Source organism: Drosophila innubila, chromosome X (assembly GCF_004354385.1).
Source record: "Drosophila innubila isolate TH190305 chromosome X, UK_Dinn_1.0, whole genome shotgun sequence".
Lineage (NCBI taxonomy): Eukaryota > Metazoa > Arthropoda > Insecta > Diptera > Drosophilidae > Drosophila > Drosophila innubila.
This window is the reverse complement of record NC_047626.1, coordinates 20,274,715-20,486,873: the sequence shown is the minus strand read 5'-3', so window position 1 is coordinate 20,486,873 and position 212,159 is coordinate 20,274,715. Positions and strand designations below refer to the sequence as shown.

At 36.7% G+C, this 212,159-nt stretch overlaps 11 protein-coding genes and 1 long non-coding RNA gene across 15 annotated transcripts; 7 read left to right on the top strand and 5 right to left on the bottom strand.

Moving 5' to 3' along the window:
- Positions 1-2,950: 2,950 nt before the first annotated feature.
- LOC117785843 (mannosyl-oligosaccharide alpha-1,2-mannosidase IA) lies at positions 2,951-73,863 on the bottom strand. 4 transcript variants are annotated; one of them, XM_034624124.1, is made up of 7 exons: positions 22,652-23,100; positions 19,346-20,051; positions 5,764-6,376; positions 3,959-4,183; positions 3,744-3,882; positions 3,412-3,673; positions 3,205-3,351 (listed from the first exon to the last, which is right to left on the bottom strand). In XM_034624124.1, exons 2-7 carry the CDS (start codon positions 19,883-19,885, stop codon positions 3,205-3,207), a joined length of 1,926 nt encoding a protein of 641 aa, XP_034480015.1. In that variant the 5' UTR covers positions 19,886-20,051; positions 22,652-23,100. The 4 variants fall into 4 exon arrangements, with proteins under 4 accessions (XP_034479990.1, XP_034480015.1, XP_034480007.1 ...); XM_034624116.1 differs by lacking the exon at positions 22,652-23,100 and adding an exon at positions 22,567-22,624; XM_034624099.1 differs by lacking the exons at positions 19,346-20,051; positions 22,652-23,100 and adding an exon at positions 45,907-46,709 and having other exon boundaries at positions 2,951-3,351.
- A 91-nt stretch (positions 73,864-73,954) lies between these two features.
- On the bottom strand, positions 73,955-75,404 carry LOC117785957. Its single transcript, XR_004617532.1, has 2 exons — positions 75,258-75,404; positions 73,955-74,016 (listed from the first exon to the last, which is right to left on the bottom strand). It is a non-coding gene; the product is annotated as an uncharacterized LOC117785957 (long non-coding RNA).
- Positions 75,405-76,067: 663 nt separating this feature from the next.
- LOC117793490 (activating signal cointegrator 1) lies at positions 76,068-78,498 on the top strand. Its single transcript, XM_034633810.1, has 5 exons — positions 76,068-76,224; positions 76,292-77,392; positions 77,814-77,935; positions 77,996-78,190; positions 78,254-78,498. The coding sequence occupies exons 1-5, from the start codon at positions 76,157-76,159 to the stop codon at positions 78,322-78,324; spliced, it is 1,557 nt and encodes a 518-aa protein (XP_034489701.1). The 5' UTR covers positions 76,068-76,156; the 3' UTR covers positions 78,325-78,498.
- Positions 78,499-78,666: 168 nt separating this feature from the next.
- Positions 78,667-79,212, top strand: LOC117793491 (migration and invasion enhancer 1). Its single transcript, XM_034633812.1, has 2 exons — positions 78,667-78,807; positions 78,871-79,212. Exons 1-2 carry the CDS (start codon positions 78,782-78,784, stop codon positions 79,130-79,132), a joined length of 288 nt encoding a protein of 95 aa, XP_034489703.1. The 5' UTR covers positions 78,667-78,781; the 3' UTR covers positions 79,133-79,212.
- An 845-nt stretch (positions 79,213-80,057) lies between these two features.
- LOC117793668 (cactin) lies at positions 80,058-82,495 on the bottom strand. The gene has a single exon (XM_034634052.1). It carries the CDS (start codon positions 82,398-82,400, stop codon positions 80,151-80,153), a length of 2,250 nt encoding a protein of 749 aa, XP_034489943.1. The 5' UTR covers positions 82,401-82,495; the 3' UTR covers positions 80,058-80,150.
- Positions 82,496-83,685: 1,190 nt separating this feature from the next.
- Positions 83,686-86,519, top strand: LOC117788436 (molybdenum cofactor sulfurase). Its single transcript, XM_034627208.1, has 3 exons — positions 83,686-83,845; positions 83,943-84,087; positions 84,158-86,519. The coding sequence occupies exons 1-3, from the start codon at positions 83,773-83,775 to the stop codon at positions 86,313-86,315; spliced, it is 2,376 nt and encodes a 791-aa protein (XP_034483099.1). The 5' UTR covers positions 83,686-83,772; the 3' UTR covers positions 86,316-86,519.
- Positions 86,520-87,802: 1,283 nt separating this feature from the next.
- On the top strand, positions 87,803-99,069 carry LOC117788426 (small G protein signaling modulator 2). The gene is made up of 7 exons (XM_034627195.1): positions 87,803-88,340; positions 93,871-94,532; positions 94,589-95,303; positions 96,350-96,649; positions 96,706-98,164; positions 98,247-98,524; positions 98,594-99,069. The coding sequence occupies exons 1-7, from the start codon at positions 88,280-88,282 to the stop codon at positions 98,680-98,682; spliced, it is 3,564 nt and encodes a 1,187-aa protein (XP_034483086.1). The 5' UTR covers positions 87,803-88,279; the 3' UTR covers positions 98,683-99,069.
- Positions 99,070-103,936: 4,867 nt separating this feature from the next.
- Positions 103,937-122,439, top strand: LOC117794043 (small G protein signaling modulator 1). Its single transcript, XM_034634499.1, has 9 exons — positions 103,937-104,020; positions 116,307-116,766; positions 117,511-117,730; positions 117,802-118,522; positions 118,588-118,887; positions 120,296-121,335; positions 121,399-121,703; positions 121,787-122,064; positions 122,122-122,439. The coding sequence occupies exons 1-9, from the start codon at positions 104,002-104,004 to the stop codon at positions 122,208-122,210; spliced, it is 3,432 nt and encodes a 1,143-aa protein (XP_034490390.1). The 5' UTR covers positions 103,937-104,001; the 3' UTR covers positions 122,211-122,439.
- Positions 122,440-125,368: 2,929 nt separating this feature from the next.
- Positions 125,369-126,919, top strand: LOC117794123 (glutathione S-transferase theta-1). Its single transcript, XM_034634609.1, has 4 exons — positions 125,369-125,451; positions 125,906-126,058; positions 126,145-126,567; positions 126,640-126,919. Exons 2-4 carry the CDS (start codon positions 125,944-125,946, stop codon positions 126,783-126,785), a joined length of 684 nt encoding a protein of 227 aa, XP_034490500.1. The 5' UTR covers positions 125,369-125,451; positions 125,906-125,943; the 3' UTR covers positions 126,786-126,919.
- A 1,753-nt stretch (positions 126,920-128,672) lies between these two features.
- Positions 128,673-173,363, bottom strand: LOC117794122. The gene is made up of 17 exons (XM_034634607.1): positions 173,084-173,363; positions 172,123-172,295; positions 153,271-153,881; positions 151,357-151,677; positions 150,735-151,222; positions 136,618-137,274; positions 136,267-136,553; positions 136,121-136,207; positions 134,923-135,331; positions 134,760-134,859; positions 134,594-134,692; positions 134,207-134,527; positions 132,947-133,879; positions 131,817-132,074; positions 131,270-131,660; positions 129,072-130,635; positions 128,673-128,854 (listed from the first exon to the last, which is right to left on the bottom strand). Exons 3-16 carry the CDS (start codon positions 153,490-153,492, stop codon positions 129,074-129,076), a joined length of 6,135 nt encoding a protein of 2,044 aa, XP_034490498.1. The 5' UTR covers positions 153,493-153,881; positions 172,123-172,295; positions 173,084-173,363; the 3' UTR covers positions 128,673-128,854; positions 129,072-129,073.
- A 448-nt stretch (positions 173,364-173,811) lies between these two features.
- Positions 173,812-183,972, top strand: LOC117789110 (mitogen-activated protein kinase kinase kinase 7). The gene is made up of 9 exons (XM_034628157.1): positions 173,812-174,359; positions 174,438-174,737; positions 174,817-174,996; positions 176,235-176,370; positions 176,632-176,813; positions 176,875-177,309; positions 177,393-177,441; positions 182,668-183,173; positions 183,250-183,972. Exons 1-9 carry the CDS (start codon positions 174,291-174,293, stop codon positions 183,481-183,483), a joined length of 2,091 nt encoding a protein of 696 aa, XP_034484048.1. The 5' UTR covers positions 173,812-174,290; the 3' UTR covers positions 183,484-183,972.
- Positions 183,973-184,313: 341 nt separating this feature from the next.
- Positions 184,314-188,641, bottom strand: LOC117793611 (kelch-like protein 26). Its single transcript, XM_034633980.1, has 4 exons — positions 187,870-188,641; positions 186,056-186,917; positions 185,619-185,984; positions 184,314-185,058 (listed from the first exon to the last, which is right to left on the bottom strand). Exons 1-4 carry the CDS (start codon positions 188,032-188,034, stop codon positions 184,598-184,600), a joined length of 1,854 nt encoding a protein of 617 aa, XP_034489871.1. The 5' UTR covers positions 188,035-188,641; the 3' UTR covers positions 184,314-184,597.
- Between the last annotated feature and the right edge of the window lie 23,518 nt (positions 188,642-212,159).

Sequence of the window (212,159 nt, the reverse complement as noted above, 5' to 3'; positions counted from 1 at the left end):
AAAGTAATGATGCATTTGGATTCCTAGGACCCGAAATAATGAATTTTTTTTTTAACTTTTACATAGTAATTATAAATGGAAAATTTGTGATAATTTTAAAGGTTAAATTTTACTGCTATTGCAATAGTCGCAGTATTTAACTTCAGTAAGAGTATGACAACAACACAAAACAAAAACACAGTCACCGCGAAACGACCGGCAAGCAGCACTCAGCTGGTTTGGCGGGCTCGTCTAGCCAGCCAAGAAGAAGCACCGCACAAAGAGAGCGTGCGAGGAGAGCCAAAGAGCAAATGGCGAAACGTTGCAATAGATATGCAGACAGACAACAAGGGAGTAACAGACAGAGAGAGAGAGAGAGAGAGAGAGAGAGAGAGAGAGAGAGAGAGAGAGCGCTTTAAAAAGTTGTCTTTGTGTCTGCTTGCAAGGGGAATGACTTTTAAATCAAATCTTTTTTTCGCTCCTGTTTTCAATGAGTGGGCGGCGGGTGGCGCCGACGTTGACGTCGCTTCTTGTTCTTTCTTCTTCGTTTAATGGTTATGTGCTTTGTTTGCACAGCCGTTCGCTGTCTTATACTGTGTGCTTCGGACTTTGTCCGCTCAAATTGCAAGCTGCGATTTGCGTCTGGGCAACTGGCAACTGGCAACTAACAACGATAGACGTTCCCTTTCCGGGTCGTTCCGTGAGCATGAGTCTGGGTGAAATATGTTGTTAACCTCTGAGAGTGCTTTGTTTGCCATGCAATTACATGCAAATAATTTATAGAGCTGCTCAATTGTTGGACATTCCTGAAAATATATAAATGGAAACAACTAAAACAAAGCGCAATAATAATTAAATAATTAATAATGATTAAAAAATAAAAAGAAATTTGTGAGTTAATCAGGGCTGTTCCAAAACTGTAAACCCACCGAAAACAACCAAAAAGGTATGGATTTTTGGTTGGTTTTCGAAGGTTATACATCTATGGATCACCACCTATAAGTACAGAATTATATTTTTATCCTGCCTTTTATTGTGTACAAACTTTATATTTATAAATTGTATTCGTCAAAATCTAAAGATTTTTCCTTTTTCTTAAGATGATACCGAAGTAAATCGTATCTTGAAAACTTACCAACATTTTATTACTATAGGAATCCGAGGTCTCTTTTAGCATACATCTCCTCCATTTCCTTCAATTTCCTGAACAAATTAAAGGATATGTATTGAATTCTGTATACCCTTATCCTTTGTAGGAGACATAGATTTCCGAAAGTCTGTATTTGCTTTTAGTTAAAATGGACCATTGAGATGACTTCAATTACCTGAAGTTTTAATATTCGGTATATTCTATATACAAACGTTTATTAAATTTGTATAACGAGGCACTATCAAGCAGATATCTGGACATGATATTCGAAAAATAGTTCCTCTTAATATTATCTCATAGGTAACTTCAAAAATTAATTCCAGAATGGGACGACTTTCTGATATCTGACATAAAACAAAAATAGCATATTTTCTAAAGTTTAAGTTTTTAGATCTTTATTAAAGTTATGGGTTTGTCCAGTATAATTCATGAATTTATTTAATCATCATTTCATAATATCTGTTATGCATTTTCCATTGGGAAGTTGCGCTATCCCAACTCATTTTTACCAAATATTTTCACGCATATACAATTTTATTAGACTCGTAATTATACAATATTACAATTAATTCGAATTAATTAAAAAAAAAAATGATAACAATAAAACTATTTGCTTAGCTTATTTGTTTTTCTTGTATTATTTTTATTTGTTGTAATATTTATGTAAGTGTTTTATGCTAAAATGACTTCTCACAGCGCAAGAGCTGATACAAAGTGCTGGAGATGTTACAAAAATTGAATATTTCATTAATAATTGTAATTATTCGTGATGTTACATTTTCTGTTGTTGTTGTTGCTGTTATTATTGTTATCGTTATTAATGGAGATTTAAACTAATATTATTAATATTAATATCATCATCATCAATATATCATAGGCTTAGGATTATAAAAAAAAACCTTTCACATACATTGTTTAAAATTAAATTATTCTGCATTTGTTGTATAATTGTATAAATATTTTGTTTTAACAAATTGCCTACATTCATTTCATTATCATTTTGTTTTCTATAATTGTAATATATTTAAGATTCGTTTCGCTTGATGCTGATGTAAAGTAATATGCGTTACATTTGTTTAAAGTAAGCTAGGTGCTATTACAATAATTATTTATTATATGTATATGTATATATTTAGGCTACCACATAAACAATAATAACTTGACAGTTATTTGATTTGATTCATAAACCTTCTCTGACAGATGCTTTCATTTTGCCGCTAGGCAAATATTTACAAAACAAAGCTCTTAAATATGTTGAACCCAGAGTGTGACACCGAATGTTGCGAGTTGTTTCATATTCTCTCATATTCAAAATGCTATTCATATTAAGTTATATAGGGTGCTCACTACGCGAATATAATAGAATAGAAATAGAATATATAGATAGAGCTACAGATCTAGATATTGTTTAAGAAAGAGATAGGGAAATATTGAAATATTGAGATTTATGCAAGTATTTGTGAGATGAATCTATAAACGGAAACGATAAGCGAAATGCAACGGAAATGGAAACATAAATCATAATTCGTACACCTGAGATTGCTTATAGAAATCATCTATGTGTGTCTAGTGCGTATGTGTGTGTGTGTGTGTGTGTGTGTGTGTGTGTGTATATATGGTCTAATACCATGTTAATTGTTGCTGCTGCATTTGAAACCAAATGCCAATTTGTCAAAACTATTCCAAAATGTGTTTTTGGAAACTTGTGCCGAGTGTGTATATTGATTACAGCTAAAGGATGGATGGTAAGTAATTGTAGTAACTACTTTAGCGAGATTGCTATAGTTAATTAAGTTTTGCATAAATATGTTACATAGAAAGTTGTTTCATTTTGAACAAATTGATCAAATTACATATTGCCTTATGTAGTTTTTCTAGTTGTCATTACGTCATTCATTTAAAATATATGTAAGCATAAACATTTAAACATAAGCTAACATTACAGTTTAAAATTAAAAAAAAAACAAAAAAAAAAAAATGAAAGTTTAATGAAAATAAAAATAATTATATTAAATGAATTAATAGTTAAAGGGACTCCATGTCGTCATGATTTGCCTGTGGAGCTGTAATGGAGCTTATGAGGCATTCGATGCGGGCAGCGTCACTGGCGCCTGTCGATAGTAAATGTTGGCACCCTTGATGGGCAACGGATGCGCCTCCGTGTTGAAGACCCATTCATCCAGCGGCAGTACAGAGTCATCTGAGAACAGCAAGTACAGGTACTGCAAGGATCAATTGATTAGTTATCGGACTTTAGACCTCAACTCAGACATGGAACTCACCTTGAGCGTTTCGGCCAGAAAGAAACTCTGCTGGACATCGTCCTTTTGTGGCTCCTGCTGATAGACATTGCGCAGGCCACAGTAACCGTGTGCGGTTCGGCAATGCTTTTCCAGGGCGAGAACCGCCTCCCAGCCCCAATCGCGATACTTCTGGTCGTGCGTGAGACGCCATAGCACGAAATAGCTCTCAAATGTCTCTGGCCTAAGAATATAGTACTTCTCCTGGGAGCGCAGAGCACGTGCCTCCGCCGCATCACTGAAACTGAGGTGAAGAGACGAAATGATTAACAGCTGCTGCCACACAATTTAATGGCATTGATGTGACTACCAACCGGAAGGCCTCAGGTCCCAGCTGAGTCGGTGTGCGTATGTAGCTCTCGTGGCAGGTGTTGGTTATTCCCTTGCCCACCTCCATGTACTTGTCCGTGTGCTCGTTCTGACGCGTGGCGGCGCCTAGGGCAAAGAGTCCACCTGCAAGTAGGATCAATTTGAATTGGATTTGTTGCCGCAATCGGTGGATGGAGTGGAGTTGCAAGTGTATGCTTACCTGAGAAGCAGGCCAGATGATCCATTTTATGCTCCAATCGATCAAATTTCAAATCGGACACATAAGTCAACCCATTGGCGCTGGTGCGCACCATTTTGTCCATTATGGCCAACATGGCCTCATCATACATATCACGCGCCTCCTCGTCCGTCTGGCCGGATTGGAGCCAGGCCTTCAGCAGGTACTCGTAGTAGCTGTCACCCAGCGCGCCCAAGGACATGTGTACTGTAATTGCAATTGAATTAATTAAATATTTCTCAAATCACTGATCACTGATCGACACAAATTCTTTATGACTTTTCTTCACTCTCTTTGTCATCCATAGATTCTTTTTGACAGACATTTATATGATTTTGGCCAGTATTTTTCAGCACTCACATTGATCCAATTATAATAGCTGATTTTAACTATTTATGAAATGCTTGCTAAAAATTCCGATATTATTGACAAATTATATTTTGCTTGTTCGTTTCTTTGAATTTTGGGCAACTGTGCAAAGTTCTCATAAAACAAGCTACTCTCGACATCTTAAGCAACATGGACATTTCCAGCATCGGATACAACTTAAGAGCTACCAAAAATAATTAAAACTTTCAAACCCTTTTATATTATTTTTTTTTTAATATTACACTAGCATTTCATAAGCGCATGTTAAATTTGAAATTTTAATAACATAAAAGTTTTATAAAAAGACGAGTTAATACAGTATGATACCCTGAGTCCAGGTACTCTTTTATAAAAGTTGATTTTCGACCAATTGTTCCTATGTAATTTATATGATATATGGAACTGAATTAAACCAAATTTGGTCAGAATGTAAAAAAGCAACTTAAATGCATATTATCTCAAAAAACAAAAAACTTTTTCATACTAAAAGTTGATTTTTGACCGATCGGTCCTATGACAGCTATATGATATAGTCGCCCGATTTGAACGAACTTCAGCCGGGATGGACAAAACCAAGTTAAAATATAAATATTATATCACTTTGATTATGATATTACAAAAAACAAAAAACTTTTTCATACTAAGACTTAATTTTTGAGTGAGCGTCTCTATTGCAGCTATATGATATAGGGAGCCAATTTTAACCAAACTTGGTCAGAATGTAAATTATCAGCCCAGATATATATTCTTTAAGATTAGTTTTAATATCTCAACAAATAAAATACTTTTCCATACTTAAACATCATTTTTGATGTAACGTTCCTATGGCAGCTATATGATATAGTGGACCGATGTTAACCAAATTTGGTTAGGATGTACAATACCAGCCCAGATATATATTCTATTAGTTTGGTTCTGATATTTCAACAAACAAAAAACTGTTTCATACTAAAACTTCATTTTCGATGTATCGTTCCTATGGCATCTATATGATAAAGTGGTCCGATCCAAAACTAAAAACAAACTTGATCTGCCTATGGTACCGACATACCAAGTTTGAAGTCTCTAGCACTTATGGTTTCTGATATCGACGCGCTCAAACAGACGGACGGGCGGACAGCCGGACAGACAGACGGACATGGCTCAATCGGCCCTGATCAAGAATATATATACTTTGGGGGGTATGCCACGCCCCCTTCTGCTGTTACATACATTCTGCCAAACATATTATACCCTTTTTTGCACATTTTCAATGGGCTCAGGGTATAATAATTAATTGTAAGTAAACTTTTAGTATTTTCTAACAAATAAAAAGGTTGTTACACGAAAAAAATATTGAAAAATTCAAAAAAGAAAGAGACATATTAATATATCAATTTTGTCGATCAGTGTTATGTAATAAACAGATCTTCACTTACGTTGTCCCCATTTGCCTGTCTTTGGATTGAGGAAGTTGGGATAGAGTCCTTTGGGTTTCTCAATTTCCTTGAGCACCTGGCGAATGGTCTGCACACGTTCACGATACAACGGATTGCCTGTAATATCACTCAAATAGGCAAACTCCAGATGCAGTGTGCCAAATTCGGAGAGAATGGAGCTGCCGCCGGAGGCCCAGCCATAGTTTTTGGCCATGCCCGTTTTCGTATTGACCAATGCATATGGAATGCCCGTTGGCGTCTGGAAAGCGGGCAACAGTTTGTCGGCAATATGTTGTGCCTTCTCCTTGTACAATGGATCTCCGGTGAAGGCATAGAGTGTCAGCATGCCGCCCACAAAGCGTATATTCGTTTCGAACACGGACAACTCGGCACTGATGTTGTCCAGCGAGAACTTGCGCTCGATCCAATCACGTCCCTCCTTATACTCCTTCTCCAGCCCCATTATATACAGCGTGTCCAGGCCATCCACAATTGTGGCACCCAGATCATAAGATCCAAAAATGCTGCCCGAGTGCGGACGTTGCGACAGTGGACGCAGCTCGTTCTTGCCCCAAGCATACAGCTTGTAATTATGCCAGGCGTGCTCCATCATCTGCAAATGAAGGAACGAAATTGTGCGTGAGTTCTCAGTACAAAATAGTTGGAAAATCAATTGTGCAAGATTTCATTGAATTTAATAAATTTTGAGAAAATAATAATAATAAATAAGACGACTGCAGTTAATATTGTTCAACTACAGAATACTCAGTATCCACCACTGAGATGAACAAACTAGATTTTTTTGACTTAGATCATTATTTTAACATTGTTTCAATCACAGACACCTATTCAAAGCGAGTACATAACAATTTTAATATTTTATTTTTATATATGTAAATTCGTCTTATTTAAATCAAGGCTGCAAACCGGTTCTGAACCGAACCTCGTAGAACCGGTTCGGTTCGGGTTTTTAAGCAGCCTGAACCGGATCATAAGCCGAACCCTTGAAATTATTTACTTTGCGAACGCGAACCTAAACCGAACCGCTTTCCAAAATAAAAGGTTCGGTTCGAAAAAAAAAATAATTACATAAATTTTATGATTTTCTAATATTACGCAATTATTTGAGATATCGGATTAAAATAAGTCATATTTAAATCATCAAATAAATTTAAATTATCATCAAAATTTGATTTCTTTAAAAAAACCATTTTAATTAGTTCAAAATATAGAGAAAATGTATACAATACAAATATGTTTTTTGTATGAAATTGAACAAAGGTTCGAACCCAAACCTTGGGTTTTAGGGAGTATATAAACCAATTCGAGAACCGAACCGATGTCTTGCTCTATGGCTCGAACCGACGAACCGAACCTTTACCAAAATTTTGGAGGTTTGCAGCCTTGATTTAAATATCTGTGCAATAGTCGACTACAGATTTCTTTCTCACTTTTTATAACAGCAATACATTTTCAATTATCTACTTTTATTTGTTTGACTTCGAAAATATGTGGTAAAAATTAGATATATTTTACGTTTCAGTAACATTGACATTTTATTCAGTTATTTCTTTAAAGAGACTGCCATTAAAATTTCTAAAGATTTTTGCAACAGCCCAACGATCAACGGCTTTGTGAATAGAGACCCAAATGCTAAAGCTGAAAATACTTCAAGAAATGTGGTTGAAAAGGCATCATCTAATAATAATATTTGAAAAAAAAATGTAAGCATTTGTAAATCCCTAGTTGGAGTTAATACCGTTGTGTCTATAAGTATTCGTCCATTTGCATAAGGTTATTCGCCTTTTATTTTGCTCAAGGCCGCGACGTTGCCTGCGGTTGCAAGTGGCATTCAAAAGCTACTGCAATTATTTTGCATGTTTTCAGAATCTTTATTTTTTTTTCCGCTTTTATGTCCTAGCCAATTCAATTGAATTTAGACTCACTACAAACACACACACACACACAACAACACACACATTCCACATAGGTAAATGTGGAAAGCAGCGTTAGAAAATGTTAATAAAATGGACAACGCGAAATGTATTTCGGGTCGAGTTTAGTTTCGACAAACTGCGCGCTACCTTTGCATGGCACTAAATACTATACTGGCTTTTCTGCTTCATGGCACATCCGCTATACACACACACACACACACACACACACACACAATACTTGTGTGTGGCAGCACCAGCATAACATAATTTGGCATTGCATACTTTCGAGCGCCTTTTTTTTGAGAAATTAAATTACGAGCACACGACCAAAAAAACAAACAAGACTGAAAGTATCTAACAAAAATTGAACAGACTACAAAATACCCTGTAGCCGGTCAGAAAGGATATAAGTACCTATTTTTCAGTTCAAATATGTTTGAATAATGTTCACTTAAATTAATTTTCTCTGTACAAAAAGAATTAATCATTAATTATTAGTCCTAGTCCTTCGTATTTAACTTACATAACAATATCCCAAAGATAATGAGGTAACACAGTTTTATTTTTAAATAATTCAATATACAGGTGTATTCCACTAATCTTTAGAGATTTCAATGAAAATTGCTTTGAAAGCGTCAGAAATGTAATTTATTCAACATATTTTTAAATTTACAAATATTTTTTTTTTCAAATTTCAATAAAATTTATAGTGATTAGTATATTTTATGCGATCAATAAAATTATTTACAATGAATGTTATAAGTTTGATGAATGAATTGAAGTTCAGTCAATATATTTTTTGATTTATTCAATCTATAAAGAAATATTTTGACATTTGAGAGAATTGGTTTGGATTTAGCATAGCTTTAAGGTTTTTAAAATTTGCAATCATCTGTGTATCCAACTTGTGAACTTTTTAGGTACAGGGTATAATACATTTCGTATAAAAATCCTGTCCGCGCCTTCTGCTGGGCTGCGACGACTCGAGCTTGATTGTGATTCGGGTTTCGGGTTTCGGGGCCCGGGGGGATTTTGGCGGGTCTTTGCGCCGCTTTGGGCCTCGTTGCGCTCTTTGTGTTTGCTCAGCAGCTCTCTCGACGCTTGGTTGGGGTCTTTGAGGCAATGCAAATATTAACAGTTTTCCGGTAATTAATTAAAGTCGGACACGTTCGCACACCTCGATGTTCTTGTCGCCCAACAGCCCTTCAGCCCATCAGCAAGTTGTCCGCACAATTTCTATGTGCCGAATACTTAAGATTCTGAAATTATACAGCCAATCCTTTTCATACCAATGCAAATCCAATAGGTCGGCACGCCTTTGCGACCCAGCTAAATGTCCCTCTACAATTAACGGTGACAGTCCAGCCCGAATGTCAAACACAACCCCAAACCTCAGGGGAGAAGGCCCTGAATTAAGAGTCAAAACACAATGGGCGACGCAATTTACACTGAGCGAAGTGAAAGAATAGCTCAAAGTGGACTATAAACCAACGTTTGCGGATAAGGCACAAAAGGAATGCAAAATAAAATTATTTTCAAATACTTCTCGAAATTACCTCAATTTCTGTTTAACACGTAGAATTGTACAGATTATTTATATATTTTATAAGCTATGATCGATAACTCGATTTTCGCAGAAGCGATTTTCAACTACTTTAACTTGATTACTTTTTTTTTGACGATTAATCGAGTTAATTAAATCGAGTTTTTATAAAAATTGACAACTAAACTCCAATTTGATTTTGCATCAAAATTGGAAATTTCAATTTTTTCCATCGTTGTCAATTTTTTTCATACTTTCGCCTTGAAACATTTTCAAACTGTCGTAGTTTTGTCAAAACTTAACCGATTTTTTTGTGGAATTCCAATTTTATCATTATTTTGCCTCTCAGTTAATTTTAAAATGATCTAAATTGGCAAATTTTTTTTTTTTCATCATACTTTTCTCAAGCCAAAGTACAAAGGTATTATTATTATTACTCTTATTATATTGTCAAATTTTTTGGTGTAAGAATAAAAGATAAAAACACATATTAAAACAATGCAAGTTATATTAAAAACATTTGTTTTAGTTAATTTTTTGAAAATTCAACGACAATAAAAAATAAAAATAAAACAATTACGCTCAGTGCACATTCTTCGTAGCTTTACTTGGAGTTTAATGAGCCGCATCTGATTAAAGGTTGAGAGGGTTTAAGCTAAGGACAAAGTGTTTACGTTTATTTATCTGATTTATAAGGTTAAACTACAATTGTAGAAGCTGAGTGGAATTTAAAGAGACCTCAAATGACCTAGGCTTGAACTGAGCGGAAGGGGGAGGGCCAGGAATAGGGGCAAGTGAACGGCAGAGGTGAATCATCAGCTTGACTAATTTTACGGAAATTGCTTGATGGATTTGACTGATTGATTGAATATTTTTGCACTGTGGTGGCTCAAAATAGGATAAATACATACATATACTACATATACGCACACGTACTTGTATGTGTGTGTGTGTGTGTGTGTGTGTGTGTGTAGTTATGCAGCTGTAGTTTCAGTTTGCACGTCTTCATTACGAATTAAGTTACATCCTTCAAATGTGCAAACGTCGCACGAAACGTGATCACTAAATGTGTGTGTGTGAGTGTGTGTTGAACATCATTTCCGCAACGAAACATGAAAACGTGCAGACCGACGAGACGCGCCTCAACGTGTGTCACACACACACACACACACACACACACACACACACACACACACACACACACATTGCACACACACATAGCAATTGCATCCTTCCGTTACCCCAATCTAAAGTGCCCCGCAGACCCGTATCCGAGTTGCCACCTTGCCCCCTAACACCCCAACCCCTTTCCCCCTCTTCGTTGTGCCCCTAGTCAGTCTACTTAGCGCTGTCCATCCCTGGGAATTGCTTTTCGGCTTTTTTTTGGGCTGATTTTGCACTTGAACTGGCAACAGGGATCCACAAAGCTGACGCAAATGCGGATGTGGATGCGGATGCGGATGTGGCAAGTTGGCTGTCGCACGTGGCACTCGCCTATATATTTTGTCAGCCTTTTATAGCCAGTTTGAAGCGTTTGCTGTTGCTGTTGTAAAGCTTAAATTACCCCAAAAGCCCAGCAGCAGCTTAAGCCGCGAGTCTGGGGCATTGACTGGAATTGTGGCAGGGTCACGGGGGCAAGCTCAATTTAATGCAAATTCAAAAATGCATCTTTAGAGAAGCAGCGAAAGTTTTAGTCACAAACTTTAGCGCTTAATGCCGCAGGGCTGCAACACCAGCAACAACAACAACAACAACAACAATGTCAAAACAATGCAAATGGCAGCAAAGGAAATAAAAAGAATAGAAAGAAACGGAAATGACAAAGGGGAAGTGCGTGGAGAAGGAGTTAAGAAAGCAGCGCCAAAGCAAAGGAGTAACTTTAAAATTTTGTAAAAATATGCATACACTAACGCACACACACACACACACACATACTCACTCACAAAAGTTTTTGGCAAACTCTTTTGAAGCTGAGGGAAAATAATTTGCTTAAGGCCATAAAATAATGCAAAAGACGACGTCGCTGCTTTTGAATATCTTAAAAAAATAAAAAAAGAAAAGCAACTTACAAAAAATAAAACAGAACTACCAACCAACTATTTATGTGGTCGTGTGGGCGCTTTGCATGCTATCTCTCTCTACCGAAAAATGAAGTCAAAGTTAATTTGGAAAAAAAAGAACAACAGCAAGTGCGTAATTGTATGCGTGGGTGTGCATCTGTGTGTGTGTGTGTGTGTGTGGGACAATCAGTAAGCAACTGCCAAACTATTAAGAAAATATGAGATTGCATAGAGAATAAAAGAAGGAGACAAAGTTTTCCTAATGGAATCGTAGCTATGTAAATGTTGAGAGAGAGAGAGAGACAGAGAGAGAAATGTGTGTGCTGCTGATTGCCCTTTAGAAACACAAGGAAAAAGAAAAAACAAGTGGGAAAGGCTATATTCAAGATCCCGACCATGGGATACCCGTTGCTTTTTTCAATATATATAACAGTACTTTAAAGAAATTACTACCTAAAAAAAACTACTACATACTTTTATATGATTGTAGTGAAATAATAACTTTAATAATAACATTGGTTAGATATTACTCCCGTTTTACTTGTCCGATCTGGCTGCGGTTAAGTGATATTATAGATAGTTTTACTAGATTACGTTAATTATCATAAGAACTGTGTAAACTGAAACTGTGTTGTGGTTTTTCGCGATTTGCGGGGGCGGTGGGGGGCGTGGCTTAAATTTGAAACAAACTTGATCTGCGTGGGGTATTTTAAAATATGTGTGCCAAATTTGGTTACTCTACCTCTTATAGTTCCTGAGATCATTTTGTTCATACAGACGGACAGACGGACAGACGGACAGAAAGACAGACAGACGGACGGACACACATGGCTATATCGACGCGGCTGTTGATGCTGATTAAGAAAATATATACTTTAAGGGGTCGGAGAAACCTGCTTCTCCCTGTTAAATACATTCCAACGAGCACAATATACCTTTTTACTTATTTCTTAAGTAACGGGTATAAAAATTCAACACACTTAAGTCTATAATTCTTGTTCGAAATCATCTACAGCAACAGCTTCTAAAAATAGCCAGATGCCAACATAATATCAAACAAATATGCAAATTGTGAAATGTTCTACGATTTCAATCTTCGCTTGATTCTCAAATTGTTCCTGACATGTCTCCAGCGTGCCACAAATAATAATAAATTAATGTTTGCTTTTTAAAAACTATTAATAAACATTAAAATGTTCATATTTTAGATTTGCTTCAGCTGCTATGATATTCAAATAAACACAATAATAAAATACACTTTTTAAATATATAAATACATATAGAGTATATTCTAGTCGAACACACGCTACTTACTGACATATACTCATTTTGTTTAGTGGTTTTTCTAACATTAAATATAAATATATTTATATATGTGGGACCAGGGTTCTAAGTGATATGGAACACTAGTTACTCCACGATTATATATTATTTAATTGTTTCAGAATTTCTTGATTAGAACTATCGTTTGTTGTGTGTTTACATTTTATCGTGTGAATGGGGATAACAGCAATGTCGTTGTTAGTCGGATCCCACATATATCAAACAAGGATCGCAAAAATGATTTAAGAATGGCAATTTTAATTAAATAAATCAATGTGAAAGAAATATGTTGAAATTAGAATCATTTTTAATTCTTATTTGTAACTTTTATTTAAAAAGTGTAAAACAATAATTAAATTTTCATTTTCATTAAAGTTACAAAGAAATACATTTTTGTTTGTTTTTTTTTTTTGTTCAATTAAAGTTACATGTAAGATAAAAATGACAGTTAATGAGTAACTCTAGTTATATTGTATATCAATGTATATTAATAATCCCAAATAAGATCTTAGATTTAATTAAAAATTCGCATATTCAACTCAATGTGAGGTGTTATCATTTTTAACGTCTGCATTAGTTTTAATACATATTTAAGAAAAAACATCCAATTTAAACTATTTATGCATGTTTTAGTTGACAATTCAATTGCTGACAGATAATAGTTCGATGGGAAATGTGAGATACAATGTATTTTAGGGTAAATAGACAAATATTGAACCATTAGCTTGTTGTGTTTTGTGTACTACGCATTATTTAATGTCATGTTGTTATTTAGCATTGACGCATTCCCAATCCTGCTGCAATGCCATATATGTATGCCATCAATAGCCATATCGATGGTCATTTCGGCCAACTCAGACTCTGCCTTCCATTGACAATGAAACGGTTCAAACGGTCAACATCGTTGACCAACGACCAACGACCAACGACCAATAACAATAACAAAAACAAAAACAAAGCAACAACAAATTCCCAGTCAGAGCCAAAGACCCTAACTGGGTTAGTGTCAGCAGCGGCGTCAACGTCAACGTCCACATCTGCGTCAACGTCAACGTCAGCGTCAGCGTCAATGTTGTTGTCGTTTGCTTTGTTGTGCTGCTGTTTCATGGGAATGAATTGATAAATGCAACGCTGGCTGCACAGTGGGACGAGCACTGTTAGGCTGGATAATAATTCTTTTATAAACATAATAACCTATTTTATAAACTTTATAGCCTATTTTATTTATTTATTTATTTATTTATTTATTTTATTTCGGATAACTATATCCACTTTACCATTTTAATGCCATTTACCAGATTTTTTTTTTTTTTTAATATTACTCCAGAATGTCCCAGCTGACTTTGGAAATTTATTTATATATATCTAATAATATCTATTAATCATTCAAACAAAGTTTTTTGCATTACTTAAAGTCTATATTTCGTAAAAATAATAAAAACAAATACCAAATATAAATATTTCTATTGGGAATAATTACTGAAAACTGTTGCATATTTTGCGAAAACATGGATAACTAAGCAGTACTAACTAACTAAGAATATCAATTAAAATTGATGGCCTACATTTCAAAAATTAATGTTTAAGCCTATTTCCAGGACAGCACATTTGGCACATTCGACGCCAATTTCATCATTCGGCCCGAATGTGAACTTCATTTCAGTACAAAATCTGAATGATCATCTTGGCTCATTCATAACGAATGTTAAGATTTTTTGCCATTCACCCAGGCGTATTTCAGTATTTTTTTTATCGAGCACGCGATGTTTATCGATAAGCTCGTGGAAAAAAGCAAATCATCACTTTAACCAGCTGTTTTGTTTAATAAAAAAAGGTTAGCATAAAATTTGCGTCAAATATAATTTCAAAATAAATATGAAAATGTTCTTATTTTCAGCTTTTTATAATTTTTGCACAGAAACCAAACAGCTAATGCTTAAACGTATTCATATTTGGTCGTGGAAAGCCAAAAATGAAGCACATTCAAATGTGAGCAAATGTGGCAAATGTGAGTGGTAGTGGAAATAGTTTATTAAAAAAAAAATGGTTTTGCGGAAAAAAATGGGTTCGATTCCTACACCGCCACGTTGAAAAATCTTTTATTAAATTAATTAGCACGAAGCGTGCTCATAAAAATTATTAAAATTGTATAAAAAAACGACAAATTCATAAATCGATGATTTTTTTTTTTTGTCAAATAATTGTGTTTTAGTTCAACTTGAGCTGTCGCTCCACTGTCTCCTTATCGATAGATTGGGGCTGCTTTCATGCATTCCGTCGGCTGTTCAGGGGCTTCTCTGATTGACTTTGACCCATCTACAGTTCGAGTTGTGTACGAGTACAAGTTTTGTGTTGTACCTTTTTGGTGGTCAGTTGAAGTGGTTCACCTTGAACTGCTCCCCTTTTCCGCCCAGCTTTCAGTGCGTTTGAATGAAAAGTTGACATCAGTTGTTGTTGTTGAATGTTAAAGCGATTGCCTCAAGGGTGCAAAACAAATCAGCAGCAAGCGAATGAAATAAAGGGTAAGGAAAGAAAATGAAAGGAAAGGAAAGGAAAAACCTAAGAACAGACGCCAATTCAGATTGAATGAATGAATGAAATTCGATTATTAGCTTGAAAAACATGTGTGCAACGTAGCTCCAATTGAAATCCATTATCAAGTTACCCTCTCTTCTACCCTAAGTTGATTAACTGCGCTCAACCTTAGCAGCCAAGTAAATGTCCATCCATTTCGGGGGCCATTGGGGTTATCAAGTGTTTGCCAATTACACATACATACACGTATGCATACATGTGTTGCCTGCGTTTGCCATTTTAACTGCCATTTATGCGCCGTGTATTGTACATACGAGAGTGAGCTAATAAGTCATGGATCAAAACAAGAAGAGGTAGTTTACTTTTTAACATAATTTTCTTTTTAGATCAATTCCTTTTATCTGACAGTTCATCAACTTCTGTATGCTTTCTAAAACAACAAAAAAGTAACAGACTTCAGCACTTTATTATTATTTTTTTTTGTAGTATTTTTTTTGCTGGATTTGAAACCAATTTGCAGCAAAATTCATAAAATATTTCCTAAGAAACTACGCTCTTGTGTGCCGCTGCATTTCATGGTGCAAATAAAAGTTTTTTAAGTTGCCCACTATAAAATTTGGCGAAAACTGAACAGTGTGACCGAAGTTTATGAAACTTATCAAGCCTTCAGTTGATTGATTACTCCAGAGCTCTTTCCAGTCGCTGAATTGCACTATCTAACAATATTATAACTTGATTATAAAACTGTCGTTTTTCTACATAGGCCAATAACTTATCAGTCTACCCTCGAGCAAGAACTACGCACGTGAAGCTGGGAAGAAAGGGTATTTTCTCACATGGTTATTTCTAATGAGTGAAACACAGCATACCAAATGTGTGTATTCCGTCTTTGCTCCCCTTCCGCCTTCCCCTCGACAAGTTTACCTGTCTAACTGAAATGTGAGGTGTGCACATGTTTGAACAAGAACATTCATGAATCTTGTACGCATCCGCAATTGAATGAACAAATGAATGTATTCGCATACTAAACTACCTGCAATATTTACACACAGATATTACAATTTACCTCTAAGTATGTGTGTGTGTGTGTGTGTAATATTTATTACAGCAGTCAATAAATGGAATTTCATTAAAATGGCATTTGCATTGCGTGTGTTTCTCTCTCTCTGTTATTGTCTTTGTGCTGAATGAAATTCTAGAATTGAAATTGAAATTGATTTATGAATATTTGTTGAACTCCAACTAAGAGCAACTTTCTCAATGGCTTTGGCATTTTGAAATGCTGCCAACTGAAAATATTTCAATAAAATTTCAATAAAATTAACAAAAATATTCAAATAATTTATGAGTAAACTGCAATTTGTTGTTTGACATAATAAAATTAATAATAAAATACGTTTTATACCAATCTTTAAGCAAATATCAATTTTATATTTGATTTAAATATCATGTAAATGTAGACATATTCAATTCTCTTTCTTTTTATATATATATCTCTTTCTCTATCTGCTGAAATAATTATTTTTCTTTTTTTAACTTCAAAAAGTCAACGACAAGGAAGAAAAAAACAAGGAAAAGAGAAACACTATATGATTTTAATGGATTTTCATCAATGACAATTTTGTAAAAATCTGGCAGTAATCATTATATTAGAATTTAAAAAAAATAACAGATTATCTTTACATATGATTTTTATTATTTTTTTAACAAAACAAAAATTAATTGGAATTTATGGCTAACGAGTAGAGCATTTCCCAATATTATCTCATATACTTCTATAAAAAGCTTTCGACAATGGTCCTAACTTATTTAATTGCCATATCATTGATTTTATTTCTTTAAAAAAAAAGTTAAAGATGAGTAAAACAAAAATGAAATTAATTTATTTATATTTCTCGAGTATTCGATTGACAAATGACGATAATAATGCTTGAGCTAATAAATAGTGGCAAACTTTCAAATGGAAATTGCCGTACTTGTGGAAATTAGAAATTCTGTAGCAGAGTTTGCATTGGAATTTCAAGCACGAAAGTGAAAATGAATTGAAATTGTCTGGAATGAATTAAAAATACACGACTGATAATCAATTGCAGCGCAATTACGAGTGCCCGTTGAGTGGAAATAGGGAAGAGAGGAGAGAGGAGAGCAAAAGGGTCATTACATTAAATTGGGGGAGAGGGGAAAAATGTTTGAAATTGTTTGTTGAGGCCATAAAAGCCAAACTGCAAGACAGAAAATTAATCGTAACGCGTATACTGGCCATGTGGTTATTTATTGTTATTGTTGTTGTTGTTGTTGCAATGCCATGTGGCAAGTGGCAAAGTGGCAGTGCCAGTGGCAGTTGTAGTTGTAGTTGTAGTTGCAATTGCAGTTTGAATTTGTTTAGCGCCTCGTTTGCCAAGGCCTCGACACAGCACTCGAGTCATAAAAGCGTAAAGCAATTGATGGCCCATTTGAAAAGCGAGAGAGAGAGAGAGAGAGAGAGAGAGATTGAGAGTGAGAGAGAGCGAGTTAACAGCAGGTTGGTAACAGGACGAAACCTTTGTCGTATACCGTTTACCGGTTACCGACAATCCAGGTGAGCCAAGTAAGCGTAATAAACGTCAAGATTTCGACCACAATACTGAGAACTGAGAAAGGGGAACTGAGAAAGGGGAACTGAGAACGAGGAACTCAGGCAATTGCCAATGCTTCTGCTGCTGTTGTCACGTGCGTGTTTTAGGCGTTGATGTAGGCGTAACAGGAACTCTTTGCTTATTCACGCCCCTTCTCAAGCATTATCTTTTCTCTTTTTTTTTTTGTGACGAAACATTACTGCCTCTGGGTGTGTGTGTGTGTGAGCTAAATAGAGTAATAACAATAACATTGAACCACAACAAAGTTCTCTCCCAAGTAAATCGAATGCCTAAATAAAGAGCATATCTTTATCTTTATCTTTATCTAATACCCGTCAGATCTAAACATATTCATTAATTTAATGATTACAAGTAAATACCATCTTCGATCATTTTGCCAATCGATATTTTTACGGTACTTGACAGGGATGAATTGAAATGTATTTTTCCCCTGAATAAGTGGCGAGTTTAATTACATGTTGTAAAAGTATCTGTCTATCTCTAAATCTTTCTATCTTTAAATATTTCATCTGTTGCAGCCGCTTTATTTTAATCAATGTCAATCAATGAATTATGATTTATATAACATATAAATAGTTATTTTGATCAAGTTTTTAAGCAACCCGAACCGGATCATGAACCGAACCATTGAAATTATTTACTTTGCGAACCCGAACCGCTTTCTGAAATAAGTGATTTGGTTCAAAAAAAAAATTAATAACATAAATCTAATGGTTTTTTACTAGGCAATTATTTAAGACTTCGGATTAAAATAAGTCATATTTAATTAGTTCAAAATGTAGAGAAAAATGTATAACAAAACAAATATTTTTTTTTGTATGAGATTGAACCAAGGTTCGAACCCAAACCTTGGGTTCAGGGGGTATATAAACCAATTCGCGAACCGAACCGATGTCTTGCTCTATGGCTCGAGCCGCCGAGCCGAACCTTTAACAAAATTTTAGAGGTTTGCAGCCTTGATTTTGATAGAATAAATAATAACTATCGTGCAGTTTCCGTTTTAAAGGTTTTGATAATTGGAATTCATAAATTAGATATCGCTATTGCTTTTTTTTTTTTTTTAAATATATAGTATGAAGTTGAAAACTATTTATTTTTTTAGATTTAAATTTTATTTTAATACCGAAAATAGTTTTTCTGTTTGTACCATACTTACGTATGATGTAAAACTGTTTCATAACTTAACTACTTAAACTGTTTGAAAATTAGATTATGCATTGTTTTCGATAGCTGCCTGTTTATTGTTATTTGTGGATTACAAATTCCCATTTAGGGTGTCTCTCAATAATATTTTAACTTTGGTAATGGTATTACATATTTACAGAATTAATTTCTTTGTTTTTTCCTTGTGGAGTTTTACAAAGAGTCTATTGGTTTTGCTGTCCTAAAACGGCAGACAAACAGCTGCCACACTGCCTTGGGTCGTGACAGGCCCCTAAAGGTCAGACATTTGAAATTGATACGCAATTGAAACGCAGGCGGCAGATGGCAGAGGGCATCGCATTTCATTCCTGCCACAGTCGCTGCCCCTGCCAGTGTGAAACTCACCTTGACGATTGTGGAGCGCTTCTCGTAATCAATCAAATCATCCCTGCCACTGGGCGTGTCTGTTGCACCGCCCAAGGGCAATGCCTGCGTCGCAGATGGAGATGGAGATGGATCCGGAGATAGAGACAGAGATGGAGATGGAGATGGAGACGGAGTGGTCTTTGTCTCATTTGTCTTGTCTACAAATTGAGACTTTTCAGCATTCTGCCAGATGACTGCCGACAATTGAGGCTCCATGATCACCGAGGACATCTCTTGGCGTATCTGGTCGACGCTGCGTGCATCGCCAGGATCATCGGTGTCATTATGCTGTTTGTTGGCATTCAAGTTCTTTGGATGATTGTTGACGTAGTTCAGCTCCTTGATCTGATTGTCATTGGCACTGACGCTATCGCTGGCCACCTTCTCATTCAGCCGTATAATGTTGGACAAATTGATGTTATTAATCAGCGTTATGCCCGTGATCGCAACCAGAACGATAACGAACACAATGCCGCCGATCAGCAGCAACGGCGTAGTCTTCGATGTTTTCGGGCACATCTCGAAAGCCTTCGCGAGGAAAGCCTTTCTTTTTTTTTCTTTTTTTTTTTCTTTTTGTTTGAATACAATTTTTCAATTTTCACAGCTCTCCGGTTGAATCGTTGAAGGCGTTGCGACCATCACATGGTCGCGTCTGGCCACTTCTATTGATTTATTTTGATGATTCCTTAATTGGACAAAACGTTGTAGCACAAGACAAAAAAAAACGCACATGCACACACACACACACACACACACACACCAGCACATACAAGTAGACACTTAGTTAGTGTTTTGTGTGGCAACAGTTCAGTTCGGTTGGATTTGAAAAGTGTGCAGTTGGAAACAGCGAGTGCTTAAATTATTTCCCTACAACTAAAAGTATATTCAATCTCATTATAAAAAAAAGTATATTTAATTCAATTGTTAACAAACAATAACATTTATTTGTATTATTCGAATCATGCAAATAACTTAATAAATGACAATTGATTTAACAATTGATTATTAAGATATATTCTCTTACATTAATTTTCATTCATTTTTTATGAACAAAATATTTTCATAAGTATTCTATGAAAAAAAATAATATTTTAATATATATAAGTATCGTCTATCGATATCAGCACTTTATGCATTTATGTAGAAATATTAACATATACATACATTTCTATGCAAATGAAAACGCAATGATGCAAAAACGTCTTTTCAATATCATTGCAACATTTACACCCTCAACTGGCAACTGGCAACTGCTGATTGCTAAATTGCACTGTCTGCCCTCCCTTGAAAAGTGGCGTTAATGTTTGGCATTGAAGGCTATAGACAACGCCATTCATGTCTGACCGCCATAATAATTGACAGATTACCACTGTTCCCCATTCCCAAGGCAAAACCCAAAGCAATTGTCAAAGTCCGAGACAGAGACAGAGACAGAGAAGGAAAAAATAATGCTAGACTTACACTAGTTGACAAGCTAATCTATTTCAGTTTAGTTGGCTGTAAATTTTGTTGTCAACTTGCTGGTTAAGTTTAAACGGTAGTCAACTCTCTGCAAAAAATATGTTGACTTGATAATTCGTACAGCCCACTGTTCTAAGTAGTGTAAATCTGTGTGAACTCAAGTACTAGAGTTAATAATGACAGCTGGGAATATACCTTTAGTTTCCTCTTATTTTAAATAATATTTACAAGTTGCTTTGATGAACTTTTGCGGTAGTTTTGGTTTAAAGAATATTCTGGTCAGCCAAACATAAAAAATGGATATCCATATTCACACACAGATATGCAATATGAAGTATGAATGTGTACTCACGACTGCACTCCAAATCGAATAATCAATAGCTTAGAAGACACAGCGATGTGTCATGTCTTTCATCTCAAGGCAATGTAATTGGCAGGAAGTGCAAATACATATATATATATATATATATTTACTCAGATATTGCGTATACGCAATGTGCTTCATCTTGTTGGCATTGCCTAGTTATGGGGGCTGGCTGTGATGACAAGTGGTGTGATATCAAATAAATAATAAAAATGTTCAATTAAAACCAAGATCTTTCTAGCAATGTAAATATTGCATCTCCAGCAATCGGCAAATGGCAATCGTTTGCCTTAATTCAATTCACATCAATTCACTTTAGAAAAAGTGGCACGCAACTCATCGACTGAGAGCGGGTGGGGGGATAGGTACACAGAAAAAAATCAGCGATTCCGATTCAATTCAATGTCACAATGACGGTATTTTCGGATTTTCGGATTTTCGGGACTTTGTAAGTTTGTTTTGTATTCATAATAAATACATTAGATTGCAATATTATCCGCATATTGTCTTAATTTAACAAAATTATTAAAAAATACATGCAAAAATCAACAATTTTAAACTTGAATTTTAGAATGGTTTTTTTTTTCTGTGTAGAAGATGGGGTTTTTGTCATTTTTGCGCAAGAATCTTCAGAATATCAAAGTAAATATGTAGATGTACATACATATGTGAAATGTGTTTGTTTTATGCTCATGAGCGCATTATATTCTTGTTTCTTTTTTTTTGGCTCTCCAACTCTCAAGAGATGCGTTTAAATATAAACATTGTATATATTAGATAGATGTTGGTGACAAGCGACAAGCGATGAGCGAGAGAGGCTCAAGGACATGACTATGCGGCAATTAAAAAAATAAAAAAAAAAAACTAAAATAAATAACGAAACGAAAATAAAATATAAACAGACACACACACACACACACGTACACCAACTTGCCCAGGAGGCTGTGCGTCAACAGCAAATGCTTTGGGAATGCACAAGAAACGTGTCAAGCGGTCCCATATATATATATATATATATGTACTTTTAACTACCACCCCTAAAAAGCCCACTGTGTTACATCCCTAGCACTTTCCCGCTGCCTTCTTGGCCAGACACCTAAGGGGCACATGCAACTTATGACTCTGTTGTTGTTGTTGTTGTTGTTGTTGTTGCTGCTGTTGCTGTTCTTGTTGATTAGTTTGAGTTGTGCATAGTAAAAATTTGTGTGTAGCATTTTGTGCCGCCTCGTTGAACTGTTGCGCTCACACACACACACACACACACAGACACACACACACAGACACAGACATGCATACACCTTCATGTCTATATATTGGCAGAAGCACACACAAACACGTTTACACTTTAAACTTGGTTTAATTAAAAATTATATACGTCTTTCTTCTGCTGCTGCTGCTGCTGTTGTTGATGTTAGACAATATCAAATATTTAACAAAAATACCACGAGACGCGTGTTTACATTTATATACGCATTTTCTTTATTTTTATGTTTATTTTTATTATTGTTTCACTTCTTGTTTTGCTATTCCAACTGCTTGTTCTTGTTATTGATGTTGTTGTTGTTGGTGTTGTTGCGAGCAACGCGTGGCCGCAGCTGAGCATACAACAGGCGAGTGCGGTAAGTGGAGCCAAATGTCCAACTGAAACGACATGGCAATGGCATTGCCAATGAGACGACAACAAGCACCCTAAGCACCCCAAGCACCAGCAACAGAATGGAAATGGAACGTGCTCAATACAAGTGAGAGGCAAAAAGCGCGCGCACGAAACAAAATGGCAACAGGCGGAACATCAAAACAGAGCAGCAACAAATATGTAAACGAAACGATGAGATGACACGAAGCGCGATGATGAGACGCGTCGGGACGAGAGGAAATGCTTTGTGCTGCTGTGAAAGCTCTCTGCATTGGCCACTCAATATGTTAAAAAAAGGGAGGGCAGATAAATGTTGCAGTAGGCACAGCCTTGAGCCTTAAATGAAATACAACAGGATCAACAATGCGATCCACAGCAAAAAGGGAGTCAGGAGGACAGAGAACTGGTTGAAAGCCAAATGAAATGAGCAACAAATGAGGTTCAATTAATAACAGTCTCATATACTCAATACTCATGCAAAGGCAATAACAATAACAAAATAATTAGCACGCGAATGCAAATACAAATACATTGCTATATGTCTACAAGTGTATGTGTGTGTGTGTGTATTGTGTGTGCGTGTGTGTGTGTGTGTTTGCTGCTCCATTTACATTTTAATTATGTTTAATTTATGGCAACAAAGGGCGACTTAAAAGCCAACGGCGAATGTCGCGAATGTTAAGCATACGCCGTGTGCGCCAAACAGCACTGAACGCCATGTGGCCGCGTCAAATGAATGAAATGCCAGCCCTGCCGACCTCTCCCCTCTCCCCTTTCCACCCCCTCTGTCCTTTCGCAAGCATTTAAGGGTTATGCCCTGCACAAAAAAAAAACAAAAAAAAAACAAAAAAAGCTTCAGGCACAACTGCAACAACTTCAGACCATTAAAAGCTTCGGGCAACAAATAACGCCAGCTTAATGCTTTGGGTAATTAAATGCTTTGCATTACCATTAATTACAATTACTTAAGAAATTACAAAGTACAAAAACCTTTAACAATTTTGAATTGCCACGCTGTTGAACTTATCAATAAGTAATGCATACAATTATCGTATAATATATAGTACCATTTATAATTTTATATTTATTGAAAATATTTGTGAAAAACTAATAAAACAGATATCAATCAGTCATTAAGATTAAAAAGCTTTAAATTTACTAAAATATGTTTATAGTCGAACACACTCTTCCTTATGGAACCAACACATATTTCTATTGCTTAGCTGTTAATTACACAGAAATTCAACTCGAATTATTTTCAAGTCATTTCTGAGAACATACAAAGCACTTTTACTTTTACTTTTCCTTTGTCTTTCACATCTCTTCTCATCGCATCTCATTGCGCTGTCTTTTGTTGTTTTGTTGGCAAACTCTTGTTTCTTTCATATTTGACACTTTAAATAATTTTCCGACATTTTTGCAGCCTGTAGGCATTGTAACTTTACTAATATCACATCCCCTGTTTCAGTGCCACCTCAATTTCCTGTTTCAACCTTTTCCCTGGCTGCCTGGCTGCCATATCCTATCTTCATCATATATCTAGCTGAAGCCTTGCGTAAACAAACCTTTTGGCATCATTTTCATTTTCATATTAATTTTTCTTTTTTGTGCAACAGCAAGACAAGGCAAGGAATGATAAACGGGGCAGAGCTGAGGAGCGTGGCACAAAAGATGCCAACAGTTATTATTGTACGCGCTGCTGCCGAAAATAAGCCTGGACCGTTAAGTAAGTAAGTAAGTAAGTAAGTAAGTACGAAGGATTCTTGCACTTGTCACTTGCTTTGCGTTTCGTTGCCTTTAAGCCTGACAGCAGAGGACGATACGACAACACGGACTTGGTAACACGACAACACAGCGAAACAACAACAACAACAACAACATGACAAAGGCAAACACGGCACAAAGTAAGACAATAAACAACCATAACAATGGCAACAACTAAAACGAAAAAACGTAAAAACAAATCACGAAATAAAAGGTTATCATCGGCAGGCCGAAGATTTGATATCCTTGCAGAATCCTTTATTACACTTGTGACTGATATTTTCTATCTACTCAAAATGTGTAAGTAATCGAAAAATACATTAAAATCAATGCTGCAAAGTTCCAAAATTTTGTAAAAGGTTCGGTTCGGAGGTTTGAGCTATAGAGCAAGACATCGGTTTGGTTCGCAAATTGGTTTATATACCCCCTGAACCCAAGGTTTGGGTTCGAACCTTGGTTCAATTTCATACAATAAAATATTTTTAGTGTTATACATTTTTCGCTACATTTTGAAATAATAAAATTTTTATTTTAAAAAAGAAATCAAATTTTGATGATAATTTAAATTTATTTAAAGATTTAAATATGACCTGTTTTAGTCCGAAGTCTCAAATAACTACGTAATATTAGAAAACCATAAAATTGTAATTAATTTTTTTTACGAACCGAACCTTTTATTTTAGAAAGCGGTTCGGTTTAGGTTCGGGTTCGCAAAATAAATAATTTCAAGGGTTCGGTTCATGATCCGGTTCAGGCTGCTTAAAAACCCGAATCTAATCGGTTCTACGAGGTTCGGTTCAGAGCCGGTTTGCAGCCTTGATTAAAATATCGAAAACTCGATTGCTGCGAGAGCGAGTTTCAAGTACTCTACTCGATAATTTTATTGGTGATCTAGCGAGTTGATTAAATCGATCTTTTTTTGTAAATCTACAACTTACTGGAGCTTGTTCATCGTAATTAATTTGAACAATTAAGTTCAGTCTTTAATTTTTTGATTAACGACCCTAATAAATGACCTAAAAAGATGCCAACACTTAAAGGAGGCATTAAAACAATACAGGGAAATAAGATTTGTAATTGTAACTACAAGTATGCGCTTATTTCGTGAAAACAATTGCGTTTTCAAATTAAACAATTTCTTTTGAGGAAACTCAATATTTGTAACTCGATGCCTTTTTTTATGGTTTCAATACATAACTTGATTTAAAATTTGGATCTACTAAACTTAATGGGACCATAGCAAATTCAGAGTGTAATCAAAAAATAAAAAAACAAAAAGATTTTTAATTGGTTTCCGATCGAGCTTTAAAACTGAGAGATTATTTTGCATAGAAAAAGGCGAATAAAGAGCATGTTTATTAGAGTGGTTGTCAAAATCGTAAACTACATAATCTATGGGGCATATTTTATGTTAAATATATAAAGTTTTTCGTTAGAAAAGGAAAGCTCGATTTTGATTTTGACAATTGCTTGCTGAATTTTTATAAATCCATACAAATTGGCCCACTCTAATGTTTATATTGAATCAGCTCATCGTCCTGTTCAGCAATAAATATATATATATACTTAATTGGGCTGGCCTCCATTAATGCGTTGGATATTTCGTGGAAATATTATAATATCCTCGACAAAGTGTATACAAAAAGAAATGAAGCACTGCTGTTGGCCAGATAATATGCGAATCGTTATTGTTGTTGCCTCTTCTTGTTAGACTTTTACATACTTGCAGCGATGGGAGTGGAGATGGGGGTTGGGTTTGTTGTCAGACAAATTCCTACCTTAGCTGACAAACCCAACAACAACTGCAATATTTTGTTTTGTCTTGTTTTCTTTTGCCACTCTTGAATTGTTGTTGTCTCAGCTTTTTAATAAAAAAGGTAACGATGACAACGGCAGCAGCAGCAACAGCAACAACAACAACAACAACAACAACAACAATAATAACAATAGTAGCATCCACAACAACAAGTGTTTTGTGCTGTGAGCAGAAAAGAACAAAAAATATGAAAACCGAACGGAGGCTGACAACATTAGATATTTGAGGGCGTAACGAAGCGCAACAAACAAAACGCTATAAAAGGGGCAAGACACACGCAACACCAACACCAACAACAATCAACATCCTTTAGCATCCTTTGTTGCTCTGAGCCGTCACCATAAACAATGGCGCGTGAATAAAAAACGCAGTTAATTAGCTGACGACGACGTTCACGGCGATTATGAAAAGGAAATGGCAATTTGTTGCTCAAGACGTTGCTTGAGTGGAAGCACAATTCTAATGAACAGAGTAGGTCTATTTACTATACATAAGAACACTTTCAAAATGTCATTAAAATTCTTAGAGATCAATTGCTCAATTTAGGAAAGGAAACAATTAGTTACATTTTTTAAGAAACTATCCTTTTATAAGTGAACAAACTGACAGGACTTTTAAGAAATAAATACAAATTTTTGTAAAAAAATCTTTTGTATTTTTATAGACATATTTAATTTACAAACGATTGTAGCAATGAATACTATATGATATAGTAGTTTGATTTCCTTAAATGTGTAAGATATATTCGAATACAAAACTTGTGAGTTTGATTTAAAAAACCACAATGGTTTTCATATTAAAAAATTTCTCTATAAGGTTACAACAAATTTCAGATCTAATCTATCTAATCAGATCAAATTTATGTATTTTATAGAATTTTTTTTTTACTTTTCATATTATTTGTTGTTTATTTATTAAAAAGTGTGCTATTTACAATTAATATTAAGCAGACAATTAAGTTGAAAACTAATACAACAATTTTAAAGATTTTTCAATAAGTACTTGTAAATATTACGCTGTTTACTTGTTAAGAATTTATATACTTTTATTTTATATATTGTTGAAATTTATATTTTTTGCATTTAAAACTAGTTGCATTTAATGAACTTGTCCATAATTTGTAGGAATTGTCCTTGAAGTCGGTATCGATTTAAGAATGTACAACACTATGTCAAATTCATCTCGACTGTAAACTTTCACAAATAAGTAAATTTGCCATACATTGCTGACCCAAGTGCAATAAATCACGAATTGTTAGTTTTAAGTAGGGCTAGAAAATGAGCTTAAAATTGAAAGGACATAAATAAAATTAGCAGTTATACAACCTTGAACTGTCCACTTACCACCAAATAAGGGTTTGAGTTTTCCAATTCGTTTTTGGACTTTGGGAAATAAACTAAAAATAATCGAAAGTAAACTAAACCGGTTTACCGTCCAGTTTTAGTGAATGCTTTACTGCAACTGGCCACCAAAATAATCCACATGTAGTACTTGCTACTTAGTTGTATTGAAAGTGACTAGCAAATGGTCCGCAAATGGTATAGCAATTAAATGCCGGGAAACTGGGCGGGGTTATCCTTGGGGTAACCTGTTGGAAACCTAACCACAACGTTGCAGCTCAATTAAAATGTTAAGAATTCACTGGGGAACTGTTGCTGGGACACGCCCATTAGAGGAAAGTCACGCCCATGCCTTAGACCGCCAATAAGCAAATGAAATAATAAACTTGTGCTTAGCGGCAGAGACAAACGTGTCGTATACGCAATATTGCAAAAGGCCACAATAGGGCAAATGGAAAAGGCGGCACGTGGCGGCATCTTTAAGTGATTTCTTGATCGCAAATAAATTTCTTCATTTTATGAGGTCACATTTCTTCACCTTTGCAGCAGCAACAGCAACAACAACCATTGGAACAACAACAATGACAATGAAAAACCTTTGAAGGCATGCATGTGTTGAAGGTATTTATGAATATTTAAACTTATATATTATGACCTCCATTGATAACTGCAACAACATACACTGACTGCAAAATGGTGCTCCATGGGGGCGAGCAAGAACAGGGGGATGCCTAGAGATTATAATGTAAACAGTTCCCTATGCAGAGTTCGATAGGGTTAACGTGCTCACTTAAAATTTAAATCAAAGTTAATGTCTGCATTAAGAACCTTTTAAATTTGTGGTGGAAAAATAGCTACTTAAACAGTACGTAATATAAAGGGTGTTCCATTAAAAAATTAGAATTTCATTTTGCTATATTTTTCAAAGCTTGAACTTTTATTGTAGAGGTTGGTTCATGTCATTTATTTATAAGAAACAATTTCGGTGAAATGACCACCACGGCTGACTTGGCAGTAGCCCATTCGATCCAGCCAATTTTTGAGAACATTTTCCATTGTTTCGGCACGTATGTCAGCAATTGTTTTTCATAAATAAATGACATGGACCAACCTTTCCAATAAATGTTCAACCTTTGAAAAATATAGAGCCGTTTTTTTTTTTAATAACAACATTTAAATCCAATTTTGATATGGACCACCCTGTATAACAATTTTGTAGAATTAAGTATAGCATACTAATTGGTAATTAAAATTGAGAGTATCAATTTCTTGACATCTTTGTATATTTAATTACTGCATAAAGTATATGTTTTTCTATAACTGGAATTTTATTGAAAAAAGTTTTAATTTTAGAAGAGATAACCTTTACACAGAGAAAAAAATTAGCTCGAATTATGTATTTTCGATACTTAAAATTAGTACTTGATATGAGTACGAATTACTGAAAATAAGTATAAAAATTCTTTAACCAAGTACCAACGTACTTGATATAAAAACAAAGTACTTAAGAGCTTAAGACTAAACAACAGAATAATTTCTGTAATAAGTCTTTCACGCTTACTGAAATACTAAAATAATTAAATTTCGTACTTAAAATATCGTACTTGAATAAAGTTTAAAACCCTTGATTTCAGTATTTTTATTCTTAGTGAGAAATCAAGTTCGAAAAGTGGCGTTTTAAGTACGAAATACGTGATTTTTTCACTCTGTGTAGAGCATAAACATATGTATAATTTTAAAAGTCAATTCTAACTAAATTAGCCTAAGCTTATTAAGCATCAAATGTATTGAGACAGTTTACTCTAAAACGCTGCCAAGTATGGCGCATTGTGGCTTTTTACAGTTTATTGCAAAGGAAATTGCAAATGTCAGTTAAATCTCAGCGTATACTTAGTGTAATTGCTGTCTAAAAACTTCACAACTGGTTTATATGCAATTGAAATCCCTTTAGACGATGCCACTGAACACTTTCCAACACTGCAGTCAATGTTTTCGTGTGACGGTAAGTGTGCGTGTGTGTGTGTGTGCATGTGTGTGTCTACTGCAGCACATTACACACACATTAAATTTATGGCTCGAGCTAAAAACTCTTTACAACAAAAAGCACTAAACATTATGCCCACTCCAGACGTCGTTTTTTCACCACCCCGCTCCCAGCCCTCGACACAATGCCACGCCCACTGGCCACAATGCTGGTGTGTGTTGGCATGAGAAATATGGCAAGTGCGATTTCTGGCCAGAAAACTAGGAGAGAGAGAGAATAAGGGAATATTTCCAAAAAAAAAAAACAAAATAAAATAAAATGTGAATTCATGAAAATTCAGTTCAAAAACTGTGGAAAAACTCGGCGAAAATTGCTGTACAGTTGTGTAAACTCTTTGTTGTTGCCCACTCACATATTATACATATTTTTGTGTGCAGAAAACAAGTGCTCTTAATGCGTAAACTACATAGGATGTGACATGGATGTGGGATCATTAAAAGAATCGACTAAAACAATCAATAAAAATCAATTATTATGCAATAGGCTCATTAAAAAAGCAGCATTTGTTATATGTGAGCTCTGCCTCTGACTCAATTGGGCAGGACGGCAGGAGATGAAGGTGGAGGGGGGTGGGGCCAAAACAGCATCCACTTTATTAGGCTCATTAAACGCACAGTCCTCGAACTGGAAAACTTGGCAGTGCGCGCAAAACTCTCAAATGAAATTGTGCTCATGATTGCGATTACGGTTATGACTGCAGAGAATTATTGCCCATGCCTAGAGAAGAGGCAAGCTGGGGTGGGAGATTGGGAGGAATGTTAGTGTATTGGTTATAAAGTTTTCCACAAGGTTCGTTAGACGCAACCAGGGCACCCAAATCTAATTACCAGACAGACCAACCAGACCAGGCTAAAGGCAGCTGCAATTCCAGCTATCGGCGAACTGGATTGCCACAGCAATGGCCATGCAATTAGTACAGCCATATGAAAATCAGAGAACATCTCGTTGCTTCTCTGGCAGCCAAGGTCCGCATCCACATACCGCTCAATCTACACACAGATAAGTGACGAGCGCTACGCTTCAGTGGGCGCTGCTAATTGCCTCGTTTATTGATGCAATCCGGTGTAGAAACTACAATGTTCTGATTTCTCGCATTCGCTAATTGAAATCCCAAACGAAATGTGCACATACGAGAATATCTCAAATAATTAGATATCGCATGCGATCCTCAAGGCCATGATATCAAATAATAATAATAAATTAGCGCAGTACGAATATTATACTAAATAAATAACATCATACAATTATTATCACATCATCAATTATCTCGTTGCCCTTAAAAATCTCAATATTTTTCGACTTCGATCTTCGAATTTAGTTTAAAAATGTATTCGAGTTTTCTTGGCACCTTATTTATTTATTGTTTTGAAATTATAATATGTAATTATTTTTAGCTTTTGTTGTAAAAATTAAAAAAAATTTAAACTTAATTATAATTGCAAAATTATTGTGATTTATGTATATCAAAAATAATTATTTATCATACAAAAAATTATATATAAAGGGTGTTCCATCGAGTGTTTGGAATTTGAACTACTCATAATGTGACTTTAAAATGTCAAATGTCATTCGGAAAGCGACTTATATTTAGTAAAAACTTTGATATTTACGAAATAGGTCGTTATTCGCTTGAAGAAAGTTGGAAAATATTAAAAAAATATATTCAAAGTGGTAAGTCCTTGAGTCCTCAATTAAGAGTCGTAGCAAATATAAAGAGTGTTTTGTGAGTGATATTTCTAAGTGATATTCTAACTTATATAAGAATTGAAGAACACAATATTTCTCAATTAAACAAAAGGAATCAATTTGGTAAGCTCAATGACATTATCGATACTATCGGCAGTGTCATCCTTAAAGCAAATAGTTATAATTTATAGATATGCCATGTTTTCGGAAATAGACGCAATAGTACTGCAATTCTCTTTAAAATAATGCGCATAATTCTCGCAAATATTTAATTGGGACGCCACTTATCGGGGGCCCATGTGTTTCGAGTGTGTTATCGCCTATCGTCTATCGATGGAATTGCCCTTTTCATGTGTGTGGGCCATAATTCATGGCTGGCTGCCTGGTTGGTTATTTGGATGGCCGGCTGGGCATTGTCGTGCTCAGCTTCCGGCTAAACAAAAAAAAAATACAGCTCCCGCATGTTATGTGGACACAAACTGGTCTGCATTATTATTAACAGCATCATCATTATCATCATGAGCAGCATCATCATCACGTTTATTATCAGCTTTATCATCATTATTGTCATAGAGTTTGCCGCGTGTAAAACCAATTTTTCATTTTGTGCCCGGCGAGCCATAAACTTTTGCGTATTATTTTTTATGCGCTGTCATAAATAAAAATATGTTTTATTCTATGTATGCATATACACTCTAGTTGAACCACGGCTGGAAGGGACAGCATGAACGAGGGGCAGCCCATTAAAGCGTGCTAATATGCGATTTAAAATAAATTGCCAAAAGAAAACAGATTTCACGGCCGAGCGATTTTCCTTTTCAGCTACCCGACTGTCTCTTTTAGAGAATATATTTACTGCATACACTGCGTATACGCAATTTGCACTCTGGCATTTTGCTACCACGTGCTATCTACTGGTCGTATGCGTAATGTCTTTTATGCTGGCATTAAACTCAAAGTCAAAGTTAATTTGTGAGACTTTCCTCTTGCTCTGTGTATGTGTATGTGTGTGTGGGTGTGTGAGTGTGTGTGGGGTGCGTGTGTGGGGTGCGTGTGTGAGTGTGCTGGCAAATTCAATAAACTTATGAAGTTAACGCGCATTAAATACGCTCATTTTACAGACGAAGCTTCCTTCTGGCAGCCCAACTGCCTGGATGAGTCACAACATGCCAGGCGCACACTCTCAACAACCTGTTGCCGTTCTGCACACCACCCCCCTCCCCCACCATCAGCCCCTCTCACTCCAAATTTACATGATATGGGGAAATGTAAAAGGTTGCCGCAGGCAAACAGTTCTTAAGAAGCTGCAAACTGCTGTCAACTAACGTCTGTTGCTTTGATCTCATTACATGCTCATGTAAAACGCCATAAATTTGTAAAAACAAAAAAAATAACAATTACATTTGTTTGCTAGATGTATCACTAGTATTCTCCCTCTTTTTCTCTCTCTCCCATTCCTCTCTTCCTCCCGTATGTTCACAGTGTTATCGAAGCTTTCCATTGGCTGCGCTTTCAATTTACTAGTTTAATCGTAAAATTCTATTTATTACTTTTTGTTTTTTTTTTTTTTCGCTATTTTCTTTGTTTTGCAATACATTTTTAACGCTTCTCTGACATTTTTTATGGCTGCTGAGTGAAGGTAGTATTAAAAATAACTAGAAATAATTCAATAAACTATATTCAACGCTTTTTAATGCCCTGCGGTGACATGCATTTAATAATTGAAAAAAATAATTCAAAGCTTTGTGGACAACGCCGTTAACCAGCACTAAAAACCAAAGCTACGTGTAGTTATTCAATAACTTTTTAGATAAGTTTTTGGCTGGGTTAATATGATTACAAAGTTACGTATACGCCACCATTGCCTTGTTTCTTATTTATGGCATATACTATGGCATCGGGTGGACATTGAACATAAAAGCTGATTTATTATGACATTTTATGCACTTCAATCTCGGTCTTTTTATGTGGGGGTGGGTGAGGTTGAGGATGGGACTGGGAATGAGGGTCTCTCATGGGTTATGCAAGTGTTATCCATGACTAAAAATAGAACAAGAATGATAACTATGCAGATTTGTGTTGGCATCCACCATGAAGGTCGCGCCCATATAATCTTTGTCCAAATTGGCAGCCATTGATATTTATGTTATGCTCCAGATGCAACCCATTAAGTGGCAGAAAAAGTAAGAATGACTGCGAAATATCCTGTAGGCAGCTGTAAGTCGAACACGAATTTTCGCAAACATACGTTTTTAATTAGAATTAATAAGAAATACAAGCGTTAACTTGCCTTGCAAGTTACAGACGCTAGATGGCGCCAGTGTTGCTTTTTGAAAGCCATATTATGTATAATTTTAGTTTGCATAACTTCTGTGTTTTTTTATCGAATTTTATTCATATTTTTAAGATAGTTGGAAAAGAAAGGGATACATATATATATATTTTCTAAATAAGAATTAAGATTTTTTTTCTATTACTCTCCTTTTTTTTTATAATTTATTTTAGTTATTGTGCTTAATAAGTGCTTAGTCAGAAAACAGAATGGACACAGGGTAACGAAGATTAATTTAAATGCCCTCATTAAAACTCTCATTAAAAATTCCTCTTGAGTAGAAGACAAATATAGCTTTTATTACAATATTCAAAAATTGTGGAAAAGTTCTGATGTGAAATCATAATATTGCATATACACATTAAGGGACCTTTTGTTGTTTAGTGTTCCGATGGAACTTTAAATGTACTGCATTAATGAAGAAAGAGATGGACAGAGAGAAGGGTGAGGTGGGTGATATAGGCGCAGGAAGAGCCTGACATATGCAGGTTCAAACAAATTGAATGCTCGCTCGACTGGCAAGCTATGAATATGATTTATAGTTGCTGCAGCAGCTTCCCTTGTGTTTCGTTTCGCATTTGCATATCAAATTTCTAATTGCAAGAAGGATGGGAGGAGAAGCACCAAACTGGACAACAGCAAGAGCCAACACCAACATTAATGAATAAATATCGCATGTTATTGCGCTCATTAATGCACAGAGAGGCGAGAGATGCACCACCGAACCACACCACACTACACCACACTACACCACACTACACACAGAATTGCCATTCGCATTCAATGTGCATATCCGCCTCGGCCATGTGGTGCAGATTTATGAATGCTTCCTCCATACGTTTGTATGGCAACAACAGAGATACACAAGAGCTCGAGGATAAAGTCTGCAGGAGCAGAGAGGCGGATAGACAGAAAGAGAGAGAGAGAGAGAGAGAGAGAGAGAGAGAGCAAGGCGAAAGAGCAACAGGATATGTAATTGAATTCATTTCATTGCCGTTGTTGCCCGTCAGCAATTACATTTAGCATTACATGCAAACCGTTGAATCTGCACCGAATCGGGATGACTATCGCAAATTGCCCCAAATGGCTGTTACCAAAACTACAGCGAACAGGTAATTGCAGACACAGATACACGAACTGCGATTTTTCAGCGCACACATTAAACGAGTGTACATGTGGAGCTTAAACAGTAGTGTCCTTACCTTAATTAAGAACAAGTAAAAAAAAAAGCAAGGCTCAATTAAATTTATTTTTATCAACTTATTTTTACTAAATCCGATTTTAACTTAATATTGAATTATGAAGATCTTGAATCAATAAAGTTCCGTAACTTAGGCACTGAGTTTCATTGTTATTAATATTATTTATTATATTTGAAAATGCCATATGTCAGTTTTATTCAAAATAAACATACAAATTAAACACAACCAATATTTACATTACACTTTAAAACTAATAGGTCTTTTCATCCATTTAAAATTACAAACTTATTGCACTTTGATAGTTTTAAAAAAATGTCAATTGAATATTGAAATAAATATAAAAAATTTTAATTTTTGATCTAAATTTTTGTATTAAAACAAATCATTTCAGCTACGTTGTGTGAAAATTTCAGCTTTCTGGGTCTTACGGTTTGGTTTCCACAATGATCAGTCAGTCAGTGAGTCAGGAACTTGTCTTTTTTTTAATTAATATTAGTTTATTATTAATTTTGTTGAAATTGAAATTTTTATTTGAATTTAAATTTGGTCATATTAAATTATCTGTATTTTTATTTACGCAAATTAATAAAAGTCTTTGTGTTCATTGATAATAACAATTAAATTAATCAGTGAACAACTGAATTGAATCACCTATTCACATCGTTCATAAACAACTGAACAAACTGGCTGCTTAAGTTTACGAATGTTCAAAAATGAACGCACAAAATGGAACTAAAAATCGCAACACTATTGACTTATGATTATCGCATGAATCGCATAACGCTTGCGATTATGTCATCAATTATGTGAGTGCTGAGTGCTGAGTACTGAATACGAAGTGAATACTGAAATGAGTCCATCCATTGCGCTCTTATAAAGATATATGGATATATGATAGACCCCGACTGCTTAATAAACTCAAACTCGCTGCGTAATAAAAAAAAAGGCCCAATCTATGCAAAGAGTGTGTGTGGGTGTGTGTGAGTGTGAGTGTGTGTTGTTAATAACATCGTCAAGCCCAAATGTTTGTCAGCTAGTTTCTTTGCTGTCTGTTGTCCTGTCAATCAAGTGATTGAGCATCGAGCCCCAAAGGCAACCTATCCTTAGCTCTTGTTATTCTTCTCCTACACTTTTCCAGTTTCCTTCATCTTCTACAGCTGCTACTGCGTTTCCTTCCGCTCATTGACTTGCCGGACACTGGGTAAAGATGCCCAAAGATAACACGCATCATCATCCTTATCCTGCGAGGACGTTATGTTCTGGGTAAGCGCTTTCAACGATGCTGTCAGCACAAAAATGTTCAAAGCATCAACCTTTTATGCAGAGTAACCTCTTTGACCTACCCCCTCCCCTTACAATTTCCACTTATCATTCCGTTGCTGACCTTCGCAGCCGAAAATTATGCAACATAAACTAAAAATTAAGCAAACGCCCAACGCAAAACAAATATTAATGCAATGGAAATCGAAAGCTGTGGAAGAAATTGAGGGACGGGGAGGGGATTACATAAATGGGGGTCAGCGTAGGATATATGTTGGTAATTTCATTGATGCGGGTGCTGTTGTTGTTGTTGTTGCAACGAGCAGCCACAAAACCAGACATAAACACTTCGCAACCAGAAACTTTCGTTGTTGCCACACAACAACAACAACAACAACTTGAACGAATTTCATCAGAAACTTCAAAGTTGTCAGTTTCTCAATTGTTGTTCTTATTATTATAGTTGTCGTTGTTGTTGTTGTTGATGATTATCGCAAAGTTTTTAAGAGAGTTTCATCCCGCGCAACAGCAGCAGCTGTTGAAGTGCTTCAAGTAAACAACATTCTAAAGTAATCTAAATGAATCACAGCTATCACACTGTCAGCTAGAGTGCTAAAATTGCTAGCAGCTTGACTGGCAGATACCCTGTACATTGGCATTGAAATAGGCATATCATACAGTTACTGGCAAGACAGAATATAGATTTTAGCTAAAGCGATTAAAGTATTTTTTAATTTGATCATTATTTTTTTGACGATCTATCGATCCATTTCATGAAAAATCGACAACTCACTAGAATTTGTTTTATTGTAGCCAGCATTACGATTAGTCCTTCAATTTTTTATGAGCGACCGTAATAAATTAACTGGCAAAAATAAATACGAATACGATACAAAATAAATACGAATTGTAAGAAAATTACTTGTTCATTTTGTGATTACAATTGCGTTTAAAAAATTGATAATTGCAACTAGATGTAATATTAACCGATATACAAACAACTCGATTCTTTTTTGGTCAAATTCACATTTCGATATAAAACTCGATTTAAAGTTGGCATTTACATCATACCTAAATTACTTAAGATTTTTTTCATCTCAGCTTTTCGAAATATAATAAATACTTTATACTATATAGTAGTTGAGGGCGGTTTAAGCTGTTGATATAACGTATACTTAATATTAGCATTTGCACGTCTTGTACTTAACGATTTACAGGGTATCCAAAGGAGGTGTATCCATATATAGTTCACTCGACTTGTCAGCATTCATGACTCCACTTGACCCGCACAAATATAGACACACACACACACACACACACACACACACACACACACACACACACATAAGCGCTCACCCAGTGAGTTGTTAAATCAGACAAAATGGACACGAATTGTGCTGTTGATGCTGTGGTTGCCCACCCGCTATTCTCCCTTCTCCCCTCTCTCTTTTTTGCGGTCTAAGTATATCGCTGTCTTGCTCTTAGAAGTCTCATCACATATTTATGAAGGCGACACGCTTTTTACGAGCAGCCAGAGAGATGCCTATGACAATGACTTTGACAAAAAATAAAAACAAAGTCAAGTAAAATAAAATAAAATATAAGTAATATAAAAAAGCTGTGGACGAAGTTGAAGCTGTTGTTGGAGCCCAAAAATTGGAGAGCAGCTGTGCTTCCGTTATGATCTCAGTGTGGGATATAATTGGAAATTTCTGCTAGGCAATCGCTTGACTTGAAGCTCAGCTGGTGTTCCAAATTTTTTACTTTTTTTATTTTGGAATTTTTTTCTATTTTATTTTTATTTGTTTTTGGCGTTGACTTTGAAGTGAATTTTGGCCAAATCAGCGGGTGACGAAGCCATTTGGCAGTTGCAAATTAAGGGGTATGGGAGAGATAAGTATCGGCAGAAACTAAAGGTCCTTACCGAAATAGGATCAGAATATATGTGTGAAAGTTTGTAGGCTCAATATCTGCTTATTTTAGCAGACTTTAAAAAAGCCAAACAAATGTTTCTTTAAAGAAAAAAATTATTTAAGAGATGGAAATGTTTTCTTATATCATGTTTAAAAAATATCACATCTTATATAGTATATCGTTTAATAAAATACCGACATGAACATTGTTTATTGAATATGTCTATAAAATATACACACTATTAACAGATTCACAAGCTATTTAGAGCCATGTTTAACACTTTTAGCAACAGATTTTATGTCAAGAAACTTGAGTCTTTCAGCTTGAATTCAAAGCAAATGCAATTGATTGGCTTAGACTACTTCTTGCCTTTTTGCCCTTTACGTGTAGGCTTTAAGTAGTGTCTGCATGCCTTTAAGAAAATGGCCCCAACATTTCGGCCAATTTTATGACCAGTTCATAGACATTTTGTATATGGGCTAAGAGCCCCAGAGTGGCGTTCGATTTAGTATTGTCTCGATTCATTCAGTTCACACTCGGAGAACTCGTCTCAGAACCATAAAACATTTCTTTTTATCGTTGGCAATTTCCTTTCGCTGGCCACGAACTCTAACTCAAACAGTTCGATACACTGACCAATAATTTAAGTGCGAGTACTTTAAGGATTCTATATACATAGAGTGAGAGAGAGAGAGAGAGAGATGGGCAGCAGGCAAGCAATTAGAAACAGTCGTAAAACAAGCTGACTGCCAAATGTTGTATTCGGTTTCCCTTTCCTTATTTATTTACTATTTATTTATTAATTTTTTTTTTTGTGTTCCCTTCTGAATTGGCACGAAAAGTTTTCGTATAGTATAGTTTCGAGTGCATCTGGTATGAAAAATTGACTTGGTAATCTATTAGCCAGCTAATTGAACATCAATAGCAACAGCAGCAAACTGTTTTTTTTTTTTTCTCACATTTAACGTGTTTATTTTGTTAGCCATCTTTTGGTATTCTTCTAGACATTCTGACAGTCTTGACATGCTGACGTTTTGACATTTTTTCAACAGAGTCGTAAATTTCAGCTGCTTATGTTCGGTTGTAAATGGCAAACTGCACTAAATAATTGAACGAAAGCGGGAGCAGTTGATTGATAGCCAAAAGCTTTTTATGCCATCAAATAGTTAACGAAGCGTAACAGGTAAGAAATACTCAGAAACCACATATTTTTTACAGTCATGTGTGTGTGTGTCACAACAATAGCTGCAGGTGCTACAGTCAGTTGAGAAAACACAGCACACAACACACAATTGTGTAGGTACATGCCTTGGCTTGATATCGAGTCCCAGAGCTTCGATCTAGTCCTGAAATCAACAGCAGGACGTGCAACAGCATCGCCAGCTTAAGGAATTGTGGAGCTATAAAGTGCCTTTGCTAAGAACAAACTTGTAGAATGAATAAAATCGAGAAAACTCAACTGCCAGAGACCTGGTACTTGCTTTAATAAAAAATAACATACATGAAATACAAGAATACAAATAATACAAAGGTTTATTATCAAAAACCAAAAAAAACAATTGCTTAAACAAATCCAAAAGTCTTTCTATAACTTCTTAAAATTCAAAAATTAGAGAAAAATTGAGAAACAAATGTCTTGCTACAATCAAGATAACATTTAAAAATCCTTTTCCACTTTTTAAGTACAGGGTCTAACACAACACCATCTTACTAACAGCAGCAGGACGAAACGAACTCAGTTAAAGTACCTCTCCAAAGGAATAGAATGCAGCATCAATTCCCACTGTATTAAAAAAACAATGTTAGTGACTTTCTGTGTGTGTGCGTGTCAAATTGACAAACCTACAGTGTCTGAGTTACAACTGCATCATTGACTGTCAAATGGCAAGAAAAGCGTTGAGCTTTAGACTGGTAAAAATGTAAGATAGCAACTTATTTTTAAAGATATTTTTTTTTTAAATTTAATTTTTCAATTAAATCGCATTTCTAAACAAACTTTCTGAAATGACATTTAGATTACTAAAGGAAAAAAATAGAAAAGTGAGAGTTCTGTTGCGTTCTAAAGAATTAAACTTCTTAAATGATGGTGGAAAATAGAGACACGATATTGAAGAGATAAGATCGAAACGCTTTCGAAATACTTTTCGAAAGAATGAAAATGCTTCCATTTCTTAGATAAAAGTAAGGAAATACTACTATAATAATTGCATGCTCAAATCACTTAAATAAATTTACATTTGTAACATATGAAGGAAGAAAGGATAATGATATTGGCATGGATAATAGAATCATATGCTCAACCGTTCTGAAGAAAAGTAGAGACTCAGATGAAAAACAAAAAAACAGAGAGAGATTTACAATACTACTGGAAGAAATGCATTCGCATTCATTAGAATTCACTGAATAACTCAGGAATGCGTTGGACTTTTTGAATTTGCATTCGTTTTTGAAGCTTTTCGGTTTCACTTTCTTTCTTTTTACTGCATTTGCGGACAACACTTAAACTGATTTAGCAGCTTTTGCAATTTCCTTTTTCGCCTAACGCAATCAATGATAAAAGTGCGTGCACAAGAAAGGAACAATAAGAAGCCACAGTCACAACAAGGTGATTCAGGTGAGACGTACTTCTATATAAAGAAAAGGAAAAGAAGCAGCTGTCTCTGTCTCTATCTTTTTCTTGTGCCGTCATCAACATCCAATGTGCCATGTCTCCGTCTCCGTCTCCGTCTCCATCGCCATCTCCATCTCTGTCTATCTGTGTGTGTCCCTGTGCCATGTCCTTTTTGTGCTGCTGTCTGTTCTACGGCCCGGTTCTGTACACGTTTCATGTCATGCGGAAATTGAATAGTTTCCGGTATTGAACAATGATTACTTTCGGCCCTAAAATGTCGACCCACTACTGAAGACAGCACCAACAATACTGATGTGCAACGAATTTGGTTGCTCTTCCCCTCCCCCGCTCTCCTCATATTCTCTATTTCGAATTTCGTATTTCGTGTGAATCTCGTTCTTGTCATAAATTTACAAAAGTTTTTCTTTATGCCAATTCCTGACCCTCTCAAGGATTTGCTCTTGCCTTGTAAAATCAATTTGCCTATTTTTGGTTGCATTTGCCATTTGTTATTGCTGTTGCTATTGATAAAAGCTTGGGGTAGATTTAGGCAGGGGGATATTATAATTGAAAGCATTGAGGCGTTTCCATTTCGCGTTAGTTAGTCACAGAAAGGAAACTTTTATTTTATGAAAATGATGTATCCTTGACATTAGACCGTCAATGTCTTTGCAATATCCTCTGAGCTTCAAATTGAAGCCGATTGTTCCAACTGTCAGCAGTTGTTCCCCTCAGACAGAGTTCTCCACCTACCTGCCATGATATTGCACAAAAATGCGCCCCATTATCAGACTAAAGTTGAAACTTTTCCGGTTATCCTTAACTCTTGCCACATGCCTCGATGTTGTAAATACCCAGTTGCAACTCACCTGCAAGAAAAAAAATAAAGCAAAAGAGAATATAAGGATTCAGTTTGGTTCAGTTGATTCTTTTCGCTGTGATGAGGGGAAGAACGGAGCAAGCACGTGTTTTTCATTTGAGAAGGCTGCTTTGCATCACAATTGTTGATAGAAATGATGCCCCAACCCAACTGACGGATGCGGATGAGTTTGGCGTCTAATCGGGGGGTAAAAAAAAAAAAATGAAACCCGACAGAAAAGAAAAAAAGGTTTGTCAGGAAACGGCGAAACGACTCCAATCACAAACCAGAACCAGTTCAAAAAGCTGGAAAATAAAAATAAAATTATTGCCGGAAACTAATATAAACTGCAGCAGCAACAATTCTATATCATATTGAAAGTAGTTTGCCAAAGCAACAAGCGAATACAATAGAAAGCAAAAGTATTTAGTTTCAGATACATAAAGGTGTAGTCGTTTACCCGACTACGAGATACCCGTTACTTAATTTAGATATACATGTTCTTATTTCGGTTCGAAAAAAAAGTAATTACATAAATTTTATGGTTTTCTAATATTACGCAATTATTTGAGACTTCGGATTAAAATAAGTAATATTTAAATCTTCAAATGAATTTCATTTTCCATCAAAATTTTATTTCTTTTAAAAAGAATTTAATTAGTTCAAAATGTAGAATGATAAAAATATTTTCTTGTATAAAAGTGAACCCAAACCTTGGGTTCAGGGGGTATATAAATCAATTTGCGAACCGAACCAATATCTTGCTCTATGGTTCGAACCGCCGAACCGAACCTTTAACGAAATTTTGGAGGTTTGCAGCCTTGGTGTTAAATGTAAGCTTCAATGGTATACAAATGATAGCATACTTTTAGGCGTTTGCTTAAAAAACTAAAAACATCCATAATCGATTAACTACGATAATGTTAAAAAGAAAATTATTTGTAAAAATGCTGTGGGCTTCTTTTGCAAATTACGGAGTGGAAGGGGCGTGACAAGTTTTTGAAAACAGTGTGACCCAAATTAGGTTCCATTAGCTCATATAATGTTAGTGCTAGACGTTTTTATTAAATTGGCAAAATGAAACTATTTAATATTAAAAATACAAGAGGCATCTAGAACATTTTATTTCTGGAAATCCTTGTAGGAATCAGACGATGTCTTATCATTAAGACGTTCATTACGAAGCTTTATTGTGCAAATACTTGCTGATACATACAAAAGGGAGAAACAATGACCAGCAAAATGTTACTAATAATTTTAATTTTAATTTAAATAACAGGATCATTATTTAGTTTAATTCCCTCCACAGTACGTGATGAGTTGCCTTCGGCGTGTTTATTTCGTTAAGGAGTGTTGAACCCAACCAAAGCCCCTTATGCCAAGGAGGGAGGGCAGAGGGAACACGCTGTGATTTTGTTTACCTAAAAGTTAAGCAATTTATTATTAAGAAACTTTTACAAGTCCTCGCGGCATAGAGAAAGGCAATGCCGCGCCCAAATTCAAATTGTTGGGCAGCTAGGACAAAAATGCATGAAGAATAGCTTAATGGGGGACCTGTGTATGATAAACGAGCATATTAAATAAAACATAACAAGAAACTCGGCCCAAGTAGGTCCCATAAAAGAGCTTGACAAAGATTCGAAAGGCTGCCAAGGGACTAGTCCAAAGTCGTTCTGAGTTGTTGCGCACAAAGTACAATAAAATCTGAAAAGTCAAAGTTTTATAAACGGAGCTAACAATTCCAGCCAGTAAAACGTTTATGGAATGAGACTTATGGAGTTTATTTTTTTGTATAGTATTTTAGGTTAAAGACTTTTTAAATTTCACAAATTGCTTTTCTTTTTGAAGGTAACGTGAACCGGGATGATATGGAAAGTTTCATAATGAATGCTGCCAGTGGAATGTTAACGAATGTGGCATAAAGAGGATTGAAAAAAAGGGGTGTTGATTATTATGCAAGGAGTGCACATAGAATCTTTTCGGAAGTTCCTTTTTCAAATTTCGTTATACAAAACCGTTTACGAATGAGAAATTAAGCGACATAAATATCACACTTTATTTATATTGTGTAATATACTCAAAAAAATTTCAAGAATATACAGACTGTAGTTTATCTCAAGAAGTACTAAATGTATGTAAAACCGTTTATAAAGATTAATGGCAGTAAAATGTTTGCGACTGCAAGTTTAAGAAATTAATTTCCCATCTCATTGATCGATATTGGAATGCCTATGAAAAAATCAGTTTTCAAAATCGGTCAAGTCATGATGAGATTACATACACAAGAATCATTGCTTAGATCAGAGTTAATGCTTCAAGAGTGTTTCAATTGGCTTTGTATGATAATTGGAAAGATCTCAATAATTGTGTGGACATTATACGATATAATATTATTTGCAAAATGCAATAAAAAACGGAAGAACTAAAATTAGCGTTGTGAATGAATAAACAACGCATCAAATATGCATTAGCTAAATTTGTTTGTGTTATCTTTCGCGCAACAACAACTACTACAATAACAATAAAAACAATAATAATAAATAAAAAAAAAAATAAAAAAAAAAAAACAAGAATAACAACAACAAGCAGCCGCATAGCGATACAATAAAAACCAAGTAATTAATTTCACACGGAATAAGTTTGCAAAGTTAATTGGCTTAGCGTTGGCTTTTGACTGACTGACTTACTGGTACTGGACTGACTGACTGCCGTTTTGCTGGGATCGAAGGTCAGAGGGGAAAGTGGAAAATGGCGAGAGGGTAGATGCCAAAGTCAAACAGCACGGGACGAACGAAACGTTGAGCTTTCAACATTAAACATTCAACAGCTATTCACTATATTCACAGCTTCGCTTCTCTCCTTTTCTCTCTCTCCCTCTCTCTCTCTTTCTATCTTCCTCCTTCTACTCCTCCCGCACTCTGGCTCGCTAACAACTTTTTTGTATTCACTTTGGTTTTGCAATTGCAAAACGCTGAGCAAAGCAACAACAAAAGCTTTAGACTGAACTTTGGCATGACCCCAAACAGTGAAAGAGAGTGAAGAAGAGAGAAAAGCGCGAGAGAAACGCGACTTGCGATGCGACTTGTTCATAAATCTGAACAATCGCATTAGATATTAGCGCTTTGGAAAAACGTGCGATTTACGAGAGATTTTGTGGTCGTCCGCCTATTTAAATGCAATTGACAGGGAGGCGTAATCAGCATTATTGTAGTTTCCACTGTTTTTTTTCCCTATTTACATTTTTTTTTATTTATCCATGTCATCGAAACAATGTTAATTATTGTAATTTGGCACAAAGATGCAACGAACAAAACACCAGGAGAACAAAAATAGAGAGAGAGAAAGAGTTTGTCATATGAATAGAACTTATTTCTTATTTTGCTGTTGTTTGTTTCAAAAATGGGCAATATAAAATGCATTTCTGTTGGCCAATTGAGAGAATCTATTCGAATAAACCAGTTCTATTGGTTCACAGTCTGAATAGAAAGCGAAGCTGATTTAATTCTTTCTAAACGCTCTCGATGCGATTTATTGCTGTTTAATGTGTTTTTATATACAAGTAAATACAGTGAAAATTCTCAATTATATTTCTCAATTAAATTACTTAGCTGAATGCATTTAACTGCGCATAGCTATTAAGAAAGAAAGCTTTAGAAAATCGAAATTATTCCAGGCAATTAAAATAGAGATTCTACGAGAACTTTCTTTAATTTCTAGTTAAATTATTTTCAAAACATAAACTCAATCGAATATTGCGTATTAAGTGAAATTTCAAGCCACTTTATCGAATAAGCGATGCTTTTGTTTGCAACCCTAGTTTAAATTTGCATTCATATTTATCTCTAGAACCAGTACAACAAATATGCATGCATGTAAATTGAATATATATCCAATTTTCATGAAAGTATTTTTTTATTTAATTTTTTGCTGTACTCGTCAATTACCGTTTGTCGCTGTTGATATGACAATGCGATGATGATTAGTGAGCAGCAGTAATAACATGAAAATCAACAAAATAAGCAACAACAATCATGAGTCAAACAAAAGCCGCATCGCAAAAATTGGAAATTGATTTTTCGAAATGCGTTGGTTAATTTGCAATTGTGCGAATTGAAATTGAAATTGGAATTGAAATTAATATACAAAAATAGAAATTGAAATTAGCCGACATGTGAATGTTGAATTGAGAGAGAGAGAGAGAAAGAATTTGCCAGAGTTGTCGACTGCAGCAATATTCAAAATGGACATTACCTTTTTGACATGTGCACGTCTATCAAATTGAATGCCCGCCGGATTGTGATCTGCAATTCCAAAGAGTAGCGGTGCAGCAAATGTGGATGTGGTTGTTGATGCCACTGTAGTTGTAATTGTTGGTGTTGTTGCTGTTGTTGTTGTTGTTGTTTCTGGCATTGTACTGTTTGTAGTTGCTGCTGCTGCTGCTGCTGCAACAACAGCAACAGCTGCTGCTGCTGGCAGCGATATGGAATCAACATTGCCTTCCATCAGCGCATCAGCTGCCTGCAACATATGCGGCATGGGCAGTAAGCTTGCCACCCCACTGACATTGCTCTCATTGTTGCCACTGCTGGCACTGTTCCTAAGTCCAATCTCAATGACTATTTTGTTGGGTGCTTGTGCTGCAGCTGCTGCTGCTGCTGCTGTTGATGTTGCTGCTGCTGCTGCTGCTGCTGCTGCTGCTGCTGCTGATGCTGCCTGTGGCGCTTGCAGCAATCGTTGCAAATTCTTTGGATGCGTTGCCGCCGATATGTAATTAAAATCGCTTTTGGACATGTGATGCTGCTGCAGCGTCGAATACTGCTGTTCGACAAGGGCGGCCCGGGTTTGGGCTGCCTGATGGCCGCCATTCGCGGCCGCCGAATCGCTGGCGACCTTCTCGCGCAGCTTGACAATGTTCGATATGTTGATGCTGTTGGTGAGCGTGATGCCCGTGATGCAGACCAGCACGATGGTCAGCACAACGCCGCAGATGACTAACGTGGGCATGCGGAAGCATTTTCTGCTGCACATTTTGCTAGCACTTCAAGCAATCACTTTTTATCGTTTATCGTTTATCGATTTTCGATTAACAATTATTGCTCATCGGTTTATCGTTTTATCTTTTATCTTTTATCGTTTATCGTTTATCGTTTTATCGTTTATCTTTTTATCGCTTATCGTTTTATATTTGAGCAGTCTTAACGCTGTCTTTTTATTTGCACTTCATACACTTTGCCCCCACCGATTGCAGCACTCACGATCGCGCTCGGTTCGGCACGAGCTTGACTCGGCTTCAGTTCGGTCGGTTGTAGCTTTGATTCGCTGTCGCTCTGCCGCCCGCCGTCGTCAATGTCTGCTGCGTTGCGATGCTGAAACTCGAATGCAGCTGCAGCGACGCTACTGCACTCGGCGCATTGCCTAAGCACCGTTACTCTCTCGCTCTCTATCTCTCTCTTCTTTTTGTATTTTGCCTTAGCTCCAACGCTCACGTTCGCTCACTCTCTGTTGCTGCTCCAGCTGCTTGTTCACCTTGGCGCCGGCGCCGCTGCTGCCGCTGCTGCTGCTGACGGTGGCGGCGAAGCCGTCGCAGCTGCGCGCTGCGCCAAGCGAATTTGCATATTGTTAACTCGTTGTTGTTTTTATTGTTGTTTTAGTTTATATTTAAACTTTTAATACTGTCGCTGTTGTCGTTGTTAATATGTTTGCAATTAGTTTGATTATGTTTCGCACTGTTTATTCCTTTTAAACTCATTTGCTGATCCCAAAAAAAACCAAACAAAATACGAAAGTGATAACAAAAGATACACACATCAAATACCAAGCAGGAGAAAGGCGCAATATATTTTATTTCGGGGTGTGCTCGACCATTTAAGTTCGCCACAACAGAGACGATTACGAACAGTGTTTTTTATCCAACTCAATTGTAATACCCTGGCAGAGGGTATTATAAACTTGTCACGCAGTATATACAGTTTGTCAAGAAATTGTTGTGAAAAGAAACAAAACTTGTATTTGCTTTTTGTATTTAAAAATAATCATTATTTCTACTCCTTAACTCGATCAAAGAACCAACTACATTCGTTGATATAAGAAACAATGTAGAAATCAAAGAAATGTTTATTTGATTTTTAAAATTAAATATACTATATATAAACATTTTCCTTTGTCAAGATCATTATACACTTATATATTTCTACAAAAAACAAGTGGGAAAGGCTATAGTCGAGATCCCGACCATAGGATACCCGTTACAATTTTCAATATATTTAAAAGTGCTTTAAAGAAAGTACTTGTATTACTTTAAAAACATTAAATCGCCATAACTGCTGTTCTACTTGTCCGATCTTGATGCGATTCAGTGGGATAACAGATAATACTCATAGATAACGTTAATTACCCCAAAAATGAATAATCTTTAAAACTGTGGGTGTGGTGGTTTTTCGCGATTTGCGGGGACGGAGGGGGGCGTGTCAAAAATAAAAATTAAACTTCACCTGCGTGGGGTCTTTAGGAATCTGTGTGCCAAATTTGGTTGCTCTTTCTCTTATGGTCTCTGAGATCCCTTTGTTTATACAGACGGACAGACGGACAGACAGACAGACGGACATGGCTATAACAACTCGGCTGTTGATGCTGATCCACAATATATTTACATTATGGGGTCAGATATACCTTCTTCTCTCTGTTACATACATTCCAACGAACACAATATACCCTTTTACTTATTTTTTAAGTAACGGGCATAAAAATTTGCTTGTTTTCTGATATATAACTCAACCAATGTCACAGAATATGCGTTTTATACATTCTGACGAAATTTGTTCTCTTATATGTATTGTTATGTACATCTATATGTTTGTAGTTGTTCTATTGTAAGCACTAAAAGCACAAGTGTTAACCCACTCGTACTTATATTAATTGACCCATACCATCAGCATCTTAGCTTTAAGCTTTCAAGGCACAAATCCATCAAAATCTTTGTCGGTGCGACAATCGCCACTTACATGCTAACCAATTTGTCACTAATTACCACTAATTGAAATGCCTTTAACATGTTAAACCGAAAATGTAATCCGTTAATTCCCAAAACGCGCCATCTCCCCAAACATTTTCCCGCCCACTCACCCCCCGTTTTCCACCTTGTTGACGTGAGCATTGCGTCGTCGATTTTCGAACTCTCACGCAAAAAAAAGTTATATAAAACACATAGAACACTTAAGTATTGCATTATCGACAGTGAAATACCCTGTGGCATGTGCAATTACTTGTTATAAATTAATGTTGTTATTACTTGTTAAGATTAATTAAAGAAGTGATGTGCAAATCAAAAACTCTAATTATTTTTTTACGATCAATCAAGTTAATCGAATTAATTTTCATGAAATATCAACAACTCAACTATAATTTGAATTATTAAATTTTTTAATCACTGTCCATTTTGCCATACTTTCCCCTTGACGTTTTTTTTTTTTTTTGTTTGAACAATTCAATTTAAACGGTCATAACTCTGGCAAATCTTAACCGATTTACTTGCGAAATTTTAATTTTATCATTATCCGGCCTCTAAAGTGATTGCTTTTGTTTTGTTTTATCACTGCCATTTTTTATATTTTCACATGACACTTAAAAAAAAAAAAAAATAATAATAATTTGGCAAAAACTCGATATTTATAACTCAATTTAATTCTTGTCAATTGATCGACACCTCAATTCTATATTATTTTGTAATTCTTGCCAATTGATCGACAAACTCAATTCTATATTCTAATCGATTTTAAACTCGATTCACAGTTTGTATTTGCTCAACTAAATTAAACTTTATCAATCTATCGACAATTTAATGCGTCATTTGAAATAATTTAAGCAAGCCTGCAGAATCAAAAAAAAAAATTTGGTCGAACCTTGGCTCTATTTAAAGCAAAACAATTTATTTTATGTTGTCAGCCGACGGTAATACTGGTATTGTATTATTATAAATGCACAGAGCTATTATACCCATGTCAGAAATATTGTGCAAGTATAGGGTGTAAGAATACTCAAGCTACGTTAACCATTTGTAAAGGGCTCTTTCTTGCGAATTAATTAAACGAGACGCAGCTTCATTAATTGAAATAAATAATAAAAAAAAAAACTCATGATTTCGTCTTGAGCGAATAGAAGGGGAGAAAGATTGGTGAACTTCCTGTGATGGTGACGGTGACACTGACGATGCGATGGAATTCCAATACAGGGTAAGGGGTTTGAGGGAATAAAGGGGCTGGGCCATGTCGTTATTAGTCGCCGATATCATTCGCCCGAAAATACTTCGTGTAGGCAACAGGCGTTAATATTCAATTAAGCGAATTTCTTGGTTTCTGTAGACGTGTGTGTGTGTGTGTGTTGTGGTGTGTAAATTATATATTCGTGCTTGGCAAAGCTTTCGCATGCCGCTCAATTAAATCCGCAAATATCCCAGTGCCACAGAATAGAAGCTAAAGCCAGACGAATCCGAATCCGAATTCGAATCCCGAAGACCAAAACCGAAACCGAAACTAAAACTGAAACTAAAGCCCCAGCGCGTGTGCAGATCCCATGAAAATGAAATAAAGGCTGAGCCCCGGCTGTCAGAATAGCATAACCAGAAAAAAGTAAATAAATTAATATAAATAGAAGAAAAAAATAGGTTAAGGCCACCGAATCGCTTGGTTGGCTAAAAGAGTGTTACGTTGATACTACACCTGCCAGCTTATAAGAAGCGTAGCTAATTAATTACACATATTATTTGTTTTCAGAAACCTTTTTGACATACTTAAAATTGAGCTGCTAACGATTGAATTTTATTTGATGGTATGAATTTTATTTGTAATAGTTTATTGATTAATATGCATATATTATATATAAACATTTAGTTAAAGAGTTAATCGAGTATACAAATTATTTAAATTTAATTTCCAATGTTTCACGATGTGGACTAAGTACAAATGCTAAAAATTGACATACAAAATTTTTTTGTGTTGAAACATTTAAATAGGAGTTAATTAACGTTAGAAAATATAACTCCAAAAAAGCTAACGTTTGAAGTTATTCAATAGTATGGATTTTATTCGAATTCTATTGGTATTAAATTCACTATATATTTTTTATAATTGACAAATAATCAGCTGACAAATTAAAGTAAAATGTACATTTTTCTTCAAATGATAACAACAACGATTGCGTGTGGCATTAATATATTGACAGCCTTTATTTTTCATAATTTTGAAATGTAATTAATAAAAATGTCACAATTTGGCGATGGGAAGTTAAACATCAATTCGCATCAATATCATCGAAATTATGCAAAAATTTCGCAGTAAAAAAACAAACAATGCACAATTGATAGTGTGACCGGACGAGTGTCCAAAAGACCTTTTTTAATTACATGTAAAATTAATGTTTACGTGTGGTTTTGGCGGGTCAAATGAAACTTTATTTTTTTTGTGGCTTATGCACACAATTTTATTAAAATCACTTTCCAGATTTTCAACAAATGACACAATTAATATTTTTGTAATAAAATTCGATCGGAAACAATAATTACATTTTCTGTTCGTTTGATTGCATTGTAATTGGAATTAAAAGCGATTTGTAAAAAATATACATGTATGTTATAAGAGAATTTTATAAAGATACTCTGCGCTAAATGTTTTACGAATATTACACACCATATAGAATTGCGTGTTTTAATTAATATGTAAAGTTGTAACTAGCTGAAAAATACAATGTAGTACTAAGAGAACATTTTTTTTTTAATTTGGAAAACTCAAACTCAATTCATGCTGTGAATAAACTTCAACAAATTGAATGGAAGCGTTGCCATTAGTTTTCTTGGATTTTAGGAGCATTTCGCGTATATCATTGAATTTAATGTTTATTGCATATATGTACATTTTGCAAACGTTAACAATGCATCAAAGAACAGATTGCTTTTACTGCAGCAGACATCATGTAATCATTCAGTGCTCATATTTCGTGAAAAAGCCATTAACAATATGCCATAAGCTTGACGACGGAGCCTTACACATCAGGCATTGAAAATTGCGCTGACTTTCGAGTAATTATTTTCAACAGCTTTTTGCCAGTGGAGCCTTAAGTCGGCAGACCAAAAAGATTCCATTACAAGGCACACCACACGTCCCATCAAACCATACCACACCCACACCCACACCCACATCCACACCAAACAAGCACACACCCAGCTATCTGCAGCAGACTAAGTTGTTGCTGATGCAACAAGCGGTGGCAATGTAACAACGTAGATTCAACACGAAGAATAAGATTCTGTTGTGCATTTTAGCATGACAGCTTGGACAAGAGTGAAAGGAAGAAAGTGGAATGGGAATGGGAGTGGGAGTGGGTGGTGTGTGTTGTATTTGAGGATTGCTGCAATATTACCCGACGGCAACTTTATTAAATTTACGCAAGTAAATTGCAATTTTGCATAGCACAGTTTTGTGCGCTATCCATTAAATTGCAACATTGCGTATACGTAATGAATGAGCAGACAGCAGTTTCTGAGTGCAATCCCCACTCGCTCCTCACACTCGCTCTGGACCACAGTAATTGCCAACCTCCCCACTGTCTATCTGCCCGCCTGTCTGTCTCTCTGTCCATTATATAAACGCCCGTGCTGTCCCCTGTATAATGTCCTCCCTGTCCACAGGCTTATATGTAATTGACGCACTTGCATATGATCAATTGTGATGGCTTCAACAGACCGTGCATATACACAATAAGCTGAAGGACATTTACGAGGGACTTTAAACGTTAGCTTGCGTACAAACATATTCATTAGCACTTGAGGAGTACTCTAATGAGTCAAATTCAAAACTGAATACCGAGTATCATTCGCAATAATTACAGTCAATTGTTGTTTAATTTGTGAAATGTCATATTTGTGTAGTTATTATGATTGACAATATCTCCTTCAAATTGTTGCTTAAATTTAATACTTTTAATTGAAACATTTTTAGACCGAAATTCTAATTACAATGCTAAACCATGAAACAACCCTTAAAAAGAAGCTTCACTTCAATCCCTTACCAGAATTAAATTAATCGTTTAATTTAAGCTAAAATGTTCGGTTAATTAAATATGTTATTGGTTTTCAGCTTATATTATAATTAAACATAATAATTATCAAATACTTTGTTCATTAGTTAAAAACAAATATTTTTTAAGCATTTTTAACATAAATTTAGCACTTTACAATCTAATATTATATTTCTTGTAATATCTTTGAATACATATCTCAATTTCTTGTCTAATTTCCCTGCAGAGGGTATTTTAATTTTGTCAGTACATGTGTAATGCCTTAAAAGAGCAATGTTAATGAAATGCTATATAGTACCTGCCAAAGGAATGATCAGTTTTAAATTTGTTAAATATCGCTCGAAAGCTTAATTTTTTAATAAAAATCTTTATCGTTTATTAATGTATTTTAACTTAAATAAAAACGAATTTTATTTTGGCAAGAGTATCAAGTATTCGTCGTGCTAAAGATAATCGTAATTTCTTGTTTATTTTCACATCTAGCATGGTATCGGAAAAGATAACCAACACAGAAAAACGAATTTCCACACACGAAAGGCAAGTCAACACAATAACACACAACAACACAAAAATGGTTGGTGCTGCTTTTATTCGTCTGTCAACAGGACTGGCATATCACATGCTAGCCAGATTATTATTAATTATTTAATAATTAGCTAACTGGATGTCTTTTTCACTGGCGGCAGCATACAAAACAAACAGATGTGCCAACAATATTAACAACGACAACTACGACTACAACAAGAGCAGACAATCAAACAAATTCTGTCAATAAATATTTATTAATCGTGTCCACAAGCAAATATCATTAATTATACGAAAAAGTCAACAGTATGAGATGGCAAAGAACCTAACTATTAGAACAAAATTTAGCTTAAGGTTAATGAAAATGTTATTTTATTAGAAAGAACGTACGCAACATTTTCTTCATTAAGACTTTCACTTTTAGCTTTCAACATTAAATTGTTAATTATATGATCTAAAAAACTTTTAAATGTGAATGTAGTTTTATAAATGAATTAAAGCAACGTTCAGACAAATATCTTAAAGATATTCTGAATTATTTTTATTTCTTACAAAGTTGTTATTTATTATTATTGTTATTATAGGAAACTAGCGTATGTCCTAGTCCAGCACTCACTCAATTAATTCTAGCCAAGTGTTTAATGGTTACTAAATACATACTTGACAATTTGTGGTTTTGGCCTAAATATGTACGAAACTATAATTGGTTTGGCATCAACTCAACTCAGCTCAGCATTCGTGTTAAGCCTTTGATCGAATGCGAAGCTATTCTATTATATATTTGTGATAAACTGAGGAGTCATACACTAAAAACAAAGAAGACCAACTTCTAAAATCAAGAGCATTCATCTTAAATATTTTGTTCTTAAAATCAGATTTTTTTAAGACCAAAATACTAAACTAAGATTATTTATGTAAAAAATCTTAAACTCTTTATATAAGAATAAAAATCTTATACTGTTGGGAAAGTATAAATATGTACTTTTTCATATGGAACAAATGTTAGCCCCGTGGCGCTCTGGTTAGACAAACCGCTTCAGTTGTGAAGCAGTGTGCGGCGGTTCGAATCCCACTCGTAACAAATTAAAATAACATTTTTAAAATTACTAAGACAGAATAAAATGTATAATATATAAATCAAAATTAAAGAAAAAACAAATTATAAATATAAAAAATAATTTTTACTATTTTTATTTTTTGATTTTAATTTTAAGAACATTTATTCTTAAAATAAGAACATGGTCTTATTTAAAATGTTCTTGAAACTAAGATGCGTTCTCTTAATTTAAGAATTTTCTGTTCTCAACGCATTTTTTTTGACCAAAATTCTTAGTTCTGAGACCAAAATCTTGATTTTAGAACATTTTTTTCATCAGTGTATATATCATGTTGTTTTTTCAGAGCAGTGCTTAGTATAGCGCAGCTTTCTTGGCCCGTATTGACAGCATCTTAGCGCTCATTATAATTATTTGTCTGTGACATGCGCTCGGCTCTTGAAAGAAACTGTGTCAGCCTAAGATTATGGCTAAGAGAGCAAGACCCAAAGGGTGGGTTTGGTGAGCCACTAGAGGGCAAAAGCAGTTCTACTAATTAGAGGTATGTACCAAGGATAAGGTTGCTTCTGCTGTTGCAGCTTTGTTGATTTAGGTAGCTTTAGTGAAATTGAATCTGTAAATGAAGTCGAATCTGTACACGCTCTAAATAAGTAGTAAAGGGGCTGCCAGTCAAGGACACTTCTTGCCATGGCAGCCTTGAATATAAATCAGGAGATGTGGCATAAACAAAACGCAGGCCCAAAATGGAAACATCTGCTAAAGCAGCTCGAGAGTGGAATACCCAAAGCAAAGCCCAAAAACGAGCCGATGCAGCAGCAGCTACAGCATATTTACAAACGTGGCCAAAAAGGGAATGGATTGCCACGGCCAATGCAAATGGCAAAATAATGCGTTCAGGCAGCAGCAGCAGCAGAAACTGCAGTGCAGAGCGTCAAGAGAGAAAATGGCAGAAAACGAAGAAACGAGCTTGGGATAAAAGCGTAAGAGAAAGACAAAATGGAAAAGATGAGCGAGCAGCTCTTGTTGGTCCTTGATGATGCAGGACCAATTTACATGGGCGTAACTAAAAGGGGCGACGTTGCATTCTCCTTCTCTCTCTTGCTCTTTTTTTTCGCTCCGCAACTTTTGCCATTGGTCTGGTATTTTACGGCTAAAAATAAAATATAAAACGACCAGAATAAAATGGACCATGGAATTAAGTCATGTGGCAAGCAAAATTGGATTTAAAATCATTATGCGAGCTGCAGACGAGAGTGCTCGACTCGGAGATACCATGTACCTGTAAATAGTATAAGTGTTACAGATTCAGGCTTAATTTGGATAGATCTGTCCTTTTAAAACTACTTTAGCCGGTAGAATTATCAAACATTTCCTATCTATTGACAAATTTTATTATAAACAGTTTTCGAATCAGAAATATATTTAAATTCCAAATTTTGATGAAAAACTATTATTCTTATGCTCGAATTTTTTGTCCATTTTTTTCTAGTCGGCTTATCCCGTTATTGTTGCAACTAATGCATCACATCAATAGATAGATAGATCAATAGAGATTGAATCTACGCACGCTAGATGGCGCCACTGCAAGACTTCACGTGCAGCTGATCAAGAAAACACCTATGAAAATTTTCACGGAAATGTCGCGTTCACAGTCGTGAGAATTTTCCTATATGTAGTTTGGCTTTCATTTATTTTTTTTCTAAATAGTAAATGTTCAAGTATTAAGAACTTTAACTGTGTAGATGATTCAAAAACTAATGATGGTTACTTGTCAACAAAAATTTCTAAAAACAATATGCATAATCATAAATCAGCAGTCACAACAAGACTATTCCAAATCAATATACATATGTTTTTTAGGAAACAAAGAATATTTGAGAAATGCATTTATGGCAATTACGTTTGTCACATCTGAAGTGAATTGTTAAATACTTAAGTTGACAACTGTTCTTACGTGTAGTTAAATTTTTATTTTAATTTTTTTTATTTTTTTTTTTTTGCTCTTCCGCTGGGTGCGTTGCAATAAATTGCGTATACGTAATATGTGCACATGCAATGCGGTTGGATGTAAATGCTAAACAAAAGGACATGGACTAAAAGAAAAGGACATGCAGCTGTTAGCTAACACGCAGCAGTCTATTGCAGCACTTTGAATTATTAAAACTGCACCACAGCAGCACAGCAAGTAGCAATAACAACAACAACAACAACAACAACACGAACAATGAGAACAACAACACACAGACAAAGACAACACGCAAGTCAGTTTTGTGCATGGCCAATGTCCAGTCTATTCGTATTATGTCCTTCATCCTGTCTCCAGCTGTGTCGCTCTACTGTTCTATGAGCAGTTGAGTATAAAGCAAACACGTTATTTTGGTTTTAATCCAAACGCCAATTGCCTTGGCCAAAGGTCAAATTTGTCAACGCGAAATCGATACGAATAAAAGAGATACAAAATTGGTTGGCAAAGTAACCTTTAATTAGTCACTGTCAAGGCCAACGAATGCATTGCCTGACTGCGTTGACTGCAACTGGTGACAGTTCGCACAAAAAAAAAAGCACAAAATTGAAATTGAAAATAATAAAAAAAAATGAAAAATTTTAAAATGTTGAGACGCACAGCAAGTGGCGTCGGCAGATAAAGTCGTCGACTTAAATCTTCGACTGTGCTCTGTTGCTGGATGGCAAACTGCCAGACATGTCTGACACATGACTCTCCATCTCACTGGCATCTTACTCAGGCACTCAGTTATTCAGCAGCCTCCCAGCCTTCCCAAACCCCTTCAAGTGTCACATTTGCATTTCAGTTTCACTTCCTGGAAACAGGTGCCTGCAAAACCAACAATAACAAAAGCAAGCATACATTTTCATCTTACAAATAGCTTGGCATACTTTTCAGCATCGCACAGTGGTAAAAGGCCAATTTTACGTTGGTCAATTAACATTTAATTTAACTTAAGAATTGCAGACGGGTTTCTATTTAAAATACAACTTTGAAGCTTGTCAAAGATCAAATAATTGAAAAAAAAAACAAGTGCGAAAGGCTATAGTCAAGATCCCGACCATAGGATACCCGTTACTTTTTTCAATATAAAGTACTATAAAGAAATTACTACCTAATAAGAACTACTGCATACTTTTATATGATTGTATTGAAATAAGAACTTTATTGATAACATTGGTTAGATATTACTCCCGTTTTACTTGTCCGATCTTGCTGCGGTTAAGTGATATTATAGATAATATTAATAGATAACGTTAATTACCATAAGAACTGTATTATCTTAAAAACTGTGGGTGTGGTGGCTTTTCGCAATTTGCCGGTGCGGAAAAATTTAAAACAAATTTAACCTGCGTCAAATTTGGTATATCTTTCTCTTATAGTGAGATCTCTGAGATCTAGGCGCTTACATGGACGGACAGACAGACAGACGGACAGACAGACGGACAGACACACATGGCCATAACGACTCGGCTGTTGATGCTGATCAAGATTGGGGTCGGAGATACCTTTTCCTCCCTGTTATATGCATTCTAACGAACACAATATACCCTCTAACTTATTTTTTAAGTAACGGGTATAATAAAACAGAAAAAGAAAATAAACATTTTATAAGTAATAGCAAGGTAATGACTGTGAATTGCCACATAATTTTTTTTACTGCCGCTTTTCAAAACTAAAATCATTAAGAAAAAAAAACAAGCAATATTAACTGTTTACTTTTCAACCTTTAATTTTAAGAACTTCTTGATGTATATTTTATACATTTATTGATCAATCTTTTTGTTTCAAAAAAAAAACTTTTCAATGTATTGAGAAAATTATATTTTATGGTCAAAAATTTTCCGATTTTTATTAGCAATTTAAGTTAATCGAGCCACTGTACGTCGTCTATTTGTCACACTGTGCATGTGCGAGTGTATGCGTGTGAACTTTTGTACATGTGCTGCCAAATACAGGGAAAAGGAAGAGGAAGAGGAAGAAATTGGCATCTGCAATGCAAAATTGTACAGAGAAAGCATCATGTAAAGCATTTCTCCAAACAAAATCATGTAAAACATTAGCATGAAATCACAAGTACGTGATTTCTCAGAAGCTTGTATGCTTAAATAACAGCGTGTCTCATATTTTGTTAGATAATAAGGCTAACTTGCAACTTGAAGAAAGGATTATGTCCTAGAAATATGATTTAACGAGAAAAAATATACGTTTGCAGCTGAGAAACAAAAGAAAATTTTATTTGCCATGCTGTACTACAGTTTGGACTGGATATTGTTGTTATCTATAGCCACATAAATTGTAGAGATACTCGTATGAATTGCTTTTGATTAAAAGCCATGTAAAACAGAAACAGTCATGTGATAAGCACACGGAATATTCGCTAACGATAAATTTGTCAATGACAAGCGCATATGAATAGATAAATCTGTTAAATAGGTATGAATAAAATATGAACTAATTACCTAACCTCTAAATGAAAAGCTACAATTACCAATAAATTCCATGAATTATTTGACAGATAAAGGCTGATCTAATTGTGAAACAGAAGCGACTGAAATGCAAAAGTTTTTTTTAATGTAGTTTTAGAATTGTTGATGCAATCGTCAGAATGACAATCAGATTTGATGCTAAGGATTAAACTGGGAAAGTGACAGCTGGCTTAGAAATTTCTGAGAAAAACCCAGATCTGCTTAAGAGGGATGAGATGGTTTTAAGTTAAATCTCTGGTAGATAAATGCTGCGACTGAGGAATATGAAAAGAATTTTAAAAACCCGAGATTAGAATAAACTATCTACATAAAAACGTTTGATGGACATTGATTTTAATTGTCGCTATGCCAAATCGAAAATTTAATGATTTTAGTAAAATGGATTCTGTGCATCTGTCAGATGGCCATCAATTCCGTTAAATGGTGACAAAGGCATGCTGAAGCCGAAAACGTAATAAAATTCAACTTGACAGTTAAACTGCATCCAGATACATATGTCTATATGTATACTATATATATTAATATATTGACCAAAAAAAAAAAAAAAGGGCAAATATAAAACTGAAAGCAACGAATGAACTGGCCAAAAAGTCAGCAAATTATTTTTACAATTTGTTGTTTGTTGCAGTGGCAGATGCAGTCAAACTAAGACTACAAAAAAACAAGTAGACAAAATGCATGGCAAACAGCAAAAGCAACAAAATTGCCAAAGCGGAAATACATACAAACAAACACACACGTACACAAACAGAAGTTGCGGAAAAAGTTTTTCATGCTGCTACAAAACAAAAAAAAAAACCGCAGAGCAGGTAAAATAATAATAAATAAGGGTGTGTCAGCTGAGGGTGCTAGACAACAAGATACCCTAGGAAGTTTTAGCCTATGTCCCTAATTTCTCTTCAGTCAATTATTTGCAGCGTATTAAAACTAAAAGAAAGCTTAATGAACAGAACATTTGCTAGACATTATTATAATAGCATTATATGATTAATATGCTTTTCGGCTATTTTATGAGTCCAGGGTATTCGAAAATTCATATAGTACGAGCCTGGCATCGTGTGCTGATAAATTGTCGAGTTTCGTTTCTTTCGATCCTTTTTTTATATTTCCTTTTTTTTTTTTTGTTTTTTCATTTCATCTTACTGTTTGCTGGTGTTTCTTTTGTTGTTGCTCGTTTTCATTGCATACTTTGAGGCGGAGCCACAAGAATTATGACCAGGCGTAAAGAAGGCGTGGAAAGCGCAATGAATTATTAATAACGTGGCCAAAGTCGCAGTCACACAGGCAACAGAAGCAAAAGCGGTTGTAGAAACAGAAACAGCGACATAGGCATTGGCAATTTCGTTCTGTGATGCCACAAAACCAAAAGTCAATAAAATGCAAAAGGCTTGTAAAGTAAACCACACAAAAACCGAAGAAAGTCAAACCAAAACCGCACAACAGCAGCAACAATGACAACAACAACAGTAACAACAACAACAGTAACAACGATAAATGTAAATTGGTCTTGACATCAAATCAGACGTGTCAAACGGAGTCCCGAGTGCTGAACAAGTAGCCAACAGCGATTCATCCTGTCCCCCCTCTTTCCTTTATTTTAGGATTTTATTTTAGATTTAGGAGCAGGTCAACGGCTGGCAGATAACAGCAGTTTCAGTAACATGCATATACATAAATGGGTTGCTCACAAAGTTGTTGCGAAACCAATTTGCAACATTAATTTATAATTTCAAAAACAAACCAAAACTTTTCACCTATTTAAAAACTTCTGTTTGAGCAAAGAAACTAAAAAAAAAGTAAATAAATAAATAGAATGTTTACAACAAAACTGCTAACAAACTGCTTGACTTTGTTAAAATAAAGCCTGAGCTTGACCGTAAGGAAATAATTGCACATAGAAAAAATATAAATTATTCAATAATTCAAATTGCGGAATTTTGTATTTTTGTATTTTTTTAAGCATGCATTTAGGATATAAATAATTAAGACTATTCAAGAATCAAATGACAATGTCTTAGCATTTGAACAGGCAAATAAAATCAAAATATTTGAAGGGCTCAGATGATACAGATTTTTTTTTCAGAGTGAAATGTAAAAATATCTTTTAAGTGCTGTTCTATGTTGTGTAAAATTGTCAAAATCATTTATTGAAAACTTTTTATGTGAGAGTCAATAGAGTTCATGGTGCTTTGTTGATAACTTTAAATGTGTTTTAAACAATCTTGCAGTAAATGAGCAATATGTCGATTATGAACACTATCGAGAAGAAAGATACTTATACATACATATGTAACTGTATTTAAATGAAATCTATTCTTCTGTGCATTATAAAACTAGCTTAATGACAATCTATAGTTTGCATATGAAGAAAAAAGTTGATAACAATGCGTTTGAAATTATTCAATGAATCAATGAAATTTTAAATATAGTACTGCTGTTACTCATTTTGGTAGTTTGCCTGCTAAATGTAATCAAGCTTATCGTTATCAATGCGATCAGTGTTATCGATAGCGATCAAAAAGTGGCATAACAACCCTCGTAATTGCTGCTGTTGCTCATGTTGGTGTTGGTGTTGGTTTTGGTCTTGGTCTTGATGTTGTTGCTGATAGCGCACGTAGAGACACTGAACAGACGAGGCATGCATTTGTTGCATGCCACCATCAAGTGGATGTGTGTCCTGGCCTGGGCAAACGACAACAACAACAACAACAAGTACATCATCGTCCCGCCATCGGCTTAGCCTGGCTTACTTCCAGCGCGCTTAAGTGCACTCGAGTTGCCTGTAAACACACACGCGCCTCTATGCGCGAGGTAGTCATATAAAATTACACACACAGATACAGATTGTGGCATTGTGGGCGTGGCCGGAGGGCGTCAGAAGGATACTGGATTGGCAGACATGATACGCTTTTGTCTAGGCTCAACAGGATGCGGCAAAGGATGCGTATATGATGAGGCCGTAAGGCTGTTTGTTTCACATTTTCAACTTTAGCTTTGCTTCGGTTTTGTCATTGGCTTTACAATCTATAGTATTACTTTTAGTTTTAGTTTCAGTATCAGTTGTAGCATTTGCATTTACTTGAGCTTCTGTTGCATGCAACAACATCCCTCCAGTCTAGTTATTATGTTGCTCATGTGAAAAATGACGCATTATGCATTACATTTTTATGGCCTTTACACGATCTCAATGTGTGTGTATGCACTGTCAATGTGTTTTTGTTTCGTCAAATGTAACCCCACATCACATCATCCAAATACACACACACACACTCATCACACACACATCACACAGTGGCAAATATAAGAGTTGTCTATGGCAGAGATTTTTATGTGCAATTTTCAACATTTTTTATACATACATTTTTTGTTTATTTTTTTTTTTTACTTTTTTGAAACAAAATTCGTGTGGATTTTTTGCCTGCTGTGCGCGAATTTGAATTTAGTTGATAGCTCGGGCTGCGTCCCGAGGGGGAGGGAAGTGTGGCATATATGTAAATATATATATATATACCCGTTTGTAAGCGTAATTTAAAAAATGTTCTATGGCTTCTTTTAGACATTATTTTTTTTATTTATATATGTTTTATATTATTTTTTTTTTTGTTTTATTATTTTGCTTCTTTTTTTCTGTTTGCAATGCTTCTGGGAATTTGAATTTGAATGCTGAAGTGAAGCTTAGATGTTTGCCTTGGTTAAGGGTTTTAGAAATTAAAGGAAATTGTGGTAAAATTGTTGCAGTGAATAAAACTGAAGTTTCTATAACTTAAAATTCCCCCATAGTCAAATTTCAAAAATTAAATATAATGTGAAGACTAAACAACTGATTAAGAAAATGATTATGGATGGACTTGATAGTCATAGAAAGTAACTAGACGAGTTGACAATTGCATAACATTTTTTATAAACTTTTAATATAAAATACTCGTAATATCTGTGTTGACTATAAAGCTTATGCTCAATTATTATTCCATTTAAAAGAAATGTACACTTGTTGCCTGTCCATTTTTTAACATAACAACATTTTCGATAATGGAAACAAAATTTCACATAAAAATTTATATACTAGGAAACGAACCAAGAGACGATGTATAAGACAATATCATACACAGAGCCTGTAAGATTGGTCAAGATATTTAAAGAAATAAAAAAGTTTTTCATACTAAAGGTTGATTCACGATCGTTTTAATGGCATCTATCATATATTTTAGTCAAATCTGGTCAAGGAATATCTGGAAAAAGGTAATTCGTTTTATCGAATTAAAGTGGCACCTGATCTAGAATATATATTTTAATGAGCATATCTTTGAAGACATTAGACACTTAATGATAAAATTATAATGCCCTCTGCAAGGGTATAATGATTGATTACATAAATCTAAACATAAATCATAACAGAGTTGAGCCTGGATAGAAAGAACATATTTTTGCAAGGTCTGTTCATTATATCAATGTTGACATCTTTGTGTATTTATTTGTTGTACTTTGATTCACGTTGCTTTAAAAATTTTCTTAGGAAAATTTAGAGGTTTACGACTGTCTGAATTAAGTTGTTCAATATATTCAGAATAGACTGTAAAAGTCAACAATTTCAACTCTTTCTTTCACTGGTTGCTTTGTCATTTTCTCTCAACACTGAAAATAATTGGCACGATAAAAAAAAAGCAGAAACAAACAGAAGACTGTCCAAAATGGCGTCATCAACACATTGCACTTCCGTTTCCGCTAACAAACTGCAGTCTGCAGTCTGCAGATTGCAGTGTTAGCCACAATTAATACCAGCAAACAATGGAGCCCGTGTTGCCAGCCGTGGTAGCCGTTGGGGCTGGTCTCAATGCTTTTCAGTGCATTGTTTATTGTTTATTAACGCGCTTTTGGCCGGTTGAGCGACGAGACGTTGTCGATGGGGGCTCGTTCGGCGGGTTCAGGAAAGGGGTCAACATAGAACGTGATAACAACAGAGTTTCCTGATTCTTGGTACTGTTTTAATGCTGTTTGCTGCAGGAAGCTGCTGCTGCTGCTGCTGTTGCAGGTGGCCTTGAACACGGCACAACCACCGACAATAATGACAACAACGCAAAACGAAAACAACAACGACTGCGACTGCGACTGCGACTACGACAACGATAATAACGTTGACGAAGTGGCTCAAAAATTGCCCCAATTGACACCGAAACGCGCGTGCGAATGTTGCGTGGAGTTAACGCTACCAGCGCAGACGAGACATTGAACGCGCCAGAGCAAAATATCAACACAAGAAGCCAGCGAAGCAGACAGACGGACCGACCGACCGACAGACAGACCGGCCAGGCGGACAAACGGCGCCGTTGGGGCAAACACTGGACGCCTAACAGCGTCAACCGAGTGCCGCACGAACCCAACGCGAAGTGCCATTCGTGTCAACGAATCAAGTCGAGAGGCGAGTCGCAACGAGTTCTTCTACCGAATGGGAAGCAAGCAGCGAGTTCACAACGAACCGAATATACTCTTTGACAACTCATTTTATATCTCGCTCCACAAAATATTCTGACTCGAATTGAATGCGTAGAAATATAAAAGTGGTATAAATAAATTAATCATAAATCATGTAAACAATCATAATATAATGAACAATTTATTTAAATTATAAAACATAAAAAAGTATGTAACCTTTGATGAAACCTTTCACATATGTTGTTTAATGTTAAAAAATCTAACTGGTATATGTTATATTCTATTTAAAATTAACTATTTATTTCAAGCTAAATATAACAAAAATTAAAGTGTATGCTATTGTCAATAAGTTAAAGATAAGTTGTAAGTAAAGTGAACAAATGCACAAAAAAATTAAATAACTGCTTAAATTGTGTAACACTTTGCCAAACCATTCAGAAAACTTAGAAAGAGCAATAGATATTAAATAATAAGTATATGTAAATATTAAGCTTTTCTTCAAACCATCCTTAAAGTTAAGAATGAATTAATATTTAGTTTAGTCACCTGATATAAGTAGTAAACAGCTACATAAAACAATTGAAAATATTTAAATTTCGAACAACATTTTAAAAGCAACTCAAAGCGGAAAAAAAGCAAAAAAAAAAGAAAATATTGCGATTGATATAAAAATATATATAGAGAACAAGTCTTGTTAAAATCAATAGATTATTATTCAATAGTTTATTATTATACCATTATGAAAATTAAAAAATAAGATTTCGATGTTATCACATATCTAATGGACTCTTTCTAAGTTGAGTTGAGCTTTCCCCAAACCATCAATTTCAGTTGGCAGCGCGCGGGTTTTTGGCGCCAAAAATGTGGACTTATAAAAGCTACCGCAGCGAGCTTTCGACTGCAGCTTTCATTTTGCGTACTTTACAATGGAACAACTTGGCAATGGAACAAAAGCAAACATTCTCATCAATGCGGCAGCTTCTTCAGTTGCCCTCACATGGTTCTTCTGAACGGTTGAAGTCGCTCTTTTACGTCGTTAGCCAATAGTGTGAGAGGGGAACTGAAAGAGTTGGCCACAAATCGTCTTTGGGGTCAGGATCTAGGTAAAAAGTTGTGCGCCAGCGACTTCAGCGATTGCATGTGTGCGAAAATTAGCTGAGGCGGGCCAAAGGTCAAAGTGGCAAGTGACAAATGGCGTGGGATAATATCCATGGTTCAGAGACCACATGGGGTTATTTGCAATATTAATTAGTATGCTTTGACCTTGCCAATAGACAAATTCCCATTGAGTGCCAACTGTTAAAGCAAATTCAATCGATGAACTCAAAATGACTATTATAACTTGCATTCCATATGTTTAGAATTCTGATATATTTAAATGAAAGATAGAACTCAGAAAACCGACAAATCAAAGAACAACTCTTTTCTTAATCTTCAATCTTAGAACTTTGTATAGGGTTTTCAAAATGCAGAACAAACAATTTGACTATAGAAACTCGTAGACGAGTAATTAAACTCGGTATGTTGATTTGTAAAGGCAGACCTACCCATTTAACTTGGAGATTATACGTTAATACCAGCCAATTTGGTACTTATATTTGATACTGATACAGACGCATGTAAATTTCTACAGACTGATCTGCCAATTTAACTTTACACTGTTTAAAAATCTGATTCTGATGAAAATTCTTAGTTTTTAGACAAAATCTTAATTTTGAATCCTTTTGTCTAAAAAAAAACTGTGTCGAGAACTAAAACATCTTAAATATAAATATTTCTATTAAAGACAAATATTCTTAAATTTCGACATTGGACTTTTTTATCAGTGTAGAAATCAGAGACTAAAAGAAGACCTCGTAAATTTGGTATATGAATCCCAAGAGTAAGATCCAGAAAATTAGCTGAGTCAAAATTGTTTACTTAATTATAGAAACTAATAGATTATTCTAGCTATAGCTATGCAATTTGCAATATATGCCTATAGTTAAGGCTGTAGAAAATCAAAAACTATTTAAACTATGGTATTTTAGTTGTTATTTAAATGTTGTTGTCTCGAAATCTATTTTGGATACCTATTGGGGTTGAGCTAACTAACCCAACAAAGAATACCTCAACTTCCTCAACAGACTCTCTCAATATGAACATCAGTACAATCATATGTACATACATACAATGCAATTGTTTGTGGTAAGTGCTTCGATGATGTTGCTTCTGTTGCCGTTGGTTATTGACACACATCGCTACACTGTACGGCACTTTTGTTGCTGTTATTGTTGTTTCTATTTTTTTTTTTTCATTTGTTGGTATTTATCTGTATGCATAGCACGAACAACACACGAAATTGTTGTGTGCTATTTGTGAAAGCCAAGCCCGCACACTTGGCCAATTAAATGTCGCCAACAGTCAAAAAAGGGACAGAACTTTTCATAGATACCAAATGTGTGTTGTGGGTGTGTATGTGCAAATGTACGCAATGACTAAATTAACAAATGAAAAGCCCCGAAATGAAAGTGAAAAACGTTTCTCTCCCCTGATTTCTATATGAATACAAAATCTGGCCAAAATTAAGTCATGGTTTAATCCAATGCGAAAAACTCACCGAAAAACTAGTTGGACGGAGCTACAGTCGAGCATTCTCGACTGTCGGAGACCCCGTACTTACTATGAAAAAAGCTAAAACTGCTCAAAATTCAAAAATAGCGCTGTATTACATTTTCGACTACTTGTTTCAATAGCAGCTATATGATATAGTAAAACGACTTGAACTGGTGAGGATGTATAAAACAAACTTAAAAGCATATTCTGTCACTTTGCTTACGATATCTCCTCATAAAACAAAAAGATTTTCATACTAAGACTTAATTTTCCCCCGATCGGTCCTATGACAGCAATATAATATAGTGGTCCGATTTGAACAAACTTTGGTAAGCATGTATAAGACTAACCTAAATGCATATTCTATAAGTTTGGTTATGATATCTCATAAAACAAAAAAGTTTTCCATACTAAAACTTGATTTTCGACCGATTCTTCTTATGGGCGCCATATGATATATTGGTCCGATCGAAAAAAGAAACAAGCCTGATCTGCCTGCAATATAGAGGAATCTACATACCAAGTTTGGTGTCCCTAGCTCTTATAGTCTCTGAGATCTAGATGTTCATACAGACGGACGGACAGACGGACATTGCCATATCGACTCGGCTATTGATGCTGATCAAGAATACATATACTTTATAGGGTCTGCCAAGCCTGCTTCTGCCTGTTACGCACATATTCCTTAAAACAAACTTAACAGACCCCTGCACTTTTTTTAAGTACGGGGTCTAAAAAATACAACTGAAGACTGAAAATATAAAATGTACCAGAGTCGCCCTTTATAACAAACATATAAAGAGTACCAATTTTTATGAGCAGTCACAAAATTGATATGCTTAACTTGGCCTGTAAATGTTCATCAAAATTTAAATGGTCAGTCATGGACGAATGATAATACTGCTCGCTGGTCTATCTACTAATCGAAATAGCTACACGCTATAATTCGAATACAATTTGGTTTTAATGCATATATAAATGGCTCGTTAAGTACACTTGAGCCTATTGAAAAAGAGAGAAAGATATTTTGCCATTTTTAAAATCTGTAGTTAAAACTAATAGGGGTATATTAGATTTATATAGTTCCTGTTCAGTAAAAACAATCGAGTCACATAGATCTCAGAGACTATAAGAGCTAGAGACGCCAAACTTCGTATGTAGTTTCCTGGATATCTTAACCAGATGAATAGAAACGAGAAATTAATTACAAAATCAATTTTATAGCTATAGCTATAAATCAATATATATAAAGAACAAAATAAATGTACAGAAATAATTTAATAAAATGTTTTCTTAATTCCAATATTTCAGAATATCATTCAAAACAACTTTCTTAGCAGTTGTGCAAGAGTATTTTAATTTCGACACGTCGCCGAAATCATTTATCGCATTGTTTGTACATAAATTTCATAATAATTGATTGTTTGCACAGCTTTTAATCAATGAATGTGCAAATTATATGCTTGCAAGAGAGACATCGCCCCATAGTCATTTCCTGGATATGAAATTGTTGACTCAGTCTGCAAAATTACGTTGTTAAACGATATAAATCATATGGAAAAGAAAATATTTTACAAAAATTGCAAAATTTTTGCTATTTGTTTAACCTTGACAAAGCAATAAATATAAATTTTAGACTTAATTACAAAAGCTTGCAAATATCATTTAGAATGATTACACTTTATGGGGTCTGAAGTGAATTCAACGTTTTGTACATAATACCCTCTTGAAAAGTACAAGTATAATAAAAATTTGTCTTATGAAGACTGGATATTAAAGCACATTAAATTAAATAAGAAATGCATAAGAATAAAACTAAGAAAAGTTCAACCTTATTTCGCTTTTGAAACAGCTAAAACCAACAAAAGGTTAAAACAACAGAAAATGCACTTTGTTCTTAAGTTTTTTTTTTACGACACGTATCTGATTCGCTTTATTGGTGACATACATATATGTATGTATGTATATTGTAGTCCAGTAATTTTAATTTAATTTTCATTTTGTTATTTCATAATATTTTTTGTTGCTTGTGTTATTTTTGTCAACGTTGCATGTTCAACTATAGATATTATTTTTGTAAATGCAATTCCATGTATCTTAAATATTGTAGCTGTGGAAATGTGTATATGTATCTTAATTGTTGAAATAGTATTATTCAGTCCAGCGAAATTATATGGTAAACTTACAAAGACAGCTAGCATATTATTTTAGATATATCTATTGTTTAGTTATTTCATACATATGTAGTCAGCCCTTTAGATAAATTTATACCTTATCTTATATTTGAATATTATATATTGTATTAATTTTTACTACTATGGAAATCTATTTCTTGTTAAACTGTATCTACTAATTCATATAATACTATTATATACATGCAGTTGGTAAAAAAAAAGTAATAGATTAGATTTTCAGATTAAAAAAACATAGTTTGCACTGCAATTTTTGCAAATAAAATTTTGTTTAACATATTGTTTTGTATATTTAATCTATTAAAAAATGTTTTAAGTTTCCTTTTAGAATGGTTATCAATATATACATTTAAATTTTATAAGGAAAAAGAGTTAAATAATTACGAAAAAAAATAATAGCACCACTTTGACTTTCTTTGTAAAACCCAAGGCTGCAAGCGGTGTTTCAAAATAACGGGACTGAGGATGTATTCAATGTACTACAATGTAATTTTGTCGCTCAGTAATGAATTTGTTTACGAACATTGGAAAAGTGGTGCTATTATTTTTCGTTAATTTTTTTGATTTTTTGCTAATTTCCTAAAATATGTTAAAAACGTTAGATTAACTATGACTCTATTTTATTTACTCATCAGAGTAAGGCTTTCTACTTATGTATTAAAACGTATTGATAATTTTCTGAAACTTACAAATGTGACTACATTGCATAAGCAAGTGGTGCTATTTTATTTTTCGCAGCTGTCTGTCTATTGTTATTGTGTGTACACACATTGAGTCTAAGTTAAGCCTAATCTGAAACCTACAGTACCCACTTGGGTAATAAGTTAATATACATATTTATATAAGAGTATTTATTACGTATATCTGTTATTTCACATATTCATAGAAACGCTAGTAATGAGATGTTTTAAATTAAATTGTTATTCAATTGCATACAGAACACTTTCAGATTGTTATTTAAATGTGGAGAGTAAAACTGGTTTACGGGTATCGTCAGCTCGTTCACATTTGGCATTTAAATAGAGTTAGAGCGGAGAGTTGTTAGCGATAAATTAAACCAATTAAGAGTTTTCTATTGCCACTTACACACATGTATCTTGAAAACTGTGACGTGTAAAGCCCGCAACCAAGCAACTTCAATCTGAAAATAGGAAATGAGTTGACCCATGCAAATAAAGCTCTTTCATCTCACAGTGGGACAAATTGCGGCGTTTCTAAGAAATTTTAGATGTCTGTTTCTGGTTGTAATCAATCATCGTGTAATTAAGCAAAACATTTTAGGATGTAATTAAAAAGATAAATGACTTGGTTAAATATCATGTTAATTTTTGTTGATAGTTCGATTTGGGACTTCGCCCACTATGCGACAGGCAAACTTCATACGCGACATGAAGAATTGCCTAGAGCAAGGCCATTTAATGGCATTGTTCGCACCACGTTTATAAGAAAGCGAAACTGAAACAAATCGACTGTTGAAATATCTTATTGTGTAGAAAATCATAGATAGACAAACGGAGACACAGCAGGTGTTTCAATTACGTGTTTTTCTGTGTCGAAAGTTTCGCATCGCGATCTATGTATGTATATGAAAAGACAAACAAAAGCTCTTTTAATTAGAATCTTTGAAAAATATCACGACAACATTTTCAGTTTCTATTAAAGCTGCGAGCTATAAAGCAAACTCTTCTGAACCAAAACAATGAACTTCGACGCCAGCAGCAACGTCAGCGTCAACGTCAACTCATTTATGTTTTGTTGCTTTGTTCTCGATCTTTGCGGTTCTTGCTATTATTATTGTTGTTCTGTTTATACTTAGTTATTAAGACTTTTTTTTCTTTTTTCTTGCTTACTTAATATCGTTTAGCGCCTAGTAGAATTCTGGGTCAGTAGAATACATAACAGAAATAAAATACTATGAAAATAGCAAAAGGTCAAATAAAAAATATGACTAACAAAGTGAAAGCACATCAAAATAATTGTACTATGGCGACTTGACAAATAACAAACAATTGGGGAAAAAAAACACCATCTGGAGAAATGTATAAGCGGAAAAAGGAAACTGATCTTGTCTAAAGATGTTGCCCCTTCCCTATAGCTCTAGAGTCTAGATGTTTGTGCAACGGGAAGTAACTAAATGGGGGACACCACAATGGGGAGCAATAAAACTCAACTATTCAAACCAAACTGGAAATGTTGTTTTTGCCTTCTATATAACACAACATAAGTTAATCACCCTAATATTGTAAAAAATGATTCAATAAAAGGTTTATTATAGATATTAGATCTATCAAGTTATTTGCAAGTAAATATTTTTCCCGAAGCTAATAAACAAACATTATTGATAGTATTAATTCCAAGTATCAATAAAAAACACTTTACCACATATGAATGTAATAAATATTTACTTAGAAGGTTACGACACACATACAGTTTGTCAAGTAACTGTTATCTCACAAAAAAAAAGTAGTTTTTTTTTCAAAAATATTTAAACCCAAAGGATCTTACATTTTATATTTTTTTTAATTATTCTATGAACCATATCTGTAATTAAATACGAAAAAAAATTGTAAAAAATTTTGCCGCTTACATTTTAGATAAATTAAGATTTTTGTAAATAGGTTTCTTTGAAGTTAAATGTCTTACCGCCCTATAAAAACATTTAGACACATGTTGCACATTTTGCGAGTACATAAAATACTTTAAAGCTGCATGATAAATACATGTGTACATTAATAGGACCATATGTAGAGTAAACACCACAAATCAATTATTTTTATCAGCCACGCTTTAATTGCTGGGTTGTTCAATTGCTCTTGATTTTTTGCAGTAGATAGGAACAAAAAAGGAGAGTACATTTACGACTATGTTAATGAGGTCATTCATTACGAATGTACATATTTGCGATCATTATGATTGCTTTTGATTGCATTTGCAAATGTGCATTTGAAATTTCGCTCTCACTCTCGCTCTCTTTGGATTTCTTGTTGTCGTGTGCTGTAATCATTGTTTCGGCTGACTTCGTGCAGATGAGCATCTGATGTCGTCGGCAATGTCAAATATGCCAACACACACCGAACGCAATAGCTGCCCACGCAGCAGATGAGCCAGAGAGAAGGTAAAGAGAAAGAAGAGCAAGAAGAACAAAAAATTCGCAACGAGTCAACGAGTTGTCAGCGTCAGAGCATTCGTCAACGTCAACGTCAACGTCACTGTCGACGTCGCGCCGCTGTCGCCAAATACTTGACTGCTGGCGCGGAAGTGCACACAGATGAAGAAGAGGAAGAGACATAAGTTGGCGATAGAACAACACGAGCACACATACATGCATATTTCGTAAGGCGAAGATCGCGTTAGAGCGAAAGAGAAATCGGCGTAATTTGACACATTGAATCTTGAAGCTAATCAGCGTTGCTAAAGGGCTAAACCCAGCGTGAGCGAGAGAGAGAGAATTGGATTAAACAGCATGTCAAGTAATGGTTTTTACAAAGAAAACAAAAAAAAAAAACTATTCAAAATTGTACATTATGTATATTATAACTACATATAAGCAACAACAATAAAATAAAATATAGATATATTTTTAAAACCAAGTTAAGGCTTTGTTTTTGGGGAAATTAAAATGGGTTTCATTTACAAAGATCAATATTAAAATTTGTAATCAAAATAAGTTTGAAAAACGATGATTACACCTAAACAATATCGACCCGAAATGATTGTAAGGGGCATTTTTTAAGAAATGTACTTTTGATGCAAAATTCTAAAATCCTGAACTAATCAAAAAAAAAAAAATGTCTCTTGAAAAACTTATTTTGAATTTAATGTTTAATAGAGCCGAAACTAACGGTTATACATAAATCGTTTACTAATCGGGTATTTCAAATTGAATAATTTCAGATACGGTTACCAATCTCAATGGACTAATACCGGATACGGTTAAAGGTTTCCGTTTCAATAACAGTTTTAATCCCTGTTTTAAATATAAAACTCACCTCTTTCACTTTCTGGCGCTTCTCCTCCATGCTGGAGTCCGCATGATCCGCTGACTCCTTGGCCATTCCCATGGGCAGTTTCAGTAGTTGTCCGGAATTGGACGGATTGTTATTTTGATTGTGAGTGGTATCATCAGCCAGTCCCGCAACCGAAACCCGATGACCTGCCGCCCCATCCCCCGCCGTCTCCTGTTGCACCGGCTGCTCCTGCTGAGCCGCCGGCACCGGAGCCGGTGCCTGGGCATCTGCATCCGCATCCGCATCGGCAGCGGCAGCAGCGGCATTTGATCCGGCTGCTCCGACAGCTCCGGCCTGTGGCTCTTCAAGTATATCGCCCAGTTCGGCAATGATCTTTTGCTGTAGCCGCTGTCGATCGCCCATGAAATGGGGATCCTCATCACGGGGCGCATGGGCGGCCAGGGGGGGTGCGGGTATAAAGATTTCGGGACCGGCCTTCTGGAAGTGCTTGTAGACGCGTAGCACACGCTCACTGCCAAAATTATCGGGCAGCAGGAAAATGCCGCCAAAGCAAAGGAAGCACAAAGTCACAAGCACGAGTCCAATCAGACATTTCTCGCGCGAATGGAAGTTGGATTTGCGTCCAATTGGACCAATACGATACATGATTGCTTTCTTGTTGCTGTGTAATTTAAGATGTGGTATTTGTTGTTGTTGTTGTTGCTGCTGCTGTTACAAGTGTAACTGTAAATGGGCGTGGGGGACGATTCCGCTGCTCGCTGCTGCGCCTCAGCTGTTTCAGCAAACTGACGTTATGCCGGCGTCAAACACACACACAAACACACACGCATGCACACAAACAAAAACACTCACACTCACACAGACACTGACGCAGGCGCATGCAATTTAAAAGTTTTTGTTTTTATTTTAATGCACCAGCTGCAGGCATTTCATTGTTTATTGTTGTTGTTGTTGTTGTTTTCTTTTATATTTATTTGTATTATTACTTGGCTATTTTTGGCAATTTATAAACACGTAAGCGAAGACACGAAACTACTAAAAACGGAAAGAAAACAAATCAGAGTTAATAACAAGCACAAATCGAGCAGCGTGTCAAATTTAAACGCACCGCCGTCTTTTACACACTGCGACGGCAGCGGCGACGTCAACATCAACCGGGCGTCAGCGTCAACGACAGCAGCGGCCGCAGCGTGGCGGAGAAGCACCAACAGAGAGAGAAAAAGAGAGAGTAAAAGCGAGCGAGAGATTGAATGAGTTGTAAAGAGACAAAGAAAAAGAGACAGGTTAGCAGACAAACGGACAGAAAGACAGACTGACTAACATTTAGAGCGACACACGCAATTTGCAATCAGCAACCAAAAACAATAGCGGCTCCAGTTGATACAGAAAGCTAGCGCCAAAGTGGCACTACTAACCACGTTTATGCGGCAGCTAAACCTGAATCGATTTGACTATAAAAACCTTTATTTTTTAAATAAAGCTGTCATTTAACTAAAATCTTATTGTGTTCCATACAGTGCTCCCAATTAGCCTTTTCCGAAAAGATCTATCTTTATTAAACATCCCCTCTATCCGGAAATCTTCACTGTCTTGATTACTTTATTAATTTTCAGCTAAAGTATCTTTATTACCGTTAAAAACTTTGCATTTTCCTGTTTTACTGTCTTTTATTATTATTTGACAGTATTTAAATCAACTCATCTTGAAATAAAATCGAATTTTAATCGACTTGAAAAAATAAGGACGTTATTAAAAAGTAAATTTTTAGATAAATCACTTTTTGCGTTAAAGCGCTTTTAATAAAAGTGTTTACAAGTATTAACAATATTACTCAATTCTATGTCATTCAAAACCGACTTAAGCTGTCGTACAAACTTGGTAACTCTGTCTAGAGATGGACAGTTTCCCTAAGCAACGGGGCGTGTGTGTAGGAGACACAATGATACAGCTGTGCGGCTGTGATTGCGAATGAGGGTGGCTGCTGCTGCTACTGCTCTGCCGCTGCTCTGCTGACGCTGCTGTAACTGTCATTACAGAGGCGTCCCCGCCTCTGTCACTGTCTCTGCCGCAGTCGCCGTTGACGTCTGCTTTGATTTTTTGCCAATGACTTTCGTCGCTGCTTGGTCTTATTGTTGTTGTAGTTATTGTTGCTGTCTGTCGGCAGGTTCCACTTTCTATTTGGACAGCAGTACGAAAATAAAAAAGTTTTGCTACACATTTGGTTAGAAGCCTCCCGCTCTTAGTGTTATGTTATTTACAACAAATTGAACACACACCAATTAAATAAACACAGCGCGTCTCCGTCTCCAATTACAATTGAACGCACACTCGCACGGTATTTAATTTATTATACGTAAGATCACAGTCGGAGCAGCAACATAACGAACGGGAGCGGTAGAGCGTTTAAAATGTTTCCATTGCTTTCATTGTGAACGAATATTTATTGTATTTTGTTTTACTTGCAATTCGCATATTTTTGTTGTCATAGCGTTGCCAGACTCTGTATAGCCCGATGGCCTGCTTAGGCGCTTTCCAGCACTGATTTTTTTAATGCATCCGTCTTGCACAATGCTGCCAGCTTAGCTATTTTATAGCCAAATCCGGCTATATTCAAAGTTCGATTGCTAGTCAAATTTTAAAATTGCCATTAGTCGAAAATCTGGCTATTATAAATATATATTCAAAAGTTCACGCAAAAAAAATTTAGCTGCTCTCCAGGCAGAAAAGCTCACTTTTCCTCTAAAACGTAGGCAACAGTGAATCAAAGCCTCTTCATTGCGACTGTTGATCGAATGTGTTTTTGAAACTTCACATACGTTACCCAACAGCACTGTTTGCTCTGCTGGACAATGGTCATTATTTTAAATAACTAAAACTAGTATGTTTAAATCTGTTGCATTCACAAGGAAGCTAAAAATTAATAAACATTAAAATTAAGTTAATTATACATTTAAATATAAGCTTATTTCAGTGCAGCCAAACTAATAATATTAATTAGATACGGCAGCACTTTATTTGTTCAATGTTTTCTCACACATGACTTGCGATAGCTTGTGCTTATCGGTGTGTTCCTTGTGCATATCGGTGTATCGATTAACAAGTTGGGCCAGCTGTTTTCATTTATTTTTTTTGAGCTGACGTTATTTCATAAAATTGTTTAATACGAATTGAGGAGATGGAAAAGTGGTTGGGTGATACATTATCCAAGTGTCTGGACTGTGTGGTCACAGATCAAATGATGTCGTGGGTGTGCCTTAGCATTATTTTAATTACATTGCATATCTAACAAATTTACATTTCATATTGCCAGCACAATTTTGGCCATAAGAGATGACTATGAATTTGACAATTACTTTGGCAATCTTTTGAGCAAGGATAATGAGGAGCATCGCATGTTTTTAATCAACTGTCGTCGCATGCTTCTCAGTGGCAAACAGAAACGGAGCAATGCCAAGAGCAAAACGCCACCGCAGCCCGCCCAGAAATCCAATGTAGGAGCAGGAGGAGGAGGAGGAGCTGCCAAGAAGCCGGTCAAATATGTGAACATGTATGCCAAGGATGGCAAAGTGTTGGGTGACACTGTGCTGCTGAAGGGACGACGCAGCTGCGACTGTCAGGCGGCCGAGCACAAGTTGATCAACAATTGTCTCGGTTGCGGTAGAATTGTGTGTGAGCAGGAGGGGAGTGGTCCGTGCCTGTACTGCCAGGAGCCAGTGTACACGCCTGAGGAGGAGCTGCAGCTGGCCAAGGCCGCATCAAGCACTAAAGCCCAGACGACTGGCAAGGGCAAGAAGCAATCACAGCAGCCGGCAACTGGAAAGGTTAACCAAAAGAAAGAATCCGCCTGCTTAAAGGAGGCACTGGCTCAACGAGATCGTCTGCTGGAGTACGACAAGAACAGCGAGAAGCGCACAACGGTCATCGATGATGAGCTGGATTACTTCCAGGAGAACTCCGTCTGGTTAACAGATGCCGAGCGCGAAAAGTACGAGCAGCTTAAGAGTGAGATGCACGATCTAAAGCACGGCAGTCGCCTCAAGCGCAAGATCAAGGTGGATTTTGCCGGCCGAGAGCTGCCGGATGAGTCTCAGATCAGCAAGGAGTACGAGCAGCAGGTGATCCGCCAACTGGCCGCAGTCAGCAAGGCGGCATCTGCTGGCTCCGGCACTCTGGGCACTTCCCTCATCGGTCACTCGGCAATGGGCCTGGCGCCCAATCTGGATGTCGCCAAGCCGCCGGTCTTCAAGCCGGACAAGGAGCAGAAGCAATGGCCGGCACAACCCATGCACGATGGTCTCGAGCGTGTCTACAATCGAGTGCAGGACAAGGAGCTCCTGGAAATGCAGGACATGCGCCAATGCCTCTCCATGCATCAACCCTGGGCATCCTTGCTTGTGGCTGGCATTAAAAAGTAAGTACAAGATTTGAAATCCTAAATATTCCAATAAAATTTTTAATAATTATAAATGTATTATTAAAGACAAACACAACACATCTAAAAGTATTATTCATGCAAAAGACAAATTATTTGGGCTTTACAATTGTACTTAGATAATAATTTTAAATCAGACAATTATAATTAATTAATTTTAGACAAACAAAATATAATCCAGGCATAAGATAAATTACACTAGGCAACAGCTAAAATCTGAACTGAACCAAATCCACTTATTTTTGGTATTTATAATCAAATAATAACAATTATGTTATTTTTTTTATTTCATTCATATTATTCATTATTCATATATAATAGAAAATATATTACAATAATAATAAAATAAATAAATTGAAATTATATTTATAATAATTTTAATGATATGAATATTTTATAGGCATGAGGGTCGTGTGTGGTACAGTGATCATCGCGGACGTCTGTGGATTGCCTCGACTTCAAAGGAACCACATGCCGACGACATTGCCCACATGGAGCAGTTCTATCGAACACTCTACAATGGTGAGTTTCCAATCGAAACAAAAGCACCGTTTTCTTCTCTTTACTAATTGCGTCTTGCAGATGATAATATAGAATTCCCAACACATTATCCGACTAGCAGTCTGTTGGGCTGTGTCCACGTGGACAATTGTCTGCCCCAAGAGGAATACCGCGATCTTTATCCACAGGGCGAATCCGACAGTCCCTACGTGTTTGTGTGCACCAAACCGGAGCAGTTACCACTGCTGCTGCCAGTTCATGGCGAGCACAAGATATGTAAATATTTGATTTTATGACCAATTATTCATATACTTACATATATTGCTGATTTCCTTGCAGATGAATTGCCACTAAAGACACACAATGCCGCTTGCAAGACGCTGTTGCGTTCACGTGTCAACAAAGGCTGAGATTGATTTGTTGAAACTTAAGATTATCACATTCTAATTGATTAGTTTTGTAAAAACATTTTCAAATTTGAAATCTGTTAAAATATCGCATTCCTCGGCTGCGTTGCGTCGCAGTTAATTATCGATATGTGTAATCAAAATTCAAATTTTGTATAAAATGTCTGGCAGCACTAACGTCTAATTGGAAATGTTTTGGCGGTTGGATTTAAATGTCTTAAATTTAGCTATCTGGCAGCTTGTCTCAATTTATGTTCTACGCTAAGTTGGCTGCGCCTGAAAATTAAATAATTTATCAACATTTTACAATTTCGTTTTAAATATTATTTTTCTTAATTGTTATAGTATATTTGCATATAAAATTTGACGGTATTGCAATATATATGAAAATACATTTGTTATAAACTACGATAAAGTTGAGGGAGTACCCTTACTAAACGATTTTGTTATTGTTTATGCAATGGTCAATGTGGACGTAGAATACTGGTAAATAGTACAGCATTTTTTTTACCATAGCAGAGACGATTAATTACCTGCATTAACCCACAGCGGCGTCTGCAATTTCGCCCTGCAGTGTCACCTGCTGCGTCAGTTTCTGGTGGACGCGGCGCCGGATGTGCAGGTGTCCTGTCACCAGGGACGCCGAGGATCGTTTGAGGTGAAGATTGACGACCAGTTGGTGCACTCAAAGCTCTCCTGCCTGGCCTTTCCACAGCATGAGAGCGTGCTCACCCAAGTGCAGCGGGCACAGCGTGGTGAATCCCTGCAACCCGTAAAGGAGGCTCCCATCAAGGATTGCAGCATTATGTGAACGGAAGAGCAAAGCTGACCTAATCAACCAAATTTATGTACAGTATGTCAAGTAATTTTTTTAACAATTACAAATAAAACTAAGAAATGTATAGTATGTCAAATGTTTTGACGAAAAAAATAATCTAATGTTTTTTATTTTGAAAAATATATATTTGAAGCCTAATGGATCTTGCTTATTAACTTTGTCAAGTCTTAACAAATTTCCTTGATTTCTATTTTTACTCTCCACTTTTCATCATTGTTTATTTTTTCCCTGAACACTTTTTTAAACATTTCAAGCTGTCATAACTTTGTCAAATCCTAACCGATTTCCTTATCGAATTTAAATTTTATTTGCCCAGCATTTTGATTCTGCATCAAAACTGTGAAACTCAACTTAGTTCCATACTTTGACCCATGACACTTACAAAACAAAAATGTTATTTGGTAAAACTCGCTATTTTTAACTCGATGTATTATTGATTGACAACTAGATTCTTTATTTTAGATGTTCACATTTCGATTCAAAGATTCAATTCAAAAGTCACTGAAAATTACATGTTTTTTTGTACAATAATGTTGCGAATTTTTTAATTAGTCGAAATGTTTTAGTTGATTAACTGTAAATTTTCTAAACCTAACGAGTCTGATTTTTCTTTTACATTAAGAAATATGTGTGATAAACGTGGAAATTAAATAAAATAAATGTATTTTTGGCTAAATAAAATATGCGAATTTGGAAATTGTCAGAACAGTTAACTGTATGTGTTTCTTAGTTTTTTAAAATTTTCCAAAATTGTAAGTACATTGCACATAATTATAGTTTCTCTTAAAAACTTGTTTTAAGAACCAAAAATAAAATTATAATAAAGCAAGAAAAAAAGTGATAAACAAAGAAAATATACATATTAATATATATAAATTATTATTAATATTTGTATAAAATATGTGGTTTTTATTTTATCAAAAAAAATTGTAGCACATACTGTGTATTAACCAAGATAAAGGGGTGAAAGAAATACAGTGAGTATTGAAAATTAACGCCTGTAGCGATAGCGCTTGAAGTGGAACCAGAGCTGGAAAATGTTGTTGTGGAATTGACAGCGGAATCCTCGCTTGTAACTGAACTCCCACTCCCGATTGACGATCTTGAAGGCGATGTCCTCGTAGGGAGGTCCTGTGTGGAAACGGAGCACGGCAAAGTCGGCGTTGTCCGGACATGGTGTGAGAAAGTATTGGGGCGTCTGGGATTTGTCCATGAGATCCGGATAGAATATGTTGAACTTGTAGCCCTGGACAATCTTTGGCGGTGGATTGTCCATGTCGTAATGCGTCTGATTGTACTTGTTCCACTCGAATCCCGTGTGCACACGATTGAAGTAACGTGGCTTGCGTGGACGATACTTGTCGGTGGCCAGCTGAGGCACTGCATCCAATGTGGTCTCCACGCTAAACTCGGCCTCATCGCCCTGCATTCCCTTGCGTGCCTCGCCCCGCATCCGCTGCTCCTGCGGCGTCAGCTCCGCCGTTGGCTCCACGCGCTCCGGATGCACCAGCTGCAATCGTTGGCGTCTCACCCGACGATCGTCATCGCTGTCACTGTAGAGGCCACCATCCACGTTGTCCTCATCGGCGGCGGTCAAGCGGCGTCCATTGAAATCCTCTTCCCGGATATAGGTGGGACTATAGCTGCCCAGTTGATACATGCGCACTGCATTCTCCAGCTCCCTCAATGGACTATCCTCGTCCGGCTCTTCCGCCTGTGTCGCATCCGCCTGTTGCTCCTCCTGCGGCTGCTCTTCATCCTCCTGCTTAACTACAGTCGGGGATGCGCTGCTGGCGGCTTCATTCTCGTTCTCAGTGTCGTTCTCCCGCTTCAGCAGCAGCAGCTTCTCGCGGAGCAGCAGTTGGTGGCGATCGCGGAGTCGAGCCCTGGCCATGTGCGCCTTCAGCTGCGAGAGCAGACTCTCCCAGTAGCTGATGTCGACGCCATCGGCACGACCGCTGATCTTGGCCTCGATGCGGGTGCGCATCTCCTCCAGCTGCTTGGCATTCTTGCCACGAAAGATGTCGGCCACATCCTTGACCACACTCTGGTGGATGCCATCGCGTCGCTGGTTCAGCGAGTTCGCCTCGCTCTGTTGCAGCTTCAGCTGCTTCTGCAGCTCGTCCTGCACAATGGTGATCATGTCGTTCCAGAAGTCCATGTGCTTGCCCTGCTCCAGCTCCTCGTACACCTTAATGTCCACCAGCAGATCCTCCAGCTCGTCCATATGCAGACCATGGAGCAGCATGTACGGCTCATGCATTTGCATCTCCAGTGCATCCTCCAGAGCTGTCTCCGTGCTGCCAGCGGAGACGTACTGTGCTAGAAGATCTATGGGCTTGGCGCGTCCATCTCGTATGCGAATCTCACTGCGCAGACGCGCCTGCTCCAGGTGGAACTGATCCTCTTGGCGCTGCCACTCGCGGAACTGAACCGCTTCCTTGGCGCGCTGTTGCTGCATTGCGTCATCCTCGCGTGCCTGACGCTCCAGTTCACGCTCCTGACGACGCTTCTTCACCTTCTCCAGCTCGCGACGATTCTCCAGCTGCTTCTGCAGGGACAGCACCTCGACCGTCTTGCTGGAGAGATTGGCGAGTCCCTCGACCTCGAGCTTCTTGCCCCAGTGGAACGTGGAGGTCAGATTGGAGTCACCAAAGGGATTGTCCTCGTTGGAATATGTCTGGTATTCATTGTCCCAGCCCATGCGTTGGCGTCTCCTTTGCTCCTTGGCCTGCTTCTCACGCAGTCGGCGAGAGCGTTTCTCCTCGGGCGTCTCCTTGGCCTTCAGCTGATCCTTGATACGTTGACGCTCCTGCTGCTCCCGCAAACGTCGCTCCTCCAGCGTTTGCAGAAGTTTAATCGAACTCATTTCGGGACTTCGCTTATTTCCAGCTCCTTTTGTGCTGCGTCCGTGTGAAGGTGACGAAGATGCAGACGAAGATGAACTAGAGGATGAACTTGAGGATGAGGAGGAGCGACCACGCTGCTCCTTACGCCGTGGCTTTTCCTTCTCCTTCTCCTTTTGCCGGTTACGGCTGTTGCTGCGCTCCTCCTCCTTCCGCCTGTGTCGATGTCTATCTCTATCTCGTTCCCGCTCCCGCTCTCGTTCCTGCTCAGATGTGTCCCGACGCTTGTCGCGTTTGTTGTTGTGTCTGCGATCGGAACTATCTGTCCTTGTGATCTTTCTGTCACGACTGCGACTGCGACTGCGACTGCGGCGTCGTGATTTCTCCTTCGGCATTGTAATTACAACTTTTAAACGTTTGCAGAAAATAATAAAACAATGCCAGCCAAATGTGTGAAGAAATGTTCGATATCAATAAATCGCTAACAGCTGCTCGTAATCGATTGTTGAAAGAGCCATACATTGTGGGTATTACTATGTTTATAGAGCAGCTAAGCCTGATTTTAACTTAAATCGTTTTTTTCTTACAACACATTTTTTTTATGTGTTTATACGTGCGGCTTTATTTTGTGATTATTGTGTATTGATTAAATATTTAGCATATCGTAGCATTTTCAATGTCACTTATTGGTTGTGTATGAGAAACAGTTGGTTTGTAGTACATTTTCATAGCGATAAGTGTTTATACGTTCATTTAAAGCGGCGTAAAAAATTAGCTACGGGCTTAAAAAGCGACCTTCGCTAAATCACTGTTAACGATAAAGCGCATTTACAGAGTGTTTATAAAGGCGGTTTAAGGTAACTCGCGTTCAATTAAAGCAACTTATGGCACTGTATAAACATGGTATCATATACCATGACGCTTCTTAATTTTTCTATTTCGACAGCACAAAATTTTGGGCAGAGGTCTTTTTGGGGTACAGAGATGTTGGATTTCAGATTTCCGAACCCGGAAAATATATGTTGTTATATTGTCGAGGATGTCAAAATATCATTGTTAAAATAACTTTGAATGAAGAATAAATTTAAATGCCAAACCATGTTCAAAATAACATTCCGCTTGAAAATCGGTACAGAATTGACAAAGTTATAAAAGTTTAAAGTTGGTCAGATCTTCTCCTAGCTACTTTACAAGTCAACATTTTTGTCCGATTTGACATGATTTTTGACAAGAAAATTAAATGTTTCAGAATTAAGTTTTAAGTGTAGTTTTATACTAATTACGGTATAAGGAAATGATTAAAAGTGAAAACTTGGGATTTAAATTTTTCAATTTTCAAAATATCAAAGGGGGGACCCTTAGCATCGAACCAAAGATTTAGAGGGCAATAATTTTTTTTACAAAATTAATTAAGTTTGAATGCAGAATGAATTGAGAGGCCAAACCATGATCAAAATGACATTCCATTCAAAAATCGGTTCAGTTTTGACAAAGTTATGAGAGTACGAAATTGGTCAGACTATGGATCTAGTAACTTTACAAGTCAAATTTTTTGATCAATTTCACATGATTTTTTAGAAGAAAATGAAATGTCTCAGAATCAAGTTTAAAGTGTTGTTTTCTGGCAACACTGGATACTTTCCAAATATCGCGCTTATATCGATCTATCGATTCAAGGTCTATCGAAATAAAAGAATTTTAATTGCCGGTTTTGCTTTTCAAGTAGCAGGTATAAATAACGCTAAAGTTGTTTGCAAATGCGCAATAATGAGCGAGTATTCGGCGGAGTTTAGTGCTGCGGAGCAGACGCTCATCGACAAAGAATTTTCTAGACTTGCGGGTAAGAGTAGACGCCGTGTTGTTGTTGTTGTTTGCTTCGATGTGGCGAAATTAGCGATTGATACTTGTAACTGATAAGACTGGAAATACTTAACCAGATAGCACCTACCTGGATCATGCGGGCACAACGCTCTACGCCAAGACTCAAGTGACCGCCGCCGCACAGCAGTTGCAACGCGATGTCATCTGCAATCCACACACCTGTCGCGCCACCGGCGACTATGTGGATCAGGTGCGCTACAAGTGAGTTATTGTGGAATAATTGATTGCAGATAACTATAATATCTATCTACATGTACATACATATCTACAGAATCTTGGAGTTCTTCAATACCAATGCCGATGATTATCATGTTGTCTTTACGGCAAATGCAACGGCTGCACTGCGTCTTGTGGCTGAGCACTTTGATTTCTCGAGTGATGGCAACTTTCATTACTGCCAGGAGAATCACACCTCAGTGCTGGGCATGCGTCAGCTGGTGAAGGCCAACGGTATTTATATGCTCACCCCGGAGCAGATTCAGCTCAACGATGTGGACATGAACTCGCACTCCACATTCTCAACTGACAATTCTGTCAAGTCTGGCAATTCCCTGATTACATTCTCCGCTCAGTGCAACTTCAGTGGCTACAAGTTGCCCTTAACAGTCATTGACAAGATGCATGAACACGGCTTGCAGCAACCTGGCAAATGCGTGTGGAGCAAGGGAACGGCAGAGGAGCAGCCAGAGAATTCGGCTTACAACCACAACAATTATTATGTATGCTTGGATGCGGCATCATTTGCAGCCAGCAGTCCGTTGGATTTGCAACGCTATCGCCCTGATTATGTGTGCATCAGTTTCTACAAAATCTTTGGCTATCCCACTGGAGTGGGTGCATTGCTGGTTAGCCGGCGAGGAGCTGAAGTGCTACACAAGCGTTTCTATGGCGGCGGCACCATCAACTATGCTTATCCCCATACCATGGATCATCAGTTGCGCGATGAGTTCCATCAACGCTTCGAGGATGGAACGCTTCCATTTCTGTCCATTGTGGAGCTGCTGCAGGGATTTCGCACGCTGGAACGCCTTGTGCCTGGCCGCAGCATGGAGCGCATCTCGCGACATGTTCATGGCCTGGCACGCTACTGTGAGCAGCAATTGCTGCAGCTGAAGCATTCCAATGGAGCACCGCTCATCACGCTGTACAACAATGCCGGCTACGAGGATCGATCCAAGCAGGGCGGCGTTGTCGCCTTCAATCTGCTGACCGACTCTGGCGGCTATGTGGGATTTGGCGAGGTGGCCTGTGTGGCTGCACTGCATCGGATTCTGTTGCGCACCGGTTGCTTCTGCAATATAGGCGCTTGTCAGCGTTACTTGAAGCTAACTGATGACACCATGGATGCCATTTACAAGCGCGCTGGACGCATCTGTGGCGATTACTATGATTTGTTGGATGGCCAACCCACGGGTGCAGTGCGTGTATCCTTTGGATACATGACGCGCATTGAAGACATTGATCGCTTGCTGCAAATGCTTCGTGCCAGCTATCTGAATGTCAAGCCGCAGCAGCGTCACAGCTTCATTGAGGATCAGGCGGAGCTGCTGCCCAAGGTACTGCAGCAACGAGCTCAGCGTTTGCGTCCACGGCTGCTGCAGTTGGCCATCTATCCGGTCAAGTCTTGTGCCGCCTTCAAGATTACCCAGCAAGCTGGGACAAGTTGGCCCCTGACGGAGCAGGGACTACAGTACGATCGGGAATGGATGATTGTGGATATGAATGGCATGGCTCTCACCCAGAAACGCTGTACGGATCTCTGTCTATTGCAGCCAATCATCGTTGAGGATCAACTGCAGCTGCATTTCAATAGCAAGGATACTTCGTCCTCGTCCTCTTCCTTTGTATGCGTGCCACTTTCGCTCAGTGCTCAGGCTGAAAACTCGGCACGTTGTCGCAGCAAAGTGTGTCGCCAGCCGATTGAAGGCTATGACTGTGGCGATGATGTGTCCACTTGGCTGAGCCAGCAGCTGGGCATGGAAGGACTGCGTCTGCTGCGTCAATCCGCACAACGCAGTGCTCCAGGTGGCCAGCAGCAGCAGCTCAGTTTGGTCAATCAGGCACAGTTTCTGCTTGTCAATCGCACCTCAGTGCGTTCGCTGGAATTCGAGGAGCCGCTGGACGAGACCGTCGATCGTTTTCGTGCCAACATCATTATGGAGACGAACGTGCCTTTCGAGGAGCTGTCCTACACTCGACTGCGCATTGGCGATGTTCATTTTCAGGTGGATGGTCCCTGTCAGCGCTGTGACATGATATGCATCAATCAGCGCACCGGACAACGTTCTCCGGAGACGCTTACGACCATTGCCCGCATGCAGAGCGGCAAGATGCGATTCGGGATTTATGTTTCTCGTGTCCAACAGGAAACGACAGACAAACGGAAGCAACAACAACTGTCATGTGGCGATCCCATTGTAATTAGTTAGTCATTGAAATAATTTTATAATAGATGTTATCTATTTACAAACATCACTTGACATTCCTAGAACTAATCTGTATGTACATATGAATCTTCTAGATTTGTTTAGTTTAATACAATTGGAAACAGTATGCCTTTTGAGTACTTGCCAGTATCATGTATACCAAACCATGTGTTCCACAGAATAAAAACAAAATACAATCAGTTCTAATCGCAAATGTTGTTTGTTTACAAGTGACTTGCATTATTAGCAAACATTTCACAACTCGACCGCCAATTTAATTATAGTAATAATATAGTTCTAGATTACACTGTATTAATGTCATTCAACTTTAAGTCAGCACACCCGACTTTATAAACTAAATAGGTATATATCAGAAGGCATGTATTTAGTTGTGTCACTAGAATTTTATTTCAGATAATCTTATAGTTTCATTTTGAATCAATTTAAGACATGTTATTACTTATTTGGATTTGTGAGATTTTGAAATTTCGAAATTTGTGCTGAATGCATCTCAGACTTTAAATTTTTTGTTTTGATCTTATTGATTGACAAGGGACGTTCTTTGTCAATCACATTTGTGCTCGGATCACTTTAACGGATTTAGGTCCTAAAATGTTCGTTACTCTTCATCTTTCGAGGATCCAGTCTTTTAATGGCTTGCTAGGTTATCTGAAAGAAATATTTTGACAAAATGCATAGAATTTAATGTAAAATTAAGAATATCTGTTAGATAAACATGGTAAATTAAGCAAATGTAGGTTATTTTATGTAACAGTTGCCTGATAACTCTCAAAGAAATATTTGGATAAGATTAAAAATAATTCGCAGATAAATGGGCTTTTGTATTTTAAAGTTGCCTAACGATTGACCGCTAATTTAAATAAATGTATCGATATGTTGTCGATAAGCGAGCCTGCTTGTATGTATATCGTGATGTTTGTGTGTCAGCGACAGTTGCGGCGCCTTTAAGCATTGCCTGTGAGTAAAGTGCCGTTAGTTAACAAACGACGCTGCTGGCGAACGGACGAACAACGACGACAAGAAACGAGGACGGCTAAGCAAGCGGACACGGACACACACACGCACACACAGTGTGCAAGCAGAATGGTGTGAGCGGGAGAGAGAGAGCCCATGGAAGTATGCAAAACAAAGAGCAGAGCATAAAAGGAGAGACGGCCAAATACCATTCGTCCCTTTATTTGGCAACAATAAATTGAAGAGCGACAACATCAACAACAATAACAACAACAACAACGGGCAGGCAGCAAAAATGTGAAACATCAGATTTAAACGTTGTTACATATGCATATGTGTGTGTGCAAGTACATACATTTGTATAGTTGTATGTATGTATATACATTTGCCAAAATACGTAATTATTTTTGTAAAAAAGCTTTTAAAACCACAACAATAATAACAACAGCAACAAAGTCAGCAGCAGCAGCAGCAACAGTGACACACGGCGACCTCGTGTGTGTGTGCGTGCGTGTGCCTGTGTGTGTGTGCGTAGTACACATGCATACATACAATAAACGACAAAAGAACTTATTGTCGTCAACAAATACAACGAATATTAATTTTTATACCATTTTATTTTCTGCATGAAAAATCAAAAGTACTAAACTAAAGAAAGTTACTAAAGCTAACGAAGTACAACAATAATAATAAAAACCAGCAGCAGCTGTGGACAACGAAAAAGAGCAAACGAAAGAGAGAGAGAGAATAAGCAAATAAGCAAGTGTTGTAAGTGAGAGAGCGATACAAAGAGAGAGCGAGAGATAAAACTAACAACGACGACGCATAAACAAAACCGAAACTGAAAATATTTGCCCAAAGAATTACATTATACCCCAAAAAAGCAAAGCGCAAAACGAACAAGAAGGCAAGAAGAAGCAGGAGAAGAAAAAGCACACAAGACGGAAGGAGCAATTGGGAGATTGGCACGTACCACGACCAACCCAACAAAAATGAATATGCTACACAGTTTCAGCAGCGGTGGCGCTTCCAACGCCGCAGGCGATGCCACCAGCGGTGAGTGAGGAAAACTTTTTCACGTTTTTAGACCCTGTACTTACAAAGCACATAAGGTCTATAAAGTTTGTCAAAAGATAAATGAGCGTAACCTTTTATAAGAGCTAACGACATTAAACTTCTTAAGAACACAGACAAAAAAAACTCGGGATTCGGGCATAAAATCAATCCAATTAGGTGTAAGAAGTACGGTTATCCCAAATTTTCTTAAGCCAAGTACAAAAAAATATTGATTCAAGCACTGTTTTTCTCAGCAATATTTTGATATCGGGGTTCTACAAGATATTTTTGAGTTAGATTAAATATTTTAGGGATATTAGATTATTTTAATGTTGAGTCGATGCCATTTTACCTCATATTTTCTTAATTTAAGAATAATATTCTGTATACACACATTAAAAAAATGCATGATAAAAATAAAAAAAATCAAACATGAATATTAGAATGATTTTTTTTTCGCACACCCTTTCACACCCGCAAATCGAAAAGAGTAATTACATGACAAATTTTAATATACATACTGTAGTCCGGTTCTATCAAGAAAATTGCATCCCATTCGGATAATAACTTCTGAATTATTCGTAATTAACTTTTCAGATTTTTCTGTAAGAAAATACATTTTTTAATTCTAACGGGAAGAAGATACAAGATTTGAATATGAAGTTTTTACATAGCATAAAACATGATAGGTTGAATTATTCTTTAGCATTGATTAAAAAACTGCGTTTTAGTAGCTATGATCCATTATATAAGTGAAAAGACGCTGCTCGGCAAAGGAAGCAGATGATCATACTAACGCTTTAAAGTACAGGGTCTCTGACAGTCGAGCTCGATCTACTGTAGCCTTTTCTACTAGTGCTTTTTTTTGTTTTTGCATTTTAATTTTGTCGAACAGCAACAATGACAACAAGAGAGAAACACATAAGAATGTATTTGCTGTATTACATAGCTCTGAGTATACAATGTATGTGAGTACCTTTCTCTCTCTCTCTCTCTCTCTGCGTGTGTGTTGATGATTAGAAAGCGTCGCAGGTGAAGGTGAGAAAACGAAATGATTTTGCGTCCTGAAAGACAAATGCGAGTATATCGAAACTTTTGGAACGCCACTTTTGTAACTTATGTGTGTGTGTGTGATGGGGTATGGTGTGGTGTGTGCTTCGATTATATGGAGAATGTTGATGCCCGTGTGTATCTACAGTCCAAATTTGATGCCAAATTATTACCGGTTACCTTTTTGAAGCATACTTTTCAGAGCAATGAAAAAATATATTATAATTTCATGCTAACTTGATTATATTTATAATAATGGAGCAGATAAGTTCGAAAAATTAATTTTATTGACACTTTGAAATAGGAATTTCTCGTAAATACGTAAATTTTACAAATACACATTAGTTGCCGACTGTTTTGTTAATCAAAAATCTACATTTTGTGATTGTTATGATAGAAGATAATTTCAATAAATTTATTTGATTGACATCATAAAATGTAAGTTGCACAAAAAAAAAATCGTTTTCCTATTTAAAAAAGCTGACTTCATTATTTTTAGTTTCATAACTTTTCATAATTGATTGTGTAAAATATGCTTTTCACAATAAACTCGAATACGACAGAAATAATTGTATAATGGTTAATAAGAAACATTAAAATTACATAAAACATTAACATGTTAATTGCCACAAAACTGCAGTTTAATCAGCTGAAATCCAATACAGTTAAGATTTTTCAGTAGTAGTAAACAGATTATATTATATGATGTACGATTCCAAATAAGTATAATCTAATTTGTTAAATCAGGCATTAATTATGGAATGGTCTAAAGAAAGCTCTCAATTAGCTTAAGCTTCGTATGTATACTTGGTAAAACTTCTTCAAAAACGATCTTTAAGAAATTGAAGAAAATATTAGAGGAATTTGGTATTTTTAAAACGTTTATGACATTGTTAAAAATGCAACAGGTATAATACCAATATAATTGACCCTTAACTTGTTTGTTGTGGTTGTTTGCTTAATTGCGGTGCCCTTGAAACTTGCCAATCTGCCAGGCATCCGCATATGCCACTAATTGACATCGATTACTTGTGTATGCCCTTTGCGGAAAAGTAGCTTACTTTATTTATTTTTTCTTTACCTGGCCACTCAGAGTTGCAGCCAATTAAATTACACATACGACCTGGCGTACAGCTTGTTGCGCACCAGCAAAATGCAAAAGTTCAGGGCCAGTCGGGGAAATTTGCATTCATCATTTGCACGTTTGCTTGTGGCTCGTGGCCTGTTGAGCTTCAATACACTGGCTGACCGTCAGTCCGTCAGACCGTCAGTCCATCAGTCCGTCATCCTTTGCTGTCCTGGCCACGTGCCTTTGTTAGGCTAATTGTGCTTATATCGGCTTTTAATGACAGGTCCCCGGACCGGTAATTGAATTTACGTTACGCGGCGCTGGCATGCTTTAAAATGTTTCAATCAATTTCGCTGTTGCTGTTCCTGTTGCCCTTGCTGCATTTGGTATTTATCAAATTGAATTGCACTTTAAGTAATCTGAGCCGCATTCTCGCTGGCCATGGCCAAGGTACAAGCCAAACACTAGCTGCTGTGTGTATTGGGTGTATTGGGGTGGCAAACATATGTTTGTGTCCAGCTTCCATTTTCAATATGGTGTTGTCAAGCGGAATGAGAGGCCACTGGACAAGGGGGATGGAGTGAAGGCGGTGGAGTGGGAAGTTGTGGGCATGGAACTGACTGACGAATTAAAGCAACATGAGCGAAGCAAGCAACACTGTTAATATTTTGCATCCTTCTCAACCCACCTCTCTCTCTATCTCTCTCTCTCTCTCTATCTCTCTGTCCAGCTCTTTCACACATAGAATGCGTCTCTTTGACTCGCTCTAACGCCTCGAGCTCTCGTTGGTGTAAAAAATTCGCCATCTCGCTCGCACACGGCAACACTCACTGCGTCTGCCTGTCATCAGCTGTTTTATGTTGTTCAGGGTCAAGAGTGTGCGTCGCAGGTGTATCTAACACCCGCACATTCCTTGCCACCGCACAACTACACCAACACACCAAGCTACCCTCTCTCAACTCACACACCCTACGCTAGGTACACACATTGTCTAGTTCACGATTCAGGAAAGCTTTTAATTTTTTTTCTTTCTTCTGTTTTCCCATTTTTTATTTTTATTATTATTTTTCGCAACGCCTTCGCCTTCGCCATCGCCATCGGTAAGTCAAGGTTACAAGACCCCCTAATGGGTTGCTTACCCCATTTCTTGCATTCTTGTTAATTGAACTATTTTAACATTCTTCAAATGGGTTTTAAGCTGGCCGCATTAAAGTGATTAATCCCTTTGATAAAGCGAAGACCATTAAAATCTTGGCATTTTTCGAATGCTTTCCTTAACTTGTCTTATTTAGCTTGGAATTTAATTGATTGACAATTACATGAAATTAAGAAATAAAAAGAAGAAAAAACATTAAATGTATAAATACCTAATTACCTTAAATGTTATTTGAAGAAACTTTTAAAATTAAATTCCAAACTGATTATTTTTACATATAAGAGAGCTAATTGTTTTTGGGGGGAATTTAAAGGAAGATAATCATCTTTTTGTTTACTATTGATTCGGAAAATATTTAAATCACACAGTTTAATAACTGTTAAAAATATGAAACTCTTATGTTTTTGTCCAACTATCTTTAGTTTCTAGTTTTATACTTTTTAATATTTATTGCACGTACACAAATCTTCCTTGAGTGGAAATACATACAAGAATTTCAGGGTAAGCTGGTATTAATTTTGCCTACCTTAAAAAAATTGTTTATCCTACTTGGTATTTGCGAAAAGCATATAATGCGTTTATTTTTGTTGAGTTTTTCATTTTTAGGAATGGAGAACAATTATCAATATCGATTTTTACATTAGTTGACAGCAGAAGGAAAGTACTTTTATTGCTTAATTTATAGTTTCTCAACTGAAAACCAATTTGGGGTTACATTTACATTGTAAGTGCTCATACCACCATCAATTTCTGGCTGGGTTTTGGTTGTTTAACATTTCGGGAACACCCCTGACAATAAATAATTCTGCTTCATTGTCTAAATCGCGTAAAAAAATATCAACGAATTGAAGGGATTATCGTTATATTCAGGTCTTTCATACATACTAAAAATTCAAGCTGAGTTTTGTGTTGAAAAACTATTTTGTGTTTGTCAAAATATTTTTGAGGTTATGTTGAATGCACTTCGTTGCTTATATCAGAAATAATCAGAAATAATCAGAAATAATTGATAAATTACTAGGTAAATATTAAGCTTAGTTAACTTATATGATTTCGAGACACTCAATGCACTTATGGAGGAGACTTGGAATATTTTTCATTTACAAATCAAGTCGAAAATAGTGTAGGATAAAACAAAATGATTCTGAAGAAGCCTTTGAGGTTATATTCAAGTGACAATTTTTATTATTTGTGTTGTGGCTTAAGGGGAAACGCATTGTTGAGATTTGTGAATAAATCGAATGCTCGATTGGGTTGCGATGTCACGTAGTCGCTATCTGAAATCCTTTCCATCTTATTTCCATTCTAATTAGAAGCGCGCGCGCCTTTTGGGCTTATTCCTTTTGCTGAGCCTTTTTTTATGATATTAGCATATCATCTTGGATGTATTGCCCATGAATATATGTATAGCATACATACACTGATAAAAAAAATGTTCTAAATATATGATTTTGTTCTCAAAACTAATATTTTTATCTAAAAAATGCGTTGAGAACAAAAAATTCTTAAATTAAGAGAATACATCTTGGTTTTAAGAACATTTAAAATAAGACCAAGTTCTTATTTTAAGAACAAATGTTGTGATAATTAAAATAAAAAAATAATAAAATTAAATACTATTTTGAAATTTATAATTTTCCTTTTTTTCTGATTTATGTTTGTTTGCTAATTTATATAAATGATTTTGATTACTTACGAGTGGGATTCGAACCGGCGCCATCATTTATTTTATATGAAATAGTATATATTTATACTTTGCGAACAATTTAAGATTTTTATTATTGCATTAAGAACTTTTATTTTTTAGATGAATATTCTCAATTTAGTAATATGGTCTTAAAATGTTCATATTTTAAGAACAAAATATTTAAGATGAATGTTTATGATTTTAGAAGCTGGTCTTTTTTTTCAGTGTAAGTACTCGTTGATATGGACGATTTGTGCAGAGAGAAAGAAAGAAATCGAGAGAAAGGGAAATTGACAGTGGGTACAAAATGATTGAGGTCGGTGCGGACTTTAGGGCAGACGTAATCTCAGCTGAAAGGAAGGAACTGTGACATCAATCAAGCCGGGTCTGTGGTAAAACAGAAGCTGCATATGGAAGAGGAGTTTTTCGCCTGTCATGTCAGTCATTATCCTATGAGATAGACGATAGAGGATTTGTAAAGGGCATTTGGGTTTAGGATTCGGAATTTAATGGCACTTTTTTTTGGCACAGTTTCACAAATATTTCATATACTGTCCTTGTTCACATGCAGATACCGAGTTGAAGGAACGGCTCATTGCGAGCGTTAAGAAGGAGGTGAAACAGCTAATGGAGGAGGCGGTCACCAAGAAGTACGTGCACGAGGAGAGCAGCTCAGTGACCTCGCTTTGTGGCGCCGTCGAGGCATGTCTCAGTCATGGACTACGCCGGCGTGCATTGGGTCTGTTCAAGACATCGTCCACAACGGCGTTGATACAGAAGATCGCCAAGATCTGTCCCGAGGCAGACTATGTGAGTCGACGCCTCTTGGAGCTGGAGTTGGCCCAGGAAAGTCATGCGGTTAGCGGTAAGCGTTCATCCTCGAGCAGCGACAGCATCATCAAGCCCAAGCTCCTCAGCAAGGGCAGCGGCAGCAGCAACTCCGTGACGGCCATCAATTCAGTTGTCTCCGCGTCGGGAGCAAATGGAGCCGCTGCACCGCTTGGCAAGTATCTGTGGATACGTCTGGCTCTGTATGAGAAACGTCTGGCCAAGATCATTGAGCATCTGGTGAACAATGCTCAGAGCTATTACGATCGCGAGGCGCTGGTCGCCGATCCCGATTATGGTTCCATACTTAGCTCGCTGCTTGTGGGTCCCTGTGCTCTGGAGTTTACGCGCGCCAAGACTGCCGACCACTATTGGTCCGATCCCTGTGCCGATGAGCTGGTAAGGTCCTAGTCCAATTTGTCCTCAGTTGCGTGCTAATCGCATATCGATTGCAGGTGCAGCGTCATCGCATCAGCTCTGGCAATCGGACGCCGCCCACCTGTCATCGGCCCATTATTAACTTCAAGCGGAGCCTGCACACGAGCTCGGAGGACACGAGCAGCGGCAGCTTCAAGGCCTGCTCGCCGGCGAGCGTGGCCAAGGATTATGTGGAGTCACTGCATCAGAATTCTCGCACCACTCTCCTCTATGGCAAGAACAATGTGCTCGTCCTGCCCAAGGATGTGGCTGAACCGATGCCGGGTTACCTCAGCCTCCATCAGAGTGTCCAGTCCCTGACCATCAAATGGACGCCAAATCAACTGATGAACGGCTACAACGACACTGATGGCACCGACAAGAGCTTCTATTGGGGCTATGCACTCAACATCAATGTGGATGAGATTGTCTATGTGCATTGCCATCAGAATCGTGGCGGGGACACGGGTGGCATTATTATCCTTGTCGGTCAGGATGGCGTTCAACGTCCTCCCATTCACTTCCCAGAGGGCGGACATCTGCAGGCATTCCTCAGCTGCCTGGAGACGGGTCTGTTGCCACACGGACAGCTGGATCCTCCGCTCTGGTCTCAGCGTGGCATTGGCAAACTCTTCCCCTGGCCCAAGAGTGTGCGTCGTCACATCCTGCCCTCGGTCATGGAGTCATCCAGCGATGAGACGCCCATCGACTATGTCTTTCGTGTGGTCAGCAAGAGTCAGCACGAGGAGTTCTGTAAGTAGATCCAAAAATGATTGCCGTAGTTCAATTTAAATGGGTATATTGGTGCTGTGTCAATGTAAGAGAAATAAGGCGGTCTATCCGACTATATAAATACATATGGGCAATTTTCTCAGGTCGAATGCGACATTCGTACGCATTCAAAGTGAAAAAAACATATGCCAAAACATTTTTGAATGGTGACAAATGGCGAAATATACAGCTATTGATTAGCACTATAATTTGTGTAAAGGTTGATTTAAATCAATGTTTCGTTTTCAAGAAAATAACAAAAAACCAAGGCATTAGCATGCGACTCAAAACAGAAGTCGTTTTCGCGGCGAACAGTTTAAACACTGATGTCTGCGAAACCTGAGGGAATATTTAAATGCGACTAATTTTAAGATGTTGTGCATTGATGCATCTTAATATTGTCTTTCATTTGATTCAAAAATATTAAGTAGTTTATTTTTTATTTAACTTCAATTACTTTCGCACGCGACATGTCGCACGCGACATAATGTTCCATCATGTTTTTTATGTTTTTTGTTTACTTTGTATGAATTATATATTAATTTTTTAAGTCACTAAGAAACTTTATTACTAGAATTGAAGTGTTTTCTTTGCATTTTCATTAAGTTTTTGTTTCTAAAACAAAAATAACGACAAGCACTCCAACTTTAGGCAAAACAGGCAAAAATATGGAAAAACTGAATTTATTAATGAGCTAATTAATGTGTAAAATGTTGAAACAAGTAACTTGAAAATGTTTCTGGATGAAAATTTCACAAGATGTGAGGTTTTGATCAATTAAAAGTTTCTGGAGAATTGCCTATATGTTTTTGTTCGGTATCAACAGCCGAGTCGGTTTATCCCTCTACATCTGTCCGTTGATCTCAGACTCTATAAGAGCTAGAGACTTTAAATTTTGTATAAAAATATCTAGATACCATGCGCAGATCAAGATTGTATTAAGTTTTGAATCGGAGCACTTTATCATATAGAAGATATGGGAATGCTCGGTCGAAAATCAGGCTTTGATTGGTTGTCCTCTCTTCTAGTGGCCACACATCCCATCTTGGAGCTGGGACGTTCGAGTCCGCGTCGCAAGCATCTGGGCAGCTGCTCGACCACCGGCAGCAGCGATTGCTCCAGCAAAAGTCTGTCCATTGATCAAAGCAGCAATCCGGATCCTCCTTTGATCCAGGCCAGTCAAACTGCCAGCATTGAGCTGGTCTGCTCCACGATGCGTCGCCAGATCATCTCGAGAGCCTTCTACGGCTGGTTGGCCTACTGTCGCCATCTCTCCACGGTGCGAACCCATCTCTCCGGCCTGGTCAACGGTCGCATCACACCAGATTGTAAGTGCTGGGCTTAAATAAAAGAGTAACTGCTAAATATAATTCTATTGTCGCAGTGGCTGCCGATGAGGAGGGTCTGTCCAGGCAGAAGTGGCAGGACATGCATGTGGATGGCGTTGTTTCCGGCGAACTGGAGCTCTATCGTCTGGTTTACTTTGGTGGCGTGGAGCACGAGCTGCGCAAGGAGGTCTGGCCATATTTGCTGGGGCACTATGCCTTCGGCTCCACACCGGAGGAGCGTCAAAAGCAGGACGAGACCTGCAAGCACTACTATGAGACCACAATGAGCGAGTGGCTCGCAGTGGAGGCGATTGTGCGACAGCGGGAGAAGGAGAAGACGGCATTGGCTGTGGCCAAACTGGGCGCGGAGCAGGCAAGACTCGCCGTCAAGACGAATGCGAGTAACCCAGAGGAGCTGCCATCCAATGACAACAGGCAGTTGGATCATGTCGAGGCGAATGATGACTTGATTGAAGGAGAGAACGATGTATTCGATGACAACGATTTCTCGGACATTTCCGATCCGGGTGATGAGTTCGATGAGCAGCCTTTGGCCGAGGCAGCTGCAGAGGAACATGATCCACGGAATAAGGCAGAGGCAGGGCGAGAACAGGTGGTTCAATTGAGACCACAACTTAACGAGCAGGTGGTCCTGGAGTTCCAAAACATCGATGACATGGAGCCGCTGCGTTTGCAGGAGAACTGCTTTGCTGACTCGGAAACTGAAGGCGATCTGGGCTTAGCCCTGGACGGTAGTGGCAATATATTGATGTTAAGCATCAAGAGTTCACCTTCCACCAGCAGCTACGAGACGGTGGGCAATGAGTTTGCCGATCTTGCAGAGGGTAAGGCTCTAGATGAAGCAGAACCAGCAGATGCAGAGGATGCAGAGGATGAAAAAGAAGCAGATGGAGAAGGAGAAGGCGAAACGGATCTTTTTGGTCAGCTTAGCAAATTTCACAGCGCTGACGATGTGCGTCATGATGAGGAGCATCCTGCCACGGCTGTCATCATCACAGAGGCAGCATCCCTAGATGATCTCGATATACAATGCAATGACGACGAGCCCACCGAGGAGTTTACCTCACGCAAGACCAGTCTCATGTCGCCCCTGAACGAGGACATCACTGTGGTGGCCTCCTTGGATGCCCTGCAGGAGCCAAAGTCCGCCTGCGTCTCACCTGCCAGCTCCAATGGCGGCGTCTACAGCGTTGAGCTGCTGGAACAGTTTGGCCTGAATCTGCATCGGATCGAGAAGGATGTGCAGCGTTGTGATCGCAACTATTGGTACTTTGCCAACGAGAATCTGGACAAGCTGCGCAATGTGATATCCACGTATGTGTGGGAGCACCTGGACGTTGGCTACATGCAGGGCATGTGCGATCTGGTTGCTCCGCTCCTGGTTATCTTCGATGATGAGTCGCTCAGCTACAGCTGCTTCTGCAAGCTCATGGAGCGCATGATCGAGAACTTTCCCAGCGGTGGTGCCATGGACATGCACTTTGCGAACATGCGGTGAGTAGAGAATAGAGTATAGAGTATAGAGTATTCCTCAACTTTGATTTGGAATTCCTCATTCTCATTTCTGAATCGACAGTTCGCTCATTCAAATACTCGACTCGGAGATGTACGATCTGATGGACTCGAATGGGGACTATACGCACTTCTACTTCTGCTATCGCTGGTTCCTCTTGGACTTTAAGCGTGAGCTCATCTATGACGATGTCTTTGCCACCTGGGAGGTCATCTGGGCGGCCAAGCACATTGCCTCCGGTCATTTTGTGCTCTTCCTGGCGCTGGCGCTGCTCGAAACCTATCGCGATATCATCTTGTCCAACAGCATGGACTTTACCGATGTCATCAAGTTCTTTAATGGTAAGAATAACTTATCCTGCTAGTCAATTCTCTACTCTCTATTCTCTATTCAATGCTAATCCTTTCCAGAAATGGCCGAGCGTCATAATACCCAGTCGATCCTGCAGCTATCGCGTAGTCTTGTCCTGCAATTGCAAACAATAATTGAAAACAAATAAGTTTCATTAAAAATCCCAACGCAAAGCTGATTTTAAAGGCAATGGAGCTGGAAACGGAACTGGAACTGGAACTAGCAGTGGATTGAAAAATGGAACTGAAGCTCATTTGGTTGCATCTGCATCTGTGTGTATAATTTGTTTGCATATGTGTGTGTAATTCTCGAATCTGTGTGAGTGTTTGTGTGTGTGCTTGTGTGTGTGTGTGTGTGTGTGTGTTTATTTGAGAGTAGTGTGTAGAGCAGTTATTAACTAGCACTTAGAAGGCTCAACTAACTAAACGGAGTTAGTTCACATGCAATAAATAGCATCCGTACTTCCTAATCAGTATTGGAGATATGTTAGAGACAGCACATATATACATGCATACTTAATATTTACATATTTACATTCACACACACAAATACGCATTCACATCATATATGTTTATATATATGTGTGTGTCTGGTTGTGTGTGTGTGTGTGTGTGTGTGCTTCTGGGAGAATCAGCCAATAAAATTAAAATAGAATGCACTGTAAAAGAGAGAGAGAGAGAGAGAAAAGGAGTTAGAGCAGTTTTTAGTAAGTTATCGCTTATCGATTTATGGAGTTATCGACTTAAAGTGTTGCCCACTCAACGGGCTATTTTGCAATTTCGAAATAAACGGCTGGGAAACGTTTTAAATGGCGCATTAACTTGGCACGTTGCTAACAATAGAAAATAAATATGAAAATTAGATGAAAATATAACGGAAATGAGCAAAAAATATCCGATCAAAAAAGAAACTAAGCCGTAACGAAATGTAGTGACCTGAAAAGCATAAAAAGCAAACCACTAAACACACTGAGAAACACTTAAAAACATAGACAAAGAAAAACAAAACTAAATTATAGTATTTATACATAAAAAGAAAACATATACATACATACTATATATACATCCTAAGTGTATACCTATTTAGAGGATATTACCAATGCAGATGCATAATATTTATACTTTTTGTATATTCAGAGATGAGAATATTGTATTATATACATCCATATACATTTACATATACACATATATACACACATATACATACATATATATAAAACATATATATATATCTATATATAAATGTATGCACTAACTGCAATGCTGTGCTGTGTTTTACGGGGGAAAATTTTAGATGAAACAGCAACTGTTTCCATAATTGTTAATGTTATGTTATGCCACACACACACCCACACACACGCACACCCACACACACGCACATACAGACATAGGTACACCTACACATACTTAACGACAACGAGTACTAAATGTTGCAATTATTTTTTTTAATGTGGCAAGGCAATTAATTTGTTTGGTGCTGAGCTTTTGTACTTGACATCGGAGTTTGCGGGCCGCAAGTAAACTTTGATCAAAAAAGATCTCCAGATAATGACCAGATCTGATAGTTCCAGCACTATGTAGATCGAACCAGATTAGTTGAATATATATTAAACATATATACATATAAGCATAAGTACTATACGAAATGTTATAAAAATGATATAATGTTGTTTGCTAGTTACAATATCGAATGATGATGGATCGTTCGGTCAATTGATCGATCGATCGAATATACCATATATTATATATGCATACATATAGACATATACTATATACCATACCATACATATATGTATTTGCATGTGTATTTGTTATAACCAAAAAAAAAAAAGAGAAGCAAAAACAAAAAAAAAAAAAAACAAAAAAAATTCTAAATTCTTTCCGCCGATTTCGATGGAAATACTCTCAGGCATTTTGATACCCTTTACCCAACAAATGAACGAATAATGCATGGAAAAGACAGGGAAGATTTGATTCTGTTGTTCGTCCGACTATTGTAAAGATTCTCGCTCGAGATTCTCAATTAGTAAAATATATAGCTTTGGTATTTTTGGTACCGGGTATCTGCTGGTCGAGCGGACTCGACTGGAGCACATTTATTTGTTGATTTTGTGGGTACTATTGGTTTTTTTTGGTAAGTGCAGGCGCACCAAAAAATCCCTCCACTGGGCTAAAGGTTTGTTGTTTACACACATATAGTACATACATACATATGTAGTGCATACGTATACATATACAAACATATACATATAAATATATACATAAACAAAAATAAATAAATGCGAGTAGCACGCTTTTTGTGTATAGAAACACCCCAAGCAAAAAAAAAAAAAAAAAAACAAAAAAAAAATTAAATAAAATAAAAAAAAAAAGAAAAATTAATGTGATTTCTTGTTGCTTCTTTGAATATTGATATTTTTGTAAGCGCTAAAGAAATTGTGTATAAGGCGATAAAACGATATACATATTATAGATAAATAAATATATATATACACACACTTACATATTAAAATGTATATTTTGTTGATAAACACACACACATACAGAAATATATGTACACAAATTTCGTTGCAACGAGCCGAAGCTTGGAATGTTGTTTCGAATTCCACATTCGCTTGCATTTCACAGACTTACGTCGAGTATATTTTCAAGATCAACTAACAATTAAAAAAAAAAGTACAAAATCCCAAAGTTTCTTAATTCTAAATAATTTCGAAAAGTATGCTTTAAGCAATTCTGTGGAATTCATCCAAAAATGTTAATGTTAATGATCGTTAATGAACAATGTAAGGTGAATGCTAATATAGACATGAATAATGGAATGCATCCAACATCCGCTTTAGCCTCAAAAATTTTTAACAACGCCATAAGGTATGCTATGTATATTTGTGAGGTTTCGGGGCGAAAATGAAATACGGAACAAGTCTTAAAGCTGAGTCAAGCAAGTCATTTACTCGTAGATACATTAATAATACACATAGGTTTTTTTGTGAGTACATAAAATGTATACATATTTACATACACACATACATACTAAATATACATAAATAGACATGCATAAATAAGTATATACATATTTAAATGAAAAATTATACAAATAAATGTGAAATATGCTAAATTGTTTACAAACACCACAAAACAAAAAACATTGTGTTAATTTGAACAAAAAGGAGTGAGTCGCATACTATATAATAATAAACGATTATCAAAGCCACGTCCTATGCATCCTAAATAGATCAGCTTACGAACTATTAGAGGGTAAGTAAAGTCCCTAAGTGCTAACAAATCCCTTGACACCCACACTTTATGTACTTATATTTGCTAAAACATCTCAGAAACTAAAATATAAGCATTTCTTAAAAGTTCGCTTAATACTCTGCCTCTGCGTTTTTTCACGTTCCCTTTCAAAATAGAAGTGTGAGCAAGCCAAGTGAAAAAACTTTTAATACGCTGAAAAACAATACTTTTTTCTTACAGATAAATAAGCTATGCCTTCGAGTTTATGCAACACAGTCAAACATGTCTATGGTGAATTTAAAGGTGTGTTTGAAAAATTTTTAAAACAATTTTACATTTCACAAATATTTTTAAAGTCGCAAAAATGTACAAAAAAATGACTGGCAGTTGCTTTGGATTGTTAGAGATTTTTAGAACATGCTTACGTGTATATATATTAAAATATATATATATATATAAAATATATAACACTTCTTAGATCTAGATTTTTAAATGATCCGAAAACTATGCTTTATTTTATATATTTTGAAAAATGAAACTCAGAAAAGGGTGACTGATTATTTAAGAAGATAGTTTCATAAAGACAGATATTTAAGATACAAAAATTGACTATTTTTGTAAAGGGTACAGCTGAGTTGAGATGCGCTTCTAATGTATGTCTAGAAACTGGTTGTTGGGCTTAAAAACATAGATTTACCTAGAATCAAATCGCTTGTCTGCTCGTTTGTTAAATATAAGTGTGCCACAACTCACTGACAGCTTAGATGCCGATGATGTCGATGATGTCGATGATGCTGATGATGATGATGTCGATGATGACAACTCTGGATAGTCTCTGGCAGACGTCAAGCCTCAAACACAATATTTGCTACACACAAATTGAAAGTGTGCAGGTTAGGCATCTGGGGCCAGTGACGCCAGACGTATGTGTACTTATAAAAGGAGTGAGTGTGCTGGAATTGCGGGTTGCGGATGAAGCGTAGCGCGCAAACTCACAAATTCGAAGCAACAGCAACAACTGCCAAATTTGGGGCAGGCAGCGACCAGGATCCGGGGCCGGGACCGGGGCCGGGGGTCAAAGCCGAAGCCGGGTAGCTTTATCCTGTTGCTTGTGGCAAGATTTGCCATACAGCGTTCGACGTCAGCATCGTACACACACACACACATGTAGCTCACACACATAGATACACACGCACACACGCAAAAAATGAAATGGTCTGCCAGGCGTGAGAGCGAGACGGCAATGGCCAAAGGGCAACGATAGCGAAAAGCTTCTGAAAAGCGTTGAATGTTGAAAGTGACACAAGCCAGAAGGGCCAGAGACAGAGACGGGGCGTGTGCGGCATGTGGATGGGTGCAAGCAGGCAACTGCCACACCAGCAGCAACAGCTTTGTCGTTTCCGAACCTCGTTGCTTGCTTTCAGTTTTACTTTTGAGCTGCTCGCGTGCGGACGTTATGCGTTTTGCTTAACGAGCCAAAAAAAAAATAAATAAAACAAGAAAAAAAAATAGAATTTTAGCACACAAAAATATATATTAAAAAATACAGCTAAAATATACGCACATACACAGAAACATACACACACACACACACATGTACATTTCTAAGTATTTGGAAGCTGCTTCATATATATAGTTGCCATCACTTTCGCTTGCTTTGCGTCCCTGTCTGTTCCCAAATCTCGCACACTCTTTGCACTAGGCCACTGTCACTGGCAATGGCAATAACAGCAACAGCAATAGCAACAGCAACAGCAACACTGAGAGCAACAGCAATTACAACGACAGCGAGCGTTGCTCCCCAGCGGCATCATGAGAAATTATTTATAAAACGCAGTCGACCAGCAACTAGTAAATAAACTAGTACGCCAGTTAGTTCAGGCAACTTGGCTCAGTGAAAGTGATAGCAAGGGCTCACAGTGTTTGTATTTTTTGTTTGCCTGTTTGTTTGTTTGTTTGTTTTCAAACACGACGAAGAACGTTACAAAAATTACTCATACGCAGCGTAGTATGCGGAAATAAACGCAAAGCAAAGTGTAAAACAACAACAACAACCAAATCATACAGATTATAAAGTACATACATTACATATATATATATATATATATATACACACACACGTACACACACAAGCACATACAGATAAATATATGAACATACAGACACATACATATATATTTTACGCGCGCTTGTGTAAACGTTAAAAGCTTCACAGCTTTGAGGCTGACAAAATGGTGCAAACAACATCAGGTATTTTTTTATCGAATTACTCGTATTCATACATATTATTCATGTTCATATTCACATCTAACTACGTCACTAAGTATCCATTTAAATATAATACCTTGCCAGAGAATTCGCTTTTCATTTAATAAATTGTACATGTCTCAACTTTTGAGTTTGATTCTTGTATTCAAGACTTTCATCATTCTTGAAGGCAGTTTCTAGTTCCTGAACTTTTTAATTGAAATTTAAGCCCTTTATATTACTTAATAATATCGTATTTAAGTAAAGTAAAATAAATGACTGGACTGACTTGTATTTTTAACATCTATAAAGATTTTGACGATAATTGCATTTGAAAACAATCAGATAAAATTTCGGCTTTCCTGAAATATGAAAGATTTAATTTTTAGAACACACAATCGGCTGACAAAGTCAACACCATTAATTTATTAAAAATTTTCACTTAATTATAAATTATTGACATATTTTATGCAATACTTTATTAATGCAAAATGATTTTTGGTCCCTTTAAATATATAATTTATGAAACAAAAATTTAAATATATTCATCACAAGGTAAAAATGTATGAAAAGTATTAAAAAAATTATCTTGCATTTTCCACAAAAATTTCTAACAACGAAAATCCAATGCAAAAGTATTTACAACCAACTTTAAAATTGATTAAACTAATTTTTCCTGATGACGTAGGCTCAAATTAATTTATTTATTGCATAAAATAAGCCAATAATCTTTAATTTTGCTGAAATTTGAAAAACATTTATACCAGAGAATTTTTGTGAAAGAGAAATAAAATCTTTGACATTTCAGGAGCTTTAACATTTCGATCGGCTATTTTTAAAAGCAATTTTCATGAAAATCTCTAGTGCACATCTGAATTTGACATTTGAAAGCAATTAAAAACAGTTGCAGGAAGACCGACAATGAATTTCCTGTGTTTTTGGGTTGCCAGAGATTCTCAGAACACGTTTAAAAATATTTTTCGAGGGAAAATATGTTTGGGATAAGCCCAATTCCGATAGAGTAGAATAGGCGAGTTGCAGCCGTTGCAGGTATACACATTGAATTTTTCTTATCAATTGCGGCTCAGACGTTCATTATAAAGGCTAATCGCATTTAACTAGTTGTTTAAAACTTGACTTTTTCAAGGCAATTAAAAATTGAAACCTCAGCACAAGCAGTGCAATTCTGCATTAATTCCTAAGTAATTGGCAATTGTTTCAATCCATTCAAATTGGCAACAGCGCAGCAGCAACAGAAGAAGCCAATTTAATACTCTACGGATATTCAATGGCAATTCTAAGAAATGCCTGCAAGTACGAAAATGCAACGTTAGTTTTGATTAGCTTTCAGTTTACTCAATAGCAACAGCAACAGTAGCTGCAACAACAGCACTAACACTAACACTAACAGTAAAAGTAACAGTAACTGTAAAAGTAATGGCAACAGCTGCAACGTAAGCAGCTTAAAACTTGATTGTTATGTTTGTGTACATTTAAGCTAAGCTTAGCACAATCGCGTCTCTAATATAAGTCACAGTTTGCAACGCAAGGTTAGCAGTAACAATAATTTCGCCACCACTGTTTGTGCCGCAATACACAGATATTTTCGTGACGCACAATAAAAGGCTTAACCGGAGCGTAAGCTGAAAACTTAGCTGATGTATTAATTTTACTTTAGTGCAAGCCTGCAAACCACCAAAATTTTTGTAAAGCTTCGGTTCAATGAACCATTGAGCAAGATTTAGGTTCGGTTTACAAACCGGTTTATATACCTCCTAAGCCCAAGGTTTGGGTTCGAACCTTGGCTCAGTTTTATGGAAAAAAACAAAAAGATTTTTATTGGATATAATTTCTCTTGACTTTAATAACGAAGTTAATTTAAATCAAAATCTAATTTTATAAAAGCCTACATTTGTTTTAAGACGACTTCTTATTTTATTATTATTATGTTTAAATGATTTATGTAAGTGAACTTGTTGTGTTTCCGCGCGATTGAGTTCACTTCACTTCTCGATAAGCACTAAATTCCAAGAAAAGTTTCAATTGTAGATCATTTAGTTCTGCAAATGAACTACGATGAACACAAACTCCAGTGTGTTTTAGATGTTTTCATGGAAATCGATATAATCAACTCGATAGATTACAAGTTGAATTACTCAATAATCGGCTTCGCGAAAATAAAGTTGTCGATATTACGATGTATTTTTACTTCACTAACAAAAAGTATGTAGTTATTTTAATTTCGAACCAAACGTTTAATTTTTTAAATTGGTGCGGTTCAGGTTCGGGTTCATGGACTATATATAATATCAAAGGTTCGGTTCGAATTGCTCAAAAGCCCGAACCGAACCGGTTCAGCGAGGTTCGATTCAGAACCGGTTTGCAACCTTGCTCTAATGTCGTTCCTTGTGCACTGACAGTTGTCAACCCGTTTCTTGGAATTGATTGAAGTTTTCGTTGCCAGCAAGGCAAACAGCTAGCTTGATTACGTAGGCTTTAAAACTATAAAAATGTCGAGTATAAATCCTGAGCACGTAAAACATTTATGAATGAAAAGCCAATTGTGAAAGCAAATACGATGAAAACATTGCATGTGTGGGCGTTTGTTTATGTTGCCACTAAACTGGCAACTCGCAGCTCGCAGCTCACAGCTCGCAACTCGTGGGCGTTGCCACAAGAGCGTCAAGAAGCCGGCTGCCACACATAACAATGCCGCTTACAGTTGCAGTTGGCCTTGGCGGGGGGTACTCCATTTCAATTACGCCAAAGTCTTTAGGTATTTGCACACATAAATGTTATTTCCTCCTACCCAAAAAAATTGACATCTCTTTGTGCCTGTCAATAGCACAACGGCAAAATAGCACACGCAAGCACTTAATGGTTGCCCCATGGCATGGCACAGTGGTCTGCAGCATGAATACATACACAGAGCGAAATATTCAAGTATTTCCTACTCAAACATAATTTATTATTAGGAATGAAATAACTAAAGTCGACATTCTCGATTTTATTTTAAATTTAATTTTCCAAGTTTATTAATTTTTATTTAGTCTAGTAATTTTAGCACTTAACAGTTTAGCTTAGAATTTGAAGTTATTATTTAAATGCAGCTCATACTTGGTCCAAATTCTTTAAACTCTGCAAAAAAGCATAAAGACATCTTAAAATATGAGCTTGATCCATGTATACTGCAGCCTTAAAGCCAAATCTACACTTAAAAAAACTACCAACTTCTAAAAACAAGAACATTCATCATACAAATTTTGTTCTTAAAATAAGAACATTTTAAGACCATATTACTTTTACTATGATGTGATTTCTTAATCTAAGAATTTTATGTTCTCGACGCATTTCTTAGACCAAAATTCTTAATTTTGAGACCAAAATATTGATTTTACAACATTTTTTTTTGTCAGTGTAGTAATCTTAAATTGTTAGTATACAATTCTCTTGGAATCTTGAAATAAATAGTGTGAAAGACGTAAAGCTATCCAATAAAATAATAGAAATCTTCAACGTGCGTGTTTAAAAAATTAACAATATTTAAGATTTAAAAACCTTGATGAAAAAATAAAAATACTTGATTTAAGATTTTAAAAACTTAGTTTTAGATTTACAAGCTACAAGTTGCTCCCTTTTGAATCGGAGTTCCGAACTTATATAGAGAATATTCACTCATTTCTTGTAACTCTAAAGCTTGACTTGATTTAAGAATAATTTCTCTTATATTCAGATTATTGGTACATTATTAAAGCATTTTATGCTTATTTTCAGTATTTATGTACATATATCAAACATGAATTTTATGTTACGCATACACTTAATTTGAGGTAATTCGAACATGAATTATGTATAGATTTTTTCTCTCTGTGCAGTCAGCACATGTCGCTTAGTCGACTAAACTTGAGCTTGGCTCCAGCTGTGTATTCATGCAGCATTCCACGAAGAGATGGAGAGAGAGAGAGAGAGAGAGAGAGGAAGATTGCGGGAGAGTGAGAGAAATGCGTGCCTCGAGAACATACGCATTGCATACTTTGAGGCGAGTGCAAAGGATTTTCCGACTTTGGCACGTTTTCGACTGCGTGTGTGCGCCTAACAGTCCATAAAATGTTTCAAAATATGCGTGTCAAACTCACATGTCTTCACATGTCGTCTCCTGTCCTGGCCAACGACTATATTTCAAATGACGACACTCACTTAAGCATTGAGTCATTTAAAATAAGCAACAACAACAAGAAAAATCCACCGTCTGGCCATCATTAATTTAACGTTCATCAGACAACAGCGCAACAAATAACGCATCTCAGAAATATCCAGCAACTTGATAAAATTTTATATATCAAAGCGTTAGTCTGTCTAACGAATATTTATGGACGTGACTGTTAGGGCAAATAAAAAATTATATATATATGTATGTATATATGTCTTCACTAGAGCTCTCGGGCTGACACACAACTTTCCATTAGCCTGGACAAGCATTTTATGGTTGTCGGGTATAAAAACAGCAAACAATCCCTTTGGAAGATGCGAACAGAACCTTTTTTCTTTATGCCATTTCAGACATTTTAGATATTTTCTTTCAAGTTGTAAATTGGGTCAAATCAAAATCAAAGCGAAATAAATTTTTGTTGTTCAATCAGTTTGCTTCAATACGAATACACTAGAAAAAAAATGTTTAATGAAAATTGTTGTCTCGAAGTTATAGTTAAAAATTAGGAAAACAAATAAAAACTAAGAAATTTCTGCTGAAAAATGCCTTGAGAACTTATAGTTCTTAAAAAATAGAGAAAACATCTTGATTTGCTTTTCTTTTCACAAAATATTTACTATAAGTCTAACATTATATGCTTGAAATTAAATTCTTTATTAAACAATACTTGTATCTGTGTAGGAGTATGTGAAATCGATTCCAATAGGACTGAGCTTAGCCAGAAATGTCATTTAATCAAGATGGCAATTATTTTGAGTTAAAATGGGAATGCAATTATAAGTGCAATTATATCAGCAGTTCGCCAACGCAACATCAAATCGCAGTGTAATCGTACTTGTTATCAGAATTTCTGCTGTTGCACGCTCTTGGAATTGCATAACAATTTTCCGCTAATTTGAAATTACTAGAAAACTGTGACCTATGAACTTCAATTAGCAGTGAGCAGGCAAACAATTTTACTGTCAGGTCCATTAAATTAAAAGGTAGGATCAAGTCTACATGCGTTCCCAGCTCTTGGATTTACGACTGCAAAATTTATTCGAGTTTAATCCAATGCAGCTGCACAGAATGTTATACAACCAATGTCATGACAGATTTAACAAAGTTCGCATTGCAATTGAAATTGTAAATGCAATTTGCCCATACAAACACAAACACACACACACACAGAGACAGGGAGATAGAGAGAAAGCGAAAGAGAGAGAGAAAGAGAAAGCAGAAAGCATAGTAGAGTGAATTTCTAATTAAGTCCAGCGAATAATCAAAATGCGAAACGCAATGTAAACAACCGTGAAAATTAATAATGAGAATGCAGCGGAAAATATGTGTGGGATGTTTGCAATTTAATTAATTCGCAACTTGCTTACGCTTCATTGGACTGTTAAATGCGAAGAATGTGACCTTTGAGCATTTAGCTCAAACAGCTGTCACATTGCAAACTATCAAAAGAAAATACCAAAAATGCCTGCCCCAAAATGTAGGCAACAGTTTTTTTTGTCCTTCATCTTATATTTCTGCTTCTTCTGCGCTTTCATCTAGGGTCGGCCATTTTGCTCAATGCTAATGCAGTTTGTGTGTAGAGCATACACGATTATAAATACGAGTCCATGTTAACACATACACTTACACACGCACACGCACACACACACATGCACATATATTTAGATATTTATATGAAATATGTACAATACAATTAGACTCTAATTAATGTGCGAAATGCGCAGCTCACTCACACGCACACACACACACACAGAGGCCCTATCTTTACATGTATATGTGTCAGTTAGAAATTTCTATGCGGGTTTCGTTGTTGGCGATAACATTTGGGAAGCAGAAACTCATTTGGCAACGCATTGCTGTAATACGAACAATAACATTACCAGCAGCAAAAACAATAACAACAACAGACAGACCGAAAATAGAGATAGAGACCGAGACAGACATCGAAAAAGAGATGGAGAGCAACAGATGTTTAATACCCCAGACTCGTACTCAAACTCTATACCCGTATACCTTGCTCGGGGCCTGCCTAATTAAGTGTTTTATCTTAATTCTATAAAAATTGTTGTCAGTTCGATAAAACTCATGGGCACATATTTACTACTCGTACAGATATAAACACAATAATAAACAAAAATAGTCGTTAGCACAGTCACTGCTATATTTACTAACGGCAAGACAATCTATATTATATATGAATAAACATAAATAGATTTGTATATGCTGCTGCACTGCGAGAAAACTGAATTAATCGCAAGTCACCGCGTAACTCGACTTTTTCAAACTCATTGAAAATTAAGAAATATCAGTTTTTTTCAGTTTTAATACATATGTAAGTGTGTAGTAACATAGAGAAACTATATACAAAAAATAACAGATTTCATTTAATTTAACATAGTTAAAATACGACTGCCTTTAAAAACAAACAAGTTGTTCGAGTCGATCGTTCCCCAGATTTATGGGACACGAACTAGTTCGATTTTCACAAAATTAATTAGGATTTTGCGAAAGAGTATACAATTGTTTTAATCCATTAAAATTGGCAGCAGTTTAAAAGCAATTAAAATGTTGCTCGTTAACTCAATGCCAATTTTAAATGCTTAGGCTGCTTAAAATGGAGAAAGAAAATTTTAACAAATCGAAGAAGAATGTCGGATTAAACAGAATAACTCATGAATTGTGCTTGAGAGTTGTCTATTAATTTGTGTAATAAGATAAATGTAAATTGGACATAATATCAAGAAATGCAGCTTAAGGTCTGAATATTTTTAAGTTGAGAAAATGAAGAAGAATTTTAAAATAAAAATGAAGGTCTTGTATCTTATATTATGTGTATATAAAGAGATACGGTTGAAATCGAATTATTCTTCGAGACACATGTCATAAAAAAATAGAATTAGTTATATTCCACAAATCTCCAGAGATGTTGTTGAAAACAGCCGACGAATTCTAATTTCTTTTAAGCCTTTTATTAGCAATTTTAACTTGTAAGAGATTTGTTGAATAAAACATAAAAATCAATTTAAGAAAAGTTGAGTATAAGAAAGTATATCATAAGGTCTTAGGGCATCAGGAATTTCCTCAATTCCTTTATTAAAGTCTTCGACGATCCAAGACAAAATACATAAGTATATTTACTTAATTGTTAGTTAGAGTTTGTATCATAAAATTTGCGCTTAGTGTACTGTGTTGCTGTTCGCCTCAGCTTGGCCAGTCAAGCAGGGTCATGACATTCAAGGGTCAAATCATTTTGCAACGACAGCCCGAAATAAAAACAAAAATCCAAACAACAACAGCAACAACGAGAACGGCAACGGCAACGGAAAAAAAAAACATAAAAGATGAAAAACGAGGCGGAATAACGCACATTAAAATAGAAATATGCGGGCTTATTTTAAAATTGACACGGATGCTGGTAACCGTAATTAAAGTCCTCGCCACGGGTAGCTAAAATCATGTTGAACCATTTGAGCCATCAATTTGCCATTTGTGTTGTGGCCTAATGAATTTACGGTGACGGCAAATTAAATGGCCATTGAGGAAAATGTGAAGTGCGCAATTTTGCAAACGACAAATCGAAATATCTGAAAGCACAGATTGTGGCTATATGTAAAATGTTGTCTTTACTCGTGTGTGTTTTTGTTAATCTGATGTCTGTGGTATTACACATACGCCCCGTGGCTGCTTAACTCTAGAGATTCGATTTCCCATATCGACATTGAAGTTGGCCAACATTGTGGCTTAAATGCCATTGCTTTAAGAGATACAAACTGATTTTCAATGTTTCGAGTTTGAACTTTTGTCAAATGACATTATGAAAAGTTGCGCAGATAACACGACACTTATCTATGTGATATTTACATTTGTCTGATGCATAAACAGAAGGCAAATAAATAAATGAAAGCAGCAAATGCCAAACAACAAAACAGTCAACAGGGAACAGTCAACAGCAAACAGTCAACAGTTAGCTAACATAAAATATATGCAAATAAATACGAGAAATGTGAAATGTAACTAAAGTCTGATCTCTGCACTTGTGTTTGAATTTGTCTCTCTCTCAGTCTCTGTTAGTAAGTACACTCAAAAAACTATATATTAAGTTTTCCGTATTTAAAAAGGGCATATTATATATTATTTATATAATTTATTTATTTAAATATAACTTGTTCAAGTTCGGAATTTTCAAAACTGAGTACAGAACAATCATTTCAAATTCGCTTTTCACAATAACGGATATCTCAAAATGAGACTTTTCCTAGATACTTTAAGTACGTATTGGATTTTTTTTCTAGTCTGTAAATTATTGAACTCAAAAATCTTGAACCTATCCAGCAATATGTACTTGTTTCTAGTACAAAACATTTTCATATTTCATTTGAAACATACACTAGAATGTATACGTAAAATAACAAAATTAACAATAATTTTTTTTGTTGATTAGTGACTTTTTACTTCGTAGTTACTTCGCCACCTTTGCAAACTTCAAATCAGTTAAGAAATCTATGGCGCAAAAATGAAAAAAATATTGTTGATATTTTTTTTAACTTACAAAACATTATCATACAAACAAATTAGTACAAGCCAAGGTTGTTAAAGGTTCAATTCAGCGGTTCGAACCATAGAGCAAGACATCGGTTCGGTTCCCGAATTGGTTTATATACCACCTGAACGCAAGGTTTGGGTTCGAGCCTTGGTTCCATTTCATTCTAAAAAAAAATTTTTTTGTTATACATTTTTTCTCTACATTTTCAACTTTATTAATATTTTTTTTAACAAGTAATTAAATTTTGACGATATTTAAAATTTATTTGAAGATTTAAATATGACTTATTTAAATCCGAAGTCTCAAACATTTGCGAAATCTTCGAAAACCATTAAATTTATGTAATTATTTTTTTTTCGAACCGAACCGATTTTAGAAAGCGGTTCGGTTTAGGTTCGGGCTCGCAAAGTAAATACATTGAAGGGTTCGGTTAATGATCCGGTTCTGGTAGCTTAAAGAACCGGTTCTACGAGGTTCGGTTTAGAACCGGTTGGCAGCCTTGGTAAAAACAAATCTTAAACCAATTTAATATATAAAACTCTATTGATTTTGAAGGTATCTTAATTAAAGTCACAAATTTCGTCTTATACATTCTGAGTTAGTTTGGTTAAAATTGCACTATTATGCCATATAGCTGTTATAGGAATGGTCAGTCAAAATTTTAAATTTAAGATCGCTTCATACTAAATTTAAAAGTTTTAGTACACAGCAATCTACAAGTTTTAAGATTGCATATTTTTCGGAGTGTATTTTTCTCTCTGTCTGTTACTTGGCTCTTTCAGTCTTTCAGTCTCCCAGTCTCTCAGTCTCTCAGTTGAAATGCAGTTATTAAAACTTTGTCCTTAGTTGCTGTTCCTGTTGCTTCGCACTACATTTAAATACTAATTACGAGTCTAACAAAACTGTGGCAAATGCGAATGCCGTTACAAAGGAGCTGCAATTAAACAGCACCATTAACATCCTGTGGCTCCCAGTTCTCCATCCTCGGTCTCTTATTTTTTTTTCTTTTATTTATTCTATTTGGCTTTGTGTTTTGTTTTTTTAATGGCAAGTGACGCCACCCGGCTAGCAGCATGTTGCATTCGTGGCATTCGTTTACGCATTTCATTTCAGCATGTGGCATATCCCCACTGCCCTGCCACGCCCCTCGTCCCACGCCTGCCCCGCCTCTGGGCCCTGCACTGGGTGCCAGACAGCGTATTGTCGCCAGACCGACGCACAATGGCCTCAGTAGCCAACTGGGCATCTGGGCATCTGGGCAACTGGGCGACAAACAGCTGCACAGTCTACAGTCTCCACATGGCTGCCACAGAGACATCTTTAACAGCTTGTCTGTGTATCTTTGTGTGTGTGTGACAGTTGCATAAACGTGTGGCAAATGTATGCAAAATGTTGACCGTTTAGCATTAGTTGTGGTAAGTTAGTTAAAGACATTCAAAGTGACTGTCACTTTTGCTGCACTTCCCACTTCCCACTTGCCACATTTCCCATTTTAAGTCTGCTTCAATTTTCCACAGAAAATGCTGCATGACATTTCATTTAGCTTTCGTGATGCTGCGATTCCTTTTATTTTAAATGCCAAAGGGAACTACTATGTAAGATTAAGAAAAGACTCCCGAAGCTAAACTGAGAAAATAAGAGCAACTTCTAAAATCAAAAATATTCATCTTAAGTATTTTGTTCTTAAAATAAGAAGAAGTAAACGCCGGTTCGAATCCAACTCGTAACAAAATAAAATAACATTTGTAAAAATTACCAAGACAGAATTAAAGTTAATAAAAATCAAAATTTAAAAAAAAAATTATAAATATAAATATAAAAATCATTTAAAATTTTTTTATTTTTTGATTTTATGTTTAAGAACATTTATTCTTAAAATAAGAAAATGGTCTTATTTGAAAAGTTCTGAAAACCAAGATGTGTTTTCTTAATCCAAGAATTTCATGTTCTTGACTCATTTTTTAGACCAAAATTCTTAGTTTTGAGACCAAAATCTTGATTTTAAAACATACTTTTTTATCAGTGTAGGACCATGCTCAGACCCTACTCTTGTCCAGCCATGCCAGCCATCTTTCATCGTAACATTGCTCGTATTGGTATTTGTGAGTACAGTTGAAATTCCCTATAGTGAATTTAGCTTGGTATCAAATTATCACTTATGGTATATTTTCAATGGCAATCTTATCTACCAAATTATTAGTAATATTAGTTGAGATAACATTCTGAATACATTTACATTTAGTATAACTTTATATTTAATGTATGGTTTTGGTCGCAGTTAAATAACTAAATGAGATTTTTGAATTTAATGTCGGTTTCAAAAATAACTCAGAGTTTATGATAATTTTTGATTTATTTTTTTATCACCTTTAACTTTGGAAAAAGTTTTAATAACATTCTCCCAATGGTCAAATTGCACTATCGACTGTATTATTTTATCAACCATTTGTTATAAATAATTATTTGTTAATTTTGAGAATGATTAAGTTTAAAAGAAATATGAAAGGTAGACAGAAAGCTTGCAAATTTTTCATTTGAAAAACATGCACAAATTCGAAACACTAAATAAGTATTAACTTCCAATACATATGAGCTTATTTCTTAAAAAAAAAATTAGGAAAATCATCAAAATTTTGAAATTAGAGATTAAACCATCTGAATTTTCGAAAAAAAAAACAAGGGGTAACGCTTTGCTGAAATTTAAATGCAGAATGAATTAAGAATAAATATTAGGTTGGTAGGGTTTGGTATTAAAAATGAAACGACTAGTTTTTTGAACGGTTCCGGTATTATTCCCTATAAAATATTATAGATACACAAATGAATTTATGAAAATCAAATCTGATGAAAAATGTTTTACTCCAAATGAATAATGAACATAGTTTGATCATATCAAAGTTATATTTAGTGAAGTTCGACTGTATATAGGTATGTACGTGTACATCACATATCTTCTCACTCTAATCACACTGGCTCACATTTCCATTTGCTGTGGTGGCAATGGAAAACAATTAATGAAAATGAAATTATACGTAGCCGGAAGCCACCATGAATTTTGAGTGCAAATGCCATTAGCATTCGTTGGGCGCCAACGAAGCATGCGGCGTGCGGACGGTAGGTGTGGCATGTGGCAAGTGGCATGCGGCAAGTGGCGAGTGGCGAGTGGCATGTGTCTTGTGTCCTGGTCAGCGGCTGGGCGCACGGGGCGTATGTTTTAATTTCATGTTCAAACGAAGTGGCGGTTGGAAAAGGGGGAGGTCGGGGAGGGTTGGCCAGCTGACTGTCAACACATGTTGAACATATTGAGTTTCAGTGCGAAACGGTGACAATGAGCGACAAGCGGAACGGCCAAGGGAGGGAATGAGAGCGGAGAAATGAGAATGGAGAACGGTAGGTCGCAATGTAATGCTGTGATTTCGTTTTAATTCCCCGCGGGGTTTGCTTTTATGAGATTCGCGTGGCGTGCACACTGGGGAGCCGAAACATAAATGTTGACTGTGCTGATGATGATGTGGTGTTTTCGCTGGCATTTACAGATGGCGTCGACTACAAGGAGCGGCTCATTGCGAGCGTTAAGAAGGAGGTGAAACAGCTAATGGAGGAGGCGGTCACCAAGAAGTACGTGCACGAGGAGAGCAGCTCGGTGACCTCGCTCTGTGCCGCCGTCGAGGCATGTCTCAGTCAGGGACTACGGCGACGGGCTCTTGGCCTCTTTAAGACGTCATCGACGACAGCGCTGCTGCATAAGATTGCCAAGACCTGTGCCGAGGCGGAGCACATTAGCAAAATGGTGCAGGAGATCGAATCAAATGATCCAAACAAGCGTTCATCGTCGAGCAGTGATAGCTTCAATCGACCACCGATGCTCAAAAAGGGCAGCACCAATTCCATGTCCACCACAACAGCCACAACATCGACGGTTACCGGTTCCGCATCCGTATCCGCATCCGTTTCGGTCAGCGCCAGCAACTCCAGCATGTCGCTGGCCAGCATGAAGTAAGTCATTTTAATTATTCTAATTTATTCCTTTTTTTTGTTCATACTACGCGGAACTTAAATTCAAAGTAAATGGATTTAAAAATACTATAACTAATGGAAACAATATATTTACAAATTTCTATCATATCTAAGGATGACAACAAAGTGATTAAAGATTATATTTGTGTTATTGGTTAGGTTCTTTAATTAAAAAACATTTTCTTTTTATAAAATTAATAAGAAGTGTAACAATTAGTCCGTCTTGTCCGTCCGTCCGTCCGTCGGTTTGAACGCGTCGATCTCAGAGACTATAAGAGCTAGAGGTAGGTTCCTGGATACTATACGCAGATCAAGGTTATTTTCAATCGGACCACTATATTATTAGATGACATAGAAACGATACATCGAAAATGAAGTTTTAGTATTAAAAAGTTTTTTGTTTGTTGAGATATCTTAAACAAAGTAAAAGAATATGCATCTGGGTTGGTATTATACATTCGGACTAAATTTGGTTCAAATCGGTCAACTATATCATATACTAGCTGCCATAGAGACGCTCCGTTGAAAATTAAGTTTTTTGAGATATCTTAACCAAACTAATAGAATATGCATTTAACTTAGATTTGTACATCCTGACCGAAGTTCGTTCAAATCGGTCTGCTATATCATATAGCTGTCATAGGACCGATCAGTCGAAATTCAAGTTTTAGTATACTTTTGTTAAATGATGCTTACTCAAACTCTGTTTGCGATCAATTTAAGATATCTGTGGATACGTCTGGCTCTTTACGAGAAGCGTCTGACCAAGATCATTGAGTATTTGGTGAGTAATGCACAGAGCTACTACGATCGTGACTCCTTGGTGGCCGATTCCGACTACGGCTCCATACTCAGCTCTCTGCTTGTGGGTCCGTGTGCTCTGGAATTTACGCGTGCCAAGACAGCTGATCATTACTGGACCGATCCGCATGCCGATGAGCTGGTAAATGCAATGAGTGAACATCGTAAATATGAAATAAGTCTTATCTGCATTCAATGTGTGCTCTTTTTCAGGTGCAACGTCATCGGATCAGCTGTCGTCGATCGTCATCGACTTGTTCGCGACCGGCGATTATCAATTTCAAGCGGAGCTTAAACACCAGCTCGGATGATGCCAGCAGCTGTGCGTTCAAATCGATTGGCTCGGCCAGTGTGGCCAAGGATTATGTGGAGTCACTGCATCAGAATGCCAAGGCGACGCTCCTCTATGGCAAGAACAATGTGCACGTGCTGCCCAAGGATGTTGCGGAGCTGATGCCTGGATATTTGAGCCTGCATCAGCATATACAAACGTTGACCATCAAATGGACGCCCAATCAGTTGATGAACGGCTACAACGAGGCCGAGGAGGAGGAGGACATTGACAAGGAAGCCTACTGGGCATATGCCCTCAATATCAATGTCGATGACATTGTCTATGTGCATTGCCATCAGAGTCGTGGCGAGGACAGCGGCGGCACAGTTATCCTTGTCGGTCAGGATGGCGTTCAACGTCCGCCCATTCACTTCCCAGAGGGCGGACACATGCAGCAGTTCCTCAGCTGCCTGGAGACGGGTCTGTTGCCACACGGACAGCTGGATCCTCCGCTCTGGTCACAGCGTGGCATTGGCAAAATGTTTCTCTGGCCCAAGAGCATGCGTCGACGCATTCTGCCCTCGGTCATGGAATCTGTGGACGAGACACCCATCGACTATGTCTTTCGCATTGTCAGCAAGAGTCGGCACGAGGAGTTTGGTAAGGTTTCTAATTGCTTGCAGTTGGTCCTGTTGAAATTCCCCAATTCCCCAATTCTTTTACAGCTGCCACACACTCCATTCTGGACTTTGTACGCAGCACACCGAGACGGGCTCAACTGAGCAGCTGCTCCACGACAGGCAGCAGTGATTGCTCCAACAAGAGCCTGTCCATCGATCAATACCCACTGGAGTCGCCGTTGCTGCAGCAACACAATCAGAGCACCAGCATTGAGATGGTCTGCTCCACGATGCGTCGCCAGATCATCTCGAGAGCCTTCTACGGCTGGTTGGCCTACTGTCGCCATCTCTCCACGGTGCGAACACACCTATCCGGACTCGTTCATGGACGCATTACACCAGAGAGTAAGTTCTACATTTTATTACTATTTCAATATGCAGCATAATTGACTTAATTGCCCAAATATGTCGAAAATTGATAAGAATTCGAGTTTTATATCATGCAATAAATGCAACAATTTTTGTGTCACAGAATGAATTTCAATTATGCACTTTGTAACGTATCCAAAAAAGCAGGGATTGCAAATAATAGAATTTAACAAAAATTGACAACTTTTTTATAAAAATAAATAATAAATATTATTTTACATTTTTAGACCCCGTACTTAAAAAAAGTACAGGGGTCTATTGGGTTTGTTTTAACGAATATGTGCGTAACAGGCAGAAGCAGGCTTGGCAGACGCTATAAAGTATATATATTCTTGATCAGCATCAATAGCCGAGTCGATATAGCAATGTCCGTCTGTCCGTCTGTCTGTCCGTCTGTATGAGCGCCTACATCTCAGATACTATAAGAGATAGAGACACCAAACTTGGTATGTAGGCTCCTCTATATTGCAAGCAGATCAAGTTTTTTTTCAAAATTCGGCCACGCCCCTTTTATCGCCCACAAATTGAAAAAAAATATTTCATATCCAAATTATAAGAACAATTTAAAAGCTAGTGACACCAAATTTGGTATGTAGATTCCTCTATCTTGCAGGCAGGTCAAGTTTGTTTCTTTTTTGAATCGGAACACTAAATCATAAAGCGCCCATAGGAACAATCGGTCGAAAATCAAATTTTAGTATGAAAAACTTTTTTGTCTTACTAGATATCTAAAGCAAACTGATACAATAAGCATATGACTTGGTTTTATATAACCTGTCTAAAGTTGGTTCAAATCGGACCACTATATCATATAGCTGTCATAGGACCGATCGGGCGAAAATCAAGTCTTAGTATGAAAATCTTTTATGTTTTATGAGATATCGTAACCAAACTTATAGAATATGCATTTTAGTTAGTCTTATACATCCTTACTGCAGTTGGTTCTAATCGGTCAACTATATCATATAGCTGTCATAGGACCGATCGGGTGAAAATTAAGTCTTAGTATGAAAAACTTTTTTGTTTAATGAGATTTTGTAACCAAACTCATTACATATGCATAGAACTTGCTTTTATATATCCTGTCCAAAGTTGGTTCAAATCGGGCCACTATATCATATAGCTGTCATAGGACCGATCGGGTGAAAATTAAGTCTTAGTATGAAAATCTTTTATGTTCTATGAGACATTGTAACCAATATGATAGAGTATGCATTTAAGTTAACTAAATATTTTTTAATTTTTTCCATTGTTAGTTTTTGCCATAGTAAGTACGGGGTCTCCAACAGTCGAGTATGCTCGACTGTAGTACCGTCCGACTAGTTTATAATTTGATTCGTTTTTAATTCGTTTTTTTATGTTAACTTGGTGATTCTTTTTACAGTGAAAGCGGATGAGGAGGGCCTGACCAAGGAGCGCTGGGAGCTTCTTAATGCGGACGGCATGCTGCAGAACTCGACGGAATTCTATCGCCTGATCTACTTTGGAGGCGTGCAGCCGGAGCTGCGCAAGGAGGTCTGGCCATATTTGCTGGGGCACTATGCCTTTGGTACTACACGGGAGGAGAGGCAGAAGCAGGACGAGACCTGCAAGCATTACTATGAGACGACAATGAGCGAGTGGCTCGCCGTGGATGCGATTGTCCAGCAGCGGGAGAAGGAGAAGACGGCGCGGGCTGTGGCCAAACTCAGCTCGGGTAGCAACAGTGGCAATGAGCGTACGGTGAGAGCTGCGGATATCGATGCTGGCGGAGAGCTGGAGAATGAGGTATTTGAGGATATATCGGATATATCCGATCCTGGAGATCTCGAGTTTGACGATGAGCAACGACAGCAGCTGCAGCAACAGGAGGCATCCGTGGTTAGTGCCTCACATCTGAGTGTCAAGCCGATTCCACGAGCAATGAAGACCAGCACAGATTCCGGACATGTGGACGAGGGACTTGACGAGCTGGACGAAGAGGAGGTGCAAGATGATGATGATGACGAGGAGCAGCAGCAGAAGAAGCGACAACATTTTATTGATGCATCTGGCGAGGAATCAGTCTCAGCCAAGCAGAAGGAACCACAGCCAAGTTGCTCAACCTCAACGGCATCCTCCTATGAAACAGTCGGAGGTGCTCCACAGCCAGGTGATTCTCACGGCGTACTGAGTCCAGAGTTTCTGAGCGCCGATGATCTGCAGGCTCAGCTGCCCCACGACGAGGATGCAACGAAGCCGCAACAGGCAGCAGTCATCATTACAAACGCTTCCGTGGACATTGCCAACTGGGAACGTAGTCCCAAGACAGAATCCAACAGCCAGATGATGCCTCCGCTAACAGAGCAGTCGGAGAACGCCGCCACAGCACCCAATCTGGATGCACTGCAGCAGCCCAAGTCTGCCTGTGCCTCGCCAGCCAGCTCCAATGGCGGTGTCTATAGTGTAAGTCATAAGACTCGTTCACTTTCCCTCTTTAACCCACTAACATCCCTCATTCCTTATCAGAGCGAACTGCTGGAACAGTTTGGCCTGAATCTGCATCGGATCGAGAAGGATGTGCAGCGTTGTGATCGCAACTATTGGTACTTTGCCAACGAGAATCTGGACAAGCTGCGCAATGTGATATCCACGTATGTGTGGGAGCACCTGGACGTTGGCTACATGCAGGGCATGTGCGATCTGGTTGCTCCGCTCCTGGTTATCTTCGATGATGAGTCGCTCAGCTACAGCTGCTTCTGCAAGCTCATGGAGCGCATGATCGAGAACTTTCCCAGCGGTGGTGCCATGGACATGCACTTTGCCAACATGCGGTGAGTAGAGTATAGAGTATAGACTGTAGAGTATAGAGTATTCCCCAACTTTGATTTGGAATTTCTCATAATGTGATCGACAGTTCGCTCATTCAAATACTCGACTCGGAGATGTACGATCTGATGGACTCGAATGGGGACTATACACACTTCTACTTCTGCTATCGCTGGTTCCTCTTGGACTTTAAGCGTGAGCTCATCTATGACGATGTCTTTGCCACCTGGGAGGTCATCTGGGCGGCCAAGCACATTGCCTCCGGTCATTTTGTGCTCTTCCTGGCGCTGGCGCTGCTCGAAACCTATCGCGATATCATCTTGTCCAACAGCATGGACTTTACCGATGTCATCAAGTTCTTTAATGGTAAGATTAACTAGCTAGTCGAACCTCTATTCCCTATTCAATGCTAATCCTTTCCAGAAATGGCCGAGCGTCATAATGCCCAGGCGGTGCTTCAGCTGGCACGGAGTCTTGTGCTGCAGCTGCAGATGATCATTGAGAACAAGTAGATTAAGCTATAAGAAGAATCACATATACATACATATATTGTAGAATGTTTGGGTCCACCAAATATTGTAGTCATTGTAGATTTTCAAAATCCCAGAAAGCCACAGATTCTCCCAAGAGGCACAAATACCCTATTTATTTATGTAAAACTCTAACTGTAACTGTAACTATAACTACAACTGTAACTGTGACTGTACTATTATACAAATACTTTATGTAAATGTTTATAAATGTTATTCCCTTATCCCCAAAAGAATTTAGGACAGGGGTCGAAAACTTAAAAGACTATAAAGTGAATCTGATAAACTGTAAAAAAAAATAGAAAGGAAATCAGCATTTTCAGATTTCAGATCGTACCTATCTATTATTAAAAATTATGTGTAATTTTTTTTTATTTCCAACTGGAAACAATCACAGAATTTGATGTAGGAAACTAGAGTGCAATGTAATTAAAATATATCGCGAAGAAATTATGATATAATATACGAATATAATGTTCAACTCAATACATACATATAAATGTAGACATATGAAATGTAATCAATCAAAGTCAAACTAACGTAGAATTCATCTAAAAGATCTGTACCAATTTTAACTCTTTTATCAACAAAAGATCGAAATTGAATAATCAAAAAAGGAAAATTGACTGCTAAAATCAGTTAATAATAAGTACCTTTGTATACTGTTGTGCATTGAAATCAGGGATGGAGATCGTAACCGTTAACGTCACTCGAAATTCCGATTTAAAATCGACACGTTTACCAATACAAAAAAAAAAATAAATAAAAAAATGGAAATGGAAATGTTAGAAGCCAAACTATTAAACTGTTAAGTAATATTGTTTTAACGGTATCGTTTAGGTTTTATCATAGTAGAATTATCTTATTTTTGTCATCTTCTTAATCTTCTTCTTGCCAACATACACATACCTAAGTTTGTATAATAATTATGTATATCTTAACTATATTTGCTTATATTATATTATATTATAAATATGAAAATGTGAATACTTTGAAGTCTTTACTTTGTTCTAAGAGTGGGCGGGCCCAAAATATTATTTATGATATATGCCACTTTCTAGTGAGAGTTTAACGGACTGAGTCAGCTCTCACACTCAGGTAAAAAAGTTAGTATATAGCTTTGAAGGCTTATGGAATTAAGAAGTCATTAACATACAGCTATCTCATCTAATCTTGTCGATAAAAATTCCAAAACTAACCGTGTTTGGAATATTAAAAATATTCAATGTCTAATAAATATACCTGAAAGATAACTTAACAAAATGTGTCAATAAATGCCCAAAATTAATAATTAATTTTGTAAGATACTTCTCAGCTACAAAATAGAAAATATATATCAATTTAAAATTTCAACTTCCTATTTATATTATAATTAAAGATTTCAGATATGAAATTATAAATAAAAGTAAATATTTACAAAAACGTCAAAAAAGATTAACAAAGAAAATATTTAGAAAAAGTTGGTCACAAGTAAAAACAACTATGCAAATAATCGAGTAAATTTGTTATCTTCTGTACTACAGGAAAAAACAAAAAATTGAGCCAATCTCCAATTATTATAATCGTTACCTTCAATACAAAGTAATCTAATTAATCAGCTAACTTATGTCGGTTTGCTCGAGTATGAGCTCTGTATAAATACTCGTGGGTATGTTTTTAAAATCCATCGGCTGATCCAGCTCCTACAAGAGTCAGTCCATAAACAAATTGAAACCAAACATATGCACAAACACACATTCATATTGAATAATCGTACGATAACAACCAGGTCTAAATAAATATACATATGAATGTTCTGTGACAGTTGCCAACGCCAAGCTGATTTCATTATTATCTTACCTGGTAGTCCCCATATATATGTATATACATATATAAGTAGTATAAACGCATATACGAGTAGTCAACGACATTTGTTTTTATTATTATTTTTCTGATGCCAGATCAATGAATTGTGGCATCAGTAGACCGATTGAAGTGGTATAAAACTGTTGAGCTGCAATGGATTTGGTTGAATTCTCAATTTTCAGTTCAAGCACAAAATGTCGTCGCATTTGGCCGATTTACTTGGACTCAGCAATGAAGAGAATCCTTTACTTACACTAAAGCCGGTCAGAGAATTACGTGGTAAGTACACCATTTATAGCATGAAATCATTTCTTTAGCTATGTTTCAAATAAAATAATAGTTTGAGAAGTGACATTGCTATAAATCACACAACTTTGCTACTAGTGATAGTAAGTAGTAAACACATTCCCCGATTGCATTGAATTCTAAAGTGCCAGACAAGTGTCTGTAGTAAAAAGTGATAAACAATGTGTAGTAAACACTCTCAAAGTACATCACAATGTGATACGAGTATACCAAAAGAAAAACTTTTGATTGAAACAGGAGATTTTTTGCAAATTCAGGAAAACATTTGAAATCACATGGAACTAAACAGATTGCTTAAATCGTAAAAAAAAAAAAAAAAAAAACACTTTTAATGCAAAAATTTAATGAAAATTTTCACTTAAAATTAAACAATATTAACTGTTTTACAAATTGATTGAAATAAGAAGTGATTATTTTATGACATATTCCAATCAGCCAAATTTGTAGTCTAAAAATAGTGGCGTACTGATTTCTTATCAGTTTTCCTTAAAATAGTTATTTTAAATTATAATCTAATCGTTTCTTTTAAAAACAGTATTTGCCTATAAGATTATCCACTTTCTCGCAGTGCACTACTGTTGATTCTTACTTATTTGTAATCCACTTTTATGTGCAAATCAGTTGAAGGCTAAATAATCAACAACTTTAACCCACCAAAGCACTATTTTGCTTAATTAAAGTGATAAAGTTCTGATTAGCTAGCTATCCCAAAGCTTTACAAAAGCTAATGCCACGAATTCGAGGAGTTGATTATGCGCAGGAAATACATAATTTAATTAAAAAGATATGCATACATATTTGTATCAATACACTGCCTTCAATTTATAGCCGCATTTGTTTGTTTGCTGTCTGCAGAGTGTTAAACGGAGTACGCAAAGCTCAGCCGATTACCGCTTTCTCTCACTGACAAGCTCTCTCGTTGTCTCGCTCTCAGTGCTGAAGCTTTTGTGCTTTTGCTTTTTCATTCTCGCGAACAGCCAATAACAGTCGTTCGCGAGCTGTGCTTGTGTCAAGTAGGTCGTGTTGAGTAGGTCGGATGATCGAGCGATCGATCGTTGTTGTTTGAGTTAAGGTGCGTTGTGCGAGCCAGTGCTGCCATTTTCAGATATTTTCTAGCTATTTTCCAACAATTAGAATATAAAATGCGTTAAAAAACGTAAGACGTTACTGTAGCCATTAGGTTGTAAACAAATATTTGAAAATTTCCGACAAATATATAGTCTGTTGATGATCGTTGATATCTATAAAATAATAGATTATTAATTTTTTTTTTTTCAAAATATTAGATGTAACATCAAATTTAAAAGAATATTGTCTTAGTTTTTTTTTTTTTTTTTTTTAGCAATTTTGAAAGTGTTTTATTAACTATTTTTAGCTCCTTTTTAGCTACATATTAAATATTTTAGTGCTTGAAATTCGGGCAGCACTGGTGCGAAGTGATCTTTGTACCATTGACAATGGACAGTTTGTTTACATGTAGCGACACTATTGTTTTGCAAGAAAAATAAATCTAGTTTTACTTGCAGTTACCCATAGGCTGGTGACAAATCTGGATACTAGGAAGATGTCTTCGTTGCGATTCTATTACGACCTGATGTCGCAGCCCTCGCGGGCCTTGTTAATCATATTTCGGTTGAGCGGCATGCAGTACGAGGATTGCCTTGTGGAGCTTCGCAATGGTGAGGTGATAGGTTAATCTAATCGAATTGTTTGGCCATTATCTATAATATGACTTTGAACTTTGCACACCTTGTGCACTTGGCAGGTGAACATTTGACAGATGAGTTTAAGCAGAACATCAATCGATTTCAGCGTGTCCCCTGCATTAATGATAATGGCTATAAGCTGGCCGAGAGTGTGGCCATAATCCGTTACTTGAGTGCAAAGGGCAAGATACCCGAGCATCTATATCCCAAGTACTTTGTGGATCAGGGTCGCGTCGATGAGTTCCTGGAATGGCAGCATACCACATTGCGTGTTACTTGCGCCCTCTACTTCCGTACCATCTGGCTGGATCCATTGCTGACTGGACGCACTCCCAAGGAGTCGAAAATTGAAACGTTGCGCATGTATATGGAGCGCAATCTCGATATCATCGAGGAGGTGTGGCTGGCCAAGAGCGAGTTCCTTACCGGATCCTCGATCACAGTGGCCGACATATTTGCAGCCTGTGAAATCGAACAGACACGTGAGTATATCAGATATATTGATCAAATTTCATTTTGTTATCCAACGCTATTGTGACCTTTGTCCTCCATAGGTATGGCCGATTATGATGTGCGTATCAAGTATCCGAAAATACGCGCCTGGCTAAAACGCGTGCGACACACCTGTAATCCGCACTATGATGTGGCCCATCGTTTCGTCTACAAAATATCGGGCACAGGACCACAGGCTAAGCTTTAAGAGCATTTATTGAACAGTTTTTGTAATATTGCTGTTGTAAATATCGTATCATTGTTATCATTATTATTAAGCTCTGTTGCATTAGTTATTTATAGATGGAAAACAAATTATTAAATATACTTACAAAAAACAAAATAAAATTTAGAGAAAATAATGCACTTGGGACAAAAGACTCTCTTTCGATTGGAAATATAAAGCATACCTTAAAAAAGTAGATAAAGTAAGGTTAAATAAAAACACACAACTTATATGTTCGCTTTACAAGTATTCTTATTATTTTTTTTTTATTGTGTCGTCATTGTAGCTTTCATAAATTCACATTTATTAAAAAAAAAAATACAATTTTAAAAAATAACTACCTAAAACTAACAAAAAATAGTAATAATATATAATATAATATATATAGCAACGTTACGCGCTTGGTTTTCTAACATTTTGCAACAAGTTATTATCTGTTTCTGCGATAACAAAACATAATATTTATAAGTAAAAGTACGGGTTTTGAAAAAAAATATATATTTATATATTTATTCTATACATAGAATACAGGGGAAAATCATAATAAAACAAATCGAAAGTAAGAAAGGATAAAAGATAAATGGTATATACAAAGAAAAGTTCTATACAATATGCATATGTATATATGAGTGTGTATGGAAGCATACATATCCTTATATAAGTGTATATATAATTCATATGCATGCATTTGTGCGTAAGTGTGGGTGTATATATAAAACTACATACAATAGTAGGCTATATTCACTTAATAATTATATTTGCATAATATTCTTGTATGAATTTTTCTCATTCTTTATGTGTTGAATTGAACTTAAAATAATACCAAAAAATATACAATTACACAAGAATATATATGTATGTGTATATATATATATATATATGTATCATTTATTATGGGTACTTGTATGTGGTTTGCCGTCAACTATAGTTGATAGCTATCTATACATTTAACACACCATATTATAAAAATATGTAATGTTTTTATGCTCTTTATGTTCCGCTTATGCAATAATTATTTAAATACAGCATTTTATGGTCAAAGTGGGATTGATTATTTGAACGAAATGTTATAAGATTGTTGCGTATTCTTTGCACCAGATTTTGTCGCCTGTCCACACATCAACAGCAAAAACAAAAACAGGCAGCTGAATTCAATTGGGTTGAGGCCTCAAAAAAGATGATAGTCAAAATCACAAAGAATATTTATGGTCGACTCTTAAACTAATGACATGAGAGCACCAATGAGTTAAGAACCAATTTGAAAGCTCCTCTCCTGACAGTGTTCCTAAAATCATGTCATTAAACAAGTTTTAAAGCAAAGCAATTAAGGCACCGAAACTGTGGCATCCACGCAATAGAAGCTACCCCATAACACTGACAAACTACACATACCATCGAAATATCTGACAAAACAGCTGCCTGATGTTATCCCCTTTCTCTCTCTATCTCTATCGTTGTCTATTGTTTCTCTCTATTTAAGCTTTGGGTGGAGCAGGCGACTTCGCTTGGTGGTGTATTTTGTAAATATAGTTTTATATTCATATACTATGTATTTTTAAATAGTTATGCCAACTCTTGCGCCAAGTTATACTTATATATACTAAGCATATATACTTTTATATATGTGTATAAATATGATTATATTACAAATATATATATATATATATGGGGGTAAGCATATTCTCCGTACTGTGTATACGTTTTACAAAATAGGTTTTATATATATTCATAAATATATATCTCTTTTCTACACAACTTTTATTTTATGTTTCTATTGTTTGCTCTCTTTCTTTGTTCCCACGTTGTGTGTGTGTGTGTGTGTATGAGTGTTGTTGTGCTTGAGCTGCAATCGGTTGTTGTTTCAAATAAATACTTTCTCTTGAACATATTCTACATATACGTTGGATTCTTTGTTTTGTATAGGTCCTCTAAGTTAATACTAAGGTATTTTTATCTTTAGTTTTTTATGTATGTTAATTCCTCTGTCGCCATCTCTTTCTGTGTCACACAGTTTACCCTCTCTGTTCCTTTTCTTTTTGTGCTGATTCCTGCTGTAAGTTGAAAAACAATTCATTATTCTTCTGAGCTTTAATTACAAGTTATTTTTAAAGGCTGCAAACCTGGATTTGAGACTTAAAAATCTATGTTATTTAAATCATACAATACAGTTTCATTTCTTACAAAATTCGTTACATTTTTCACATAAAAATGAAAATAAAAATATATAATTTTAGTGGTTTGCAGCCATGGGTTGTTTTGAAGACTCACCTTTAATAGCGACCTCGATTGATATTCTTGATGCGGATGCCCACTTCGAGCACTTGGTCACCCGCTGCCAGGCCGCCAGCTGGAACGCCAGTGCCGCTAGTGCTGCTGGTATTCGAGCTGCTGCTGCTGCTGTTGCCGCTGCTGTTGTTGGCTGTTGCACCGTTTCCAGCTGCACCAGCAGCTGCACCGCCAGAGCATGCACTGTTGCCATTGCTGCCATCACTGAGCGGCGAGTTGTTATTGTTGTTATTGTTGTTGTTGGTGGTGGTGGCACTACTGATGTTGCTCGAATTGGATCCAGAGACGGGCAGTGCAACATTGGCATCATTCACACCACTGACACTGGCACTGGCCGTCGCCGTTGCTGTTGCTGTGCCACCGGCTGGTGGTGCGCCAAGTCTACGCAATACTGTGGTGGTTGTTGTCGTTGTGGTTGTTGTCTCGGCAGCCGCACCGCTCAATTTCAGCAGCTGCTGCTGATGATGCCGATTATGATGATTGTAATTAATCGCTGCGAGATCGTGACCACCAGTAGCACCAGCAGCACCTCCAGCACCACCAGCACCACCACCATTGGCCGCATAGTCATGCGGTCCACCCACCGTGTGACGTCGCTTAATCGAGCGATTCTGTTTGTTTTGTATCTGTCGCTTTTTGGTCAGATTCATGTCAGTCTTTTCGTCCTTGGTGAGAGCGGCAGCGGCATGTGCCCACGACGATGACGACGACGACGTTGGTGAACAACAAGCGGCTGCCGCAGCCGCCGCCGCAGCTGCTGCTGTCGTGCTGCTGCTCATGTGTCGCGTTGAGTAGTTGCGACAGTTGAAGCTGGCGCTGCGAAAGAGTCGATGATCCCGCCGCTTCTTATTGTAGCGCTCGAGAAAAAGCGACGGCGACGGCGACGCCATTAGCAGCTTCTCCTTGGGATCACTGGTCGTGGAGCCCTCGGAATCATCCTCAGAGCCGGCAGCACCTCCGCCAATGCCACGCTCATAGGCCAGCGAGCTGCTAAAGCGCAGATTCTTGCTGCTGTACGAGTTACGCTGCACGGTGCTGGCCGTCTGGGAGCTGGGCGTGCCGGCCAGCGGTGTCGATGCGCTACTGGAGCCAGTGCCAGCGGTGGGCGTGGCAGCGCCACTTGCCGGCGCCGTTGAGCTGCCCTGATGTATGGGCGCTGTGGCCGAGTGCTGCAACTTGTGGGCCGCCTTGAGCAAACTGGCGGGCAGCGGTGCTACCGTTGGCTTCATCATCATCTGCATCTGCATCTGCATCTGCTGCTGTTTATCCTCCTTGCTGTCGCCCAAACTGTTGGTGGCCGTGCAGGAGCGGCTCAGCAGCAGCGAGTGTGGTGCGTCCAATGGACAAAAGTTGTGGAACAGTCGCTCCGGCGACTCATCCGCATAAGGAATGTTTTCAGAGTGCAAGTGCAACGGCTGGCCAAGCGTATGCCGACGATTCTTGGGAAACTCGGGTGAACCATTCTCATCATTCGACTCGGAACCGCTACGCAGATTGCGCAACTTGCTGTCCAGCGTATCCGTGATGGTTGTCAGCGACATGGAACCTGTAATTGTCATTGTATATACATAGTTAAACTTCAATTGTGACATCACTACATCTATGTTCCTTTTGGCTCAGGGTTTCTTAACTCAACGAAAGCTTTTTCCTCACTCCCAGCTACAAATACAGATACAGAGCTTTTCCAATTAAATAAACTATCATTAAGTTAGCTGTGTAACAACAGGACAGAAAAAGTAAAACGATATTATGGAATTCATTTGAGTTACACATGGCGCAACTTTAATTACACCACACGAGGGTTGTTTAATAAGTCTTTGACTGTCACTGAAATCAAGCAAAAACTTGATGAGTATATAACGATTTTTAACCAACATCCGATTGAACTTTGAACTTAAGAGTTCTCTTTGAATTTGAAAGTATGCAATAAAATAATTGAACAGTGATGGCAACAAAATTTAACTTTCCAATTTGTGTGCATAACATTTTCTTTTTTTTAGTAGATTTTAATGAAAAATTTTATATGATTTGTTTTAATTTTTAAATAAAATATCAATTTTTTAAAATTGTTCATACATTGTTTAAATTTCTAAATAAAATATCCGATTTTTTTAAATTTTTGATACATTTTTTAGTGAATAAATTTTAGAAAGTTTATTTGAGATTCAGTTGCAACTTACCCGTATCGCTCAAGCGACTGCTGGAGTCATCGTCTGTGAGGAGAATGGAGATATCAACGCTGCTCCTTTGCTGCTGTTCATGTTTGCCCATGCTGCCGGTGGAATCCACACTGCCCGAATCCTTCTCATCGAGGCTGGCCTTGCGTGTCTGTGCGTTGCGAGAACTTGATAAAAATCCGCCTGTGCTGCGCTTCTTGGTGCTCGCGGTGGCTGCCTTTGTTGTGGTCGCCGTTGTTGAGGCCGCTGCCGATGCCGACGCTGACGCCGACGAGGATGAGCTAATTGCCGAGCCGAGCAACTTGGTTGTGGTGCTGGTCTTGCTGCTATGCAGTGTCGAGCTGCTGCTGGTGCTGGTGGTGCTGCTCGCCGAGACCTTGGCGTAGTCCAGCGACTGAAAGTGAACAGCGGGCAGGATTAAGCCAAAATCACAAATGCTTTGTACAGCTTTTCGCTGCATTCGTCGTTGGTTGTTGGTGCGAATGATGGTGGTGGTGGTATTGGTGGTGGTGGTGCATTGGTGGGAATTGTCTGGGTTACTGCCGCTTACCAGAACACTCTCGCCGGAGTACGTGTCCGAGGCACTGACGGCACTGCGTTTGCCATGTGTGCGTCGTCGCAGCTGCGGAATGAAGCGTGACGTGCGCGTCTCCCGCTCCGTGATGCGTTCAATTTTGGACAGATTGTGAAGCAACATGCTCGTCTGGTCCTCTTGCGTCTGTTGTGGTTGCGCTGGACTCGGTGCTGCTGCACCGCCGCTTAGCTCTGTCACATCCGGCAGACTGCCGCCCTCAAAGAAGTATTCGTACTGCAAATAAAGAAGGGATTCATTAGATTAGACACTATGCTCGAGTCCCTGACTACAAAATACCCGCTACTCAATTGGAATATATAGTCAAAATATCAATGAATTCAACAATTCTGCGATATCAATACTAATGCATACTTTAAGGCGCTATCTTTTTGTAAAAAATCCATTACTAGCGTTAGCGATCTTGATGCGTTTAAAAGTCTATTTACACTGAGACCGGTATGACGCCGTAACGAAAAAAAGCCGGTATAGAGCCCTTAAATAGGCCTTTACCATACAAAAATTGGACAGTTAGGTTAAAATATAAAGGCTTTTAGGCAAGCCCGTATCATTAACGCCGTCATTAACGGCGATTTTTTGGACAAAAGTTGGCAGCCCTGGCTAAAAATTGATTAAAAATCGATTTACCACCACAAAAAAGGCCAGTTATTATTTGAAATATTTTTTGTAAAACGTCAATTCCTGATTAATTTAATTATGCATTCAACTAGTCTTCGGACATACATGATGGATTTAAAAACAAACTTTATGTACAATTTATAATAATTTTAGTAATGAGCAATTTACAATTTGACAATTAGACTTCAAAATATCGGCCTTTTCATTAGTGTAAACGACTTTCGCCGTAAGCTAAGGTTTTTGCTACCCGGCCTCAATGAAAATTGACTAATTGCTAACAATAGTAGAAAATTTAAACTATTTTGATTTGCGAGATTCATAGACATGGCTCTTGATGCTGATCTAGAATATCGATACTCTATAATGTCTGTTACATTAAATAAACAAAATATCCATGTATTCCACGAGTAACAGATATATGTATGTAACAAATGACCTTAGATAAGTAATGGATATTGTTGTTCACCCACCTGTGTCACAAGCAGCTCGACAATGCGACATTGATGCTTCATATCCTTGACAGCCGTTTCCAGGGTATCGTTTGGGGTACGAATAATGGAAGGGCCAAAGATAATGGCCAGATTCTTTGGCTCCATGCGATTCACCTCGCAATTATCGCTGACGCGGCACAGATGTCTAATGAGATGCTTCATTGTCTCATAGGGATGGCGGGGCAGGGATTCAACAATTTCCCTTAGCAGCACAATGCGCTCCAGACCCGTCTTTTTGTCCGCCTCAATGAAGTTGATATAGAAACTAGCAGGCATCAGTGCATCCGGCAGACTACGTATGAATAGCTTCAACAGACTGCTGACCACATTGACATCCTCCCATCGATCGTCGGTGGCACAGCTCTCGAATTGAAAGTCCTTTGTGTTGACCAGCTCGGACAGCTCGGAGATGGCTGCCTTGTTGCCGGGTATGCGATAAATGCCCACCACACTCAGTCCCTTTGTTTCCACAATATTGGTGCATACCTCCACCAGATGCGGCACATAGGCATTGTTCTTGGACATGGGACACGCACGCAATGGCAGCCCAATGGAGCCGCCCGTTTTATTGCCATAGCCCGAGGGTGAAGCCAAGTCTGCATGGGCGACACCACCGCCACTGCCACCGCCCCGTCTGAACAGTAAATCCTTCCAGTTCTTGGACTTGGGTGAGCCCAAATCCTTTTCTGGCACATTCTTATGAGACGATGGCTTGCGTAACTTCATAACCGGTGATATCGAGTCACTTGTGGCAGCCGCAGCTATAGACGCCGCCGCTGGTCCCTCCACCAATCCTCCGCCCGAGTGCGAGCTCAGTGGCGAGCTGTCTGCAGCGCCAGCGACATCATCTAGATAACTGGACGTGGCAGCGGTTTTCTGTGGCTCCGCCAGCTGCTTGCCCGCCGGTTGCTCCTGTACAAAATTATATAAGAATTAAATATATGTGAATTAATTGAAAATAATAAACTTTTTCTAAATTTCAATTTCTGATGTATTAAACAGACGAATATGACAATATTATATACTAATATTATATATAAAATACATACCAGCTTATCAAAAATTATTAAATATTGTTATTTGTTCAATACATAGCAGTTTTTTATGCAAAATACTTGGAATTATTTTAATTTCAATTTTTATATTAATTTTTAAAGTTATATTTGTAATTCCTGACATATACACTTAATGAGCACTGCCATGACTTCATACATAATACTGATATAGAAGAAAACTCACGTTGTCATCGTAGTTGAGGCTATCCTTCCACTGCAAGAGTCCAAAGAGACGCTTCATCTCATTGCTGCTCTTGGTCTTGAAGAGAATCTCCGTGTACGGACCGCAAGATGGAGCCGTTGCCGCTGGCGTTTGTGGCTCGGCGGCGCTGCTGCTTCCTGAAGAGGTCAGCTTGTCGTGGGCATCGTCCAGATTAAGTTCGTTGCCCAAAGTGGCCAAGTGGGCGCCGCTGGCACTTGGTTTCGATTGCATGCGTATTAAGAACTTCTTCTTGTCCTGCGACTCATCATAGAATTTAAAGTTTCTAATATCCAGCTCTATCACCTGTCCCAGCAGAGATATTAATGATTAGTATTGTGAATAGCATTGGCAAGAGTATGAGGTACTTACATTGTGCTCCGACTTGCCATGGCGTCCGGAGTAAATACGGAGCAAATCTCCTTTGATCTCCAGTTTCACCTGACGCCACGAACGATATTCGGACATGCGCTGATGGATTGAAATATTTGATGATTGTTTTCTTTTTTGTTGGTCTTTTTTTTAAATGGTCGCTTACCTTGCCATTGATGCACGATGATTTTATCTCAATCTCCGTCTCAAAGGCCTCCAGTTCATTGGGCACATATTTGCCATTCAGCTCGGCATCAATGTGAATGCTGCAATTGTGATGTTTGCAATTGATCTGCAACTCGACATGGTAATTTCTTGAGAGGACTTACCTGCTGCGCATGTCGCTGTTCATGGAGGCGCGCCGACTGCCGTGGTGTGTGGACAAACGGACATCTTCCAGTCCATTGGGGGTTTCAATGAACTCATGGCCACCACCAGCGCCGCCAATCACATCATAGGTGGGATCGGGATGCTCTTCAACCAGCGCCTTCGTTTTGTGCGGCTCAACAACCGCAGCTGCTGCTGCGGCGGCTGCAACGGCAACAACAGCGGCAGCAGCAGCACTCGCTGGAGTTCCGTCCGCCGCCGGATCCGGATGATACTCTGCCTCATTGTTGGTGGCACGCAAATACGAGATGCGACGCATCGGTTTACCCTCGTCAAAGGAACTCGATGCCAGCGGCTTATAGCGACGCACAACGCTCCCCGTTCCGCCTGTTGTCTCCACAATGGCAGCGGCTGTAAGAGTCATGAAAGAGATAATAATGAATTGGAAAGACTATATTTATATCATACCACTTGGCGCTTTTTTTGAGACGGTTCGTTTTAAAAAATATAAAATTAAATACATTTATCAGCTAGGTTTGTTTTCTTTCCTAACAAAAGTTATGGGAAACTGTCAAAAGACTATATGACTCAAGTATAGTATGAGAAGTGGCTCGAAAATGGAAACCATTTAATAATATTTATGTCAGTTTGAATTTCAATTGACGAGCAACAAGCTTTGAAAATATCGATAGTATTTTATCACAAATTGATAATCTCTGCCAAAAAATGTATTAAAATAAAATATGACAAACTCTTCTATATTATTATGGAACAGGTTTAAAAGTATAAGTCTATTCTCACAAATTGAAAGTAACACGGATTCGAATTGCACAAAAATTTAATAATTTATTGGTCACTAGTGTTCAATTTGGTAGTTAACTATTGAAAATTTGGCGTTAAAATAAAAGAAATACAATTAAAACTCAATATTTTTGAGAATTTCCATTGCTTTGAAATTAGTCGGTATACAAAATGTTTTACAGTACAATATATATACACTATATTTGTCTGAACGATACTATCGCAATACTATTACTGCTATCTAAATATAAGTTACTCTCTTATTGATATTTGTCTATTAATAGCAATAGTATAGCATTATTTTTTGCTTTGCAATCAATCAGTTGACAAAATGCACTAAAATTTAATGTCTAAACAAAACTATCGCAATACTATCGCTGGTGTAGAGATAAAACTTACCGCTACTCTCGGCAATATCCGCCAATGTGGCAACAGTATGCGAGGAACTGCTGGAGGTCTGCGGATGCTCTGGCATATTGCTATACTCTGCAGGTAATTAAGAAAATGATTAGGATTCTGATTAAATGCGACATGGGCAAACTTACTGCTCGGTGTGGAATCGATGGTGGCATTTGCCAGTGTCGCCTTGTGCAGTTCCATGCGACTGCTGGTCTGCCCATCGACGGCGCTGCTGCTGGAGTTGCTGCTCTGCTGATACTTGGCCTGCATCTGATGGAGCGGATGCTGTTGCAGGGATTCATAGAGAACACTTTGCTTTTTGGCAACTCCAATGGAGGCGCTTGCCGATTCGGAGGCGGCATTTGTGTTGATTGACAGCGGCTTGAAGGGATCAAAGCCCTTGGACATGTGCGATACCAGTTTGCTTTCAAATCTAACAATATGATGGCAATTAAAACATAAATGTAACTAACAATTTGGACAAGTCATCAACTTACACTTTGTTGGTCACGCCCGTCTCTTGCAGCGTCTCAAAATAGTCCAACTCCTTGGCGTACTTGGCACTGTTGTTGGCAACGCTGACCGACACCTGTCGCTGCTGGGACGGCACAGCCCCTAGAGGACGTGCCACAAGTTTACTGCCTGCATAGCTATTATACATGTCGTAGCCAAGAACAACCTGCTGTTGCTGCTGTTGTTGTTGTTGCTGTTGTTGTTGCGGGTGATGTTGTTGCGGGTGATGTTGCAGTTGCAGTTGCTGTTGCTGTTGCTGTTTAAGCAGCACTTGATGGCGTACACGTTGTGCAGTGACTCCAGTTCCTCCACTTCCACCACCGACTCCTGGTGGTGTGTGCGAGGGGAAGAAATGCTGCACTGGCTGCTGATGCGGTGACGATTGCGAGGCGTTGCCGTTGGAGGAGGAGGCGACCGAAGCAGAGGCGGATAACACACCGGAGGGCAGCGGCGATTTGAGAAACTCCTCCTTCTGTTTAATGGACTCGCGCAGTCGTATCATCAGGTCGCTGTTATCGGCGCCGCTGGCATTCACTGCGTACAGTGCCTGACTCAGGGCCACTGCCGATTTCGGTTGGCGCGTGGTGGGCGTGGTTGCTGTTGTGCTTCCTAATACTGTTAGATTTGGCGGCTGATTGGCACTGCAAATACAAATTAAAATCAATTATGTAGATTCTACTGTGTATAAATAAATATAAATATCAATCAATTATGAAATAAACTTTCTCTTAATAAAGAAGTTCTTATTCTTTCATTTAAAATTGCATTTCCGAAGTGGTTTTGAAATCCTTAAACCAATTCTGCTTCAAAATCGTGGGACAATTGTGGAAAATAAATTGTCCATGATCTTAAGATTAAGATCTCTCTAAGATTATTCTTAATTGAATTTTTTTGCTTAAGTTATTAATTTGCGAATTGAGTTTTAAATTAAGTTTTCCCAAATATCTTTTTATACCGTAACCGAATAGAAAATCTCTGTCAAGAACCGAATACCAAAACATTTGTGGTAAAGTTGCTAGGTCAACGAGTTGTCCAACTTCCAACTGTCATAACTTGATAAAATCTGACCCGATTTTCGAGCGGAATGTCATTTTGATCATGGTTTGGCCTCTAAATTTATTCTGCATTTAAATTTTGTTCATTTAAAAAATTTTATTATTTTCGACCAAGATTCGATTTCGATGCTAAGGGTCCCCCCTTTGAAATTTCGAAAATTCAAAATTTTAAATCTCAAGTTTTCACTTTTAATCAACTCCTTATATAGTTATTAGTATAAAACAACACTTTAAACTTGATTCTGAGACCTTTCATTTTTTTGTAAAAAGTCATGTGAAATTGAACAAAAATTTGGACTTATTATGTTAAGTGGATAAGTCCGCAGTATGACCAACTTCAAACTGTCATAACTTGATCAAAACTGAACCGATTTTCAAACAGAATGTCATTTTAATCAATATTTGGCATTTTTATTCATTCTGCATTTAAATTTTATTAAATTCTTTTAAAAAAATATTTTTCTCTACATTCTACTAGATATTGATTTCGATGCTAAGGGTCCCCCCTTTGAAATTTCGAAAAATCAAAATTTAAAATCTCAAGTTTTCACTTTTAATCAACTCCTTATATCGTTATTAGTATAAAACAACACTTTAAACTTGATTTTGAGAGCTTTCATTTTTTTGTAAAAAATCATGAGAAATTGAACAAAAATTTGGACTTGTAAAGTGGATACATCCGCAGTATGACCAAGTTCAAACTGTCATAGCTTGATCAAAACTGAACCGATTTTTAAGCGGATTGTCATTTTAATCATTATTTGGCATTTTAATTCATTCTGCATTTAAATTTTATTAAATTCTTTTAAAAAAATATTTTTCTTTAGATTCTACTAATTATTGATTTCGATGCTAAGGGTCCCCCCTTTGAAATTTCGAAAATTCAAAATTTTAAATCTCAAGTTTTCACTTTTAATCAACTCCTTATATCGTTATTAGTATAAAACAACACTTTAAACTTGATTCTGAGACCTTTTATTTTTTTGTAAAAAATCATGTGAAATTGAACAAAAATTTGGACTTGTAAAGTGGATACATCCGCAGTATGACCAACTTCAAACTGTCATAACTTGATCAAAACTGAACCGATTTTTAAGCGGAATGTCATTTTAATCATTATTTGGCATTTTAATTCATTCTGCATTTAAATTTTATTAAATTCTTTTAAAAAAATATTTTTCTTTAGATTCTACTAATTATTGATTTCGATGCTAAGGGTCCCCCCTTTGAAATTTCGAAAATTCAAAATTTTAAATCTCAAGTTTTCACTTTTAATCAACTCCTTATATCGTTATTAGTATAAAACAACACTTTAATCTTGATTCTGAGAGCTTTCAATTTTTTGTAAAAAATCATGTGAAATTGAACAAAAATTTGGACTTGTAAAGTGACTAAGCTCCGCAGTCTGACCAACTTTAAACTGTCATAACTTGATCAAAACTGAACCGATTTTCAAGCGGAATGTCATTTTGGACTTGATTTGGCCTCTTAAATCATTTTGCATTTAAATTTTATTAAATTAAAAAAAAAATATTTTCCTCTAGATTCTACTAGATATTGATTTTGATGCTAAGGGTCCCAGTGGGTAAATCAGCAGACTGACCAACTTCAAACTTTCAAGCGAAATATAATTTTGGTCATGATTTGGCCTCTAAATAGATTCTGTATTCAAATATATTTTTAAATTCGTTAAAAAATAATGTTTTTGCCCTAGGTCTGTTTATTTCGATGTCATATTCATTATAAAATGACATCTTAAAATTAGAAAATGTTTCAAAATTGATTTGCTGTACCGTTACGTACCGATACTGATATCGGAACCGAAAGAAAAAAAAACAGAAATAGAACCTTTTACCGAAATAGTTATTTCGGGACGTATCGGAACCGAAACCGTAACCTATATTTGTTTCGGTTTGATTCCCTGTTTTTTATTGTAATAAATGTGATGAAATGTCTGACATTTCAGAAACAACGACATTTCGTTTGTTTGTTTTCAAAAGCAATTCGCAATCAACATCTCTAGAGATTTGTAGAATATAAATATGCGTAGAGCTTTTATATTTAATTTAAATTATTTTAAAAATATTAAGTTTTACATTAAAGTTTTGCTTTAATTAAATCCAAGTGATTTAAGTTAAAATTCTTTTCTTTTTTAATTTTTTTTTTTTTTTTGTGGTTTAAGTTTATTTCTGGGAGGTTGTCCAGGTGGTGCTATCTATGATACTAAAATACTCATTGCAAGCATTTTATGGGAACGCGCTGGCACCTGATTGCCATACCGAATAAGGTCGCTGCTCGCTGGAATTGAGGCAGTTTGGCGCGTGCCGTCGACGTCGGCGTCGCTGCCGCTGCTGCGGCTATGGATTATACGGCACGTGAAGAGATCGGGAGTTAATCGGATTTGACGTCGTCAGCTGATTGGGTACGCTGGTCACGATGACTGGCAACGAGCAACGACTGTTGCCAAATACGAGTAAGCTGCGCAATTTTGGGCAAACAACAAATAGTCACGCCCCCTTGCGCCCCCGCTGGAATGCTGGAACGCGTTGCATTCGTGAATGTGTTATTATTCATTACACTGTTTGTTTATAAACGATTGTATTTGCTTAAGAATTTTGTTTGAAGCATCTCAAATGCAACGGATCAATACGAGATCTTTATGTCGTCGCCTTGGTATACAGGTGCTCTTGGCCCCGTCTATAAATAATGGCCAAAAACAACCGGTCAATGGAGGAATAGAGAGAGAGAGAGAGATAGAGAGAGAGAGGTAGAAGAAGGTGCAACTCCATGACGATAGTCAATTCTCAAACAATGCAGCATTTGTTACTGACATTTGTGACTGTCAACCTGTCAGGTGGCATAATGACCATAACCATGACCATGACCATGACCATGACATGCTCCCACACACACACACCCACACACACACACACACATACACAGTAGTTGGGATGCTTGTGTTTGTCACAAAGACAGAATAAAGTGCACTCAACAGTTGATCGAAGTAACAAATTAGATTGTTGCTCAGCATCTAAATAAAGGCAGGCATCCAAGTTTGCAGTAAAAGGATATACTATGCAAAGGATATACTATACTCAAGTGCATCCTGCCACACAGCGGCTGCTACTTGCAACAGTTTCCAGTTGCCAGTTGCGAGTTGCCAGCAAGTTCCTGGAATGTGTATCAATTAGATTAGCCTTGTTATTACCATGATTTCCCTCTGAAAAATTGCGCTAAGTGCTTAGCTATAAATAGTTGCAACCCCACTTAATAGACGCCACATAATTGGCAAGGATCTTAAAGGTCAGCAAATACAACCGACACTCAACGTTTATTTTGTGTGTGTATATGTGTGTGTGAGGCAGGTGCAAGCAATATATATATATATATTCTGATTGAGTTGCAAGTTTGATGCTCCAACGGAAAGCAGCGTATCTGTGTATAAATATTGCGTAGTCGACATGTTGGCCAGTGCAATGATGCAATTATCTAAAGTAATCAACTTTCGCTTTGTGTGCTTTTGATATATTAAATAGATTATTGAACTACAGCACTTTCACAAACACTTTCTTACAAGGAGGATTTACATTTTAAATAACTAATAGACTAAGACTCCTTTTTATAAGTAAAATATATTTCACTTAGTTTACTAAAACCTTGAAAAAATGGTTAATAAAAGTTTAAGAGCATGCGAAATTAACACTGACTATATATGTCCTCAACATAAAGTAAAGTAAAATAAATCAAAATAAAATTATAAGTAAAAAGGAACTACTATTTAGTTCATCTAAAAATGGAAAATTGTTAAAAGAATAAACATACAAAGATATATAGTGACCAAGGAGCAAAATAAAGAATATAAATTATAAGTGTTCTGGGATGATGTTTATATTAAAGTGACTACAACTATATAAGTACTATAAAAGAATAACAAATAATAACCAAAGAGACCAAACTAAAAGTTAACTATGTAATTATTGCTTGAAATATGAAATATGGATTTAAGAATGTTAATCAGAAGAGAATCGCTATAAAAATAATACAACAAGTGACCATGACAATATATTCTTTTGAGATTAAAGTAAATTAGTTTACATGTTAAACGAAATTAACTGAAACGAAACTTGGCAGAACTTCAACTGTGTAATTGTCGTTAATTTTAAGTGACCATGGAGAAAATTTAAGTGATCAAGTGACCATGACATTGTAAACTAAAGTGACTGCAAATCAGTTGATTAAAGTAACGAATGGTAAATATGAATACAATGGCTACACCTTCAACTGTAATGCTGTAAATAATGTGACCATGGAGGTAATGATACTGATACACAGCAGAAACTGAAGTGATCATGGATAACAAGTGGTTGAAAGTAGTGCAAGTGCAAAAGAAAAAAAAAAAACCAGGAACAACACAGCAAGTTGAAGTGACCCTGAAATACTTCCTATACAAATGAAATGTGGGAGGGGAAAATAAAGCTAATAAAATGCAGCTAAAGCATTGGCATTAGAGAGAATGGGAGAAGGGTGCGGGGGCGGGGCAGGGAAGGGGAAAGTTGCAAGAAAATGTTGATTGCAAGCAAATTTGAAAACGGGGCAAAATACGAGTGTATCTAATATACAAAAATACAGATACATATAACGTACTGTTATCTATGCATAAGCTCTTTGTAAAAAAAAAAAGTAAAATAAATAAATAAAATAGATCCATTGACACAAGTGATTTCACACACGACACGAATAGCGACTCTATTGTGCTGATTTGTTATTGTTGTTGTCGTTGTTGTTGCTGCTGCTTATCAATAAAATGTCAGCAAAATAAATGAACTGTATCTATGGGGCATAGATATACTAACGATATATATATATATATATATACATATATATATACAAGTGTGTTTGTGGAATTTCGCGCTTTATTGTCTGCTTGTAGTGTTATTTTTGCACTGTCTGTTCATTGTTATATTTGTTGCCTTTGTTGTAGTTGTAGTTGTTGTTGTTGTTATTGTTGTGGTTGCTGGTTACTGTCTGATTTGCGTTTTACCAACTCTTTTGCCTTTTTGCAATTAACAAGTCATAAATAAAAAAAATGTTGACATATTTGATAAGCCACAAAAGCTACAGGGCGAACCTGTCAACAGTTCACAACACTGCCATGCCATGCCCCCAAAATACAACAGTGACTCCCGCCTCTCTCTCTCTCTCTCTCTCTTTCACTCTCACTCTTACTCTCTCTGTCCCTTGCGACTTCTTCACTTGTGGAATTCGCATTGCATTCATTTGTTGTGCTTTTGGTATCGATTTCGCCGCTGCTAACGAAGCCGCAGCGAAGTCGACGGCGACTTCGACGGCGCCCAATGGCGACATCCATTGGCAGCGACGCTGACGTCGACAGCGCTGCCATTTGTGTCATTGTTTGGGCAACATACGCAACGGAAACGAACGCAAAACGTAAATCGCATTCAAAAATCACAAAATAAAAAAAAAAACAACAACAACAAATAACTAAGAAAACGAAACAATCGCGCATTGTTGTCTTTATCGTTATTGTTGTTATTGTTATTGTTGTAACGCATTGGAAAATCTGAAGACAAACTCTTGCTTTTTACAGTACTTGATTTTTGTTTTAACTCGAAGCTCATCTTTCATTGAAAATACTTGAACTCTATGACCGAATATGTTTCAAGGTTTCTTACAAAAACAACACCACCCACCTCTCACCCATTCACCTCACCCTCACTTTGCAGCCGCACAACAATTGAGAAGAATGTGTTTGTGCTTTTCTGATGACTTGATATGAGTTATCAATGGCAATCACACAATCATAACACGATATCAATGATAAGTGAATTTCAAAATCAATGAAAATTGAAATTTAACACATGTACATTTGTGCAACATTTGGTTATAAAACTCACATTGATCAAAATTTTATTATGCGAATCTTTCAGTCTGCGAAACGAAATCTACGCGCTCCACTCGCCATCAGCAACTAAACTAAAGTACAACCCAAAGTCCATGCGACTAAACTGAAATACAAATACAACAACAACAACAGCAACAACAACAGCAACAACAAATCCACTTTGTATGCATGTATGAAATTCATATTAAGCTCGCGACAGAAACGAGGCAGGGCCCCGCCGCCAATTGAAAAGAGCCCCCTAGCTATTGAGTGGGCAACCGTCGAACAAGTAAAACCCACCAAGCCACCGACGACCCATCGACCCACCCAGCCACCGAACCACCGACTGACGACGCTCTTCTTTTTTCATTTTTCTTTTTTTTTTTTTTATTTATTTTTTTTTTGTATTTTTCAGTTTTTTTATAACCAATTGTGCCACGCGCATAGCGCAAAAATATTTCATTGTACACACAACATACACAATACACAACGCACACAGAAATTTTCAAAATGGATGCGATGCAATGGGAGATGACAACGTTGGAATTAGGATACCAATCTCCACATACATCTGTGTACACTGTGCATATATGAGCACATATGCATACATATGCAAAAAGAGTATGCAAAATGTTGGATTTGTTAAAAGGAAACTCACAAATTTGATTCGAAAAACAGCACACGAGCAAATTACACTAGGCAACAAATTTGAAATGAATCATAGCTTAAACAACGCGTAATTAAAATAGAAAATAAAATGTATAAAATTTTGTTCGACTCATAGAATTATAAACAAAAAAAATCTATAAAAAAAAAAACTAAACAAAAAATCATCATTTTCGGAGTTTGAAAATTGATGTCTCTTAAACTACTGATATAAATCTTAAACTTTGTATTTATGAATTATAGATATATTCATTAGCTTTTAGAAAAAGTTAAGCTTTAAAAAAAAAGCACGAAAAAAAGCCAGAATTTTTAAAAATTCTAAAAAAAATTCTATAGAAAAAAAAATGTTTTTCGTCATATGGGGCCCCAAATCTATATAAAAAAAGTGGGTTTGGTTCTTGTAATTTTTTGGCTGTTGCCTAGTGTTATTAGAGATAGAGAGAGTGAAATATAGGGAGAGACAGTGTAGACAGTAGAGACAGAGATGGCAAACACTAGTCGATATCGCTATCAGTCATCTAGAATCTAGATGACCAAACATTCACTACCCTTACCTCCTCCGCAAACTCGACCCCCCCTGTGTTTTGGGCAAAATTGTCAGACAAAGTCCATCAAACAATTTGAATATGCACAGTGCAACATAGAAACTGAATTCAATTAGATACTATAATGAATATCTAATAAATACTATCTATTTTTTAAATTAATGAAATCAATTGCTTCTCGAGAAATTCTTATTTCAAATTAAAATCATTCTGTAAATATGTGTATATTTTGATCGCATCGATTTCTTGAATAAAAAGCGGTTCGGCCTGGTATCTTTAATTTCAGACTAATGTAAATTGTAATAAAATCTTAGCCTTAAGTTAGAGTCCTTAACATATTATTATTTATTTTATTACTTATAGGAAATAAGAGATAAATAAATAAATAACATGTTTGACATTTGAATATGACGAATCTTTTAAGCTGACAATATGAAAGAAGAATGTAAAATAATAAAAAAAAATTAAATAATTTGCTTATGTTAAATTAAAATCCTTTGAAACCTTCTTCCAAATTTGTTAGCTTTTCTGCATTGATTTTTCTACATCTAATTTCAATGATTTCTGTTCCAGTGTTCACGCCAACAACGTTGTCGTTGTCACTTTCATTATCCATCAATCATTTGAGTCAGAATCGAATGCAAACACGAATCGAAGCGCGTCGAAGGCATAAAAGGTCAATTGGGCGGCAAAGGACTCAAGTATTACGCCATGATTCTTTGTATTTAATATATCAATATCTAATATAACTATCTATCTACCTGCAGTTACTTAGATCATTATGTATATTTTGATACGCTACGTATCTGTATCTCTAATCTCTCAGTAGCTGTATCTATGTGCGCGATATTCACGCACTTGTCATCCGCATGGAAGCCAACGCATTATACAATTACAAACTCTGCATTGGCTCAAGTAGCCAATAATAATTTATATTCATCCTCGTCTCCATCTCCATCTCCATCTTCATTTCCATCATGATCATTATCTCAAGCCCTTGGACTGAGAGGCCAGTCTGAGTCTGAGTCTGAGTCTGAGTCTTAATCTGAGTTCGAGTCCGAGTCTCAATCTCATCTTCAGTTTGCATTTAGAGTAGATCTCAATCTGTAACTGAGCAACTGAAAGATTGTCTGGCATTGTCACTATAAGGTGGCGTGTCTCTCAACTTTTTTGTATGCAACTGGTGGGCGTGGCCAGGGGCGGCACAGCATGGACCCTATCGAGTTGAGTGCGTTCAGTTTTGTGACACAGGGCGAATGAATTGAAATGCCATTCACTGCGCTTGACTTTTATATTATTTTTTTCATTATACTTTTGAATTATATCAGTGTATGTCTGTGTGTGTGTGTGAGAGCGTGCGTGTTTGTGTGTGTGTGTGTGTGTTGTACAAAATTCAATTAAATTTGTCGTAATCATTTAACAATGGCGCATTAACAAATATTCGTGTGCAGTTGCTTTTGTTGTTATTCATTTACACTCAGCTTAAGCGGACATATATGTACATACATACATATGCAAGTATGTAAAACTATGCATATGTATACATATGTACAAATATATACGATTGCGATTTTGCATTTGCGGTTTAGTAGTTGTTCTTGTTGTTGCTCGATTAGTCAATGAGTTGACGTTGTTACCATATAAACACACACATATATACACACACACATATGAAATATGATTTACATGGCATACGGCAACAACAATAACGACTGCGACAAACGTTGCGTATACGCAATTGTTTGTTTGTTGATGATGTCGAAATGTGGGCGTCATAATGTCCACAATATACACTGAATAATTCGAAATGTGATTTGAATTTCAACAATTCTTGATACTGTATTGTTTGTGCTTCTTCTTCTTTTGCTGCTGCCATCTTTAATGGGTCACAAAACAAAATAAAACAAATACGAAAAGCGAATAATATAAAATATACACACATATGTATATATATTTAATGAGCGTAAAGAAAGTCAATTCCAAAAGTCCAAATGAGAGACAATTTCAAATTGTGAGTGTGTGTGTGTGTGCGTGTGTGTGTGTTTAAGTGGGTGGTGTCTCAACTGGCTTTTTAGCCACTTATCATTTATGCGAAAGTTTCTTGCAACAAGCAGCCAACTACTTTGCTAGCACGTAATTAGAAACGATAAATGCTAAACAAAAATAATTATAAAAATAGTATAAAAAAAAACAAGAATAAAATATACACACAAAAAAAAAATAAAATAAAATAAGACACGTGCCAAACAGTTAACATGGAATCAACTATTCAACTGAAACGTCAGATGATGTTTGAGAGCTCTTGACCCGATCATTTCTTTATTTCTTCATTTAACCATTCAGTCTCTGTGGGTGTGTGTGTGTGCGAGTGTGTGTGTGGGTAGTATTATAAATACTTAAAACTTAAAAATGCCAATTGGTTTATTGCAACTTCATTTCTGTTTTTATTTAACACGAGTACTCCGAATATTTAACGTGTATCGATGACAGTTATTCGATATATCAGCAAAGTGAATCAAATTACTTTACTAGTTTATTTTTCAATTGATTTACATGACATTAAATATTAACAACCCAGATAAATAAATACAAGTATCTGTAACAGTAATGCGATATTACAGCTTAGAGAATGGAGCTACTGTGTCAGGTTATCGATCGAACCGAAGTTTGCAATATATCAAAGTCATATATTGTACATACGCATGCTTGAAACCTATAGATAAATTTAACAACTAACATATGGAAAACAAATTGCGTTTGCATTTTTGTTTTTTTTTTGCAGTTAACTTATGGAACGTCAAGAAAACGTGGATGTTTAGATACCCTTGGAAACTTTGCTAATCAAATTTCTCTTATGATATAACGATTGAATTTTTATCAAAATCTGTCAAACAGTAATGAGCTAAGCTCAATTTTTAATTAAAAAGCAACCAGAAAAAAAAGTAACAATCCAAGTGATGCCACAACATAATTTTAGATATTGGTATGTTTTGATATGATTAATGGTCTGATTTATGCAAGCTCATTTAACAGCTCCAAAATGTGGTCAATACAAGTGTATATGGAAGTGGTCAAGATTTGCAAACTTTCGAAATGAAGCAGGGTATCGATATTTGTTCAATTGCAGTTGTACAAATACGCAAAAGTATCGTCTTCCAGCATCTGCGTTGTCTCTCTCTCTCTAGGGAATTGTCTATTGCTCCACATATTTTGTATAAACAGAGAATGAGGGAGAGAGTGGGAGAAAAGAGGAAGTTCGCCCAAATGGCCAATGGCATTTTTATGCATGTGTTTATTTTTGTTTTTAAAAACACGAGAAATATGAATAAATGCATCCGTCGTCATTGCCAAATCGAGACGCAGTCGTAAAGTCAACACACAAATGATCACCCGAGAAAATAGGAAACAAACGATGCCAAACGCAATTCCCACGGGATAGAATCGATCGAATCTTGTGTTAAGAAAAACATACTCTTAACTGCATTTTCCAACAAGCAAAGCACAATACTATCGACATTCGATATATGTGTATCCAAGAGGAAAAAAAAATAGAAATCAAAAAAATTATAGCAGACAATATTCTCATATTCTGGCTTATTACAATTGATTAACTTTCCCATTCGACATATAAAATATATTATAGTGTCGACATGCTAATAATGAGGTAATATGAATTATTAAACTTCTCTGTCGATATGTATTAAACAACCTCAGAATATCAGATCATAAAAGGTTTCTTAAAATAAATGACGATATTTGATATTTATAATTATAGAGTATAAGTACAAAGCTCTTACTCAACTGATAAAAATCAATACTCTGACAAGTTTGAAAACAATTGAGAAAACATGTTTCGATAGAGAATATATCAAATAGATTTTTAATAATTATTATTATGAATAATACGAATATTAAAACAATTTTCATTCAACACGACAATGACAATAAGACATGGATATAAATGGGAAAAATTAAATATTATGATGACGATGCCGGTGACGTTAATGATGATGATGATAATGTTGTTGATGAAATCATCACTTGGTAGTCAGAGCGACAAGCACATTTATCTGCTGTTGCTGCTGTGTTGTGGTGTTCTATAATTTTATAGGCCGTTGTCGGTCAAAGTATGGACTCATCATCATTAACATGCGCCTACATAGATGCACGCACACATACATACATACGAGTATGTCCATAAATCCATAAAAAAATGAAAAAGCAAACACACTCATATTTATGTACATATGTCTGCATGAACAAATTAATGACAGTGAAAAGTCTGGCGAGGAATGTGCGAAATGAGTACGACAAATGTGAAAAACTCGTGCTGGACATTAGCTAATAGCGATGGAGAGCCTACAGATAGATAAATGGCATTCCCTCCATAGGGGGGAAAAGTTCTAGTATACAGAGTTCATTTACAATTGTTTTTAATTATTGTTGTCGTTGTCGTTGTCATTGCGTTTAGTAAATGTCACATTTAGAGCATGCACTTAATTTGCCTACAAGCATAAATATCATATTACATTTGCAACAAGCAGTCGATTACTCGATTGCTCGATAACATAAAGCTTCAGACAATTTGTGCGATTGGCATTGAATTTTGTTTATTTGTTTTGTTTCTTGAATGAAAGTGAAATAATGCACAATATGAGCATATGTATATACACCAACACACTTACACACACATTTGTGAAGGTAGGCAGTCTTTCGATGCAACCATAAATCAAATGCTGCACAGTGTGATCAAGTTCATTGAAACCGCCAACGGCAACGGCGCCAAAGGCTGTTGGCCAGTAAACTGTCAATTTGCCTGTCTCAATGAGTAAATGTATTCATTGTGTGCGTGTGTGTGTGTGTGTGTGTTTATGAGTTTCTGAGTTAAATATTACTTTAAAATTTACTAAACATCTGAGCACATGCTAATATATAGCAATCTTTAAATACGAGTCTTTTATTACCTTTGCCAACTTTATTTCAATTCTTTTGCAAGATAATTTGAATACTTAAGATCGTCAAGTTTTTTTTTATAGGCCTGTATCGATTATACCAGAAAACGTTCTGATAGTTTGCAACTCCATATAAAAGAAACGGTGCCATAAAGAGAAGCAGAAGAATTTGACAACAATTTCATAGATAATTTTTCGACGGCGGAAATTTCTGGTCTACTACATTTTTGCCTTATCTCATGAAACAAGGTACAAAGTGAAAATGTTATAAACTTTATCAGATAAATGCCGACAAAGTTTTCTCATTGACATTCTGTATTATTGTCAATTCATCTCAATGAATATATTCTTTTTAAATGAATCAATCATGAATATGCTTATTTTTAGGAAATATTTACCATTTTTCCTATCATCATTAGGGGTTTCCCTTTTTTGCTTTTTCTGTTTTGTGTTATTTGCAATCAAGCGAAATCATAAAAACATTTTCGTTCATTTCGATTTAATTCCCCTACGAAAATTTCATTGAATCCAAATTTTACGTAATACTAAAAATTAGGTAAGTACATTAATCTATTCGTCTGATAGATTCTAATGGTCTTACTTGGCAGATAATGGGCAAAAATTGGCTAATGCTATGCAGCTTATTGATGGCCATTTATAATGATCGTTTCTGCTGGAGTTTCATTAAGAGTTATGGCCTATTCTTTCTCGCTGTGCGCATGGCAAATAGATTTGCAATTGATTTTTGAGTCGATAACATTGTTAGTTTGTTCCACTGTGTTGCCGGTGGCAATGATCGGTCGCTGGTCTGTCTAATTGCAGTAAACACTGTCATTTCGCCTGATTGGCAAAAGAGAAACGCCAGTGGGCAGAGCGGCCGACTGTCGACCGTCGACTGATAAGATTAACAGACTTCCTTGGCGTACTATCTTCTTTCCCCCCTCTCCAGTAACTCGTAAGTTGAATATCTGAGACACTTACCGCATAAAACTGCTGGACAGCAGTTGCTGATGTGGATGGTAAAGCTCTTGATGCAGCTGATGCTCCTGATGCTGTTGCTGATGCTGTTGGCGCAATCTATAGGCCATGTCGCCAAAGTCAATGCTGTTGCTGCCGCCGGTGAGTGATGAATTACGCGACGGATGCGGATTCGGATGCGGATTCGGATGCGGATGTTGCTGATGATGGTGGCTACTGTTGCTGGCATTGCTGGTGATGCTGCCAGAGCGACTGCCGCCGTGAAGGGGCGGGGCATGCGTCGCTGGCGATACTGAGGATGATGCTGGTGACGACGAGTTGGCAACAGCGGGATATGAGATCAACTGTTGCTGTGGAAATGTCGATTTAATGGCAGATGAAGCGGCGCCATTTGGCAACTGCGATTGCGATTGCGACTGCGACGGTGTCGTCGCCTGGGCGGACATCGTTAAACGATTCGATTCCGGCGTATGGGCAATGCTCGTATAATGCTGCAAATGGAAATGAACAAGAGTAAATTAGATCAGCTCGCTCGATTCGCATCACATCAGTTTCGAGTTGAGAAATTACAAAAAACAAAAAAAAAAACAGATACTTAAAAGTAGAAGAAACAAAAGTATCTTACCATCTGCAGCACATCGCACTCCTTGGGCACAACGTGCAGCGTGAGCACCGCTGGCGTTTGCTTAATCATCGACACAATGGTGCTGTAGGCGATGCCAGCGATCGGCGTGTTGTTCACCATTAGCACCCGGTCGCCCGTCTGCAGGTTTGCGTAGTGAGCCGGTCCGTTCGCTTGCACCTCTTTGATGAAAATGGTCTCCATCGCTTTCACTTGGTATGGCGGCAGCGACGTTGGTGACGTTGGCTCCAAGCCGACGACACCGCCGCTGCCGCTGCCACCGCCACCCCCTCCTCCTCCTCCGCCGACAATGTTTGTTGCTTCCTACACAGAGCGAAAAACGAAAAAACGAAAAAACAAAAAAAATATATATATATATGCATATACAAAAACGTGAAACGACAACGGCAATAACATTAATGGCAACAAGGAGAGCGGCTCAGAGAGCGCGAGCCTCAAGAGAAAATCAGATTGCCAGAGAACGAGAAACAAGAGAGTGGGAGAGCAGGAGAGAGAGAGAGAGAGAGAGAGAGCAAAACGAAACGTCGCGTGCAATAAAAGTAAAACGAACAAAACGCAAATTAGTGCAAAAAATAGTGTTTTTAGATTTTTAGCACATCGAATTTGTAGTACCCTATAATAATCAAGATGAAATCAATATATCATGGTACCAAAATGTTAGTATTAATATATTAAATTATCTTGTGCCATATTTAAAGTTTCAGGTAGATCAAGTTTATTGCCAAATTTTTAAATTTCTAATGCATCTACAACAACTTATACTCTTATGACTATAAGAGATAGAAACTTAACATTCGGTATGTAGGTAACTGGATAGCATACGCAGATCAATTTTGTTTTTAGTTTTGGATCGGACCACTATAGCGTAAGGCTGCCATAGGAACGATTGGTCTCAAGTTATAGCACTAAAAAGTTTTTTGTTTTCTAAGACATCTCAACAAATCTTACAATATATGCATTTAAGTTGGTCTTATACATGCTGTCCGAATTTGGTTCGAATTGGTCCGACGAAAATGAAGTTTAAGTATGAAAAACGTTATTATTTTCTGAGATTTTTCAAGCAATCTCACAAAATATGCATTTTACATGGTTTCATTTATCTTAATAAAATTTTGTTTAAATCGGTCTACTATATCATATAACTGTCATCCGAAAAATCAGTCAAAAAGGTAATACAGAGTTCTGCAAGGGCATCACAACTTCGGCGTGCCGAACAGCATCTAAGAGCCTAAGCACAGGGTATCCTACTGTCGAGTACGCTCGACTGATCCGCTTAATATATATAGTTATATGTTATGTATATTAGGTCACAAAAAATGTAACGCTTCAAGGTTTTCTTGGCAATAATAATAATATTGTTTCTGATAATATTGGATTACTGGTTGTATTGTCCTATTCAACCTGACTTCTGACTTAATATATTTAAATGGAGACTCGATTATTAAGGCTCGCATTTTATAGTTAACTCTTATCTTAGAGATTCATTTTTGAATTTGACTTAAGTTAAAGTAAATGATTCTTATATTTTTTATTTACAGAATTAGTTTTTATGTTTTTAATTTGTGTTGCTGATTGCATGATGCATTCAATATACTTTAGTTCCTCCGGACAAGGGCAAAAAGAAAGCAGCATTGGCCATTTGAATAAGCGGCGCGTGTGTTGCGCTCACGTAACGGCGACGACGCGACGTCAGCGTCGACTTGGACTTGGCAAAGCGCGAAAAGCAAAAGTGGCAAGGCAGTCGATGACTAATTGAAGAAGCCAGGCCAACCAGGCATCAGGCTATGTAAGTAGCCACTGATCTGCGCGCTTGCGCAGTAGCTTGCTCTCTATCTCTCTCTCTCTCTCTCTCTCTATCTTTTTTTTCGCCAGCTCCTCAAAGCTCACAAGTCTTACCTGAGGCCAACTGGCGGCATCATCTTCCGGTGGATAGGCAATAAAGTGACGCAGCGTAAAACCGAAGCCCTGATTCGGACGCCTTCGTATGACAACCAGCTTTGGTTGTATGGATGACGCAGCTATCGCCGCATTGTTCGCTGCCGCTGCCGCAGCAGCTGCTGTGCTTGGCGTCGCTGCCGCTGCCGCTACTGCTGCCGCTGCATTCGAGTTTTGTAACATTTTTTTTTGTTGTTGCCTGGAGTTGGTTTTTAAAGCAATCCCAGAGATCGCCTGTTAACTACTCCACTGGAGAAGATGCTTGGAAACGTTTGGTTGCTGGTTGGTGCTTGGAGTTGCTAGTGGTTTGGTTTAGTTGGTCAACCTGCTGCTTTGTTGCTTACGTGTTGCACCCTCATTTGTTTTGCCAGTAAGTTTCGCTCTCAACACCAACAACAAGAAAACAATCAAATGACAGTTTAGCTCCTAGTTTTGTCTGTTTACAGTCCAAGTTGTGTGACCCAAAGTTTGGGCGTTAGGGCGCCCATTGTAGCGCTCCACGGGAGCATAGCACCTAGCGTTGTGACGACCTTCTTTCTATCGCATTGGTCTCCGTCTCTTTTATTGAAAACCTGAAAAATAAAGCATACAAGAAGTTTATTAATTAATTTATTTACCAATAGAAGCAGTCGACACAAATTTTCAGTTAAAAAAATAAAATAAGAAAAGGAAAACTCAATCAGATCAGTGAATAGTTTATTATCTTATTCTTAGAATAAGATTCTTGAATACTCGAAAAAGTCTATGTTACTCAAAATGGATTAAACTAAATGATGTAATCTTAAAATATATTTTGATATTTTTCATTTAATTTTTTTCTTTTTACTTGTAAGTTAAAATTCTTGCTTTTAATTTAAATATTATTAATTTTTTTCGAATTTCTCACTGCCAACAGGGCATTAACCCGCAATATTATTGGCATGTTGGCCAAAGTAACTTGCCAACATTTTATTGCCACACAAACTTCTTATGTATTTCAATTGATGGCTATACTATGTATTTAACTCGCAACTGGCCCTCTCAGTGTACAGTTATACAGTTACTTAAGTGCTTTTTACTATATAAGACCAAAAAGCTTAAAGACCAACAACATTTTACAGCTTTAATTACAATGCAAGTCGTCAAAATAAAAACCGAAAGAGAAAAAAAAATAAAGAAAAATAAAAAATAGTCTCAACTAACTGTTTGTGAGTGTGTGTGAACATTGACCGTCAAAATGTTGGCAGTTGAAAAGTGTAACACGCCTAGTCGCATTTGTTATCCCCTTCCCCTCCGGCTACCTACTAACTTCAGTTGGTAATTAACATGGGATAATTTATTTTGTTTTTCTTTAAATTCCCTGTGTAAAGGGTACAATAAACTTGTGGTAATGTATGGAACAGTCAGAAGGAGGTATCATCGACCTCATAAAGTATACAGTTAGTTAGGTAATTGTTTTGAGAAAAAAATGCACATTAAAATTAAAAATAAAAAAAAATGTTTTTATTTTTATATTATAACTGTATATATTTTTGATCAGCCGAGTCGTTATCGAGATGTACATATGTACGTCTGTCTTATCATATGAACATTTAGATCTCAAAGACTAAAAGAGCAAGAAAAAGAGAACACCGACGACTGGGTCTCTCATCGTCGAGCACACTCCACTTGATTCTTGTTCTTGTTTACTTCTTAGTCTTTGATTTAATATTTATGCAAGCGCAACACCGACAACCACATACACTAACCACAATTAAAATGTAAGACTCTTGTTCAAGGGCATGTAACACGTCTTAAGTTAGGGTATGCTGAGCCTTGTGCCAAAGTTGCCATTTCAACGGCCACTGACCCACCGACCCACCACTATATGTTATGTTTGTTGCCACTGGTCAGCAGCCACCCGTTGAGCTGAATTCCATTAGCCAGCAGGGATTTGTGGACGGGTCAAAAGCAGAGCTGTGAAAGTGTGAAATACACACGCACACACATATATATTTATACATATATATATTTATAATATATACACATATGAGTAGAGATTTGCATTAGAGCCGTTGGACGATCAACGCCTGCCTTTTTGGAGGCAGACCTTGTATACGATTTTATGGACGGAGATTTTTAATAATACAAGGCAGCATGCAGGGCTTAATATTAGCTCTATGGATTAGTTGTCCATGTGCGTGTGTGTGTGTGTTTTATTGTTCTTATCGTAGCACGTCGTAATTAAACAACAATAGCGACAGCAATGACAACTCGTGAATTAATACACGTGTAATTACCAACAGACAACTAAAAAATCGTTCAGATACTGGGCTATAATTGTCCCATTGTCATTGCAAAAGCTGTCATGAACGTTTAGAGGTGGCAACTACTGTCCCACTAGGAGGGGCAAATAAAAACACTTCAATTTTAATTGTAGACGCTTAAACAACAACAACAACAATAACAACAACAAGTGTGTCAAGTGTGTCAGTAGCGTTCAAGAGAAAAAAAAAAACGAATGAGTTACATACTTATATTTAGATCTAAGCGTATCTATCTATTCTTATCAATACAACGACCAAGACAGCTTCTGGTGCTTACAAACAACCTATGTATCAGCTAGTTATCGCTAACAGACGATGGATGATTGCTATGAGAAGCGTTTGGTTAAAGACAACAGTCGTTAATATCACAACTAAATATTCGACTATTTGTTTATTGTCATATTTTACTATATATATATATAGTATATCAAAAATTTTAATTTATTGTACATTGAATTATAATGATAAAAAAGTTTTTATTTTAAGCTGGTTTTTGTAAATGTTTGAAATTTTTAATTATATAAAATCAAGAAAAAATAGGAAAACAATTTAGAAAATAAACAAATATTTAAGAAGTAAAACTGTAACAAGGCTGGAGTCAAACTATTGGAGGCTTGTAGCCTTGATTAGTATCGATATTAACTATCGATTAAAAAGTTTAAATAAGAATCGATATTATTTATCAATTGCAGCTTTAGTCAACTAGTATAACTGTCAAACATGCTTATCAGTCAAAAAACGCCGTTTACTTCGATCACTTCGATATCTTTCAAGTCTGTCGACCCCTTAGTACAATGGGTAAATAAAAAATCGATGATATCACGATGAAAGCAACGACAACAACGACGACAAACGAATCGCTTGCCAGCTTTATTGACTATACTTAACATTTTTTTTGTTCCGATTTTTTTTTTTTTTCTTCTTATATGTATACTCGTGATAACAATTAAATTGATTGTTTTGCACTAGGTATCGAAAATCGTAACAGGGCAAGAGCTGAAGCAAAAACAAGTCAGGGAAAAAATAAAAATAAAAAAACATCGCTCGTGGCCCAGAACATGCGTGTAATGAGCGAACAAACGGTAAAAGTATCAAGCTATTCAACAATTTCCAACTGGAGCCCCACACATTACATCAATCAAAGTGTTGGGGGCGGCGACCCATCAAGAAAATAAAAAACCAAAACCAAAACAACATTAGCTCCAATCAAATAAAGTAACAAAAAACATGAAAACGAAACTTGATGAGGAGTAACCCGAGTGCAGCTAGCTGGCATAATGATTCTTGAACGGATCAACAACAGATTCGGTCTTCATTTGTTCTTGGGATTGTTCCGCAATTGCTGTGGGATAGTTCTAAAGGTTAATCCCATGATTCATTGCAACTCCTGCCCCCGTCAGAGTGATGCACCGTTATAGACATCAATCAGTGATCAACTTTACGGTTAATTACGCCCCTCAACCGAGAGAAGATTCCACAGACTATTGAATCTAGCTTAAAGAGTCGCCAAGCGAATCATACTTTCGGTTTCCAATAATTTAAAACAATTACTTTTGAAATCAACCGTTCGTGCTCTTTAAATGTCAGCGATTTCAAATTTTCGAACATATTTCCAAAGTCACAAAAATCCAAGGTCAGAAATATAAATATACATAAATATGTGTGGCCAGTTTCAATTATTCGCAATTTTTTCCATGTTTGAATTGCGTCATTAACTGATTTTTACATAATTTGCTATTTTACAGAATAATTACAGGGTCTCACACAGTCGAATTCGCATGTCTAGTTGGAACTGAATTTTGACTGATACGTGTTAGATACATATGTGATAAGCTCATCCTTCAGTTGGCCTAGATTAGGGCATAATCTGGTCTGTCAAAAACCAAATGCTTTTTGCCCCTGACAATATCACATGTTGTGTCTGCGATTATATTATATTTTGTGTTCTGACCAAAAATTGATGGCATATCGCGTTTCTATTTCGATTACGAATATTTACAATGGCACTTATCGTAACGCGATTACGATTACGATTACAGTTGGGATTTTACATTTAGAATGTTTCAAATTTCTTTTATACATAATTATAATTACTTGTCAAAATAAAGCAGAAATTGAATCCATGCGAGACAAAAAAGAAAGCATTCAATTACGTGCTATAACATGATTTTACTTTGTTTAAAACAAAAGAAATACAACAATCAAGTAATCTCTTAATTTTTGTCGGTTCCTTATTATTTTTCAGTCGGAATTCGTAGAATGAAGGCAGTAGATAAAGAAGAAGTAACAAAAGTACACAGATACTATAGAAAATTGCCTCTATAAATCATAGGGGAGAGCATTACGAATATATACTTATTTATAGCTCTGACGTCTGAAGGAAACAAAGTGAAGAGTCTGTAACAGGATTGAAAGTCACCTGACAATGTCAGGTTATCAGGGAGGTTATCCATTGGTTCACCAATATATTTAGATAGATAGATAGATATGCCGATTGCCGCCTTGGCACATGGTAAATTAAATACACATTATTCGAAATGCTCGTACTCATACTCATGTTCGTATTCGTATTCGTATTCCAATTCGTTTTTGTATTCGTACGCACATCAAAGCAATTGCCGACCCAACAAAAGTGTTGAGTATTTATCGACAACTCAAACAGTCGATCGGTCGATCGGTCAGTTCGCTGTCCGTTTGTCAGTATATATGTGTACACATACATCTATCTGTGACTGTGTGCGTGTATCTGTATCTGTCTCGTTGTTGACGTTGCCAGGAGCGGCTGGGCGCTGTGACTAGAAATGGGATTGTGATGAGGTTGGGTATGAGTATGGGCCTCCGTTTTCTCAGTGCCATTCAACTTGTTGCCAAGTGAGATACGCAAAGAAACAGATACACTTCGATACAGATACTCAGATTCAGATACACCGTCGAGGCAATGTACGAGCGAATCGACTCGACTCACATTTTCAATTTCTTTCGTTGTTACGTTTATTTTCGAATTGTTTATTTAATGTTCTCATGTCCGCGTCGTGTTGTTTTTATTCCCACCTCTCTTCCTTGCTCTCTCTCCCTTTCTCATATACACATTTCATCAGGGCAGGAAGTGAAGGAGGAGTAATTTGGTAGGAGTAACAAAACTTGTCCACTCGAGCCTTAATAATCAAATTTCTGACAATCGACGCGCCAATCAATAAGTCAAGTGTTAAAATTTGCCACCAAAAGAGTCAGAGAATGCGGAGAGAGAGAGAGAGAGGGAGATATATACATCAATATAGCCAAGGATACCTTGACCTCATTTGGTGACCTTTTTCCCCAGCTCTATGCCAACGGGAGTGCCAGGGCTGAAAGCAAGTGTTGCGTGTCCCTGTACGTGAGCGTGTGTGTGTTTGTGAAAGTTCTAGTGCGAGAACTAAAACTGGGATTAAGATATGCGGCCAGGCGATTGATGTATCGTTTGAATTATAAGTACATAATAAAACATTGGCATACATATTTATTATTTTATTTTTTAAAACGATAAAATTCAATGAAGCTCATTGCTATTTTTTTTTATAACTTAACAAAACAAGAAAAAAAACTAAATAAATGACTTTCTTTTTACAAAATAAAATATTTAAAAATTTGTATTTTGTCAAAACAAATACTTGACTAACGGTATATATAGATAATGTATCGTCAGCATTAAAAAAATTCATTAAACGACAGTGAATATACTTTCTGGGTAATTGTTATACCCATTAATTGTGTTTTATAATTACTAGCAGACATATCTTACTCTGTTACATGCGTGCTTACAGTTTAAGCATGCCCTTTTGTGTGCAGTGTATTAAAAGCGAACTGAAAGAATGCTCAATAGACATGCGCCAAGGAAGCAATTAGAAATTCGCTATTGTTTTCTGTTTATTTTCATTTTTTGCTGTTGCTTTTTATGTGTATCATGTGTGTGTGTGTGTGTGTGTGTGTGTGTGTGTGTGTGTGTGTGTGTGAGTTTGTGTGTCAATTGCCGATGATATTTATGAAAACGTATTCAATAAGCAAATAAGCACAGTCCACGAAATAATCAAAAATGTATACTAGAGAACAAAACCGATAAAGTGACACAGCATGAAGAAAGGGACTTGGTCTTGAAATAGGCAAAAATATTCATATATAAATCACAATGAGTTGAAATTGTAAGTTTTGTAACTCGAATACCCTGATAAAGAAATAAACAAACTATACTTGTTGATACTTTTAATGATAGTTCTAGTTAAGTCCATACTCACTGTGTATTTCCACTAAATTACGAATGATTTCCCTTAATAACTTAGCTTTAATATCACATATTGCAAATTTGAAGGAAAGAAACATTTGAATTCTATCCTTGTTTACAAAGAATACCTTAAAAAATACAACCAAGCAAAGTTTCTTTTATTGCTTTATGCTAAATCATTTAGCTTTATATCGATCTATAATTACAAAAGAAATGTTTTCTTAATTTTCGCTGACTTGAGCTATTTAAGACAAAATAAAATAGCTCTTATAAGTATGTGATGATCTGAGTCTGTCCATAATAAAGGGGAAAAAGTGAAACTGAAACTAAACCGAACCATAAGGCAACACAAACAATAAAAAAAAAAGACACAACAAGTGAGTGGGCTGCTATCGTAAATGCTTGACTAGAAGATACCCTGCTGTATAATCTGGCAATATGTATATTTATTAATGTGTCTTAAATTACTTTAATCGAATAAAAGTAATCAAATAAGTAATAAATCTAAAATTAAGAGTAGGAATATAAAATTTATAACCCAGTTTTCATTGAATTTTTGAGATCGCTAACAATCAGAGGGCAAGAAATATTAAAATGTTGATCCCGCTTAAAATGTTCTAAATATACCAGCGATGGTTATTTTTAATAACATGCTAATTTATTAAGTTGATAGCATTAAAAATGTACCTAATGAATACAGCTTTTGTCTCGAATTAAATAAACAGTAACTAATAATAAAAATACCCTTTGGTTTGTTTTGGGTTAGAGGGTATAACAAAAATGCACGACACCCAACGCAGAATAAACAATGTATTTTATAAGTAAACAAAAATGATATTGTACGCGCGCTGACTGAACTGATATAAAAAAAGAAAAAAATATATTGGAATAAGGGGGCGGGTACAGGCGGTCGGTTGTGGCACCACCGTTGAACGTGCCGCGTGCTTCGCGTACGAAAGAAATACCAAGGCCCTGGCACGACCCCGGCGCAAGTTCGAAGCGTGCGAGGAAATTGGGAAACTGATGCTAAAACAGAATACAAAAATTTAAATATAAATAAAATTATAATAATAATATTGCTGCCAAAAAGACCTGCCCCAAAAGTGTGCAAAAAAGAATGATAACCCCAGAGAGAAATCTCTTTTGCTCTTGTTAAAGCATTTAATTTGCAATTATTCAGGCCTTTGACCAATTTATTATAGAGAAAACTGAAAAACTGAGACGAAAAAAAAAAACTGAAGTCGTGTCCAGACTTTAAAGACAACAACTTTGTTGTTTACCATTATGGCTGTGGTTGTTGTTACTGTTGTTGTGCTCATTGACATGATTTCGAGTTCAATTGAAGTGAACTGCGAAAATGGCGAGAAACAAATGCCATACAAATAGTCATCACACACATACACATACACATACACATACACACACACATACACATACACACACACATACGTACACACACCGTCAACTACTTTGAGCAACGTAGTTGCAGGAAAATGTTTACAAATTTGATTGGATTTTGGTTCAACTTAGAGAAAAGTCCTTGAATCGACGGCAGTTGGTTTATTTCGTCGTATCTATATATGATGTCCAAACTAATCAAATTACAATATGTACAATTTTAATGTCAATTTCATAATAACAAAATTGCTGCAATTACTGTGCTACCAGTTGTTTTTCAGTTGTTGTTGTTATTCCTATCAAATTGCAGACACAATTCAAGGACAACACACAATTAAAGTCCTGAACTTGAACTCTTATGTGTGCGTTGTCGCCCAATACGAAATACACTTACTTATACACCTATTACTATTACATGAGGCAATTAGGCGATTCCCTCTGATTTCGTAAGGGGGTTTAATTGCATTCGTTAGGAAATCACCAATTTGAGGCAAAGGCCAATGTTGCACCTGGAACAGCTGAAAGCAACAGAATTACAAATGAAGCTCTAATAACAGCTGAACACTATTCATTAAAAAATCGTTGATTTTTAAGTAAAAGACGTTCTTATACCATACATTTCGACAAGTATTCAAAGCACGAATGTCAAATCAATTGAGATCAGTTTTCAAACTATTTATTAAAGCTTTGCAAAGCAAATTAAAACTTACAGCATTTATATTGATTGCAAACTGTGGTATTTGTTAAGCTTATCTTAAAATATTTAAATGAATTAAGGAATTGAATTTGACTCGGAAGATAAGTAATAAGTCAATAATCTTGATTAATGATCGGGATTACAGTCATGCATGTATTATTAATGCTTATCTGCGATAAAATTGATACCTTTTTGGGGTTGAAGTTGACATTAATCTGTCTAGTTTGTCAAATCATTAGATTGGTGTATTTACAATGGTTATACGATAAAAACGTTTCAATTTCAGTGATTCAATAATTTATGAACATTCACACACAGTTGGTAGTTGTTATTTATTCAAGTGCTGTGTCGTGGAAGGGTCTGTGTCTCAAGTGTTTACTCCACGTTGCACAATGAGAAATCACACATACATATACATATACAGATACAGATACAGCATATGTAAATGTGTGTGCATATGTATATTTAATTTCATAATGAAGACCCTGAGTGCACGCGAGTACTCATGCCAATTGAATAGCTAACAACCCCCAAGGGCAGGGTCACAGGGGGCGGAACGGTAGCCGGGGGGCAAGAGCTTAGCTATCCATATCAAACTTCAAGCTGGCCAGGATTGCATCCACTTTAAAATCCATTTATGAATGAAAAGCCCAACTCCATAACCATAGGGTGGCTCACTTGCTTGGGGTGAACGATGTGGGGGGGTGGGGTCGGGAGTGGCGGGGTGGTGCACATTTAAGGGTGGTTCAACACTATACACATTTCTTGTAACATTTTCTGGTGGTGTCCAAATCCCAAGGCTTGCGTTCGGTGTCTATGCAAAGCCCATTAATAATGTGTGTTAAAATGCAATTGAGACTTTGCTTTTCATGTTGGGGGTTGCAGGGGGGAAGGTGGCTTGCCACAAGGGTTGCAGTTGTCGGCAGTTAATCGAGGGTTGGGTGATGGGGGGGAGTGTGGTTGGATTATCGAAGCAAGCCCAACATGCACATGCATAATGAAGCGGCGCCAAAAACAGTTAATGGATGAGCTTCCCGACTAGAAAACTGGCTAAAAGCTACTGGACAGCTGCCACACACTTCACTCTGGGGCTGGGTACAGTCGTCGCTGTCTGAGCCGCCCCGGGGGCATTGATAAATTGGATGCAACTAAGCGCGAGCAACTCTAAACTCTCCATATCATACAGACTCTCCCGTTCCCGCTCTCGCTCTCGCTCTCACTTACTTACTGACTCACTCACTCTCTCTCTCTCTCTCTCTCTTTTTGTCTGCGACGAGGCCACGTTTAATGCAATTTGCAATTGCAGTGCAGAGAGTTGAAGCTCATGATTTTGTTGAAGCAACCAAGAAGAAGAGGAAGAACTTGATGATGAAGAAGAAGTTCCTACTACTTATGCTGCTTTTGGCATTGGGGCTGAAACTGAGTCTCATCTGAGAGTCTCGATGCATTGGCTAAAGATGAGATGAGCGAACGGTTCAAGGACCAGGCTGAGAGACAACAAAACAGGCCGAGGCCGACGGAAACGTTGACAGAGAATCAAAGAGTGTTGTCAGAACAGCCTTTTTTTCGTCAATTAAATTTAAATGTTGCAGTGAATCGAAAAAAAAAAAATAAATGGAAATATGGCTTCTCTTTTAATATGTTTTGCAATCGCAAAAATAACATAAGCGACATTCTTTCAAACATTTTTGGTTGTGTAAAAACGTCCAACACGTACAAATAAGACCGGTTCTATAATCAACAATTTATGTCTTGCAAATTGTTGTTGTTAAATAAGTCAACTTTAAAGTAAAAAGAAAACAAACATAATTTTACAATCCAGATGTTTTCTCTTCAAGAATGTTCTCTTGTTCTCGACACAGTTTTGCAAAAAAAGGTCTTAAAATTATTATTTTTATCACATATCTAAAAATATTTGTTTAAAAACTGCGTCGAAAGCATACAAATTTTTCTTTCTATTTTTGAACGCATTTGAAACACAATTATTATATGCTAACTAAAATAAACTGAACTACGGTTTCAAAAATTTTTTCCATTATTAACTCTTGACATCAGAATATTCAGGTAAAGTACTGATTTTCACGCTTAATATCGATGATTAATTATTGAAATCGTAGCATTTGGGTATCATACTCTTGGAAAAAACAGCTTTTTATTGTCTCTCAAAAGTTGGCAACACTGACAAGAGACACGGAGGCAAACCGGCTTCGAGAGCAGAGACTTTTATGAGGACGCAGGCGCATCAACGAACACAATGCATATTTCATAAAGACGTAAAATCGACGCAGATGCTGCAACTGCAACTGCAACAGCAACAGAGGCAACTTCAGTCTTAGCCTTATCTTTGGCTCTAGCTGCAGTTGTTGTACCCCATTTTACTCTCCCTTCACCACCTAGTTCGTCTTCTTGTTATTGTTGTTAACTGGCAGAAGTCGTTACATTGTCAGACAACGGAAATTGCGCACATAAAACGCCAAGTCAGAGTCAAAGTTTCCAAGCATCGAATTCGAATCGAATCGTATCGCATCGAATCGAATCGAATGGTATCGAAAAATCTTACAATTGTCGGAGAGAGAACGCTTTGCGCCAAGTCATTTTGAGGATGCAAGAAGGAAAAAACCTTTAATGCAATTGGCAAATGCTTTTATCTATTAAGATTCGTTTCAAGTAATTTCCTGTCTCAGTCTAAATGAAAGTGGGATGTGGATGTGAATGTAGTAGATGATGAGAGGATATGGCTAAGATGGTGCAAGAGATTTAACAGATTGTTTATAGCTAAAAGGGACACAAGTACAAATTCATGCTTCTATTGATAGATAGATATAGTTTCTGCAATCAATCGGACTTCCTTTTTACACCAGTTCCTCATAGATTACACGAATATATTGTATTCGTTGCAAAACATGTAAGGAACTAGATTTCAGGGTATATCAGAGCTAGACTGACCAAATTTGACACACAAATCTGGGTTTTCTTAACTATAAGAGCTAGAGACTTGAAATGTGATGGATAACAAAATCGAAAGGATTAAATAACATTTATTTTTTTCAGTTGAGGAGTTAACTACAGCATCCTTATTATTATTTATTTATTTATTTATAGCGAAATAGGGATCGACAAGATTTAAATCTAACAAATTAGTTATTCATTTGGATTTTTCAATTGGTTATTTATCGAGTATGTACTTATTTGTTTTTCAGACTTTCTACTTTAATTAGCAGTTGGACAGTTAAAGGATTTATCCAATTATACATATATTTTCCTATTATTCATTAACAATTTTCACGTAACTTTCGACATTATCGATCGATATTTTAATGCCTTGCATGGCCAACAACAACAAGAACAACCGAAGTTTCAGGCATACTGGTTAATGTGCTTCCACTTTTCTCCTTGCATGTTAATGGTAACGCTCATGATGATGTTGTTGTTGTTGTTGTCGTGGTTGTTGTTGTCAGCGTCACCGGCAGTAACAACAGTTAACAGTAGCAACTGCCATTGTTGTGGTTGTGGTTCTGATTGTTGTTGTTGTTCTTGTCGTCGAGTGTTGTCCTCCAACGCATTTGCGTTCCTGCTATCTGTCTCCCCACCCCACCACTCTCCTCACCACCACGACACCTAGGGGCGTATCTTAGCGTATCTCTATTTGTTTAGTTCATATGTATGTCTACTGTTTTTTCTGTTTCTGTTCACTTTTGTTTTATTCTACAGACATATGTACATGTACAGGCATGGAAAAAATAATAGAAACGAAAATTGTTTTTTTTTTTTTTTAATTTTTCAAATCTGTTTTTTTTTTTTTGTTATACGTTTTATTAATATTATGAGCACGCTTCATTATATTTAAAGTGCAATTTCAAGAATTAACAGACCAGGTAAGTTACAAATTTTTAACATGACAGGGTTCGAAACCACTTATTTTTTAAACTGTAGTTTTAGTTATGTGATAGGTTTAGTTTCATAATTTTTAGCTCAAAGAATTTTTACCAAAGAAATTCTAAGAAACTCGTAAAACTTCATGTAAAAAACAAATTTTATTTTGTACGTTGTGATTGAAAAAAAAAAAAAATTCATGAAAATTCAATTTTACGGCAATTCTTCACCCAAAATAATGTTGATAATTAATGTTGATGCCAATTAAATCAAATTAAATCTTAATTTAATGAGTTTATTCGTTTCATACTATTACTTTCTTTACAAATACTATCACAAAATCAATCGCCGATATCCTAAAAATCCTGGACACCTTTTATGCCTTTCATTTTCTCACATTATTATATATTTGGTTGGAAGCGTTTCTATTATTTGTTTCAACACTGTATGCATGTTGGCCATCCACTTGTGGCCGGTATTTGCACGTGTCTCGCCCTACCGCCCAACCACCCACCGACCATTGATAGCTAGACGTTTGCTGGCGTTTCCACTGACAATCATCAGATAATCACAGCGCTTGAGTTGATAATGGCGACGTTGATGAGTCTGAACCGAAGCGACAGCGGGCCACAATCTCTATGGGGATCCCAGTTAGACAAAGCGACAGAAAGAGAGAGAGAGAGAGACAGAAAGAGAAAGGGTAAGAGAAGGTCGCTCGTCTGTTGTCCCGCTGCATTTCCTTCTTCATTCTTCCGGCCCCGGTGTGAAATGTAATCACGTTGACAAAGCCTCGACTTGACTTGGACTCAAATCATCGTCCGGATACCTGTGCGTGGTCGCCCAGCGATGTTCAGGTGTAGGATTGCAGGCAACAACGACTAAGTGTGTCCCTCCCAACAGCCCTTATCCTCATTTGTTCATACACATATGTTTTTTATTTTATTTTTTTTCGCAATTCTCTTTGTTTGGGCAGACGATAAGCGAGCTGATTGCGTTGACTTGTCACATTTGTGTTTGGCCAGTGCCATGCTTATCACACAATGTCGTGTTTCCCCTTTTATCCCTATCCCTATCACTATTACAATCCCTATTCCCTATCCCCATGACCATGAAAGTGAGGTTAACTTATAGTTCTGGAAGCTAAAGTTTTCTCTCTTATGCAATAATTATATCGGCTAACAGGTTTCCAAATGTTGGCCATTAACTTTCAAATGCATATATTCAAAGGGATCCAAGCTGATGAAATCTAATTTGTGAATCGAGTTTAACATCGATAGAAACAAATCAAATTGTCAGTCAATCGGCAAATAAAACATCGAGTTTTTCAAATCACTTTTTTTAGGTATAGAAAAAAATGAAATTGTTCAATTTTGATGCAAAATCAATATGCAGGCCAAGCCAATGATAAATTGACATTCCGCAAGGAAATCACAAAAGATTTGACAAAGTTATAGCACTTTGAAGTTTCTGAAAAAGTGTCAAGAGTATGGAAAAATAAAATGAACAGTGATGGAATTTTACAATTTGGATGCTTAATCAAATAACAGTTTTGTCGACTGTTTAATAAAATCGATTTAATTAACTTGATTGATCGTCAAAAAAAAATCGAGTTGAAGTATTGAAATTGAAAATTGTGATTTTTGAAATTCTTTTACACTACTAATAACGAACTAAAAATGTTGACAGATAATGCTAAGAATATTCCAATGTATGCCATCAAATTAAATTAATATTTTTTAATATAAATAAATAAATATATATAGAAGGTATTTAATGAGTTTTTATATTATTTAAAAAATGAAATAGATTTAAAATAATAAATATTAAATATTGTCATTTATCCAAAGCTTGTTTTAGAAACAAAGAAAATTAATTTTTCTTATATAACCATAATAGATTGTTTGAATCCTTCAATTGTATGCTTAACACTTTATTATACATTATTAATTACATATATTGTAAATAACTCGACTGGGAGATCGAGTGTTTGCCTTTTGAAGGGTATAGAAAGTGTGACTAACTTTTCTGATGGAATCTCATCTCATTTGCTGATGTTGTCGTTGTTCTTGTTGTTATGCTTTTGGCGATAAGGTGAAATTCTAATGAAATGACAAACTTTTGTTAACTAGTTGCTTTAACGGAACTGCGTCAAGTGCAAGACACGACAAGTGCTTGGAAAAAACAATCGCAGCTATTGGAAGAGTACCTCACACACACGCACACGCACACAAACATGCACACTCATTCAGGCAACTGACGAGCGCCGGAAATGTCCCAACAACAACAGTAATAAGTAACAGCACTTTGCCAGCTAACACAACAAATTTAGAGGAAAAAAGTGATATAAAATATTTCACATTTTTTGCGCGTTATATCGTAATACTTTTTATCGGCGCCTAAGCCTAATTGCACATAGGGAGAGAGGGAGAGAGAGAGAGAAAAATAGAAAAAAGTTCGTATGTATGTTATTATTTTGTTGTTTCGCTTTTTTATTTATTTATTTATTTATTTTTTTGTTGTATGTTTTCTTGTGGCATAAAGCGCATACGAGGTTATGTCATCATACCTTTATCGTATTATTCAGTCATGCAATAATGACAACAACAACAACAATAGAAGCAGCAACTAACAAATTGTCAACTTTAGTATTTAAATTGTATAATGTTGTAAATTTCACGCGATTTGCGGACAGTTGACAAATGGCTAGCAAATAAAACAATAACTGGTGGGCGGTTACAGTCGAGCACGCTCGACAGTAGGAAACCCTGTGCCCAGGTACTCTGTACTGAAAGTTGATTTTCGACCGATTTTTCCTATGGCAGCTATATGATAGATGGAACCGAATTAAACCAAATTTGGTTAGAATGTACAAAACCAACTTCAAGACATATTCTAAAAGTTTGGTTAAGATATCTCAAAGAACAAAAATCTTTTTCATACTTAAAGTTGATTTTTGACCGATCGGTCGTATGACAAACTTCGGCCAGGATGGACAAAACCAAGTTAAATGCATATTATATCACTTTGATTAAGATATTACAAAAAACAAAATACTTTTTTATACTAAGACTAACTTTTTGATTGAGCGTCTCTATTGCAGCTATATGATATAGTGAGCAGATTTAAACCAAACTCGGTCAGAATGTATAATATCATAATGCATATTCTATAAGTTTGGCTCTGATATCTCAACAAATAAAAAACTTTTCCATACTAAAACTTCATTTTCGATGTATCGTTCCTATGGCAGCTATATAATATAGTAGTCCGATCCAAAACTAAAAACAAACTTAATCTGCCTATGGTATCCAGGAACCTACATACCAAGTTTTAAGTCTCTAGCTCTTATGGTTTCTGAGATCGACGTGTTCAAACAGACTGTTACATACATTGTGCCAAACACATTATACCCTTTTTTGCACATTTTTAATGGGCTCAGGGTATAAAAACATCAAAATAACAATACCAATACAATTGAGTAATTTTAACTGAACTGAAGACCAGTTCTAAATGCACAACCGGTAAAAAGATGACATCTCTCTGTGCTCTGTTGAATCGTATTTATTATTATTATTTGCATTTTGTTTAGCTCTTATTTATTACAGCCTTCAAGAGAATAGGTTTTAGTAACTCATTGAAAGTGGCTTACGCCCCCATCTCTAGAGATTACGTTCGGTTGGTTGGCATACATATCGGGGTCTGCCCGTACTGTAGCAAAAGTCAATAGATAATTACGCATAATGAGCAAAGAATTACAATTATTGCAACAATGGTCCGAATGTAGCGGGCTAATACTTAATAATAACGGCATCAACTGTCAGAAACGACAGACGGACACAGCCAGCAACAACAAACAACAAACTACAAACAACAACAACAACAACAGCAACAATGAATGTGGCTAAATCACGATTGTAAGAAATCACCTATTTTTTTGTTGTTACTGTTGTTATTGTTTTTCTTCGGGTTTCGACCAGCACAACACGCAAGAAGCAAAAAATAAAGAAAAAAAACAAATTAAAAAAAAAACAACTAAGAATACAACTCGTAAAAATTATCGACTAGCGAAATACCCTATATGAATGTTTGAATTTTAATGTAAATATGCATTCAATTCCCTTATTTGTTTTTTAAACAGACATTGACTTATGTCAATAAAGAATTTTATGATCACCTCTCTTTGGCATTTAATGTGTACAGGGTATAATAAACGAAATTGAAAGCCGACGGCAACCAAATAAAATTAACAATTACATAAAACCTTGAAGGCAGCTATGTACTGCTGTACATACGGTTTGGGTTAACGGGCCTGGGAACTGTCTTCGCCTTTTGATGGAATCAACGATGAACCAAACGGAGCGAACGGACCGAACGGAACGGAACGACTAGGCCACAACAACAGGCATTTAACAACAAAGCCTTAAAGTCCAACAACAACAACAACAACAAAAACAGGGCCAACGGACGAAAGATCGAATGGAAGTCAGCCAACAAACCAAGCAATGAACGAACTTGGCTAGTTGCTTGGGTAACCTTCTTTTTCATTACAATATTTGTATGTTTTTATATTATTTTGCTTGTTTGTGTGTTTTTTTTTAACCCTGTACTTAAAAATAACACAGGGTCTATTAAGTTTAACAGTAAAGGTATCTCCGATTATAGAAAGTGCCCACTCCAATATAGAGAAATTGTTAAAATAAACTTAGACAATTGCTTACAATTTATTTAAAACAATCACACAACAAATTATAATAAGACTAATTCTTTAATTCTTAATAATCTGTATTTGAAATTTCGATAAAAAAAATAAAAATAAAATCTTTTAAATTATGATAGAAAGTAGTATATCTTATATTTTCTTATTTTAAACTCATAATTTTTATGTGCGATCCTTGGAATATAGTCAACAGGTATTTCAAAAATTAATTCATTATATCTATGATCAGCATTAACCATTAAGTTCGAGTGTGTGTAGATTATTTAAGGGCCTAACTACTGGGTCTTTTACAGACGAGCTCACTTGACTGTAGCGTTCTTACATGTTTTTATGTAGCAAGGGTTCAAGGCGCTCAGCTTAGGAAATAAATACACTGACAATTACTGCACCCAACAGCAACAGGAGAATATACATATGCACATACATTCCTATGTACATACATATATACATATGAAAGGGACACTGTGCCCTGCTGAACCTAAGAGCGTGAAAACTATATCAAATAAAATAAAATTAGTTTTATCCCAGGGTCTTTATTATTGTATCCACTTAATTTGTTCGAGTTATATTTCAAACTCCTAATTATGAACTGAATGTATGCAGAAGCATGAAAAGAGAAGGGACATTTTCATGGCATTGTTATTTGTGACTAAATGCCTTGGTAAAGGCGTTTCGTGAACTCTGTGAGAAATCGAGATCCGTCAGAATACAATCGTACACATTTTGTTTATTTATTCCGTCTGTTAAAAAAGTGTTTTTTATTTGTTTATGACCCAGTAATATTTTCTTTTTTTATTTGCTGTCATTGTTCATATTTGTTTATTAGTTAATGTTATTTAATTTGTTTAAAATATGGTTAACTGTGTTCGTTTGTCTTTATATAAGCTTGTTTTTCTTTTGAAGTGAAGTTCATGGAAAAACTTAATAATATATCTAAAAGGAAATTGAAAATAATTAAAGAACATCGAATTTTGGATCATTTAGTTGCAAGGTATTGGATCGAGCTAGTTAAAGAGCGGAAGAGAGGCTTCTGCTGAGATGCAAAGTTTGGATGGCATCAGCAGATGATCTCCACAAAAGAGTAACAACAGCAACAACCGACTGAGAGCAAAAGAGAGAGTGAGAGAGCGAGAGAGTGAGCGCAGAAGGTCGCAAAAATCCAATTTGCATATGCCCTTGCTAACAGGAATTGTGAGCTTAAGCTGCGAGGCAAGAGTTAAGAGCGTGAGCGAGGCAAAAGCTTGAAAAGAGGAGGGACAATTGGAAGCGAACGATGGTAAAAACCAGGAAGACAACTTTCGCTGTTCGTTACATACATAAGTACAACGGGAAATGTGTACGTAAGACACAAACACCAACAGCAAAAGCAACAGCAGAAGCAGCAGCAACAACAACAACAACAATGACAACAAGAAGAATGTAGAAATAGCCCAAGATCGGTAGAATGGTCAAAGGGGTGAAGAGTGGAGACGGCTGGAGTAGTACATAATTTGTTTTCCAGTTTGTTTATAATTACACAAACACAAAAATACATTTAAATACTGCACAAATAAACACAAATTCAAAATAATTTCGAAAACAGACTTACCAACCAAAACAAGAGCAACGGCGGCTTCAATTGTGCGTTCGAATCGAGTTAAACCGATACAAATTCACACATATACATATACACATGTGTATATGCACAGAGTACGATTGTGGAGTCAGTTGTTGCTGTTGTCCTAGACTGACTGCTCTCTTGTGGATGTTGTTGTGGATTCCCTTTAAAAAGCGTTAAGAAGCCGATAACTAGATTAAGATTAGTGCTAAAAACGCGCCACAAACAAAGTTTAAGCCAGTAGCAGTGGCAGGCAAATACAAACTCACTCACACACACACACATACATTAAGAGAGACAGAAAGAGAGTGAGAGAGCCGCAGAGTAATTTTGGTAGTGCTTCCTCTTCCTCATGTGGCGCGCCGCGCACGCATAAAAACACACGCACACATCCTAAACAAAGAAGAGAATGTGGAGGAGATGGAGACTACGAATGATGATGATGATGAGATTGACTCTGTGCTCCTACGCCGTCGCAGCAGCAGCAGCAACAACAACAACAACAGCCGCAGCAGCAGTTTCTTCTTCTTCTTCTTGATTGTATGCTTTGGTAACTATGTATGTATTTTGCTTCAACTTGTTCATTTTCAATGAAAAGCACAAGAGAAAGAACCAAAAAAAAAAAGTACCAAAAACAATAACAAAAATGAAAAAAAAATAATAATTTAATGCGCGTCTTTTCAATATGCAAACTTTGCAAAAGTTTGACATTTCATTTCTTTCACGTTGCAGCGATTGTTGTTGTTGTTATTATTGCTGCGGTGACACTGGCGTCGGCATCAATGGCTGCGGCTGCGGCTGTGACTGCGGCGACGGGCATTAATTGGCGGCGTCGCCTTCAACACTTTGGCAAAATTGTGAGCAAATGCTGCTGCTACTGGCTACCGCTGTTTGCCCCCCAAACCACCCCCCACAACCATCACAATTTTTCTCTTCATATATTTAGACGCACTTTTTTTCTTGCCTTTTTATTGCTAGTAGCAAATTTCACACACGCACAAAACAATTCACGATTCCGATTCACGCGGCACACTTGTTGTAATTATGATGCATTCGATTTTTGTTATCACAAATTTGTGTGTGTATGTATGCTTAAGCACTGTTAACTTATTTGTTTGCATTTGTAGTGTGTGATGCGAGCGTAAAAAAAATAACAAATTAATTCTTGCTTTTCTTTTTGTCCGAAATTGCATCCGCTTGGCGAGCGAGCGCTTGAACGTATGAGTTAGGGATGGATAAATATATCGATATATTGACCACATCGATATTCAACAGCGGCGATAAATTTCGCCATACGATATGTGAACTCGCATCGATGTTGTCGATATGCTTTTATCCGATAGCTAACCGATCAACAAGAGCCATCGTGCAGGACGTATTTAAGACAGTCGATAGTTCAATATTCAAATAAATATCATTTTATTTTTTATTTAAATAATAGGCTCGGTAGTTTGGTAATGTGTCTTTTTAATATCATACAAAAAATTCAGTATTCAAACAAAAACAAAGAAATGCAATTGTAATTGTATTTTACAAGCTGTGTATACATATTCTCAATATAAGCTTACGAATATATAAAAAATGGTTTTTATAGCAACTTGCTGGATGTAGACTTTGAATTTTTCATAAGTAAATAAATTTGTCAACGGTTTCCATATACTACGGTAGGGTAAGAGCAATTCATCGCTTATATCGATAAGTGCGATGATTATCTTGCAAGTTCCAACCACTAGCCAGACTGCGACAAACGAACAGGCTAAAAACGAAAAAAGAAATGAGAAATAATTGTTGGTAAAATTGAGGAGACCATTTGAAGAACGAAATACAATACTAAAGTGCTTGATATTTGGTCTGGCTGCCAATGGTAGAGTTGAGGTCAACGCCAAGAGCCGCAGTTAGCCGTTTGGAAGATGTGCGCAGCGTTCGCATTTGCAGCGATTCATTGCTGGTCGATATAAGGAAAGCAGGCTGCAAAACAAGCCCAGGCCAACAACAATAACACGCGGATCAATCTCAATGCCTGTGCAGTGAGACCAGGATAAATACATACACACACACACAGACAGCACACACACGCACACAGACATCCACACAGACACACACACACACAGCATCAAACGGCAACAACAACTGAACGTTAGCAGCAGCAGCAGCAGGCGATGGCCGCCGCGTCTCAAAATGCACTGCAAGCTGCCTATGTGGACTTTAGCGAGATTGCGCTGGCCGAGGTAAGTGCTAACACCCCCCTGGTATATAAGCAACATCAGGAAATTAAGCTCCTTCTTTGGTTCTTTTGGTTTACATAGAAAGTCGGCCATGGATCATATGGTGTTGTCTGCAAAGCAATGTGGCGTAATCAGCTGGTGGCCGTCAAGGAGTTCTTTGCCAGCGCCGAGCAGAAGGACATCGAGAAGGAGGTGAAGCAACTGTCGCGAGTTAAGCACCCCAATATTATTGCATTGCACGGCATCTCATCGTATCAACAGGCCACATATCTAATCATGGAGTACGCCGAGGGTGGCTCCTTGCATAACTTTCTGCATGGAAAAGTGAAGCCCGCCTACAGCTTGGCCCATGCGATGAGTTGGGCACGCCAATGTGCCGAGGTGACAACACAATCCCCTAACATTTCCTATCTGAAACTGACAGTTTACGATATTAATTAATTATGTATTATGTTTTAAGGGTGTCGCCTACCTGCATGGAATGGCTCCTAAGCCGCTGATACATCGCGATCTGAAGCCGCTCAATTTGCTGCTGACCAACAAGGGACGCAATCTGAAGATTTGTGATTTTGGCACTGTCGCCGACAAGTCCACCATGATGACAAATAATCGAGGCAGCGCTGCATGGATGGCGCCCGAGGTGAGCTTCAAAAGTTGTAAATAAAATCAATTTTTAAGTTGTAGATTCTTTTCATTAATTGTTAAAAATAGGTAGAAAATAACAACTTTAAGTAAATCGTTGCTGATACTGATGGGAATTCCACAAGCACTAAATATTTATTTGGAACTTTTGCCAGCTAAATTTTGTATTGCCACAAAATTATACATTTGGAATTTCACTACCACTGCATTGTTAGTTGAGAATTTTAATCAGCACTATATTTTCCATAGTGAACCGAACCTTGCATCATTTTTATACCCTGAGACCATTGAAAATGTGCAAAAAAGGGTATAATGTGTTTGGCAGAATGTATGTAACAGGCAGAAGGGGGCGTGGCAGACCTCTAAAAGTATATATATTCTTGATCAGGGTCCGTCTGTCTGTCCGTCCGTCCGTCTGTTTGAACGCGTCGATGTCAGAAACCATACAGACTTCAAACTTGGTATGTAGGTTCCTGGATACCATAGGCAGATCAAGTTTGTTTTTATTTTTGTATCGGGCCACAATATTATAAAGCTGACATAGGAACAATGCATCGAAAATTAAGTTTTAGTAAGAAAAAGTTTTTTGTTTGTTGAGATATCAGAACCAAACTAATAGAATATGCATCTGGGCTGGTATTATGCATCCTGACCAAGTTTGATTAAAATCGGTTCACTATGTCATATAGCTGCAATAGAGACGGTCAATCAAAAATTAAGTCTTAGTATGAAAAAGTTTTTTGTCTTTTGAGATATCCTAATCAAACTGTTATAATATGAATTTAACTTGGTTTCGTCCATCCTGGCCGAAGTTCGTTCAAATCGGGCTACTATATCATGTAGCTGTCATAGGACCGATCGGTCAAAAATCAACTTTCAGTATGAAAAAGTTTTTTGATTTTTGAGATATCTTAGCCAAACTGTTAGAATATGCATTTAAGTTGGTTTTATACATTCTGACCAAATTTGGTTTAATTCGGTTCCATATATGATATAACTGTCGAGCGTGCTCGACTATAGCCGCACCTCACCGCTAGCGAAGCGATAGGGACGGAGCACCCTTGTTTTCACTTTAATCAGACTCAACTGTAGTTTGCAAGTCGCATTTAATTTAGTTGAGATAATGGAAGCGCATTCTTTTAATTTCGTTAAGTTATGAAATTCAGAAAACAGCTGGAGGCATTAAACTAAAATTAATCAAAACTTATACTTCATATCTTAATGATTATCAAACAGGTGTTTGAAGGCTCGAAATACACGGAGAAGTGCGACATCTTCAGCTGGGCCATTGTGCTTTGGGAGGTGTTGTCCCGGAAGCAGCCCTTTAAGGATATTGACAATGCCTACACCATACAGTGGAAGATATACAAAGGTGAGTGATCTACAAATCTTAAACTAAGAAACTAACCCGAAACTAAGAAACCAATATTTCTAGATATTAGACCAAATTTTAAATGTTTTGAATTGAACTTTATTAATTATCTAAATTGAATGAAATTTTATAATATATGTTTATATTATTTCAAGTATAATTTCACCATGATATTGTACATTTCCAAAAATGGTCATTAAAAAGTCTAGAGATTTGTGAAATAAGTGTTTTATCTAATTTACTGTTATTGCTGTGATGCAGGTGAACGACCGCCGCTGCTGGACAATTGCCCCAAGCATATTGAGCAACTGATGACAGCCTGCTGGAAGACGGCACCCGAGGATCGACCCTCCATGCAGTATATTGTGGGCAAGATGAATGAGATTATCAAAGACTATGTGGGCGCCGACAAGGCGCTAGAATATTCGTTTGTTAACCAACAAGTGAGCTATTTAAATGATTGCTTAACTCAACAACATTAATTTGAATGTTCAATTATTGCAGATTGTGACCAAAGAGAGCGACGGCACGGTGGCCGCGCAATATGACAGCTTTAGTCACAGCTCCAGTGACATGAGCCTTGCATCCACACAGTTGACACCAACAAATGTGCGTGGAACTGCGACTGAGATTGGCACTGGAACTGGAACTGGAACCGGAACTAGGACTGGGACTGGGACTGGCTCCAGTAACACCGAAAATACCTCATCTGAAAGAACGCCCACCAATTCGGGCCAACTTGACAATAATGGAGTGTTCCTCATGAGCAGCAGCAATCGCTGGGATGCCATACCCGAGGAGGATAGCAGCGAGAGTCAAAATGCTAGTTTCAATTTAACATCATCGGCCGAGGCGTCCAAACGTTTGGAAACCATACGCAATGGAATGATACGAATGGCCAGCAGACCGATGGAACAGCTTACCCTGGATGTTGAAGCGGTGCGTCATAGACAATATCCTGTACTTAAATCATAATTGATTTATTTAACTCGCTCTTTCTCTCTCTCTCTCTCTCTCTGCAGAATGGCTTCGATTTGAATCACAGCGAGAGCAGCAGCAGCAGTTTGCATGGTGAGTTCCTGATCACAACTGTTGGCGGCACCGTTGTCGTCGTCTGGTTGTCTATGCGAGTGAATCACACGCACATTATCACACTGTTTTGGACGAGCACGATTGTGGCATGTAAATAGTTGTCGTTGTTCTCGTTCTCGTTCTCGTTGTTGTTGCAAATAGCTGGGCGCATTGTCAGCTTTTTGTTTTTTCTGTTTTCTGTTGAGTTACGTCTACAATGTGGCAGCTGTTGGGGTCGACAGCATGACGCACCACCAGCGGCAGCAGCAACAACAACAACAACTTAAACGACCAACACTTTATCGTATGTAAACAATGCGCTTGCTATCTCACTCTTTCTCGAGCATTTTGTCGCAGTTTAATTGCTCGATTTTTGGTTAATTAGTCGCTGCGTTGTTTTTTTTTTTTTTTTTTTTTTATAATGCAAAAGTATTTCAGAACATTTTTCAATTGCCAATGTCTCAGGCAGCGAATTGCCAGCGTTATAAATATTGCGATGCGCTCATGCAATTCTGAATTCGCTTGCACCGAAAGTACATTTTAAACAATGGCACTTTTGCCAATTGAATATGCCCCATGATGACCAGAGAGCACAGATGACACTCTGACATGCTTGATGATCTGTCCTGATGATGATCTCTTGGCTACATTCTTGCCGATGATGGCAACAAATTAAAAATTGTCATTAGTCAAAATGTAGGACACTTTTACGAGCTGCTAAATTCAATTTTGCTTTGAAAACTGCTGGCAATAGTTTCAAGATTAAAGAACAGATTATTTTATATCCCTTCGTTTGCTTTGTTGAAGATGGATGAAGAATACATAAATTTAGTACAGTGGTCACGTTACTAGTGTCATACTAATTCCCAAGAAAAAAAATTTTATATTTTATACGCTTTAATTTATAGAGAAGCTTTACTTTCTATTAAGTTAAATTTATTGACTCCATTTATAGAAAGTTATCTATTTGTTTTTGAATGTGAAAATTTAACGTTACCAGCTGAAATATTTCAAATTTTTTAAGGTTCCTTTAAAGTTTTCCAATGCAAGATAAACTTTATAAAACTGTTCCTATAGTGTCTTTGAAATACCAACTTAACATTTAAAATAAAAAAAAAATTAGCATGGGTATAAATGTAGATATTAATAATTTCAATCAGAGGGGAGCACGCTATGGCTGTATCTGCTACCATAGCTGGTGCCAGAGCGACGCACAAGCGCTCGAGTGCACAGGTGCCGATCTCGAAAGAGCTTACAAAAACGAAATACTCGCAGCATAATAGTCACCCAGACGCACAAGCAGATTTTTGCAGAAACAAAATACATTTAGCTCGACTTCCTCTCACTTCCTCGCCCATTTGAATTGACCCCTATGACCCTAACGCTGTTCATACCCTTAGCCCATTGAAAATGGACAAAAATGGGTATAATGTGTTTGGCATAATGTATGTAACAGGCAGAAGGAGGCTTGGAAGACCCCATAAAGTATTGATCAGGATCAACAGCCGAGTTGATTGAGCCATATCCGTCTGTCTGTCCGTCCGTCCGTCTGTTTGAACGCGTCGATCTCACTGACCATAAGAGCTAGAGACTTCAAACTTAGAAAGTAGGTTCTTGAATACAGTATGCAGATCCAGTTTGTTTTTTTTTATCGGATCTCTATTTCATATAGCTGCCATAGGAACGATAGATCGAAAATGACGTATTAGTAAGAAAAACTTCTTGGTATTTTGAGATATCTCAACCAATCTGACACAAGATACAACTGTGAGGGTAATATACATCCTGACCAAATTTGGTTCAAATCGGTCTACTATTTCATATAGCTACCATGGAGACTCTCAGTCGAAAATCAAGTTTTAGTATGAAAAAGTATTTTGTTTTTTGTGATATCTTAACCAAACTAATATAATATGCATTAAAGTTGGTGTTATATATCCTGGCCAAATTTGGTTCAGATCGGTTTCCTATATCATATAGCTGCCATAGGAACAATCGGTCGAAAATCAACTTTCAGTACTGAGTACCTGAGCACATTGTATCCTACTGTCGAGCGTACTCGACTGTTACCGCTCACTTGTTTTTTTTTTCCAAAGGGAAAATTTGCGAAACAGTTTGAAAGAAGCGTTGAAGACTCCATAAAGTATATATTATACATTCTTGATCAGCATCAACTGTTTGAATCTTTGCAGAGCTCTTCGAGCATTTTCTATACCCATTAGAAGAAAGTGTATATTCACTCATAGTTGCACATTGCGTTGTGCACAATTATCGTATTATGAAGATCGCCTGGCTGGCTCAATAGACGGCTGACGGGTTGGCTGGCTGGCTGGCTAGTTGGTTGGCTGGCAATTTTCTTCAGATTTATAGGCATGACATGCACCGTCACCAGCAACATAAACATTAAGACAGAACAGCAACAACATCGAAATCAAATGAAAATCAACTAATGGCAGAGGCAGAGCACTCACTAAAGAAAACGCACACATGACGAGGCCGACAGTCTGTCTTCCCCTGCCCCCTATCCCCTGTCCCCGTATTCTCTCTCAAAAGTCGAACTGACCAAATGAGTCATTCGGCAATAATCTCACTTTTATTTTGATTTCGTACATATAGTACACATGTATATGAGCACAGATACCGATACATATATTCAGCTATATGCATATATTTAAATATGTATGTATAAATAGAGACTCTTGAAGAGCGAGCATTTCACTTAATGGGCACGGGGACGAAATCACGAGTAAATATGATTGAAATTTATTTAGTTGATCTCTTTTGGGGCAGACAGACAGATAGTGTCGCATGCAGCATGTGGCATGTGTTGATCTTGTCGTTGTCGTTGTCGTTGTCGATGTCTTTGCATCGACAGCAACGACCTAGTCACTCTGCAATCTTGGCCAAAAAGTAAATAGCTACGAGTACACTTTCCCACCCAAGAGGGCAGACATGCCATGCCATGTTGGCAAATTGTTCGCAGGGGAGATTTCCCAACCGCATGCCAGGCGCATTATTCATCGAATGATCGGAAAATGCTCGATGAATGTGTTAAGTCTCGAATGAAGGAACAGCTCTTCAATCTAAATATATGTATATGCATACGCATATACATACATATGTATATACAGTTAGCCAGGCAATTGTTTGGACAAAATAACAAATGCAAATATTTAATTTGAAATACAATAGTTAAAGCCAAAGCTGTAACTCTCACAGATCAAGCAGTATCAGCAACCCCTAAATACAATTAAATTGTATAAAAGCAAAAATTATATTCTTACCTTTTTTTTTTTATTTTCAATATTTTAAAGCCTATATAATTAGTAAAAGTTAAAGCAACTTATTTAAAATAATAACATCATTATTAATTTTGATTTGGTTCAAGCTAAAAAACAAGAGAATAGATGATAAAATGAAAATTGTTGTTTAATATTTCTTTTGTGAAATTGAAATTCGTATCTTTGTCAAAACAATTAATTGAGTAGCTGTATTTGACTATATATACAACACAGATGTTGGTCCATTGTGGTGACTCTCCTGTCTGTTGTGCTCGTGCTTTGCTTCCTCTTGCTCTTTTTGTTTTTGCCGAGCAGTCGAAGCGGATACGGGTCTTCGACAACAGCACGGTCATCCCCATACGCTCAGTCTACATTTGAGCGCCGTGCCGTATTGAGTGCCGCGATGTTACTGCAATTCCCAAAAAACGCATCGCGTGAAAGTTCGTTGTCGTCATCATCGTTATCCCCCGTCTTGGCCCCTGCCCCGCCCTATTTCATATTTTAATCGTTGCGAATGCAATTCAAAAGAGATAATGAGAATCTACACAATCAATGAACGTACATATGTAGATGTATGAAAACGCTGTACTTTGTACTGTGAAATTATCAAGAAAAGCGCCCAAGCAAAATCTCAAATAAACATTGGACCACAAAAAATAAGCCAGAGAGAGAGAGAGAGAGAGACAGATAGAGAAAAAGAGAAAATAAGCGAGAATATTTCTGTGTGTGTTTATAGTTTGTTTTTCCAATATTTTCCCGAAAGAAGAAAAGCAACAAGCGATTCAGTGTGGAAAACACGTCATCACAACGAACACACTCATCGCTTTTCAAAATAAAGGATTTTCATTCGCCTCTTCAAACATATTATCGAATGTTCATTGTGGTGTGCATTATACTGTGTACCCACTGTACAATTACACCATCCCCCTACGATAATGATCTCGATGAGCATATAAAGCTCGGACAACGATATCATCGCAAGTGAAAGCAAAGTTCATCCAAAACTTTATTCAATCAACATGTGCGATACACAGGCTTTGATTACCACAAAGCAGACGAGCGATCTGCACAGTTGCTGGATCATCTATAGTACGTTATATATTGTACATACATATGTCTTTTCCATCTAATATCTCTTCCCTGTGTATACAACTTTTTAAGCTGAATTACCCACTGACTCACTGACTGTCTCGAGTGAATTATTAGGCAGGAAGCTGAATTGATTACAGTAAACAACGGAATTTTGAAATGTTCTATCCCTTAGGGGAAACACGTAATTTTTTTAAACTCATCCGAGCAGCTTTCAGCTTGTGTTTCAATCTCAAAACATAAATGCCAAAAATCAAATAATTTTAATAGGTCTTATCTCAAAGAGGGAAATTAAATTAAGCAATTTGAGATTCAATTCAAAAAAAGTATATCGAACTGATGAAATGTGAAACTGTAAATTTTTTATTAGTCAAATTTGCTGAAAGCATGGAAAGCAAATTTATTGAGTAGAAGTTCTTTTGAGTTCTTTACATTATATGAAAAAAAATTATAAAATAGGCTGACAAAATTCCTTATTTTTGTAGTCGAATTCGACTTATACATACAGTTTTAAATCACTATTTAACATTATTTTAATGGGATAAATACAATATGCTTATAATGTATTTGATTAGCTTTGAATATGTTTTTTTAAATTTTATTTCAAAAGTATATCGGTTCTTTAATGTATTTCACCCTAAACTTCATTTTATCAGGTTATATATATGCAAATTTAAGCGACAACTATTAACAAATGTTATTGTTTTAACGGCTTCAAAAAGCCTGTTACGACAGGGGAAAACTGTTTTGAAATTGTTATATGTTTCTTATGTTTCCATTAACGTATGGATATTATTTTGAGTTTTCTTGTAAATATATATTTAAATAATAAATTGCGTATCTCATTTTTTATTAGCTAAAAGCGATGGCCGGGAACGGCTGACAGTGACGGATACGAAGCCGGTGATCGTGACCAGCAACACCACCACAGACCTCACTAACAACAACAACAACAATAACAATAATAACCACAATAATAACAGTAATAACAACGATAACATTACAAATGGACTGCTCAGCCACGCCCCCAATGCCAACGCAAACGAGAAGAATGATTGCGTCGATGCGGAAGTGGATTTAGATCTGGATCTAGATGTGGATGCGGATGTAGATGCCGGCTGTGGTTGCACAGAGCAATCGTTAGCGGTTCTGTTAGATCCCGAATTGCAGCCGGAGCCGCCCATACCGAACAATGCCGAGTCGCTGGCAATCTATCGTGATCATCGCCATATGGCCAAGGAGTATCTCAGCGTGGACACGAACCTGTACTATGCGCAGGACTTTAAGGAGAAGCTCATTCTGCAAATGGATCAAATCGAGCGCGCAGAGAAAAAGGATCTCTTGCGCAAAATCAAAGATAGGGTAAGATACTAAACCTATTCAATTAATTGCTATTAACTAAATGTAATCCATGTTCATCATCATCCATTCTGTGCAGGATGGCCTACAAAGTCTGTACAATAATCTGCAGCAGCAATGGGAGAAGCTGCCGGCATCTCGTCAGGCAAACACTCACTCACGGCTGCAGCAACCTGTCGTCAACAGCAGCAGCAGCAGCAACATCAACATCAACAGCAGCAGCAGCAACAACAGCAACAGCCAAGAGTTGACTAGCAGCGACATTGTGGAGAACGATGGATGGGTTGTCATTGCACCCCATCATAATGCGTAGCTCCCATCTGATCCGATCCGATCTGAATAGTGGCTCTGAATTTTTGTAACCAATAGCTGTGTACTTCCATCTATGTATTTGTGTAACTTTATTTTAATTTGTAATTCTTAATTTTGTATTCGTTTAAGTTGAATTTTATTTATAGTTATATAGCCTTTAGATTTAAGATTGGATCTGTTGTTTTAGCGTCGTTTAGTTTTAGCCAATGTTGCTTGTTTCTGTGTACCTTGTAAGCATTCTGACACTTGACACTTAAGATTTAATTATTTACTATACACATACATACACACATATACATACAATATATATATATATATATATATATGTATGTGGCCATTATATACATACATAAACACATGCACATACACACTTACATTTGTATCTATGTGACAAAAAGACGTTTACCAAAAATATATAAAGTATCCGCCGTATCGGTTTGAGCATTAAAACCGCCCGACCATGATGGCAAACCCCATCAAAAATTAAATTTAAATGCGCAATTTGTTTATACTTTGCAGGGAGTATTTTCTCATAAAATGTGTTCGACCCCATTAACTATAGACATGTAAATATTTTTGATCAGACTGCCGAGCTGAATGTGAATTAAAGCAAGCATAGATATCTATCCGAAAATAATTACTTTAATATATAGATGTCATTGGAATAAAAAATACAATTCATGTCTATACTTTTCAATTCTATATAAATTTCCGACTTAGTAAAAAAAGGGTAGTCAAAAAGGGTATTTTGTCTTCGGCATGTCCAGAGTAGATTAATCTATCAGGTACTTTTTCTTCACCTTCTAACCCAAATGTAAACAAGTTCATTTGAAATCGTTTGCTAACAAAATATTTATTTAAATCGTTGTTTTCTTTCTACAAGTAGTTACATATTCGAACGTTGACCTGCTATTAACAAAGTTCTTGTCGGCCCTGCTTGGCACATTTATTCACTGTACAGTAATAACATGGGACAGCACATTAAGGTTAATCACAAGCATTGGATGGGAGGGACGTGTGTTTTTCTCTCATTCTATGATTAATATTTGATCATATCAAAATGTTGTTTAAATTCGTTTTGGATGAGATGGAAGCCCATTGTGTGGTATGGTCGTCTATGAGTCAAAGCTGGGCACATAGATGGCGGCACATGTGGATTCCCAGACATCGTTGGGCGTATCCCACGAGTCCTTTCGATGCCACCAATCGCCAGTGTCCAGATCATAGGCCATTGTTTCCGAACTGGCACGATCAATGGACTCGGTGGAATCCAGTCCACCCACAAAAAAGATAGTACGACGCATTGACGTGACGCCTGAATAGAATTTTGGTGCTGGTATTTTCGTTTCGACGCTCCACGTATTGCTCTTGATGTCATACGCAAAGATGTGCTCCACCAGGACACGGGATTCTCTAAGCGTTTCATGCCAGCCGCCGCAGGCATAGATTCGATTGTCGATGGCAACCAAAACATGGTCACAGCATGGCGTTGGCATCGGCGCCAGTTCCAGCCAACGTTCGCTCTTGGTATCGAAGCACCACATGCTGGACAATATGTTGGCCAAATGGATGCCACCTGAAGCGATAAAACATAAGACATATGACAACTGAAGAATCTTCATTTATTTATTTAAAAAAAAAAAAAATAAAATAAAAATAATTTTCTTTATATCTGTTTTTTAATCTGAATAATTTTCAAGTTATGAAATGTTTTATTTTAAGAATCATAGAATAACTTCTCTTTATAATACAAAATTAATTTTAAATAACTGACTTATAAACAAAATATAAATAGACAAAGTACCAAAAATAACAAAATTTATTTTCGTTGTTTTGTGGAATTTAAATATAATTGGAATTTTTCTATTATTATTTTGTTAACTGGAATTTTTTTTTGGTATTTTTTGATAGTTTGTCAATTTTATATTCTTAATATCTGTAATAAAAGTTGAAAATAAGAGTAGATCTATGATTTTATAAAATAAAAATTAAAATTGAATCATTAATCATAATTTACTTTATCTCAAATCAAAAATACGAGTTCAACTTAATTTTTTTTTGTATACTATTTATCATAAATATACATTTTAAAAATTTCAATTTAACGAGCTAATTTTGCTCCTAACTTGTATTTACCTGATATGTAGAGCTTGTCGCCAACAACGACGCCAGCATGCTGACTTCGATTCTCCTGCAGGCTGGGCATATAGGTCCATGTGTTGCTGACAATATCGTAACGCTCCACATTGGACATGCGACGCAGTGCCTCCTCGGAGTTATCGTCGTGCTCGACAATGCCGCCGACGGCATATAGATGCTGTTTGCCCACAGCATTGAGAGAGAAGCGACAGCGATCCAACTGAATAGGTGCAATGGTTACCCAGGAGTCGCGCAGCGGGCAGTATCGAAAGCCAAATGGATGGATATACTCCTTGAGGCAGACATCGTATGCGCCGCCCACAATGAAGAGTTCGTTATTGAGAACGGCGGTGCCAAAATTGCCTAGAAAACGATATAAGACAAAATATATTGAAATATTCACTGCAGAAGATTAGACAAGATGAAGAACGTACACTGATCAATGTGCGGTATGGAAGTCAATTCATACCACTTCATTTTAGTTGGCGAGAAGCACATAATCTCATTGGTTAGACCCTTCCACTCGAAGCCGCCAATTTTGAGCAGACTCAGTTCCATGCCGCGCATATTTGTGGGTCCCTGTTCCAGTTCCTGTCCCTGTATCTGTACCTGTCCCTGTCGCTGCAGGCACAGCTCGAGCGTCTCAGAGTTGGACTCCTGGCCGTGGCCGCTGTCCTGCAACTTGGCCAGATACTCCTCGACCAGCGAGTAGTTGAGTAGTTGCCGCAGTGACTTGAGCTCATCGTATCCAATATATTGCCATTTAATCAGACGCAAGAGCTCCCGCAATGCGCTCTCGTCCAGCTGCTGGTCGAGTCCATAGCTGCAGAGCAGACGCACCAGCTCCAGTTCACTGACATCAATCGGATAATTGCTGGACAGTATAAAGTGCAGCTGCTCCAGCTTCACATCCTTGAAATCTCCGCTGTCCGCAAACTCCTTAAAGTGCGCACAGATATAACGATAGGCGCGTTCGGCCAACGCCAGTTGACCATAAATCTCAGCCATGCTCGCTATGGCCAGACAGTTGTCCATGCTAATCTTTTGCTCCAGAAAGACGGTACAGCGCTCGATGACCTCCTTGACCTGGACATGAGTGGCCGCTGCGAGCGTCTCCTCCACATTGTCCACATTCAAGTCGAGCAGCGATGTGTATATATAAAGTATAATCCGTCCCATTGCCCGCGCTGTGACGCCATATAATGTGATCTCCTCCTTGCGCGACTCAATCATGGCACAATCGGCAAACATGGCGCAAAAATAGTCGCTACTTGCAGCCAGGACAACACGATGGGCCTGCAATTTAACAGGGTATAAGTAGAGAGAGACAAAGTGATGGAGAGAGAGAGTAAGAGTGACGGGGGAGGGGGAATAGTAGGAAGCAGTGTTGCCATTTTAGCTATTTTTTTGTAATTGCAAAAAAAATGCTAGTGGCTAAAAATCTTGCTATCTTTTTCAAATTGTCAAAAATACAAAAATCTTAATTAAATATATTTTTTGTAGAAAATAAATGAAGTTTAAACAAAAATAATATGAATAAAGTATTTAAATAGATTAGAAAAAATTTTCTGAACAGAGAAGACTGTGTTAAATCTGTTTTGTCAATTGAAAAAATACTACTAAAAAGTCATATAATTTTTAAAATCGAATATGCTATTATATGGCCTTACAAAGCAAATAGCTAGTCCAAATAATACAATTCTTGTAAGTTTATTTATTTGTTTAATCGTCCAGCTGTTTTTAGACTGAACTGTTTGTTTTGAGCTTACATAGTCAAGTTAAAAGTTTTCAATTCAGAAGTATTGCACAGTAAAAAAACTTCTTTAGACTCCAACAAAAGTGAATATGAAATTTTTACAGCATATAGAACAGGACGTAAAGAATATTTCTGCATAATTAACTCAGTATTGAAATGATCGATTTATTTTGCGCGATTGCTATCTCATGAATATGACTTAAATATAACAATATATTTTTTCATATTTCTACAAGTTATACAATTTATAAGTAAATTCAAAAATTCTTGACAAATCAATTCTAAATCAAACAAATAGAATTGTAAGTCGTTAAAGAAATCGAATTTTTTAAGCAGATAAAGAGAAACAATTTATAATCAATAATTTGCATTTTTATATACAACAAAATAATACTTTTAATCCTTTTTAGCTATTTTTTGTGTATCAAATTGGCTATTTTAGCGCTTGAAATTCTGGCAACACTGGTGGGTGGTTGGGTGGTAGGTACGCACCTTGAAACGATGATCTTCCACAATCAGCGTCACATCTGTCAGCTTGCCTTGGGAGCGCAGCTTATTGAGACCAAACAATAGATTCTTCTCACCTCCAGCAACTGTTTCTCCCGCTCCCGCTGCCGATGTTGTTGCTGTTGTTGGGGCTGCGATTGTCGTGGACATTGCGTCGGCCTCTTATCGCCAAACGTGAGACTGTCACAGACCTTACCCTTACTCAATGTGACGACGTTGACGCAGACGCTGACTACGACAGCATGCTCCAAGTAACCGATAATCAAATTCACATAAATACCAATGCATATGTAAACACACACACACACACACACTCACATATACATGTATATATGTATATAGTTATTAGTAATGAATTTTACTTGTTGATATCAGGCGAACGAACGCAAGGAAAGACAAGGTGTGGCGGGGTGGGAGAGGGATTCTAGAGTTGATGTTTACAATATTAAAACCAGCTGTTGCTGCCTTTAGTATATATGTGCCAAGCGAGTGTGCATACAAACATACATATTCAATTTTATACTTATATATTTTTGCAGCTTGGATATTTTTTTCAATTAATGGGTTTTATCGTGTACCCACGGGTACAGATATTTTCTTTTGTTATATCCACGTTTTTATCACCTTGTTTCTTAAACCGTTCCTGCCAGCAAAGTTTGTGTTTTCTTGAGTTTCGTATAAAAAAGTTTGTTGTAACTATTTTGTGTGTGTGTCTGTGTGTGTTTGTGTTACAATATCTTCATGTCGAAAGAAAGTGTGTGTTTGTATGTAAGCACTGTTGCCAAGTTAGCCGTTTTAAAGCTAGATCTGGCTGTTTTGAGAGTTCGTTTGCTGGAGTAATTTCATAATTTCTATAAGCTGGAAATCCGTCTATTTTAAATATTCAGCAAAGTTTTGCTATTAATATTTTAAGTAAAACTGCCCAAAATAAGCAAATTTAGATGCTCTCCAGACAGAAACAGCTACTGTTCCCCCTAAAAACTTGCCAGCACTGGTGTGGACGATTGCCACCCGGTGCAAGGGCTGTCAAACTGCCTAATTTCCCGATCTGGTTTGATTATTTGTATTAAAAAATTAGTTCATTTCCGAAAATGGGTATTCTTAATTTGTGTACCCATTTTCATATATATATTTTTTTTTTATAGACGGTTTTAAATTTTTGCACAATTTTTTTTTAGAATTTTCTCGATTTTTTAATATAATAATTTTTTTTTGGAATTAAATTTTCCGAGGGCTGACGAACTTCAAACCTTCATTTAATTGTTGACCTTAATATTATCTAATTTCGAATTTAAAATTTTCATCAAATTATTAACTTATTTCAAAGTAAATGCATGTTGAAATTTGCATTCATCTAACTTTAAATTTTCCAGTGTGGCCTCACGCGATCAATAACGAATTCTAATTAATACTGATTCAGTATTTCTTAACTACCATCTGATATACCAGAACAGTCTGGTATATTTTGGGTATACAATTTAACGACATTACTCCTCATTGGCATATTGCTGCTCACTTAAAGCGCGCAGTTTAAATTTGTTTCTGAAGCTTTCCAGCCAAAAACAGAAACAAGTTATGCGTTGTGGCGAGTTGTAAACAGCTGACTACGATACCACATCGATACTAAACTTTCAAATCAAATATGACGTCCACGATTAAATGAAATTTTAATTTTAATTGTCGAAAAAAATTAGAAATTCGAGAAAATATAAAAAAAATTTATAGAAAATGACAAAAGATATTTTTGTGTGGTATCATCTCGGAAAGTTGCATAGTTTTCTGGGTACTGTGAGCCACCATTTGTCTGTTTGCGAAACATTTTCGGATTACTTGGTACGCCATCTTTTGTCAAATTCCGAAAACACCTATATTTCAATATTCTCATCACAAAATAAAACACACAATCGTACTAATAAATCCCTGCAAACAATAAAATACTGAACTCGATAAATATCATCAAAATGAGATACTATCGATAGTTCGTACAAATGTTAGATTAACATAATGCTAACTCACAGACATTTAACAGACTTTCATTATATTTGAATTTTTAAATTAAACAAACTTAAGAAACTTTTGAAGTAAAATCAGTTTTTTGATTCAATTTATTTATTTGTAAAATACAAACATACAATAAAATTGAGCTTTATTACTCTTTTTTTGTATTTATTTATTTATTTATTTTTTTTGGAAATTTGTTTTTTGTGAATTTTGCTTTTGGTTTGTCGTGTGTTTGTTCTGTTGCTTTTAGCACGAAATTAGATGTAATTAGCTTTTGTTTGAAGCAAATCATAATTAGCTGCGCTGGGGCCATGCCCAAGTTTTCTTTACATATAAACTTACATATATATACAGTCGAACTTCCCTAACTCGAACATTTATAATTCGAATTTTTTCTAACTCGAACAAAATTGAGTGGCAAAAGCATTCACTGAGCAAATTACAAACAAGTCTGCTTCCGTTACTCGAACTTCCACTAATCAAACTTATCCATAACTCGAACAAAAATATTTTCGTAAATCTCCAATAAATTGCGTTTTAAAGTATTTTCGTTTCTGTTTTATTCTACTGTTACCAGATCGTTTGGATACAAGTGATCATCACTACAGGGCCTTAAACAAACTAGAAGCTCTTTTTTAGAGAAAATTTAAGAGTTATAGTATAGTAAAGTCTGAGTAAAAGTAATTTGAGGTGTATGAATTTTAGTAACTAATTTCAGATTTTTTTAGTTTTGTTTAACTTTAACGATAAAAAAATTTAACAGCTCGCAATTTGAATGTACATGTATGCGTTTGTAGTCGCTTTTCAGTTTCTCATTTTTTAAAAATATTTTTAAAAGATATGAATGAATTTGTAGTTTCTTTTAATAAACTTCAGAACAAAAAATGCCATAACTCCAAGACTCTATAAGTGGAACTTTTTCTTTGGATAATTGTGATTCGAGTTAGGGAAGTACGACTGTATATTAGTATATATATATATGTTGAAACTACTGTTTTTACTGCTGCTGCCGTTTGGCTTACTTCTGATGTCCTGGCTTTGTTTTTTAGCCCATAGAAATAATCACGCTTTTAAATTTTATTGGTGTGGCGCGAGCGGCGGCTGCTTGTTGAATTTTCGCTGTGTGCTTTGTGTCAGCGGGGCAGAAACATGCTGGCATGTTGTTGTCTAGGGAATGCCAAGAGTTGAGGGGGTCAGCAGAGAGGGGGTGGCGTACGGACGGAGAGACACCTCTGTAAGCTTGGAGTATGCTCGGGTCTTTGTTTGGAGAGTCTCATTAGTGACGCGAGCGCGGTTTTTCGTTGGTTCGGAGAACGCAAGTTATTTGTTTTGTTGTATTTTTTTTTACTCTTACTTTTTCTCGATTTTTTTTTGTTTATTTTTTTTTTGCGTGTGCGGAGGTAATTTTGGGGTAGGCATGCCTCTGGGCGCTCTAAGTGCCTGCCTGCCATGAAATTGGATTTAACTGGTGACAGGGTACAACAAAAGGGTTAAGCTGCTCCTTCTCCGTCTACACCATCGTCTTCTTCTTATGCTGGTCGCCCGCCTCCTTTGCCTCCCCCTCACTGTCGTTACCTTTTGAACCGAGCACACGCATTAAAGCTGTCAAGCCGACAGTATCCCCATCTTCGTTTTGCATTGAACGTTACCCAACACTGGCTTTAACTTGAGCTTTCACCTTTTTGGGCTTACAGTGAACTAATAATGTATTGGCACACTTATAAAACTTTAGTTACATTTTTTTACAACTCTTAAAGCATTATTATTTGTGGCTTCGATATTATTTCCCGAACGTTACTGATTAACGGTTGGTTACCGAAAATATTTCCGATACACAAGAAATGTGGCAATACATTTTGATCAATATTGTCCAATCACTTGGATAGAGTTAACAAATATTCAAAATATAGGAAATATTTTGGTTACATCAAAAAATACTGTATTTAGTAATTTGTACAATAATTATTGGTGTGCCAATACTTTTTGAGTCAGTGTACATGCCACTCGCATTGCGTGCTGCATCATTAGTACTGTTATTTTTATGGTCTTCCGCTGCCAGCAAGCAACTTCTCTTTGCCACTTTCATGTGCTCTTTTTAGTGTCTGCTTCGTTTCCGCAGGCATAGTTGTTGTTGTTGTTGTTGTTGTTGCCTCTCACAATGTTGACAATTAAGTTAAACTTGTTTTCCTACTTCGTTTCGATTCAACAATTTTGCTATCGCTTCCTCTCAGTCTCCCTATTTTGCTTATCACCTCTTCTCTCTTGTGCTTTATGTGCGTTCGTTTCGTTATGTCCTAGCAATTTTCAGCTTCCTTCTCTCTCTCTCTCTGCCCTTTGACGCGCTTTGCTGATTATCAATGCTCTCGTCGTCTGCGGCTGCCACTGACGCTGATGTGGTTGATAATTATGTGTCCATGTCCACCCACTTGCCTCGCCTCCCAATTGGACATTTCTTCTCTTCTACTTTTTGTTTGTTTCTTTTCTTTCTTTTCTTATTTTTTTTTCTTCTCTTGATTTTTTGTTTTTTTGCATTGTCTTCGCCGTCATCGTTGGCCGCGTTTGCCATTTGGCCGGCTTTCTTTTTATTGTTGACGTTTTGTTAACTTGTTTTTTCCTGTGCGACTTCACCTCCATCACCATCATCATCTCCGCTTCTCTCTCACTCCTTCTCCCTTTCTGCTCACCATTCATTCACGAGCCGCCATTCGCATAGTTCTTAATGTCAGTTTCTGGCGGCGGCTTTGGTGACGGCTGCCTGCTCCTTGACTCTTATTTGTTATTGTTGTTGTCGCTTTTATTGTCGTCGAAAATTAAATAAAATTAATTACCGCGTGTGCTTATATATACACAGCACACACACACACAGAGAGAACACACACATACACAAACAAAGACACGCGCCGTCGACATCAACACAACGATAGCTCCTGTTATTGTTGTTTCTTCCTTCTCCCTTCTTCCTTCATTTTGAGTTCGCGTATCGTTTTTCATTTCTACGCCTTGATTCACGCGCGTGTGCGTAAGCGACAAAAGCAAATGCAAAAGCAACAAACAACTACCGTTGCTTATCACAGTGGCATTCAAAAGTTGACTTCGCTGCTCTCTTGATTGAGAGGAATGTCAAGAGCACGAGCAATATATATCATAAATGGATACGTAGACATGCTTATTATCATTTGATATCCACAGTAAATGGAATCCACAGCGTCCATGGAAACTACCCATCAAACACCTGGAAGAGTGTTTTAGCAAAAATACCCAGAAAAAATACCATTTTGAAGAAAAAGAAATAAGATAAACTCATCTTATGCCCGATTTCAGAGAGACACAAAAATGAGTCAAGCATATGCTCAAAATGAATTTCTTTAAAAATAATCTCAAATGATTGCAATTACGATTTGAAAATATGTCGAAGCTGAAAATAGGATTTTAAGCGACCTTTACAAAGAGTCACGGCTAGAGAACCATTTTCTCCAAAACTGACAAAAGTATCATTATTGTTTAGAAAACGAGGGCATGACTATTTTCATCAGATAGAGGATTCGTAAAATTCTTACTGCAAAGTTGTAATCAGAGTGCTATTGACCTTTGAAATTTGATAACCTTAGAAGGAACCTTTTTTTAATATGTCACCGCGATCCCTTGCGATCCACTTTCACTGGGGGTTTTTATACCCATTACTTAAAAAATAAGTAACAGGGTATATTGTGTTCGTTGGAATGTATGTAACAGGGAGAAGGAGGCATCTCCGACCCTATAAAGTATATTTATTCTTGATCAGCATCAAAAGCCGAGTCGATATATCCATGTTCGTCTGTCTGTCTGTCTGTATGAACAAAAGGATCTCAGAGACTATAAGAGATAGAGCAACCAACAGACTTCTATATACCCTACGTTTACCCACAGTTTTTAAGATACTACAGTTTTTATGGTAAATAACGTTATCTATTAATATTATCTATAATCTCACTTAACCGTAGCAAGATCGGACAAGAAGAACGGAAGTATTAAATTGCCAAAGTTATTAATAAAGTTATTATTTCAATACAATCACTTAAAAGTATGCAATACTTTTTGTAAGGTAGTAATTTCCTGAAAATGCTTTTATATATATTGAAAAAGTCACTTTCCCACTTGTTTTTTTAATTTATTATGTACAATTTACAGTTGAACATTTAATAAGCCCAGCATAGTTGTGGGATCTAAAGCTTTTGGATAAGCTTTCGCCCGGCCTAATCCTTTGATCTGTTTGTGACATTTGATGAGCTTTTTGCTTACGTTGCGCTCCAGTGTTCGCAACATTTTGGCGAGAGCGTGTCAACGTCATCTTCATCTTCATCATCATTATCAACAGTTGCCAGACGCGCGCTCTCCGCTGCTCCTGGAGGCCACTAAGAGAAACAACCTGTGGGTAAAAAGACACAAAGAGAGAGAGAGAGAGAGAGAGAGAGAGAGCACTGTAGGGTGTTACCGCCTAAAGGCATAATGTCGCCAGTCGTCGAGTGTTGCTTCAAATTACGAATGTGTGTAAGTGCGCCAAATGCTGCCGGCTCGACGGCTGTTTTTGACTAGCACAACCAAGAGAGGCAGCATGCTCACCCTCTGCCTCTTTCTAACATTGGCACTTCCTACTTTATTTGTTACCGCATCGCCACGCATCGTACTGTGGCTCATTTCGTAAAATTAGGTGGCAAACATCTATAACTGTTGAGCTAAAAAAGTTTGAAAGATATACATATACATTCAAATCGCTTCAGTGAAACCTCGAACCACAAAACAAAATTAGGCGTGGCATAAATAAAGTAACGGTCATTAAGTCAATTAACATACAAAAAATAAGCTTTTATAATGAACTTTTCCTCGATGTGAACATAATATTTGCGCTTATACTTTTCAAACGTAATTTCACTATATAATTTATTAAGACACCACTGTAAACTAACAGCTGATTAGCAGAGCACATACACATAAACTGATCAAAATTTGCCTTTATAAAGCGTTCATTTTTCTCATTCAAGAAATTTGTATATACGTTACTTAAAAATGCGTAAGTGCAAAAGGTAGAAGGAGGCATCTCCAGACCCTATAAGGACATATAAATATTTTTTATCAGCATGAACAGACGAGTCGATATAGGCATGTCCGTCTGTCTGTCTGTGTGAGCGCCTAGATCACGAAGACTATAAGAGCTAGAGCCACCAAATTTGGTAGACAGACTTCTATAAGCACCACGCAGATCAGGATTGTTTTAAATCATATCACGAAAACCGGTTTTTAGATATTATGTTATTTGTGATAATTAACGCTATCTATTATTATTATATATCATCCTACTTGATCGCATTAAGCTCGGTTAAGAAGCACGGCGTTAATAGCTGTTTAAATTTGTTAAGAAAAACAAGATCTTAAAAGTATGTAACGACTATTTGTCTCAACCATAGTTTTTTTTTTTTTTTCAATAACTCAATTTTGCAAAGCTCCACACACCAGAAAGATTTGACCAAAACCAAGACTGCAAACCGGTTCTGAGCCAAACCTCGTAGAACCGGTTCGGCTCGGGTTTTTAAGCAGCCTGAACCGGATCATGAACCGAACCCTTGAAATTATTTACTTTGCGAACTCGAACCTAAACCGAACCGCTTTCTACATCAATTGGTTTTCTAATATTACGCAATTATTTGAGATTCGGATTAAAATATGTCACATGTAAATCATCAAATAAAATTAAATTAAAATCAATATTTAATTAAAAAATAAAAAATATTTTATTAGTTCAAAATGGAGAGAAAAATGTATAACAATAAAAATATTTTTTTGTATGAAATTAAACCAAGGTTCGAACCTAAACCTTGGGTTCAGGGGGTGTATAAACCAATTCGGGAACCGAACCGTCAAAGCGAACCATTAACAAAATTTTGAAGGTTTGCAGCCTTGACCAAAACTATAACACCTGCTCCATAAATTACTAGAACCAATTCTCGATCAAAGCACATCAAAATTTGTGTCACATGAAACAAGGCGACAAAGCCATAGTGCAACGTTGTTCGCTCTCACAAGTACAAACTCATACACATGCATGTGTGTGTGTGTGTGCGTGTGTGTGTTTGTGTGGCCATTTTGTATTGTGAGTGGTAAAATAAGAACAACAACAACAACAACAAGAAGAAGAAGAGGAACATTAGCAGGAGCAAACAAGCTGCCTCTTAGTGTATCATTTCATGCGTTTGCTTTGTTTTATTTATTTATTGTGCGCTTTTAACTTTGCGCCCACAGCGAACTTCCAAAAATGAAATTTGTTGTTGTTGCTGTTGTTTTGTTCATTGTCATTACAACTACTGAATACAACAACTATTACAAGCTGTTGTTGTTGTTGTTGTTGTTTCTTGTTTTTGTTTTGGCCTTTTGACTTTTTAGTGCTTTGGCATTTGACTTTTCTCATTGCTCTGTGTTGTTGTCGAACAAGCGAATACGAAAAGAAAAGAAACTGAACTGAACTGAACTGAACTGTAAGGAGAATTGGGAATGGGAGGGGGAGTAGCAAGAGATGTGGGTGTTAAAGGGGGGCGGGCGAGGGCTGGTCAAATTGTTGTACATAGTTTGTTACAGCGATAAAAACGAAAATAAAAGAAAAATGTAGATAAAATTAAATAGTGGCCAAAACAGACACAAGCGCAACTGAAATGGGCGTAAACGGTGGGCGGAGGGCGGTACGCTGAGCTTGACTCGAACACACATACATATATACATACTTACATACATACGTACATACATACATATATGTATGGACAGGTGCCCCTTGGCAATGGGCGATGGGTGATGGGCGTGGCAGCATGTACAAAAACTAATCGTTCAATTAAGTTGGTGAATGTTCGGCGAAAACAGTGACGTAGTGCGGTAAAGGGGGAATGGTGAGCGGTGAGGGGGTGGGGGCAGCGGTGAGAAGCTCCCTCAGTTTCCTCAACATGTCCAAAACAAGCAGCCAGCACAAAAAGTTAATGAAAAAGCAAAAACACAACACACACACATTCACATATGTGTCTGCTTAAGAAAACTAAGCGCACAACAAGTTAAATACCCTGTAATTGTGCAAATGAATTTCGAGTAGTTTTCTTTATTCAACTTTCGAGCGACATTTTTAAAAGAATCTTGCACATAAACTTTTTTAAACATAACTTCTCTACAAGAAACTTTTCTAAATTTAGTTCCTCTGGTCGTCACGAATAGAATATGCAACTTTTTTGTACATTCTAAATAAAGGACCATTCGCTAAAATAAAAAATTTCACAGAATTTGACTTTTTCTCCAATGTAAGAAAAACACTGATTTGACAAATGTTAATTTACAGTTCGTTCCCGTTTCGTTGTGAGAAGTAAACAGACCAATAAATTGAAATGTGAAAAACTAAAATAAAATTATGAAAATGAGCGATAAGTCAACGTTGTTTAACATAATCTTTTTTTAGTTCATGTAACTAAAATATTGGATTTAAAAAGTCTTTTTAAGTGAAACTTTATTTTGGAAGGATTTATGTAGAAGATTTGGAAAAGTAAAACATATGGACCATTATTATTTTGATTAAAAATGCTTTAAAAGTCGATGTTAAAGATAAACTCAATTTAATTTTGTAATGATTATGATTTAGAACTGTTTGATTAAAAATAATCAAATCAAGTCATCGGAAAGTTATTTAGAATAATGCTTATTGGAATAGAATTGCTAAATTTAATTATTAAAAGAAAAGTTGAAGTCGCATAAGCACGTTGCAACTTAAAATGTAGGATATATAAGCGTGTTGGTGTCATAAGGAGCGGTAGTCGTAGAGCCAAATGACAGACAAACCTTTATCACACACACACACACACACACACACACACACACTCGCACTCACACCATGCACTTATACAATACAGCCGCAATGAACGTAATGGGGCGTGGAAAGCGAAAAGTGCGGAGTTGGATAGCAGCATTAGATGGGGTGCCCAGAGAGAGAGAGAGAGAGAGAGAGGAGGAGGAGGAGGTGGTTGGGGGCCAAACAAGAAGGAGGAGAGAGCGGAAAGGATAGGAAAGATTGAAACGGATGCTGTTGCTGCTGTTGTTTAATTTCTTTTGAGCACAAAACAATTATCAATTAATGTAGCCCTATGTGTGTGTGTGTGTGTGTGTGCTGTGTGTGAGCAAATGAAATTGTTTAAGCTTACGTTGTCATAAGGATCGGTGGGGGGGTGGCTGTGTCTAGGGGTAGAGAAAATGGGAGTATTGCTAAGTTTTAGGTGATTATTTGGCAGTTTTGTCGTATCGTATTTTTAGGTAACAGTTTATTTATACGCACTGAACAATGTAAATATTTATGATGTTGTACGTTCAATGAATGGCGAAATGACGACATTTATATTTAAGCAAGAGATGGAAAAAGAATGAACAAACTGTATGTGAGTCTATGAGTGTATCGGAGTGTATTGGTAATGATTCACATTTGCATCGCTTTATCAATGTCATAAACTATAACTAAAGTCTAACGTCTAACCGAGAGCACTTTGAGTTGTTGACTATACGATACTTTGGGGCAGACACTTGGTAAACTTGTTGACTTGCTGCCGCTCCTGCATGCTGCATGCTGCATTCTGCAACTGTTGCAAGTTCCGTTGTTGACCGAACATCCGTTTGAAAGCAAGTGCATACGCACATATTGAAACTGGCCAAGAGTAAGTAGTGCCATAAAGTGGGTGTGGCATTTGTGTGTTGGACCAGTCGATTGATGAACTTTTATTGACCCTCTCGCCTCTCGACTCTTGCACTCTCTATCTCTCACTCACTCTCTCCCTCTTTTTTACACTTTCCTTTTCGCTCGACCCTTTTTTATATTTAAAGTAAATGTGGCAACATTTTGCATATTCAAAAGTTATTAAAAGTTATTGAATCCATCAACGGAACTAAACATTTTCCCTAAATGGGACATCCGCTTTCATGATTGATTGGAACATTATTAAGTTCCAATAATAAACATTAGATTTGCAAAATATACAGAAAAGTTATTGACACACTTTCCTTTGAACTTTCTTACTTATCTCTGATTTCAGCTCTGCATATTTGTATTATAACAAAATAAAAAAAAATATATTAAGTATACGTCACTGTAAACCAACTACATATAAGAGTTTAACTATCAATACTCAATGTTTAATGCATCTCAATTTTTTTTTCACAAATGATTATACAAAAATTTTTAGAATTTTATTTTTTGTATTTTACTGCACAATGTGCATTATATTAATATATGTATCATGACAATTTTGTCACCTTTTCAATTGTAATAATTTTTATATCAAATACTGTGTCAAGTTATATTTTTGGACAAAATTCTTTGTGAGATATTAAATTCTGGGTATTAGGTGGATTAAAACAATTTTATCCCAATTTTCTCCCAATTTTATCTTCATAAATATTTAATCTGATATGCAATTTAATTTGTATCATGAAATACAATATTGTGTATTTATTAAGCTCGATTAAATTTTTTTTCTGATATCTTCTCCCTCTTTCTATGTACATATAGCGTACTCACTTTTGACTCCCCTTTAACTTTAATCTGCTGACCATTTTTATTTTTTATTTTGAAAGTTAAACTATTAGTTTCACAATTATTATGAATTGGATTGCAAGACCGTTTTTTTTTGTGAATTCAATTTGTAATTTTGATTTTATTTCGTTTTATTGATGCTGAACCAAATGTAAAACGTATGTGTGTACCGGCTCAGGGTTCAGAGTTCAATACAGCAATTCTGCGAATTTTGTTGTATTTGCTGATATCCTGTATAAAAAAAAATTGCCTTTGGAAAGGATTATTAAAGGCTCTGAAGATTAAAGAAATTTTTTTTTTGCATTCTTAGGGCAGGAATATTCAAGGAACTAATATTTCTCACAGATATAAAATCAATATTTATTAAAGGAACTTTTAGATTTTTCTATTTTTTTCACAGGATATTTGCTAATCTATAATATAAAATCCTCACTTTATTCATTTCAAGTATAAATTTGTAGAGCTGAGTTTATTTTTATTATTTTTGGTATTTTGCAGTAGCCAAACTCGTTCCGCAATTGTTTATGTTTTTTGAACTCGTTAGTTTATTGATGTTTGTTTTATTTTGTGCCATTTTGTATGATTATTTATGCGAGTGATTATTGTGTTGTTGTTGTGGTTGTTTGTGTGTACAAAGTACATTTCAAATATACGCATGTATGTGTTAAACACGAATAACAAGTGAAATCATGTAACTGAAAATTAGACTGGAAGGCACATTTCTAGTTCATCTATGGAATGAACAACAATTCACCAGAGCACCCACAAAAACACACTCACACACACACACACACACACATAAACACTTGCATTGTGTGTAGATTAGTAAAATTGAGTTAAATTGAACTGGTAACTAAATCTACAAGTCGGCTATTTGGTTCGGAATGTGGGAAATTCTTTTAGATAATCGTATGTTTTATAATGAATATAGTATAAGTTTTATTTTGCTTGGTTTTGTTTGTGGCACATGTGTGTGTATTTGTATTGTGTGTGTGTGAGTGTGTGTGTCTATGAGAGTACATATTTGTGTTTTGATACTAGTTGTTAAAGATGAGCGTGAGTCGTGTTTTTTATCGTGACACAAAGCTCCAAAGTCTTCTCAGATAAATTTCTTACGTTCGATATTACCAGTAATATTCAGTATAATATGATTTTATTTATTATTCAATATTTTCATGATTAAGTTAGCTGTTGGATATTTTCTTGGATTTTCATATTTGAAATTGAATGATTAGTAGTTTTATCAACTTTATTTCTTTCTGGTTTCATAATTATATATTTATATATTTTGTAGAAAAAATAAAAGTTTAATTTTATAATTTTTGCTCATAGCTCCAAAATAACATCATAATGTAGCTATATTTTTTTGCATTTCAGTTCTATTATAATACTAAAAAAATATATACCAAAATATACAGGAAATATGAATACGCTACTCAATAAAAAAAGAGAGTGTAATTATTTTGGGATAAATTTTATTTAATTCTTACATTGCATATTTTGTATCAATCACGATGTCATCCATAGATTTAGTTTGGATATACAGTCGCATCGAATGAAACCACATAAATAGTTCAAAAAACATTTTTTCTACATGCGCAATTATCTGCACTTCAAAATGTACATTGCTCAATGGATCGTTCTTTATTTGATATGCCTTTCTCTTTCTTTATGTGTGACTGTGTGTGCTTACCAACATATGCAAAGTGGAGCGTGTAAACATAACCTCACTAAGCCTTCGCCAATGTTGCCCGCATTAAAAGCAATGCCAAGCGTTTAGAGAGTAATGGAGAGACAGATTAAGAGAAAGAAAGCTGAAAGAAGAATGGCCAGAGGTAGAGAAAGAGGGGCAGAGAGATGGGGATTTTGAGTGCGAGACAGAGATACACATACACAAAGCAATAGATAAAGATAGATGGAGAAAGACACAGAGGGAGAGAGACAGGGAAAATAGTGTGTGGTGGCAAGCAGACAAACATCTTGTGTCTCTAACGCACACACACACACATACACAAACACACACACAAACACACCAACAGAGAGCCACTAAAAGTCTAAAGTAAAACTTAGCAAAATGTTAATTAAATTCCAACAACGAATCAAGTAATTTACAACGACTAAGTCAAAAACCCCAAAGCACCGAATGTACCACTTCCCTTCCATTTCATACACACTCACCCCCACCTACACACACACACAGACAGGCACACATACACACACTCACACACATATACATATATAAACACTCTTGTGCCATGACAGTAAAATACGGGATATTCTTAAGGCTAACTGTATTTTCGTGTACGGCAAATGCCTCTAATTCAGCTCCAGTCGAGTTAAGAAGAGTTGAGGGGAATGGGAATGAAGGAGGGAGAATCTAGACCGTCCATCTCCCACTTTGTCTCATTCCTATTCCCTGTCTCTGTCCCTGTACCTTGTGTTGCAATATGCGTCTCTTTTGTCTGACTTCACTGATTCGCCTGGTTGTCCCCTTAAGCTGGACGACAAAACAAACGTTAACGAATATGGCGCACAAGCAGGCAGACAGTGCGAAACACGGGCGGAGAGCGAGAGAGGGCGACAGGGAGGGAGAGAGGGGGAGGAAGTTGATGGAAGTCCTAATATAGAACAAACAGATAACTGTAAAGTCGAACAAACATTTTAGGAAGTAAGCTGGGATCACCTGGAAACATGGTGATAAAGACAGAAAGAGAGAGGAAGAGAAAGGAGGGAGAGACGGTAAGACGTTGATTAAGGGGAAGTCAAAGATTGGAAGAGATGAAAGAGGAAGATATAGAATGGGAAGAAATAGAAAAAAGAAAGACAGAGAAAGAGAGATAGACTAAACGAAATGTATAAAAGAAAGCAGAATAGATAAAAAGAGAGAAAGATATATAAAAAAGCAAAAGTATAAAAAAAGAGAGCGTCAGAGTGAAAGTAGAGGATATATATAAGGAAAAATATATAAAAAGAAAGAAGAATAGATAAAAAGAGAGAAAGATATATAAAAAAGCAAAGGAATAAAAAAAAAGAGAAACAAAGAGCGTCAGAGTGAAAGTGGAGGATAAACAGATAAATAAAAAGAAAGGAAGATAGATAACAAGAAAAAAATATAGAAAACAAAAGAAAAGAAAGGAACGAGAAAGAAAAAGAGATTTTATGAGAGCGCGAAAGAGAGAGAGAAAATAGGGAAAGACAGAGATGAAAATTGAGAAAAAAAAACAAAAAGACAGAGTGGGAGGAAGAGTGAAAAAGGAGAGACAGAAAAAGTAGCAGAGCAGATGTTAGTATCCAACCTCTTAAGCAAAAAAAAAGCTTTGAGAAAAGACAAAGTGTGATTGACTTGGAGCAAAAAAAGAAACTAAAAATAAATATTGTGGAAGCAAGTAATCAGTGAAAATACGGAAACGAAGAAAAAAAGTTAACCAAACGAAATAAAAGTTAAGTGTTATAAGTAGTTAAACTGAGGAAGAGACAAAAAGAGAAAGAACGTTGCAAATACCGTTTTGTTTTGAAAGAGAAATCAGTGGGAAGTGGAAAGTGGGAGAAGACAGATGAAGCAATGAAAACAATTCATAAAAAACTGTTCAAAAAGTTAAAAAGATAACACAATACTTGCAAATAGAGAAGAAGAACGACTAATAAACAAAATGGCGATGTAGAGATAGCGAGGTAGAAAAAGATGTATAGCCAAAGTATAAATTGAAATAAGCTGGAAAGAGAATGTTAAAGTGAAAAAGAAAAAGTGACATAAGCTGTCAACGAGACTAAGAATATAAACTACAAAAAAATGTGCGAAAATAACAATTGTGTAACTATTAAGAATAACAAGAGAATGTGGAATGCAAAGACAGAGAGACAGTGAAACAAAGCAAAGGAAAGTTAGAGACAGATGAAATAAGAGAGAGAGAGAGAGAGAGAGAGTGAGAGAGATGGGTGTAAAATGTTTCAGAACATAAATAGAGTTTTTTATTTAACTTATTCCATATGACAGCAAAGCTTTTAACAATGTTGCCTGGCCAACTGAGTTTATACATCTGTGTTGGTGTTGGTGTGTGTGTCTGTTTGTGTGTGTGTGTGTGTCGTATTATTCGCTAAAACGTGCGAAATGAGTGCATAAATTCGCCCCAAGTGATGTGCGCTTCGTTTTGGCGGTAAAACACGGCCAATGCTCATTGGTATGAGCTACAGTTGCCTCTTTTGGCTTTCTCCTCTCTCTCCCACCCTCTGCTCTCTCTACTAGAGTTGTGCCTTTAAGAGCAAGACTCGAAAAAAAATAATACGATGTTCAGCCAACAACTTCAGCGAGCTGTCCAAATGTTTTCCATCTTTTTTTTTATACCCTATAGCGAGTGTGTAATACGTGTAAGTTTGTGTAGCAGACAGAAGGAAATGTGGAAGTCCCCATAAATTATAATATATCATTTCTGTCCGTATGAGCAAACAGATCTCAGAAATGGTAAGAGCTAGAGTCACCAAATTTTGTGTGTAAGCTTCTTATATAATTCTGCAGATCGAGTTTATTTTAAATTTTCGATACCACCCGCTCAAATCGAAATAAATGGATTACTTAACCAATTTAAAAGTTGTTGTTTTGAGATTTAGCAAGTTCGTTCCATAACCAGATACGGATCTGCCCTTAATATTTCATCACGATCGAATTATATAGTTAGAAGATATTCAAGAAACAATTATACTAGAAAGAAGAGGACGTTGTACTTGAAGTATAGTTTCTAAGTATAGTTTTAATTAAACTGAATATATGCACTGAAAAAATGATCAACTTCTAAAATCAAGAACATTCATCTTAAATATTTTGTTCTTAAAATAAGATTATTTTAAGACCAAATTACTTAAACTAAGATTATTAATTCAAAAAATGTTAAAATCTTGATTTGAGAATAAAAATCTTAGATTGTTGTTTTATTTTGTCATTTTTTAATTTTAAATTTAAGAACATTTATTCTTAAAATTAGAGCTTGGTTTTATTTGAAATATTCTTAAAACCAAGAAGAGCTCTTTTAATTTAAGAATTTTACGTTCTCGATGCATTTTTTAGACCGAAAATCTAAGTTCTGAGACCAAAATCTTGATTTAAGAACATTTTTTTTTTATCAGTGTACATAAGAGTGCATCGATTTGTATGGGGCAAAGAAAAATCACAAGTGGTACCCCATATGCGTCATCTACGGTCAATTCTAAGATATATTCACCAAGAAACCTTTGAGTTTAGTTATTACATGCATTTTTGAATGTTTTTTTTTTTCATATGATTGCAGTGTTGGGTTGAGTGAGTGTTAGGGTATCTCAGGGCGTGTGCGCAGGGTATCTAGTAGTCGTGTACTCTCGACTACAGATTTCTTATTGAATTTTTTATATTTTTTTATATTTTTTATTTTGTCGCTAATGACGCAACAGCGGCAGCAACGGACTTGCCTGAGGCTAGTGGGCGGTGGGCGGTGGGCGGGGCCAACAAATGTTGACTAGCCCTAAAGGAAAAATTGAAAAAAATTGTGTTATCCGCGCTGCGTTGACGTCGCCGCCTGTCGAGAGTCGCGAAGTGTTCTGTCTGAATGCTCGAGGGTCAGTAAGGAAACCTGAAGGGTAGATGGCGAGGGGGATGGGGCTGGCCAGTAGGGATAACGTAATTGCTGTGCCACTGTGGATGTGTCTGTGTGAGTGTGTGTGTGTGTGTGTGTGTGTGTGTGCGGCCAAGTTAACAACACAATTTGGCCGCAAATAAAATACAAGTTAGTTAATCCCACAACGTGTTGAATTTAATCAGTGGCCAATTTTTCACTTGCCACCCGCATGTGCCCCACATTTTCATTTCTTTTTTTGTTTTTCTTTCTTTTTTTTTTTTTTTGGCACAACTCTCTGCAGAGTGAATTCCCATCTGCCACTTGCCTCTTGCCACCAAACTTGCCACGGCCAGATAATGTTGTTTTTGTGCCTTGTCTGACCGCCCGTTGATTTTGTTGTTGTTCAGTTTTAACTCTCATTGCCGTTGCATGTTGTTGTTGTTGTTGTGTGTGTTGTTGTGTGTGTTGTTGTGTGTGTTGTTGTTGCTGCTGTCGAAATTGGTGCTGCGTTCAGATTTGTAGTCAATAATTGCATTGACGATGATGAGCTTGGTGGGTCTTAATTGTGCTTTAAACAGAGCTTAATTGGTGATTCTCCAAGGGGGATGCAATGACCAATGGACGGGGTTCAAAGAGAACGTGGAAAGAGATTTGGGTTTAGATGACGACAAGCCACAGCTTTGGCAGGCGATGCCCTCAAAAAATGGGGTCACAAGTTGAGTAAAGAGTGGAAAAAATTTGAAGGTATTTAATATTAACAAAAGGCCAGTGAAAGCTGAGAGGGAAAGAGTAAGAAAATGTGAGAGGGAGAAGGCGAGCAAGGGATAAAAGATAAAGCCATACTTGAAAGGTTAAATTAGTGTAAGAAGCAATATGCGATAAGATTAAGTTAATGAAATGAAAGTTAAGTAATTAATAATAATGGAACTATCAGAAAATAGCAAAGGCATATCATTCAGATTGATATTAAAAATGGAGAACAAGAGAACAAAACTAAAAAGTTATTCATAAATTCAAGTTTTAAGTTCCTTACTTTGGCATTGACTATTTAAGTTTTTATTCCTTATAAGAAAGTCAAAATAACAGCTTGAGTTTAATTTTTAATTAAAAAAAATAAAACTCAAGAAATAATCATTATGCTATAAGTCTTAGTTTTTTTGCTTCAAAATAATGATTATTTCTTAAGTTTTTATAATAAATAATAAAAAATATTAAAAACTGTAAATCGTAAGATCATGATAAAATTGCATTGATTACCCATTAAAAAAATTTGGTATATTTCACGTTTTTATAAAGTTACTAGAAGTGAATGATATTTTGAATTATAAAAAAAAAACACAAAATAATCATTATTTACTGTCCCTGATTTGAAGTATTAAATTTGGTATACGAGAACATAGGAATATCAGAACTATAGGATAAGCTGTTTGATGATAAGCTTTATATTTATAACTAACTCAACTTATTCTCATCAAACAAAAAAAACATATAATAAATTTCAAGCTGAACATAAGTGGGTACTATTTAAAAGTTAGAGTTGAAAATGTGTTAATTATTTATTTATTTAACGCCAACTGAGAACTGAATATAAGTAGGGACTATTTAAAAGTAAGAGTTGAAAATGTGTTTATAATTTATTTATTTAACGTCAACTGAGAACAGTTGATAAAACTTTAAGTTCACATTAAATATGAAAATATGATACAAAATTAATAATTAAAATGAATTATAAATATTTATAATTATACAATTGAGACATTTAATTATAATATAATATTTGAATTTAAAACAAAATGTAAAAATTATTAAATAAAGCATTATTTAGACCAGCTATAAATGTAACACACGGTTGATAACGGTCGGCTTTATCGGCTAAATCAAAAACTTACTTATCTGCACACACACACATATACTATACAGTATATACAATGTATATACACTTACAAACGCAAACAAAAACAAGAGACAGACAAATATTTTGTCCAACGTCCGTTGGCGTCGGCATCGGTGATTTGGTATGACCACAGATCTAGCTGCACTGCTAGTTTCCCAATTTCCACATCATTTTCATCCCACACACGCACACACACACACGCACACACACACTGCAAACATTTGCGATTTCGATTGTGGCAACGGCGGCTTCGATTGCTCCTCTGGCTGCCTGCCCAACACTTTCCTCCTTCCCCCTCCTTTCTCGCACCTCGACCGCTTCCATTTGTACTTCGTCTCGCTCATCCGTCCGTCTGTTCGTCCCGGTCATGTTGTTTACGGTTTTACAATTCCGCTGATTGCCAATGGTTCGAGCGGCGGCTTAGTCTGTTTGCCAGCAAAATACACACACACACACACACACACACACACACACACAGACACATTCACATCTCCAAACTGTGTGTGTATAGGGGAGGAAAGGGAGTGGCGAGGAGTCTTTAGGGGATTGTCTCCTGGCAACGGACGCAGGTTATGCGAGAGAAATTAGTACAGTAATCATCTGTTAAGACTGACAATTAGATAATGCGGCCCTGGATTAGGCAGCTTGTCTTGTTGCTTCTCTCATTTAACGTTTTCACCGCAGGGTGTCTTCTTCACTCCCTTTTACTTCCCTACACCAAAAAAAATTAGGCTGTTGTTTGTTTTATTTTTGTAAGTATGTATTCAGAATATTATTGTTAAATTAAGATAGTAATTAAATGGCAAAGACTCAACATTGAAAATATCAAAAAATCTCAATATATTTGATCGAACTAAATTAAATCTTTTAGAAACCCGAAAATTTTAATATTTGCTGGGAGTCTAATAAAAAACAGAATTTGAATCAAGAACTTCGTACTCTATTTGAGAAATTCCGAGATATCGGAAGTTTTGATACCTTTTGGGATTGATTTTATTCCAGAATCTCGCATGGTTTTTTTCAGTGTACTCCACTTCTTGTTCTGGTTGGTGTTTTGACAGCGTTTATTGTCAGCGCCTAATGAGCCATGGAACTTAATAAGCAAGCACTTGTAATGACTTCTTTCTGCTCTCTATCTATGTGTGAAAGTGTGTGTGTGCGAGTGTGTGAGACAGTGTATGTGTGTGGGAGTGTGTTTGTGTGTGTGTGCCATGCATGGAAATCAGCAACGAAAAATGTTCAGACGATGGCTCAGAGCCATAAAGTCTGATTCGTTGCGCCTGACTGGGATTGAGGGGCGAAACGGGGCACCAGGAAGGTGGAAAGAACGGACCATGCTTTAATGGGGGGCGAGGCAATGGGGCAGAAGCAGGGAGCAGGGCAGGGGAACAGGAGTCGGTCGTAAAGCGCGCATAGTAAATTGAATTTTGTAGCCTTTTGCGGCAGCGGCTCCTTCGCATTTTGATGTACGAGGGAATGTAATGTAGGTGTACTTGGAGCAATCTAAACACTTTCCTACACTCCGACTTCCCTTCTCGTCCCATTCTGTTGCCCTCTGGCTACCTCTCTCTGTCTCTCTCTCTGCTCGAGTGACGCACTAGAGAGCAACAGCTGCTAAAACGCACATTTTGTTATACCCTGGACCGAGGGTGTACTAGGTTTTTGGAAATGTATGTAACATACATATTCTTGAGCAACAGATGATTCGATATAGCCAAAAATATCTCAGAGATGGAAGAGCTAGAAGCACCAAATATGATGTGTATATGGTTTTTAGGTTTACATACATACACTCAGAAAAAAAATCAAGATTTCCGTACTTAAACAGGCGATATTCAAGTAAAAACGATCTCAAAGCTGTCTACGTCCGGATTTTCGAAAGTTGAGAACAAAAATCTTATTTCAAGTTCGGGTTTTGCAAGTACAGAAATCTTAAAATATGATTTTATGGGAATACTTTAAGTACGGTTTGGGCTTAATTCAAGTCTGTAAAAATTGAAAACATACTACTTTGAGTACATTAAAATCTTGGACTAAATTTAAAATGTACTTGTTTCTAGTACAAAACATTGTCATAATTAATTAATTTTAATCTCAAAACATACACTAGTATGTGTACTAAAATTAAGCAAAATATCAAAATAAAATACCAATTAATAATGGTGTATTTTGTTGTTAAGCGAGCTTTCGGAATAGTTGCTGATTTTACCAGCGATCCAAGCTTAACCTCATCTTTACGTCGCTAAAACCAGTTGAGAATTCTAAGGTGCGACAATGGGAAAACAATATCCCAAAATGTATTTGTTTTTAGTACGAAACGTTCTTATTTTTAACTTCCTTTCAATCTTGAAAAAAACTATTTTAAGTACAAAAACATCTTAAGCTTGTTTAGTTTAAATAACTGAGTTGTTTCTGGAGGTTTCTGGAGGTATCTTAACGAGAGTCTTATATATTTGCCATAATCTTATATATTTTGATACATAATTTTAGGAAGATCACAAAGAAATACAAAGGATATCACAATCGAAATAAAAACGTTGAGCTATTCAAGAAAAAGAGAAGCGAGTGCAAATACATGTTTGGAAATTCATAGTCGAGCACTCTCGATCAAAACACTCTTACTTGTTTTTAGGTTCGAGAATAGAACATCCTTTACGCTCTTTGGGCATATTATGCCCACAGATGAAGAAGAAGAAGCAGAAGAAGTAGGAGAAAAACAAGTGGCATAAGTAGCAAAAGAAGAGTTCCAAATGTCTAGAGATGCATATGGACAAGTGTATGTGGCAAGCATGTCGAGACGATTTGCTCATAAAGATATTCCGCTTAAATTGCATTTGCGCGCAAATTTGCTCCTTTTTTCCCCCGTGTTCCCATCTCTTTAACACGTTCTTTTTTTTTTTTTTTGAGGTTAAGTCATAGTGAGGTTAGTTTATGTTGCGTGTGTGCATAAAACTCAAATCAGTTGAGTTACACATCTGAGTGTGTGTGTGTGTGTGCGTTTGCGTTGGGTAGTGTAAAAGCTGTCGCATTAGCAGATAGTTTTGCTATTGAGGTTATATATAGCACCTGTGGGGTTAAGTTGAATAAAAACTGAGAAAATTTTGTGCAAAACAAGTGAAAATTTTGGTGTTCATGACTAATACTTACGAAAAAGAACAAGCGTCACAAGTCAGTGGATGAAAAAACTCCAGTGTGATAAAACTAGTTATTAGAATTAAGTTTGCGAGATGAAAATAATAGCTGAACTGTTGATAATTTTGAAATTTTTTTGTAAAAAAAATTGTAAAACAAAAAAGAAACGTCGAATTTTTTAGAAAATAAATCTAAAAAGTTAATGGAGTTGATGTTATGTAGAATATTCCTGAGATGATGAAGTGTTAAAGGTGTATAGTCAAGATTTATGAGACTTTTAGAAAATTGACGCATAGTAAAATCGAAAAATTAATGTTCACTTGCATTTTTAAGGTTATGCATAATTATAATGAGCATTTGTATCGAAATTAATGACAATGTGAATAAGTATCTAAAGAAATTTGATAGAAAATAACTCGAATCGCAATATGTTGCCTTGTGGGTTAAAAAAAACTTTGCCCCCTGTGCTGTACTACTGGTTATTACATATAAAGTACGACATTTTTTTTTTGTTTGTTATCATTTGATATTGTGAGCAACTGAGAACTGAGAGCCGAGAACTTTGATTGCAAGTGGGCACAAAATTGAAATGGTGGCTACAATTGGTAATAAAGCAGTTGCTTGCCACGTTTGGCTGTGACTGTGTGTTGTGTGCACCAATTTGTTGCATACTTAATGGCGCCCGCTGCTGGAGTTGCTGCCACGGCTGCTGATGTTTCTGCTTCTGTTGTCTGACACCCAATCGACAGCATACGCTCGACAAATTTCAATAACAAGGCCTCCCCCCATAACGGTCGCCAGCTGGCAGCGAATGTCAACAACGTGGTTGCCACATGCTGCACGCCCCCCTCCTTCCCCAGCCCAACCAACCAACAGCAATTTGCGTGGCTTGTGATGGCTGTTGTTGTTGTTGTTCTTCTTCTTCTTCTTGCTGTTGTTTGCCTGGCTTGCTGTCTTTTTAATACCCTTGCAGAGGGTATTATAATTTTATTACGAAATGCGTAACGCATTAAGTGGAAGAACTTATCAAGTATATATATTCAAGGTATTACATATGTCGGAAAATAAAATAATAATAATATAAACCATAATTATAATATTAATATTAAATTGTAATTGGCTAAAACATAACTTGTTATTGTTACTGATTAGTACCATAACTTATAAGCTACAGTTTGTAGCAATAGGAAACCAAATAAAACCAAATTTAAAACATAGTATTGAAATCTTTGTTGTTACTGGAGATATGTCAACCAAACTAGCAATTTACAGCCTACAAAAATGAGCTTGAAGTCAGAATACAACATCATATTGCTGTCATAGAAGCGATTGGCTCAAAATCTTGTTCAAAAATGAGAACTTAAGTTATTTCTTAAGATATTTCAGAAAAATCGCATTGCTATATTATAATGTCCTACAAAACTTTTTATATAAGAAAATGGTTTTTCTATTTGTATAAATACTTAATTTTAATTTATATTAAAGCATTTTTAGAAATCTACGTTGCTCTGCAAGGGTATGAAATCTTCAGCGTGCTGAAAACAACCGTTTTTTATTGTGTTAATATTTCTATTTACCTCTTTGGGGCAGCAATTGTAGAGCGGCGGGGAAGGAGGGTATTGCAACCTGTTTGCCAGGTGCAAATCAGTTGGCAGAAAAAAATTTGACTGCAAATGCATATGATAGCTATCATTATTGTTGTTGCTTGCATTTCAGAAATTCAAATAGTAATTGAGCACTTTATTGCTTTTGGGCGAAGAAAACGGGAAGAAAGAGAGAGAGAGAGAGAGAGAGAGAGAGAGAGAGAGAGAGAGAGAGAGAGAAGTTGCAAAAGATACATTGCTTTGAGACACATTAGACCAAATGGCGTCTTCTTGTTGTTGCACTTAAATTTGCAACGTTCCTTCCCACCTCCCTTCCTGCATTTGTGCCACGCTTGCTCTATCTGTCTGTCGCTCTGTTTGTTGCCTTGTTATTGGTTCGCGTCCATATGTCGCCAGCCATTTGGTCGCTTGGCCATAAAACTGCATTGCCGTCGTCAACGGTTACAGTGTCTTTTCGGTCAAGTGCAGTGGCAATGGCAATCGAA

Coding starts and splice junctions, on each gene's coding strand:
- LOC117785843 (XM_034624099.1), bottom strand. CDS start 46,683: ATGTGCAGCAGAAAATGCTTCCGCATGCCCACGTTAGTCATCTGCGGC. Junction 3,674..3,743: donor CTGGGACCTGAGGCCTTCCG/GTTGGTAGTCAC, acceptor TCTTCACCTCAG/TTTCAGTGATGCGGCGGAGG. Junction 3,352..3,411: donor TTCTGGCCGAAACGCTCAAG/GTGAGTTCCATG, acceptor TGATCCTTGCAG/TACCTGTACTTGCTGTTCTC.
- LOC117793490 (XM_034633810.1), top strand. CDS start 76,157: ATGGAAAAGTGGTTGGGTGATACATTATCCAAGTGTCTGGACTGTGTG. Junction 76,225..76,291: donor GTCACAGATCAAATGATGTC/GTGGGTGTGCCT, acceptor TCATATTGCCAG/CACAATTTTGGCCATAAGAG. Junction 77,393..77,813: donor CTTGTGGCTGGCATTAAAAA/GTAAGTACAAGA, acceptor AATATTTTATAG/GCATGAGGGTCGTGTGTGGT.
- LOC117793491 (XM_034633812.1), top strand. CDS start 78,782: ATGGTCAATGTGGACGTAGAATACTG. Junction 78,808..78,870: donor AATGTGGACGTAGAATACTG/GTAAATAGTACA, acceptor ATTAACCCACAG/CGGCGTCTGCAATTTCGCCC.
- LOC117793668 (XM_034634052.1), bottom strand. CDS start 82,400: ATGCCGAAGGAGAAATCACGACGCCGCAGTCGCAGTCGCAGTCGCAGT.
- LOC117788436 (XM_034627208.1), top strand. CDS start 83,773: ATGAGCGAGTATTCGGCGGAGTTTAGTGCTGCGGAGCAGACGCTCATC. Junction 83,846..83,942: donor AGAATTTTCTAGACTTGCGG/GTAAGAGTAGAC, acceptor ATACTTAACCAG/ATAGCACCTACCTGGATCAT. Junction 84,088..84,157: donor GTGGATCAGGTGCGCTACAA/GTGAGTTATTGT, acceptor ACATATCTACAG/AATCTTGGAGTTCTTCAATA.
- LOC117788426 (XM_034627195.1), top strand. CDS start 88,280: ATGAATATGCTACACAGTTTCAGCAGCGGTGGCGCTTCCAACGCCGCA. Junction 94,533..94,588: donor ATCCCTGTGCCGATGAGCTG/GTAAGGTCCTAG, acceptor TATCGATTGCAG/GTGCAGCGTCATCGCATCAG. Junction 95,304..96,349: donor GAGTCAGCACGAGGAGTTCT/GTAAGTAGATCC, acceptor CCTCTCTTCTAG/TGGCCACACATCCCATCTTG.
- LOC117794043 (XM_034634499.1), top strand. Junction 121,704..121,786: donor ATGCACTTTGCCAACATGCG/GTGAGTAGAGTA, acceptor TGTGATCGACAG/TTCGCTCATTCAAATACTCG. Junction 122,065..122,121: donor TGTCATCAAGTTCTTTAATG/GTAAGATTAACT, acceptor AATCCTTTCCAG/AAATGGCCGAGCGTCATAAT.
- LOC117794123 (XM_034634609.1), top strand. CDS start 125,944: ATGTCTTCGTTGCGATTCTATTACGACCTGATGTCGCAGCCCTCGCGG. Junction 126,059..126,144: donor CCTTGTGGAGCTTCGCAATG/GTGAGGTGATAG, acceptor TGCACTTGGCAG/GTGAACATTTGACAGATGAG. Junction 126,568..126,639: donor CTGTGAAATCGAACAGACAC/GTGAGTATATCA, acceptor TGTCCTCCATAG/GTATGGCCGATTATGATGTG.
- LOC117794122 (XM_034634607.1), bottom strand. CDS start 153,492: ATGTTACAAAACTCGAATGCAGCGGCAGCAGTAGCGGCAGCGGCAGCG. Junction 137,275..150,734: donor CTGTCCAGCAGTTTTATGCG/GTAAGTGTCTCA, acceptor TTGTATTTGCAG/TGCCAATCAGCCGCCAAATC. Junction 136,554..136,617: donor ACGGGCGTGACCAACAAAGT/GTAAGTTGATGA, acceptor TCATATTGTTAG/ATTTGAAAGCAAACTGGTAT.
- LOC117789110 (XM_034628157.1), top strand. CDS start 174,291: ATGGCCGCCGCGTCTCAAAATGCACTGCAAGCTGCCTATGTGGACTTT. Junction 176,814..176,874: donor ATTCGTTTGTTAACCAACAA/GTGAGCTATTTA, acceptor CAATTATTGCAG/ATTGTGACCAAAGAGAGCGA. Junction 177,442..182,667: donor CAGCAGCAGCAGTTTGCATG/GTGAGTTCCTGA, acceptor ATTTTTTATTAG/CTAAAAGCGATGGCCGGGAA.
- LOC117793611 (XM_034633980.1), bottom strand. CDS start 188,034: ATGTCCACGACAATCGCAGCCCCAACAACAGCAACAACATCGGCAGCG. Junction 186,918..187,869: donor TGGAAGATCATCGTTTCAAG/GTGCGTACCTAC, acceptor GTTAAATTGCAG/GCCCATCGTGTTGTCCTGGC. Junction 185,985..186,055: donor CATACCGCACATTGATCAGT/GTACGTTCTTCA, acceptor ATCGTTTTCTAG/GCAATTTTGGCACCGCCGTT.